The sequence below is a fragment of the Takifugu flavidus genome, chromosome 1 (assembly GCF_003711565.1).
Source record: "Takifugu flavidus isolate HTHZ2018 chromosome 1, ASM371156v2, whole genome shotgun sequence".
In the NCBI taxonomy this organism is placed as follows: domain Eukaryota; kingdom Metazoa; phylum Chordata; class Actinopteri; order Tetraodontiformes; family Tetraodontidae; genus Takifugu; species Takifugu flavidus.
In genome coordinates, this window is record NC_079520.1 from 5,073,426 (window position 1) to 5,358,425 (window position 285,000).

General features: G+C 43.1%; 8 protein-coding genes and 2 long non-coding RNA genes across 23 annotated transcripts in view; 7 read left to right on the plus strand and 3 right to left on the minus strand.

The window, feature by feature from the left end:
* Positions 1–11,024: 11,024 nt before the first annotated feature.
* On the plus strand, positions 11,025–12,608 carry LOC130527085 (uncharacterized). Its single transcript, XR_008950933.1, has 2 exons — positions 11,025–11,792; positions 11,867–12,608. It is a non-coding gene; the product is annotated as an uncharacterized LOC130527085 (long non-coding RNA).
* A 2,769-nt stretch (positions 12,609–15,377) lies between these two features.
* pard3bb (par-3 family cell polarity regulator beta b) lies at positions 15,378–134,541 on the minus strand. 12 transcript variants are annotated; one of them, XM_057035261.1, is made up of 26 exons: positions 134,282–134,541; positions 133,360–133,584; positions 127,413–127,514; positions 114,637–114,790; positions 111,246–111,331; positions 106,405–106,472; positions 101,215–101,298; positions 100,373–100,498; positions 98,418–98,676; positions 97,769–97,877; positions 96,439–96,578; positions 96,237–96,365; positions 87,562–87,753; positions 87,132–87,290; positions 86,218–86,311; positions 83,178–83,274; positions 82,906–83,021; positions 79,551–79,595; positions 72,038–72,253; positions 69,645–69,873; positions 62,311–62,421; positions 61,759–62,133; positions 52,471–52,588; positions 31,210–31,286; positions 18,928–19,143; positions 15,378–18,844 (listed from the first exon to the last, which is right to left on the minus strand). In XM_057035261.1, exons 1-26 carry the CDS (start codon positions 134,501–134,503, stop codon positions 18,733–18,735), a joined length of 3,861 nt encoding a protein of 1,286 aa, XP_056891241.1. In that variant the 5' UTR covers positions 134,504–134,541; the 3' UTR covers positions 15,378–18,732. The 12 variants fall into 12 exon arrangements, with proteins under 12 accessions (XP_056891241.1, XP_056891213.1, XP_056891250.1 ...); XM_057035233.1 differs by having other exon boundaries at positions 79,551–79,589; positions 82,879–83,021; XM_057035270.1 differs by having other exon boundaries at positions 82,906–83,003; positions 134,282–134,540.
* LOC130527139 (uncharacterized) lies at positions 20,112–40,344 on the plus strand. Its single transcript, XR_008950942.1, has 3 exons — positions 20,112–20,655; positions 38,036–38,210; positions 39,485–40,344. It is a non-coding gene; the product is annotated as an uncharacterized LOC130527139 (long non-coding RNA).
* A 35,371-nt stretch (positions 134,542–169,912) lies between the features above and the next one.
* Positions 169,913–171,981, plus strand: LOC130528489 (melanoregulin-like). The gene is made up of 5 exons (XM_057037931.1): positions 169,913–170,147; positions 170,220–170,424; positions 171,189–171,279; positions 171,355–171,521; positions 171,616–171,981. Exons 1-5 carry the CDS (start codon positions 170,074–170,076, stop codon positions 171,688–171,690), a joined length of 612 nt encoding a protein of 203 aa, XP_056893911.1. The 5' UTR covers positions 169,913–170,073; the 3' UTR covers positions 171,691–171,981.
* A 19,079-nt stretch (positions 171,982–191,060) lies between these two features.
* On the plus strand, positions 191,061–212,095 carry fn1a (fibronectin 1a). Its single transcript, XM_057037535.1, has 49 exons — positions 191,061–191,370; positions 192,000–192,125; positions 192,202–192,339; positions 192,558–192,689; positions 192,828–192,965; positions 193,032–193,190; positions 193,470–193,664; positions 193,778–193,960; positions 194,235–194,411; positions 196,228–196,383; positions 196,666–196,794; positions 196,910–197,053; positions 199,309–199,430; positions 199,513–199,681; positions 199,834–200,019; positions 200,163–200,295; positions 200,394–200,482; positions 200,567–200,761; positions 201,843–202,121; positions 202,250–202,513; positions 202,605–202,699; positions 202,968–203,136; positions 203,267–203,353; positions 203,522–203,713; positions 204,157–204,429; positions 204,609–204,723; positions 204,805–204,881; positions 204,963–205,052; positions 205,151–205,417; positions 205,510–205,626; positions 205,712–205,876; positions 205,972–206,127; positions 206,234–206,347; positions 206,437–206,706; positions 206,795–207,006; positions 207,310–207,397; positions 207,537–207,722; positions 207,793–207,882; positions 208,072–208,263; positions 208,352–208,441; positions 208,689–208,797; positions 208,880–209,099; positions 209,177–209,347; positions 209,432–209,570; positions 209,681–209,848; positions 210,283–210,408; positions 210,554–210,660; positions 210,759–210,875; positions 210,975–212,095. The coding sequence occupies exons 1-49, from the start codon at positions 191,241–191,243 to the stop codon at positions 211,041–211,043; spliced, it is 7,515 nt and encodes a 2,504-aa protein (XP_056893515.1). The 5' UTR covers positions 191,061–191,240; the 3' UTR covers positions 211,044–212,095.
* A 283-nt stretch (positions 212,096–212,378) lies between these two features.
* Positions 212,379–216,772, plus strand: umps (uridine monophosphate synthetase). Its single transcript, XM_057045253.1, has 9 exons — positions 212,379–212,631; positions 212,955–213,108; positions 213,994–214,118; positions 214,323–214,510; positions 214,590–214,684; positions 214,777–214,937; positions 215,011–215,304; positions 215,392–215,506; positions 215,896–216,772. Exons 1-9 carry the CDS (start codon positions 212,482–212,484, stop codon positions 216,072–216,074), a joined length of 1,461 nt encoding a protein of 486 aa, XP_056901233.1. The 5' UTR covers positions 212,379–212,481; the 3' UTR covers positions 216,075–216,772.
* Positions 216,773–224,064: 7,292 nt separating this feature from the next.
* On the plus strand, positions 224,065–226,166 carry cryba2b (crystallin, beta A2b). 2 transcript variants are annotated; one of them, XM_057035875.1, is made up of 5 exons: positions 224,065–224,281; positions 224,520–224,688; positions 225,240–225,381; positions 225,473–225,615; positions 225,773–226,166. In XM_057035875.1, exons 2-5 carry the CDS (start codon positions 224,531–224,533, stop codon positions 225,918–225,920), a joined length of 591 nt encoding a protein of 196 aa, XP_056891855.1. In that variant the 5' UTR covers positions 224,065–224,281; positions 224,520–224,530; the 3' UTR covers positions 225,921–226,166. The 2 variants fall into 2 exon arrangements, with proteins under 2 accessions (XP_056891855.1, XP_056891846.1); XM_057035866.1 differs by having other exon boundaries at positions 224,066–224,281; positions 224,516–224,688.
* A 1,350-nt stretch (positions 226,167–227,516) lies between these two features.
* Positions 227,517–232,709, plus strand: fev (FEV transcription factor, ETS family member). Of its 2 annotated transcripts, none has more exons than XM_057047554.1 (3): positions 227,517–227,535; positions 230,394–230,465; positions 231,144–232,709. In XM_057047554.1, the coding sequence occupies exon 3, from the start codon at positions 231,203–231,205 to the stop codon at positions 231,683–231,685; it is 483 nt and encodes a 160-aa protein (XP_056903534.1). In that variant the 5' UTR covers positions 227,517–227,535; positions 230,394–230,465; positions 231,144–231,202; the 3' UTR covers positions 231,686–232,709. The 2 variants fall into 2 exon arrangements, with proteins under 2 accessions (XP_056903534.1, XP_056903525.1); XM_057047545.1 differs by lacking the exon at positions 227,517–227,535 and adding an exon at positions 229,579–229,825.
* A 5,507-nt stretch (positions 232,710–238,216) lies between these two features.
* LOC130533374 (cyclin-dependent kinase 5 activator 1-like) lies at positions 238,217–241,010 on the minus strand. The gene has a single exon (XM_057046711.1). It carries the CDS (start codon positions 240,665–240,667, stop codon positions 239,792–239,794), a length of 876 nt encoding a protein of 291 aa, XP_056902691.1. The 5' UTR covers positions 240,668–241,010; the 3' UTR covers positions 238,217–239,791.
* Positions 241,011–267,888: 26,878 nt separating this feature from the next.
* Positions 267,889–285,000, minus strand: part of wnt10a (wingless-type MMTV integration site family, member 10a) — an 18,746-nt gene continuing 1,634 nt past the window's right edge. Inside the window, exons 2-4 of the mRNA XM_057047891.1 lie at positions 284,708–284,973; positions 279,075–279,448; positions 267,889–269,940 (exon numbers count right to left, since the gene is read on the minus strand). Coding sequence (XP_056903871.1) covers positions 269,404–269,940; positions 279,075–279,448; positions 284,708–284,973 — 1,177 coding nt within the window. The 3' untranslated portion in view covers positions 267,889–269,403. The remainder of the gene's footprint in view (positions 269,941–279,074; positions 279,449–284,707; positions 284,974–285,000) is intronic.

Sequence of the window (285,000 nt, forward strand, 5' to 3'; positions counted from 1 at the left end):
CAGCATGACAACATAATCCCAACTGTTTGTGTTGGTTTTGTCCCCTGAACATCCCCTCTCTTAGTGTGCCTCACCTGTAGTCTCCCACATTTTCCCGGCCTAATGGGTTTCACCTGTTTTTGTCCTCATCTGTTTTTCAAATTTTCAGAGTTTGGATTTCTGCAATTAGTCCGACTTCTTTTTGAAGGAATCTTTAATGTGTCCCACGACATCCAGCCCAGGTTGTTTGAATAATCTTTGACCTGGACTCTGTTGTGTCTTTTTCAAGGCATTCGGAATTGAATGTTGCTCTGCTGGTTGTTGTCCAACAGACCGATGCCGCGCCCACTTTTTACCATTTTAATGCACTAAAATCTACAAATAAAAGCAAATTCGGGGTTAAAATTGGGCTGATGTATAAACTATTTGGGGTTGTGTCTGTAGGGGACTGGGCTGAGAAGTGGAGGGTTGCCGGTTCAAGTCCCAAGGTGGACAAAATTTGGATAGTTTGCTGGTAGCAGGGGGAGGTGCCAGGACACCTTTAAAGTGCTGCTGAGGTACCCTTGAGCAAGACACCGAATCCTCAAATACTCACACATGGCCCTGTGGTACGACATATATATATATATATATATATACATATATACATACATATATATATGTGTGTGTGTGTGTGTGTTTGGAAAGAATAAAATGCAACATGATGTGTTCAGGTTCATTTCTGCTCTGGAAATAGAAAACAGAGACAGAAATTGGAAGAGCAAGAAGAGACTTTCTTTTCAAACAAGTCTTAACTTTTAAACCTTCCTCTGTGCTGTCAGGAGGTAATACAGTACTGTAATTATTGTTTTTATTTTTGGAATGGACTTCAGCACGTCACCAAGCAACAACAGGGGTTGCCATGTTGCCGCAACAACTGAACCAGGGCCGTCGTGTGCTGTATGTACTGTATTAATGTGTAGGAGAGTGTGTGTATGTGTGTGTGTGGGCACCAATAACGCCTCAGAAATGTATTTTATGATCAACTCCAAGAGAAGAGAGATGCTGGAGTACATGTGATGCACCTCATTGTAAATGAAAATAAGCAGTTTTGAATCTGCACATCTGCACGGAGGGATTTGTCAATTGGATGAACTTTCTAGACCTCAATTTTACAAAGGTGCATTACTAAATATGTCATTACGAGAGACCACACCGACTGTCTGGAACTGGATTGGTTTTACTGGTACTTAACCAGCTCAAGGACTATTGGAAACAGGAAAAAACCTGAGAGAAGTGAGAGTATAGAAACTGTAAAGGTGGACACAAGAGTCCAGTTTTACGGAGACACTTTGAAAGTTTGTTTTCCATTTTCATCAGATAAACTGCCTCAGCACACAAGCACATAAACACACATAAACACACACACATAAACACACATAAACACACACACACATAAACAAACCACACACACATAAACACACACACACACACACAGGTACCATCGGACCCGTCGCTGATTTATGTTTCGATAAATGAGCGTAAACACATAAATGAGCTTATAGACTCTGTCTCCGTCTGCCCAGGGGGAATGAGAACGGGAGAGAGTGCCGATATAGGAACGGAGAAAGGTGAGAACAGGAGATATGAAGAGAAAACAAAACATCAAAAACGCATCAAGAAGGCAAGAGGGCAGAAAGAAAACAGAAAATGGGATGAAAACAAGTAAAACCGGAGAGAAAAGAGGAACGCTGCTTCACTATTCCCAGTCCGGCCATTTGAGGAAAGACATCAAAACCTCTTTTCAATGATGAGCAACCCGGATTATTAAAATCACAGGAGCCTTTTGATCACTTTTGTTAGAACAATACAAGTGTAACTGGATTAGATTTCTGACAAAAGAGTTCTGGAAACTATACTGATAAATACTGATTAAGGAAAAAAAACACTGATTTGATTTCAGTGCAGCCTTAAGTTTTGTTAACACTACATCTATATATGTATACTTTGATGCATTTAACCATAGGGAAATGTTAAAATATAATGCTGACATCATGGTGCTGAGTCAGACTTAATTATATGTGAAGTATTAGCTCATGCAGCCTGTCTGAAATAGATGTGATGTCATAATCATAAAAAAGGATAATTATTAAGAAGATATATACCAGAAGGGTTCATCTAAGATGTCTCACTGCCACTGCTAACTGGTTTGTGACCTTATAAACCATCAGATTCAACTGGCTGCTTCGACAGGGGTGGTCACCCGTCATTATTTGACCACGCTGGGTGAGAATAGGTGGTCTAACTGCACCATGGAATGGAGCCGTTTGTGAAATCCACTGCATGGAAACACAGTTTTGTCTCTACGGTTTTGAAACACAGATTTTTTGCTCTAAACTTTTAATGATCTGCAGATTTTACAGTCAAATAAATCCACTGTGTTACTGTCCTATGGACCGTGTGCACGCGAGCGTCATCGGCCTGGAGCCAAACGAGCAGCGGAGTTCTGTTTTCTCGCTTTAGTTCCCCGTATTCGTCATTCTCACATCCTCTTTCTGGTTTGATCCCGGTTTTAATCCCCTTTCGTATTCAGCCATGCACGTGTCCGAGTCTTTAAGGTCAGTTTAAAATACATTTGAAATAAATCTGCTGAACGTGCGCTCAAGTTCCTGAAATCTCTTCACTGAGATGTCGTGCAGTCAACCACGCAGCTTAGCAGCTCCCCACATGTTAAGGAGCAATGGGAATTTTAGCACAGAAATTGGAATTAAATAGAGATAGAGCCAAAAAGTAAAACAAGACTCCAGCTGTGATTAAAACGGATGCTGAACTATGTCAGATGCAGCAGTGTTTACCGGTGCAGAGCTGTGACCGGACACAAGACCACAGTCCTACCTGGACCCAATTAGACTGGAAAAAGATGTGCCCCGGCTCACTTTGGGTCTTAAGCTGAGCCTCTGTACGTGAAGCTCCAGTCACAGTCGGCTGTTTCTTGTGACGTAAAGCTGCGGAAAAACACGGCACGCCAAATTAAGTGGAGGCGGCGCGGTGCAGTGGAGAAGTGCCGTTTGTGTCCGGGGTAACAAATTACATTTAATTTGTTGTTTTTACCTGCTGAAAAGTTGCTTTTTTTATTATTTACCTGTGAGGAAGAGATTCGACTACCTGAGGATCCCTTTTAGAAAAGCATTTGGAGACTGTGTGTTTCAGGTTGTTATTGGCAACAAAGCTTTTTGTGTGCACCCACGTGTTTCTATGGAAAACCCCCCGATGAGTTCTAGGGGGGCAGTTTGGTGTTCACTTTTCTGAATTTAAGCTATTTTCTATCATTTGCACATCTCTGGACTGGAACCAGTTCCAACTGGTGCGTGTGTGTGTGTGTGTGTGTGTGTGTGTGTGTGCGTGTGTGTGTGATTGTATGTGTGTGTGTGTCTCAGGGGTGAACAGCCCTGAAAGACGACTTTCAGACGTCGACACAGTTCAGTGTTCGCTCTCTTATGTGTGTGTGTTAAGAGGAGGCGAGATAAGAGGCGCCAGTCAAAGTTTTTTCTCTCTCACACCCAAACACACACACACACACACACACACACACACTTGCTGGAGCAGCAGAAGTGCACAAAATGAAAATATGCGACCACATTATTAAAGAAGAACCTATGTGTTTGCATTAACATTACACACAACAACCTCCATTAATACCAGATTAGATTATGGTGGGTCAGGTAGAATTAAAGTTTTCATTCTTTTGACTAATAAAGAGTAGAAAAAAAAACAAATTTAAAAGAAGCAAAAATTCAATTTCCAATAGTCTGGATCCAATAAATGTTTATACATTATGCATCATTTCCTGCATGATTTCTGAAATCATTTGAACGTTGCTCCACTTGTTCCTCCAGTGCTTTAATTTTGCACCAAACCACCCCAGTAATTTTCCAACCTAATTAGCTGTTCCTGATGGTGAATCTTGACTTCATCCGGTTAGTCAGGAGTTCTCTGAAGAATCAGAGTCAGCAGATCCGACACTTCCACAAAGTAACTCTAGTAACGTCATGTACCGCTAAACTGCAGGAACGTCAACAGGAGTAGTCACTTTTCTAAGGTTTTCCTATCAGAATTCAATGTTTGCAACCAAATTTTGATGTTTATAGCCAGAATATTACCAACGTGTAAAACAATTTCAGATTGTATGTAGAAAAAAAATACATTTGTTTGTAAGGATCCCGAAAGAAAGAGCAGCAAAGAGTGACAGAGACAGAAGGTCTGTGAGTCACTGGAGCGTCAGCATGACAGAAGAGTGGAAGAGGAAGAAGAAAGAGAAGAAGAGAGAAGGTCAAAGGTCAAGTATTATCAGAGAAAGAGGAAGTGTGACAAACACATCCCAAATACCCGATGGCTCCATTTATTTCACAACTGCACGAGGAACTGTTTGTTTTTTCCCTCCATCTCACACACACACACACACACACACACACTGAAGCCATCTTTTTGGTCCTAAAAACGTACAAGAGGGTAGTAAAAATCCTGGTTGCCCCGGGCCGGTTGGAGTGCTCAGTGCTGTTTGTACCGCAGGCAAAAGACACGAGCTGAACTTTACAACCGCAGCTGCTGGTTTCACTCCTGAAATACGGGATTTGTTTCATGTTTTAGCTTCTTCAAAGTGTGTTTATAGGTTTTGGCAGCGAACCAAACAGAGAAGCAGTGGGGTCATTAGAAGAACACTTTTCATTTAAACGCTGTTTTGCTTCCAGGATACACACACACAGTCTTAAAAGCTGTTAAATTGCTATTTTCTACTGGAGCTGGACAAACTGGAACAGGAAACAATGTGAGTGCTGCTTCACTGGCTGTTGTCAGTCCTGCTCAACTGTCCAAATTACTTTTATTGAATTCTGCTTTAGCCACAGAGGGGAAAAAATGAAGCAAAACTACAAAAAGCGTGGTGCATTTTCACGTGGGACCCTTTTCCCTGGGCTTTTGTCCAGGGTGTCTGTAATTCAGCGTTTGGTTGGAACAGCTCTGTCATCACCGAGAAGGTGAAAGACGTGAAGTTGTTCTCTGCTATCCCAAAAATACATATCACAAAAACACGAAGCCATTAGTCCATATTCCATTAGTCCGACACAAACATGTCTCCACTTGGCGAGGTTGGACGGATATTGTTTCTTAAATTATACCTCGGAGCGCCTGGATTCTGTGCTGACCAATGAATCATCATGGTAATTGTCTTTAGAGCTATAGGTGATATATGAAAGCTGAATTTCCCACCTACTTCCCACCAAAGTGCTCAATCCGTCCTGTCACTGGGCCGCTCGGAACATCACAGGGATCGTGAAAGACGTAAAGCGTCCGATTATAAAGGCCTTTATGTGCTTATTCTGGTAATTAGCAGCTGTAGCAGGAGGTGGAATGAAAGGCGAGCTGTCATATGGGAGGCAGGACTGCCGTATTATTCGCACAATATGTGACAGGAACAGTTGTGTCAAGAAGAAATAGACTTAGAAGGAGCTCATTTTCTGTCCTCTGCACAGCTGGCCAGTCGTGGCACGAATTGGATGTAAATGGTGACCTTTATGTGCGAAGATGTGCGGCACGACGTTCAATAACAGAACCTGCAGAGAAGCAGGAGAAAAAAGCAGCTGTAAACTGCCAAAATCAGTTAAAATCCAAATCGTCATTTGGGGAATAAGGAGGTAAATGAATGCTGTAAACTGGAGCTGAGAGCAGAAGCAGCTGAGGGAGATTAACTGGAGTAGCTGTGGAAGAATGGCTCATTACTGCCTGTTTGTTTGCGTGCGTGTGTTTATGATTATTATTCATGTGGAGTTGCTATGATACAATGAAGCCAGCTGGGGTGCAAACGCTGCGCTCAACCTTTGTTGCCCTTCCTCATTTATTAAACACACAGAGAAATGCGCGGCGGCGAGACCCTGCATACACAAACACGCAGGAATCAGACGCATCAGTAATCTGCACATGCACCGCAAACACACCGGCACACAACCCCTCGGACCCTCGCTGCTGTTAACATCCAGTTAGGACTAGCGGGCTGGCTAAGTGGTTTCCTCACCACCTACGCGGTAGCATGCCGAGGCCGGGAGAGTCTGCAATGACGGGCAGGATGTGGTCTCAATGGTTTCGGCAAGACAGAGGACTTCCTTGACCCGGAGGTGAGCTTCAGCACCACGATCCAATTAGAGGAGAGCAACAGTTGGAGGCTCACACCGGCGCGGTGTTTCTCTGCAACATGGCAGGAACAGGAAGTGGAGTTCCATCACGAGCGTGATGCTGCATTCATGTCCTCCAGGGAGGGACCAGACAGCTGACAATGATGGAGGGAAGGTTTCTAGAGACGACCCAGCGTCCAAACCAGATTGAGATTCAGCAGAGCGACTTTGCTTCTGAGAGAAAACAGAAGGTTCATCAGCCAAACCGAGCCTCCCCTTTAAAACGGCCGTCCGTGCTCAATCAGGAGCCGCAGATTCAGTTAACACCAGCATTAATCTCCTGGCCCGCTGCAGCACTGCAGCACTGCTGCATGCGGATGTCACTCCCTGCTGTTTCCCATCACCTTCCTGGAACTGTTATTACTATTAAACATGAATCGCTCAGCTTCATACAGCACAGAAGCGTCTGTTTACTCTACGTCTGCCTGCAGGAAGGTGGAGGTGCGAGTGACTTCTCCATATATGAAGCAGGAATCGAACACAGGCCCGTGTTGCTCAACACGCTGATGAGACTGACTGTTAGCAGCCGGTACGGCGTTTCTTAATACACAGGCACGTTCACAAATGCATCATGCTGCTGAAAGAGCTATATGTGCCTCTGTGTAAACATTAAGGTACTGTTGTCATGTCTGGGTGTGTTGATGGTGTATGTTAGTCAGTATACACGGAATCAGGATTCAGGAAGCAGCGAACACCAAGTAGGTCAGCGACCGTCTGCGTGTTTGTCAGCAAAGAAATGATTACTGGGTGACATGTCGAACGTTTTTGTGCTAATGTCTGACTTCCATTCATCTCCCAGGCAAACTGATATTTGCCCACCTGAAAATGTGACGTTAAAGTGGAGGCACTGGAAGGCCGCCATTATCCGTTTAGGAACACCGGCTCAGGCGCTGGTATCTGTTCAGGGTCACTGGGCGGGATTTGAACTGCATCCCCAGCTGCCACTGGGGGTGTGAGAGCGTGGGCCGGCGGGCCTGCAAAACCTGTCCCTGCTATCGATACTCCCCCGTCACCACGCCTGAGCGAGCAGCCACAGGAAAGAGGAAACGGGGGGGGACGGCGAGCGTGACATCTGCACTCGCGTTTAAGAGCACGCGGCTCCGCGTTTGTGTGGGTTTCCTCCTGAGTGCAGGCTGCGTTTCCGCGTCGGTCTGTGAGGTTTGCAAGGGTCAGCGGTGCTCTGACTACAGTGCGAGCGAGCAATTGAGCGTTAACCCCTGCTTGACCGCCTTTGTGCTGGTGTCAGTCTGAGGGCCATCATGGCGTCAGAACCACAAAAGGGGAAACAACCAAACCTCATCCAGAGAATCTCCCCAGTTAGTCCAGATATATTCTCCCTCTACAGGAGAGGCAGAGAGATGCTATAACATGCATGCGACAAATGAAAGGGAAGGAGAGAAAGAAATCAGCAACAAAGAGAACGAGGGGATTTTGATGAATTGGTGGGGGGTGAGAGGAGAGAGCCACAGAGACCTGTGAAAACAAACTGGAATAAAGCGTTTATTTACACTCTGCCTCGCAATTGAATCAAATCGACCCCTTTAATGAGGCTGACATTTCTACGGTTTATAGAGGAGCCAAAAGTTCCCTCTGAGGTGCGAAGGACCTTCATTTGAACACATGCGCGGCCCAATTTACAGACCAACACACGGGCCCGGCGCGCCCCGAATCCACGCGTTTCTTTGCGCGACAGATGGGCGTTCTCACTTTATCATTTTACCTTCCATCTCTCCTGTCCCGTCCGCCTCCATCTCCGTCCGCTCCTCTGCAGCGTTTGCATAAACAGGACAATCTGGAAAGCCTCAGCAGCGAGGCCTGGGAATGTTAACAGGCTGCAACGTAACATTACACCCGCAGGAGTGCGAGCGAGGGAGCGACGGAGGGGAAGAAAGGAAGGGGAGAGCGGTTTGATGGGTACGGACGGATGGAAAGCGAAGGCCTGGCGTGTTCTGGAATGCAGCATCGGGGGAACTCCCTCTGTGGCGATGTTTTAAGCAGCTAATAAAGTCGCGGCTGAAAGGATGAAACTCTATCCAAACCAGGTGAAAACCATTTCTCACGCTTTTGTGTTCTGACACGAACGCGCAGCTTCTCCTGAGTGTATGTATTAATACACACGTGTTTTCGTGCGTGTGAAGGATAAAAGCTGAAAGCTCGGGGGGGATCTCCGCGAGCGCGCTTTAACGCAGACCAGAGCTGGTGCTAAATAGGGCCCATTAGGCCATCAAGGCGTCGCCGAAATCGTTGGGTGAGCATGAAAATAAGCTTTCATAATTGGACTCGCGGTGTGTTTTCTCCAAAGCTCACGGATGCAGATGGGAATTGGGATGAGCGGCAACTCTGAAAGTTAAATATGAAGAAGCAACCACGTGCAACTCGCGTGTGTCATCCAGGCTGGCAGGAAGCGTGTTGCAGTTAGCGCTCGAGTTAGCGCTTTGTGTTCGATAGCACTGATAGCTGCACAGCGAGACCTGTAGTTGGATTTTTTTCCTTTGCATTTGTTTTTCAAAGTGACGCAAGCAAATATCCACCTCCATTTCTCCCGAGCTCAACGCAGTGTCAGGAAGACACTGTTGCTATTTAATTTTGCACATTTCAGATCTCCAAAAAGCCGCATCTGTATAATTTAGCGGGGACTTTTATCACATTGTAACATTAATTCAAGTGAATAATGAACAAATCACGGTTGCTACAGAGATTACAATGAAATGACAGAGAGAATAATGTCACACTTTACTTGTTAGCTTATTTGCATTTCAGAAACGGCTCAGGGAGCAGAGGAGCTGGAAGCTGGATCCCGCAAAATTAATTATGTCCCCGCTGACTGTCAAATATTTCTCAGTATCATCGGTGCTCTTAAATGCTTCGTACAAATGTAGTGCTCTGAACTCTCTCATGACTGAATGGTGTAAAATGTTCCTCCATGGGTACACTGTATGTGTGTGTGTGTGTGTGTGTGTTAAATTACCTAAAAAGCTTTCTGGAATACATCCATCATGGTCTATTAGTCACTACTTATTCCTGATCGGGGAGGCCGACACCGTAACACACCCTGAACAGGTCACCCGTCCATCACAGGACACACACTCACACACACATACATGCCTTTCACTTACATCTAGAGGTAATTTAAACTTGGGCATGTTTTTGGAGTGTCAGAGGGAACAGGAGAACTGAGAGAACACCCATGCAGACTCGGGGAATATGCTAACTCCATGCAGAAAGGCCGCAGACCTTCTCGCTGCTCAGCAGTGTCGCTATCTGCCGCCTCATTTCAAATCGCGTGGTTTTCCAAAGCCACCAGCCCCCGTGGATTAGTTCTGTATCAGCTTCCATGAGAAGAGTCTGAGCCCGGCGCTAGTAAGCCTTTCTTAGCACACACCAAAAACGTGGACTGGCATCAGCTGCGAGGCTTTGTCCATGGTTTTTGCCAAATTCACCTAAAACCCTCTGTCTTCTTCAAGTCTCTTCAGCCCAGAGCGCACACACGGAGCTTAGACCTGATCCACATTAAGACAGTCAACAAAAAGATTTCCCCAACTTCCACAACTCGGTCAACAAGTTGAAAACAGCCATTTATCAAGAGAAGCCTCTGTCAAGCTGATTTTTTTTTTTACATATATGGTCCGAACCAAACCTTTTCCAAGGTCAGATGAACGCCCTGCCGACACACGAGGACTGAGCATCATCTAATTTCCATTTAACCAAACTGTCTGTGTTTATCTTTTCTACCCACCATGAGAAAAGGAGGTGATAATAGAATTTCCTGAGTCTGATTTCCACTGATAAAGCAGACAGAATAAAGAGCACAAACACGGCTGAACAAAAGTCCAAATCTTTGCTATAATAGTGCTTTTACAGTATAAACTGGGGTCATTGAATTCTTTAGTGAGCGCTCTTTAAATCTAATTGATCAGAAAGGAAAGAACAAGAGTAAAGTTCATAACTGAATTGTATGACAATGTCTGTAATTCAACAAAAAAGTTGCTAAACTCCTAAATCTTCCAAGTTCATTCAGAAAAAAATTAGGAAATAAGGTCTGCGGCGACGCATACACTGAGCTGGGAAACCCAAACTGTTCATGGAGAAAACAACAATTAATCTTTATCCTCTTGCAGCCTTTATCCATTTAACTCCTTTATCCATGCTTAACTCTTCCTTTCATCCCTCATTCAGTCTCTAATCGTCGCACGACTCCGGAGGATTTCGACTCAAATGTTGACATTTCGACTGTAACTCAGAAACCCAAAACGCAGCCAGTGTTGGACATTTGGAGGGTCCTGACCCGGTAAAGTCCACTCAGTGTCCTCGCAGCCTGACTCTACCTTCCAGAGGATAAAGTTGGCTTTAGGAGAGAATCTGGCCACCCGTTGCACACGCATGCCAGCGCCGAGATCAATGTATGGCACCACCAACAGGCTCTCCTCCTAAATCTTCTCCTAAATCTTCTTATCGAGTGTTTCAGACCAGAGCTGTCAGGCCATCTGATGGCTCAGCAGCCCTGAGCGTTCGACAGAACCCTGCTAAGACATAGCTGAACCTGTGAGGCAAATTTTACATCCTTGCTTCACTAAATAGGGAAGATTTTCAAACTTGGCCTGATTAAGAGAAGCTCTGTTTGAGGAGCTCTTCAAACTTCAGCTCGCAGCTCTCTTCAGTAGTTTCCCTCTTGGTTTGTTAGCAGCTAACTGCTGCTAGCTCCTTTAAAGAAACGGATCGTCTGTGCTAGCCCAGTTCCAGTGTTGGCTATAACATGCACGGTCAACCTTTACTTTCAGGTTACAATAAAAAGCAAAGAGTCGTCCCTCTTTAGCACAGCGATGTTCTCCACGGAGTGTGAGGTGCGACAGCTCCGCCGTCAACAGACTGATGAAAAAGCCGCAGCTGCCGGTGTTCGAAAGTTCCCAGCTGGAGGTGAGTGTTTATTTTAATTGTGGATGTGATGGGATTGAAAACAACTGGGTTCCAAAAGTGAATCCAAAAATATCCCGGTCTGAACGTCCTGTTATTTCACACGTATTTATGTTTTCAGTGATGTTTTTAGGAATCCTGTCTGGCCTCAAAACAGGACCTGGCTGTTAGTGACCTTATTATGCTGCACAGACAGGAACTCTGCAGGGACACAACGTACGAAAACAAAGCGGCTGCAGACTGGGCGTGCTGGGACAGGGGCTGGTGGGGGGGTGGCTTAAAATGGCTTGTGTCACGGCAGCATCGCAGCGGCTGACTGGAAATGTGGGTGTGCGGAGAAAGCAGCAACTCCCCAGCAACGGAGAAACGCTGCAGTCGTCCTCGAATTCAAACTCGTGGGAGTCGGGACCCATAAAGCTGCTCCTGGATCATCTCAGACAGACTCGACTGATCCTCCTCTAGCTGACACATATCAGACAACTTCCATAAAAGTAAAGAAATAGCACAAATGTGCTGATTAGCTAAGGTATATCTGAAGCAGAGACATTTAACGAGGTCAGAATAAAAGTTTAAACAGTTGCACGATTTAAAAAGAGACCACATCCAAATGAATGTAACGGTGATAAAGTTTCCATCCTTGCTTGAGAGAGAGGGAATCAGATGGGGGAGACGGTTACCGCGGCGACAAAAGCAGCATCGGTAAGATTGCCGGACTTCCTGTTTTTTCTCACCATTCATTCAATTCAGCTTTATCGATAACGCGTCTGTTACAGTCCAGATCCTCTAAAGATGCTTTGCAGACAGGCGGAGGCTGATCCCCGAACAAGCAACAGTGGCAAAGAAAAACTCCCGTCTAACAGGAAGAAACCTTGAGCAGGACCAGGCTCATACGGGGGACCCTGGGGGGAAGGCCAGGAAGAGAAGAACAGACACATACATCATAGATGAAAATCATTTGTTATAGCAAAGACGCAGAAGTAACATCTGGAAGGCATCGCGGCTGTTTTCATCAGTTATCCTGACAATCTCCGAACTTCTGCTACCGTCCACGTCGGCCTGTTGTGTAGACCTGAAGCTACGCTTGAGTGGCGTTCCTGCACTTTTGATGAAACCTAAATCACGTAAGTCGAAACAGGCATAAATATTTAGAATTCAAAACACATTTGCGACGCGCTGCAACAGTGATGAAGTGCACGAGCACAGCTCACTCACCTGGAAATGCCTCACTGACATTAATGTTTGCATTCCCATGCTGAGGTTATTTATAATATGAGACGCGAATGATGTGTGTTGTGTTTTTCTGTTATAACTCATGGCTTCGAATGTGGGTGTGCAGAAATGTGTGAAGGAAAAAGGTGCTTGGTACCAAATACACACAGGTGGAATATTATCCTGATAAACGCTAACATTTGCTCATGAGGTGGGGACATAGATAGGGAGAGGATGTCCAGGTTTAGCTGTTTAACATGCTGACAAAAGGGGTTTTGTTCTATTTATTAAAGTTGGTTGATTGCGTTTGTTTGTGATCATTGTACACAGACGATGCTCTGTCATTCATAGCTGAATTATGTGTGTGTGTGTGTGTGTGTGTACTAGTCAGTTCTCTTCTTTCCTGGAAGTCTCATGATGACCTGGCAGTACAGGACATGCTGACACACACGCAAACACAAGCAAACACACACACACACACACACACACACACACATCCATGGTGGCCCAATCACTTCGCATCATGTTTGCAGCAGTCGTTCTGAATTCTTTACTTGGGTTGAGGGGATGGACAAATAGTGAGCATGTGTGTCTCAAGGTGAATGCTGGGTTGTGTGTGTGTGTGTGTGTGTGTGTGTGTGTGTGTGTGTGTGTGTGTGTGTCTGGAAAGGGAAACAGCTGCTGGTGAAGTTCAATACAAGTCATTATTGGACACAGGGGAGAGAGGAAATGCGATTTCTACACAGAAACCATTTAATAGTACACACTCGGTGTCCTTAAAGTACTGTCCATGACCCTCAAAACACACACACGTACACTGTGCACGTGGAGTACCGTATCTCTCAAACCGTGGCACACGTTTGAGAGGTATATGACGTGCATGTGTGTGGTGCCAGTTGATGTGAACAAAACACCAGGAATAAAACGAATGAGCGACGCCTACATTAGCATTAGCATCGTCACGACAGGTAAATCAACCTCTTCTAAACTATTTAATACATGCGTCGCCCCATCTTACGGCGCCACCATCCATAGATGTTAAAGCTCCGTTCATCCAAAACAAACACAAAAGCGGCTTTACACATTTCAGAAAGATAACACGGTCAGAAAGACTCAAGACCTTCGTGGATCCTCAGTCAAACTGAGGAAGCCAAAGGAAAATCACTGCAGCGATCGTTTGGGAAACGAAAGGCGGTTCTGGCAGGACAAACTTTGAGTACAATGTGTGTAAAATACAATCACACATCAAATGGAAGAAAAGGGAGGCTGCCATTAAGAGCAAGCGCTGAACAAAACCACACCAAGCACACACACACACACACACACACACACACGTGCGCGCACACACAGAGGCAACCCCTCATAATAGGAAACTGTAATTACAATGGCTTTTGATGATTATTAAAACTACTAATAATAACTGCTAATAATTACAACATGCCAAATCAGCCCTGGGGAGGGAGCTTGAGAGCAATTACACTGCCAGTCAGTCAGCGAGGTGGCTGTTGCAGCCAGCACGAGCTGTGTGACAGTCTGTCAAACAGCGAATCAGCCCCCCCCCCACACACACACACACACACACACACACACTCAGTCAGAAAGTGGCTGTGCAGTAGAATTGGCCGCCTGCTGAATTCATCTGCAGACAGACTTTGAGGGTTGAGATGGGCTCATCGTTTCCAAACGTGGACCCGCTCGCACCCGATGCCGTGGGTGGTGCGTGACAGTTTCATTGTCAGACACAACCTGCAGTTGTCCGGAACACAGGCGGGTTTGTGCGCCGGGTCAGATAAAGTTCTCACCTCTAATGATCACATGATTTGTGGTGATTTCCTGGGAGTGGAAGCGCCCATGAAATGAAGCTTTGGGCAAAATACGTGACTTGATTATGGGATTTTGTTGGGTGTTTGTTCACTGTGGTAAAAAAACCAACAATATTCTGATTAGAAAATCAACTTCACTGAAACAACTTTCTTTCCCCACAACTGCGGGCAATGATTACAAATGTATGCGTGATTTTTACAGTGCAGGCCTGATTTGCATGGACTTAAAATCTTTCCTGGAGGCAAACAGATTTCCAGAAAGACAGTGTGAAATTAGCTGATTTGGTTCCAGTGATTTCAGACCTCTTGTTGCACCTCTGGTTCTCTGTGGATGCCGGCGCAGATTTTACCGGTCGGACTCTAGTCAATCACAGAAAAATACTCACAGAGCTGGATGAGGCGGAGAGGACCTTCTCAAGTCAACCATCTCCTCTCATTTCCTCCTCCTTCCATCCTGGAGCCGGAACACACGGAAAATGGCCTCCGGTCAGCAGGTAGTCATTAAGCTGATGTAGCTGATGTTATATGCGCAGAAACAATGATATATGACAGGAAAACACTCTGGGGTGGTGTCCGGGCTCATGCCTCAACATTGGTGCCAAATGGTTGATTTCACCAGATTTCAGCATTTTCATGCTAGTTCCCATTTTATTTGGAGCCCACTCACCAAACACACACTAGTTCAGAGCCAGGGGGGAATTTAATTACAGTCCTTCCTGTTCCTCTGCCTCTCCCCATTGGCTGAGAGGTCTGGGATATGCTAATTAAGCCTGAACTGATAAAATGTTCCCTTGGCCTCCGAGTCTCATTACCACTAACTTCTCTAACAGCTGTCTCAGTCCGGCACCTACAACGTCTGATAAATAAGGAAGCTCTTTCCAGGCGGTGAATAAATGCTTATTAATCTGAGGGATATGACCTCACAGTGATGGCAGCCATCCAGAAAATAACTTAAAAAAGTTTGCGGCGCAATCGGCGCACCTTATCACCCTTTTTTCAAATTGATAATTAGTCTGGCTTTAATTTGGGGCCGACATCCATCTTATCACAAAGGTACAAATTATCTGCTGCTTAAATGACGGACTAAATTGGGTTGGCGATGTTAATGACTCACCTTGCGATGTATGGCCGACATGAGGGAAATTATTTCTCCTGACTCAAATTTAATTAACCTTAGGCGATGTGCTGGGCAGGCCTCGTATTTAGAGCATAAAGAATAGTCAGAACACTGAAAACAAGACATCTGCAGCCATTTGCTTTCAAATGAATGTTTTAATGAAAAAGAGAAGTGATATATATATATATGTATATACAAATATAAAAAAGTAGGAAAGCAACTATTGTTACAAAACAAGAGATTTGGTAACATTTGGATTTATGTAGTTTAATAAAAAGAAAGATTTCTAAGCCAGAAGTGGTTTTAGCTGGTTCCTTCATACGTTAGTACCTTAAAGTACCTTCAACTTGTGCAATTCACACGAGGCTGCTAAAAGACAAAGAGCAATCCTCAGAAAATGGGCGTTTCACGTCTGCAAATCCAAACTGACCTGCACACATGATCACATGATCGAGGATGACCGAAATGTGCGGTAAAAAGACCTGGCAGAAGCAACAACAGCTGGGGCGATCAACCACTCAGGGTTTCAAAAACACTTAAACTTTCCCTCAACCCCAGAATTTCCTTCAGAAAGTAGCTAATCGAGTGGTAAGGCTTTTAAAGTTCCTGAGGGGCGGGGCTATGAGCTGAAGAACCCTGATTGGTGGAACAGACTTGCAGGCTTTGCTTCATTTCTGCAGCCTCACGTTGTGTTTTGAGCTGGAGGAATGAAGCGGTCCAGGCTCGTTTGAGCCTATTTGCTGAGTAAATTCAGCGGGACGCTGCGTCGACAGATCACGAGTCTTAAAAAGATCGAATAATCTTGCTTTAAGTTGAAGAAACTATTCAATCTTTTTAAGACCTTTTACCCTTTCATATGTCATCAGCTTTGATTTGAACACATTTTCTGGAACTTTGAGTTGAAACACCAACCAGATCCATCCCCAGATTAACTAAATAATAAAGGTTCCTGCAAATATTGGTGGAAAAGCAGCTTATAAGACACCTTTGTGTCTGCAGACCTTGTTTGAGCTTCATTAGGCACTAACAGGGCATCCCTTCATCTCCATACAAGGAAGACAGTTTCCCCAACATTCCGCCCCATTGAGCAATCTTTTCCTGTTGTCAGTCCCATCTTACATCTATCGTTAAGTCACTTCTCTCCACTGACTTCACCTACAGAGGTGCTTTGCTACTCTTCCTTCAGTAATACTTTGTGGGTAAGTTTGTTAAGAGACTACAGCTAAAGAGTGATGCTCGCGCCAAATCTAAAAATCGTTTTTTTCCTGAATCTCATTACATTCAGACAGTACGAGTCCACCCTGTGACCGACCTCCTACTCCACATCAGCTGCTAGCGCATCAGCTGCCTTACTGCGGTGAACTTTTGTACTTCCTCTACTCTGTTGTTCTTTGAAGGCTCTCTGGATCGAGCCACTGCGAGGAGGAGTTCACCGGGGGTCACAGCACCGCCCCGACCCCTCTCCTTTACCCTTCCTTCCACCTCCCTCATCGTCAGTTTCAGGCGATTATCGGGTTTGTCTCAAACGCTCTTTCTTCTGTGCATCTTTATTTTCCTCCTCTGATGTTCGGCCATCCTCTAACACGCAGAGGAGACGGGAACGTGATATTATTTCCAGCTGGTTTTAACATTGGCTTCAGTGGAACTTCGGTCATGTTAATAGAAATGTGATCACCCAGCTCCTGAAACATTCAACCTCAGCTGAAATTAATACTGCTGAGCTCTGTGGATTAAAACACTGAATTGTTAAGCTAGGTTAGCTCTCAGCTACACTTAATTGGTGGTTTTGGAAGTGGCTAAATGCACATGCCGCGTTGAGAGGAGCACTCTGAAACTCAACTGATGTTTCTGACAGCACTTACGTGCACTTCAGCACACGCCCACACCGCCAGGTCGCAGAGATGGAAAATGAACATCCATCATGTCCAAATTACAGCCCGCAATGTACGCCGGCATCGCGGAGAAGAGCCCGCCGAGTCAAACCAGAGAGGTTGGCGAAACCAGGGAAATGAAAGGCTTTTTCTGTCTCAACGGTGCGGACGTGCACGACGCTTCAGCCGCTCTGCTTCAACACGTTTGCCATGGAAGTAAAATTAGCAAACATGCTATAGTGGCTTACATTATATAAAACACTAAAAAACTTTAAGAATTTCTCTCATTTCATCATGTTAAAGCACCATGATGTCCCATGTGCTCTTCTGTGATATTCAAAATGCTACAACCAAACAGCTTTCAATGAAAACTAGCTGTTCTGGACTTACTGAATGCTGAAAGGCGCTGTTGGAGATTTCATTTTAAGGTTTTTTTTAAAAGTCTTTGTCATACAATGTCAAAAAATAAAATGTTTTCAGGATAAAGAAGTTCCCATTTCCTGGAACACACATTCACTTTGGTAACCAAGCTTTGACTGTTCTGGATATAAAAACCAGGAGTTGCTCCTAGTAGAAAAGAAGGCAGCTGTCACACACTCTAAGAGATAACAGCTCAACTGAGATGTCAGTTTTATTACAAAGTGGTAGATATTTAACAAAGCAAAATGGCTGCTGGAGCGCAAACTAGGAAAAAAAAGAGCAAAAAAGTCGAGCTCACAGGTGGAAATGACTGCGAACCTCTAGCACACATCCAGGCCGCTTCACGTGACGTCCCGAAGCAGATGGATGTGGTCTGAGAAACTAAATACAGGATCAATATTTTGGAATAAAAAAGGCAATTGTGGCATTATTAGAAAAATAAGAAACTCGCTGCTCTAACGTGCTTTAGTGCAGTTTAGTTGTTCGCGTGCTCATAATTTAAAATGATACTGCATGTGAAACATCTGACCACTGCGACACTCCCAAACAAGGCGTCGATTTAACCTGGCGATGCAGCGGCGACAGGACCAACAGCAGAAGGTCTCGTGTTCTTCCCGTTAGATTGGACCCACCTCCCTCTGCAGGCGGCAGTAAGTCTTCCAAGGCAGCGTTTAATCAGAGCATCGTGAACGGTAAAAACCCGGCTAATTCTATGCTGCGCGAGACTCGAAGCAATTTCAGTGGCTTTAAACAACAAGATATTATGCATGCGGAAGGCCTCTCTATAATTAACCCCCTTTACCTCGCCGGTCTTTGTATAACCAAACACTTCAAACAGCGCAGACGGCGTTCAATAATGACGGTAATTTAAAGGACGTCGTTAAGAGGTTGCAACTCCGCTTAGCTGGAGAGCTGCAGGAGTCCTGCGCAGCTGCAGTCAACATGTTCTTCTGTTTGGGTTTGATCCGGCAGGTGATAAAACCCGTCTGACGGGTTCGAACACTTCAGAAATCCTTCTGCTGTTATTAGCACTTGGATGTAAATGACTTTTTTTTGTTTGTTTTTTTGCAGGAATCTAGTCCGAACCGTGAGACGCCGTCTCCTTGGAAACTCACGGAACGCCCTCCGGAAGCGATCGACCGTGTGAATCAGGGAGGGTTTCGGTGTTTTGGGGGCTAATCTTCATCCACAGCGGGCTCCTACCTGTAAGCCCCGCCCCCGGCTCCGCGTGTCATAGTGTCGTACCGCAATCCACGTGGAGGGGTGGGAGACGGGGGCACATCTTGCCTTAAAGGGCCTCTCTGCTGAGGGCTGAGAGGATCAAATCAAGAATTCATTGAACAGTAATTACTAGAAATGATGGTGATTATTCAGTGATCGTAACCTGATGGTACCTTGGGTGTGGGTAGTACCCTGAGTCGATGCTACGAGGGTCACCGGGCCTCACGTACGCCTGCCCCGGTGGGTAGTTTGGATAAGAGGGGCCAGACTGGGAGCTGTTATTATGGTAGTTTGGAGTCTGAGGGTAACCTGGTTGAGGCTGGGGGGGTCCAGGATAATGGCCGGTCCAGGACTGCATGGGGTACTCGGCTACCTCCAACGGACCTCGTCTGGAGAAGAGAAATTTAAAAATGACACGTTTGAGAAGGATGCTGATTAAATATCTTCATTTAAAAGCTAAAACCTACTTCATGCTCATACATTTTTCTCATTCCTTGCAAGATAAATATAGAAAACTATAAAACCAACAGGTCGTGCGGGGCCACCCGTGACATAAAGATGATTTACCTGCTAAATGCTATACATAGATGTGCTTTTAGCCTCCTGCTCAGCCCGAAATCATAAAACAAGCCCTGAGATCATTAGTGATTCCCTGCTCGTATCTTATTTAAAAAAAGAAACATAATTATTGGTGTTTCTGTCTGGAAAATGCGGCGACTAAAAGATCCAACCAAAGCCACAGAAAGTGACGGCGAGTCTGGACACGGGCAAACAGGCGGCCGACAGCCCATCGCTGCCAAAGATCACATAGCAACAAAATATAAGTGACATGTGACAGTTTGAAGTCGGGGAGGGCTCAGTTAACATGCGCGCAAATGTGCACGCACAGCTGCGGTAACTCAGTCCCGGCCCGTTAATAGATATCCATGTCTTGTGCTCAGCGGATAGCGAGTACACAAACATGTGTCGTCCACATAGCTGACATTATCACGTATTACCGTTTATCTCTGTCTCTCCAAATATGTCTGCATCTTTCCCACCCATCCCGCCCTCCGTTCGTTAGGATTCCACTGGTAATTCACGTGCGTGCGGGTCAGGAGAGGATGTAGGACTTGTGTTTAAATGAAGGTTGACCTATGCTCATTGTTGATATGTAGAGTTGTGTGAGTGGGCGGGGCTTCCGCACCCCCGGCCGGTCACTGCTGACCTGCTGCCGGTTGCCTGGAGATGCGGCTCACGTGCACACGTTAAAGAAACGCCTACTGAAACGCAGGTTTGTGGGCATTTATGAGCACAAAGAGGTGCGTGCATGTGCACGCGCAGCACCGCTGGTCTTCCTGTGGGCTCAGGAGTGGAACGTGTCCAACTACCTACATGGCCATCGTGGTTGAGATGCCTGCCTCTGACCCTGCTGGCCACACACCCCTGCTCTGGTGTGCCGGGTTTGTGCATGTGTGTGTGAGGATTACGTTTCTGACTGGTGTGTCAGCGCATCAGTCACGTCCGCGGGAAACCTTTCAACTCATTCTGCTGCGCTGGTTGCACCTCGGTCTGGCTGAGCGAGCCGCGGCTCAAATGTCTCACTTCTTGATAGTCGGCGCTCTCGTCTGCTTCCTGTTGCTGAGGAAAGCAGACCGGCGACCGCTTCCTCCGTCCCCGAGTCACACCGCCTCGCACCCCCCGCCATTTTGAAAATCCGATGGTCCCTGAAAGCCGTTTGCCCTCCGTGTGAGCCTGCAGACCTGTGCCCCTACTGGCTGCTCAATCAGCCGGAGATAGAAGCGGGACGGAGCTGGACGTGAAGAAGACAGGACAGATGAGGCAACGCAGGAGGAAGAGGAAGAAAGACAAAGAAGGGGTCAGTGGAAGACAGGAAGGCAAAGCTGTACAAGAACCTACAGGTAATTAAGCTAACTCACTATGAACGATGATTATTGGCGTCGGGTGGACGCCTGTCTGAAATATACCGGCAACACAATGTGATCATGAGCTAATATCACATTTTAGGATAAAACTTGATTGAGTCTCATTGAAAAATCACAGGAACAATTTAAGAACGTTCGCCTACGGCATCATTAAACCCACGATCACACGGTCACTCTCCCAATCAGAGCTAAATTCTATTGATGTTGGTCCTTTCAAATACACTGTGATACTAATACTTTTGCATCAAAGTGTATGTTAACCGCTGAATCTGAGCACTTCCTCCATCTCCGAGAGGCAAGAAGAAAGGGAAAATTACCATAAATCATCTATAGTCTTTTTAAAATAACTGAATTAATTACTACCTAATTACTTTGAAAGCATCTCTGCTGACTCCACCGTGTTGTTAATCCCGTCTCCTGCGGAGGAGAGTGCTGTTAGCAGGGAAAAGCCTCTCGGACAGACGGCGAGCAGACGCACGTTTCCACAGGTTTGAGGAAAAAAAAAGACTGTGCGCAATTGTTTTTGGCACTGAGTTGCTTTAACTGGATTTGCTGCAGAGTCTGATGGTCAGGCTCTTTTCCCCAGTAGACTGCTCCTCTGCTTGGCTCCACTTTCACACGGGCCATTACTGCCAAACTAATGCTCCGAAAATGCGTTTTTCCAGATTTTACATAGGGCCTTTTGACATTTATGAGAAATGGTCATTTGCCTGCTTTAACAATGAAAGTAATCGTTAGTTGTGAGCCTCGGAGTCATAGAGAAGGATCGCCATTTTGGGAATGTGGTGGAAATCCAGTGGGGATCTTCAGGGAATTCGCAATAAATCCGGTGGCAAGTTTGGAATTCTCCCTCCAGGAATCCAGTCGGCAGTGCACAGCAGCTGGGGATTACAGGGTAATGAGGATGGAACCCAGTACTTCACTCACACACACACACACACACACACACACACACACACACACACACACACACACACACATACACACACACACAGTGTAAAACTTAGCTCAAACCCTGCGCTCGTTCCTAATCACCCACTCAAACACCACACACACTCCTGAGGAGGTAAATTGGTGCACAGCTGGAGAGGAGTGCAGGAGTTAACCCCAAATGGTCCCCCCTCCCCCCTCTCTCTGCGTCTGTGTTTAAAAGAGAGAGTGAAAGGGAGATGTAATGAACGAAAACAGCTTTCTGACCCATGCAACAAGTAGAGTAGAATCACCCAAAAGAAAGGATTTAAACGTTTGAAAGCGTAATTGGAAAAGCTTTCTCTCTGCATCTGACCCCCATTAAGTAATGTGATGCGTTCTAATTCCCTGGTATTTTAGACATTTTTGACGGAATTCCGAGGAAACAGGCGGCTGTTGTATGTGATCAGCAGCTGTCCCTCCTCTCTCCGCCACAAAGGCAGCATCTGCATACAGCTGTTACGCTAATCACCCAAAATGCAAACGCACGAACATCAGCGAAGAAGACTGGAAGTTTCAGAACCCGGACAAGGTGGCTAAATTAGAGAATTACAGATGAGAGAGAGAAAAAGAGGAGATACACAAGGGTGGTGTTAATCCAGTTATATCCTTATGAGCCTTTGCGGAGCTCCCCTGAGCTGGTATCGATTTAAAACTAAATTCCAGGTCTGAGGTGGGAGATCGGCTTCATATATTCAGATTGCTTCCAGCGGTGTCAGATTCTTTGTCAACGCGAGTCACCATATTGTGACAGTTTGGTATTTAAACAGATTAATAGCACAAAGTGCTCAACCGCTGCTGTCATAACGTCATTTGGCGAGCAGCGGTGAAAGCGGATCCGCTGCGATGCAACATCCCCGGAGCTGAACTAAGTTTAGCTCGCCTCCATCTTCTTAATGTGATACTTCATTATTGAGCTTTAATCACAGCCGCATCGCAGTCCAAACAACCAGGCAATATCAGCTTAAGTGAGAAATAATGAAAGCTGGATAAATATTTTATCACCTATCTAAAGAACCCAAGAAAATCAGATGAAGGTCTGTTTTACGTGGTCATATTAGGAACTGTTCTTATTTTTTTAATTCTTTATGTATCCAGGATGCAGCAACAATCTCACAAAGTGCAACAAAACTGAAATTAGACATCAAGTCATTAGTTTTGTTGAAATAAAATGAATAAATTAAGGACTGAACGATTTTTGAAAAACTGTATCAAAACAAAGGCTGTCATTATTATATAAGTTAGATGTAAATCTCTACCTTCCAAAAGTATATTAGCTATTACACAACTGCAACTTATATGATTAGCAAATATGATGCGTTAGTTCCACATATGTTTCTTCTTATGAGTCAGGATACTAAAATCTAATTATGGTTTCTGATTCTTTGGAGAATCTAGATGTAATTGTGAATTATTTTTCCTTACATTTAACAAACTCTCCAGCCACACACATCACTATGTGACATAATAGCGTGAGTAAAAAAGGGTTTATTTTGCCTTTCTTGACCAGTGTAGACCACACTCAGCTGCACAGGTACGACATGAGGCAACTGAAAGTGTAAAAGTACATCAACAAAAGTCCCAAGAACAGAGCCAAGTGGTTAAGACTGATGCCCGAAGCTGCAGAGGGAAGCTATTTAACGGGAGAAGCCCCAATAAGACACAAAGCTGTTTTCCTACTTATGGTTAAGAGGTTACACACGGTCGGACTGTACGCGAGAGATGGCCTGGTGTTGTTTCAGCTGTCATTGTGGTGTGTGTGTGTGTGTGTGTGTGTGTGTGTGCGTGTACATTATAGTCCCCTAACCCTCTCTCGACTCCCGACCTCTTGCAGTCACATGATACTCTATTGGTTCCCACCAAACACTTAGAAGATAAGGTCAAAGGCTAAGAAAGGTTATGACCAGGATTAAGAGGCAAACCACATATATAGACATAACAAACCATTTGGTGAAGTTAACAAACATTTGGTTTAAGAACGACCATTGATAAGACCAAACCTGCAGGGTCAAAAAGCCAAATTAATGTTTCATAAAATATCCGGGCTGCCTCAGTTCGCCTATTGTTAGGAAGCTGCGTTCACAAACCCTATAAAAGTGTTTCTACCTCCACTAACAAGCTTGTGGGTGTTTGGAGATTACCAGTGGACCTCATAAATGCACCCTACATGTGCTGGACAAACTCATTAACTTGACCAAGATTGCTCAAAGGGGACTTTGAGGAAATGAAAATGAAATGTCTGTGCAAGGCCAGGGTAGCTGGCAATAGAATAGAGCTACTAAGAAGATGGATTCTGGAGGGTGGTGGAAACTGGTCAGACCCCTGCAGCGTGATGTAACGTCTCTGTATCAAAATGACAGTGTTGTCAATATTTAGCGTAGCTGCAATAGCCTCACAGCAGAGAGGATGTCTTTTAATTAAAGTCCAAACACGTGACATTTAGCTGCTTTCTAGTTTCCTTCAAATTTAGCCAATTCATAAACATTCATTCATGAACATCTAACGTGACACGCAGATAATTGAGGAGATGATAAAGCGATAAAACCCTGACAATGAAACAAGGGCGAAGCAGCTGAAGAAAGCAGTAAAAACAGACAAGGGCAATCACAGTAATCGCTGTCTATTCAGTACACAATGTAAATGACAGCGTTTACTGCTCAGTCGGCACCCTCAGAAACCCCATAATAGGAACGGGTGCTAACATTCCCACAATGCAACACTGTAAATGAGAATTTGTACAGCATTAAAGTTGTGGGACCCAGCATTGTTAACGGCGATGAGTGGGTAATGACTGGATGGGAAGAAAAAAGCCAGATTAGCTCTGAATACAAGCCGCCAGGACGTTACTGACCCCAGAGCAAGGAAGAAGCAATGAGGGACGATAGAAGATAAAACAAGACAGTTGATTTACACTTTACCAAGCACAACCATAATTATGCATAACTGAAGCACCCACATGTGCAGTTGTTAAAAGAAGGAAAACGCGAAAAGGAGGAAAGAAATAAGAAATAAGGTAAATAAAGGAAAGGGAGACAAAGAGAAGAGAAGGCATACGGGCAATGCTGCCCTCCAGAGACCTGACAGGCTGAAGGTCGTCAGGCAGGCACGCACACACACACACCACACGCACACAGAGCAGAGCAGAGCAGGAAGCTGACTCACACTGTTCACAATCTGTCTTTATCAATAAAGCTCTTTTAAAATGTGATTAATTCACCTGGATATCATGAATTAAAAATGAGGCAGTCCAGAAAACTAACATGATTATGTTTCCGCACATGTGTGCACGTTTGGAAGCACGTCGCGGGTGCAACAGGATGTGAGCGTAATAGTGAAGCAGTGATGCTGCATAATACAGAGAATTCAGAGTAAAAAGCAGGTTGGGGACTGCGTTGAAACGAACGCAGGTTAAAAAAGAAAGGATGATGGAAACCTCGGTGATGTGGAGAAAACGGTGCACCGACAGCAGAGCGAGCTCAATTTCGAGCCCAGATTTGTGCAGACAGAGAAATCCACGAGAGAGAGAGAGAAAGAAAGAGGGGAACAAGGACCTTCCAGATGGCAGGAAACTGTTGCCACAGAAACCCAGAGAGGGGAGAACAATGAGGGCCTGGAGTGGTGTTTCATGTCCCATCATAACACGGCCATGAGACCCGAGCCTGCGCTCCAGCAATATAGCTGCGCCCAGTAATCCAATATATGTGAAAATTAGAACTTTAAAAATAACAATCTTTGGGTTTTCTTCGGAAAAGTTGTGCAAGATTGATCACAGTGCTAAGAAGCCATAGAAGCATCATTCATATCCACTGAAAGACAGTGTTCCTGACATCCAGAGACATGAGGAAATCCATTACCGATAATACCATATCCCACTCAAATGGCCTCCATTAGTTACCATCCTGAGTCAATAAGGTTGCCACACAGCAAGACGTAATAGTTACAAGCTGGGGACATTGTGAGTATGACCATAAGGTACAAATTGCAGGCAAAATTATGTTCCCAATGGGCCCCAATTTGGTACAAGATAAGTTCTGATTATGGTCATGGATTCATTTGAAAGCACTTTCAGGGAAGGACACCCATGAAAAAGACAGCATATGAATCCGTCTCCCTTTTCCAGATTCTTTCTGCACATCGAAAAAGTACAATTTTAAAGGACAATTTAGGGTCTGAAGGTGTCCATCTGCTCTCAAACTTCACCAACCTGCTGCTTATTTTCAATGTCAAGCTGTTGCCTGTTGCAGTAACATGAGCTGCTTCCTGTTTCAACGGCTTCATAAATCACCGTAGCGCTTCGAGCCGGGTTCCCTCTGCTATCAAGAGAAATTCACCGTGCATGCAACATTTGCAGAAAACACAATCTTAACACTCGTTTAACGATCCTATATAACGTTATTGGAATTTTCTGAAACACAAGTGAGTATGTATGTGGCGGCACATGGCAGATGGTCATGGAGGCCGCTGCCAGATGTTAATGCTTCACAGCTGCAGATGTTGAAATATATGAAGCATGGTCCATCCTCTAACTCAGATAGTGGTTCTCCCGCTTCATATGGTGGGAAGTGAATAAAAAAGAGAATGTTCTTGTGGGTTTTATTCAACAAGTATTGGGTTTTTCTACAAACTGGGGCTCTGGCCATCTTCTCACCCCGTGAGCGCCCACCAGTCGTCACTGAACAGCAGTTCAAAGACAGCACAGCCAGTGTCCTGTTAGCATTTAATAAAAGGAAATTTCCTCTCACCCCAGGGTCCAGATGTACGGGGGCCTATGATCCTCCTGTCGTGTGGGGACCTCCTGATTCTGCACCACATTATTGGTTGTAAAACGGCGTTTTCAAGTCCACCATCAAGATCAAAGGTCTGAAGGGAACGCTTCAAAGCACCGATGGGCGGACACATTAGAAACACCAGAAATTAGGAACAAGTTAGGGTCAAGGAGGGGGAAAAAGAGAAAGGGGGGTGCTAGGGGTCTGCTCTGAGGCTAACAAACAAGTGCAGACTCAAGTCCAGAGACACAGGAAAACAAGTGGACAATGGGGTGGATTGTGCAGTGGTTGCAAAGTGGTCTGGGAAACCCTTTTGGGCCTGTTTGGGAGGTCTTCTCATGGGACTAAAAGAGAACTTCTCAGGCTGCCATGTGCAGCTTCCACAGTGGCCAAGAAACAGAGCCTTAGAGAAAACGTGTGGATAGTTCTCTCAATGGTCTTGACCCTCCATACAGTATATAAAACTTTTCACCCTTGACCCCAGTTCCTTCAATGGCTGCACTTTGTTCCAGAAGATAGACACCGCTTTGTCTAAAGAGACTTCCTGGAATAACCTGTCACTGTCCATTAACCAGGCTGGTTCAGAAAGTCTTTTATTTGTTGCTTTTTCTTTCGTCGGGATTGTCTTTGTTAAAACTAAATTGTTGGAGTGTTTGGTTCTTTCCCAGCAGCGTCCTGGATATCGTAATGACATGAACAGTGTAAAAGACTTAACAAACAGGTTTGAAGGAAGCCATGACCGTGATCCGTGGTCCAGGTCATGGCTAAAATCAGCGGTAAACATCATGTCTGAGGATTTGTGTCCTGTTTCTGTACATTCAGAAAGTGAGATGTTAAACAGCCAGAAAAGACGAGTTAGTGTTTAATGTCATTCTTTGTTTCTTTTAACCACACGTATGGACTTTGCTTCAGCTTGAAAATGACATTCCCACTTCAGACCCCTGAGCAAATGAGCAAATATTATCCATGTCCTTTTCACCCCATGTTCCAAGAGCACGAGGAAGAGGAGGGGCTGAGAGATGATGTGACCAAGGGAAGCATGGAATGCAACTAAAAGAGGAAAACAGGGGGCTAAACAAAGACTGTGACTTCTGCTAATGACTCATCAACGCATTATGATCAAAATGAGAAAGTAACTGACTTCCAAGAAACCTGCGCAAGAAATTCTGATTGGCTCTTCTAATCTCATAAGACTGAGAATGAGGACAAATCGAGACGGCTCTCCCGCTAATCCAATTGGGTCAAGGCAGCATTGTGAACGACCGATCGCCATTATCAACAGACATCCTGTGGGTGCAAAATTCACTTTGATGTAGTCCAGTGCCGTTAATATGAAGCCCGAACGCACCGTGTCGACACCTTCAGAGGCAGCAGAAAAGGCAGGAGGGGGGGTGTTTACGTAGGGTGACCCCAACCCTGTGTGTGCAGATACGTCCTGGGTAAATATACACAATCATTCAAATAACACACATGGAATGCTGACCATACACACGCCCTGATAACCATCTACCGACCTCACACACGGGCGCACACACACCGGTGCATACTGGGCACAGTGGTGGTGACTGTGCTCACTTTCTTCAGGATTTAGACGCCGCCATGCTTTAGCCGACCAATCGTCACTCTTAACGGGACGATGAAATGAAAATAAAAGGTTTGTTCTAAACTCTGAACTGGTCCTCAGAGATTATACTGATGAGGAAGTGAGACTGGTGATGAGAGGGAGCTGGAATGGGTGGTGTGAACGGCTTGTTTTCATTTCACTTGTGAAGATGGGAGGAGAACGTATTTCTGGTGATCAGACAGGCCCATTCGTGGTCGGTGATCATTTTGGATGCCGGACTGGGTCAGGCAGCGCTGAGCAGGGTCGAGTTTTGGCCTCTACACTCCCAACTTACAGAATACACCCTCGATGAGCAAACAGTGACAGCTGAGCAGACAGCGCCGTTGCTTTAGGCCGTTAAGCATCATCCTCTGGGCCATGTTTTAATTTTAGAGCTATCAAAATCTTGTTTTCCAGCCTCGTGGAGGACGCTGAGAATGCATCCAGCGCTATACTTAACTGACTTTGAACCAAACGTACCGTGTCTGACTAAACAACCCTTCAGCCATTTTCGGAGGCACTAGGAAAAAAGCAGAGACAGCCGACCCCCCCCCCCCCCCCACACACACACACAAAGCAGGTATGCAAGCAATCAACAGCTAGCTCGCTATTTCTGGACCACCAGCAAGAATAACATGTTCTGATAAGGTCAACAGCTTGCTTGTGGTTTTCAAACATCTCTCAAGCTGTCGGGGTGCTGAGATACTGTACATGTCGAGATAAATGGCATCAGAACATGCGAGGAGACTGAGGTGGCGAGGTGGAAAATGGACCACAGTGAATTACATAGGTGCATCTGAGACAGCAGACGGACTTTGTTTAGAATATGATGTTAAATACTGAGAAGGGGTGAGAAGTTGACAGTTGTTGTTGCGAGATTTCCTCTAATTAGGAATAAGAGGCGTTATACAGGAAATAATGTGATGGAGATGAACAAATGTTGGGGTGTGCACGTCTCCCTGCTTTAGATCTGCACATCAACATTTTTCCATATTGTAAATTTATATATTCTGTTTTTTCTTGTGGCGTTTAGTATCTCAAAGCCATTAGGGGGGTAGTGCTCCAAAATTATATGGCTACGCCATGGCTGGGAGCATGAGAACGGCATATTTAATGCAATCAGAAGGAATGATTCACTTATTTATATCTTTATTTTGCATTTAAACCCCATGATAAATTTAAATCGAAGCATGCAAACCTACAGTCTAGTTGAAGTGGTGAAACAATAATTCAGGAAACAAGTTGTGAATCTGTGCTGGAAGAAACTGAGATTATTTCCCCCAACGGCAAAGAAAGGTTTAAAATCACATTTCAGCTTGTGTACGAGGTTTTGATCCATTATTAGGTTGTCAGCTGAAGGTCTGAGCGACTTTTATGGACTGAAATCAGACGGGTCCCTTTCAAACAGGACGTGTAAAATCGGTGCAGCATTTTTCAGATTATGTCCGACAGTGGAAACGGAGACTGTGAGTGCTGCATGTGAGCGTGTGTCCAATTTCCCAAGGCTTTGCAGATACCACAGCCAGGCCTCCAAAACTATCACCAACGCTCGCGCTACCATCTGCCCATGTCATCACGCACACACACACACACACACACACACACACGTGTGAAACAGCCACGCCTCAACATTTTAACAAGGGTAAGAGCCTGGCCATAAAGTTCTAACGTTCTTAACTCCTGTTTGCCAGCCTGCTCACTCACTTCCTCGCTCCCACTTTCTCACAGACGTGCACAAACAAGCGTTTGTTGGTTTGTTAGTCCATGAGGTGCCGGCTCTTAGAAGCTAATGAAAATGAGGTGAGAAGTAGCTAGTAACAACCGCTCTGATTTTGGTCTGTTTGGCCCTTTTATTTCCATGTGAATAGGTCTTATTTTTAGATAAAGCAAGAGTTTCCAGTACAGTCGGGGATGCTAAAGGGCTTTACTTAAGCATATTACTGTAGAACAGTTTATTTTAGGAATATATTAGAGGGTAAAAAGCAGAGGAAATGATGGCCTGTGGTGGAGAATGGAATGAAATAAAAGTACAGGAGGGAAAAAGATAATCGAAATGTGAAGCAACAGACAATGACAAATGGAATGAAGTGATGGGCAGTGACTAATGAAGGGTAAAGAATTTGGTGGATGTGTTTTAATGACTTCATCTTTGCTTCTAGAGGAAAAGACTATCCTCTTTTCTCCTTCTCCACAGACACGTTACCGCCGTCATTTTGTGGCATTTTAAACTGCACACTCTGGAAGCACAAATCCAGCTGGCACAGATACACTCCTAGCTGTCTTTTAGCTAGGTGAGGGTTTTTTCCCTCAGAAATTGTGGGTCAAAACCACTGGCTGTGTTTGTAGGGTCAGAGAAATGAATACAAAGTGGCATCGGATTAAAGTAACGGACAAAGGGACTATTGGACGCCTTTATTTATACAAGGAGAAAAAGTCGTGTAACGGTCTTTCTCTGGATTTTTTTCCACCTGAGATGGATCAAAGCTCATCAGGAAAACATCTGAGGACTTTACAAGGTCCTGGAGTGATTGAAGATGTCACCTATGAACTGAAAACAATGGCAACCTGTCACACAGATGCTCGCTGGAGCAGCAAACTGGAGGAAATGGGCTGCAGACACATTTGAACACCGCGACACGGTCTCAATGGACTACTGTGTTGGGTTCTGCAGTGAGAAAATGCCAAAAGGTTGTGGAATGATTGTGTAACGTCTTAGCTGCTGTTGGCATACAACTGTTTGACAGCCTGGAAACTGAAGGCGCCAACCGCCTCCGATATAAACGGCCTGGAAAAACCCAGGATAAGCTATCTTACTACCGTGTGTCCACGATCACGTTCCTCTCGTGTGTGTAACACTTTAACAACAGAAAGTGGGAACAGCACAGAGGTTTTCAAATGACTTACACAGCATTAGCAACGCTATGTAAACATCAACCTATGGGCTGACTTTGACAACTATTACCCATGCATAAGATAAAGAGGGTTTTGTTGGAGCGGGACATTGGAGCAGTTGTCTGTGTGTTTCCCCCGGGGAGAGGGGGGGGTAAGGTGAGTTTTCTAGCTGAGACCGAGACCCCCCCTGAGACTATGGGAAAGACACGCAGACTAAAGTGATTTAATTAGAAGCTTCAAACGGAAGAGAGATGAGAAACCTGCGACGGAAGCATTTAGGTTTCAGAGAGGCAGCTGTACCTTGGCAAGGAGGCGTACTGACGCTCCACCTCTTCGTATCGCGGTGCCAGGCGATGATCGGGCCCTCTGGCTGGCACCTGCAAAAAACAGGACAGTCGGTTAGTTCGTGCAATTAACGGCATCAAATGTCACCTGAGTGTCTTGTTCTTGCGTGTGTTTGTAATTACAGGGGTTAGTTAGGATTAACTAAAGCCAGTTATTAAGGATTAAGAGTTTCCTTCTCATGCGAAGTTGTTTCTGTTTTTCTTTTTTTGAAAAGGGTGGGTGGCAGGACATTGTCTCCATCTGAGATTAGGTCAGTCCACGACAGGATGGAGTTCTCTCACGTACCCGCACGCACTCAGTCAGCGGAGTCTCATCTCCATCTTGTGATGTGTGTGTGTGTGTGTGTGTTGTGGGGGGGGTTGAGTCAAACCGTTGACATTTCAATCTCTCGCTCTTCCACTCTTACGCTCCATTTCAGTGGTTAGCTCATCTTGTATTTCCCACTAATACCTATTCTCCTCTCTCTCTATCTCCTATTCTGTTTCACACACACATTTGCACCTCTATCTTTGTGAGGACTCTGGTGACATAATGCTTTGCCTCGCCCCTTACCTTAAACTTAACTTCAACCTAAGTGGAACCTTAAACTTAAACCCAAGTTTTGACCCCCAAACGGCCTTCTATAAAGATGTAAAATGTCCGTATTTCCCAAAACTGTCCTTTTTCTGGACCTCAATGTGTATCATACACAAGGACACACTCAAACACGCACAATAAAAATAGCCAGGTCTCATCACGACACCCCTAAAATAAGCCCACAAAAACCCAAAATATCAATATGAAATGCACAAACACACATGGAATTTTCAATATAAAACACGCTGAGTTTTAGAAATACAAATTCTATCAAAAGAACGACTGATCCAAATGATCGACTGTTGTGACCGGTAGGCAACATCATTTATGTCCCCTTTGGGGGTCAGAGGAATGCTGAAAACAGCCGAATATAGTTCGTCACCACTATAAAACAGTGCATGTGTTGGCGTTTTTTTCATAGAGAAAGAAATAAAGTTTATAGTTTATAAATAAACTTTTTTCTGCCCCTTTGCAACCAAAATGATCCTCAAAATAAGGCTGCACATGTAGATCAGACAGCATCGGGCGAATGTTCATGACCAGACTGGTGAAGACAGAAGGCTGAATATCTTCTAGAAAACTCCGTCATTCTTCCTGCGAATGAATGCACAAGTGGCATTGCTGAAGGAAAGGCAGCTCAGGCTCAAATACTGCAGACGGCAGCTTTTTCTCCCCACACTGTATTCCAGGGAATGATTCCAGGTGGTATAGAAAACGGATTTGCAGGTTCTGTTTCCTTTGAACACCTGTCTCCATGGCTTCCATATCTCAGGTAGAGAGAAAGAGAGAGAGGGGGGAGAGAAAGATTAGGTGGAGGCAGAGAGCAAAAGAATAAAAAGGCATTAGACGGGGAGGAAGGCAGAAGAGAGGTGGAAAGAATGAGAAGTGAATGAGTTACAGCGAGCAGTTGGGAATTATAGACAGAGAGGTGGAAGGGTTTATGAAGTCATCAAGAAGTAGGGGGGGCAGAGGGAGGAGAGGTCAGTTATAAAACAAGGGAGCGAATAGAGTGAAGACAAGGACAGGGAGCGGGCAGAAACAAGCGAAAGATGGGGAGGAAACCAGACTTCAGAAGCAGAGAGCAAGTAACTGCGAGGGGTGAGACAAAGGGAGGCGAGCGACTGCTGTGAGGTGGGAGAGATGAGTAAGCGAGTGGCAAAAATGAATGGAAGAGAGCGTTAGAGAGCAAGAGAGAGGAGGAGGAGCTGGGGAGAGTGCAGATAGAAACGTGGATAAAACAGGGACGGTGTCTGTCTGTGCGTGGCCCAACACGCCGGTGTTGTGGTGGAGAGGCCGTGTGGGCAAAAACTCAATCCTGCCTCCAAACGCTGATGTCAACAAGGCAACACCTGTGTCCTGCACAGACCTGAGGACAATGGGAGGAAGTGCTTGTGCGTCAGCCACCTTCCTCAAAAATAAAGTCAATAATTAAGCAGGTATTAAATGTTGCTCGAGCAGGTTGATAGTAATGTGTCCCAAACAGGCAGCATCTTTCTAATACGAGTGCAGCTAATGCACATCTCACACCAAGGACACACAGACACACACACGAGCACACACACTTAACCACGCTCACTTATGGAGGGCTGTGACAGGAGTGTAGCGCGGTGGTTGGGGTAATGGTCTAGTGAAAAACCATTTCATGGCGTACAGAGCAGAGGAGAGGCAGAGAGGAGAGCGTGCAAATCAAGCAGAAAAGAGTGATACTGAAGAGCGAGAACACACACACACACACACACACACACACACCACACACACACACAACACACACACACACACACACACACACACACACACGGGCGTACGTGCTGAAAATGGGGCTCATCTCTCTCCTTTCACCAGACTCTTCAATTTATCCATAAAACAGACCACCCTGTGGTTTCAGTGCTGACACACACGCATGCACGCACCCGCACACGGCTCCAAATCCATCCCTGTCACCAACTTCACTGATTTCCTGTGACTTTGACAGACACGTAGGGGTTGGAAATGAAGAGCCACATTTTGAAGAGCGCCTTTCAGCCCTTTTCTCCACGTTTGTCCACCTCCGTCTCTCCTCCCGCGTTTATCCAGACATCTTTCCATTGACAAACTCCCTCTCTAATTCGTCCCTGTGCCTTCCTTTCCCTGACTCCTTTTGTTAATTGATGAAGAATAATTCTGCTGTCTTCATCCCTCCATCCTGCCCCACCCAGCCCTCCCACCCATAGAGAAATCGATGAATAAGGGAAGCTTGGTAATCCATATCAGTCATATTGGTTCTGCACAGCCAGCACTTTGGGGAAACTCAATTAAAATGCAGCTCCGGAGAGGCTCTGATTTACGTGAGTGTGCGCGTGCGTATGTGCGCACAGTCCCTGTGAAACAGCTAACACCAAATGTCTGGATGAGTGCCACCAGAAGGAGGTCTGGAAAGACCTCAAACCGCACTGACAAGTAGCCATCCAGATGCCCAACCTCATCTTCACATTTGACAAGGTTGAAGTGAGAAGAAGCAGGACTTGTTGCAGATCCTTGGCATTTAAATAGCCAGAAACAGCCAGAATCCAACAGTGAATAAGCTGCCCAACACAGTAAAATCATGATTTATTGCCAGAGCATTTATCGGCTTGGTTTAGGTGCTCCTTGTTAGTTTGGAGCGTTTGAATTATTGTTGAACTGAAATTGCGCAATCAATCAAATTATTAAAAAAAGGAAAAAAAATGTGAATCATAAAATAAAATAACAGGATTGAAACCGTATGTTGGAGAACTCTTCTGGTGCATCTCAATCAATTTGATTTAAGTCTTCTCTGTTACTTATTTTTGGATGCACCGATACTGTTGCTGTATCTTCTGTTAAGCTAAAGCAAATAGTGAAAAACTGAATTTTTCTAAACCTAAAGATGGCATATTAAGGTGGCATTTGATAACATTTGTACAAAAAAAGTAGAAACAAATTGGGTTACTTCTAAACAGGTGCAGATGAAAGGAAAGTGCACAAACTGACTGCATGATATTAGAAGGCACATTGTTCATCAGGAGGGAGATTTCATGTGTTAGCTGCACTCTGGAGGGAGCGAAAATAGCTGAATTCCTCCTGGGAATGAAGAATGGAAGTTGTTTCTGAATGTGCACACAAAAAGAAAAAAGAAAATCTCCGTGGTGCCAAATGTCCATTTTGTACTTCCTTCTAAATCTCACATCAATTGTAGGCATTATTTCTTAATGAACCCATTTGTGGACAGCGATGGAGAATTAAAATTTAAAAAAAAATAAGTAGGAGATTTAGTGACCATTTTCTTAATTGCACCCTTCATTCCAGCTTTAGTCACATTATTACAGTTATCATTTAGTCTCCCCATTAAAAATCAATACTACTTAACCTCTGTCTATCCATCCATCCACCCACCCATCCATCCACCCATCCATCCATCCACCCATCCACCTATCCATCCACCCATCCATCCATCCATCCATCCACCCACCCATCCATCCATCCATCCATCCCACCAGCCATCCATCCATCCATCCATCCATCCATCCCACCATCCATCCCACCAGCCAGCCAGCCAGCCTGCCAGCCATCCATCCATCCATCCCACCATCCATCCATCCATCCACCAGCCATCCATCCATCCATCCATCCATCCATCCATCCATCCATCCACCCATCCATCCATCCCACCAGCCAGCCTGCCAGCCATCCATCCAGTGTCGAGAGAGCAGAGAACAGTAATTGCAGCTGCTGGTGAAAAGCCATCCATTTACAGGCTAATTACTGCACCCGCTGAACAAAGACACACTAAAGGAAATAAGAGGGTCCTCGAAAGAGCACACACACTAACGCACACACACAAACTTCAGGATTAGATGGCAATACTGATGCCCTTTTCTTAAATAAATGAGGTAATATTAGTGACGTCTATCACATGATTCTAAAAAAATGGCTTTTCACACCTTTATTGATCTTTTGTTTAAATAAATGCTCCCAAAAATACAGTGAGTATTTCATATAAGAAAAAGAGCAAATTAAAAATGGAAGTGGAGACACTGCTGCACACCAACTCTGGTGAGGAGCTGCAGACTAATCCTCCTCTGGAAGTACACTGACTGCAATGAAAATGCAAAATGGCTGGAGTACTGGTGTTTTTTTGTCAATGTAAGGGCTTCGGCAAGAAAAGCGAGAGGTTAAAATCTGAGCACGTAGTGAAGACATCGCTGAGTCACTGTTATTGATCAGCTAACCTTGTGCAACCTCTGCAGACTTGCACAGTTTTGGGCACCTTTGTGCTATAAGGCGGCTCAATCTGGGCCCTCAGTGAGAAACACAGAATGGAACAACCCCGGAGTGAAGCTAAAATGATAGTAAATGGATAAAATAATCCTGAACAAACTTGCCAATTTGTTTGTAACACCACAAAGCATCTTAGCTCACTAACCTCTTCTCACTGAAATGCCAGTGGAGCACGAGAACGCAGCCTCTTGAATGTCACAGTGCTGTTGTAGCTCTTTTAAAATTAAAACACAGAAGGTCATCTTTTAAGAAGAAAAGTATTTCACTATGAAATCAGTGATTAATGCAGTGCATCTGGTCAATGAATTGAAGCAATAATACTTGTTACAACTTGGGCTTATTTGTATATCTGCAGTTCATTGCACAGGCCTGTCAGTCCACCTGGGGTCATTTTATTTTAAATTAGCGTTTTTAAGTCTCACTGAGCGGAATAAACACGCCGATAGGGAGGGTAACAGCGTAAAAGGACAACTTGGACAATAAAATGTCCTCTTCATTTCCTGTTACCTGTTACTGAGCAAAAAAGTCCATTCAAACATTTTGTAAAATATTTTTAAAAAGCTAAAAGACAATGTAACAATAATTTTCCTCCTTGCTGCTCATTGAAAATGGAGGGATGCAATGTTATTTCCTTCACCACAGCCTGACAAAAGGGGGCAGCGCCATCATAAATACATTTCCTCTGTCCACCTCAATGTTAATGAAGCATTCATACTGTGATATAAAAAGAAAAAAAAACAGACCGGGTCCTGTTTTAAGGAGGCTGAGTACAGTTAGATATGGGACTGAAAGAGGAGGAAAGAACCAGTGGGGGGGAAAAAGACCGGATAAATAAATAAATAAATAAATAAGAGAGAAGGTAAGGCGATTGTAAAATGGATAGGATTAGACTGGGTTGCAAAGCCTCTGGAGAAAGACACACACATACATTAGGTGCTGAACATGTAGTGATGCTGTGGTATAGATAAATATCCTGTAAAAATAAAATAAAATGCTTAATGTGCACGTACACACACACACCAGACCATATATTTAACACTAACATACACACACAGCTGATTCTTGGTGTTCTTAACAGTTAAGCCTGTCCTTGAAAGTGCAAGGTGGGAGGTAGATAAGAAGGGGGAGAGAGTGTCATGGGTAAAGGAGTATAGAGAGGAAGACCGAGGGAGGGTGAGAGGAAGGGGAGAGGTAAGAGTGAGGGAAGAGCACGCCCCCTCCCTTCCCGTCACCTAGATAGTCTATATCCATCTACCTCTACCCACCCAAACCCAAACTTCCCGACTTAAAAAAGTTCCGCTTCGAGGATTAGGGCGAGCAAAAAAAAAAAATAAAAGACGTGTCTTCCGAAAGAAGGCTGAACGAGTGGAGACAAGAATGTGGAAGTGGTGGGTCGATGGTGGGAGGCACCATTATAGGACCAGGATGCATTTCTGAAAAAAAACGTCCACGTTCAAACGCTTCTGTTATTAAAAACGATCCCAGCAGGAGTTTTGTCTTGGTTGTTATCTCAGGAGAGGACTTAGCATAAAAGCATATGAGAGCAGCATCCAGACGATCCTGCTGGGACAGACAGAGAGAAGAGAAACCTCTGCATAAGTACAGTGTGTACAAAATCTGAATACCGGTTAGAAAAAAATGTGTTTTTGTGTGTGTGAGCGTGTGTGTGTGTGTGTGTGTGATTGCACCACAGTGGGAGCAGGTGGCTGCATTGGCGGGATAGATGGAGCTGTAATAGGATGAAAGTGACACTTACTCTTTCTGGCTGGCTCACACACTCTCAGATGATTGGCTCCAGTTGAGGGGCCGCGGTGGTTGCCATGCCCCCCCACCCCCCCCAAATTTATGATTCTTTCCCATATTTCCTGTATTCCCTACATTGTCTCATCAATGTCCTGACCTCTTTTCTACTACTGTCTGTCCGTCGCAGCGTTCCCTGTCTCAGCGTGTTTCATTTCCCTCCTCCCCGGTTCTCCCGTCGGCCGTTCCGGGCTCCGCGATGAGGATCGGCTGTCTCAGCTCAGCTCAGCTCGACCCCTCCGCACGACCGTTGGCACTGATAGCCCCGGTCACGTTGATCTGTTCAACGCTGTCACACTTGACTGGTAATCTGCACTCATCTATAACCGCTTGATGCCAAATCTACATGTTAAATCGGTGTTTACGAACAGATTTGATAGAAACAATCCAGCAAAATCAGCCATGAAAAGGTAAAGGAGACGCATGTCCCCGGTGGGGGAACTCACACGGTGACTCCATTTAGGGGGATCTTCTGACATGGGTAGCTTGAGGAGCACAGGAGGAATCCAGAGATTCCAAAAGCAGAAAATATCTGGCTAATTTGTTGTACAGTAGTGTTTTTGTGTGTGTGGCACAGACAGGAATTCACTGGCTACTTTTGGTTTTGTCCTCTATGTAGCCATGAATCAGAGATGAACACATGCCAGGAAACAAAGCACAAGGTCGAACAAATGAACACAAAACAGCTGCTTATCTACATCTTCAAATGTTAAATCTTCGACAATGTAATCAAGACGGCGTCTTTAAAAAGGCGAATATTGGGCACGAAATGCTGGGAATGGGAAACATCGCTCGGCAGCTTCTGGTTTGTCTGGGAGCTGCGCCCCGGCTGCAGGGTCAGCTATTACCTTTGGTTTAACAGCCGATACCGTCATCTATCAAATACCCCCAAAGAAATGGAGATGGAAGCTTTTTCCTGCAGACACCAGCAGTCTGTTCTAGATTGTCCAGGACACTGGTGGGCTATGGGGGGAGGGGCGAAAAAAGAAACGTCAGGAGAGTGAAGACGGGGATTAGAAACTTCCTGAAAGGCAGCCACTTAATTTCCTGGCTAACCTGGCTATGATTATCTCCTGGGTGGGAATGGAACGTTTGATGTCTTGGGACCAGACTAATCTTGGTGACTAACCTCCACCTCTCATTTCCTTTGGATTAGCTCTCGCTACTACTTAATAAAATAGGTGGAGGTGTAGATATTAACACAGTCGAAATGGGAAGGAGGGAGAATAGACTGTTTCACTTACTGGAGACGCAGCACTGGTCTAAACGCAGCAGAATTCCAGTTTCATCAAACTTAGTTGTTGGTTTTTTTAAAATAGAGCTTTTAGCAGTTTGGTCGGTGGTCTTATTGATGTGACTGTTCAGAGACCCAAAGACTGAACTGAAAGCGTCAACGCAACAACTTGTAACCTCACGATTGAAGGTTATGCACAGAATCCCGCGGCGTCTGTGAGAACTCACAACTCCCACAAATACATACTTCAACACCGCTAAAAAGTTGCAAATTAACTGACAGTTTTTTCAGTAGCCAAAATCACTCGACAGTCCTGATTTTTTCCTTCCCTCTTTCTCTCACCAGGCTTTTCCTCAAGTGAGAAAGCCTGAAGTGTTGCCAGGCTACAGGCCAATCTGACCAATGACTTGTCACTTGACCCTTCTCTGGGCCAATGCCCTGCGTTCAACAACCGGCTGGGCCCCAGCTGGCCAATTAGCTCGCCTCTTAGCATGGAGCTATGCCAATGAAAAACCCCGGGAGACGTCTATTCATCTGAACTCACAGATGGGAGGACGGAGACAGACAGACAAACGGAGACATGGTGGCGGAAGACTTGGACCGAGTTCTCGAACACTACTGAGGCGTCTTCACAGAAGAGTTTTGGGTAGTTTTGTGTTAGCTGGAGACAAAGTCCCTCGATGACCAGAGGGAGAACTTTTAACAGATGAAAAAGGGGACTTTGAACTGCAAAAACCACTTTCCCACCTAATCTACTCATCTCAGTTGGTCTAGACTGATATCAGTTGGTCTCTTTTATATTTTAGAAAAAACTTTGTTGTGATTCCTACCTGGTAGCTGAGGACGCAATTTTATTTTGGGAAGAGGATGAAGGCAACCAGACAACAGACCTCTGAGACAGGGGACATTAGAAAAATTCCATCCGTGTGCTGAGATGTCCAGAATTATCGAAGATATTTCCACATTGAATGTGCATGTTTTACGTTTTGGATATATTGTTTTTGAGTGTCTGACGCTGGCTGTTAATAATCATGAAATACTTAATAATTTGCTGTTGGCCAGTTTGGTTGAAAACTCAAGGTGGTGTGAAGAAAGTACACGGATAAGGTACCAAACTACTACTCTGGAATTGCATGACTAGGGACCAGGCAACTGGAAAGGGACATCCCAATAATAATAAATTATCTTAATTTCTTAATGCTAAACCTTTTCTTGAAACGTTTATGCTAAGCTAAATGCTAATGCGGGACACTTCACTGAGCTGAATGTCCAGTGTATTGTTTCACAGTGAATCAAAACTAATTCCAAAGAGATTTTATATCCTGTTGAGGGAAACTGCATGCAGGGAAAAAAAACCCAATGAATTAATTTCAGCTTCTCGCCTTCCGTTGTTCTGGAACTCTCCCAGAATGTGAGCCCTGCGTTTAATTTTCAGGACTACGCTGATATTTTTACAGCAGTTTGGATGGATGTATCCAACTCTGACAGTTACACCAGTGCTCACTACTACCCTGATTGCTTTGACTCGTCTTTCTTCTCTCTGTCCAACTTTTGCTGAATCTTTTGCCTCGTAACCCCCCCAACAGAATGAGCTATTGGAGCAGACAGAGGAATACCAACCGGAAAGTGACAAACCAAGCAAATATGCTGGTTGGATTTTCTTTCATCTCCATTCAGGCATCGCGGTTTTATCCTTAAAAGGTTTTGAATCTTCACAAATGTAGTCAGACCAGTGACCTGAACCTGAAATCGTCTGGCCCTTTTGATCCTCCACTGTGCTTCCTGCCTCAGGGGTGAATCTTTGAGAGTCTAACGTTCCTACTGTCGTTCTCCACACGGGCAACTAAAGAGAATCAGGACGTGAGTTTGTGCGAGGTAAACACATGACGATGAAAGGAAGATAACAAAGACGGGGGAAATATTGAGAAATCAGACGCATAAATGATGCCCCCGCTTTAACAAAAAATAAAATAGAACTAGCACCAGACCAGATGGAGTCGTGTTTATCTTCAGGCAGTTGGAGACAAGACAAAAAGTGGTCAATTACAACAGGAATTAGTGTGAACATAACAAAGTTATACCATTAGGTTGTTTACCAGTCTCACTAATCCGGTTTGAGGCTGTTTTCTTTCCTTGAAACTACTCTTTCTCTTTAATTCACTCCAGATCCAGAATGAGAAGTGGCTTCCAATCACAAATAACCACCGGTCGCTGTGAGGAATTAATGAAGTGAGTGCTATAAATAACCGGAAGCATACGCAGGCCTTCATCATAATGGCTATTTTCATGTAGACCAGCACCTTCATTTATGAATCTATACATGTGTGAAACTACTGTCCTTGATCCGAACTGTTAAACTGTCAAGGTGAAAATCATCCAACTGAGCCAGTTTCCTTTTAGGAAGTAATTATTATCCACATCGAGACCACCTGCTAACCTAAAGATCTCAAATTACTGAACTAGAAAACATAATTTTACATAATAACCAATAATCATTGGGATTTACGCTTCCATGAGGATATTTAAGGCTGCTGGATTTCTGTTCTGTTTTAAAATTCACTCATAAAATTAAATATTGCACACTACGAATTAGGCACCTGTAGTGTTTATGTCCTCCCTTTCTCAGCGAGGGTCTCCACAGTGCTCACAGGTACACATACAGTATTTAAAGCAAATACAAGTGTGTGCCGTGTGTCCTCCGCAGCACAGCTGAGCCAACAGCCAAGAAAGACACGAGCAAACACACCCTGACGTACATCCACCACAGATGGCTATCTGCTGCCCACGGTACAGCGGCTCCAGTAGATAAAACGCGCCTCTCTTTACACACACCTGAGCGAGGCCACGTGCGTTTGGGCATATTTGTTTTTGTCAAAGTCCTGAGAGTTACACAGAGATCAAGATCTGAAAACACGTAATGACATCAAGACTCAAGAGTTTAAGAAGCAGCCAGCAGATGCAAGCAGCTGAACACACAGCCGTGACCACAAACACAAACAGGGATTCTAGGAAGTGGCCGTCCATGGGAAAGTGTGTTATCCAACAGTTTCGACCAAGAGCGCTGGAACAACAAAGGCTGTCACACTGGATTAAAGGATCATTTCTATTTCTGTGTGTTGTGGCCCTACGCTGAACGTGTCACAGCAAAACCCAGCCAGCATCTTTACAGCAGGCACGGATGCTGAAGAAAGTGTCCTGGAGACACGGGCCCCTCAGCTGATTATTAAAGCGTCTTATATTCTTATTGAATATGGAATTTTATATCAATTTCAGAGTAGGAAGAAACAACCGAAGCAATACATTTCCCTGTAAACTTCTTCTTATGAACTGGGATTTAATGATGCTGTTTCCCAGCTGAGCAGCAACTATGTGGATTCCTAAAGAGCAACTTTTAATTCTTTGAGATGATTTTGTGGTGCCTCACTATGACATACGAGTCGATTATGCACAGTCGACTAGCGGAGAAAACATTTTATATGTGTCTCAATCAGACATCCTGTTTAAAACTACTGTCAGAAGATTCAAGACAACTTGTGGTTCATCCTGTATTATTTACAGACAACGGGGCATTTTGTCCTTTTAATTGTCTTTATTGCCCCTTGGCTGGACAAGTCAAACCAGTCACTGATGTTTTTTAGCTAACCAGGGTTGTTGACATCAGTCATAGGGAGAAGGTAAATTCAGATAAATTATCTATATATTTTTTTAAATACACAGTTTTACTGAGGCAAAGCCGTATTACTCTTTCACCGCAGGAAATACAGCTCTTCATCCCAAACTGTTTATTAGCCACGTCATCGTTATTGTGACGATATAATGAATGTTAATCACTGCAGAAGGTATGGGTGAGCTTTAAGCGTGGGCTCAAACATTCCATTAAAGCAAACAGAAAATAGGGTGTTTATTGTCCTCAGGTGGTCAAATGTAATAAAACAAAGGTTGGGGAGATGAAGGCTGTACAGCGTCTGAGACGTGTGTCACTCTTCCAGCCTTATTGGGTTAAATGCAGACAACTGAATAATGGAATCAAGTATTCTTCACTTTTTCCTCTTGTGGTCGACAAGTCAGAGTGTGTCTTCAACCCCGGCATTCAGACATTAGCAAATTACTTACAAATCACGCGGCCGCAGAACCAAAGAGGAAAAAGTTCTGGAGTCAGGCCTAAACTGTACAAGACGGGACTGTAGAGACTCATGGATGTTAAAAACAGATAATACATCATGACATGTTGACTCATTCTGGCCTGCTGGCAGAGAGGGGACATAAATCACACTACTGATGTGTGTGTGTGTGTGTGTGTGTGTGTTTGATACACCCCTCCTCATACCTGAATTAATGTGAAAGCATGCGTTCACTTAGGTGTGCACTCTGTGTGGATGCATTCTGCATATGTGTTTAAACCATGTTTTAATCCTTGAGCGTGTGTGTGTTGTGTGTGTGAGAGGGAGAAAGACAGACGTTCAGCAGTCATCAGGCCAGCCAGGCACCAGTTCCAGACAGCGAGGTCAGAGTTATTCACTAATCATATTAACATTCCTCTATAATGACCTGATGCATAACTCTCCTTCCTCTGTCTCCCCCCCTTCTCTCTCTGTCCGTTTCCTTTGCTCATGCTTCCCATTTAACCCTGTCCAGTCATCTCTCTATTTATTTCACGATGATCCACCTCGGCCTGAGTGTGTGTGAACAATTCCCTCGAAATTCCCTTTTTTTTTGTCGATCTTGCGATTTCTTTTCCTCTCTTTGTGGATTTTCCATCCGTCTTTCCTCAATTTCCAAATGTGCTATGACAGTTGCCTGTGCCACCAGTGTCACCAACTATAACCAGAGAAGGCACCACTTCATAAATATGTCCTTATGATCCTGTGGCTATTTTACTGATGATTTTCAGTTTGATTTTGCATCTACACGGTAAATAGTGCGACAGGATGCAAGATTTTACAGTTTTAATTTCAGTGGGTTAAGATAATCACCAAACCCTGCTTAAGATTATATGTCTATGTGTGTGTGTGTGTGTGTGTGCGCGCACGCAACCATGGTCTGTGGGGATGTAAAGGGAGACAGAAAGAGCTCAGAGGAACAATAAATGTCGGAACATGTGGGTATCTCCATTATTGACTGATCCGGTGAGAGGGTCTATATCACGTGTGTAAGTGTGTGTCTGAGTACGTCTACACTGGTCCCAGTGGACGCTGCTATGTGTCTGGGTCCACTGAGTCGGCACTGATCCCATCTTGTCTGACTTGGGGATTACAACCTCCTGACCCACTGCTGGGAGTGCTCACATACATCACCACGGACACGCACAGACAAAACAGTAGTGATGATGAGAGGAGGAGGAGGTAAGGAGGAGGTAAAGGCGACAATGAAGGATGCAGTCAAGGCTGCAGGAATATTCAAAGGAAATGACTTCTTCCAGGAGTCTTATCCAACAGCACAACTTTGGACCCTGCTGAATGTGAAGCGATCTACTCTCTACCATTTCTCTTATCCCCTATTTTCCTCTGACAGATGATCTGCACCATCAGTGGAAAAGCTGCTTTGTTTCACTTCCATTAAATAGAGCACCTTTTACTCTCTTCTTCCTCTTTTACATAAAAAGTCAGAGTGAGGAACAGGACTGAGCTACAAACACAAGGCTGCTGGAAAAGACATGGATTAGTGTGATGAAACCTACATGTAAAGGATCCTTTTTCGGGGGTCACGTAAACCTACTGACTGCCTGCTGCATTCCCAGAAGCACCTCAACAACAAACATTTGATTCAAGATTCTTTATAAGCATAAAATTTCTCATCCACTTAACTGCTTTCGGGTTTGCTGAAAGCAGCAACTGAGCGCGATAACACTGATTTGTTGTCTAAATATACGCTTGGACTCCCTGAAGATGCCAAAACACTAAACTTTATCCATTTGGTACAGAGTAATTCCATTCCTAGTTGTGCTAAGCAAATAAAGAGCTCCTCTCTGCCAAAGTGGTCAGCACAAAGAACATTCTCCCAGCAGGAAAAAAAAATCTCTCACATACAACCGCGCCTCAGTCAGGAATAAGTTAATTACGCTGAGGCCGCAGACAGAGAACGACCTGAGCCAGCTGGGTTTAAGGGCGCTAATGTGCTTTTCCATGAGAAAACCTGGGGCGGCGTGCGAGTCTGGGAGCGCAAACATGCTTGTTTTGTTTTCACACACTCCCATTTTCCATGTTTGAACTTGGGCTTTGTTATCTGTGTGTACCCATGTGACTTTCTGTGTGTTGTCATGTTGTCTGCTATTTGAGCATAAAAATGGAAAAGCAGGGCCATTCCTCTACAAATCATCAGATTAGAAATGGAACCCCATCTTTGCTGAGTGGCTGATGTGGTAGGGTATATTCCAGTGGATTTATGGGCTCCCGGAGCCAACATTAGTGCCATAACTTATCCAGTGGGCATGCTGAAAAAGAAAATCCACCCCCCCTGTAATGTGTGTGATGAGCGCAGCGTGCATGTTTTTTTGTGGATGTCTCCACCGTGGACCGTGTTCAGGCTCAGAGGCTGGAGGGAACAGACCTCGTGAATGGATGGATCCATCCATCATGTCCACAAAGCTACACTTTACCCCTCAATGCCATGACTTAATAGGAAGCATTAGGCCTTTTACGGATGAAGGACCAGGAAAAGGGACGCCCAGTTGGAGAAAAAACAGAATTGTTTAATACAGAATCTCTACAGAAGTGGAGTGCAAACATCATGCATCTCTTCTAACAAGAGTGGGCAGGAGTTTGTTCTAATATCCACTCAGTAAAAATACCCATAAATGCATCTGAGATCAAGCAGGGATCGGTTCCTTTATGGAATTTGGAATAACTGCAACAAGAAACATAACTTCTAAAGTGTTCCAGGGCCGGTGCGATTTATCAACGTAGTTGATCACGCATGAAGCGTGCGCCGACGCGTCGCAGGATAACTGCTTTAACTTTTGGTCCCGACATTTGCCTCAGGATTATCAACAGGCCCGACAGTGTTCCAGTTCCAGCGCCGTTACCGACAGTGAAGTGTGACGCGTTCTTATTCACTGGTATCAGCAGCTGTTAATCTGACCTGCTTTATCCGCTCTGTGGCTGCAGCTGTTCGCCGGCCGGCGACTGAATAAGGCGAATGCGGTCATGCCGATGTCTGGGGCGACCAGTCATCCTCCTTTAACCCGACGCGTCCTCTTTTTGAGACATGTTTGAACGCGTCCCGGGCGGGATTTCAGAACCGTTCGGTATGTTATCCTACGAGAGCCTCAAACCTATTGACATGCGTTTCTCTGTGTCATTCACAAAGCAGTTCTCCTTTTTCTACAATCACTCTACGATTAGACAGCTAATCAAACAAAATTGTCGTTACATTAGTCGTAAGTTGCAGCCCTACTTTAAACATTCCGTATGAAGTCATTCAACGAACACCGTAAAGTGGTAGAAATCACACAAAACTGGATTTGATGAGCCAGCCAAGAAGACTTTAGGGGGATTAAAAAGCAGAATCAATGGAATCTTTTCCTTGTTCATACATACCTTAAAAAGTGAATAAATGATGGGCCTTTTCCAGTCCCACTGACCTGCTTTAACCCTCAAAGATGCGGTGGATGCAGCAGCAGCATGGTGGTGGTAATGCGATTGCTGTGTGACACCCTTTTTTGCCTTCCAGCCACAATGGGACATGCGGTGCAAAGCTACTTAGCTCCGCTTTTGTGTCGAACATCAGAACGTTCACCCTCCGGCTCTTAAGATAGTGATTTTTTTTGAACGTGAGAGGTTTCCTTCACATTTGTTGGAACAAGGCAGCAGTGGGCGAAACACAGAGAAGCACCCTGACTGGGAGGAAAGCTGCATCGGTCAGAGCGATTCAGCATTTCTCCCTAATCAGGCCTTTGTTCTTGCATTTTTATGTCATGAATTAGTGACCAGAACAGATATTTGTTGATGCGCACTAAGGAGTCAAAGGTTACACTGATATTCAATCTGTGGGTGATGATAGTTTTTGCTCTTCAGGGCATAAATGTTCAACTATGTTCATGTGTCGTTATGGTGGTCTTCAGTGGGGATATCAGACCTTTCTGTCAAATATTGGAAACAGCTGCGGCGGCTGAAACAGTGAACAAAGTCAGTGTATTCAGGGAGTCTGCGCAGCCCCGTGAAGACAAGGGTTGTCTCAAGAAGCAGGCGCTAATGCGCGTTCCATTTATCACATTGTCACGTTGCTTTGGATCGTTATTTGATACGATATTGTGAAAACGTGGCGAGTGAACGGCCTCAAAATTTGAAATTCATCAGTAAAAAAACAATAGAATAAGATTCTAAAAGACTTCAATCGCAACACTTAACATTAACCCTGCGAATGTTTTACAGGAATGAACGTGACGTTAGTCACGGGGTTCAGTGGGTGATCCTCGTGACTAATCTTCCCACGTTTACACACGTGCAGCCGGTAAACTGTGCTCCCATTGTCAGCAGGCTACAGTGTTTACGGCCCGTTTAATTATGAGGTGTTTCTTTCTAAAACTGTAATCGTTCTGACTGTAAAGAAAGAAGCAGCGGGAATTGACCCGATCGGTCGCTGATTGAGAACCGAACGGCCAAAAGTGAGACTTGTGCAGGCTAAATAAAGACAAAGGTTGTGTGAATCACATGATGGGACTTTCCCAAATTCTATTGTGAATTCAACAATGGTGGCACGGTGGCAAGGTCAGGAAGAATACTGGAATAAGTTCAGAGGATTAAAACCTTGAACTAAAAGGCAAAGAGACATTCCAGAAACACACACTTTTCAAAAATAAATACACGTTGGACCATAACAGAAACACGCGCACGCACGGTGGTCTGCGTATAACACAGGCCCGGATACCGCTGTGACAGCAGTGGGAATTCTGTCCTGATCAACAGGATATGATACAAGTTCTTCTTTCTAAAAGCACATGGGCAGCATTTGCACATGCACGGATGAGCAGCGCTGCCAGGTTTACGTCCAAGAGCGTTCTGACAGTTTTCCACCTTGCTGCCAAAAACAACCAAAGCAAATGGATTCCATATGAACCTCTGAAAGTGTTGATGCGAGGGAGACCGATGAGAAAATCCGTGGCCGTGAATCGATATAATAAAAGGTTGCAAATGAAACCGTAACCCCAGAGAGACGCTGGTTGTTCTTGTTTCTCCTGACCTGGTCAAAAACAGGCGGAATTCCTCGCTGCCTCATTGCCTGTTTTCAGTTTAATCCCAGACACATTTGCAAAGCGTCATTAATGCTGAACCATGTTTTTGAGCGCAGTAGGGCTGGTTGTCATGGCGACGGCGGCGTAGAGTCTAGGTGCCGCGCTGACCCGCCTGCAGTGCCACCTCTGGAGCGATGTGAATAAACACCATTTGTGACAGAGGCAGCTCTGGTGCTTAACAACTTTTCTCAGATGTTCCACTGGTAGCAAATTCTAAGCCAGAACATTTGTGAGTTTCAGTATTTGATGTCTGATATCTGCGCCGTGTTCCCTGACACTGGTGCCCCATAGCTTCCAGTTAAAACTCATCTTTTTACTTAAAATGCTCCAAATGTCTTGAAAACGGGGCCCCATAAATATGCATCAAATGCACTCATACGTATATACGAGTGCTATTTTTTTTTATGTAAGTGCTGAAAAATGGAATAACAAATGTGTAAACAACTGTTTGATGCGTGCGCTTCATCGGGGACAGAATGTAACAGTGAGTGAGAACAGGGCTGCAGAGAACAGCTGGCTGATTTTTCCAAACTCACAAATCACAACTGTAAGACTTGTGATCCGCCACCCGCTATGACCTCTCTCTGCAGGCGCTTTCTTCCTTCGCTTTATATGTGGGAGTGTTTTCCACATGCTAAAAATATTTAAATTAGATCAAGTGCAAATTTATGACAGGCAAGAACAAGAAAGAGATGTTTTTTCCAAAAGAAGTGGTCAGACTCCGCCTCCTCCTGCGACCAGTGCACGTTTGAGTGGCACCCAATAGAAAAACCACTTATTTCTGAAAAAAAAATAAAACCCAGATTGTAGCATTCTAATTTGGATATTTAACTGGAAGCTAGAGCTGATTACAGCACGCAAAGGGAAAATGACACAGTTATAACGTGTGAACGAGCCAAAATGGAGACCGAAACGTTACAAAAGCTCCTTCACTCCCATCAGAAAGATGAAATCTCGCACCATAAATCAAAAACAGACCGTTTATTTGCTAGCGAGCTGCTTCTCTGAGCAGACGACCCATTCTGCTCCCCAGGAACTTTCAGAGTCCAAAAACACTTCCTGATGTTCTAATATTATGAGAAACCCATTCAGATAAAAATGATGGAAGCGCCTGTTTATTACAGGAGTCTTTGGTTTGGTTTTTAATTATAGAAGGTTTCCTTTAGTTGAGTTTCTGTTTTTGTTTTTTTAAATCAAATCTAAATGACATGGAAATACATGGCGCGTTTTAAAACAGATGTTTAGCTTTGGCATTAACTGTCAACAACAATAAATTTGGCGAATATGGGCAGACACCTCGCTCCGCAGAACACAGCCGTGCACAATCACATGAACAAAAGAATTGTAATAAAAAGAATAAAGAATTGGATCCCTGCTCTGCTTTAGTTTGCAGGCAATAAACAGAAGTGGTAGAAAATAAAAGGAACTGATAGAAATGTTGTTTTGTGGCTTCGGCTGCTTGATTACAATTTTTATTCAGACATGGGTTCGCTACCATGGTGCTGACACACAACTAAGAATGAGTGAGAAGGAAAGGAAAGGGTAGTCCGCTGTGACAGTTGGTCCTCTACCGTGCTCCTATTAGCATTAGCTTCTGCTTGCACAGACATTCAGCAAATCAGACACAAATATAAATAAATAAAAACATCTTAAGTAGAAATAAACTAACCAATAACAGTGAAATGGACTTTCTCTGCCGTCAGCTTAGCTCCATAACCATTACTTCTCCCTCCGGCCTTCCCAGAGAGCCAGTCAGGTAAATAATTGCCCCTGCTTTAATTAATAAATGCATCATTCCTTGAAGAAGGCCTGGAGGTCTGGTTTTTATTTTAGTTTTTAAGGTTCAACTCAATTCTCAACTCCAAAGTGTGCTAATTCCCCTCTTTGCATGCTAATTCCTTTCAGTTTTCTGAACAACACTAAAGTTTTCTAATTTGGAAACAGTCTTATTTGTTGATTGCAGAGGAAAGGCAGATTTCCCCTGGCTGCCGGTCCCAAACTCACAGCTAAGCTACTTATGTTATATTACGCATATTACTAGTAATATTAACAACATCCTAACAGGCTGAGGTTGATGCTTCACCTCGTGCTCATGAAGCGACAGTAAGGATCTCAAAAGCATGTTCACATGCGATATTTAACTTTTCCGACAGTTTAAATATAGAAGAGACGATCACATAATATAGAGTTGAATTATTAATGAGACGTGTGCCTCCCTAGGTAATTGTATTATTACCGTTTTTCCTTTTTTTTACTGTCTACATGCCAGTCTTTCCCTTTTTCTTCTGAGGATGTCATGTTCATGATTCTGGTCTTTCTTTTTATTTTGTAACATGCGGCGGACCAGTGTTTTACTACGTGCAGCTCTAATGTGTGGAAGAACGACCCAACAATCAAACCAACGCGCGGCCTCCTTAACCTAAAGATCTGTTTTCTTCTCACTTATGGTCTGACGGTCTGACAGTCTGACGAGGTCTGACAGTGTCGCGCGGCGAAAAGAAACAAAGCTTCAGATTCTGACGGACGATAACGGCGCGCTGCTGAATCTGTGATGTGCTGCAATAAACCTGTCCATTCGCCACAGCAGATTAATTAGACTCCCATCACAAAGAGCTCATTTTTTGGCTTCTCGCTCGGTTGATTTTGAAATTGGTTTTGAAGCTGAGACTTTAAAAAAAGAGACCAGAATGAGAAACCGAACTGTGACTCGATGACAGACCAAACGCTACAGATGTGATACAGCTGTGCCCATGACATCACTGCTGGGATGCAAAGCATTAGAGAAACAATCAGTAGTTGTTTTGCAAGTGACTTAGAAAATGATGTTACATTCAATGCAAATTGCTAACTGGTCCACAAACTTTTACCAAGCCTTCTGGGGGTTTTAGGACCACAACAGATCCAAACAATGTTCCGGAATCAGCAAATCAGGCCATCGTTGCTATATCAACTCTTCGGAGCACAGTCCTGGGGAGCGAAACTGATTCAGTGCTATTTATTGGGATTGTTGTGGGATTTCATCACCTTGGACCAGTTGTTTTTGGAAGATCTTAGCAAACATCTGGCCACAACATGCACCTAAAAGCCACTGGGCACTAAGGTTTTGTTCACAATGCACAAACACACAAGACCATAATTAGTTTTCCCTCTGACCGCGTTATTATGAAAACCTGAGTAGGGCCGCAGCTATTGAGTATTCGAGTTATCGGACAGTCTACAGAAAATTCCCTCGATTAATTGAGTAATCGAATAAAGCAGAATAAAGCAGGAGGGGGGAGGATGGCCGTGGCGACTTTGTGAACAACAGAGAAGCGCCACGCAGATCTGATGTGCGTGTTTGAGGCTCTGGTCGAATAAACGCCGGGGCGATTGCGATATTCAGCCCGAACACACTTTTAGATGTGGAAAAGAGGAAATGTCCTGGAGGAGGCCGTGAGGTCACGCTGCATAAGAGAAAATGTCACCATCGTTGCCTCATCTCTTCCTCTTCCAAACATTTTCACTTTCTCCTACTTCTACGCTTGCGTGCGTGACCTAAAGCACCGTGCTTTGAGCGTTCCGTTTTTGAAATTATTTTAAAAATTCTTTGATTATTTATTCGTAATCTAGGCACTAGAATGACTCCAGGAAGTGTTTCAGCCCTAAACTGCAGCTTTCCGGTGTGACCCAGGCAGCTTGAGCTCCGAACGGCCGGGAGTGAGGGCTTCATCCTGACTGGGAAAAACAAACCAAAAAACCTGCGGCATGTGACTAACTTATCTCATCTGTGTCTGATCCTCAGTAAAAAGCTGATTGCTTCAACTGTGATGAGCTCAGTGCCTGCGGGGGCCATTAACGTCAAAGAGCACCTTGCGGCTGACAGCTAAACAGCCTTGATCACCAAGCAGATGCAGTAAAAGTAGTGATCACTCTGATAGTTAATATGGAAAACCTGACAAATAGGCACACGTGCACGCTCTGCACACGCCAGCATGCGCTGATTACTTGTTTGACTCAGATAAAAACAACCTGATGACAGAACGAACAAATAAAAGGACGGAAAATGAGTCCGATGATGACGCAATATTAGCTGCGTGGCAGTGAGCGCGTTTCAGCTCCGTACCCTGTGGAGGTCGTTTTCCAGCCCTCTGCGCCGCGGGTCCGGTTCCTCGTAAGGAGCCACCATGCCTTCTCTTCTGGCCAGCTGGTATTCTCGTTTCAGCTGCTGGATTCTGTCCACGCTGTCAAAACACACAAGAGCGAGCGGAGGTTAGCACACAGGTCGAGGAAAGACAAAATTTGCTTTTTTCCGGCATCTTTACGCCACAAAACTGCTGCAGAGCCTAAGAAGAAATTAAAAGGGGGTCGTTTTCGTGGTCAATTAAAAAAACATATCTATATCTGACAATAAATAGATGCTAGTCTAATCAATTCTTTCTGTGCAAATCAAAAATTAAGACACACAAAAATTGGAGGGCCATCAAACAGCTGTCTTGATCTGTTTAGTCCCAATGTGATTTTCCGGTCGTGCTTTAATATAAACCCACTGTAGGTTGAATTCTAAAACATACAAAGGTCAATATCGATCATTGGGACTTTATTTATACCAGATTTACACATTCTCTTGGTCCCGGCAACAGCAGGAAAAGAAAACCATCAATCATATTTATGTTCTTTGAGCATATCAACCCTGAACTCGCAGAACCCGTGTGAGTTATGCCTACACACACACACACACACACATACGTATATATATATATGCATGTGAACGCCCCCACATAATGGAAAAATGGAAAGTCTTATTACACACATATTCACCCGTGTGCACCCTCAGATCTGCGGGGTGTTTGTTTTAGTAACCAAGCTGAGAGAAGGAGGAAAAACATATTGATGCATTAAAGGGCATCAACACATTTTCTGCCTGCAAACAATGTTCTGCTTTCCGAGAGGTCGCAATAGAAAAGTCTATTATTAGTGATCACTGACATCATAATGCACACCGGATCTTTTTAAGTTGATATTTTCCTTAAAGGACAACACAGTTCAGGAAAAATCATCCACATCCAATATATATGTTGCATCTTAGCTCAAAAAGGTTCCAAAACCAATAATGTATGGATGGATGTATGGCTAAATACTAAAAATCTACACAAATAAATAACTGTCTTAACACACATCTTGCTTAAGCTCTCCACCTCTCGAGACCTTTTGCTGACCTCAGGCGTTAACGCAAACCCATAATGTTGCAACCGCATATTCATCATCGACACACACTGAAACGGCGGCTACATCACACACCCTCAATAAAACAGATGTGTCACAACACTGCTTTTGCAGCGTTTTATGTGCTTTGTTCCATCGTCCATTTATATAAGCCCATGAGTCACGCGTGACGTTCTGCTCTCGTTTAACGGCTCTTCGGATTAATTGGAAATTAGGGAGACGGTCGGGCTTAAGGTTTGTTGAAGCTGAGCTTTTAGTGGATCGTAACGGTGCTGTGGTGGTATACTGGTTTATTGGAAACATACAGTAAATGAAAACTGGTTAACTTCAGCAAAAAGCCCCAACACACACACACACACACACACACACACACACACACACACACACACAAAAGGTTTATGGCCGCGCATAAAAGAAAGAGCCGGCCCAGAAAGAAATGAACGCAGCGAACAAAGCCATAACTCTGCCCTCACGCCATCATACATGCATTTATGCAGACATTTTATGACAGCAGGCCGAGGAGGCTGCTGATTAACAGCTGAGTAACAAGTAAACCAGAGAGCAGCGGTTTTACGTCTGCAGGTTCGAGACCGCGCTGATTAAAATGAGTGAGGAACAGCACACATGCGCACGGACATGTACGTGCATTTAATGTATAGTTGCAACATCTGTCTTCCATAGAATTATGCAATTCTTACACCAGGAATTGCTTTCCCTTACATCAAGATTTAAAAATAGAAATGAGTCTCGGCTTCCAGCAATGTTATTTTTTTCATATTTAAGCGCATGAAAACACGCATGCACACACACTCCTCCCTAGGAGATCAATCTCTTATTCTGTCACATCAATAATAATTTTATAAATGTTTAAAATCTGCAGTGGAAACACAGCATAGCTGTTAATACTGCTATTAATAATTAAGACTTCTGCTCCATTAATAATATGGAAGGATGGGCCGTGTAATAGATCAACGTCACCAGTAAAACATTATGTCCCTATCTAAAGAGACTTTAAATGTTTACGGTAAAAAGTGAAGAAAAATGTATTTGAATGAAAAACACCAGGTTGAAACTGGAGCTGATATTAAGCATTTATTCCAAATGTATTAAAACTTTAAACGGACGGATGGAGAGATGTCAGGGAATGAAAAAACAAGGATGGATGGATGGATGGATGGATGGATGGATGGAGGCTGGGTGAGTGCTCTCCACATCAATACAACCCTCATAACTGCCATCTTTTTCTAATATTTTCCGTGGTTGCTGGTGTAGATTCTAAAAATAAATGAATCTACAGTGTCTTCAGAGCTTTTATGACTTTTTCTAAAGTGGAATCGATGACAAAAACCAGGACTGACAAAGGAGGAGAGGAAACAAGGTTATTATTGACTGATGGTGACCAGAGGAGTCCGTGCGCTTTCTCAGATCCACCCATGGGGGCCGGTGGGCGTGATCCCCAGTGTCTTGTTTTATAGAAAAGGATCATTATGAGCTGTGTCTCGAAGAGATCAACCGGATCACAGCATCGCAGCTCGATGTGGTCTCTCAGTCAGCTTTCACTGTGCATCTTGGTAACGGAAATAATCAATGTGGGCGACTGTTACTGTGCGTGTCAGCGCACGTCGTGTTAGCCTCCCAAACTGGTCTCTACTTTATTTACCCATTTCTCCTCAGCGTAGCTCCGATTTCCCAGCTTTTCTCTCTCCCTCTAGACCTGATACAGGTTGTCATTCCCATCCCTGCCTTCATGCCATCCATCTCTCCTTCCCTCCCACTCCATCTTAATCTCTTCATTATCTGCTCATCTCCATCTCCTCTGCCCTGCCTCCATCTTCTCCCCAGCTGTATTCCCTCGCCTCGCTCTTCGTCATCTTCCTCCTAATCTCCCCTGAGCTCAGGCGAGGCTCTAATTAGCTGCAGTCTCCAATAATAAAGTTTGACAATAAAAAAATCACCACTGCTGGCTGGGTGGTGGCGGCGCTGGTGGTGGTTATGTGCTGTCAGGGTGCTCCGCTGCCCTCTTTCCCTCTGAAGGCTAACAGGAAGTGACACGTGTTTTTTCAAACGCAGCTGACAGGATGTGACATTGCTCCTTACGTGCCGTCGTCTAAGTGCGGGGAATAATTAGCACTCTATCGACCGCCATGACATCAATCAGACGAGCTGTCCAAATGCCAGGACGCGCAAGAGAAGGTTGGCATCCTATTGTCATGACAATTACAGCGTGAGGGTGTACTCTATGGAGGGAAAAAAGTGGCCTGGGATAACAATCATTACACAATCCTACTCTCATTAAATGTGCGTGTGTGTGTGTGTGTGGTGGAGAGGCTGAGGTGGTGAGCCACAGGTGAGAAAGAGGCTGGCATGGAATCATCTCGACAGGACTTTGACTCAAAATTATCTTTGGTTTTAATGGTGAAGCATGTTCAGAAAGGCTGATTTTACTTTGCAAAGATTCTCAGGGTCCTCTCAGAGAGCTTAGCCTAAAAACTCCTATCAAGGAACCCCCCCAAAAAAGATGAGATTCACTTCCAATACATACAAAATGAAAGGAGGAATGGCACTACTCAAAAAGGTGTGGGCTGAAGCTCGTGCCTATTACCCCTTCCCCCCTTTTACCAAAGAGAGAGAGAGAGAGAGAAAGAAAAAAGCAAACAAAAACAACCCATCATCCCTGCACCATCAAGCCGGTAGCGTCTTATTAAATCACTGTCGCTCGATATTGGGAGACTATCTCTCCCTCCTCTCTGCCGTTCCACCATTTTGTCTGTTTAAGACGCTCTTAGGCTTCTTAAAAGTCCTCCTCCCTCCTCTTAGCAGGTTTTCACCTGAGGCGCTCTCTTAAGGCCAAAGAAGCTTTGTGAATAACTCTTATCTTACAAAGGGAAAATTCCAAGAAAAATCTAAATATCCGAGGAATTCTAGGAATGTTCTTCACTGAGAGCTACGTTACTGAGACGTCTTTGTGAATATGGTCTGTGAGCATCTGTAGATTTGTTCTAAATTGCTAAAAAAAAATCAGGATTGGAAGCCAACCTATCGATCGAATCATGTTAAATAACGTTCTAAAGCTTTGATGCTCGGTCAGAAAAATGGTCGTTTTCTTTATGACCTCTACCAAATATGGAGACGGGGGCTTCAAAACTAGCTGGCTGGTGCCAGTTTTCGATACTGCGATTGTTCCGATGTCTCATGTGACTCTCGCCATCATTTTCCTGTTTGACTTCCTTCGGAAAGTGTGCCAAAATCGTCCACATTTTATTTTCAAAAACAGTGTAAATGGGCTTTTATGGTTGTTGACATGTTTCTTTCTAATTCATGAGTGAAAAACGCGATATTGAAAATTCCCAACAAAAAAGCCTTTGATTTTTTACACACATATTTAATCATAAAGCACCCAATTTGCTTTAAAGACTGAGGTAAAAAAAACTTTTAGCCATCCAGTGCAGAACAGCTACATTAACAGAATGGTGTGAAATCCTCGTCAAAAACTGTATCACACATAAACACCGAAACAACAAAGCATCTGTGCAGGTGGAAAATAAAATGAAAGCCGGATGAAGCTGATTGGACTCTGGAGAGGAGGTATTTTAGTCTGGACAGCGGTAGAGTGCTCATCTGATTGCAGGGTTCCTTTACAAGCCTGATTCTATACAGCCATGTGTCCTTTTGCAGCATATACGCTCCACTGCGGAAGGATGTCCTTTTCTTGGACTTTATTTTTCATTGAGAACTACTTGTGCAAATAGGAGCGGCGGAAATTATAAATGAGAGGGAGAGAGTGCAACAGGGGTAAGAGCATGCCAGGAAGGGTATAGTGAAGGAAGGAGAGCAAAGGGGAGGATGGAATAGAGCGCACAAGTGTCTCTTGAGAGCTTTTCTTTATTAGCCAGGCTGAATCATGCGCTTTGAGTCCGGAAAACACACACTCTGGTGCTGCTCTGTCTGCCCACCCCTCATTTTCTTTCACTCCTTTCACATTCTCCCGTCTGCTTCTATCCGTTACTTTTATCTACATTCTCATTTGCTTCTCTTTGCCTCATTTGCCCTTGTAAACTGCGATTGGACCTGACTGACGCCCCTCCTCTCTCCCCTGTCTCAACTGTTAAAATACCTCCAAACATGTCAACTACGGACTCTCGGCCTCTTTTGCTAATCTGCGTCTGCCCACCAGTTGCTCATCCACACACGCATCCCAACATCCGGGATTATGGGAAAACTTTATCTAGACTTCATTCATTACTTCTGGCTTTGGAAAACAAGTCTTCTTTGATTCTTTCACTGGCAGCTCCAAACACTTACTCCAGCTCTTTCTTCTGGAGACATCTCTCAACATTCTAGAACCCCCCCACCCCACCCCACCCCACCCCCGGCCCCATTATTACTTAATCTCACTTAACCCTCCATTTTACCTGCCTTTATTTTCGAAAACACTCCCAATGTGTCTCTCAGACCCGCTGAGGCCATTTAAATAGTTGAAAATTCCACATTTTCATCCACAGTTGCCTTGATACTTAAGATATCCAGAAGAATATTAATGAAACAAGGTTGGCTAATGAGAACAAATGCCACAGTGCTACAGTTCTGACCCTGCAGGATATGTTTAATCTATATATATCCAATCTTGTTCGAAGCACTTTTTCGTCAAAAAACACATTTAAATACAAATATTTAGATAACAAGTGAGGTGACGAGTGAAGTGTAGATGTCACAGACATCCTTGAGGTGATTTTAGAATGAAATTAAAATGTTTCTCCTGACCAAAATAAGGGAGAAAAGTCCACTTTTCCAACTTTAATTATAAATATCTCATGAACCTGAAAGGGGAACTAAAGTTTTCTATAGTTTCTCCACAGTTTATAATTCATATTTTATAACTTGACGCAGGTTTCAGTCACAGGCTGGAGTCACGCAGGCTGTTTGTCGATGTTTGATCCATTTCTCTTGTGTATGAAGTCTGTCACTTAACAATCTTACATATTGTGACAAAATCTGTTGGGTTCCTATAGAGAAGGGAGACTGTCGCACGCACAGATGGCGGCGCAAATGAAAGATGAAGAGATCGCTGCAAACACATTTCTCCTCTTGAAGCACACAAATAAAAAAATAAAAAAACAGACTGTATTTACTCTGTAAAAAGTGTAAACTTATGTCAGGATGAAATAATGACAACAAGCTCCATTCTGATAAAATGCTGGAACAACATTAGACATAAAGAGAGACCACAGTGCATTTTTTCTGTGTTTATGTCTGTAGAAAAGACAGATTCCCTCCTTTAATTCTTTAAGTTATTAGCCTCAGCGCCTCTCCTCCTCCCTAGCTCACTCCAATCTGGACTCTTCAGGCTGATTGTTTTCTAATTGATTGAGTGCCAGAGGTTGTGGTTGTTATGGTAACTTGCGAAAGGGCACTTGGAAAACCCAGGTGGTGGAAGCGATGGTTGGGTGAGGGTAGGAAGGGGCACCTACTCAAGAAAAACGAGGGTAGCACTCATGCAAGGCTTGGGTGGTCACTTCAGAAAATAGACCCCCTCTTTCTCTGTAACCAGATTGTGGACCATCCCTATAAGCCACTCAGGCTCTCCAATCTGTTCATCTCTCTACTGGGATGGAAGAGAGGAAGCTACAGGAGGGTGAAGAATGCTGGGAGGATTGGACCCTCTCTATAATTTTGGCACTCCATTCCCACTTAGTTTGCATTTTCACTCCACAAAAAGGAAGGGTCCATGGGAATGACTCACCTTGTACAAAGCACATTTGGATGTGTGCGTTAGCTGTTATGATTGTGCGGCACCTGCTTGTTCCACAGCAGTTTAGTGAATTATTCTTCATTAAGCTCCGCCAAGCGTAAGTGGCCAAGTTAGCTATGGCTGCTTACGCCTGGCGCTAACAGCTTATTTTAAAGTATGTGAACGCAGATAAATAGTTGACGCTTATGCAGACCCATTTTAAAATAAAGGTTGAAAGATACTATAAAAACAGAACCAAACACGTTGTGTTTACTAGCAAGGTTTGTGAAGAGACAAATAGTAATTTAAATAACTATGTGTTTGCGCCGAACTGCTCCGGATCTACGTCCACCCTTTTACGTGCAGGATGTGACAAAGATGGGTTTTTTTAATGTTTTGAAAAGAAACAGAGGGGGAAAAAAGGGTCAGAAATGGTCATGTATATTTACAGTATGTGCTGCTATGAGATTGATGTATGAGATTTTAAATCAAAGATTTTCTTCAGGGTTAATTTACTTCATTTAGACGTGCTGTGTCATTTCATGTAAGGTCAAATACATTTATATTTACCACTTATACCAAGATTCTGATAGACATCATCAGAATATTAATGAACTTATTCCTTTTTTTTTTGCTAGACTAAGAGAATAAGCATTTTAACCATGTAGATTAATCCATGTTATGTTGTTGGCTTGGGTATGGGTCATTAACTTCAAGTTTTATTTTAAACTTATAACTCATACAGTATACTTTCTACAGTATAGCACATTTGGTACATGCAGCACACACACACACACACACACACACACACACACACACACACACACACACACACCCACATACACGTCTTCCAACCATGTCCATTAACACACACTTATCTTCCTGGCTGCTAATGCAGGAGTCTCGCAGCCTTTTGCTACTCTATTGTGGAGTTCATCAAAGCTTTTGAGAGCTTGGAGCATTGTGTTCAGCTGGGTGCACACGGCTGAATTCACGTGTAGATATGAAAGAGCACTCCCTGCATTTACAGTACGATCACTTTAGCATCCTGGCTCCGGACCAAATCCAGAATAAATCCACTGTGGAGGCTTTTGAAATTAATTGAGGTGCTCCAGCAGGAACAGAAGAGAATGCATGAGCGCACAAAGGCAATAAAACCAGAAACATCATGGTACTAATGCAGACCCAGTTGTTGTCCACAAATTGAAATGGACATGACCACTATTTAAAACCCCATCTGAAGTATGTTTTATGTAAATTGCTGGCTTTTTGATGTGCAAATACCTGAATGGTCAGGCACATCCTGTCGAAGGAAAGAATTTTTGATCAACAGAAATTCTGCTGATCAAATACAAACTTCAAACCTTCGAGATTAACAATGGCCTCTTTATTAAATCAATGAGTTTAAAGATAATCTTCACAAACAGAAGGTAACGCCTTTTGTGCCCTCGATTACTTGCAGCCCATGTCTGGACTTTATCCTGTGTGCGTCAACCTGCATCATCAGATTTCAGGAAGTTATATAAGCGAATGGTAGCTTGTGTGGCTGTGGTTGTAAGTTTCCAAACCAAAAGAAGGCACTTTAATTATTCTCCTTCTGAGGAAGGAAATTCCTGGCAGCCCACGTCATGGCTGAGAATTGTTGTGAGACACCAAAACGAGCCTCTCACATCGCCAGCGAATGGCCTCTTCTACTGCTTTCACACTGAAATTAGTACGTTGAGGCAGAATCTTTTTTCCTCCCTCTCATACGTCATTGCGTTGTCATCAGTGCACGTTTACGGTAAGTTCACTGGAACACTGCGAGGCAAACAAAGATATCGCCTGCAGGGTCATACGTGGGCCGAAATACCGTGACTACGCGTCACATTGCTGAAAAAACCCGTTTTGTGCAATGAGAACGGGGTTTTACAGTCAGCATCTGTGCGTTTGTCAGCGTGTGTGTGGGTGGGGGGGGGGGGGGGGGGTAGAGAGGGGTGAACTTGCCCCACTGCTGAGAAGAAGTCTGGGGGTAGTAACTGTCACAATGGCGGCGCCACTGCCTTGCATTGTTGACACAGCTGTAATGCTCCAAACTATCAGAATATTTCTGACAAAACGACTTATATTCATGTAGATCACAAAGTTCAAAGACAATGTATTATATCAGAACTGAGCTGGAGATGCTAATCTGAAGCTCAACACAGCTAACACAGCCCTATCTTTCTCTCTCTCGCACACATAGAGTTAAAAAAATATTCTGGTCTAGAGAAGTGAGAAGAAAAGAAAATTAGAATTCTGAAGCATCAGCGTGTTTATACTTTGCTGTGGAAGTGAAGGGATGGGAAAGGACAAGCAGGGGGAGAAATAGAAGTGCTCAGTGTCGAGGCTTAGCTCCAAGAGAGGAGGTGGGTTTTTTATTTGCATATTGCAAAAAAAAAGAAAAAACAGGTTTCATACCACAACATCACGTTGCCTTACCTGTCAGTGGCAGAGGCGGAGGCAGGAGGATATCCCGGTCCAGCTCCTCTGGCTTTATTGACCTTAGCGTAGAGTCGATCAACTGAATCGCCATCAGGAGCGGCTGCCGGGTCTTTTCCAGCACCTCCGTGACCTAGAAATGGAGTGGGGCCTTGTGGGGAAGGGGTGCGAACGTGGGCATGCTGGACTGTACTGTAGGGGGGCGAGTGAGGGGGCAGCTGCGGCGCCGGCCCCATACTTTGGTCTCTAAAGGATTTGATCCGAGCGTAGTTGGGGTCAGCGTCGTCGTCTTCGACGTCCGGGTACGTGGGAGCACCAGCGCTCGGTTTGTCTCTGAGATGCTGGTCGCTGAGCTCAGGGTGGTCCGCTTCGATTCTGAGAGGGAGAGAGAGCCCAGTCAGATGCTGTGGAATATTACTGATGGATTAATGATGACGGAGGTAAATCACCATCCAGATCTCCGGGGGAAATGCAAAGGAATTCTATAATAGATTCTGTGTGGAGGAACAATACATTGGCTAATATCTCCCCTGTCTGCACAAATCATCTCACCTCTCTCGCTCATCTCTCATCCTCTCCAGCTCGTGATCGCTCAGGATATCAGACTTCTGCCGCTGCACAGATGACTTTGCCTCCTTCTTCTCCTCTTTTTTCTTCCCGAATCTGAGCAGGAGGGAAGAGTCGGGACACAAAACAGAATAATTAGAACCATAGAACTGTTGTGACTGAACAACTAGGAAGGAAAAGTGCACCTTCTTTAATCGATGATGATAATTCTGATGAATAAATGAAAGTAAATGGTCAGTGAACAGAGCTCTGATTGATATTAAGTCGGTTGCTTATATACGTGTTGCTACAGACCCTGAAATGAGCTCCGTGCACGCGGCCTGGGCTTCAGGAGAAAACCAGCAGTGATTTCTTTGATTTATGTTACAAGCCAAACGTGACCATGAATAATTTAAAGACTAAATACAACCATTTTGTGCCCTGCGGGCTACATTTCGCTGAGATTATGTGCTGATTAACTATGAAGATGAGGAGGAACATACATTAAATGCACTTGGACTTTACATCACCTGCAATAGATCTCGTAATATGCTCCTTATTGTGCATACAGTATGCTCATGCTTGTTTTTTTTATATACACACGTTTCTTATGGTACAATTTGCATTTAAAGTATGTTATTACCGAACTGTTGTAGATTCTGACGAACTTTTTTTTTTTTTTCCCACAAATTTCCTGCTTCTCAAAATATGAACTTGCAGCTCTCTTTCGGACTCTTGCGGCTACACGGTGAGCAGGATATGGTTAATTGGGCCAGTCAAAGCTAATAAATAGTTAATCTCTCCAACATGACCTTATAACAAGCCTCATGTTTTATTTAACCTTTGAATTTATTGATATATTACTCCTTGCTCTAAGCTTCGGCTGCTGTTTTGAAGTCTAATTACACCTGTGCATTATTTACTACACTGGCTGTCATTTTAAAGATGAATTTACTGCTTCAGTCCGAAGCCGTGCAGTCAGCACCAGCTAATATATCAGAATATTTCCTCGCTGTTAAACGTGAGCGTGTGTTCAGAGCCTGCAGCGTGCATTAGTGGCCTGTACTCCCCTCACAGGGGACAAGCCTCCTTCTAATTACCGCTACCTGCAGAGTTAGAGGATTACCCTTTCTTTCAACTTTCTCTTCCGCTTCTCTGCATTTTTTTAATCCATATTCCTTTTTGCCATTTTACCTCACCAATCCACCCCCTCGCTTCCGTGACCCTCGCCTCTGTTTCGTTCTATCCGTAGCTTAACTCGCCACCGTCTCGCCGCGCCGATCAGCGTGTCACCCCCTCAGTATCAAACACTTCTCTCCAAGCACTTAACCTCTCTCATCCCCTTCTCCACTCGCGTCTCTGCTGTTAACCTCAGTTCTTCTCTTGCATCAGCTTTTAAGGAGGAAATGAAATGGACGAGATTCGTACAGACAAATAAATTAACTTGAAGCCTTTTTTCTTTTTTTTAATTTTTGGTTTGAGATTCAGCTCACCTGAGGATAAAGACCAGCCTGAAAACACTGACGCAGCTCGTCGAGCAGAGACTAAACTGAGAGAAGCTCAATCTAAAAGCATGGAGATAAGATGAGATGAACTAAGGGCCTCAGTGTGAAGGAGACAATAGTGGTATTTTGGGTTTTAAGTCTTAAAAATGTTCGATTTATTTAAAGATTGAACTGTGGTTTGCAAATAATTGACACGTAATGCGTGGTCACTGGACCCTCGAGAAAGAAATCCATGTTTTTTAATCAAAATTCACAATGACTGACATTATAAAATGCATACATTTTGAAAGGAGCTTACTATCAACTACTTGCTAAACACTGAGAAGGTCAGTAAAAGTGTGCTGAGAGAAGAGGGCTTATCTGTAGAAACCCCATCAGGGGCACTTTTATCATTTACCTGGGATTTTCAAAAACTTTCAAAAGCGCTTTTTCTCGGAAAGCATCTGGGGAAAAACTTTCCCCCAACCTTAAAACTTTCCCACAAATAAGAAGCTAATCTGAAGGTGGGAGTTTTGAGATTCCCCAGGATTGTTGGGAGGTGGAGCTGCTGCTCTCCCATACACCCGGCACGTGCCAGACTGTGTGGTGATAAATGTTTCTGGGAATGTTAGTGGGGAAAAGGAGAGAGACTGCTACAATCTTGGTGCTCCACAGAAAAATGAAAAGCCTCCCACTGATTCTAACATTCTTATTCATAAAATAATAAAAGAGTAAACAAATAGGGAGGAAAAGGGATGGTTTTCAGATGACAGGTCCCTCACCGTTCCTCTACCTCCTCTCATTGTTCTCTCCAGCGGGCTCTCATTTTTCACCCCACTACTCAAAAAGTGTCCTGTCTCACGTCTCATGCTCTCTGTCCTGCACAAGTGTGCACTTCCCGACCTCTCAGTAGGAATCGAGGGGCGCTGAAGGTGAGGCGCATCTTCTGTCGACGGCTCCCAGCTTTGCTCCCCTTTTAAGGGTGACAGACAGACTCAAAACCTGTCAATCACAAATCTGTCCAGATTAGATCTACAACCTCTTCCTAACTGATTAGCAGCCAGTTAGGAAAAATAAATCACCTCTTGTTCCGCCATTAGTGGGAACAGAATGACGACTCATAAATATTGATGACCTAACACCTCCGACTGTATGGAAACTGCATGTCTACTCATTTGCATGTGACAACAGTTTAATTAGATGTGTACACAAGGGTTCCATCTGTGCAGGAAAAGGTGGGGAAGGAAAAGTGAAGGCCCGATCTTTGAACATGGTTGATGCTGACACCCTACAGACACAACAAAATCAGGATTTGGCATCTGGTACCTCTAGATCGAGGATGCTGTAATCTGTGACTGACCTCTTTAAATACATTTCTTAAATGAAACACTGATAAAACTCTCTTTAGTGTACGTTCAAAGCTCTGCTTTAGCTTTAACATGTTTCTTTTTAAATATTTTCAAGGGTGCTAAATCAGTTCCATGTGAAACAGTCAGACAAGTACCTCCTCACCGCTACATCCACACCCCGTTACTCCTGTTGATAGTTAAATATCGGTAGCTTCCCTCTGTTCTCCATCACGTCCCTCCCTTTTCAGCCCTTCTATCACCACGTCAATATTTTAACCCGCATTTTTCAGTTGAAGCAGCTCTGAAAAAGACGCCATCCAGAACCCCAAAAAAATCAAAACGAAGGAGAACCTTCTCAACCTTCCATCACTGCTGAAGGTTATCACATGTAGCATTAACGAGACATGTCCACATGTCCACAGATGGGGTGTGAGGAAGACCAGCAGACGGTGGATCTTTGTCCACTGACAAACTGAAAACAAGGGCAAACATCTGTGACTCAGACTGTTACTCTTTGAAGCCTTTCTTTTCTTCAGCTGTGCTCTTCGTCCCTCCTCTCTGTCACTCCGTTTACACGCTTCTCATTGCTATCATTGGCAAATAGCTCCCCGAGGGACCGGTTGATTGACAGGTGTGCCACAATAACCAGCACACGCACCAACACGCTTGCATGAATAAGCGAGCGAACAGACAGTGCGCAGGAACGAGGCACAAAAGAGTCGCATAGGCACAGAAGACTGGCAGACAGGACGCGAGTCCGCGACACTCCAATGACTTCCTGTCACCGCATTTGATTGGCAGCTGGTCGGTCCCTCATCTTATTCAAGCTTGCGCTCTCTAATTATGAAACAATGAAGGACAACGTCTGGTCAAAAGGCGGCAAAAAGATCTTCAATCAAACTCCCGACTGGTTCTGTGCGTTTGCACGCCTGACCGTGACATTTAGATGCCAAGTGCACTGATTAGCTAATCTAACTGATTGACACGCTGATGCATCATAAGCATTATGGGGGACATCTGATGCTCATCTGAAGTTATGGCAGTGATGACAGAAGTTCATCCCGAATGCCCACATGTTCCATTTGATAATGTTATTTTCTATTTAAGCGTTACACCTTTTACTTGGGTTTTCACAATGTCATATGATTATTTTACACAATAATGTTGTATGTGCGTTTGGATCAAGAGTTTGACATTCTGCTCTCATCAGCATAAATTTGGAAGAGCATTCTCAATATACTGGAAATATACTGCAGACGCAACAGGGCCATAAATATATGTGCAAACTAGCACTGAGTGCAGCCTTCCATGATTAAAACCAGGCAACGCCGCATGCATTATCATAGTTTCTCATAAATTCACACCGCCATTTATCTGAAAAAGGACAGCACGCACACACTGAAAAGCACATAAACATGTAATGATGCCAGCAGCCCCAATTCAGCTTTGGATCCAGGGAATGTGTTGAATTTTTAACAGATTAGCATATTTGTATTTGTTTCGCTGTTGCTCCTCATCCTGCTGAAGAGACAGACTCAAGACCATCCAGCTCCGTGTCAATAAGGTTTGTACAGCTTTAATATAAAGCTGTAGGCGAGTGTGCGTGTGTGTGTACGTGTGTGTGTGTTTACATGTGTGGTCTTTCGTTTGTTAGTGGTATGATGGTTTAAATCTTGATAATCTAGGAAAGATTTGAAGCAAAACCATCATACCAGTAACAAACAAAAAAGACCATGTGCACACACACACACACACACACACACACACACACACACACTCACAAACAAGCAGGATTTTCATCAACCATGTGCCAAATGTATGACAACCATCTGACTGTGTGACCAATTGCAGTTTATCATCGTATGAATATTCATGATGATGCACACACACACACACACACACACACACACACACACACACACACCACACACACACACACACACACACGTGCGCGCCTGCCTGCCTGCCTGCTGTGATTGGCAGGTGGCAGCAGTTCAGATGACAGAACCAGCTGTCCACTTAAAGAGCATTCCAACCCATTCAGGGCCTGGTTTAACTCTGTGAATAAAACATTACAAAAAGCCACATTTCAACTTTTCCATCACTACAAATACTTAAATCAAGCTCTGTAAAACTAAAACATCCAGACCTATCTGGTGTGTTGAAGTCTTTCCCACAGCAATCACCGGGTGAGCGGTAAGAACATACCCTGGGAGGGGTCACCAGTCCAGCAAAACACACACGCACAAACGCTGTTGACTTACACACTGAAGTGCCAGAATATGTCACAAGCAAATGATTGTAAGAAAATTCAATTATTACTGGATTGCTGATCAAAAAAAGTGCATTTCCTTGATGGATCGGTGTGTATCTGATTGGATTAGAATCTCTTTAGTCCTTTATAGAATTGAATCTGAAGCCTGGAGTCGACGCTCATATACTTTTATAGGTGTAACATAATTAAAGCAAAAGGTTTAAATATTTTTAAACCACATTAATGAAACAAGACATGGAAGCGTAGAGAGGCAAAAAGACGTCGAGCATTTTGGAAGGAAATGGGTCAAAAACACGAAGCATCCAGTGATCAGCAGTAACATTTACCCTGACAGAAGCTCAGCCGCTGGAGTAAATCTCAGCCCATCTCTCCGCTGGATCATTAGGCCAATCAAAGCTGGCTTTGGTTGAATGTGACAAATCAGCGGCCCAGCCCGGATTGAACTGTGCTGAATGGCGCCAATCCAACGCCATTACATGCAATCAAATGCAGATAGGCGGCTATAAGAGGCAGGAGGGAAGAAATGAAATGAAGCAAAGATTAGAAGAACGCGAGAGGGGAGAGAAATATGGCAGCGAGAGGGGAAGAAGAGGAAAAGGAGGCCTTCATCGCGCATTATGTGGTTTCTGAAGACTCTCAGGGGAATGATTTGCTAGATGAGATGATAGATGACAGATAGGTGCATGCAGGGATGATGATCAGGCTGTGGGGACTGTAATCAAAGATTTAACCTTCACCGAGTCATGGAGCATCTATGGAATGGGAGAGGTAGAATGTAAAGAGGACACACGTGCAGGTGTCTCGCACACCACCTGGGAGCGTAACACAAAAGAAAGATGTAAAGCAAGAGGCGGACAAAGCTACTCCCGGGTGAAGTCGCTAGTAAACATGTCGTAGCACTCCAGATTCACGGCGTATGTCTGAAGGTTCTCAGGAATGAGCGTATGTACACATGCTCGCTGTAAAGATTTCCACATCCGCCATCGCAGTGCTTCCACCCGGAAACCAACAAATGATAAAGAGACCTTTTATAAAGATTAAAATATGAAGCAAAGAGGTGAAGAATTGAACAAAAAACCTCACTGAACCAAACTACCTACAATTTGAATCAATTAGGATAATCACATCATGTTTGAGTTTAAATATACAGTAATCATGAGATTAAATCTGAAGGTGAAATATGGAAGTGTTTTTCTCTGCCCTGGTTCACACAGGCTGCTTTGTAGGTATATTTAAGGAGGCTGTGTGTGTATTTGTGGATCAAATTGCTGCCTGGGCCTCCTTTCTACAGATTGTATCTATTTAATGGTCATGTGAAATTCAAAATACTGGGGAAAAAAAAATGATATTAGCACAAAATGAAGGCAGACAGTGCAAATAGCTCATTACAACACACTTTCCCCCTTTGATTCTATCTGTCTAAACCTCGTTCACGCTGGAAGATGGAGTGTTAAAGTTAATCACGTGAAATAGTTCAAACCGCTAATTTTCCACACCTCACAGGAAAACTGGGGCGCCTATTTGGAAGTTGAAAATGCACACGCACGCACGCACGCACGCACGCACACATGCACACACACACAGATATTCTGTGGGTTATTTGCCACATCTGTGCAAATAAAATGTAAAATGTATGTAAAAGTGCATGAAAGTGCAAGATGTTAAAAACAAACATTTTATTTTAAAATAATTTCCAAATACTTTACAATAATATATATATATATATAATATATATACTATATAGATATATATATATATATATATATATATAATAATATATATATATATATATATATATATATATATATATATATATATGGTGGGTCTTGAGCTTATTGTAATATTTTCATCTATAACTGAGTAATGACGCAGAGCAGGTTCCAGGTTACTGAGGGCACAAACATGTTTTTTTGTTTTTTTGGTGCATGTGTTTGTGGTGTGTGTGTGTGTGTGTGTGTGTGTGTGTGTGTGGTGTGTGTGGTGTGTGAGTGTGTATGTGTGTGTGTGTGTGTGTTCCACTCATTTCACAGACCTTTCATAGCCCGACTGCACTGTTTTCATTCCGTAGCGTTGTTAATAATTAATGTGTTGTTGACAAGAGTAAATTAAGTCCGTGTTCATTAAATCTGCAGTACGATGTGGTCTACTCTCATGTTTAGCAGCCGTCTACTTGTACCAGCAGATAATCAGTACAGTCATCGGCCTTTTTAAGACCAATAATAAAAAACTTACCTCAACAGAGCAAAGCCGATTTTTTTGCTTTTCTTCTCCGTCTCTTCTGGCTCCTCCGCTTTCTTCTTGTCCTTCTCTTTAACTTTCCCTTTGATCTTTTCTTTCTTCTTTGTTTTCACTTTCTTCTTTTTGTCTTTTTTGCCTTTGTCGTCCGTCCGATCCACAGCTCCCTGGCGGGAAGAACTGCTGGCAGGGGTGTCGCGCCCCGAGCTCACTTCAGAACTATCATCTGCAGTGAACAAAAACGGAGAGAAACAAATTATATGATTAACTGAAAACATCAGAATAGACAAGTTTATATATTTTAGCTTCTCTTTAATTTAAAACACTTTTGAAAATTAAGACTTTATTGCTGAATGTTAAAATGAGATATGCTAGTTTAATTAGCTTTAACTAGCATTCAACAGTGTCACAAAGTTCAACAGCCACGTGGGACACACGAGGGTCTATCTTACCACAGACAGCATGACAAGATAATCCACTCCATGTTAGCAAAGTACAACTAATGATTAACATCCAGTAACATCACCTGACGCAAACCACATTCTGCTGCTTTAGCAAACGAGGCTACACGATCGGCCTGCATTCACATCACCTCTATTATCGGCAACAATCAGCAGTGTTCAAGTTCCAAGTTATCATGCTGGAGTTGGTTCTGGACAAAGTGAGTGCCAGTGGTACATAAACATGAGGTTTCTGGATTCAGCTGACGCCAACATGACTCATAACGGCCGTAAAATCAGGCAACACCTGCCAAATCGCAGAGAGAAAGACTTCAGCGTGAAGACTATATTATAAAAAAAAGAATGCCCGGCAAAGACGCACAGACACTCACACCCTTCCAAACTTTCCCTGCGCGATGTCTTCATGGCAGATTTGATAGCTTTACATCTTATTAATTAACTGTTAGAAACAAGAAAAAAGAAGATGAGTAAACGGTGACGGCTCATTACTTCTTCCACAGGCTGGAGGCTGAGCTTTGCATTATAATGATATCACACACACACACACACCACACACACACACACAGAAAGAGAGAGAGAAATCGGCTCTTTTGTTAAACAGTCTCTGTATCTTGTTAAGTTATAAAACCTGTGTGTGTGTGTGTGTGTGATATCGATATAATATGTATGTGTTACGCAAGTAAGATATCAGACAGAAAACACAAGCTGAAAAACTGACTGACAGAAACTGTTGAGCGCGACACCCGATCCCAGCTGACACGAGACCTCAGCGACCCCCAGCCTCTGTTAAATGCGTCTCTTGACAACCAAATCCTGCTGCAACGCCGCGCATTGATGGGGATTCAGTTTGCCGTGCATCCTCTCCAACACTCGCCCAGAATAATTACTTCCTGTGCATTTGCACTGTCAAAACTGCGCTCGGTCGCACGCGCTGCCGGCGTTCTACTAATCAAGCGGTCGCTGAAATGAAGATCCAGTATGCTTTGGAGAACTGTTCTCTGTCAATTAACAGCAGCCCTCTAAGTGTTTAACATTTCGAAAGATAGTGACAGATGTGGCCGCTGCGTGTGTGCTGTGTTGACATGCTCTATTAGTCCCATCCTGTGTGAGTGTGGTGATGTGAATCAGGCCTGCTCATTACTCTGGTGGTGACTGATAAGAGTTTGCTGCTAATAACACAGCTGGGAATGGAGGCACACCTTCCGGTGATACAAACCAAGCAGCAGATGCCATTAAGCTCCCGGATAAATATATAAAACTCAAGTCGAGAGCGCGTTTGACTCCCGTAGCGTAAGTTGATACTGTTGCTTTGCTTCACAGGTGTTGACAGTCTGAGGCCTGGCGTTCTTGCGGTAACCTCGCCCAACTTTGGGTTGTTGCATTGGACAAATCAAACCCTGTTGTTGGATTGTTGCAGAAAACAAGGAGGAAATTCACGGTCCAGTCAGCAGTTAAACCTGATGGTTAGCTTAATAATGCTGGTTGAGTGAAATTTGAATATGGTCATTCTTTCTAGATTATTTTTGAGCTTTTATTTATTAGCTAATGCTCTTTCACATATGTGGTTGATGATGTTTTTTCCATCTTTGCTGCTTTAGTTTGGATGGGAGGCGGCCAGCAGTCCTGTTTTTCAGCCTTTACTGTGCTTCAGTTAGTTATTTTCATAGGTGGGTTCAGTGGAGAACTCTGGGATGGTGGCCTATTACTTTTGGCTAGAATCCCCCAAGCCCCTTTTGTTTTCTATAATTTGAACCTGACTGTGGCTTGGTTTGCTTTTCCTTTCAGTTCTGGTTAAATTGGAAACAAAGAAACTTTGTCGAGCTGGGTTTTCATGATTTGCACCTCTTTTGCTTATGCAAACTTTCTGTTTCTGTTTCTTAATTAAGTTGAAGACAGCACTGTAAACACATCAGCCTCTTCATCGCCTACCGTTGTCATCTTCAGGCGGCCCGTCATAGGATTTATCAATAGCTGCTCTGAAGCTCTCGTTGCAGCCTCGTCCCCGAACCATGTTTTGACGTGGGCGGTGAAACGGGAGGAACTCGTTGTTCCTGTTGACCTCTGACATGGCCGTCTGGAGGCTCTCCAAAGAACTGGACTTCTTCAGGCCGAGGGTAGGTCCCAGTTCCACAGACGCTGGGAGTGCTGTGGACACAGAGACATAAAGAGAATGAAAACAGTGCTACAACCACTGTACATCCCCAACTAGCAGCAGTCACTGGAGAGATGAAGGAAGAAACCCCCAACAGCACACATCTCTCACCCCATCACCCTAAAGAGCAATTTAGCAGCCTTGACCCATGAAGACAACAAAGTCAATATGTCTAAGAGTGCTATGGATAAAACAATAGTAAACAGAAAGTCTCCTAATTAGCAAATGTCTGATGATATTGTAATATAGCATTACAGATCTGAGCTTAGCTGTGATTGGGTTTAAAAGCCAGTGACCAGCTGACCAAAAGCCAGAAATTCAGCAACAAGGCTCAACTCTGGAGGGTGAGGGAGGAGGGCAGAAAAAAGCAAACAAGGAAAAAAAAAACTAGTGTAGTTAACTATGCTGTTGCAGAGTGTGTGATGGATGCAAGGTCGGCTTCACTGTCACCGATTCACCATCCATCATCACAAGTACGCTGCGAGAGATATTAGAGAGGGATGCAGGGACACAGCAAAAGGGATGATGAAGAGGGGCGCAGCGGAGGAGGAGACAGAGCAGTGGTGGAAGCATTGAAGGGAGGATAAGGTCACACCTGCTGTGAAGATGTGGAGGGGAAAAAAAAGAACACGGTTTTGCCTGGAGCCCACCGTGATGTTCCCCCCACCTGTGAGGATTGTTGATTGGAAAACAAAGAGGGCGAGAAGTTGATGGGTGCTTTCGGTCACCCAGAACAAGGAAGATGCCGATGGTGGGAATGATGTAGAGAGACAGGAGCAACGGCGGGGGGAGACAACAAATTAAGTTTCCTCAGGGAAATACGGCGGGGGCAGGAAGGAGGACAGAGAAAAATGGGATAGCAGCGAGGAAGGCAGGGCGTGCTGCCAGCTCAGAACTCTGGTAATCCTCTCTCTCACACACATACCCACACACACACACACATTTTGGATTCTGTGCTGGCCCCGGCTTGTCGATATGATGCCACTGTGATTCATGATAGCTAAACCTGCATCACTTCAGCTAATGATTCCCCATACACACCACTGCCCTTAATATGTGTGTGTGTGCTTTCCTTTTTTTTAAAGCAGAGGAGAGGAAAGGGCTGATGTGACATACACATCTATTTAAACAACCATTAACACACACACACACATGAAGAATGCATGCATAATGTAGGTTGGCTGCAGGGAGAGCAGTCAGACAAAGGCCAAGTGTGTAAGAACGTTCATGAACACTTCTGATGTGTTCTGGGGGCACAGTTCAGAGATTACTGCCATGGTCTACAAAAGTATTGTTAATAAGCACAGATTACATATCAAAGGTCTCTCCATGCTTAATCTGCAAGTATGAACTTGTGATCGTCTGGAGTATCTGTCTAAAAGATTGTTTAAAAGGATGTAGTTTCTGCCATTAACTGAGGTGAAATGCATTGTGGGATAGCTTGCTGTTCCAAATCCACACTAGTCACATCCGATGCATATTTCATGGACCGTCCTTGGGCAGCAACTAATGATGTTTTACAAATACACGAGGAACATCCCTTTATAACACGTTCACGTCCCTAGAGCCAGTTCATGCAGCCGGGATCAGACCGCCAAGGTCCCTGCCTCCCAACACACAATGCACCCGACCCCCTTGGCCCCTCCTGCAGGTGGTGAGCCCACGGGAAGGGGGTCCCATGTTGCCTCTTCGGGCTGTGCCCGGCCGGACTCCATGGGCAGAGGTCCGGCCACCAGGCGCTCGCCAACGTGCCCCACACCCAGGCCTGGCTCCAGGAGGGGGCCCCGGTGACCTGCATCAGTCAAGGGAAACTTAGGACCAATGTTTTTACTCGTCATAAGGGGGTCTTGGGCTACGCTTTGTCTGGTCCCTCACCTAGGACCTGTTTGCCATGGGTGGCCCTACCAGGGGCATAAAGCCCCAGACAACGGAGCTCCTAGGATCATTGGGACACGCAAACCCCTCCACCACGATAAGGTGGTAGCCCAGGAGGGCTCTAGGGTAGGTTACATTTTGAAACTGGTGAGTGAGAGGCCTGCGTGCCAAAAGTTAAGCCAGCTCGTACTGTTTGTGTTTCAACTGTACACACTTCAAAAGAAACGGCTGCATTGGCGTCCTGACAGGCGTTCAGTCATGCTTGTCTTTCAATAGTTGAATTCAGAGTGGAGCTGGGAGTCATCCTGCAGCAGAGGTCTGCAGAGTTGGAGGGCAGCGGCAGTCACTTCAAACACGCAAGACGGAGCGTGTGTGCACGGAGATGGATTTGTTTGCAAAAGACTGGCCAACGGGATGAAATAAATAGTGTCATAAATAGCTTAGTGGCACTGGGCCGGGTTATGAGCGCGCATCAATATCCTCAAACACACACACACACACAATATGTTTTGCTGTGAGTAGCAGGATTTGTGTCACAAATGTAATTACTGCTGTCCAAATGTAAGATGATAGAATTAAGCTGCTTTTAAAAAGAGAGAGCCAGAGAGAGAGAGTGAGAGAGAGCGAGGATGAAAAGAGCGACATCGGTAACAAAGTGGTTTGAGGCGAGATGATATGAAAGTGGAGGTTTGTCAGAGGAAAAAAAAGGACATCGAGGGGATGCTACCGAATAAAAACAAAGCACCGGAGCCTGGGATTGAAAGAGCGAGGATGAGAGCGGTGACGAGAGAGTGATGTGATGCTGAGGGAGAAAGAAAAAAATAAAATAAACACAGAGATTGCCAAGCTATCCCAAGGCGATTGGGTTGGCAGGCCGGCAACGGGCTACTTTCAAAGTCAAAATTACACAGAGGAGAGGCTTAGCAGCACGCCGCTGTGTCAGAGCCAGGCCGACTCCGCACCAACTATTTCTGGTACACCAACTCCCACTTTAGAAGGAAATGGAGTTTAATTCTCCAAGTTATCGTCCGTAATGTCTGGTCACTGCAGTTGTTTGTGTGAAGAGAAATGTGACATCAAGGCTGCCTCTTAAGACTGCCTGCTTGTGTAATTGCTTATGTCCCTCAGTGTGTGTCTGTGCGTCATAGATACGATCCATAAAGTGGGCGCACGTGGGTCCTCTGCTGAATCTTTTGCATATGAGACGAGGCTTCTCTATCCCACAGTGTTTTATGATAATGGCACACGCAACATAAACCACGTAAAAATAAATTCATTAATTAAATCAAATGTGACATCGTCCTCGGTCTCCTGGTGGTATTTACTGGTGGCTGCTGAGCTTAACGCAGAGGCTGCTGCTCAACTAAACAATAAAAAGAGGAAATACGGAGCAATAACGATGCAAATCATAGAAATAAATATGGTTTGTGGGAAAAACCATCTTGTACGAAAAAGGTGCAAAACCTAATTTATTGAGCAATAACGGATAATAGTTATACATCTATAAACCATCCCTTTATAGTTGTGTTGTCCCATTTTACTTCATCCAAGCAATATGGTCATCTAAGGAACAAAAAGAAGACCTTTTCAAACATTCCAAGGTCCATTTAAAGAGTACCTTGTACAACCTTTGCATGTCAGTACACGCGACAGTACCCTTAAAAAACATTAGTTAATTTGATTTTCTTTGTTGTCAGGATTCGAGCATTAGCATCTGGAGCTGAGCTAAAAGCAGCAGCATCTTCATTGTTAGTGTACACGCTCATCCATAAGCGCTTAAAACTGCTGTCAAAACTAATCTGTCACAGAGGAATAAAACTAGAAGACCGATTCATCCCAGACAGAAACAAATGGCTTCTCCTATTTTCCCTCAAGCGTCATACAATATGCAGGAGAATCCTTGTCAGGCATCTGTGAGTGGAGCCTGATGGAGATGAATCGCCGCACCGGCAACGACTGACGGCAACGACCATCTCCTGATTACTGCTCACCTTTATTGGCTTACTGTAGGACATGGGTGGGGGGTCAAAGGTCGCTCCTCATGCAAATGGGCAACAGAGACTATGAAACATGTATGTAATAACAGAGATAACAGCGCGTGCACTAGGACAGGCAGCTGCACACCCGCGATGCCAAAAGTTAAAAACTGTTGGAGACGCAGCGACTGCTCAGTTCAGCTGTTCTCAACGGTGCGTCTGAAGCCACAGGAGCACCCGGACAAAGAAAGAGGTGCTCTCCTGCTTGTGACAAATTAATCCATCAATCTGCATCAGTCTGACAAGTCAGTTTTCAGGTTAAATCCTCAGCAAAGTCTGAGAGAGTTGGAGAGACTGGGAAACAATGGAGGAAGACACGGAGACAGAGATGAGCGCATTGAGGAGACAATTGCAGGGGGAGGGGGGGGACGCAGCTCTCTCAGGACGCAGGTTTGGCAAAGCCTCGTCAATGTGTGACGGTTTGTAATCAAAGTCAAAGTTCCGCTGGGGAGAAATCCAGACAATGGACTGCTCCAGCCTCCCGCCGCATCACGCCGGTTTCCCAGACAAACGCGCACGCTCAGACAGATGCTGTTTGTTCTAAGCTCCTCCGCTTGTCAGCCTCTAAGCCTGAATGACGTTGGCCGGAACGAAGACGAGAAATAAAGGGCAGGAGGGCGACAAAACCTGGCGGTGGGCACAAGAACGGCAAAACTACTCATGGTCTTCATGTATCATCTGAGTAATGGGAGGATCGTTTTGATGTGGTGTAAGATTGTGTCCTTCATGGCCTGTTTTAATGTATGCACTGTTGAAGTAGATGCTGGGTTTATCTGGTCTGATAGGAGCCATCTGTGCAGTCGTGAACAGAAACGTGGCAGGAACGTGGCAGGAACGTGGCAGGAACGTGGCAGGAACACGGCGCCACCTACGCCGAGTGTTTACCCGAAACACATGTAAAGGAGGCAGCGATGAGTCCATCTCGAGCACCGAGGTTTGCAGACAGTAAGTTTACAGAAACACTTTACCACCGCTTCCTGCTGCCGTAATAGATTTTGTTTCTGCAGCATTCTTACCTGTGGGAATTTCCTTTCCATTTAAAGCAGAATATCAACAGATAGCAGAAAAGGACGATTTAAGGTGCACTTGCAATCACAGTCAAGAATAATTCCACTTAAACGTTCCTACAGACAAACATATTTTTCTTTCTCCACTTTTTCTTTCCAACATTCCAATTATAGTGTGGGATATTCACCATTTGTCAGCTTGATTTTCTTTATTTTGCAGACTGTTCCACCTGTGATATACTGTATTTACATAGTTTTCTGATTTGTATTGGGGTTTTTTTCTTTAGTAGAGAGTGTACGCCTGATTCCTTCACCTTGATACTCTCTTTCTCACACACACCCAGACATACACACACACACACACACACTGCATTTCGCAACACAGGCCTCTGTGATTCTACTAAACTGTAGTATAATGATATAAAATATTCCAAGGTTCACATTTTCCAGGGTGATGGAGACTTTCCATTATAGAAATATCACCATAATGGCAATACTTATTTATAATAATGCGTCTGTGTACTGGTGCCCGTTGGGGTTTTTTGCGCAGGGAATGCTGGGAGTGAAAATTGCATTCCCAGAAGTTATTGTCTTTAAAGTGATTACTTGCCATGAACCTCCCCTACCTCACCCCCAGTTTTTTGGAAGGTTTAACCTATGAAAAATACATCAGAATGAGGGAAAGTGGGTTGGCCTTGAAAAGGAAAAAAAAAAACACTTTGGGGCCAGGAACATACACTTTGTGGTGATATTAAAAACAGGAGACAGAAAACGAATAAACAGACTTAAAACGTCTGAATTAAGGGTAAAACAACAAAGGTTGGAAATGTGCAGAATTTTAAAAAGAAAGCAAAAAATAAAAAAGCCTGTGGCCATTCGTTCCGGGCAATCGTGTTTTAAAGATAAGAGGCAAAGCTAAAGTATGCAAAATGTCTGAGTCAAACTGGGTTAAAGTGCCCTGCTGTCTGCCTTTGCCTCTGTCTGAGACTTCATTCAATAAAAACAGAATTGTATATCACAGGCCGACCGCTTAATCCATTTTCTTCCTGCAGCATGTGATCTATGAAAGGTGTATCAACAACAAGCTGAGACCTTCAGAGGAGAACAATAAAAGAGACAAATTAAAGCGGATACAGCCACAAGCTCTGTAAATCCAGGTTTACACACTTTACTTTGGCGTTTTCTGAATACGCATAGATGTGTCGGTGAATCTAATATCAAATCACTGATGTTTTTTTGTGAAAATAGCTGTTTCCATGTGTGAGAGAAGTCCACAAACACCACCATCATCATCATCATCATCATCATCATCATCAGAAACCAATCAATGCAAAAAGTGAACACAAGAAAACAAGTCAGTCGTAATGAGCATTCCCATCTATCTTCTACTTTCTATCCACACTGGCTCTAGAACAAAGAGGTAGAGGCTAAGTCAAGGCAAGTACCTGCCTGCATAAAGCAAGGGAAAGACTGGGAAAAGCCAGACTGATTGGAAAAAATAAAGTGGGCAGCAGTGAGCTGCGAGTTTGAGTGCTCTTCTTTTCAACAGGTTGCAAATGAAATGTGGGCGACTTCAAGGTGCAGTCACGAGTGTCCTCACTCTCATTTTATCTTTCTTTCTCTCTCAACCTTAAGAACTACCGGTAGTAGGAGAATGCAGGTGTGGAGATGTGGCCACTGTGCTCTTTGTGCAAGTCCTGCTTTTCACCACTCCAATCTGAGGTATTTCTACAGAAAATGGTAGTAGTGGAGAAGACATGCACTGTGAGGGAATAATGAGGCTGTGGATTTATTTATCCAATACTGTGCATTTTTATTAAATGCACTTAAAAGGCAACCATCGTACAGTTTATTGTCATTAGCAATTCTAAAAATGTCCACCAGTCCAGGTGCAGAAACCACTTTTGGTTTCATTTAACATCACTCTTTTATCATTTATGAGAACATACTTGGCAGAATGAATCACGTACGGCCTATTTTCCAAGTCAAATGAGAGGTTAGCTGAGCAGCTGGGTACAGTGGCTGCAGCAACAATGGCAACAGTTGTGCAAAAGGAAATTTGCACTTACAGTAAAATCTGTGGTCAGGGTGTGTCTGACATCCACGTCTGAGACATGGAATTAAGGGAAAGGTGTGAATCATGTTATATATGTGACAATGATGTCAGAAAGTGATGGAAGTAAAGGCTACTGATGAGGTGTTTCAACCACCTCTGGCTACTTTGACAGATTTATGCAATTCAAGAGAAGTGCATGCAGCTAGAGGAATGGGAAAGCCAAATTTGCCCATTTCTGCCCCTTTAAATTTCACCACTGCTGCGCCGAGGGCATCACTCATCTGCAGGTGTAAGTGATAGACAGTGTTTCTCTCACCTGTGGTGTCTTCACCCAGTGAGCCGACGTTGCTCTCATCTGCGACTGAAGGAAAACAAACACATTAGAAAAAACGAGCTTTTATGTGTCATACATAAAAAATACCCACTGAATCTTTTGCGCCCCATTCCCTTCATCTGTGACTATTCTATTTCTATGTTTTGTTTTATAACCTGGAAGCACAGCTGCTCTCTTTCTCTGAGATGTCAAGACAGCTTTGCTGCTACTGAAGTTTATTTCATTTCCTCCCGTCTCTCTCACTTCATTTATCATCCAGCCTCCCTTTCCCCTTTCCTCTGACGGTGCCTTGCTGCAACGCCCCCCCCCCCCCACACAACTATCCCTTTCACCTCCTGCCCTTTAACCCTCTGCTCTCCGCTCAGTATTTTCATTTCGTCTTCACTTACACTGATATCATCCAGCAGTGTTTTCCTCCATCTCTCCCTTCTTTGATCCCCATTCTTTCCAAAATTGCTCCTCCTTTCATTTTCTAAAAACTCCCCAATTTTGCCCCTTCTTCTCCTGTAGCCTCAGTCCAGGCCAATCTCAGCAAGGAACGCACAGACTAGTAGTGCTCAGAAGCACACACCCCGACCACAAAACCCAAGCAGTAAAATGGCTTCTCCACAAAAATACTTCTGTAATGAAAAACAAACCTTGAGTGTAACTCGAGCCATGCGCACATCTGTAGGAGCCACGAGTGTCAAGCATGTGCAAATGGCATTAGATATATGGGTCCCCATTTGCGCTGTCAGGTAAGATAATTGCTGATTTAAAGCATAAGTTGTTAAGATGAGTCCGACTAAAGCTCGTTTCAAACTGGGTTCAAAAATAATTAACAAAATCAAACAGAGAGACAAATATGGTCTGAAGGGAAAACAGAGTCAGAGCCAAATACTGAGCCAACGGGACACCATCTTACTGTAAACTGTTTGAGCTGAGTTGGAAAGAGAAATGAGGACAAATGAAATAAAGATGGAATTATGCAAATAACCCAGAAATAAAATGCTGAAACTGCAATTCTGGCTCTTTTTTTGGCCATTAGCTCAAAGTCCACAGTGAGAAACTGCAACAGTTCGCCTGAAAAACTTTGGTGAGGCTAATTTCCACTTCGAGAGGTTGTTAAATGCTGTGAAATCCTTGTGCAAGTCTGAAAGCAAATATCTATTTGTCCAGACAATAGACAAACGGAACTAAAGACATCAGAGACAGATGTTCTCGGATACTGGCAGTTTAGCTCCCCAGTCCTGCAAACAGATGCATTCAACGCACAGGAATGTACAGCCCTGATCACAAAACCTCAAACCCAATATTTGCCATATTCAGACTGTATTCCTGTGTGCGCAAGTGTGAATAAATAATGGAGTGCAAATATGGCCTCATCCTCATCTGACAGAAACACGATTCAAAATGAAGTCTCTGGTCAGATGCTTTCATTTGAGTCGTATGTTGGGCCATACATGTGAACTACGCCACTTCTAGACAGACAAAAGTGCATCAGAGGTGCTGCACAGAATCCACCCTGGAATAAAACACACTACAGGATAATGATGAAGGGAAATATGGGTTTTCTCTATTTCTCATTTGTGTAGATCAGCCAACAGTTGCAAGCAGCCTGTAAATGGTCCTGTGGACAGGTGACAAGCAGACTCTGATATCTGATCTGATCTGCATATCCACAGGGGACCGCAGGGGTATTAAATATCTACTACAAAAAAAGAGATTTGGGTTCTGCCTGCAGTATGAATAAAGTGAAGCGGGGTTGAGCCGTCATTAGTGCTCCACTCATCTCCTGGATCATATCTGTTATGAGAGATAAATGATACCAAAGATGGGTTGCAGGCATGTATGTTTGATATCATTAGTAATTTTCTCTTGGAATTGCTAAAGTAAAAATTATATTGACAAAAGTAATGTACGTGGAAATAGCACAATGAAACATGACAAACAGCAATCAAACCACAATTTGGTGCATAATTCACTCATTTTCAGATCATTGATTGATTTATTCTTATATATTTGTACCGGTGGTATTAGAATATACTAACAGAGCCAAAATTGGCTCTTCTCACAAGTAAAAGCAGAAACGGTCCGAATGTGCAGCTTCTAAACACCATCAACCTCGTTCCGCATGTGATGAGGGAGCAGGCTGTTCTCCTGAACTTTACAGAAACAGATGGCATGCTGGGAATAAGAAAAAGGGCAGAGCGGGATCTGGAAGGATTTGAGGCCCCTCGTTGGGAATAACATTTGTTCCAAAAGAGGCAAGCTCCTCGCATGTCTGTATAAAAACATAATTAATGTTTGGATAAGTCGTGTCCCTCAACTGTCGGGAAGACAAATAGACGTTTGTAAAATCGCTGTTCCTACAGCTGCTTGATATTTTGGTCGTGAAATCGTGTGGCGCCATTCAAGTGGTAATGAAGTGTCAAAAGAGTAAAGGGAAGGGTTTGCATGAAAACAAAAGGGGGGAATGAACTGACGTACAGTGCAACAGTCCCTTATTTACGTCGAAAAATGGCTGTACAAACAGTGGCCCGCTCTTTTGTCTCATTTCCTCTCTGACACGCACTCGTGCATCTGGCAGCAGGGCCCGTGTGAGAGGGAGGGCTGAGGGAATGACATTTCAAACAATATGCTTTTGTTGTGCTGCAACATCCACTGTCGCATGGATGTATGCATGAGCGTGGACTAAAACTAGCAAACACCCCCCCCCCCCCCCCCTTTTTTTTTTTTTTGCTCTAAAGCTGACTTTTTAACAATCGTGGAAATGTCACTGAACCCTCGCTGAAGATGTTAAAAATCAGGGAGCAACAGGTGACAGAGCTGGTGTGGGAAGCGGGAGGCAGCCTTTGTGGTGCATTTTAATGAAGTGCAATTAAAGGCTTTTGACACAAATTGTGGCCCAATTATCCGGCAAAACATAAAGAGAAAAGCAGTAGGTAGTCAAGTGTCACAGGCTGCCGTTCCTTTCGCGGCATTTACGCGCTCTTCAACCCCTGGAGGAGTACAAAGAAAATGACTACAGCTGACCGCCTCCACACGTTCCTCCATCATGTTGATGAAACATTTTCCTGCATCACTATCAAGCTCTCCCAGTTCCAAATTTGGAGCAGCTGTGTTTTAAAACAACCGTATTCAGCGATTGTAAATTGAGGTTTCCTGCAAACAGCCGCCAATACGAATTCAGACCGGCAGATGACTTCAATCGCCATCAAAAACTGTGTGAAAAAAGCCAAAACAGTTCAGCAAGCCGTGCTTTCATTATCTGTTAGGCAGAGATGCCATGCAGCCACCATGCAGAGCATAAACAGTAAACTCTCCCCACCGCTGGGCTGCTGGTTCTGAGTCGTACCCAGGTCCATGCTCTTGGAGGCCTTCACGTGCTGGAACTGCCACTGGTTCTGGCCTGGAGTCTGAGGTTGAGCGGAGGAAGAGCCGTGGGAGGGTTCCCTGGAAAAACAACCAATGCTGGGAAAAAAAAGATCTTTTCTTTGTGCTTGATATTGTGAAAAATAAAATATTTATCATGCGTTCGGTTTATATGATTCATGCTAAATTATACTGCAATAAAACATGAATTATGGGAATTATTAGTTGATGAATAAAATATTCCTCCCCACTTACTTGTTGTGTGTAGAGGAGTAGAAATTGTTCAGCTCTGTTCCGTGGCTATTGAGCTCACTGTCCTCCTCCTCCGTGTGAAAGTAACTGCCATTGGTGCCTGAGAAAACAAGAAGAGGGCAGGTCAAATGTGCCGCTTCTATGGGGCAAATCGAGGGGGGTGGCCATCTTTTTTCTTGACCCGGGACACTGATCAGCACGCTAGAATGTGCACTGGGAAAAGCGCCTGTCTGTGCTGTAATTGGAGGACGTCACCACGGCAACTGTTAAATAATTATTGATCCAGTCAAAAACACCGCACCTGTGACTAAATATATAATGTCGTATTAGGAACTACAATGTCATCTCCTGACGCTCAAAAGTCTCCAACTGAAAGCTGGAGACTGATAAATGCTAAGAAGATAAAGCAAGTGGATGAAAATGGCCCAGCGATCGCAGCTGCTCTCCATCCAGAGAATCTTCCTGCGCCTCACTGATACGGCTGCGTCTGCGTGATAAACGCCTTCTTGACAACTTGATGCACAGACGTGCCGTCCACGCAGGCCCAATTTACATACTCTCATCACTTCTGGGAACGCAGGGCTGTCACCCAACACATGCTGGGATTATTACGGTCTTCTCTCTGCATCCGTCCGCACACGGAGACGCCGGAGCCGAGAGTGCCTGGCGATATCGCGTCTTCCCATCTCTCCATAATCACCTGCTTTCTTTTCCCCACTTGCAAAATCTGATATTTTGGCATTGTCATTTATCCCTTTTGTTTCCCGCTGTTCCTAAACTTCCATCCTTATCCTGAGTGCCAAAACCTTAATCAGCGGAACTGTCATGAAGCCATTCTTCTGGCTTCTTACAAAAGCTCACATTGTTCTCGCTGACTCCTACTCATTCAAGTGAAAAGGGGGGTCTGTATCTCTCTACACACCAAATTTATCAATTTATGTCTGAACCACTTCCATCTCGGCCCTTTTCTGTCTGTTTTGTGTTTTTCTGTTTTGACCTAAATATCCTCAACACAGTAACGACACAAAGTTTGTTATTTTCCTGCAATGCTGTAAGTTACAATTGCTGGCTAAGGGTCAAAGGTCAAGCTCACAGGGATTTGCATAATGTTGTGTACCCAAGAGGTGATGACAAAGAAACGATTTGTAACGTGACATTGTTAAAGGATGTTTTCTTTAATATCGGACTTAATAAAAATGTTTACGTGATGCAGGGATGTTTAGAAGGATTGCACAACCATGGCTGGAAATTCTAATGTTGCATTGATGCACACACGATCTGAAGCAGATACCTTTAATTACAGCTTCACACACCATCGACAGAATAGTTCCTGACTTCAAGCTTGGTTGAATCTTTACAGCTGGACGGGCAGATCAGGGAAGCATTTGTACAAATCAGAGTGCTAATTTGAACCGGTACACCAGTAGTCAAAAAGAGGTGATTTAGCAGTAATAATTGGCCAAAATGAAACCTGGATTTTTAAAAATGTCATGCAGACACAGACGCAAGCAGATTTAGCAGAGGTTCATATAAAATGGCAATAGATTTACTGTAAAAATCCAACAAAAAGCAAATAAACAGACAATATTAATGCTCCGCCTATAAAAACACAATTAAAAGCCAGGGCCTTTTCTGTCCGCTGCCAAATAATTTATTATGTGTAAGATGAAAAGAACAGGAAACACACACGCAAACACAGGTTGTGTGTATGGAAACAGCCTGATGGCTGAGGTGAATTTGAACAGCAAAGTATACTCAAGGTCAGAGTTATTTACCAGAATTAGAACAAACACGCAGAATCAACAGCATGTGGAAGAGACTGACAACACACTCCAAAGCATGCACACACAAATACACACGGGCCATTTACAGGCTGCTGAGGACAACAAGCATGAATACAGGCAGACACTGGCCTTCGCTATATACAGTAGATAATAGTGGGCTGAGGTTGGACGGACTCAGCTGGCACAAAGAGGTAAATTAACTCATTATAGATGGTCCAAATGAACAAAAATACGGCACAACCTTGAGAAGCTTTTCAGCGAAATAAAAGCAGAGAGAGCCAGGCTGAGGAATAAAAGCAAAACCGGGCGGGAAAAGGGTCTCATTTGAGGCTGGAGAGGAGATGGGCTGTTTATGTTCTGTGCAATTGTGAAGGATCTTTGTATTTTCATGATCATCAAATGTGGCGCTAATGAACTTGTTGAAAGGGTGAAAAATGCATCAATGCATTGATGCTGCTTCAATGGCAATAAGATGAAAAAGGAAGAACAACTAAATATATTTATAATTTTAAAAAAGGGAAGAAAGGAACAAAAATCAAAAGGTCCAAGAAGAACACAGTCTGAACAGTCTCCGCCCGTACTGAAGAGTTCAAAGTTATATTTAGTATCTTAAAATTCCAAATACAAAATCTGGCTGCTTGTTTTTAGGTCCAAGTAAAACACAGAATCACACAAAGATTCTGCTCTAAATCTCTTTCTTGGTCTGTTGGGTAAAGACTTACTAATGTTGGGTTTAGTATTACTGGGTGTTCATTTAAAGCTACACATTTTAAATAAACCGTACATACTAATGTTGAATGCAAAAAGAAATGTAGGAGAAAATATTTAGCAGTAATTAAAACAATAGATTTCCCTTTTCTTCTGGACTTCAATTTGAAGGGATTTATAGGGATATTTCACCTTTACTCGCTTCTATAATGTTTGTTTTTGTTTCATATTGCCTTTTTACCTGAATTCCTGGATGTAAATAGCATTCAGATGTGAAATAGAAAAACAAGATTGGTTTTATTCCCTATTGTAAGCTCTTCAATCAAGGATTCTGTATAGGACAAATATTCAAGAGACAACTTTAAAGTGATGTTCCCAACAGTGCTATTTATATTGAGTGCAAAGAAAGTTGATCTCCGTGGTTACCTGATACGCACGAGCGAAGTATAATAGCCAGGAGAGGACAAGAAAAGTCCTTTTTTCTGAACAAAACAACAAAAACATCTATTTTTAAAGTTCAGTAACTGACCACACAACAAAAGTTCACCCACCATTAAATGCAGTGTGACTGTGGTTCTGCACAACAGGCTCAACGGGACCCATCAGGCCGGGGAAGCCGTCAAACGAGCGATTGGGTGACTGATCCTGAAACACGGAGAGCAGAAAAACATCGTCAAAAATAAAGCAAAGCAAATAAATCAAGCAAATTGCAGCATTTCTACACATTTGGTTGTTCCAACTAAATTCCATTTCCTTGATCTAAACCTCTCCTCATGCGTGTGAGGGTCTGCATCTTTCCAGTGGAGTAGGTTTTCTTGGAACGCAACAGCATTTCACCTCAGAGAGGCCGGAACAGTCAAAATATGCATTCATTATAATGGCAGCTGGAAGTTTAGCCTCCAGAAACAATCGCAATGTTTAAAAATAAACCGACCTTTCACATTTACTGCACAGATCATGTGATGTGATAAACATCCGATTTGATTACTGGATGAAAACACCACCGAAGTGCCACAATAAACCAAAGGGTGAAGCTGTGTGTGCAAAGGTTTGCATGTACATTTCTCAGAGCTGTGCGAGTTGAATCATCTAAAAGGCAAAGGAAAAAAGCGTCTCCCCCTCACAAAGAGAAGAGAGCTGAGTGAAGAACTCTCACATGCACACAAAAGAACCTCGCAGAATGTGAAAAGCTGAAGGGTAAATGCTCCTTTGCTGCTGCTGCTGGTGAGCCTGGTGTCAAGTACAGGTGGGCTGTGCCAATACCAGCATCAGATATTAATAAGAATAAAGAGATATATTGCTTAAAGGATTTGTTTGGATTCCTTGCTTGAAGTGCTTTACTTTAGTTTTCCTTTGCAACAGATGCTGAGTTGGACTCAATCTTGGCAACTTTCAGGATTGATGCTGAATGAATTCATATGAGGAATATTGACTTCCTTTGTGATTCCAGGAACCCCGATGTTACCTTCATAACCCTCAGTACAACCAGCTGGATGGTCCCTCTGGTGTTCCCCTCCTGGGACATGGAGCGGCGAAGTGTCTCCATGGCCTGATGGTTGGAGCAGCCCAGCAGAGACTCGCCGTTTACCGCCACCAGCTGGTCGTTGACGCACAACCGTCCGTCCTGCCAACGCACAAATAAAGGGGATCACACCGTCGCTGTAACAGGTGATGATCATTGTTGTTGGTTTGTATATGTTTGCACCAGCAGATCAGAACCCTGAACACAGTCAGGACCACCATTGGCTCCCCCTGACGGACTGCTGCTTCAACATGCCCCCGCCTCTGGACTTGGTCTCCTTTGGCTCTAAGGTCGGTGTTTCTGTTTTTAACCGCTCAACCTTTTTGCTGTTGCCACACTTTTACCTTTGCTCATTCTGACAATATTTGGTCACCTTGTACGCAGCGCCTCCGTGGATAATGGATTTGATGAAGATCCCCAGGTCCTCCCCGGTCTCCCTGGACTTGTTTCCTTTGAGGCTGATGCCCAGCCCCGCCGAGCCGCTGTCATTAAGAGGCACCTCGAACGTGAGCTGCTCCTTTCCGTTCTCGGGAACAAAGCCCGGCACGCAGGACACTTCGTCCTTCTGGGAGTAGGAGAGACAGTAATGGGGGTAGAGGTGGAGAAAGAGACGTTGATGAGGAAGAGAGGAAGCAGAACGTAACTCACTGGGCTTGAATGGCCTCCAGAAGTGAAACAAAAAAGCTTTTCCATTTGAGAGGACCCATCAGGGGAGAATTGTTGCCTAAATCTCTCTTAGTGGGAAAAAAAAATGCAGCCAGTCTATTTTTCTTTGGGGTGGGGGAAGGCTAGAAGAAAAAAATCCATTTGGACCATCTGCTTTCATATACACATCTTTTTTTTCCCCTCCTTTCAGCCAAGCAATATCAGTAAAATGACCTCTACATTTTCAAGAGGTAATTGGAGAATACAGCAAACACAGAGGTACACAGACACGGCGAGAGCGGAGAGAAAACAGAGAGGCAGGAACGACTGAGATGGAGAAAAGAAAACCAAAGACCATATGGATAAAAATGACTATTATTAACACACTGGGATGGCGAAAAAACCCCACTAGATTATCAACAAGGAGCTATGACAGCAATGATTAAGAGTGAGACGGAGTGAGGCGATAAAAGGACCAGACGACAAAGGAAGCGAGCGGCTCCCGCCAGATGAAAGTGTGAAACTGCACACTGGGAGAGGCAGAACCGTTGCACAGCATATGGGTACGACTTTTTTCCAGCCGGAATGACAACTAAAACCTTTTCATCAAGAATAACATGCAGGCTCAAACGCTGAGATCTGAGAAGAGCAACGCCGCTGACAGCAATCATTCAATCATCAAAAAGCCCAAACTATAATATTTAATGAATAGACACACTTGATTAACTTGTATTTGATTAACACTAAAAAGAAGCACTGGAGTAGTGTGAGTGGCTGAAAAAGGTTAAAGCAACATTCCTAAAATGAAAACGGACACCATGACATGCACATAGCATCTATCCAAGGAGACAAAATTTTAATGTCTTTCTGAATCTCCTTTGCTGTGTGGCCTCAAGAATCGTCTGTTTTATAGCCAAATGAAAAGGTTAGTGTATCAAAACCTGAATTCATCACAAAACAAAGTCATTTCAACACGAATCGTTCTGCAACAATCAGGTATCGTTTGTCTTATTTGGTGGTTGTGCACAGATTGCGTCCTGGCGTGTGCGTTTGTAATTGCATGGGTCAGCAGTGTCAGGTTTAGACACTGTTTGTCTGCAGGGATTGTAGGTTTAACAGCGCTAAGCCGACAGAAAGTCATCCGCACTGCAAAAAACTGTTTTCCTGGCTGGAAAAACTCCCATCAACCCAACTGCTCGGACCTGATAGAAGCTTTACAACTTGGAATTATCATTCCAATTATTTTAAATGGCAAAAATTGTTAGCAGATTTTGGTAAATACGTTATTTAAGAAGGTTGGAGATCCGAATGAGGCATGATTGGTGTGTGTGTGGAGGGGGGGAGGGTTTAATCCACCTGCACTTTCTGGCATCCTCATTCAATGTATTCCGTTCTGTGAACGTCCTATTTATTTTCATACACTTAGCATGGGACAGATCCACGAAGAATCATCCAAGAATGGATGATTTTTCTGTTCCAAGCTTCATGATCAGAACCAGAAACTGCAAAATGAAACAAACCCTATTTCCTGTCACAGTTTGAGGCCCACACACAGACACACACACGACTAGAAATAGCTAAACACCAACTGCACATCACCTGCAGCTGTTTCAGAAAAGATCTCGTAGCCGCTGGAATACGTGCTAGTAGAAAGGCGGCTTGGTTTTTGTCATGATTACTAAAGCACCAACAGACACAGTAACATTATTAGATACAGCTGCCACGCCAGTAAACTTCTACTGTTTCCATGATACAAAAAAAGAGTTAAAATGTATGAATCTCCTAACTGACCTCAACCACTGACTGCAATTGAATGCAGGCTCCTCCTGCTGAGCATTAGAGACATATATGCAGCACAAGCCTGTCTGCTCCTCCTGCGTAACACATGCATATTTTCAAGGCTACAAGTGGCCGTGTGTGGTCACGCTGTAATATGGGGTCTGCGGTGAGCGCTGTGCAGCCTTCTGTTCGTGTGCCCAACCTCTCCACATGAATGCCCTGGCAAGAGTTTGCAAGTCAAAGCCATTTTATTGCACGTACTAAACTAGGAATATTCTAAATATCAAGACGTCTAGGTCTTCTAAAGTCTTGAAACAGATGTGGTAACAAGGAGCAGAAGCAAAAACCATCGAAATTTACCAAAAAAAACCCAAAAAACCCAAGAACAGTTGGGTTGAGGTCACTGGAGAAAAACATTAAGGAAAAATGGTGTCCTTAATATTTCTAATAGTGATTTTCTGGCTATTTCATCATAAAGTTTCTTCACAACTGTAAACACAACTACAGAAGTACGTAAAGGAAAATAGGGCTCATTAACATTTCATCTTGACTTGTGTGCTGAGTTTATTTCAACGGTCAATGAGGGTTTTACAGATGCATTTAGTCCATGACGCGATCAGCCAGTCCATGATGGCAGAAGATTATATGGAAGAACAGTGAAAGTAGAAGGGTGACAGTTATTTAAAGCAAGGGTGATGATGGAGGGAGCAGTGAAAGAAGGAACATGAACAGGAGTTATTCATTTCAATTTAGTTCGACAAGATGATTAGACTTGGTTTGTTCAGTTTTAAATAAGGAAGCAAAAGTAGCATCTGTTTCTAGTTAAACAAAAAGGATTTTAATAATGTTGATAGATGCTTTAAAGGGGAAAAAATCAATCATATTATTTCAGTTGTTCTAACAATAGTGCCAGGATTCTGCCTCCAACATGGGAGTGACCTGGTTATCTCATTAAACATTAAACAAAACAATGGTCACATTAATAAAACACATTTTAGCTGGGCTTAATGATCACTCAAACTGTCAAACGTTTATGACAATCTAAGCCTGAGAAGTGGATTCTTGTGGGAGGGAGGCTGGGTGGGTGTGTGCTGGTCAATAATAAAACTGTCTTTATCGGTTTGATGCATCTGATCCTTCCACTTAATCTGATGGGTGTCACAGGAGCTGATGCACCTTCAATAAACAGCAGAGACGGAGACGTGACACCTCTCTGCTGCTCTCCACTGGGACAATGGCAGCTCCTGCAGAGTCACCGAGCTGCCAAGGTGTTGTGTGTGTGGGTGTGTGTGAGTGTGTTGCAGATCTCTATGGGTATACCAGATGGGGGATTTACTGTAGTGATTCTGTGAGGTCACATTGGTGACAGTATCACTGAGACATTGTCACACACCCACACACACACAATTGGTCAACAGACTGCTAAGAGATGCGTGCGCATACACAACCCCGTCACCGATGAGGGATAATCAGACTGTAGAGACTGTTTAATAAAGTTGTGCGGCTTTGAATGTCTTCCGTCACCAGCTGCTGACTTTTCCCTGATTCAACGCATGTGTCCGTGTGTGTGTGTGTGTGTGTGTGGGTGTGTGTGAGTGTGTTGCAGGTCTCTATGGGTATACCAGATGGGGGATTTACTGTAGTGATTCTGTGAGGTCACATTGGTGACAGTATCACTGAGACATTGTCACACACCCACACACACACAATTGGTCAACAGACTGCTAAGAGATGCGTGCGCATACACAACCCCGTCACCGATGAGGGATAATCAGACTGTAGAGACTGTTTAATAAAGTTGTGCGGCTTTGAATGTCTTCCGTCACCAGCTGCTGACTTTTCCCTGATTCAACGCATGTGTCCGTGTGTGTGTGTGTGTGTGTGTGTGTATGGAAGGAGCATCTGGTGCTGAGAAGAACGCTTCCTGATGGTGTGAGATGAAAAAAAGCTTGAAATAAGCACTCGCATTATACATTTCTTGCATGGAACGGCGCACCTTTACGTCATATTTCAAATGTGGGATGAGCGAGACAGACGTTGACAGCTACGTCAGCTAAATAAGTTATGTGACGTCATCGCGGCGCAACAATTTAAATCCAATCGATGAGGAACAGGAACGTGGCACAGAAGGAGCTCTGAGGCGTGGCTGGGCCATCTATTAAAACAGGAACGGGAACGGGAACGGCTGTAAATCAACTCCTCGTCACAGATTATGACCTGGAGAAAACGCCAACGCAACCTCGTGTCCAGCTGCTCTCGACCGACGCTTTTCCACCGTCCACGTGGTTATGGTGGTACAAAAGCACGCTGTAATAAACTAGACCTCGGGAGGAATTAAGAGTCTATGGAAGAACAATGTCTGAGAGAGAAAGACAGTGTTAAGTGTGAAATATCTACGGCAAAAAGAGCATCCTTGTTTCAAACATTAGTCGGCTATAGCAGCCAACTCAGCAGGCGTATGCTTGTTTGTGAGTGAGTATAACAGTTGAGAAGAAGGACTTTCATTGTTAGGGTGAGTGATTGTGTGAGGAGTGTAGGCACAAAATGCCTTCAGAGCCAACGCAGCAGGTGGACGTATACGTGGTATAATGTGGAGCTCGTCCGAGTACGTCTTCATGTCAAAGAAACAGTGAATTTGTCTGGGTGTGTGTGCGCAACGACAAAGGATGAGCCCAAGTGCGTTCACACACGTCCCCGACGTCGCGCGTTTGTGCCGCAGTGAGCGCAGACATTAGTCGACGGCACCAGATGGCGGGCTAAAATGAGACGTCGGAAGAGGGGGGAGGAGAAGATAGACAAGATCCTTCCATCATTTCATCATCATCCTTCTTCTGCTTCCTCTCAGAGACAGGCTGCCATAAACTATGTAATCGCTCCTCACATCAGAAAAACCTAGTCTGCTAAAACGTTAGCCTAACGCGGTTAACACTGTCCATGTGCGCCCCAAAACTAGCCAGAAGTGATTACAGATGCCACAAATGACCTCATTTTTAAGGGGTTCAATATATAGATTTCAAGTTATCCTTGGATATGTGATATGAAATTTGATACAATGACAACACATATTGAAATAAATCTCTGGGCACCACTGCTACGACAAAACCGTTTTGATTGAAGGTGGCGGACAGGAAAAATACATTAAGCCAAAAGATACAATGTGTTAATGTGACTTAATTTTAAACTCATACAGATTTCAAACTACTTACGACTTCACACTCACACACACACTCACACTCACACACACACACACATCCATCCGTCCTCCCGGCACATTTTCCTCAAAAAGTTTATAGAAATATTAACTCATAGGTGTTGTTTGTGTAATAAAATCTGCATTTTTGTACTGTATATGAATAAACGTGTATAATTTCTGGATTACAGAGCGCACCTGATTAAAAGCCGGATAATCTAAGAAAAGACAGAAGGAAAGAAAATCAATTTTGTACTTATACAAGCCGCACCGGATTTTAAGCCGCAGGTATCCCACGTAGTAATATGAAAACTTAGATCAAAAACATTCAGTACCGGTAGATGTTTTTATTACCGTAAGAGACACTGCGGCCGCCTGCTCTCTGTGTGTTGACCCAGTCTTTCAGAACGTTTTCAAGCTGCGATGTTTACGTCTAAAAGCTTTTGTCGTCTTTTTCCTTTGGATCAGTTCTTCAGGCGGGCGTCTCCACCTTCTCCCCATTGATTACCGTAATGCCAAGATTACGCGCGGCAGCTCGATTTCCTTCTTCAACCGCCAGAGTGATCGCTTTTAACTTAAAAGTTACATCATATGCTTTTCTTCTAGTATTTTCCATGTTGATGAGGGTTAGTAAAAATGACTGATTCACAATAGTTGTGATAGTGCGCCACGAACAAAAAACATAAATAAGCCGCACCGTAGAATAAGCCGCAGTGTTTAAAGTGTAGAAAAAAGTAGCGGCTTATAGTCCGAAAATTACGGTAACTTTTTTGACACGTTTCAGATTTCGATCAGATTTCTTGACACAGACTGACATTGGTTCTTCCTAACTGTGATGTTTAAGAGCATTGGCATTGGTTCTTCCAAACCTGGCTGAATATAAATGATAAGCTGTCAGTTCAAGCAAGAATAAATCTTCATACACACGTACAGCAACTGGGCTGGAATCATGTGATCAAGGCGAGCTAAGCGTGTCTGTGCGAAACTGTGGATTATCCATGTAATTTATCAAGTTTCACACTAAACTGCAAATGAAGAGTCAGATCATCCATTTTTCACACTCATTCTTCACTTCTGGGCCAGCGCCTCGTTAGTCTGCCTTTGGAAAAAATGTATCTATACATGTTTTTCAGACACATCTGTTCCATTTTGCTCACTCATAAATTAACATTTTCATTCATGTAAAAACAGCAGAGATGCCAGCTCTGATATTAATGAGTGTGATGGGAGATTTCTCAGCAGTATCCATCCTTAAGGACACATAATCACAAGCTCAAAAGACAACTTTCTGACAAGTAGCCTGCAATCGGTTGGTAAAATGCGATAAATAATTAAAGGGCCTTTAAGAGGGCAAAACAGGGCTTCCTCCAATGTTGTCCTCTTTTATTCACACTAAACACAGAAGACTCTCAACACCACGCTACGATGTGATTTTAGCAAGGTCGTTTTCATTATTACCAAGAGCCCTGATGAAAAAGACATTGAGTAAATCACGTTCAACAAACTGTCTCAAAGCACAGACATTTAAACACTCGGTCCATTTGCTTCTGCTGTTATTTCCTATCTAGTCCACCTAAGAAAACACTGAGCCCTGATCTGTTTCCACAAACAACAAGGTCATGCATGTTGTCCAACCACAGTAAAGCCATTTAAAGTTATAATACCTATACCTAATAGGGAAAGATACAATTAAAAGATGTTCAAACACACATCACACAGAGTACTGCAAGCATACATCTATAATTATACACAAAGACAGAAGTGTCCTTGAATCCTTTCACTGTTAAGCTGCCCCGCAGAGACAAACTCAGGAACAAAACTTTACCTTCGGGACACATTTGAGTGGGAGGTTTCTATAGAGGACAATGCACAAATAGTTTTCCTAATGTGAAAGTGTCAGACTAAATGAACATGCACGTGAATGGCATGAGACCAAATGAAGAGTGGTTTCCTGACTGGGAGGGATGTCTTTGTCTTGGAGCCACGCTGGCTAATTGTTTGAAAACTACAGCTAAAGTTAGAGGCCACATAATTATGATACATCAGAATATAAGAAAAAAAAACAGGTGGCATTGAGCCTAACCTGTTTGGTTCAGCAGACTTGATGCAGACTAAACAAGAGTAGAGAAACTGCCTGAAAAGGAGGGTTTATTGCCAAAAAACATCTGAGAAATGATCCTTCTGCTCATAAAAGTACAGGTTCTCTCCCAAAATGCCAAGCATATGAGAGGGTAAACAGTCTTTATGTTATTATCTATCAAACTAAGCTGAAAAGGAAAAGAGGAAACAGATTTTCCAGCGAGAAAAGCTTTCAGAGTCACTCTAAACTCAAGGTAAAATTACAACAATTCCGTTGGAAACGACACCGTTTGTGCATCTGAAGCTTTCAGAGAGGTTGTTGATTTCAGTTACTTTGCTTCTTCACCTGCATCTCCAAGTTTATTTAATCATTTTTTAATAGGACACTGATCATCCTGCTGCTGGAAGTTGATCGGCCTCCACTGTTCCTGACATGAAAAGAATTTCCAAAGGGAAAATTAAGCACACTTCCAAACCTCCTCAGGAAACCACAGTCAGTGAAAGCGGAAAGATACACAAAGGAAAAGGAGACATTAAACCAAAGCACGAACAATAAACCTGAGTTGGAAATAAATACCAAGAAATGGGTGAAGAGGCAACAAGGATGTGAATAAAGATACTGTGTGATATATTTTAATAGTGTGGGCTCCTAAAATAGTTGAACATAATGCAGTTTTAATTATTCTGATATTTTTTCCCCACTGAATTTTGACATTAAGTTTGTAAGCATTAACTGATGATGGATTTTCTTATTTGGAATTATTTTCGGAGGCTGAGTTGAGAGCTACAGCGTAGGCCAAACGGGTATTAAACTTGATATCTGATGTGAGAGAAAGAAAAAGAACTTGTGTTTTGAAGTAAACAGAAAAGGGGAAAATTATATGTTGAATTATATGGTGATCGTGCAGAGAAACTAGAGGAAAAATAATAGAAGAATGAAGAGAATGGATCGATGAAATCAGTTTTATTGTTCAAAACACTGTTAAAATCCAGCAGAAGCAACCTGGCAGAGCAACACTGCCACATCATATTCCAGGCATCATTAGAAAGTGCTGAGCAGCAGGAATTAGGAAAAAAAAAACCCTTTCTTTTAAAAGGAGAAGCTTTAGATTGACATCTTAATAAACAAATGCTGCATTTAAGGTTCATGTGTCATAAAAGCAGCGTTCCTACAGGCTACTGAGGTGTGCATCATCAGGTCAGGTCTGTTGATCAAACCAGACATTAAGAAATTAGATGAACCTGAAGTTTGTCTTCACCTCTCTGTTGGTTTAAAAAAACCACACACAAACCTATTAAACCAGAAAGTCTTTTCCTCCCGGCTGACACAACAGAACGTGGTGAATGGTTCTTACCATCTCTCGGGGTAGGAACATGTCCTCCTGCCGGAGCACCACCAGGCACACACTCTCTCCCTGCCGGGTGCTGCGCAGCATACACACCAGGTCTTCCTGGCTCACGCCTGTGACGTCGATGCCGTTGACCTAAACACATCACCATTAAGGCTTTTCGTCACCACCACGGCGCTCGGCCTCATATGCCTCAGCGGCTCTTTACCTCCAGGATGCGGTCTCCTGACTGCAGGCGTCCATCTTTGACCGCAGCTCCACGTGGCAGAATGTTTTTGACAAGAATGGGGCCTGGGCCGTGGAGCGACGAGTCTCTGGTAACCACGGTAAAACCAAGACCCTCCGAGCCTGCACACGCATTAACGTGAACACAAAGGTGAGAATCAACCGCTAGCAATCATTTTTCACCTAAATATCCAGTGTTGCTGTGTACCCGGTATTTGTATTTTTCCTCCCAACAGGAAAACCACACGTCCATTCACTCAAACACACACACACACACACACACAGATTTAAAACCACTCTTGAGAACGTCGCCTCGGTGTTGTTGACTCAGCTCCACACTGCGATTATGTGTGGTTTAAACCTTTGAGCTATAACTGGTGCTGCCGTATCTGCAGGTGTGAAGGCTTTAAAAAAGGGTTCAGGTACGGAGCAGCGAGGAAGAACAAGAGAGGAGCAGAGACGAGGAAAAAGGTTACGGAGGTAGTGAGTGCAACCCAGCGGAAACGGAGAGTCGATGTTCTGGAAAAAGAAGTGAAATATTCTAATAATAATCAGCGAGAGGCACATGCGGACACAAAAGGGCCAGAAAGCGCTCATAAACACGCATGCATGAACAGAAAAAAGAAGGAGAGACTGGCTGGGTGTGTTTTATAGACTTCATTTAGCCTGGTCTCTTTAGCAGAGCCAAGTCAGCAGTTTTGTCCAGTATGAATTCATATCAGCAGAAATGAACAGATCAATAAAGACTTAATAGACCCTGAAGAGAGGGAATTAGGAAGATGGAGAGAGGAAGGGCGAAAAGGAGAGCCAGCCAAGAAACAGGGAAAGGAAGCATGGAAAAAAAGCAGAACGCTGGATAGACAGAAAAGAAGATATAGGGGTTAAAACTCAGACCACTGAACAGACATTAAAGTTAAGTATGAGTCTTAATCTAACCTTAAACACAACATGCCAACTCATTTCAGAAATAACCCAAATAACTACAGTAGACATTTTGGAACTGATATATTTAAAGTGTGTGCCTTCAAACACGGCAGGTCACACAAATGGATACATCACAGCAGCTTTTGAATCACTTGTTCATAGCGTTAGCTGCTGTTGTAAATAAATGTTTGTCTTTTGAAGCATCGGTGTGTCTGTTTTCACCACTATTGGACTTTCCAGGGAAACTTGGACCGACCACCTACTGGTATGATATTCTGTAGCTGTCCATAGCCAATGCTACGCTACAATAAATGCTCTGTATATGATATTTACCATGCAAAGGGGATTATAATGGAAATAATTCTCAAAAAACAGTATTATTCATTCACCTTTCTTAAGATCGATCCTGAGCTTCCTTCCTCCTTTCTTATTAGACACGAGACAGGAGAGGGCTGGGTTTTTCTTCATTAGGGGACTCTCACATCTGGCCTTAGGAGACTTTAGACAGAAGGTACAACAAAAATGAGGTTGAGTATTTGAAACTATTAAATATGTCTGTGTAGATTCTCAATCATCCAGCTCATTGTATCCAAGGTAGTTTTCTATGTCAACTGAAGAGAGAAGAAACCCAGTCCAGTTGACATAGAAAACTAAATTCTGATTATATATGATAACATAGTAAATATTTGAGATATGACTTATTTTAATTGTGAGGGAATTTAGGGGAATAATCAGAATTAAGTGGAAATGAATGCTAATCGAAATGTGCTACTACATCTAATCTACAGATAAACAGATGGCTCGTTCACTTGCATGCAACAAAATAAAGCCATTAAAAAGTAACAATAGTTTGCTGGGTTTGTCACACTGTTCCTCTAAACAACACTAGGAAAGGAGAAAGGCAGAAATTAGCTTAAAAAACTACAGATTTGGTCCAGATTCTCCATTCTGGGAGGGTTCAAACTCATAATTCCATAGGATAAGAGAGACTTTCTCATGGTTTATGATATGGTTTATACTGGCAGGAAGGCATCTCACACTAAGAGCAGTTTCCATGGCAGCAACCTCCTCAGCCATGCGCACAGCTGGACTCTCAGATGGCTTAAAGTTGGGTTTAGCTTTGACGGGTGGCGGCAGGTCTTTAGTCTTGGTGGCGCGGGGGCTGCTGTCAGGACCAGTCCCGTTTCCAAACAGTTGACCAATCAGACTCTTCTCATAGCGCTCCCTGGTGGAGGAGGGAACTACTTCAAGACGAACCGTTGGGGAATGCATTGCTTGCCGGAACACTTCCTGAGCCCTGAGAGAGTGATGGAACATAAAAACAGAGGAGTAAAATACTGCTGCAGAGAAATTGTAGAAAAACCTGTTTTTAGTGTCTATTTTCTATTCATTTTCTCATTTATTGGGTAAAAGATCATTTGCTTTCATCCAAATCACATGATCCTTAAATTAGTAAATTACTTAATATCAAGTTATTTTAAGTTTATTAGAGTCACCATTATGTCAGACACAATTGACCTACACATTATTCACCTTAGATAACCGGCAAAGAAGATCCAATTTATTCAGATTTTATTAGATTATAATCCTATTATTTCCATCCTAGATTACATTGCATGTGTGGAGTTGGTGTTTCTGTGAATGAACAGTGGGCTTCATAGGGGAAAGACAGATGCATTAATATAGTGTAAGAGAAAGATTCATGACTCATGAGATACATAAGGATTTGGAAACATATTGTGCCAGCGAACATCTAAATAAAAAGCACACTTTTAACTCAGAGGTGACTCAATGCCTGCTGTGAATACACAACAACCAAAATGCTTGACAATAATTATTTAAATGCAGCTCCAAGTGGCAAGTTAGAATTCAATAAAAAAGAAATGTTGTCCATGTGTCTGGAGAATGGAGAATAGAAGCCGCCGCTTTAGCTCCAAACAAGATTTACATATTAACATCCTCAATCGTTTGCGTCACAGCCTGTTAGATGACATTTTGAGAGATGATTTACTGTTGTAAGACCACAATGTTTAATAATTATAAACTAAGTATGAAGCTATCCTTTTTGCCCATTATTAGACTACATATAATGGCAAATTTGTGCAGAAGAGATATTCTAATGAAGCCTTAATAAAGCTTCCAGGATGGGACAATGGAGGTGTGTTTATGTGTGTCACTCACATGGATCTGTGGACTTTCGGTGGCCTACTTCTAAATATCACACTGGACAGTACACGTCTCAAAAGAGAATATCAGTCTTTGCAGGACAATACTGGCAATCGTGTGTGTGTGTGTGTGTGTGTGTGTGTGTGTGCGCGTGCGTGTGTGTGTGTGCGTGTGCGTGTGCGTGTGTAAGGACTATGCACTCACAAGGAGCAGAGGATTGTTTGTGACCTACTTATACAGTATGGCAATATTATACTGGCCACTGCACATCTGAACGTGTTACATTTGCCACTGTAGAACAATATTGGCTGTGTGTGTTTGTGTGTGTGTGTGTGAGAGAGAGAGAGACAGAGAGAGAGAGAGACTATGGCCATGTTTCAGAACAATTGATGCTATCCATGCAGTAGTGATAATCCATTTACCTACAATACAGCATAAAAACCTCACGTGTAATCTCATTACCACACTGACAGCTGGACAGCTGCTATTGTGCAGACTTTACAGACTGAAACGTGCTGTAATCATTAAAACATCCAAATCACCGCCTATAATCATTTTTACAGGTGTGCCTTTTGTCATTATAATGCGCAACAATCACATTAACTCCCCTAAACACATTGATGTTAATGTATTCTTCTTTCACATGTTTATTTGTCATCTGAAAAACACTGAAAGGGACGCTCTAACTAACGCCGATGGTGCTGGACTCGATTTTCTGTTGCTGTCTCACAGCGGTGTTACACTGACAGGAAGTAAAAGCAACAGGAGACGAACATGGAGAAGAGGCAGGTCAGACATGACACAGTGAGCACGAGCCTTTTACTCACTGGCTGAAGGTCTTGTCCATCAGATCGATGTTGTTAATCTTGACAATGCACTCGTCCTCTTGAAACAAGCCCTCTTTTCTTGAACGACTCTCTTCCTCAACACCTCGGATGTAGAGACCCAGAGATCTGACAGGGCAACAACACATTAGTACACAGGCCTAGGCTGGAGGCTGGCATTCCTGCTGGAGCACATCAGAAACCTTCCATACTGGTAACTCAGACATGTCAGATGTGTCCCTAAAACGTCCCCTAAGTGCTTGTACTGTATGATGGACATTAAATTGCTAAAAAGATAACCTGAAAGTAGAGAGTTTGCAAAGGGGAGATATTAAGGCTGATTGTTGGACAAAGACAATATGAGAGACATGGAAAGGTGGTGTGAACCCTACAAAGGTGAGCAAATATTTTACAGTTAAAGACACTAAGCAGAGTCAGGAGTTCAATATCTATAGGTCAGGTCAGTTCAGCTGCAATAAGGTGGAGCCAGGTTCAAGAGGAGAAGGTAAACATAGTAAACGGCAGTAAGGGATGAAGAGGGCAGGAAATGACAGGGAAAAGGAGAAAGAGATAAGAAATATGAATGGAGTTTAACAGGGTCAGTTACGTCATGATAAGAAAAACAAAAATCAAAACAGATTTGCTTAATAATCCAAAGTCTACCACTCAACTGTCTCAAAAGTCTGTCATGGCTCTTCCTTTATCTTCTTTATTAATCTCAATATGTTTATGTGACTGGCAGTAAATAACCATGGATGGGTGAAGAAATCCCCACCGCATTTCCACAATATAATAAAATGTGTGAATGTTCATAAGCACATTCGTGTACATCCACACACACTCACCGTCCACTGAGGGAAGAGCAGTAAGGGACCACGTGGATTCCCAATGGACTGTCCTCACCCAGGATCTCAACCATTCTAGTCAGGCTATGCACGCATGCGTGAACACCCAAAAGAAAGCACAAGAAAAGAAAATACATTGAAATATTAGTACAAGTTCAATATGATTACAACACTGGTACAAGTCCAATGCAAGTACAGCCACTTTCTCTGAGAATTTCTCTGCCTGTGTTATTTAGTGATGAATGCCGAGTTTAAAAAACTCACTTCAGAGATGATGGAGTGACAGAAGAGAAACCATAACGACAAACATAAAGAAACAGGTAACACGCAGATCCCAGAAGAGTTGCTAACCTCAAGTGGGCGAGCATCTCGCGGTCTTGTTTACCATCTGTTCTATTGAGAAAAAGTTGAACAGGAGGCAAAGCCATCGATTTACAGGATAGCCTACGTTCTGACACGCTGTTATGGTCATGAGCTGACCAGAATAAGATAAAACAGCTTTCTTCCAAAGACAGACTAGGCTCATCCTTAAAGATGGAATGAGAAGGCCAGACATCCAGAAGGCACTCAGGTTAGATCCCATCTAGCCCTGGATCGCCTGAATCATCTCCTGGAGCACCTAGCTTGGAAGGAAGGGGGGTTCTGGGCTACCACATTGACATTTCCCCTGCGACCTGGACCAGAATTAACATCCAAAAACAGCAGGCCATGTGATCCTCCACACAGAAAAACAAATATGTGAATAAACACAGTCAAGAAGTTCTGAAGACTGATTAAACACTGCTTCTTCTGTCATACACCCTTTGCATTACTGGTGTATCTAATTCATCTCTATCAGTGTCTCTTTCGTTCTCTCAACATGTTTAGCTCAGATTATTCAAGCACATCTGCATTCATATTCTGTTTGTCTTTTATTGTGTGCATGCTGAAGTGTTTGTTTGTTTGATTAGTTTATCTATCTGAGCACAGCCATTAATCCTCTCCTGACCTTCTCTCTGCTCCCAGTGTGTGTTGCAAGTGAGTCTGTCTGAACTTAGTTCTCTCTCTCTCTCTCACACACATATTTTGTCTCCTCCTCTCTCTAGACCACCCATCCCTCCCTAATTCCCCTGAACTGATAACAGTCCAGATGCTGATAAACTCCAAAGAGAGGCTGTGGATGATGGTGGGTAGCAGCAGGGGAAACAAGCAAAGTGCAAAACAAGTTCTCCAAAACTCTCGCTCTCCGTCTTTAGCCCTCTCTCTCTCCATCAAATCAGACACGCAAATAATGCCGTGTCCTCATCATTCAGCAATTTTAAATTAATCCAGACAATGGGAAGCAGGGGACTGGGAGAGGAAAGAGAAGGGAGGAAAGCAAAAAGAGAGGGGAGGGCATTTGTGAAAGGGATGGGGAGTCTAGTAGGGGTAAGAGAATGCCGAAGAATAGAAAAACAGGCTGCAGCAAGGAGAGAAAATGGGAGTGGTGATAATGGAACAAGAAATGTAAAATCATAAAAGTAGATTACTGGTTACATGAATAGATTGAAACTGAATTTTCTCGTAACTGTAAGTTCTTGTTGAAACAAAGCGTTCGGTCAAATGCACAAGCTGTTGGGTCTGGTCTGTGCAAGCGTTCCAGAGTCTTTGTCATTGAATTACAGAAAACAACCACAAATATTATGTCATATCACATCAAATCTGCTAGATGGCCAATGTAAATTGGCAAAACACCTAGAATTACATTCCAGAAAAAATAAAATAAAATCAGCAAATCTTTAGAGCAGTATGAGAAGTCTGTAAAATCAGTGCTGCAAGATCATGTAAACTAGTAAACGTGCCCTTTATAGGAGGATAATAGACAAAGTGAATTAATGTCACAAATCTGGCCACTTGCCTATTATCAGTTTGTACTGAACATTATTACTGAATGTTTTGTGTCAAAAGAAACATGTGTAGAAAAACAGAGGAAGAAAAGGCTAAATGGTAAAAGAGGTGAAGTAGAAGTGAGTCAGGGAAATAGCAGGAAGAGAGGAGGATGATGAAGTGCATTAATTAGATGGAGTAAATGAACAGCAATAATGAAATAAAAACCTCCACTCCTTCCTCTGTCCCTTCGTGCAGCTGTGCCTCTGATCTATAACACACAAATACACACACACACACGCACACACTCAGTCCATGTGTGCCTTTTTAAACAACGTTCGCATTAAATATTCGTCAGGCTGCCGCAGAATGAAGTGGGGGTGAGAGGAAATGGGTGAGACTTGAAAACAGAGGGAGCGCGGCAAGAACACAAGAGGGAGAGATGGATAGATAGAGAGCCAGAGAGGTGGGAGAGAAGGCGAGAGATGAAGAGAGCAGGTGTTCTCTTTATCCACCTGCCACTTCACTGATCCTCACTATGAAAGACAGAAACACAGAGGAGAAACCACAAAAAAGGAAGAGGTGCATAATCAAACCACTTTTCTGCTCACTACATTTCTCCCTCTTCCTGTTTGCCGTGTTCCTCGCTCACTTACTGTTCCTGCTCTGTGTGATGGTCTTCAAAGCAACAGATATGTCAGAGGGAATGATGGGGGGGGGGCAGCAAAAGAACAATAAGACATAATAAGTCTGTAATAGTTAGTGAAGGGAAAATTGCACATCACAGATTTTGGGATGTGATGAAGCGGCGTTGTGGTGACTGCTAAGCGTGTGAAAGATTCCACTGATTGTGTTTTAATGGACGACCGCAGAAATTTGAGATTGGAATGCCAATACAGAGACTTAATCTGACCATCTGTGCCAGATGCACAAGCGCTCCATTATCTTCATACTCCTCTAAACATGAATACAGAACTTTCCCAGGCAAAAACTTTCACCGTCCTGAGAAAAATGAGGCCGAAATGAGTTTAGTATTCACTCAATCGTCCTGTAATGGAGAAATAAAGGCGGAAACAATTGATGCCAGGCTGCCAGCCCGACTGGATCACCCTTCAGCCTTAATTTTCCCAGGAGATTTGGTGGCAGGTGGCAGACCAAATTGCAAAATGAAAGCGAAGTTTACGGGGAACCAATCTAAAAGTCTATGGTCTCATTATTCTCAAGTCATTACTTTGTGCATTAACTTCATGATAGTATGTTAAAGGGAAAAAATCTTAGAAAAATAGAACCACAAAAGAAGGCAACGCACCCCAGCTTCCCATATTCACAACAGGGATCCTCAATGTTGATAAATAGAAGTCTCGCTCTTTCAGCATAATTTATGAAATAAACTCACTTAACCCTGGAAACTTTATTTCATATCCCGTGTCATGTGCATCCTGTCGGAACCCATTTACCTTTTCACCCCCGTCTTTGAAAACAACGATATAACTGTGCTATTCTTCACAAAGAGATATAATATGCTCACAATGCTTTTTCAATAAGCCCATTCTCAGTAAATCTGTTTGCCTGTGTAAAAGGCACACTTGGAATCGAAGATAACGAGTTTTCGGGGTGTCGTGCTGCGTGGTTAAAATATGAAGAGACATTACTGTATTTATAAGTGGTAGCTTTGCATTTAAAGACACACACGGAGGTGGCTGGAGCCTGGACTTAAACACACACACCAGCAGATGCACACTCACACATACACTTACACAAATGTGCATTTTACTGTTCTGATATTTATTACCACATTTCCCCACTCGTTTTGGACATTTTGGCAATTTCAAGGGTCGTTTCCTCGGCGACTACATAGAAACCATTACATCACTTTTACATTACTCACAGTTGAGATGGCTTGTGGGTGTCAGGATGTGCGTACAAGAGAGATGCGCAAAAAATAAAGGAAAGAATATGCCGAATGTAGGTGTTATGAAAGCCATCGCACTGTAGGGTAACATATAATACAGTCGGTCCTATAAGTCCCTTTTATTTGAATGATCGCGATTTGTTTGTTTATTTACTTAAATACCTACTACATTTGACTTACATAGGTGGTTTATAAAACTGAGTAAATGCTCTAATCTCACTCTAATGTCTATGAATCAAGTAACTCCCTATCTCCTCTTTCCCTCAACGACAAATTTATGTTTGTATTTCTAAATCGATTTGAAGTAATTGCACACCCATGTTGACCCGCTGATTTAAAAAACTCCAGAGCGATGATGTATCCGTTCAGTCAGGTCAGTGTCGTCAGGCCAAGCAGCACATTAATCACTGATGTAATATGATGTAATCTCCATCTGACCTGTTCTCTGCCTTTGTTTCACATTTCTTGTGTAATTGCAGGGAAGCTTTGATTTGTTCCATGAACTAATCATTCTATTTGTCTTTTGTAGAGTCTGATTATTAGCTATACCAGGACCACTAACTTTTATCCCTGGGTTCAGAAAAACAGAATTTCTCTGTGTGAAAGCTAAATCCTCCAAAGAGAGGCAACATTTTCACCTTATTCTTTTCTGTGCAGATGTTTATAATCGCCTGCGCTTCAGTGTTGCTCCATCTACTGTAATCCTCCATTTCAGGACTCAATGTTAATAGTTTTGAAAGTCTATCAAAACGGTAGGTGCTAGTGGGTTTCTGTCAAGGCAGATTTCAGGGTAACTTAATTCCTGAATATTACAGAAGATGAGCACTACAATATTAACCCTAATAACCTTACATGGAGCAATTTCCTGTTTTGATAGGACAATATTATTGGTTCTGCACGATATGCAAAAACCTTCAGGCCTGGAGGAAGAGTATATTTCTTAGAGTTATATTTCTTATGGTTGCTGTGGCTTTGCGTGTGAATGGCCATCCTCTGTGTTAGGTTGCGCGAGCCTTTCGTGTTTCCTCCCGTCCTACCAAAATAAGCAGTCATGTAAATGCTTTAGAGGCTCATAGAAGATACTTAATTAAGCAGCTCTCATTAGCATATGCCTCTGTGATGTTTCTGTGGGGCTTGCTTGCAAAAAAAAAAAAAGAAAAAGAAAATAGATGCAAGTTTGTTTGCAGCTATCCATTTCCAGGCCATGCGTGTATGGTAGTTTAAACTTGTTAGTGTGCATGCTGGAGACCCTGACCCTGTTTTGGAAGTCTTTTGTAGTGAGCTAATGAAGGAGCTTCGTTACACTAAATATATCTGTAAGGTCCTTCATCTACAGCATAATTCAGCTTTCAGAGACAGAAAGTAGGGCAGAAACATCAATAAACAAACACACAAAACATCTTTCCTGATATACACACAGCAGATGTACTAACCTTCCACTGGTGGGTTTGACTAAGGGTCGATCCACCCCTGCTGTCCGCTCCATGGTAGGACTGGCTGCCTGTGCAACAGAATACACATAAGGTCTTTCTGTTATTGACCAGTGAAGGACAAAACACCAAGAGCAGAACAGCACAACACCATGATGAGAAAATACTAAAACAAGACAGAAAAACCTGAATACCAAATGAGAAAATATGTGAATTGATGACTGAAGGGTTGAATGGAGGGGCAGCTAAAGTGATTGATGAATGCTGCACAGACCGCAATTAATATGTGAAGCCAAGAACACAATGTTATAATAGGTAATAAATAACACTGTCAATGGGCAACAATGAGAAGCACAGATGAGGGGAGAAAGATTGTCCATGATTGTCCATAACGGGGGTAATAATTACTTTAAAAACTGATACAGGACCCTCGTTTCTCGTTTGTTTGTGACACAGGGTGGTGAGTTCTACAGAGACAACATAACCTCCTGAGCAGTATAGCCTAATGAATCATTTAGCACTCAAAATGTGACTCGTACATTTCTGCTATATGATTAATGCACATGTGTGATTCTGAACTGGTAAACTGACAAAGAAAGGGACTGGAAAGTCTTTACAAAAGCAAGTTCTGATATAGGCACTTACAGTAATATAGCTGCTATAATTCAATGGCACAGTGATTTCAGGAAAAACAGGGTTTGATTTTCTTCTTTCACTTTCTGGCTGTAGCCAATAACAATTAATGTTCCCAGGCTGCAGTTTCCTTCTGGGCAAAATTACATTTCCTCCAATACTGTGAAGGATGTTTATTCTTTCTATCAGCAAAAAAGAAATCACATAATCACCATTTACATATCTGTTTTCTGGAATACATGGAGACGTGTAGGCTCTGGCGTGCATTGAAAGCATATGTTTGGATGTGCACATGTGGACAAACATACACAGGTCAATACGTAATGGGCCTTTGAAATGACCTTTCACCTCTGACCTCTCACCCTACTGACATATGACCTGTTCCACCTGTCAGAAAAGAAGAGAAGGAAGGAAGGAGTGAGCAGAGAACCTGAGATTAACAGATTAACAAAGATGAAGAGAAAAATGTGCCAGAGGAGCGAGGGGTGATGTAAAAGTAGCTGGTGAGTAAGATCAAACACAAACTGATTTATGGGGGGGGGGGTTATGTAAAATGAGACTGAATAGTGAATGACAGATTTCAGATACTGTAACAATATAATATTGGGATTTTGTGGCTGGATATCAATTAGTCTGGCCACGCTGCAGATGCTGTCATGCGAGCTTAATTACAGCAGGATGACAGGTAGCATTAATTATTCTAACCTCTGTCATAATAACAGATACTCATACATTAATTGGAAAGTCTTTGGTACTTAATTTAATGTCGCTTTTAATAACAGTGTCTTTCAGACACTTTTTTTGGAGACTGGGACATTAATTATAGGCCAGGAACATATGTTGGATATCAAAGGGTCACTTTGAACAAGCAAATGAATATGAACAGATAAATGAGTCTCAAATGACTCATAGCTAAATCTTAGTATTTATCTTACAAAATCAAAGATACAATATAATAAATCTGACACTTTTGTGCCTTCCTTAACTACTGTTTTAAAAGGCTTAAAAGAGCAGGTTGAAATTTTACAAAAATACATATTTTTTCTAAATTGTGCCTTGTTTCTCCACTCAGGTTAGACATCTAAAAGTAGGCTATGCTCGTTTGTACCAATTACCAATGGCACATAAAGAAAATAATCATCTTGAACTTAAGCCTTAAAATATGAACTTCATAATTAAAAGTTGAACTTTAATCAGCACAAGATTATAACAAATGTCTGATCAATAAAACTGTTTTATTTTTTCATTTATCTTAGAAACATAATATTGACTGAGTAACTTTGAGAACAAAATCAATTATGTATTAATTAAAAGGTAAAGATTAGAAATAAATTCAGGAGAAATGCATGAGAAAAATGAACACATTAGTCTGTCTACCCTGGACAGCTCGATCAATACTTGGGAGCGTAAAAAGCACTCCAAAAACTGCATAAATGAGAAGAATTTACATCTTAACTCAATGATGGATAATCCCACCATGGATAACAATGCTTATAATAAATGGGTTGCAAGTGTTTAGTCTTTCTGGTGCAATTTAATAATTACTAAAAGTGGATAAAAACGGTGAACTCTAAGTGATATTACTAATTTACTGAATAACCAATCAGGCTAAGTGTTCTGTGAAAACACTGCCAAAGCTAGTCTGATAAATTATTATTAATGCATTCTTGAAGTTTTGCTGCGTGTGTGAATGTCTGGATGTGTGTGTGTGTGCGTGTGTGAAGGCTGAAAATCCCACAGTAATCGATCTTAAATTATCTAGTAGCAAATGTAGCATTCTGCGCTGACACACAGCATGCGATCCATTCATGAACCGATGCCAGAAATATACAGATATACTGAGAAAACATTTCTATATACAGTAGATCGATATCTATATGTATATCTATCCATCTCTCCAGACAGACGGACGGACGGACGGACAGATAGATCGATCATATGGAATTGACTTAATACACACACATATCTTCAAAGTCAATAAATGGTACTGCATGGATGTGGGTTTTAGATGTTTTAGTACATGTTTACAATGTGCAGTATATTACAGGATGAATAGTGCCTACAACAATTACAACCACTTCAGAGTTTGAACTCTTTTAAAACACCTCTCCAGCCTATCCTCTATTACCTTGACAACCATGTGAGGTGCAATTATGATTTCCCTGGCAAATTCCAAGTCTAATATAGGTACCTATTTCATAAATGTTACCTGGCAAAGAATAAATCATTCTTGTTTGATTAATGTGTTGTTAAGCTGCAAATCCAATGTGTGTGTGTGTGTGTGTGTGTGTGTGTGTGTGTGTGTGTGTGTGTGTGTGTGTGTGTGTGTGCTTCTCAAAAAGCGTGCCTGGCATTCAGGATGGAAGTGGTAAGCCTGTAGGGGCGGATTCAAATTAAATAAAATAGAGGGGCAAAGAGTGAGAGAAAAGACTGAGGGAGAAGAAAGACAGGAGAATTACTGCAGGAGAGTACTTTCTTACCCTCAACACACTCTCCGAAAGGCCAAGTGACAATTTGAACAATTACCCAGGCCCATTACCTCTATCTGAACATGGCTGTTTAAAGAGACAGACCTATGAGCTCTAGTGTGTGTGTGTGTGTCTATCTGTGTGCTACCATGGCGACAAAGACAGTGATGGGTGAGGACAAAGAACCTCGGGAAAATAATTTCTGTATTTACAGTGGACAGACAGTCATTTAGCACTTGAATACTCAGGTTGTAGCTGCAGTCGAGCAGGTGTGAGAGAAACACACAGCTATAAGGAAGATCTGAGGGGCTGATGGACATAAAAGGGACAGAAAAAATGGGACCAAAACACTTTTGGCACTTATGTGGTAATAGCTGGACTCAACCATGTCATTTAGAGATGTCTACTGTGAGCTCTCGATTTATCTTTTGAACTCCTAAGGAAAGAAGCTGTTCTCAAGAGACATCTTGATGGTTATTGATGAAGTAATAATTTAGCGATCTCATTTGAGACAGGTGACAAAATGAATTGATTTAAGATGTGACTCAAGAAATACATATGATTACAATTATTATTATATTTAATTTGAGTGGATGTTAGCAGCTTTACTAAAACTTGTAGATATTATATCTGCACCAAATGACATGATGATATATATGATAAAGGAAGAAAAGACCAAATTGGATTTAATTTAATAGTGTAAGACCAATGTTTGAAGAAAGTTTCATTCTAATTTAATGCTCTTATTCAAAAGTTGCAGTAATGCGGGAGACATTATCTTCAAGCATGCACTCTATAATATAGGGCATTAATGAATGCACAAAACTGTAATTCTCTAGGATAGAGATCGATGACTGGAGGATCATTATCCACATCAGTGAGTAATAACACATGTAAAATAAGACCCCCGTGTGCAGCATAAACAGCGAGGTCCTGTGGTTTACATACATGTGCTCTGGTGCAGGTGTTCCACCAGATAAACACACACACACACACACACCGTCTGGACAGGCGTAATGTGGAATTCAGACCTGGTATTTGAAACGTGCAGAACCAGTGAAAGAGGACCTGAGGAGCGGGAGGGGGGGCTTAGATCTATACAGACCCATGTTCCTAAGCTATGGCTTATATTTCAGCAGGAAAAAAGTTAATAGATTAGTGCTGGCAGCTTACATTTATCAGTGACAAACACATGTGGGTATCAGTGTTGCTGGTTCATGGAGCGGTATGTCACTAATTAACACGGACAATAAAAACTGAGGGGAATTACTGATGTTAAGGAAATATTATAAAGCTATCAGTAAAGGCTCAACCAAGCCTCACAGCAACCATTTTACTTGATCAAACACTTGTAGATAATGTTACGGAGACTGGACCCCTTTGAGATCTAATCAGATTCTCAAAAGAAGCTAATGTTGAAAACAGCTAGTTGTTCTTCAGGGAACACAGAGAGGATAAATATGGGATGTTTGTCCAGTGAGGAGCATCAGGGGAGAAAGGTTCACCACTCAGGAGTCCAATCAGGCCTGGAGTTCCTTCTACCACTATACTGGAGGGATTTAGAGGTACCTTTACACATTTCAGTGTTATATATTAATGCATGGATAGACCAAAAGTTGGGATTAGGACACATGGTGACAGGTGACTATATTTATGTGTATGTGTGTGTTGTGTGTGTATTGTATGTTTCTGTCATGTAATAAGAAACATTTAAGGAGGAAAATCTGTGCACCAAGGTCTTACCCTCCCAGCAGAGTCCTCACTATCCCGCTCTATTTGTTGGGGGCTGATGGCTGAATCACTGCTGCTTCTCACCAACAGGGGGGTATCTGGAGAACAAAGAGGAAAAATAAGATCACCACAAACAAACTTGTTGAACTACTGTCAATACTACTTAACTCAGATGGGCATTGAATGCTTAATGGATCCAGAGTTATGGGATTTATTTAATGCAAAAACTCTCTCTCTCTCTACTCTCTCTCTCTCTCTCTCTCTCATACAAATGCTATTTTCATAGAGTCATAGTTCAGCGAAGCTCATGTCTAATAATAATCTTTTAGATGACAAGATACAGACCCCCGCCAAGCAAGAGAAAAGGAATTTTAGTGTATTGCTTTTGGAGTGTCAAAGCCTGACAAGGTAGAAAAAGAGAGGACCGAAGAATATTTTTAAGTTGTTCAGATGACAAACTAGATTTTAGTCCCGTTACGGAGACGAGCCGGTGACTTTCGTCAGTGTCAAAATGTACCTTTACACAAACACAAAAGCAACCTCCTCAGGTCTTTGAGGATGTCCGATCGCAATGATTCGTCTGCACGTGTAACCTGCATCTGTATTAGCGGCGGATCATTATTCGGCCAAACACACAGCACATTGATTATGTCGAGCGATCATTGAAGGGGGATTTGTAAATCCGCACCCATCGGGCGACCGAGCCCGACATCCATGTTGATCACAAGCACTGACAGCATCATCAGACTGCCTATGCCTGCACATATTACATATTTGAACATGACTGTGTGTGCTCATTAGTTCGAAAAGAGCGGATTCAAAAGCCAAACCTTCTAATGTATGTCCCCCACTGCAATATCCCTTCAGTGAACACAGTGGTGGGAAATGGCTAATAAGTGGCAGATTTGTGCGCACGCTGGTAACATTTGATGGCTTCCTCCCTCACTTCTTACCAGCCCTCTGCATAAAATTATCATTTAACAAAAGCTGATGGACGAGGCACATCGTTTTATCGCCTGTGCTGCTGCTCGGGCTCGGAGAAAGGGGAAGAAAAGTCAACACAGCAGAAAGGGTGGAAAATAAATAAGATTAAAACTATCAGTTAAGGCATTATGATGATCTGTGCATTGCTGCCAATCTTTAAGACCACTTCTTAGAGCCCGTCAATCCATATATACATTAAGAACAATGTCATGTTGGGCTCTATAGCTCTGCTGGGAATGAAATGAGGTGGCGGTGAGGGTGCAGGAAGCGTCTAAATGAGAGGACCGCTCAGAACACATGCCAAATGATATTTGAAGGGTCATATATTGATTGTCACAAAATGGACCCATGGTGCTCTTAAGAGGAGCTGAGGGGTATGGATTACATTAAAGGCCTTAATCAATTCATCGCTTCAAAGAGGCCAATGAAAGGGGACAAAAGATAGAAAGATGAGATACGGATGTCAAAGGAACAAAGGAAACAGTCAAGAAAAGAAGATAATCAGACAGGAAGAAAAAAAATTAAATATGGAGAGTGGCTACAGTGCAGAGACACCACATATGCTACGACTAGCCTTCATTTGTCTCCAACTATCTTCTGAATCCTGTAACCAGCTCCGTGATGCCTTTTGGAACTGATTTCTTTAGGTCACAATCCAGCATGTTAAAACTATGTAACAGTCAGTATGAAAACATTAAAAAAATTAAAACTTCCAGAGACAGTGAAGACTACATCAGGGTGACTTTCTCCAGACCTCCGTACCTATAATCTACCATGACAGTCACACATTAACACTAATCTGTGCTGACAGGGAACATTGCTCAAACAGACTAAACTTCCTTTTGAGACAGTTACTGGAATGTACAGACAAAAGCCATTTTTTAGTCAAGAAGGACAAACATTCCGAGGCGTTAGAGAACGCCTCATTTAATAGGGTATTTGAATCTCTATGTGATGTTTAGGTGCCACGCAAGGAGAAAATGATATCAATGCATATATTTATGCGCAACAAAACAGAGCCTGCTACCAGCTAAATGTTTTAAAACTCACAGTAAATATTTAACAGCATCATCAAGAAGAAACAGAAAGGAAAATAATGAAAAACAGAGCGCAAATTAGGCAGAGGAGCATTATCACACTTCAACTAGCATATTAATGACATTTTGAAAACAACCATGACAGATTATGTTTAAATGTCAGATGCACAGCTGGATTGACCGAGCAGCGCCACAAAGCAGACATAGTCTACAGTAAATCTGTGATTGTCTAACGGCAGGAGGCAGATGGGAGTAATGCCAGGTTTAGCAACCTGTCATTACACACAATCCATTATCCTCGTGCTGTGTTATGTTCAGGAACTATGTTGTTTAGACTGGTAACCATGACGGCCCTGAGCTCTCACACTCACATCTACGGTATGTCTGCTGAGAACCACTTTACATGACATGAGACAGAAAAGGTGGACCAGGAAGGAGGCGAAGACAGGTCGTCCAGAACGTCCCATTTCAGGTAACACTAAGCAGACGGTCGGCTCTGTATCCTGTCCTCTTTTCTCTGTGTCCCCTCATTTATTAGTCTTTCATCGTTATCTCATTTTGTGGTTGGAAAAACAATTCTGCCATCCATTTAATCTGTTCTGGTCTTTTATTTATCACTGTTCACCAGGGTCTGCCATATTCTGGACCTAATACTGTTCATACTGTTTCTATAGTATGTCTATTTTTCATTCAATGGCAAATTACCCATACATTAATCTGTAATATTGATCAGCTTCCAAGTGAAAAGTGTTTTCTGCCAGGTTAAACCTACAGCACCGGCAGGTTACACTTCAAAAGATCTCTGCAGGATCATTGTAAAGTTGAAGGAGATGCTGTTTATCAATCTTAGCACTTCAAGGTCCTGGAAGTAGAGCATGGATTTCTTCACCAAGTTCCACAGAAAATGTCAAAACTGTCAGTGGAAGAGGTGAAACATTTGAACCCTTAGATCTTACACCCATTAGGGTCAAGGTCGCCGTGCGGGCCTGAGGTAAAGCTGGACTGGATTGAGTTGACAGTCTAGGCCAAATGGTTTAGGGTTGGATGTGACACATGCCAGAGCATCACTACAGCCACAATGTTGCCACAAGAGGAAAAATACTGTGATTAATAGTTTGTATTTAAAAAAAAATAAATAAATAAATAAAAATATATATATATATATATATATATACTACCAATACCTTCGGTGTTACACACGTAGCTGCACAGAAGCAATTTAGAATCTAATTGCTCCACTTCTGATTCAATCACATCTCTGTACATAGAGACACATGGAACTACCACGTTACCATATTAGAAAACACAAAAATAAGACACGTCGTACAGTAGCATTTTTTTTAAATGAGGCGGTATCTGCCAGGAAACTGATGTTTACTCACTGGACTTGAGGGCTGAGGAATTGACTTCAATCTCGCCACCTGCGATTGGCTGGAAGGCAGAGAGCTCAGATTGGTAGAGGTCCGGACTGGGGGTTAGACTGGTGTTAGCCAAACCCCTCTGCTGGGCTTCCTGCTCCTCATACACCGCCATCAGCTGAAAAAGAGCACAAACACGGGTTTGATCACAAAATACGCACCAGCGGATGCAAACAGGTAAACATGTATAGTCACAAATCTCTCTCGTTTATGTGCACACTTTGTGTGTTACCTTGTGGATGAGGACGCTATAGAGAACATCTAAGGAGCCCAGCATTCCTGCAGCAGAACGGGTATCTAGTCTTTAACCACAGCCTCCATTCGTGTCTCTGCTTGGTGCACCATCCAGCCAGTACTAGCTGTGTTATATACCGGAATCCTTCTCTATTGACCATTGCACTGGGTGTGTGTTTAGCCTAACATAGCACAGAGCTGTCAGCACAGCGTTCTAGGGGCCTCCATTTAAAAGCTGAATAGACCCGTGTGTACTTCTATACACGTGTGTTTCGTGCCTATAGCAAAGAAAGAGGACGTTACCAGCAAAGCCAGAGGCTTCCTGCCGCACTGGAACCTACAAGTGAACCACACAGAGACACAAACGTGTGCAACAAACAGACACGAACCATCTGAAGATGTGCAGACAAGCATGCCAGTCTCTGCCTGAAAAACATATCTATAATCAGCATTATGAGAATGTAAGAGCTTATTCAGGCATGACTTGGTCAAATGATGGAAATGTTGTTTTTTAAAGACAGTTTATAAACTATAAAATATGCGTTTGCTTCCTTTCTATATAATGTACAGTATGAGTTCTTTCTCTGGGGTGGATAAACTCCAAATGCCAGGAACCACTTTTGTGATTTAGCTTCTCAAACATGCACTGCTGCAGCTCTGCTTCTCTCCGGTGTAATGTAACGTGCACTAACCAACAGGACATATGGTTCTGGGCATGAATTAAAAATGCATTACTCTATAAGAAACAAAACACAACAAAGCAAAATATTAAATTAAATTTAGAGAAAATGATAAAGTAGAGAGCATGTCAACGATCCCAACGAAGCTTTTAGGTAATAATAATGAATAAATCATATATGACTCTTCTAGTTATGGTCTAACATTAGAGAGCTTTGCAAAGTTTGCACATTTCTTTGGAAATGAAAGAATGAAACTCTGCAGTAATCTCTGTTCCCATTTTTTCCTCCTTACATGATGTTACATGTAACCTTCTCATCAGCTACACTGTCAGCAACGCTGACAGATTAAGATTTTAATGAAACACCTGATTTTGTTTTGTTTTTCAGTTTCACTATGCTGTCAAAACACATCCCTCTTTCATCACGTCACTGACAACCTCATGCAAAATGGCCTTTCTTCATGAGTTTAACTGAAAATGCATCTAAAGTGAAGAGCGGGGCTACAATTATACTCATTTAGGAAGAATAAAAACGATAAAATATCTTTGGGACATATAGAAGCGTGGGTTTGCTCGTTAGCAGGTCAGAGGTCAGGGAAGTGTGCTGTCCATCCATAGCATAGCATTCGTGTATTAGGGCTAAAGAAGCAAAAACTAAGGGGCGTCCAACACATCAACACATCCCTTTTCCATGCAGTCATGTAATTAAATCATTGTCTTTATAAATGTCAAGACTATTTACCCCATTGGTAGCATTCAAAAGGTTTAATAAACATAATTGATACTTTTAAAGTCCAAACACAAAGTGCCTCTCATCAACAATAATTGTACATGTGACTTCAGGCATCAGAAAAGAGGCTAAATCGGCAGCAATATTTTAGTGAACTCAGAGCAAGTTGCTGGTGGGGAGGGTTGTGGGTGGGGATTCAAAAGTGCAGTGTTGGATCTTTTCCCTTTTATTAAAATTAAAAGCACACATGAAGTTGGTAGTTAGATTAATGGCAGGCCGGAATCTAAGTGTATGAGTGTTCACATACACACACACACACTCACAACAATCTATTTCACATCATACTCTTCATAATCGGGTCAATTAAGCCCTGATTGATTAGTCCGGAGCGGATCAATAAAAATGCTACAATCAGCAAAATGCAGAAGTGTGTACAGCTCAAACACTGCCTGCGTCCAACATACGCGCAGCAGTCATTAAACACACTCAAACTAACGGAACAGCGCTGGACTTTGATTTTCAGTCATGACCAGTTACTTCACAGAAATCTATGACATTCAGCCATGTGTGTCTGTGGTGGGGGTGCACTCGTGTGTGTGTGTGTGTGTGTGTGTGTGTGTGTGTGTTGTGTGTGTGTGTGTGTGTGTGTGTATGTACTCAGCCGTACAGAGTCAGCAATAACCCAAGTCAATCCTCCCCCGTGCACATAACACAAGTAGATAACTGCATATCGTGACATGCAATTTTCATTCAGAGAGTGTATTAAAGTATTACTGTCAATATCGCTATGCTTGTTTTTTCTCTCTATAAATAGGTAGATTTACTGTGCTGGATCTGACTTGCATCTTCCTTTTAATACAAAATATGATACTATGTAAAATGATGAACAAGCAATGATCTTACTGCAACAGTAAATCAAAATAAATGCAGTCCCCATAGTGCTGGAGGGCCCCACTCTCACCTGCAGGTCCACACATGACAGTTGATAGAATGACAGCACCACCTAGCTCCACACAACAGAAGCTACATCTGCAACCCCATCGTCTCCCCACCCTCTCAGTCTGTTATTGCCAGTCGAAACCAAAGAAGACTGTTTCGCAGTTCCCTTCCAGTAAGAAGACAAACTGCTTCAATTTTTTGGTCATTTTCTGTCCATATATCTGGATGCGTCCCTGACCTCACGGCAGTAGAAGCCATTCTATTTTTAAAGGAAATGTGTTTTGGAACTGCACTCCGCGAGCTCGGAGGTGAGGACTATTCCCTCATCATGTCATCATCCCCGCTCTTGACTCTTCTGTGATGCCACAGAAAACGTCTTTTTGCCTAATTATGTGGCTGTAGCTCTTTGCGGTGTACCTTTAAAATATGCCTGCGTAGAGGAGGGAACAGAAGGTCAGTCAGGCAGACATAACACAACTCCAGAGCTGCAAATGTGCAGGTAATTAAAAAAGGGGCATTTTTTGTGCGATGACTACAGTAGAAAAATAACTAACTGGTTCAGATGAACCCCGAGGCGAGTGTGCTGGTCCCGTCCCGGCTATGTAAGTCAGCCTTTTCATCCTCCGTCAGCAACTTTTACTGCAGTCTTCCCCAACAAACATGACTTTGTCTCCCATCTTAAGCATCCTTTCTTTTTTCCTTCCCTCTCCACTGCTTTACTCTAATTTATTCATTCGTTTTTCGTGCTCTCTTCTGTCGTTCCCATTCGCCCCCCCTCCCATCCCAGTCGTAGTGAGTCCTTACAAATCAGCTAACGTAAATCATCATGTTCCAACACTTCGCTCTATTGGATACACCCACAGAGGAACAAAGTCTTATTGATTAACACATGAATTTGATACAGCCGCACTCTCTCTCTTAGTCTCGGCATTAATTTAGCCATTTTATTTCTGTTTCCCTGCCTTGTTGTTTTCTTCTCTTCTCCTCTAAGGATTCAAGAATCAGTTTCTGCAGTTCAACTGCAGCTAAAAAGTCCGTACGAAGACTTAATATGCGCAAAATATGGACAAAACATCCAGAAAATTTGTCACCGTGACCTCTCTCTGCAGCAGTCAATGCATCGCAGCGAGAATCGATAATCAGGATAGCTGCGTCTCCGTACGGAGAATATGGATGAATGAAATCTGCCTCCTCAGCAGTTTGAAGTCTTTTTCTATGTGTGTGTTTGCATGAATGCTGACCTTCTATTGATCTCCAGTCACCATACCGCTGCGTATAGAGCATGGGAAATCCAGACAAGACAGGAGGGAATAAAAAGATTAATGGCAGAGGGAAGTGCTGCAAGGAATGAAAAGGACACACCTAAAGACACCAGACGTGAGGCGTGGGGGTCTGCAGGGGAGGGGAGAGGGTCCACCTGAAAGGTGACGTCCCAACACTTGCAGGTCAAGTTCAAATGGACAAAGTGATAATCTCATTTTCCCGACTTGGCACTTTTCTTCTGTCAACCTTACAGCTCCTAAAACAATATATTTTGTAGCCTTTTAACAAGAAAGTCTGGTAACAATACAATATCAAAATTATTGAAAATCATCAACAAAGCTGCTTTAGCCATGATGAGATGCATTAGTGTAAGGGATTAGCTATAAGGGATTCACAGAATGGTAATAAAGGATTAAAGCATACAAATTCCCCTAAACTCGTCATTAAACTTTAAAGGGTGGCTTGATTAAATCTCCTTCATCGAGTAGACGTGTGTAGTCCGCAGTGCATCTATGATTTAGTGTACTCTGCGTGTGTGTGTGTGTGTGTGTGTGTGTGTGTGTGTGTGTGTGTGTGTGTGTGTGTGTGTGTGTGTGCCTAGCACCACCCTGCCCGCGGCTGTGAGTACAACACAGTTGGCCATATGGAAGAGCATCACGGAGAGCCACAGTGGCACAGATGGACAAACTGTGTTTGGGCCATATTCTCAACGATCCACCAGTAACTGTCTGACAGCAGTCATAAACCAGACAAAGATGTTAACCAACCATGAATCTGCACAGGTTCCAACTTCTCTGAGGAACCTCCAACAATTTTAACAAAATCCAAACACTACAATCTGGACACTGATATCACATCCAACAAGTTGGACGTGCCTACTAAGGAAGGTGGTCATGGTATGTCACGTTTGAAACATCATGTTTATATGAGCGTTGTGCACCAGTGCAACAGAAAATTAGCATGTGCTGGTGAGGTTTTTTTGGGTTTTCTTGATAAAGTAGGTGGAGTAAACAAACCGTGGTGTACCGGATCCTGTGTTTTGGCAAGTAACACAGTCACATTTTGGTGGCAAACATTGCTAACAATGCTGATTAATTGCTTTAAAAAAAGAATCTAATAATAATAATATCTTAAATAATTAACCCAGTACTAATTTATTGTATGTTATCACCTGATGTCAACACCCCCGAACCAAACCTATACATATCTTACATTGTTAATGAGGCCCATTTTGACGATGGAAAAAGCATATTTATTTTAGAGTGAATATTGATGTGGTAATTATTTGCAAAATGAGGGCTCACAGAACCTTGGGGTTGCTGTTTAAACCAGCGTTGGGCTTCAGTCTCTCATGTCCCCTGATAGCTCATTTATCCAGCCTTCCTTTCTTTCCAGCATCTTATCTCAGTCGATTGGCTCTCCACATAACAATGGCTGTCTGAGTGGCTTTTCAAGCAGGATTCGGTGTATGTCAAATCTGACTGATTAGGCTTCACGCACACGCTTCTCTCTCGCGTGCATGTGTCTGACTGTCACTCCTTCAAACCAAATGCTTTAATGGTAATTACAAGATTAGCATGTCTAAATGTTAAAGCTGAACTTGAATTACATGAACAGAAAGAACCTACTTTGGAGAACAGAATGTTTTACGTGTTTGCGGCCAAAAATGCAAGACGGCCACTTTCATAACTCACTTTTACAAACTACTGAAAGGCTGTTATGTGATCTGCAGACAGCTTATCAGCTTTATCACAAGGACATCACAAGACAAACATGCCTCTGTAACTCACCAATGTTTAAGAATCTATACAATAAAACCAAACGGGAATAATGACTTAAAATGGCATTGTGTGTGTGTGTGTTGTGTGTGTGTGTGTGTGTGTGTGTGTGTGTGTGTGTGTGTGTGTGTGCGTGTGTGTGTGTGTGTGTGTGTGCATGCGTGGGTCAGCCAATTAAATGAGCATGTTATCACTCACAACATTTGGAGACAGGTTGACCATATATAAAGCTCAGCACATTACTGTGTCAATGTATGTAAATCTCACTAACAGTTGGTGGCTTTGAGTGTGTGATGGAAACACACATCCATCTCACCCGCCACCAACATACGTGTAGTGCAGAGTGCTTTCCTCCCAAAAAGATTGACGTGAGAGGAGGTCCTCCCAACATTTGCGTGATTGAGGTGAAGAGTAAAGCTCATAACCAACACAGGGTGATTACATTAATCTTCCTAACAGGGTGCATATGCTTTTAATGTAACTATGAATCACACCAGGATTGTGTACTAAAGGGACAACCTCAGAATACACACTACACCAAAAAGGCTTCAGATTTTTTTTTTTATTCTGTACCTTTAAAGCCTTTATATGATCGTGATCTCAGGTTTTCAAGACATTAGTTCAAGCATCAAATTAAGCTGTCAGAGACTGGCAGGTCTATATGGAGGCTGTATAGGCTGTCAAAATATCAGCTAATTTCCCATCTGATGGTTTCTCCTTCCTGTTTTGCTTTGATTTGTCCCTTTTTCCAGCATACTCATTCCCTGCTGATATTTTTCTGTCGTTGTTTGTAGTTCTATAAAGAGATTTGGATTTCTTGGAGTGAACCTTTCCTCCTGCTAATCATACGTGCACCTTGTTCTCCACCATCTCTCTCCTGTCTCTCCAGCTGATGTTAAACAATTCACATCATCTTCTCCACACCTTCTTTGCAATCATTTCCAGTTTAATTTTCCAGCTGTACAGGCTGATCCCTGAGCAGCAGAGCCAAATGGCTAATGGCTAACGACACCAACAGACTGCCGGCAGAACATTTGGACTAAACGTTTGCGTTCACAGATGAAACTGTTCTTCAGGTATAAAACGCAAAATCCAAATACAAAGCTGCTTTCAGCCACCTCTAAAAATGAGCTTCTTCGTTAACAACACTGATGCACCTCGTGTGAGGCCGACTCCAACATGGTCCCAGTTCTTGGGTGCCGACATATTACGTTAGTTTATCCCCTGCTAAAAACCCGCTTTCAGGCACTTCATTAGAATAATTCATCAGGAAATGAATCCATGAGGAGGTGGACTTCATAACAATAACAATTAGCAACACACACATGCACAATTTCACGCGGTAATATGTATTCATCATTTCTGCGAGGGTCTCAGGTGCAGAGCGTTAATTTAAGAGCCCAGCTCCATAACGACTGCGGGCTCCGACGTTTATTATATTCGTAATTAACCCTTTCACTTTCACCCTCTCTGCCTCTCCTTTGTTTCATTTCACTCGGGCGGTTAACCCCTTCGCGGGAGCTTAAAATCAATCTTCCATATGCTGCTGACAGGCAGCCCAGTGATGTCACCTCACGCCCCTCTCACGCAGAACTGCCATTAACCTCCCATCTGTCTTTATTTCAGCATCTTTTCCTCAAACCTTTTACTACCAGCCTTCTACTCTCTTTCATTTTATTCACTTGAGTAATTAACCCCTTTCTCTCATGCACTCCTCTGCCTCTCTTCTTATATGCCCTTATAAATTGCACCAATCTATCTCATTCTTGCTCTCTTAATGCTCTCTCTCCCTCTCTCTCTCTCTCTGTAACTGGTTTTCTGTCTCATCCACCTTCCTGTCAACCTATCTCTGTCTCGCAAACACCATTGCTCAATTAACCTCCCAGGTTCCTGGCTAAGGGTCAACATATGTATCAGGTCTGGATCATGTCTGGATGTGCCTTTGACAAATGAGCAGATCGCACACGCGCGCTCACAATCACACTGAGGTGTGACTGAAAAGTGATTGGAATCATTAGGGGAACCGGCGAAAGAAAGCAGAACGCTGTGAGTAGAGGATAAAAGAGGTGGTCGAGGCAGCAGATCATTAGGCGCCGGGAGAGGACTCAGAGTCGGACCCGGCATAAGAAAAGCTGTGCTGTGCCCGAATGTATGAAATGTATGAAAGAGAGAAGTGGAACGAGCAAAAACTACAGGAAAGACCACGAAGCGAGAAGAGACCAGTGAGTGTGAAGAGGATAACCACTGAAAAGATGCTAATGTGGAAGATAAACACTGTCAGATGAAGAGAAGGTGAGAGAGGGAATTCTCTACGGTCAATCTCAGTGAGCTACCTTTTACAACCTGTGAGTGCAGCAGATCAACATCTAAGCTTTATTCACTCAAAAAGGAGATCATTGGTGGTCATCCAGGGGTGGAGTCCCAGGACTGAAGGGCAACTTTACATGTACATATAGATCAACTCTTCAGCAACTGTTGATGAAAGCTTTAATGGCTGAAATGCCATTAGGATTATACTCCTCAATCTTCTATATGCAACTTCCACCATTCGATTCGATGTACTTTATCTCAAAAGCAAGGTCCATGATGCGATATGAACGAATCTGCACTGATTAATTAATATCATCAGTCTTGCTAACATGATGAACATTCATCCAACCCTTCAAGGAATGAGTAGGACCTATTCATATGCGTGTGCACGTACAACTGTAGAATATCCTAAACACACTCACCAATACACAAGAGCAGCTTTAAAGAATTGTGTTTGTGTGTGCGTGCAAAGGTATATTTGTATGTACGTAACGCAGCATGCAGTTTTTCTGCATGAGTTTGCGTCCAAGTGGCATAATCTCATGTTGCGTGTCGTAAATGAGCAACACTAAAATCGAACCATTAAATTAGAACATAAAAAAAGACCTCTCAGAGTTTCGCTCTACCTCATTTTATTGTTTCTACCCATCAAGTGTGACAAGTTGTAAGCAATCAAACTAATGGAACATTACAAACCTTTTCAAGATGTGCCAGAGGAGCAGGCTGCGTTACCAATTTGCACGTGCACGTGTAAAGCGTCACACGTCTGGCACGGATGAGGCTGTAGAATATTAAAGGTTGTGTGTGTGTCATGTTGATGTGGGAATCAAGGAGATACAGATACCAGATCGTTGCACACATCATCACTGCACAAAATACAACGCACACACGTGCACTCCATCATGAGTACAAGAGGGTCAGTACTCACACAACAGCAGGTAAAACGCGCGGATGCTAGGTGCGACTATCCCGACACCTTCATAACCTTTGCAGAAGAACGCACGTGCACGCACAGTAACACACACTATGTTGACTGCCAGTGAAAAATGACATATGTGTTAGTGAGCTGATACTCAACAATCAGGCTTCTGCCTCATCAGATATATTTCACAGTATGTCTGTTAATATCTCCGCCTGTGAAAGGGGGTAAGGTTTATGGTCGTTCTACCCTTCTCAAGGACTAAAATTACTCCCACACCCCCCCCCCCCCCCACACACACACACACACACACACACACACGCACACTGACAACCCACCAATGAAAAGTCCATCATATGATTAGCATATAATGAAAAATGTCACACTACATAAAGAAAATGACAAAGGGCTGATGTCTGAGTCACACACACAGAGGACAAAAAGAGGATTGTATGGCTCTCGTGCCCTTACAAAGGTCTTGAGGAGGTCATACAAGGTACTGAAAAAACATGCATGCATGCATACACAAATTTATGAAGTAGAATTATCATAAAATGATTTTGTCTGGCCGCATATTAAACCATTATAAGGTGGTATCGTAGTTTTTAGTCTCTATTCAGTCCTCGTTTTTTTTGGGATCACAACAGTCAGCATTTATTGGTAAAATCAAGTATTCAAAGGGACCAAACCACAACACTGAAGTAAATATGATATAAAAACTGCAAAAACACACTTTGCAAAGAAGAAGCAACAGTGTCAGTCCTGTTCTAGTTTCATATTTGACAACTTTGTACCATAAAAAAATCCCACATTTTCCCACATCCCAGCCTGATTGTAACACACTTATATAAACATCTAAACACACCCAGCTGAATACCTGGAGAAGAAAACATTCAGCAGCACTGCTTTCTTTAGTGGAAGGTCAATATTATTCCTCATTTGTGTGTTTGTGTGTTCTGTCTTTCTTATTCACTTAACCTTTGTGGATATTTGGAAGGAAAATATATCTGAACTCAATTTGATACGATCAAGATAACCTGCAACAAGAGGAGAAGCTGGACAAAAAAAAGACAGGTTTTTTTTTAACTAGTGCTTTAAATCCTCCAACTGTAAACTAAGGAACTGTAGAAGAAGTAAATGTGCAGGTCACCTAAAATATCCAAATGTTTTATTACATAAAGTGTCTGAAGGGTCAGTTCCCAAAGAGATAAGCGGGGGCGCAAAGTCAGACACCGCTGATAAAACATTTAAGGGATAAGATGAGGATAAAAATATAAAGACGAGGAAAGTAAGAACCCCAACAAGTGAACCAAAACTGTTTCTTTGCCTTCTGGCACTGAGCTGCAGTCAGGGACATAAATTCTAATTGACCGAAAGGTGAACAAGTGCTGTCAGTAATGTCCTCCGAAGGTACAAAAATACCTTTCATTCATAGATATATCGCACTTCTACAGAAAAGTCTAAAAATGACTATATCATTCATAAACTCACATATTCACCACAACCAAGCAAAAGCTTCGAGTGCAATTGTAGAAAGATAAGCTAAGGTTGGTGTTCTTCCACTTTCAGCACATATAGAAAACCGGTTTAATGCACACGTGATGCGCACTGAGAACTGCAGAGGATTATGGGTCATTATATGTGCTAACCTTTCCAACTCATAATTGCCTCTTTTAAGTCACTTTTTCAGCTACATGACAGCGTGAAGCTAATAAGAAAGCCTCAGAATAAAGGAAGGACAGGGAAAAGGAGCTGCAAAAAACTGGGACAAGAGGAGAAAAAAAACTTTGGGGGAGTTAAAGACTTTGGAAAATCCACTACATGTGCTAATATTAAAGCTAAGAGACGGAACAGAAAGATGCGGCACGTTCGCAGTGCTGGACTAGTCTGCAAACAAAAGAAAAATGTGTTTTCCACCAAACGGAGCCATTAGCTTCACAGTTAATTGCCTTGTCCAAAGTTAAACTGAAACTATCTTCAACAGTGAATGCACAGACGATTATCTTTCAACTCCATCATAAATACTTTTTTGACTGCGCACAATCACTGATGTCAGCAATCAATCCGTAAACGATGGAGCACATTAGCGCTGCCAAATTACTTTCCATGCGCGCTCACTTGTGTCTGCGTGTGCGCACATCTAAATAACCTAAACCAGCCTGACATTATCATTTTTCACTTACAATTGCTAAAGCGAACATTTCTGTGAGCCCCTCGCACCCATTTGCATCAGCGACTGCAACGCCTGGCAAATGCGGATATCTATTATGACTTACAAAGGCAGCGCTCAGGCAGGGAGGCAAATTAGCACGTTTGACGGTGCTGCGTCTGTTACGAGCACCAGCTTCTCTTATTCAGGCGTGTTGGGAAAGTTGGATCGGCTCACAATGCACCTCGTCGGTATTAACCTATTTATAAAAACTCTCGCAGGAATCGAGCAGGTCTGAAGAACTAGATTGTGGCATCATTCACCTTGTCCTCTTTCCTCTTTCCCACCTTTCCCCCGGACCAGTCGGGGCCCTCAGCCACGACTCTGGAACATGTTATTTGACTCTTATCGACAGCAGACTTCAGTTTGAGTCGGTCTACAATAAAACACTCGTCTGGGATTAGGCCGTTTCTTAATCTCGGCTCAGTGATGTTGTGAGCGCTCCACTTCAGAATATTTCACACTTCTCTGGAAACCTCTGCTGCTTAGAAGTGTATGTTGCATTCTGTGCAGTTTATTTCATTGTGTTGGTGGGATGAACGTGTCCAGCTCTGAAATGTGGAGTTCCTGATATCAGCGTGCTTTTGTGTGCATGTGCGGCTGCAACGCTACAAATACGCCTCCTGTTCGCGTTTGACAGAATCATTGAATCATAGTTTTTTTGTAGTTTTTTTTTTTAACTACAGTCATTTCAGCAACAAGAAAAGCTCAACTTTGAAAGTTAAAATCCAAGCAGGATTATTATTGTAAAAAGAAGCCAAAATCTCTCCCTTCACTTCTTCCCAAAGGTTCTTGTAGCACAGAGAGAAATTGCCAACTTCGGCAACTTGGTTCCTAATTAGTTCACAGAATCTCGACCACATCCTGCTGGATTTATTCATGCTCAAAGGCATACGTGCAGACATCTATACGGTACATTATATTTTCTAGCCAGCAGGTTCTTGGTTTTTTTTCAGCTGTAACCCGAATTAAAAATTCAGCTGATCACAGGACAAGCTCAGTAAAATACAGTTTTACCATTTAAACGTGCACCAAGCAGCCGTCAAAAATAGGTTCTATGTCATGTTTCAAAAAGCCCCCGATCTGGGGCCATGCATCACATTCTAATAATGCTGAAGTTTCAGAGACAGTATGGAATGATAAAGAGGAGGAATATACCAGGGAAAAAAATGAAAAAAATGAGCCATTCCTCAGGGGAGGGAGCGCATGGAAAAACAGGGAATGCATGGACGGAGTTTGCAAAGTCTCCACAAGTGAATAGTTAATGGCAGAGCCTAATGCTACAGGCCATTTAAGATCTGGAGCTCCTGAATTTTGCTTGTGTGGCAATTCTATCCAAAGGAGTGTCTTAGAGACGATTATTCCAACACACACACACACAGAAAACACATTGTTCATTCAAACAAATGCACACACTTGACTCATTTTACATAAAAATATGTATTCTTGGAAAGGTATCTTCCACGTGAATGGATACAGATGGCTGATTTTTCCCCTTTCTTGGGTGGAGAGAAAGGAAGAGATCAGCATGTTTGTCCCATTTACTGATTCCTCAGCTGGATGTTTGACAGTCCCGGAGGTCCATATGCAGACTGGTCCGTTTTTATTAAATCCAATAAAATAAGGCTTCATATACCTTCGGTCAATTCCCCTACTACACTAATTGAGAAGGATCTTACCTTGTCCTTGTCCTCGACCAGATCGCTCAGTATGTCGTCTGGATCCAGAATCCCTCCATCGCAGTATTCAACATGGTGAGTCCGAACCAGAAAACTTCCTTCCTAAAAGACAGGACACAAGCAGTGAGCCGAGCAGCTTCATATGGACACGATTGCGTGAATACTGTTCCAACACATCAGGTCAGGCCTAAAAAGGCCCATAAATATGTAGCAAATACAGAAATAAATGTGGATTCATTGATCTGTGGTCAGGAGCTGCTTCGCCTCACCAGAGACTTTATCAAACGAGAAGGACTTCAAATAATCTCCATTAATTATAAGCAAGAAAATGTAAAGGAAACAAATGCAACAGGAATTGGTGCCAAATCTGCTTCTCTTCCATTGAATATTGACCAAATCCCTCAGTAATTGGGCCCTCTTCTTTCTTCCCAGTATCCTCCTCATCTTTTTCAGCAGGCCCTGGGCAGATTCCTGCTCCAGTTCGCCCCCCCCCACCCCCACCCCCCCCGCTCTGTGTTTGGGCTGTGATTAATGGCTGGGAGACGACGCTGGACAGCTGACTACATTCAACTGGGTGTCGGACAACATATTGAGACATTACACACATCCGCATGCGTGCACACACAGACACGCACAAACAGCTTCAGGAAAGGTTGGACTCAGACAAAGTGGATGCTGCTCCCTCGGATCACTCCAGGTAAAGTAAAGCAAGGCGTTCGGTATCCATGGATACGGCTTAGGACTCAAGCACTGGAACACTTCCTCCTCACTTGTTGCCTCAGTGCACCTAAAGGTTTTAATTCAATCAAGTTGACCAGAAGAAAGAGATCTCCGCGTGACTTTAATCAGCAATAAAGCTTCAATTATTTAATGATTTCACGTCATTTCCAAACTTCTCCCACTCTTTTTCTTTCTGCTTTAAACGAGGACCCAACCAGTCCGACTCGTGTGCAGCCTGGACCTCCTCGCATCATCCCCACGCAGACGGTGACTCACTGCAGCTTTACGTCTTGAGCAACTTTACGCGTCCGCCCACGTTTGTCAGGACTGCAGACCATTAAATTTAAGAAAAGAGACATCGTTAATGTGAGGAAAGCCGCCGCCGCGGCGGTGTGACCGCGAGCGCCGCGAGGCCTCTGCTAATCCGCAGAGCGGTTCACAGGCTCCACTTCTTCTATCAGTTCATATCCCACTTTGGAAGGAGCGCGCTTCTAAACAAATTAGCAGTTTGTCATATTATAACAAGGAACCTGACAGGTCATAAACATAAAGCTTGCAAAGGCCCTGGGGAGGCGAGTGGGCAGTTTTAATGTTCAATAGGCTCGCAGGGGGCGGTGTGTTTAACCTGTGTTGTCATAAATCTATGCTTTTACCTTTTTTTTGCTGCTCTACTTCATTAGTGCTGAAACTATTTGTCATCCGGCATAATCTATTTGAATGAAAGTTCACCTCCAGCCATTTGTTAAATCCTTACAAACTCATTTCTGTCCTCAGCATATTTCTTATTTTGTGGGGGGGGGGGGGGGGGGAAATACACCTCAGTGTGAATTTAAAAGGTTTTTTTGTTGTAATTTGTATTTTGGAATTTTACCTCAGTTAGTTGGATTTATTTTCATCCTGCCCCTGCAGGGTCAAACACTGGAGCAGATGGATGGATGGATGGATGGATGGATGGATGGATGGATGGATGGATGGGTGGTGGATGGATGGATGGATGGATGGATGGATGGATGGATGGATGGATGGATGGTGGATGGATGGGTGGTGGATGGATGGATTGGATGGATGGATGGATGGATGGATGGATGGATGGGTGGGTGGGTGGATGGATGGATGGTGGATGGATGGATGGATGGATGGATGGATGGATGATGGATGGGTGGATGGATGGATGGATGGGCGGGTGGATGGATGGATGGATGGATGGATGGATGGATGGATGGATGGATGGATGGATGGATGGATATGGATGGGTGGATGGATGGATGGATGGATGGATGATGGATGGGTGGATGGATGGGTGGATGGATGGATGGATGGATGGATGGATTATGGATGGGTGGATGGATGGATGATGGATGGATGGATGGATGGATTATGGATGGGTGGATGGATGGATGATGGATGATGGATGATGGATGGATGGATGGATGGATGGATGATGGATGGATGGATGATGGATGGATGGATGATGGATGGGTGGATGGAAAACAAGGACAAACTGTTGTTTTAGATCAAGAACAAGAAATGTACAGCTGATCTGATCTTCCAGGCGGGGGCATAACTAACACATTACATGTTTTTTCCCAGTTTTATGCCCCCCAGTCTGGCAGTTCAAAGTCCTAGACAGACACTCAGATAGCAGAGGAGGAAAGATAAGCACTGTAAACACACTCATCTAAACCTAAAATCGAGGAGATTAGCACTTTTTAATATGGTGTTTATCCTGATGCTATTACAGATATTTGTCTCGGATATTTTTCCTGACTCTCAGGATGTGATGCGTGTTTCCTAAAAAACTTCTGCATCTGCTTGTGGGGAAATGGAGCCAGTCACTTCAAAGGTTGGTGTACTTCCATGCTCATGGAAGCGTCTCCATGGACCGACACCACTTCCTACGTTCTCATCTCGGACATTTCCTTCCTCGTTCCTTCCTTTGCATCAAATTAAAGCAAGTGTTGAAAAAGTTACATAGCTCAAGATAAGGGAAGTTAATCCTGACAATCTCGCACTATCTTTTTTAATTGTGGGCAATTAAATTGGGTGATGGACTGAAGTATTTAAGGAAAGAACATATTAGCGAGACGCAATTAAGATTAGAAATGGTCCTATTAGGGTATTTTTTCCTTTTTTTTTGCTTCTTGACCTTTAATTGGGTCCACTATTCCTCTTTGCAATCACATTAACATGTATTTTTGGTAAATGCATGTTTTATACATGTAATTATAAATTCAATCTCATTAAAACTGTCAACAGGTGGTATGACCAACGTACACGGGTCTTTACAGTATGCTATACTGTAGCTAGCTAGCTAGCAGAGGATTGAAAAGCAACATAAAATGAGTGGACCAGGCTGCTGGAGCCACACATTCCTGTGGTTTATCTGCAGGAGTTGGAGGCTCCTCAGTCCCTCCCTCCTTCCCTCCCTCCCTCACAGTAATAACTGCGTGCGCTCCGCCACGGTTTCCAGCTTTATCAGTTTGTTTGGCCACGCCTCATCAGCATTCCTTACCCTCCCTAATGAGGCGACCGCGGCACACGCCCACGACGCCAGCAAACCTTCAGCCCACCTTCAAATCTATCCTGGCGAGGACGCTTATACACACTCCCACAGACTGCAAAATGCAAAGACTTTCAATGGCTGTTTCCAAAACTTTCAATGATATCTGGACAGTCTCTTTAGTGTTTTAATTCTAGCGACATGATTCATCAAATAGGATTGCTGTGTATGTGTCGGCGGCCATGAACACACGCCAACACTGCCAGTAACAGTAATTAGAGGTGAAGACTCCCCAATAGGAAGCTAATTTTCCTCCCTAACTGCTATTTCAGCAGGTGGTATCCTCTTCTCCCTGCTGTGTCAGCTGTTTCTTCTTAGCATCATTCGCTCTCCATACTTTTTTTCATTGTAGTCTCCAACATTCAAACAATGGCAGGTCCTTGTGTAGATAACTGAATGAAGTGGTTGGCAGGGCGACGGCGGAATGACATGTCAGTGATTTCAATGAATTCTAACATCAGGTTACAGTAGGAGGCAGGGCCAGAAGCTGTCGGTGCTGGAGGTCAGTGAACCGTGATGAAGTTTAACCTGTCAAGCAGCATTCAGGTATCTAAACATCACAGAAGCATCTGAACCATCAGATAAATATCAGTACAGTGCTTTTAAATCATCTCTAGACTAAAGTCGGGTGGGGAAACACAACAGGGTCCATAGAAAATCCAAATTATGAAGCTAACCCAGATCCAGATTCCTCCATGAGTGTGTTACCCAACAAACACGTGAATTAAACAGTCTTAAAAAGAAATCTCTCCAGCTTTACCTGCAGGAGTAACAAAACAGAGCGAGCATTTATTTAGAGCCCAAATAACAACCAAATATGTGCAAACGGCTGCTATAGTAGTCTAACTCCCTTTCAGTGGAACAAGAAGCTGCCTGTTGTTAGCTTACTGGCAAATCGATGGACAGATTCAGGAATGGTCGAGTGGTTTATTTGAGGGAAATTTGAGAAAAAGTAGGAAAAAGTTGCTCAGTATCAGACAGCACATGACTCACATCAGAGCAAAGCAAGTAAATTAAGATCCTATAGAATTAAGACTTGGTGAGGCGAGTTAAAAATAGGTTCAAATGATTCCAATAGGAAACATATGAAAAAGCATTTTTAAAAAGATAACAGGGAGGAAACGGAAGTTAGAGAGAGATATTGGAGTAAATGAATCCAGAGTTTCCCTGCCGGATTAGGGTGGACTGGCCTGCAGCTAAGACAAACGACAGCCTTCAAACCCGGAACCACGTTAACAACTGGAACTACACCCCTACTTACTGTTACCGGGTGATGGAGGGACGGCAAGAGAGCAAACAAACAGAGACAGAGAGGGGGGGGCGACAAGTGATGAAAGGCAGCAACAGACTGTCAAAATCCCAGAGAGAAGGGGGGGGGGGGGGTAGAGCGAACATGAAGGTCAACAACAGAAGTGAGAGAAGAAGGCAAATATTTAAAGCTGCTTCACAACGATTTCATTCATGGAGGGGGGGGGGCATTTTTGAGATAGAGCCAGAGCTCACTCTGTCAACATCCAAGACAGTAACAATTACCACCATAACATCGCGTCTCAGTCAGCAACACCCAGACACTCCAGGCCACTCTGACCTCCTGACCTTTCAGTGTGGCAAAAGCTACACGTGGGTAAAGATGTGGAATCCAGCAAGAACCACAAAGGAGGCTGGAAATACGGCCCCCAGAACCTCACACCTTATTTAAATGAACAGCAGGACGCCTGTCTTCATCTAAACAAATGTTCAGAGTGGTGTCACGGGGGCCAACGAGCCCCCCCCCCCTCCCCCGGGATCATCCGCCTTCACGAACACAGCTTCACGTCTTCAATCCCGGCTAAAGCCGTCTCCTCACAGGACTCTTTGAATAATGGAGCCAATATGAGGCCAGTCAGAGGAGATGTGGCGCTCTGATGGAGGTCAGGGGGGGGCTCCCGTCCAGAGAGAAGCTCTGGGAATCAACAACAGTCGTGCAGGAATCACCCCAGGCCCTCATTTGCATTTCACACTCGCGACTCGAGCGGCGACGGCTCACATCCGCTCCTGTCGGCGCCGACGCGCTCCACATCAGATATGCCTTTAATTTTTCATTCGGCTATTATGGAGAAGCGGACCTTCGTGACTCCGCGACGAATTTCCCAAGCCTTTCGGATGTGAAGAGCACATGCCCCTTTCATGCTGGAAAAATGACGGCGCTTCAGATTATTCTTTCATGACTTCAGGGGGAACCTCAAATGTTATGAAAGTGCTGGTTCATACAGATTCATCTTGCCTCTTTTCTGAGTCTGCGGGGAATTCAGAAGAACCTCCGCACGTTATTAGAAAACTACTTTTGACGGATGAATAATGGCGCTCGCTAAAAACTCAAAGGTCAAACTGGCCGGGGAAGAACCAAAATGACATTTTTCCATGCTTTTGTCCCCGTTCTTGGTCACACTTGGGGGGGAAACGACAATGAGACACTCCTGCTCGGAATTTTCTGCCAGAATTTTCCAATTGAGGAACGTAAGTAGCGCAACATAAACTGGAACCTTCGCGTCAGCGTTCCAACATGTCGAAGCGGTAGATCTCGTCGGAACCGAATTCAAACATCAAAATGCACGTGTTGGGTGGAACGTCCTTTCCACGGATCGCCCGTGGCAACCGTGAAGGACGGAGCGTGGCGTCAGAGCTCACCTGCTCCAGGAGCTTTCTGTATCTCTGCGTGGCTTGCTGGATGAGCTCCCGCACCGTCCACCCGTCCTTGCAGGGCACCACCACGCCCGTCTGCCCAAACGTCACCGTCACCTTCATTGCGCCGTGATCCACTTCATCCAAAATGCTGGTCCCGTGAGACGCCTGAACAAAATACTGCCGGGCTGCAGAAGGGTTCCAAAACAGAGGGACGACACCAGACGGGTGCTTTAGAAGGGCAGAAAAAAGCAAGATTGGGAGTAATGTCAGGGCAGCAGAGGTTTGTCAACATGAATCAGAGGTTTGCTCCTCAGCGGGACAGTCAGATGTTTAAAGTCTGCCAAATGTCAAGTACAGTGTAGCAGAAATGTGATGTGTGCCAGCTCGCTGGGTGTGAATTAGGCAGCTCCGATGCTTCCTTCCTAACTGCATCTCTCCGAGCAGCATCCCCTCAAGTGCTGGCTGTTTTAATTAATCCGTGCACAACCATGTGCCAAGGCTAAGAACATCACAAGGTCGTCATTATCTCGTTACATGAGAGGTGGATTATGTCATGTGAGAGTTAGCATGAACTTAATCGGACCAACTCTGTTGTCAGAGGCTAGCCTCCTGTCAGCTAGCTCCAGCTGGCTAAAACTGGGAAGGTTAGCATGAGGCTGCAGCCGCAAAACAGGGATGATTAGTTGGTAACGAGCGCTCGAAACTCCCACTTCCCCCCGCTACATGAGCTGGCCCGCTGCTACAGGTTCTGGGATGGGAACCGAACTTTTGTCCAGGGGTTAGCGCTAGCTAACGTTAGCCACCTTACTAGCTGAACTTTGGAGGGAGGGATGCAGTCGCTCGGGCATCACTCCGCAAGTTTTCCCCCTCGAAACTTTTCTTCTCCCGAGCGGCGGACAGCATCCACTTCATCTGACACACTCACGGGCAAAGGCGACGGGCCGGCTGGGTCCACGTCCGTGGACGGTCCGGAGAAGACGGGAAACAATGAGGGCACCGCGGGGCTGTGTTGGAAAAGTTTTGGGATTCCTCCACTGCGGTCCGCTGCTGGCCAGTTCCTGACCAGATCCTCCGCTACTGTCACTTTCTTAAAGGGAAAGTGCTGCATTGTTGAGGATTTATCGATCACAAATGCATCGATCCTCATTCAGAGTGACGGCGAATGTAATAAAAACAATCTGGAACAAAGCCCATTTCATGTTGTTGTTGTGTTGTTGTTGTTTGTGTTGTTGAAATTCCCGGTAAATACGGTTGCAGCGAATGAAAACAATCCAGAAAGTAAATGTACTTCTATTGTTAAAGAGGATGTCACAAAATACTGGGCGTTATTATTTAAAGACTCGTTTATTTGACCAGTGTTTATGAGCGAAACCTCCCATTAACAGATAACAGACGGGAACGTGAAGGTTTATTACGTCATCATTCCGTGACGTCATTCACGCAAAACTCATTAAACATTGGTCATTTAAAGTGGTAATCAAACGTAAATACAGCGCGTTATAGCGTATAATCTATTCCACTCTAATTAAAATATTGATATTCCTATTCTTAATATTTTACAAGAAATTGTAGTGCCAACTAAATTCTATTGAGAGGCCAAATACGTCAAAAAGCCATTAGTTTTCTTGCTGGTTTGGTAGATTTTGTCCTTTTCTGTGAATAATGAAACACAAACTAGTTCTGACTGATTTGTTACTTCGATAAGGGGGTTAGCTACTTTTTTTGCAACATTAGCAGAATTATGCAGAAACTAAAAGATAGATTTTAACAGGAGGGCAACCGAGGGCCAAGAAAGAATGTTAATTTGGATGGAACTCTTGGCCTTGGCAGCGCTGTGCACAAGAAAATGAGAGAATTTACTGATCTAAACTGGGCTAGTGTTGGCATAACTTCCCCTGCTGCGTCAGGACCTTTGTACAAAGCTCAATGCCAAGAAAGAAATGAAAATTAAAAGCGGGAGGTTGCAACGCTTTTGATCCAAATTATGAATTAATTACGTTGCTCCCAGCTTGCCTGGAGTGGTGAACAATGCAGACAAGGCCAGAGTTACAACTGATATATGAAGCCATAAAGATAAAGTGTCAATGATGGAGCATCTGCAACGTGAGAGGATGAGGGAGATGATGATGTCTGGAAGCTAAAAACTGAAAAAAGTCCATTATTTGCATCTAAAAATAGATTATGAGGAGAAATATGCTTACTGTTCTTCCATAAATATTTATAAAAAGCATTAGTGCTGCACTCATTATGATCTCGGCTCCATTATAATTAAATTTCAAAGCTCAGATTTTTTTCTTAAAGGGACCCACATTAATACAGCAGACAGTTAAATTTGCATCTCACAAACCTTGGAACGTAATCAAACCCTTGAAAAGCTGCCGTTGCTAGCACAACATTAGCTTGACGCGGTGCTGTACGGAAAACACGGTATTTACAGAAGATTTTGAGCCTTTCACAGTTTGGGTTGACTTCAAAGATGAAACTTCTCTCTGGGAGGTGGAGTTAGCTTCTGTAATTAGCCGTTCAGATGTATGCATGTGTATGTCTGCTAATTGATTTGGGCTAGGTTTAGTTTCTGGGTCACTGAATTCCATTGCTTCTAATGAACCCCAGGGGAGGAGGAACACTGTGCGTGTGCACCCCCACCCCCCATCACCACCACCACCATTTCTTCTTTTCCTAGTGAAAGTTTAAAAGTTGTCTGCATATTAGAAAAGTAATGAATATTGAAAAGATATTTTTTCTCCACAATAACTTGTCAAAGGCTCAGTCAGGAAATCCATACTTCCTCATGTGTGTGTGTGTGTGGGGGGGGGGCTTGCTTATTCCGTGCACGGCCTTTCAATTCCTCACAAAAATAATTTCCTGTTGTCATTTTCTGGGGGTCTGATATCATCGAGCAGCAGCACATTAAAACACCTCCATTGTCTCCAGTTCGTATTCATGCTGCTGCTCCGCAGGTCCCCTTCACACCCTGGGGTCACCGCCTTCGTCATTAGTTCGGCCCCATCGCCTCGTTGGCTTTAGCGCCATAGTTCCGTGTAAGTCTGTCCACCGAAGTGAAAATAGCCTGGAACCATCCAGAAGGATAATTATAACTGATGGAAAAATAATAGGAATCAATATATTGGAGAGTTTTGAAGGTGTAAAGGGTGCAAACTGGACCAGAAGTGAAGATTTAACCAGGTCCCTCAATGTTGCCTTTAACTAGATTGTTTTATGATTTTCATCTCTTTTTCTCACTCCCACGTGTTCCCTCCCACACAGGGTCTGTCCGGTTTTCTCTCCTCCACCACGCTGCTCATGTACCTGATTTATGAGCTCCACTTTCTTGTTGGTAAGGAGGATCATGGGAAACTGTAAACGATGCCTTGAGAGCTCCCCCAGCTTTATTCCCCCCTTGTTGTTGGCTCCATTAAAGGTAATACCTCCCTATTCTGAGCAAAACTAAAAGTTAACCTGAAATTTATTTTCCCCAAACGGCGATTTCGTGTAGCTACCATAACCCTCACTGTTGCAAAGGACAGCGAAAAATGTCCAAAGGCGCTAAGTGTCCATCCTAAAAGGGAAAAGAAACTGACGGCATCTGTGGAGAATAGAGGAAGGCGTCATGGCAACGCTGATGTCTGTAGCTTCCTCTGAGTGTCAGTGGTCAGATTAACTGGTCGGCCTGATATCACAACATCCCAGTAATGTCTGAAAACAGAGTCAAATTTGAAAAAAAAAAGGGGCGTTTAAAGACACAACAAGGATGGAGAAAGCTCATAAAAGGGCCGTACGATACGGGTGACAGTTATAATTAACGGGGATAAAATAAGAGTAACAAATAAATGTAAATGAAGCAAATAAGCTTTAAAAACAAAAACAGGAAAAACAAAACACAAATCCAGACGGCTTTCCAGTATAACCAGTTTCTCACATCCCGGTGTTTTCTGTATTTCCCATTCTGGGTTTGTTCTGGGAATCTGGCCTATGTCAGTTTGGACATCGCTCATTTGGACTGACAGATCTGGACCGATCACCTGGATATGACCACTGCCCCCCCTCGGCTGTGACTTTGCCAGCCCCCATTAAATCATTAAAGTGACCCGGCGCTTCCTAGCGTGACAGCGCCTGAGCCAAAAACCCCTCTCTGGTGTTTCTGGCATGCCGACTGTGACAGCTGGAGCCTATCCCAGCTGATACTGGGTGAGAGGTGGAATAACAGTCGCCGGTTTGACACGGCTACCCGCCGATGCCAGGACGTGATAATCATCTCCTCCTCGTGGGACGGCGTGCAAACACCGACGGCTTGAATTCATACGGATGGGTCAATATACAGTAGCATGATTCCGTCCGTTAACGCTGTTGAATTGGACCAACAATGTGTCGTCTCGCGGCGGGCGTTTACGATTTACCGTATTTTCTGGACTATATGTCGCTCCGGAGTTTAAGTCGCACTAGCCAAAAAATGCATAATAAAGAAGAAAAATAGATGTATAAGTCGCACTGGACTATAAGTGGCATTTGGGGGGAAATTTTATTTGATAAAATCTGAGACAAAGAACATACATTTCATCTTGAAATGCAATTAGCAATCGATGCAATAGGGTTACGGTATGCTAACATAACAAATTCAGCTACATGACCCACAACGAACTGAGTACGTGTCTGCTTTGTTAATGTAACATATTAACAGTTATTCAGATAACTATAGCATAAAGGACATCCGAGCAAGTTTACCAAACAATCAAGTCTAACTCCATAGACGAAGCATCGCTTCTTCTTCTGCATTGCTAAAGGAACTCGTTCCTCAGGTACACACGCCTAGAGCGCCCTCTTGTGTTTGTCAGTGTGAAAATAACTAACATGTGAAATTCCGTAATAATGTATTTATTTAAGTCACTCCGGAGTACAAGTCGCACCCCCTAACAAACTATGAAAAAAGTGCGACTTATAGTCCGGAAAATACAGTATGTCAAAATTCAACCATGTTCCACCCACTTCCCACTTTGGTTTTATTATCACGTGTGCTGACACCTTGCTGGGTTCCTCTTTATGGTCCCTGGTTCCCTCGCTGCACCCCTGACCCCAGCGGTGTCCCGCTCCATTGAGAAGGTTTGTGAACAACAGCGTGAGTGCCAGGATGCGGAACGCTCCCCTGCTGTCGGGCCAGGTGCTCCCAGATTCAATATCGGTGATAGAACATGTTCTGCTCGACAGAATCTCCCTCTCTGGGTCAGAAGAGTCACCCCAAACTGATCAGATCTTAATCTACACATGTGATCAATGAATTTCATTAACAGGACAAATACAGCTGGGACGGAATCCCACGTCTGCTGCTCGACATGCTATATGTCACCCAAAGATTTTTCCGCCACCCTGCAGTCTGGGTTTTTGTGTGTGTGTGTATGTGTGTGTGTGTGTGTGTGTGTGTGGTGTGTGTGTGTGTGTGTGTGTGTGTGGGTGTGTGTGTCACAGATATAGACAGATCAATACTGGAACAAGTCAGTGGGGATTTTTCGATCATTCCGCAGCCCCAAACGCTTGGCCTTTGCACACACATGTGCACGCCAGCAGTCACATCTGATATCCCACTACACAGTAAAAAGAATAGCAGGTTGTCAATATGGTACACATACACACGCGCGCACGCCCACACACACACACACACACACACACACAGTTCTAGCTTCCTTGTTCTGTGTACAGAGGGTAAAAATGATGGGTGGATAACTAAACATTTACAATTGAATATTACATTGAGTACCTGATCTATTAAAGCTAAAATGACGGACAAACGGGTCTTTAAAAGACAGGAACAGAGAGCTGCTCGGGCTGAATTTTACTGTTAAAAATAGAATATGTCCAATCCGCTTGTTGCTAGTTTACTATTGGAAACGGTTGTCACAGCAACAGGTGCCCAGTTCAAAATGGTTGTACAATCTGCCTTAAATAATCATGGGTGTGTTCCACCTGTACTCTACCAGTCAGGATATGTGCTTCTCAGCAGAAGAAACCAATCTGCTCGCGTGACACGAAACAACCGAGGCTGATCACGCCTCATTAGCCATGGAGGAGGGGGGATGCTGAAATAACATGTATGATAACAGAGTTGGATGAGGGTTCAGCTGGATCTCCATCTGAAGGTGCATAAAAGACAGAAATATATACAATAACAGTGGAGATGCCCCCACACTTGACCAGCCCTCCAGCCAGACACCTCAGGCTCACAGTTCAATTAGCACATTAGAAACTGTGAATCGTCCAAATGTCTCCAAGGAGGACACAGAAGAGAGATGAAGTAACTGATACTATAGCCGTGGAAAGCTAGTGTGTGACAGGCAGAGATTGTTTCAAGAGCACCTGAGAGCTACAGAGTTCACATGCCTCCACAGAGGAGCGTTTGTTTCTTTTGTTTGCTAGAAATGACCACAGGTTTGAGCAAACGGTGTGTCTATGCACCTCTATAAGGATTAAAATTAATATCTGTCCTGTCCAGGAAACTAAATTCCTGATCAGATTTGGATCCGGCTAATGCGGCTATACATGCTCTAGAGCATTGACTTTAATTGTTGCTGCCAGGCTCTCCCTTGGATGTGAAGGATATGAGAAAAATGTTGAATATCAATAGCTGGACACTTTAAATCAACACAGCTGGATATTTGCTTTTGGATTAGGTGCAAACTGTTGAATAGCTCCGTAAAATAGGAGTCTGAGTGCGAGATAAACTCGGGGGGGGGGGGGGGGGGGAATGTAGCCCCTGAGAGCTGGTTCATGCCCTCCATCTCCTTCCTCTTTCTTTCCCAAAAAAATATGACATTTCAATGCATGAAGCAATTTAATCTCTCTCTCTTCTATGAGCGTGCTTGTAAATGAGCGCCTGAGAAATTAAGGAGATTGACCAGAGATTGGTCAGTCTGCTGATCTCTCTCCCCAGCCTTTACTTTGGCCCAGTCCCATCTCCCTTTAATACGAAATATAAGATATTATCAATGCATGAAGCAATTTAATCTCACCCCCCTCCCCTTTCTCTCCCTCTCTCTCATGAAAATGTCTGTAAATGAGTATGTGGGAAATTAAGTGGGAGATCTTTCTGCCTTCTCTGAGGCCTCTCTCTCTGCTTCTGATCAGTCCATTTGTCAGAGGTCAGACTTCCTCCCATCTGAGATCAGCTTTCTGCCAGCCAAACATTCCCCATTACAGTATGTAAATTCATTAATTGCAAAGTCATAACTACATTACCCTCATACTTTGACCTCGTTTATCCAATCCATGCCCTCATGCAAATGGGAAGCAAATAAATAAATAATTTGATATGTACAAGCATTTTGTGTCTGGGGCAAATCCTCAGAGAAGGAGGCAGGAAAGCAGAGAGATAAGAAGTGGGGAGGAAAGATATAATGAGACAGAAGGAAAAACAGAAAGAATAAAGATGGGGGCTTAAAATATAAGGGAATAAAAAGCAGACTGACTGCACGAGTGCCTGAATGAAAACGATCTTTTGCAGAAAGCGGACCGCGATGCTGGGGAAAACATCCCTTTGTTATGTTAAACGCACCATCTCGTTGGAAATATCTCGGCCCGCTTTATTCCTCCTAACATTGTCATTGTGCATAATGGCGGAGACTGACACAGACTCTTGCTTCGGATTAATCCCAGTGCATTTCAAAGAATTCTACACAGAATGAAATGTGTTTGTGCCCCTAAGCTGGAAAATAATGTGTATGTGCACTTCTAGCAGCCACCTACAGTAAGAGCAGGGGGAAAAATAAAACCCTAAGCTGTCTTAGTAATGGAAGCAGTTGCAAAGAATTGCTCATTGTGTTCTTTCTGTATGCAAATGGCCTTTTTAACGTGCACTGCTGAAGATTATACAATAAAAAGGCAAGTCATGCATTCCTGACACAATTGTACGTGTGTTCCCGCCACAGGCCGCTAATATTCTTATTCATGGATATTATTGGCCATTTTGCACGGCTAACTGAACTTAAACACAGCTCCTGTTCGCTACGCTGACCTGTCACGTTAAAAAGGCCTTTATAGTCTTCCAACATGGTTTTACAACCTTCTCCGTGGCCATGCTTCATACAGAAATAGAATGTACCGAAGCATCCAGCCTGTAAAGAGAACTTTTTCCATACCTGAATGAGATCTGAGTTACAGGGATGGTATATGAAGGACTCAATAAGTAAAAAGCTAGCTTCTCTCCAAAAATATCATAATTCTTTACCATCAGAAGGTTATCAAACCCTAAATGATTGCAAATGTACAAAAAAATGTTTTTTGTGTGTTTCCAGTTGAAAAATGATCCCCTGGTGCTGAAAGTTGTGTTTGCACTCTAATAACTGAAGTAATTGCGGCAAACTGAACGTCTTTTGCTCCCTCCGCTCAGAATATTCTCTCTAAAAATCCAGCCAGTTATTTCTGATCAAGATTTGGTGAGAAAGGAAACCATGGTAACGGTGACGAGGAGCAGACCGAGACAGGAAAGCTTAGAAAGCTCCAAATGCCTAAATATGACAAAGAAATATGTTTAAAAAAATTATACCATTATACCAGGATTATACCAGGCCGGTACAACGTGAAGTGCCTCAAGTGCAACCCTTTCTTAAAATAAGGACAACTTCTTCATTTTACTGTGGTTCAAGTTAAAAAAGAGGTTAGAAGAGCATAAAAATAAACAAAGACAAAAACAAATGCCCATTTTCAGCTGTGTTCCAGATTAAGTAATTTTTTAAAAAAACTTGATTTTTTATAAAAATTCATCTTTACAAGATTAAAAATAGCATTAAGGCTCGAGGAATAAAGAAGAGGAGAGAAAATGTTTCAGCAGCCACAAGGAAGCAGAATTATTCAAAGATATGATAAAACAATGAGAAAAAACCCAACTCTGACTGTGAGAAATAAATGTATTTGAAATTTACGTGGAGGCGCCTGCTGGCCAGTTTAGAGAGCACCCACCGGCCAGTTTATTAAGGACAATATTTTCATCAGCCCCTCATATAAAATTCCATCCTTCTGTTCACTTTTGTGAAATAGCAACCATTCCGAAATATGGCCGTGCGCCGCACGTGTGAAAATAAATAATATATGACTGCAGCACCCTGCAAGCACAGGAAATCACATCTCTCCTCACACGCCGCTTCCAAAACGCACCTTTTCTTCTCCTGAGTGTGTTGGTGCGTGACGGCGGGGTTTGAACAGGTGACAGCACAAAGACAGGGTTTTATTCTCAGCCGATATGGTTATTATAATAATAATATGGGCAATTTAATCAGGTTACGTTAGGAGTTATAACAAGATTTGCCTAAAAATAAAAGCTCCTTCCTCTTTTCTCGGTTCCTCCTACGTGTCTGGAATGCAGCTTTCTGGCCTTTGGCACGTTCCTCGATGACAGCAGCTGCGTTTGAAACATGTTGGCGTGAATGTTAATGATGCATCAGATCAATAATCTTCCCGGGAGTTCAACCCTTTAACCTTTTCAAAGCAACCAAGGTCTTCTGTTCTCTGTACAGACACATAAACAGCCACTTTCCCTTCAACCTATAGTGGCGGCTGATATGCATTATTTCATCTTCAGTTGGGGTTTATTGACAATCCCAGGAGAAATATTGAAATAAATATGAATAAATATGAAATATTCAGCTTTTTGAAGGTAAGAATGGAGAATTCATGTAAAAAGTTGCTGATGCCAACAAACAGGAAATAATTTAGGTTAAAATGTAGGCTAATAAACATCATGGAGGCTCCCAGACAGCTGGAAGGAGCAGCAGTTTACGATGGTACTGTCGCTGTCCATGAAACGGCTCCCGTTTCCTTCGGACCTGCAACCCAAAAAACAGTTTTATGTTTTCAAAAAGTACCTACTGAAAAACCTTTCAGTATTTTAGAATAAAAGCATCTGGGTTTATCTCTGCATGGGAGGGAAAAATATTTGATCTGGTCATAAAGAAATTGTCTTTCATTCGTTGTCGGTACCGTTGGGATATTATAGGGTTTTAAAAAAGTCACTTTTCTTTTCTTCCTTTATCTAAAAGAAAACAAAAGAAACAGCGTTGATGGAAAACATTGATTGATCTTTTCATCTCTCCTGTCCTCTCTCTTTATCTGTTCTCTTTCTCTGAGCTTATCGACAGTTTCAATGGGTTCTGCCCAGTTAATCTGAGTTTGGAACGTTTCTGAATATTATTTCACCTCCTTCTGAATCTTCCCTCCACGCTGACTGGAGGACAGAACACTTCATCCTGTGTGAAATTAATCCTTAGAAAGGAGCCCAACAGTCATATACACAGAAACACAAAAATGGATTCAAAAGCAGATAAATATAATACAGAGATAAAAGATTAACACAGTGTTCTTATGGGGCCATGGTTTTAGGAGGTGTGTAAACCCTGTTGTGTGTTCTTTCAGCGTCAGGTCTTTATCCTTTGAAGGCACTTGCTGGCCTCTCTCTCACCTTCCACGATGTTTTCAGCGTCTTTCTCTCACCCATTTTCTTCTTCTTTTGGACTGTAGACCTCACACTTTTACTTTACATTCAATATGTGCTCACCCTTTTTTACCCGTCATTTCTTTAATTCATTGAATTTGAACCCTCTCCATCTAACCTACTCACCAGGTACATTTTTAAGTAAAAAAAAATGGTTTGAACGTCTTTTTAAACTGACTGAAACTTAAAGTGAATAAGTTCCAGCACCTCCTGCACCACAATAAGGAATATTAAGCCTGTGATGAAATCATCTAGGGCTGCCTGCAACAGTCCGGCCCCGCCAGGATAAAACTGTGCGTCCGGATCCTCTCTGGTTTTACAGTGAGCATCAGGGTAATGTTTTATGATCCCTGTTGCTGCAGAACACGATGCGACTGCAGCCAGAGAAGACAGCGTACCACACAAGTACAAGCAAGACTTGAGAAGATTTTTGATTGGTTGCTATGGTACCGCAGTGGCAACCGCTGTACATCTGTCTGGGGGTGCAAACAGGGAACAATCTCACACATGGAGTGAATGCATGCATGCGTGTGTGTGTGTGTGTGTGTGTGTGTGTGTGTGTGTGTGTGTGTGTGTGTGTGTGTGTGTGTAGCACAAACAGAAAGGGATGGGAGGGCTGGAATTATTTATTTTACAATTTTACATCTGCAAATTAAAAACTGGTCTCTGCATGAAGAGAAGAAAAGAGAAGAAAAGAGTTACAGGGAGGCTAAAGTAACACAAGCTGTTCGTGATAAAAATGGACAGGAGGCAAGAAAAGCCCCAAAAAACAAACGAGTGTGTTCCTGTTTGATCACTTAGTAAGTAAATACTTTCTGTGTATCTCAGTGTGGCTGAATCAGAAAATGCTTTTCATCATTTTCAACTCACCTTGTTTCCTTGTTCCAGGGTTCTAAAATTCTGACCGTGTGCCAGATCGCCTCTAAATCCATCGGGGGCGACATTTTGAACACACTGTTTAGTGGAACCAAAATCAAATCTATAGTAGGTAACAGGTCGTGTGAGCTACATAATGCAGGAGTCAGATAACTGCAGAGGGACCTGATTTACCATCCAGCTCTAATTGGTGCAGAGACACATCTAATGATCGTTAAGTGGGGAATGATAGCCCCCAGCTAACTTTTCTCAGTCCATAAGGGTATTATACATAATTCATGGCTAACAGCTTAGCAAATGGGGACAACACAAAGAGGAAGATAAACCAAAAGGCCAGAAAGGAAGAGGGCCAGGGGAGGAAGAATGTACAGTATGGCAGAGACCATGTGTGTGTGTGTGTGTGTGTGTGTGTTGTGTGTGTGTGTGTTGTGTGTGTGTGTGTGAGTGAGAGAGAGAGAGAGTCTCATGTACATTTAAATGCTGCTGACTGCACAAGGTTGCATGTGCACACATGTGCGCTGTGTTTGGCAGGCTGTTTAGTGTGTGAGTCTGAGATGGAGGTGACAGCATGCCTGTGAGAATAGTTAGCATCCACGACACACACTCACTTACATAAACACACACACACAGACACACACGCAAAGGAGGGGAGAGAGAGAAGGGCAGCTGTTGCTAATTATTAATTCATGCTCAAATTCCTCTAAACTCAACGTGGAAGCAAACTCTGGGGACAGAAGGGGGAGGGGAGGGGAAGAATAACAGACAAGGAGGCAACGAGTGAGAGTATAAGGGAATGAGAATGATGGAGACACAGACCAAATGTGTGGTTTGGAAGGACAAGGTTTGCTTTAAAACTCTGTTTTATCATACATCTCAGTAAATCAGCTGCTGATATTCAGGGCCCGACAACCGAAGGAACGACTCCTCCTTTGCGAATGGACTTGCCGATGCCCTCGTCATCATCTTGTATCATTTCCACTCAATGCAAACAATCTGAAGCGCTCTGGATCTAATTTTCACTTCAGTCCAACAAACCCAAATCAGCGATTGTGGAATTCAGACCATAGCTGCAGGCTCTTTGAAGCTTGCCGGAGCCATCACGCTCCATCATAATAGCTTTTTCTTGACATTTGCAGGCAATCGATGATTATACCAGGCCGGTACAACGTGAAGTGCCTCAAGTGCAACCCTTTCTCATAAAGAAAGGCAATGACTGGCCTTATTAGCATCCCACTCTGTGGCGCCAAGGCTTTGTTCCAACGTGGAACATTATTTATATGTCATTTACAGTTTTTTGACATTTGAAAACAGTATAAAGATTGGACTTCATCAGGTGACATTTCACTGAAAGGTAAACGTAAAGAGTCACTGTTTTCCATTATGGTTTCACTGTCACGTTGGTTTCATGCCTTGAGTAATTCTCACTTATTTATAAATGTTTGGAGAAAATGCAACGATGCGTTTTCGCACTTTCTTTTTGAGCACGATCGGCTGTTGTTCCAAATCACTGAATTGGAAAAAAAAAAAACTGTTACAAAAGATTCCGTTTGAAGATGATCTTTGAACATAATTCATGACATTTACTTGAAACAAAAGTTAAAAGAAGGCTTTGATAATGAAAGACGAGGCATTTGAGATGCAGGCCAGGGTCGGCCACCAGGGAGATGTCCAACTTTTTGCGTCATTAATTTTTCTTGTTTGAAGGACCATCGACACTCAGGCAATTCATTTAATAATGCTGCTCTACTCTGAAAGGTGCATTCTGCAATACGGCATTATTGTTACAATTAATCGTAAAGATTCGTTTCAACAATAGTCATGAACAAGATCCCAGGGGAGGAAAAAAACATTTCTTTTTTTACTAAAAATATTAGAATGTGGGACAAAGAAGCAAGCACAGATACACGAACCCAGTTTATTCCAACAGGCTTTGTGTAAACTGGTAGTTTGAAGGTTGAAGGGCAACAAAATGAATCAAACATTAGCTTGTGTATTTCCTGTAGTCTGACAGACATCTGTGTCTCATCACTAGGGTAAAAACATCCCAAAAAATGCTTTGACTGCACAGGTTTGGTACAGACAAAAGAAAGGTTAAGGGGAATACTTATAATTGAATACTTTACAATGCAGGAAAAGACAAGCTAGCTTGTCGCAAACGACCAAAACCTGAGTTCTTCCTGCACAGGTTCTGCTCTTTTGTTTGAGTGTTGGTTTAGTTTATGACTCTGAAGATGCTTTCATTAAAGAAGACACACGTTCTGATCCCCATTACGGCCCCACTGCTGCACAGAGGGGCAGAAAAGATGAAGGTGAGGAGGAGGAGACGCGGCCTATATGATCACATCCCATCGATGGGGCCAGAATCAGACCGCAGTGCAGGAAAGAGGGTGAACTTTTTAATCTTGAAAGAGAAAATAGTGGGTTATTAATGATAAAATGAGACAGTGAAACAACAAAGAGCAGGTTATTTTCCAAGCAAAAGGAAGCGCGGGTCACCTATGGTGCGAGGGATAATGGGAAGAACAGACTCCGATGTGCATGTGTGAGGGGATGAAGGAGCCTGGTCAGCCTTCATATGCCATTGATTTACACAATCCCAGTCACCACCTAATATTTCATCTGTGCTACATTTGCAATCTCCCATCCACCGAGGCCATGAGCCATTACCGATGGCCGGGATCACAGCATGGTGGCCCCCTCAGAGTAATGAGATAGAGAGAAGTGGAAAGTGAGAGACAGGCCAGGCGGGAAGAAGGTGGAGGAGGAAGAGGAGGAGAGAGTAGAGGACAAAAAGGGGAATAATGGAAGAGGAGGATGGGTATAGGGGTGGGTAGAGGTTTCTCAATATGCCATTATGGAGCATAAAAAAGAGAAAAGAGGTGGGCAGAGAGGGACTGATTGAAATGGGGGGGGGGGGGGGTGAATACATGCAGAGAAAGACACAGAGAGAGGGATGGAAGGGAGATTGCTTTTCTCTAATTATGTAGCCTTTCTTTGTGTTAGCAACAGATATCAAGCTAATTCCACCTGCTGATCCTCCCCCCCCCCCCCCCCAAAAAAAAAAAGAAGCCTGTACTCATTTTCTTTGCTCCCTTTTCAAGCAGGTTGGAGGCAGTTATAGGACACTGCAGCGAACAGATGGAAATAAAAGTCCTTACAAACGTGACATTTTGTGCTTGCCATTACCATGACAACCGCCCTCAACCACCAGCATCTGTTCTGATGAAGGTAAAGCGCCCTCTTCCTCCCGCTCTACTGTGGTCTGACCACTGCTCTATATTTTTACGGGTGCCAGACATGCTTTAGACTCATTTGTGCAACCTTCATGTCATCTAAAAAAACCATTAAGAAATCCTTTAAAATCTCTACAATGCTAATTATAATTCAAAAAAATGTGATATTGTAACTTAAAGTCAGAGATAAAAGTCTTAATTATCTTGTTCAGACCATATTTGATTGAGTTCTCTTCTTCGTGCCTTTAGAAATCACAAAATCTCATTTAAGGCACAATTTCCAGCTTCAGAAGCTAATTAAAGCAGTCAGAGCAGGACAGACGGCAGCTGTGACCCGTTGTGCACTACATTTAACAACCCCAATTTTACGGCAGCATTTGTGTGACATTTGGTCTTCCTGCTTACTGATTCATATCCACATTTCCCTGAATTTATCCTCCCTTACCTAAATCAATCTATCCTAACATGTTATTGTCCACACTATGCAGTTGCGTGGCTGCAGATCAACACAAACAATCTGGATTTCTGATATGTGACCTGAGGAAGGTGAGCCTGGTAATTATGGAGAAGTCGCAGCAGAGCTTTCTTAGATGGTTTGTTACCTCAATGCCATGTGCAACAGAATCCAAGATTCGACTTTGCTCATCCACGAATATGTCAAAGATGGACAAACTAAAGTCTACCTGAAGGTGTACAACACCACTGCACGATCCACACCAGTCTTGGGGTGAAGAACAACAATTCCAAGTCCTATACTGGGACTGTTTCACTGACCATAAATACAATTTCTGGAGTTTATTCTAGAGATTATTCAAGTGGGCCTGTGAACAGCACGATGTGTTAATTTAAAAAGCAATCATGAGGAATCAGTCCAACACAGTCCCAATACTCTGTTGTCCCAGGGCATAAATACCTGTAACCTGAGTTACTTCATTATTTTGCATCTGCCAAAAAAAAAGAAAAAAAGTAGTCGTAATGTGCGGAACAACTGAACAAGACACGACTGGAAGTCTTTGAAATAACAGAAATAAGTTTGAGTGCTGCGTCACTTCTTGCGCGTCCTCGAAAAGAAATCAGATCGGCGGACTGATAATGAGGTTTTTCAATTATCGCATTTCTGGAGGACGTGCACACGGGTCTGAATAACAGCAATCTAACACAGACCAGTGTTACCCGGCTTGCAGTCTGGTCCAAACCTGTACTGACCAGGACATTGACGGATATTGACTCTGGACGGAAACATCAGGACACCTGCCCGGGCCTCCTATAGCACATACTGTTGGTGGCCTTCAGTGACAGCTAAAGGAAAATGTAACACACAAAATATGTGATTGCTTGAAAATGGTCAGTGCGTTTTTCACAGTGGTCCAGACAAGTCCAAGCCAGGGAAAGTCCCTCTGGATGTGCTCACAATGAGAGGCAGGACGATCTGAACACGACTCCATCTTGCCATCGCCGCAGGAGCAGTGGAACCTGAACGGAGGGCTCTGATAGACTCAGTAGGGTGGAGATTACTCTGGCCCTGATTGGATGATTAGGGGCTGCGGGGGCTCAAATCAGCCGTTTTCAGGAAGCGAGTGGTTTGGTTAAGTGGACTGGCACTGTGTGTGCTCTTTGTGCGTGCACGTGTGTGTCCGTGTGCCTTGTCATGCATCTTTTACTGTGTGCGCGTGTGCCTACAGGAACTGACCAGTGTGAGTGTGTGTGCGCGCGGGTTGAAAAACTGCGGACTCATTTGCAAAAAAGGACGAAGGCCAAACTGAAGTCGTCGTGAATCAAATCATGAATCTAGATTTTCAAATTTTTCTATACTGTTGGCTGAAACATATATGCTGTGACAGCGGCAGGTCACGGGTCACGTGGCCGGAACGGCGGGTAATTCCCAAACAGCAGAACTGTGGTGGTGACCGCCCGTTTGCTCCTGCAACTACTGCGCACGTCGTCTTTATTCACCCCAGCCCACGGGGGCGCTACAATGGATTGCATTTTATAGCAGACCTTTGAATATATACGTGTCTGTATAATCGATGTCTGATGTATACAATATACTGTACGTGTGCATGAAACAGCATTGTTATCATTTGCTCATTCCAAAGAGAAATAAAAAGATGTTTTCTTGGTGTCATGGTCAGAACACGGCAGGGTGGAATAAAGGTATAAAAATCAGAAATCTGTCAATAAGAATTATTAAATTAAATATAGTCAGATAAAATGCCATATAAGCTGTATTTGTATGTATTATGCAGACATAGAGAAAAAGGGAGGGAAGGGGGAGAGATTTAGCTCATTTGTGTGCAATGACATCATATTTGGAACCTATATCATGTGCTTTATCATATTTCATGGTGTTACAGGTCAGAGGTATATGGTGTCTTCTGTGTTGACATAAGAGAATAAATAAAATGTGTGGGAGGGAATTGTATGGCCAAAATGTGCATTTCTGCGTGTATGTGTATGTAACAAGCTGGTAGATGCGAGGATGTGGGTTTTGGGATGTATATTGGCCATTTGAATCATTTCTATATTCAGCTCTTCACTCACTTTTTTAGCTGTTAAAGTCAATCGTCTATTGTTGATGTGTGTCAGTGGGAACAGATTTCTGTAATTGAGGGGATTCTGTCCAGAAAAAGCACAACTTAGATCCATCCACACACCATCCAGCTCATATTTCCTCATTGTAAAGAAAAATCCCCCTCGTTATCCTAAAAAAAGTCCTAATTATTCCACTCTGATTACGTGTGATTAAATCATTCTGCTCACACTCACAGAAATCACACATCTCATTGAAGGAGTAATTTCCTACTTAAAAAGCTAATTAAGTCAATCAGAGCACAAAGAATGGCTCTTGCCATGACCCAGCATGAATGCCTTTTAATTACATAAAACTGCTAACAAAGTTTTCATTTCCTCTCAACGACAGGCTCGTATAGCCTAATAAAGCGTTTCATAAAGTCCGCCAAGAGTTCTAACAAACCCTGAAATCTTTACTTTCCAAAGTTGCCGCCACAATAAATCTGCCCACGCGATGAAAATAAGAAATGGTGATGAATGGGCTGGTGCGCTCTGCAGGTCGGTCACATTTTATGTTATTTTCTGTCACATTTTGGGCACAAACACGTCCTGTAGGGTTCATTTTACACACCCTGATTCATGTCGTCAACTAAAGGAACCATTTGGTAAGTCTCTGTGTGATCCATCCAGATGACAAGGTTCAGGTTCAGATACATTGTGTTAATGTGGCTAAGCGGTCATGGTCCACATCTCTGAGGTCTCCGGGTCGCAGGTTAATCCAGGAATGGTTTCGCTTCACCTTCTCTTCTCTCTGCTCCAACCTGGTTCTCATCAGAGGGGAACTCAGCCTTTCACAGTCGGGATTCCCAAACTCCCAAACTTCACATCAGGCTGCCCCTTCACTGCCTGTTTGGAAACCCCTTCCTGAAAACCCCTCAATTCCTTGGCCCTTGACTCAAGGAGGTGTTTCCCTTTTTATTAGTCAGCTGCTGTTTTTTTCCTTTACTCTTTGTGCATTTGATGTATTTAAATGTTATTGTCGAGCACTTTTGTCATCAATGTGCTTTATACATCGGCCTACTGTTGTATAGGCCTCATATTCTAGTCAATTTTCTCCCTTATCGTTATATTTGTGGTATTCGATCAACCATGTATAACAAACATGATGTCATTGGTTGATGTAAACATTAAAATATAGGAAGAACGTTAAAACATTCAGAGTCCATGTATGCAGGTGTGGACTGGAACTTCTCGACATGGTTGTAACAAGTCAGCTTTTAAAACTTTATTGGAAAGACATGACATGATCCCAGTCTGCTGTGGGAGCTGCAGCTCATTCCTGCCATCACTGACTTTCCATTTTTGAACAGAACATTCCTGGATGGACAGAGAAGAAGGCAGCAATTAAAAAAAATAATTACCCCTTCCCCCCCATATGATTGTTCTCCTCTGTGCTTTTGTGGATTTGTTTTTCCTTTTCTCTACCACGCATGTAATCTCTTCTGTCTTTAATGTGCTTTACGTGCACATGTATGTCACAGTCTGTCATTTCCAGCCATGCGTTCTGCCTCGTGTCTCAGTTCATGGTAAACATATGCTCACTTTTCCTCTCCAGAGGAACGGTGGACCCTCTCACGGCTGTGATTCCACCAGTTAATGAGCCTGTCTGACACACACACACACACACACACACACACACACACACACACACACACACACACACACACACACACACACACACACACACACACACACACACACACACACACTGCATACTTCACTGGGAAACAGACATTCCAAAACAATTGCTTAATCCTTGAAATGATTGTGAAGATACACTTTCCCGGCGGTGGGGTGGGGAAAAGGGTTCAGGGAGGGTGGTTGCATGCATCCGTGAGTGAGCACAGTGTGTGTTCTGTGTCATCAGTTGCATCAAACCAAACCTCTACTGCACAAGGTGTCTAATTAATCACACATTCAACAAACCGATCAGCTCACTTGAGGGAATAAAGTCCCTTGATCTGCTGCGACAAGCGCATGTGAAGAAAAAGAACAGCACTGCCTCAAGCCTGCTTTCACTTCCCTTTCTACATGCGTTTAAGAGAGTTTTAAAGTGTCTGAGCTCTTTGCAGAGGTGCTCCGGCTGCAGCCGCGGGAACAGTAAGCACAGGCATCTCGACTGTAGGCCCGAGGCCATCTTTTGGTTTCAAACACAGCAACAAGATAGCAAGAAACGGGCTCCAGGGGCAGATGCAGAACATTTCATGTCCCATTTGGTATGGTAACGCCCCAGGTTTGGCCCAACAGGAGCTGGAGGATGAGGTTGAGGAAAATGATGTGCCACTATCCTTAGTCTGCTGCAAATGAGGCGGAACGTTGGAGGAAAATATACGGAGAGGCAATTCGCAAGATGTATGTCCAAAACTCTTCCAAACAGTGCTTAGACCCGAACAGTATAATCAAACTGGCTATAGTGGCTGTGAACAATGAAGGATTGCTGAATGTGGGGGAAAAAAGTAAAACTATCAACGCAGAACAGTCACAGGTTTCGATTCCTTTTTCATCTAAAAGTATAAAAGAAACAATAGACATTATTTATAGCATCTGGTTGCTATAAACGCCCCGGATCACCACTGCGCCACATTAAATCTTCTACAGACGACGATAAAATTCCTCCAGTGCTATTTGGACTAAAACCATGGACACTCAGGGTATTGTAAAGCACCTCTGGGTGTCATGTAATCTCCAGCTGGAAAGCTGAAAATTGAATGCGTCCTGGCTTATTTATTAGAAGGGTTCCTGGGTGGCTTGAATGTTTGCAGGTGTAATATATACTTGCCCATATTTATATACATGGTGGACACAGGAGTGGATGCTACCTGTTTGCCCTTGTGTTTTGACTTGACTCTAGTAGTTTGACATCAAGTTTTAGGCATACCCATTTATTTTCATCAGTATCCATAACATGACATGATCGGGACACCGATATGTTCTCAGCTACTGCATTTAATCAAAGCGTATGTGTCAGAAGTTTATTATTTTGTTCAGTCACTGGAAATAATGTAAATCTTTCAAGATATTCCAAATCGTGATGCACAGAAAAGGCTTGTTTACAAAGTTCTTTAGATGTATAGTGAATAAGATATTCAAATTTCCCAACTCGGGAAAATTCCTGCTTGGAGAGGGGTTTATTTATTGTTTCCCCTGCTGAAATATAGCATTAATAAATTCACGCGCTGCATCACTGGCTGTCTCTGTTCTAGTTAGAGCTAACGGTGTGACTTTGTGCTGTCTCCTCTTCCATCGTGTATACAAGACATAAAAGAACTGTGATGAATGTCAAGAAAATGCAAACAGAAGCCAAATTAATATACGTTATCTTGGCCCAATAACTGTCTGAGATGGCTGTTCGGGCTCACTGCTGTGGGTACTATTGGCAGGAGACTGTTACAGCAGCAGCAGCAGGGTTCTTGTTGGTCGATAAAATGGAACAATACAAATACACACCAAAAAAATCCTGTATATTTAAGAGGAATGTATAGGTGGAAAACCCCATAACCTCAGCATACTCGTCTTAGAGGGGCCATTTTACAGCTATAGCATTATTTCTGGACAGCTGCGAACCACAACAATGTTCCTGTTCATCTCACCTGAAACAACCAGCTCGGCATGAGACTGGTTGGTTCTAACTTGGGTAGGGACTGCAGCACTCCTGCTCACCAACCCTGCGGTTGACGTTGCGTTCGCGCTGTTGGTGATCGAGCACATTAGATGCATGTGGCAAAAAGTAAATAAGTGGAAATGAATGATGGAGGGGAAGAAATGGGAATGGAGGAAAGGAGGAGCGAAGGAACTGCTCAGGGGAAGTTTTGAGGTGGCGTTGTAGTTGGAATCTGATTATTCAAGAGTGCCATCTAGTGATGACACATAGAAGCCTCCATTGCATCCACTCAGTTCTGGCCCAGCATGTGCATTACAGTAAATATACTCAGGCAGAATGGGGGGCCACTATAACTTTATTTTAGGATCCTTGAATAAGAGTTGAAGAGACGTTGATGGAAATGTACTTTGTAATATAAAGCAATTCTGAAAATTTTCTCTGCTGCTTTTCCCCCTGCACTGTTATTCCATTAGCTGAAATGTGCTCTGAAAGAACCGGCTCCCCCTGCATCCATCACTGATCATTATGGCATCTTAGTGTAATTGCCCTCCCCCTGTTGTGTGTGCACACTCTCCGGTCCTGAATGCCAGCAGTAATATCTCTGAGAGACAGAGAGAGAGAGAGAGAGAGATGGACAGACAGAGAGAGAGAGCGAGACAGAGAGAGAGAGAAAGAGAGAGAGAGGGAGAGAGATGCATAACCAGCTCATTTCCACCGCCAATCAAATTACCTAACTCAGCCACAATACATCACTGCCAAACTGTTTATTAAACAAAAAGCCATGATTAAATTATTAATGACAGAGATTAATTAAGACCCCATGCACCATCACGTTCACAGATCTCACCAATCACTCCAGCCCAGCTGTTCTCAACCAATGGGGCCAGAGAACGGGCTGATAATCTGTCCGTGCAACACATTATTTATCCCTATCTTTCACCAGAACTATATGAAACAACATATGGATGCATAAACAGCAATAGAACGACATAACGTAAACACTAGCCCTGAGCCTGATGTGTGGTTTTGTTTATGGCCTATGCTGCTGTAATGGCTTGTTAGGTGCAGCATTGCGACATCCCGGTGCTGTTTGAATGATTGTGTTTGTGTCCAAGTGAAATTTTGTTTGTTCTAAATAGGTTTTCAATGTATATTAGTGTGTTGGTTCTGTTGAACCCAGGCTATGAGGTGTGGCTGAAAATCTAAGTGTGTGCCTCATCGTCGCCCCCTATCGTTGCCCTGTTAAAATACAAGTTACTCATTACAGACATGGAAACACAAGTCTTGTTTCACTGTTTATTCCTTAGTTTAGAGAAAGGGAAATTGTTGCCAGCCAAGGTTGGACCACACAGGAGCTGTAACTCCAGGGTTTCCCAGAACGACACCAAACCGAAACATCAGGAAATCATGAGAAATGAGAGTTGGGGCTGATTTGTTCTCAGAGGTCAGAGCTACACATAGAAATTACTTATGAATTTCTCATTTTAATTTGATTTAAAAATAAACAAAACAAACACACTGTGTGCCGTTACCATGGAAGCAATGATATTAACAATCAGGGAAGGATTACAACATCTTTCTTTATGCTAAGCCAGGAATAGATGAGCTGCATTCAGCTGGTTCCCAACATATGGCTACAATAAAGACAGCTATATGATATTTTTGATCAATCTAATGTCTTTTTTAAATGTTTCATCATTTGAAATGGACTGCAGTGGTCGGCTTGAACGGGACATATGTATTCGGAGAGGAGATGCATGATTTCCAGTATGGCTACTGCACCATTACTCTCAGTTTGTGATGGGCAGAACTGCCGCCTGGTAACGGTCTCAGGGCACAGCATTAGAACCCAGCCATAAAAAACACACTAGCTATAAAAGTATGCTAATGCGTTTTCATGTGCACGAGACGGATAGAATTAATTGGGCTTGCGTGTTTGTGGGTGCGCATGTGCACATAAAAAGGAACAAGCCAGAAGAGGCCAAAACAATCAACCAGTATCAGCACTTTATGGTGTGAAATACTGTTTATCACTGTGACAACAAAGGCAGTAAAGGCCCGAACAGTGCTGTATAACATCTTGTGATTGCACAGTGTGACGATCTTTAGCACATCTGCTCAATCATTTGAGCACTCTTTAAGATATTTATGCATTAACTTGTCTTCCAAACACCCATGTATGTGTTTCACACAGTGTGTGTGTATGTGTGTTTGTGTGCACAGAGGATTAGCATTAAGAAACACGCGTAAGCTGAAGCCATTCCCCAAAGAAGTCATAAAGACGCGTGATGGATGAACGGGGAGGTTTTTCTCTTTAATCAGTCAAGCAGACAAGGCAGCGTTCAGATGCTTTTTGTTATTCCAAAACAAATTCGTCATGCTGCAATTAGTCTACAAGACTTCAGCCTGACAGTCTGTTTGGCTCTTTACGCGCGCTGCCTTGCCTACACCTGTAGCTGCAGCCTCCCTCCAATTTTAAGTGATCATTGCAGCAAAGCTACGGAATGAAAAATAAAGTAGGTTGGTTTCTTTGCATCTTCATCCATTTATCCCGACATGTTGTGTGCAAAAGAGTTGCCAGGGTTGGACCATTAGACATGGTACCCTGATTCTTTGTTTGACCAGTAACCAGTGAGTTATCAGAGCTGGTGAATGTGCAAAATCTCCAGTAAAACATTCAAGCTGCCATAAAGATGGGTTAAAATTGCTCATGGGTTCTGTGGCAGTGTTCTGAAGATGTCCTGGCTCTTTCCTCTGCTAACAGCACACCTTCCAACTTTTGTCTAATCCCAGGACTTGAAGCCAGAACCTTCTGCTCCTCAGCCCAGGTCCCTACAGACCTAACTTCCACCACTCCTGGATGGTGTAGCAGGAGCAAAGCTACCTGTATATACAGTAAACCATCTAGAATGTCTGTTAAAAACCACCCAGAACACTCTAACATCTCTTTTGGATAAATGTCCACGTGTCATCCATATTCTTAGGCATTGAGAGGACAATAGTTTTGAATCCTGTGTTTTGTGATTAAAGCTAAGACAACATAGCACTCTTTGTGCCTCCATGTGAGGTCTGATAAAACTGCTGGATGAACAGGAGAACATGTGGGAAAGGCACTGAATCTCCTCTATGGATTTCACAAAAAAAGGGGGAGTTGGGGATGTAACTGTATAAACAGTGGCAGGATCCTGTGGCCTATAAATCAGACGGTCCTGTGTTAACAGCAGAGGTTCAGTAAAGGGTGTGTGTAACGTCTCATTTCATTTAACCTTAAAATACACACGAACATTCTGTCATTTATCCATGAAATTCCTCCTTCCTCTTCATAAGGAACGCACAATTTGTTCTTGGTTTTTTGGAAGCACTTTCCATGCATGAACCCTGAGCTGCTGAAGGCTGAACTATGCTTGAACTCATAACAGGTGGACGTAAAGTCAAGGTCAATCGGAGTTCAAATGTCAACATGGGAAAGAAAGATGAGGCAAAGAGCTGCTATCAGAATAAAGTTCCTCGCCTATAACTTCCTGCTGACTTCGTGAGTGTTTTGAGTGTGAAGTCTGAATCTGAACGCTCTCTGACTCAATGTGCACGCTTGTGTTTGTCAGTTTGTGGCCGGTCAGCACGATCGCAGGCTCTGATACTGAAGGGGCATCGATAGGAGCTGCGAGCGACAGAAGTGGCTGGAAAGACTTTAATAATGGCCACCCTCGGCAAAGACAGACAGACAGACAGAGAAAGAGAGCGATGCAAAGCTGAGATGGGGAAAGAGAGAGAGAACAACAGCACACATGAATAGATCACCCGCATGTTACAAGAGGAACCTGGATAAAGATTCTGGAAGGCTCACTTTTGCCGATTCAGCTTAGATCCCTCTTCTAACACAGCGATGTCTTGGCCATATTGACCCTTTCACTCAGGCACCACAAGCCTGCAAGAAAAAACACTGATTTTCATTAAAAAGCATGATATCCACATACAGCTACAGCTACTTGGATGTTGCTCATCCAACATTCATTGGATGAGCACAGCAAGAGCATCAGCATTTATCTATACTAAATGATAAGAGATTTTTTGATAAGGTTTAAACAGGGACATGTTTGCGTTGTTTGAGTGAGGAGTGCTAAGAAGAACAGGGTAGGAAGGAAAGACAGATTGAGACAGACGCACAGCCGTACAGAAACCCCGGCTGATAAAAGCTTCATTGACGGTTCTTCTTGAAATGCAAATGGTTGTCTGAGTATTGCTTTAGGCTCCGGTGCTAACGAGGCACATTGAAGTGATAGATGAGGCTTTAATTCTGAAGAGGAATTGAACTGCAGGCCTGGGAAGCATTAGTTAGGGAGTGTGACACTCTCCCCATTCATCTGTACCTCACCACCCTCCCTTTCAGCTCTTTCTCTGTCGAACCTGCCACCTTGCTTTACCATTATTCAGACACCATGTCCTGTCTCGGCCATCGTTCAATCTATTGTTCTCTCCCACCTTCACTCCATCCTCCCACTTCTCATCTAAAAACTCTTTAAGTCGACTGGCTTTACTTTCTTTTCACACTTTCAGCCTTATTAAATTGAATGTATCTTCCTCTAATTCAAATCTATTCATATCAAGCATTCATATATATTTCTAAAAAGTCATTCAACTGTCATGGCTGTAGAATCATTATCCCTCTTTTCCAGTTTAATATAAGTCGTATCTTATTATTCATTCACATGGTGCTACCTTAAAGCCCCGGTGTGTGTCCCAGCATCATTACATTTCTACAGATGTATATAGCTAATATAGAAAAGATCGGAACCATGAAAGATCTTTGAAAGGTCTACTGCATGTTTCAATAGCAAATAAATGGGTGACTGCGTAAAAGTGTAGTCGTGCAGTGCAGTCTAAATTGAAATCAGACCTGATGACATATCAAGGAAATGTGCTTGAGCAAAGATATTGTCCGTAGATTCTTGAATATTAACGCAATTTCAAAAATTCACCACAGCCTTCCTCCCACAACCAACGGAGCCTGTGTAATTAGCAATTTCACAAAGTGGAAAACGAGTGAAGTGACCATGTGTTTATGTGCCGCTGTGTGACACCGACACCTGTATCTCCGCCTCCAAGGTTGTCATTTACGCGCCGCTTGAATGTGTCACTTAAGTTCTGCAGAGAACTTGGGGGCTTTCAGGAAAACATGCAACCCCCCACCCCTACCATCGGTCCAAGACTTCCAGTATAACCGATGCCTGCATGAGGCAGGGAACATTGTGAGCGATCCCTCACACCCTCTTCGCAGGCTGTTCGATCCCCTGCCATCTGGCAGGAGGTGTCGTCGCAAGAACCATGAGAATGTTAAACAGTTTCCTCCCACAGCCTATCACGCTGCTGAATAATAACTCCATTATACTAATTATCTGCCCCAACGACAGACCAAAATTTAGACATTTTCTAACCCCGGCTACTTACAGTGACATTACATTGTTGTCATACTCTGCACTGTTTGTTCGTCTTTGTCGTTAATGGGGATGAACTCTTCTTAATGATTCTTGTGAAAATGAGAAATCGGCAGTAAAAGTCTCATCTCATTTATTTTTGATATGATGTGATTAATATTATACAGATCTTTGAGCCATTGCACATGCAAAACTTGCTACGTGTGACCTACACCATCACTGTACTGGCACCAGTGTGGATGCAGTAACCATGACAATGGGATATTTGGAAGTTAGGCAGCATAGGCTACCCAAAGCATATTTACCCATGATTAAACTTGCTTTTTCAGGCATTTCAAACATTCCAAATGCAAAATGAAATGATTGTTAACGCTGAAACAATTTAGATGTAACGGTAGCACTGCATCAGTATTCCTTCCATCATTCTTCCCCTCCTGCTCATCCATCTTTCCTTGCCACCCTCCCACCCGCGGCGTTCATCGTTCATCACCCTGCCTCCGACTGTTTCATTCCCTCTGTGTACTTATACCGTCTTTCGCTCTTCCCCTGCAACATATTATTCCTCACACCAGCCATCCATCCATCCAGGGCCGGGCCTGCCCACTCCTGCACATTTTTCCCCTCCGTTCTCCTTTATCTCATCTTTACATCTCTCTTTCTCTCTCTCTCTCCGGAGGCTCCACAGCACCGCCCCCCCCCCCCCCCCCCCCACCACCACCACCTCCCCTGCATGTGTGTTCCCGGTTCATGCCATTTACCAGTCGTTCTCCCTTAATTAAAACTCTCATGCCTTCATCTGTCCGCCTCTAAAATGCCACGAGAATTCATTTATTCATCTTTATCTTGATGTCAAGGAGATGAACATGAGTTTGCCGTCCTGTTAATCAGCCAAAACAGCTCAAATGCTCTGTCTTGTTCTTGTTTGCTCTTGTAATATAGACAAATATAGTTTTATGAGCTCTGCAGCCATATCACAACACTCCTCCTCGCTGTTTATAACCCATCTATCTTCGTTTCTCTCCCCTGACCCCACCCTCTCATGCCGCCTCACCTCCCGTCTTCCCCTGATGTCACATCATCAGAGATGTCTTGATTGGTTTAAACAGGTAGTCTGTATGCATGGAGCCGCACTAAACGATACTAATGTGCGTTTGTGTGGAGCTACACCCTGCTGAACTCCCCGTGTTTGTGTGGGATATGAGGCTGCAGTCTTTTTTATCACATTATCACATGCCAGTGTGACGACTATGTACTTCGGAGTGCCGGTCCCGCTGTCATCTAAGGTGATTTAAAAGGGTTCACTCCGAGTTTATGGCTGAAAGGGACGCGGCGTGTGTAGTATTGTATGTACTGTGCGTAAATGTCAAAATTAAGGGTTAGTGCATTTGTGCGCTTTGCTTCCTCCACCTTCCATCAGGTCATAATTCGATTCCCTGTCCCCTTGAACCAACCCAGAGCATTATAATTCCATATTTACTGACGTTACAGTTTCAGCCACACACAGCAGTGCACCACAAGTTCATCACCAAAGAGCTTTGTGGAATCACCCGTTAAGATAAGAACAAAAGAGGGGGAGGTTGTATTCCTCCCAAACACTACATAAAACATATGAGCCAGTTTTTTTTCTGTGTGTTTCATTACAGATCGCACTCTCTTGGATCACTGTTGCAAAAAAATTCAAAAATGAAGCACTCTGAAGACGTGGTCAGAAACATGGGTGTTGTCGGCATAGAAGAGAAAATGCTGACTCATTGCACGTGCCTCAAATGTTGGATCCTCAGGTGATGAACATTACTGAGTAATCCCTGATTCCACACGACATGGGAGCGCGTAACACTGCTTCTATTTCTGTGAATATTGAGGAGCCTCTTCAGCTCCAAACTCAGAAAGAGAAATGGACAGGTTTTACTGGAAAAGAGAGGTTGAGTTGCTAGTGTGAGAGTGGGCTCAGATCTCAGGAAAGTAGGAGATGATGAGGTCAAGAACCTCCATCCTCCACGTTGGCTTGATGTGCTGTAAACTACCACTTTTGTCCTCCATATTCTGTTGGGGTTCAGGGTTCCAGGTCATGTGTTGCTTGCTTTCTCCTGCAGGGGGCGTGGAGGAGCCGGTAACTTGCTACACCTGGCGCCGCAGGCCGACGCACCTGTCGGCAATCTACATCAGCCATGTATTTAAGGACAGAGCTCCTGTCTGCCAGTGTTGGAGAGTTAGCGTGTTTTTCGTCGTAAAGCTGACTCCAGATTCTTCGTTATTGGTTAGAACTTGTCGTAATGCTTCTCCCTGCTTGTTTGAGGTCTCCACGCTGCCCTGCTGGAGGAAAGAACACGCAGGACCTGACTCCCATGTTGGCTCTGGAGCTCTCTGTGTGCCCCGGAAAGCTTAATAAATACTTTATTTTGGACATTACTCCCACTGCGTTTTCCCTGCTTCGGGGTCCAGGAGAAAACCCAGACCTAACATATTCATCCCTAAAACAATAGAAAGGAAGAAAAGTACAACAAGAAAAATGAACAGTAAGAATGATGAAAAGAAAAGATAAATGACACACAGATGTTTTGGTTTTCCACCTCTGCCTGGGCCAGTGTTGAACCTCATTTTAGAATAACGCCTGTGATGTGTGTCTGACAGTCAGAGGTCAGTCCTGAGAACAAAGTCAATCAGGCTTTGTGTCGACATAAGAGAATTTTAGAGTGTTTTCCTTCACATTAACTGAGCACACAGACTCAGAAAGTCGTCTTTTTCCCGAACGGCATCAGGAAATTGACCATAAAGCTCCTTCTGCCACACCGGCCATGTTTCAATAGTAAGCCGCACTTTGCTCACCCCCATCAGAGAGCAACACTCACAATTTGTTCCCGAGGCCTGACACCAAATGTCTGCCACCATCAGTTTTGGCAGACATGACCCCGACAAGGCGGCACAAGAAACGATGACACTGACAGGCCCGTGGAACACCGCATGCTGCTGATGCAGGCGAAAGGCCATCGTCTCCTCAGAGGACCATCTGTCAGCGAGGGATCCGGAGAGCGCTCATCTATGCCTAATTACTCCAGAGCATTATCTGTCTTCTGCCGCGTGTGCGGTTGTGTTTACCCACAGTAGCCTCCATGATGAAGCATCTATTGGTTAACTAAGTTTATCGTGCCGTATTAGGGGCCGCGTCAACGAGGGGGTATAAAGATTGGTGTCAGTCCACCATTTCTTTGCAAAAGTGAAAGGAAATGCTGCCATTTGTTGAAACTGCTGGTGGGATAAATCAAGACTTTCAGTTCACAGTTGTGTTCTCATTTGTGTGAAACACCACCCACCCACCCACACACACACACACACACCACACACACACACACACACACGAACACATACACACACCGGAGCACACAGAAAGAGTCAAACGAAGAAAGACCTTTGAATTTTAGCTTTCATTATCTCGGGATCATGAGAAAAACAGATTGCGAATCCCAGTTCCTTCTTTTTTGGGGGGGGGGGGGGTAACCAGAGTCTCAGATGATATAAATGTTTGTTTGTCATTTCAAAGGGAAAAAACCTATTAGGGTTGGAAGTAAAAAGATGGGGAAAATACGTCAACACCTCCTGTCTCTTCAAAAATCATTTCTGCTCAAAATGTCAAGTCAAGACGGCTTCCAGTCACAGCTGGGTTTCCTGTTTAACAGTGCCACCTACAGGTAAGGATGTAAACAACATTGTGAACCCATGCGTGCGCCTGCAAATTGCTAGTTGAATATTCAGGGTGGTGTATATCAGTTTTCTTTCTTGGAAAAGATGCAAAAAAATGACGGATGTTAAACTGCTGGCCTGCTGCAAGCAGAGGAGGAGACTCAAGCCGTGCACGGGAGTGCGCGATAACCCTCAGCCTTCCGCTGAGATCAAGGATCTGTGCAGCTATTGATTACCGTCATGATTCATGATCAAGTCATGGCAGTGCCCACGCTATGGATAACACGCACAGATACACACACAGCGAAGCGGGCATTAGTTATTCGGTCTGGCACTTCTATAAATCAACATGCAGATCTTAAAACCACAGATTCCATCCATCATGGGCATATTACTTTCTCATATACCAGTCCTGCACCAAACCGAGAAGACTGACTCAAACGCTGTGTGGGTATTAACTTTTTCTTGCAGGAAAACCAAATGTTATTCTCGGTTTGATGGTTTTATTTTATAATTAAGAGCAAACATTGTTGCTGTTTGTTTCATTATCCAGCAGTTAAATTCTGTTTTTCCTTGGTGAAGCCAGACCATCCAGAGGGAGTAACGAGGTATAACTTTTTTTTTTTTAAAAAAACCCCACACACTTACCCTGACAAACCCATTCAGATTAAAGCCAAATAGGGTCTGGATGGGGACGTCCTGCAGGACAGCTCCCGTCTGGCCTCATTGTGGACGATATTGGCTATTTGCTGCTTTGACGGTGGTGCGTTTCACGGCTGACAGCGACGCAGATGGCCTGGTCACCTCTTGCTGATGGTCTGTGACTGGAGTGATTGCTGTGTGTTCTCTAGTAGTTTGCTCTGCTGTGCTCCACCCTCGCTTTCCATCAGCCTCTTCTCAAATTTGGCATCCCTCTCTGGTGTGTCTGACCCAAAATTCAGAGCGACCCTGCAAAATCAGTGCAGATTACAGGTGAGCTAGCATTATCCTGCTAATAAAGGTGCAGAATTTTATAAAATAGTAGCACTATTGATTGGTAACTGCCCCCGAAATTTCTCTGAAGAGAACAGGGCAGAAAGCGTCATGATGCCTCCGATGGTGGCTAACATACGGGGATCAAAACAGAGGGAGCTGGCCCAGTTGGAGAGTTCAGCCCTGTTAAATAAATAAAATAAATCAGCCTTGTGTTTCCACGGTCACTGCTGAGACCTGGGAGCACAGAAAGGGATTTTCGTGTTTTTCCAAGAGCACCACACCCAGAACACGTCTGGACTTCAGGGTATCCTGTTCCACAGAGCAGCTATAACAATGTCATCAGGAGGCAGAAAGAAAAACACAAAGGAGATTTATCACATCATTTACTATCTGATGATTTGTTTTACCTCCCATAAAGTGAGACGTGGGCAAACATGACCACATGAATAAGGATTAACTCTTGGCAGCAGTTCTTGTCTGGAAGACTGATCAAACTTTACATCCCAGGATCAAACGGCAGCCAGACAACGTTGCTCAGGTGGACGCATCATGTTCGGGATCATCGCTCGCAGCGAGCGGTCAGGCTGGGTCTCTGGACGCCATCGATATTTCCCCGCTGAAACCCATCAAAAATGAGAGAAATCGACAGTTTGCTTCAGCCGCTTACAGAGAAAACAGAAATGAACACTTCAATAAACCAACTCGGGAGCAAAGAAAACAATTATGCAGAGGCTGTTTGTCACTGTGCCAGCTCTGGGTTAGTTTTCCAATAAATAATCTAACTGTTCTTTCAGTTTATTATGTCTATTTCACCCGTTTTCACGCTCCCCCATTAGTTTGACATAATAGTATGTATTTCAATACTCAATGCACCGAAGGGGGAATGCACCCTCTGAAGTTTTCACATTAGCCGTATTTGGGCTCATGTTCTGCACATTAGTTCAGATTATTATAGCTTCTGTATAGAAACTGTATTTTCATGAGGGTTGGACCCAAGACTGTGATATTTGCAGGATATACTTTACAATCGAGATGCATAACCTACTTTTGAGACAGTAGGTAGTTCATTATTAAGCCAGGAAGGAAGGGATGTGGGGGGAATGCTGTTGTCATAACCTTGACAGAATGATGGCCGGAGACACAACTGCTCCATTTCCTGAGACTTCCTTGTGTCTCCACGCAGTCAAATTCTTTCCACTCGCCTTCCATTGTCTTCCTCTTCACACATTTCTGGTCATCGCACGCTCAGATTTGCCGCACTTGTCGCCACCGAGCACCGGCGTGGCCATCTGGTGTCGCCCTGATCCAGGTCTGTTATGGATTATCAGCTGTAATAATCAGGAAATGATGGCGCCACCCACATTGATTAGCAGCGACAGGTGAAAAGTGTGGCGTAATTCCCATCGACCGGCGACATTGTGCAAAATAAAATAAAAAATGTCACCTGCATTGATTAGCGCTAAAAGTACCAGGCAAGGATAAGTCATAGAACACAGAGGAACCCTCTCACACGTGGTCCAATCCATCACACAACCGTAGGTGGCACATGAGCACGTGCAAGTCCAGGAAGAGCCCAACGGGTGGGAATCAGCAAAAGATGGGAATCATGTTTTTCAGCTCTTCACATCTGGAGACACAACTCGGAGGGGTCAGACTGTTTATGACGTGTTGGCTGTCCCTGATTTACATAGTTAAAGCTCACATAAACACATATCCACCATTTCCTTCAGTGGGCCTTAATAAACATTTCAACAAGTGCTAGATAATGGCTGGAACTCTCCAAACGTCCATGAATTTCTGCAGCACATTACAAATGCACAGGCTAAACTACCACATATGTTCTACCCAGACTGGTTCTGTATCGATCTGGGACATAGATCTACTAAATATTTATATCCATCCAGACACACTTAAATCTGTGGAAACTCTTAAAGAAAGCGTAGAAGTTTCAGCCACATTTCAGGACTCCTAAAATACAATGCATTATAAATACGATGTTATTACAACACCACAGTCATTTATGATACAGTAAAGTAGCTTATTTTGCGCTTTACCTTGCTGCTGAATTATAGATTAAGTAAACAAATAAAAGTCGCCTTTTTATGGTGGGGAGAATATTTTCCATGTGGAAGATCTGTCACCCCCTGGTAATGTTTTAGTGCAGTCTGCAGCAGCACAGAGACCTAATCTGTTCATCCAAATGTGTCCTTTGTCAGCACAAGGGAGTGTCAGCCACCTGTGAGGGTTTGTAGCTTTAGTGAATCGCTGCACATGAATGCAACAGAAGTGATGAGATCAAAATAAACAGACAGGAACTAGTGCCACCTACTGGCCTGGGGAGTTCACACATGCTCTAAATGTTCTTGAAAGCAGTTCAGAATTCTGGAAGACGGAGATGAACCAGATCAGTCCCACAGTTGACATGTTCTAATAATCTATTGATTTTTTTCTTCACTGACTTCCACGTGCAGGGTCTGGAGTGTAATCTCGGTAGCACATCGACAAATCCGTTTTTACACGAATCACATCCTCTGCTGTCCTCTATCGTCCTAAATCACTCTTTATCGTCCTCCAGGACTCCGTCTGCTCTATCCTCGATGGCCACCTTGATTATTCTCCTCATCTTTGTGCTACATGTGCCCGTGTTGTGATTCTTTTCCCCCACTGTCACCTTGATGTTGGTGATCCCTCCGACCCCCCCAGCGCAGACAGACATGCAGTAATAGATGGATAAACAGAACCAGCCAGCCTTCCCTTGGAATTCTAATCACATTGGGTCTGTGGCTCTGAATCCCGGTTCAGCTCTGATGTTGGCCTGTGCATCTTCCTGCCTTTCATGAGTCTCAGCACAGTAAATATCCTGCTCACCCAAAGGGCTGCTGCGTGCTCCCCTGATGTTTGACCCAACTCTTCTGTCCTAATTTTACGTGAGCTGGAATGTAATCCTGTTCCCACGGCGGTCGTGTATCATTAGCTGTGTTGGGTTTCCCACTTTGTGTGCATTTATGTGTGTTTATGCTGTTTTCCCTGCAGATATAATTGATAATGCTATAGCTGATGGTCTTGAGAGCTGAAACGGTTTTCATAATAAAGATGAAACCTGATAAGATACAAACTGTTGAAGAAATAAACAGACTTAATGAAAGAAACAAGACTTTTAACAAAAACAAAGAAAAAACAAACAGTACAAACTATAAAAACCTCTGAGACAAAAAGAAGACAGCCTGTGTGCATGCTAAATTACTCAAAATGACAAAGTCTGAGTTGAAGTTTGGGGAATTGTCATATAAATGAACACAACAGTCTTCACTGGGACCAATTACAGAGGCTCTGAGGTGACCCAAAACATGTATGGCAACTACTTTATTAGGCGCAATTAAAATATGACTTTCAAGTAAAAATTAAGGCTTCTTTTTACTCAAATATCTTTGTCATTAAAAACTAAAAAAACAGCAGCGAAATGTGGCAGAATAATAAAGAGGTAGTATAATAAAGAAATTGTGCATCATGGTACACAAACCAGGAATATTTGTTCCAAATGACACATCTGAGTACTTCAGCCTGATGCATAATTAGCTAAAGAGTATATGTTTTACTGTGTACCCTTTGCGTGTGCGTGTTTGGGGGGGTGCAGACGTACAGACTGGATCATTGCAGTTGTCTTCGTTGGGGAAAATAAAATGAAGCGACAGTGCCATCTAGTGTCCCAGACCCTCAACAGCAACTACAAATAGGTTCGTCAGATAAATACAGTATCAGTTAAATGAATGAATGAATGAATGAATGAACGAACTTCATCTTGGAAACTCGCACGTCAAAGATAACAGTGAGTATTATTTTGAAATATTTATAACTTTTAAATTTTTGGTTGTTAGGAACAGGTAAGCGCAGCAGTCAAATGCTTGTGCTATTTCTACACAAAAACTGTTGAGTTCTGCCTGTCAGAGTTAGTTACAGCTGGATTTAAAAATGTGACATTTGCATTGTGGCATTGGACCATGATGCAAACCTAAATTTAGGTCAGTGGCTTGTCCATTTTAGAATATTAAGATTGTCTAAATACTTTTAAGGAGTGCTGAGATATGAGAGTCCTGATATATTTGTGTAAAAGAGCATCTGACACTCACACATTAGCTCAACAACAGAACATTATATGTTTGTGTTTTTAATAGGATTCTACTCATTGAGTTGGTCCAGCAGATCAATTATGCCCTGATCCACATCAGCCAACTGCAGCTGCTCAAACCTTAAGACCATCGCGAAGGAAATAAACTTTAGGAAAAACTCAAATTAGACAAAAGATTGGAGCTCCAAAAAAGCAACAAGAATAAACTGACATACAAACAAACATATCTCCACTTGAGAAAATAAACCAAAAGCAGTCCATGGCGACCAAAACCCACCCGAGGTGCTCAGCACACCGCTACTGTCACCGACCAGCTGCAAGTCAAACGTCTCTGCTTATAACTTCACCTTACAGCTCAGAAGATGGCATTGAAGATATTTTTAAATTTAATTGTAATCAAGGTAAAATGGCTTGGGGATGGGTCGAGCAGAGTCGGAGTGCGGAACCGAGGGGGAGGACGTGAATCCTCGGAACCGTACAGTCCCGTTTACAGCGGGCAGGAGTGACAGAACAGGGCTTACAGGAGATGAGGCCGACGATGATGTAGCCGAGCAGAGGGGGTGAGCAGCAGCGAAGTCAGGACCAGGCGAGCGGGCAGGAACCAGAAACGCTGAGGCAGAAGTTGTGGTCAGGGGCAGAAAGTAGGTAGGTTTCCCAGGGAACAGGCGAGGCAGGCAGAACAAAGACAGGCAGGGTCAGTAACAGGTAATCCGGCAGGGAAATTACGCTGGAAAGTCTCACATAGAAGCAGAAGAACAATCTGGCAAAGACTGAGAGTGCAGGGGAGGCTTATAAACCGGGCTATTGGGAATAAGCTGCAGCTGTGCTGCAGGTGAGTGGAGTTGAGCTGACGGGGTGGGAGTGGCTGGCAGGTGAGTGGAGCAGAGGCAGTGGAGCGGAGCAGAGGCAGGTAGAGTGGAGCAGAGGCAGGTGAGTGGAGCAGAGGCAGGGAGAGTTACTGGGACAGGACGGAACTGGGGAAATGGGGCAGTGACTATGTGACTGGATTTGTAAATGTAGTGAGATCAATAAAGCACATTGGAAAGTAAAAAAGTTCTTGAACTACTTCACGGCAATATAATATAAGATGAATGGGTTAAAAATAAAGACCTGTTAGCAGTGAGTAGTTGCGGGGAGAAGCTCGCTTACATTTTGATTTAGACGGGTTGGATGCTCGTAAGTGGCAGCATGATTTGACAGTGGAAATACTGACCTTTGACCTTTTGACCAACTTTGAAGTGAGGAGATTAAGTTCAGAACAGTAGAGCTATGGAGCTCATGTGGTTTCCTCACATCAGCTCACACAATCTCTTCCTTTTTATTGTTGGCCTACAGCTGTGGGCGTCACTAATGACGACCATCTCTGTCCCTCTGACAGCCTCCTGATTTCCGTTCCTTCCAGCGTCGGGGTCTAAAATATATATTTTTCATGTGTGTGTTGCTGCTTTTCCTCGTCTGCCACATTCTGCAGCATCAGGCATTGCTGAATAAGTGTGTCATTCATCCAGGAGTCATTGTATGTGTGTGTGTTTGTGTGTGAGTGTTGACATTCCTTGCTCGGTTTCACATGGATAATTTAATTCGCATTGACTCGGCGCATAAGAAAGTCAGGGCTTGACCAGCTGCTCAGCGTTTCAGTCCCCAACACTTCCAAATGAAGACGCATCAGCGCAGAAATATTTGGATTTCCTGAAGAGTCTGGAGGAGATCGCTGGGTGGAGTTGTGACTAGTTTTCCAGGACAGTGGCAAGCCGATGGGGGCCAGATTAACCAGGTTCTGTCAGAATTATCTGAGATACAGCAGAGGAGAGAAGGACGCCTTCTCACGGTGAGACAAAGTCAGGTCATATGACATCCGTCCTGGTTCATAGATGCTTCCATGTATCCGTTTCCTCCCCAGCGTTCCGTCCAGACAACATGAGGTGGCACCGAACGATTCCAGTGACAGTGACACAAATGGCGAGAGCTTTCTGGGACCACAGAGGTCTGCAGGTCCGAGGGTCCTGCAGGACAAGGGCATGTTGGAACGTCCCACGAGAGAGGGACTGGACAGGGAGCTGCAGACTTTCATCAGCATGAGAGACCAAACGGACCAGGCTACAGAGGTACCTGCAGTTCGGAACACTAATGTAAAGAGAAAGGATAGAAGCTGTGATACCAGAGCATTTTAGGGATGTCAGACATGCATCTAAAGTTATCTCTTAAGAGCTGACTTGATATGAGGCTCACTAACATCATTATCTAATAAAGGGAGAGGACAGGCAGAAGACAGAAACCTTTCATGGGCTAATCAAGGTAACCTGGTTTGCAAAATAACTGAGTTTAGGAAGATTTGGCTGAGTGTGGCCAGAATCCTGGAAGAGAAGTGGGTCAGAAAAGTCTTAGGGAATAAAATGAAGGTACGGAATTAAAGGCGCCGCTTTCATCAGCGTTACAGTGTTTTCTCATAGTGACCTTTCACATTTATATACGTGTAAAAATCAAACCAGGAGCACTTAGAGAGATTATGTTGAGATGAGGGACATTCTGGGTTTGATTAGGGTGATCACATGTCCTGTCAACTGGGGCAAATTCAGGTTATACACATCATGTCTAAAGAGGAAGTCCCCAAACCTAAGAAAAGATCAAAAAGATGCATTCAAATTGGAGTGGCGGCCCTGCTGCAGTGTTCCCTGGACCGAATGGATGAGATTTGATTTTCCTGGAAATTGGACAGTTTCCCACCTAAAGAGATAACGAGGTTACCTGGAATTTCTCATCATCACGTGCTCGCATCAGGTTTCTCTCCCCTTCAGGCGTCTTTCATTGCTCTTCACGGTAATATATCCTATAGTTTTGTTAGCTTTTAAATGTAGCGTGCTTGTTTCAGGAGTGGGAGAAGCTCAACTACGACATACACACGCTGCGCTATGCTCGGAGAGAAGTGCGCTCTCGATGGAAGAAGATCCTGCTCCAGCTGGGTGAGACAACCCTCCCTTTTAAAGGCCGTGGCGCACGCCTACCTCCGCGTGTGACCCACCTCCATTTCTGTGCAGGTTACCAGTGCGAGGTGGACGCTCTGCTGTGTGTGAGCAGCCAGAGCCAGTTTAGCCACGAGGAGGAACATCTGACCAAAGCAGCAGAACTGCTGGAGCAGCTGCTGGACCACACGTCCCTGTTCCCAGCAGAAACCGGTCACCAGAGCCGATACCTCTGTGTCATGGTACACACACACACACACACACACACACACACGCGCGCACACTTTTTAGTTTCATTCGAGTGCCCAGTGACCTTTCTTATGCTCTCCTCCTCAGGAACGACTGGTGTCGCTGGACAGTGCCGAAGAGTTTGTCAGGCTCGCTCAAAAAAAATATCCCAAGAAAGGATAAGAAAAGGATCAGAAATCGAGGATAGTAACAGAAATCCTGGTGCCTTCAGACAGGAAATCCAAATGTGCTCACTGAAGGTGTTGCAAATGTTTGCTGTACACTGTTGCTCACTGGCAGCTCAGACTTTAATTGTTCCATTATCAGCAGCCTTACTGGGGTCCCTATTTCCCTAACCCTACATCTGATTTCTGATTTCAAAAGGCTTATTTTCCTGATATTGGTTAAGCTTTAAAATCTTTAAGTTGTGTCTGTGATTTTTGGTTTGACTAATAAAAAGTTTATATATGCACAGTCAAAGCAAAACATCTGTCCAACAGGGGGCAGCATTTACATGTATTCCAGTACGATAAACTGGAATAAATCAAATTTACTGGATTTGGCCATCTGAAAGACACTGATATACTAATGAAGACGTTTCATCACAGGAATGCAGAAATAGGATGAGATTTCAAGAAATAACATAGAAATAGGTGCTTTTTAGTACATTTTCTTTAGACATTAAGCAGCAAATAAAGTGAAATCAAGTGCAGTTTATAATTTTTTAGTGCTTCACTGCTTGAAGATCAGGATGATCTCAATCTTTCACACGTTCATACGAGGAAACGAGTTTACTGTGACCCAGATATTGTTCTGTGAAAGGCCCCTTCCCAAGTTTGGGAAACAGATGTGGAAGCGGGAGAGGGGGGGAAGGGAGGAGAGGTGGACCGTGTGTCTGGCAGCTCGGAAAGGCCTTGTGCAGCACGCACCTTTTTCTCATTATACAAGTGTAAGTGTGTGTCTGCGTGTGTTTTACACTGAGGAGCCTGATGCTGACATCATTCCTCGCAATGAAACATGCCTCTGCATATTTGGCCCAGTGATAGAACGATTTAAAGTCTTTTTCTTTTTTTTGCTGCAGAACAAAAGTTGGAGAGAAAACAATTTGTCTAGTGCACACAAAGACGCACACACGCACACAAAGAGGAGGAGAGAGGTGAGCCATAGGTTTGTCATTACTGTCTTGAGAAATGTAGGTGAAAGTTTGTTATAGTTTGGCTTCATTCAACTTGATATCAATACATTTAAAGTCAGGTTCAGTCCAGCTAAAAGTCAAAAGCATATTAAATTCATTAAAAAAAAGTCCAGCATAAAGAATGGCAGGAAATGAATAAAAGGTGTTGCTGTGGGAGCAACGGAGGTTTAGTTAAGACGCTCTGCCAACTGGTTCTGATTTTCAGTTGTTTTGTGGATTTTTTTACAGGGTAGAACCTTCAGTTGCTGCTTGTTTGTGGAAGCTCCACTGTTGTCACAGAAACGTTGTCGTGCAACAGTCAGGTGACTGACTTAAGAGATGAAAATATCTTTTTTTTTGGTCTTTGCACACATGAACATTTGAGTTGCCTTTTTGAAATGTTTTGGTTCCTTATCTGCACTTTGACATTCTGTCTTATCAGCATTCCCAGATGTGCCTCAGGTTTTTTCTGGGGTCACATTATCAATAAAACGGGTTCCACTGTGTGCCATGCTTTAAGTTTTAGATCACGAGGTGTTCTTTTACAAACTGTCCAAATATGGACCTGACTAACGATCGCTGGGCGGTCTTAATTAGCTGCTGACTGTAGGTTCACCTTGACCACACTGACATATACAAGGTCACGTTTCTGAGCTCTCCCCAGCTGAATATATATATATATAGATTATTAGAGAAAGACTTTAATATTTCATTACACTCCTGGTTTCTGCATATTCACAGACAGAATGTCAATATGGGCTTAATAAAGCTCGTCTTTAATGAGAATTACATCAGTTTTGAGCAGACATTATAAATCAAATACAGCGTACATATATATGCCATCATGCTGTTAAAAATGGGGTGATTTTCTTTCGTTTGCCTTCAGTCTCATATTCCGACTACTGAAGCAATAATTTTCCTGGGAGTGGTGGGTCATGGGAAATGGAGAAACACAGCTGAGAAACATCTGACTCCTGTTTTGGGTTCTCTGATCTGATCTCAGTCGGGCCAGTTTGGCTCAGTAGAGGGGGGAAACTGTCCCCAGCTCCATGACTCTGACTCCCTCAAAAATAAATAACTGTCCCCGTGATGTGTTTGATAGGCATCATGGACAATGACCGCCACCCTCTGCACACTGTCATTCACAGCCAGAGAAGCCTGATCAGCCAGAGGCTGCGCCTCCCCAAGTACAGGACCAACAGACTGGGGACTCATTCATCCCCCGAGCCATCAGGCTGTTCAACTCCTCACAGGGGGGGAGGAGGGCCAACAGAAGGACTGGAACAACACTGCAATAACATAATACTGGGACATCCATTCATTCAGTTCATTTATTTACATTTCTATAGTTTTATATTATATTCTATTTTTAATTTATTCTATTTTATTTCTTATTTTATTCAATTTTTATTTTTATTATTATTATTATTTTAAACAGCGCTGTACGTTTCTTTGGGGAGATGCTAATTTCCCTAATGGACACCCCCTAAAGGGATCAATAAAGTACCCTGATTCTTGATTCTTGATTCTGATTCAAGAGTTACCAAACCGGTAAATGGCCCTTCAGTTAACATAGAAAAGGTTCGGCATCGGCCTGGCAGCGTCCCAGTTCTAATTCCCCCTGAAGACGGCAACGTTTACTTCAGAATGTCCTCTGTGACAAGACACTGTGAACGGCAGTGGCATCAGACATTAACTGGTGCACAAGCATCCACGTGCACACACACACACAATCATACACTCGGCCACGTGAAATGGACATTTACACAAAGAGGCAAATAAAGCATGGCCAGGGTGGGTGACCTGTTTGACACCCAACAGAAGGTCAGAGGTCAGAGACTTAGGAAAGACATTTTTATACTGCTTATAAGGTAAAGACTCAGAACTGCCTCTTAATTTGCCTCTTAGGAGAAGATAATGTGCATACTGTACATATGGCTCTCCCTCCCTGACCCAAAGATCACAGCTAAATGCGTAGAAAACTTTGATCCATTTAACTAAGTCTGACCTTAAATGTCTTGACGTTCAAATGTGTCCAGAAACTTCTGAAATGTCCCAACTTCGCAGCTTTGTCGTCACTTTGTGCGTATGCTCACACACACACACGCACACACACACACACACACACCACCACCACTGATGGTTTGAGCAAGAGGCTGGCAGGGTGTGTCCTGCAGCAGTGTCAAAAATCAGCAGGTCAGCAGTGAATCAGTGAATCATTACGCAAGAAGCACTGCAGCTTTTACCCCCGACTGACCAGGATCTGAGGAGTCCGCAGGAATGAAGGTATTGTTATCTGAAGCATGAGAAGGTGGAGGGAGAACCTTCCGATGGACTACTGGAGAACACTAGACTACTGCCGGATCATCCACATGGACCCACCCGTGGGATCTTGTGTGTTGCAGCCGCTACCGATAGTGCCGGACATTGGAGCGGTTTCACACAGCTGCTGAGCCCATTGTGCGACCCCCCCCATGCGGAAATTACTTCCACTCCAAAATTTTCCACAGGTGGTGTCACAAAGGGACGATGACAGCAGACAGATCTGGTTGTTTTTGTGATTTATGGAACAAATTTGTGGGCCCTCGAGTGGGCAAAATCCAAATCCAAAAGTAGGCATAAATAACGCGTTCAACCCTTTCGTCCTATATCGACTCTCCATTAACTTTACTCTACATTCTTCATGTAGATGCTTCCAAGTGTGCTCAGTTGTGTTTGCCAGCTGTCTGCTTGATGCAGAATCTCTTGCATTAGCAGCAGAAAAGCAATTGCAACAGCGATGACGGACTGGACACCTGAACTGGTGTAACATAGAGGCCAAAGTGTTCTCTCGGCTCACTTGTCTACCATGAGTCAGGACATCTGTAGTATGAAGCACCTCTAAAGCTTGTCTCTGGGTGGTTTACAGAAACCCCGACCCCCAAACAAGCAGTAAGAAAAAACAAAATCCCTTTTAACAGGAAGAAACCTTGATCGGGCTCAGTTTGGAGTCACACAAAAGCCGACAAAGTGGAAAATAGGCCGGTCTTGGACTGCAGCATCCGAAATGATGAAAGAGCCAAGTATTCAATGATCATTTAAAAAAACAATGAGGGAATGGAATTTTTGAGAAACTTCCCTAGACAGTATCTCAATACAGATTCCTTTCATCTTCATCTTTGTCCCTATTCCAAAGGGGAGGAAAAAGCTGCCAGACAGTGAATCATTCCCTCATATGATCAACCGGCTGGCTTTTCTATCAACATCCAGCTGATGCTCACTCAACCCCTTCCACGTGAACCCACGCATGTTCGCTCTTCCTCTGCCGTGAATCAGAGGCTGGATCAGCACATTCTGCCCAGTGTTTAGAAGACTTCATACAGGAAGAGAAAGGAGAGGTTGCATTTGTTGTAATAGAAGCCCTGACTGGGTGATGTCATGTAATAACAGTGCAGACTGGAGGAGGCGGCTCTCTGGGCTGGAGATGGCGGTACACAAAGACAAACCGACGGGACAGAAATGCACATTATACAGGTGTTAATGGCCACAACAGGCCTGTCTGTCTTTGTTTAATGCCACCAACAAACAAACAGCAACCAGGTAGATGGTGGAAAAGCCTCCATAGAAACAGTGATGTCGGGTTCTATGTTTGTGTCGTAAGCAGAGCTTTCATCCATCCATCCCCGTTTGTTTCTGAAAGCGGTGAATGAAGCTCTGTCATCGAGGAAAGGAAACATAAACTCTGGGCTTCAGACGGAGTCTGCAACTACTTTAACAACAACACGGTTTAATTTAGTCTAACCCAAATACGTCCAGTCTTCGATAACTCCTTACTTACCAAGATCTTTTCTTCTCATGACTTAAATGGAATTATTACTATTATCAGCTTGAGTCAGATGAAAATCTGCCATGATTACAGTCTCTGCTCTCTGTGATTCAGTCTAAGATCAAGCCTAATGGTGTCTGGCACGGCTCTGCACAGGCAGATCATGCATCTGAAAGTGTCTCCACGCAGTAATCCAGAGTAATCTTTCATTATCGGGGATGTTTTTGTATGCCCACTGTCGCTGTCATTCATCTTTCTCTCTAAACAATCAGCAATATCTGTTATTACAAGGTTCAGTTCTGTTGCTGTTTGTATTTCACGTCCATGGTTACTCAAACCAGTGTTTGGAAGCTGGGGAATCAACCGATCCATTAATCAGCCTGATTCCTGCAGTCAAACAATATGAGCAATATAATTCAGCACCCATATTAATTATTTTTTAAAAAGGTATTAAGATTTTAGTAACCATAGTCTTTTTGCAACAAAAAGACTGTTCCAGCCTGAGGCTGATGCAAACATCTGCTGCTCAGGTACGTTTCCAAACTCCAGCACTGTGTCGATGCAAGAGGTGGAGTTTTGCTTGGGGACATTGGGATATGTATCTGCCTGATTCTGAACTCCTGTCTGACTGAGTCACGGCTCAGAAATCCACCACACACACACATACACACACACACACACACACACACACACACACACACGCACACACACACAGGACAAATGCTAGGTTTCCGCTAATATGAGCTCATTGAAAAACCAGTTGTCAAACAGAGGTCAAATGAGGAAGGAACGTATAAATACACCTATAGCAACACACACTGTCTGTCTCACTTCCTACTTCCGCCTCTCTGTTCAGTTTAAGATTAAGGGTGACAGTTGTTCCATGAGGGATCTGCTGACTCAATTACAGAATAATTTAAAAAAAAGATCCCAATGATAAAGTAAAATATAATGTATAAAAATGTCCAAAACACATTATACAACAATACTACTACTACTACTAGTAGTTCAATATGTGAAGGGCATCGTTGTTTTCAAATCAAATCATAGAGAAGTGTCTTTATTAATATTGTGCCTGTTACAATCAAAGTTGTCTCAAGATGTTCTACAGAAGACAAGGGCCTGACTCCCAACAAGCAGCACAGGCAAGGAAAAACTCCCCTTTAACGAGAAACCTTGAGGAGGACCCTCCTGCTGATCGCCAGCAGAGAAAGATTAGTAGAGGGGGAGGACATAGATGAGAGACAGACATAAATTGTTCAACTTCATTAATTACAACAAGATATCATTGCAAAAGTTGAGCGGGTCAGTGAGGTCATGGACACAAATGATGCACAGGAAGAACACTTCCATACATCCTTCCACCCAGAGAACATCAAACATTTAACTGAGGGTTTACTGAAGGTTTTCAAAGTTTGTGTGTGTGTGTGTGTGTGTGTGTGTGTGTGTGTGTGTGTGTGTGTGTGTGTGTGTGTGTGTGTGTGATCATTCTCCTATCTAACTATACAATTTTGCTCCTCCCTTTCCTCTGGGAGGAGAACATTAGAAACATTGCATGCACAAACACACACCCCCAAACACGCGCACACACACACACACACACACACATACACAGGCTCATCAAAAACAAGGCTTTCCCCAGTGCGGCCTAGTTAAATAACAGAGCACGAGAGCTGCGGTGGTGGGGCAGCTGAATGGAGGGCAAAGAGGAAAAGTCAGCTGCCTGTACTTGCAGACAGAAGGAGGGATTCTGAGCTCACACCTGGAAGCTGATAAAATACAATTCTGAGGGCATCCAGATTTAGTTTTCTCTAACCGAATCATCTCAGAGAACAGAGAACAGCATCATGGCCGCCGCGTGAAAACCTCATGATCGCCAACTTTGCTGATCCAAATCCAATTTCTCAAAGCTGAAAATAATTGGGAGAATCAATATATTTCTGTGTGATAACCACCGCCCCCTGGACGCCTCCCTGGTGAGGTGTTCTGGGCATGTCCCTCCGGTAGGAGGCCCCCGGGAAGACCCGGGACACGTTGGAGAGACTATGTCTCTCGACTGGTCTGGGAAACACCTGGGGATCCCCCCGGACGAGCTGGAAGAAGTAGCTGGGGAGAGGGAAGTCTGGGCCTCTCTGCTTAGGCTGCTGCCCCCACGACCCGACCCCGGATAAGCAGTAGAGGATGGATGCATGGATGGATGGATGGATGGATGCATGGATGGATGGATGGATGGATGGATGGATGCATGGATGGATGGATGGATGGATGGATGGATGCATGGATGGATGGATGGATGGATGGATAACCACCACATTATTTATATTTATTAATGCTCTTCTATTTTTACTCAGCAGGGGCGGCTGCCACCACTTGTCCTTTGCTGATTTCTTCATTGCGTCTGTTCAGCTCTCGTCTCAGTGAACTAATGTATGTGATGAAAAATGTCCTCCACATCTGGACCCCCCTCCAAATTCCCCAGAGAGTGTTTTCAAAAAGGGAGGCTTCAGTTTGTTATCTTTGGACATGATTCATTAGGGCCTTAGCATCATTAATGGCTCTGGATCTCTGGACAGCCTCTTATATTTCCACCATTATTGGATCAAAATGTATAGAATCAAAGGATTTACTCGGAAGCTTCGGCTGCAGGTTCAGATATCTTTCATCTTGGATTTACAATTTCACAGACAAATTGTTTTTTCTCTTCCAGCATCTTATTTTTAGCAGCTGGCAGAGAGATGGGTTGTTTATTGATGTTTCTATGGAAACAGGATGTTTATTCCTTTTTTGTCCAGTTAGCAACATTGCACCAAACGGAGGCCTCAGTTTCAGAACCAGGACCCGTTAAAGTCAACCTGCGTTGTTTGACAGACTCCAGTCAGGAGGAACTGAGGCGGGGATGGGGGGGGGGGGGGGGGGATGAGGAGGTGAGAGCAGAGGAAGTAGGAGAGGATAAGATAGATGTCTGAAAAAGACAGTTGGAGGGTGAGAGATGTAAAAGATGATGGGGGTGATGGGGGGGGGGCAGGGAGGCGGAGCGAGGACACTGATACACAGATCGGAGATTGTCTGGCAAACTTCCTGCCCTGTGACTGGGAGCAAAGCAAACTCGCTCTCATGCTCTTTTCTTTCCCTCTGACCTCCGCTCCCTTCTCACAATTACACGCGCTCTGAAGTCCTGCTTGTGTGTTTTCTCTAGTCTTGCTTACATTGCTGATTCATTTTACCTCCTACGATGCACAAAATCATTCATACCCAAAAACGTATGGATGGACATTAGCTTTTTCAAAACATTTCAGACCCAACCAGAAGGCTGCACGAAAGCTCAAATACCCACAAAGGAATGCACGTGAGCTGGTGTGATGTGACTTTTTTCTCATATATATACAGTAGTATACAACAGCATTTTTTCACTCCTCAGTGCAGTAACTTTACCTAATTTTGCTGCATTGATGTGAATCTGAGCATTAGACTTTAATTGTGGGATTAAATAATTGTGTATTGTTTTTGTATGAAGTGGCAGAAATGGGAGAAAGCGAGCATGAGCAAAACAGAAGGAGGCTCCAAAGGGAAGAGGAGATGAGCAGATGAAAAAAGGAGCAAGAAGTTACAAATTGGGCACTTTTTTTTCTCTTTGATCAGCACTTTCAGGGAAAAAATTTTTTCTTTTTTTTTGCCTGGCAACGACAGCTAAAGACCAATTAGCTGTTTATCTCTGCTAGATAATGGACTACTCGTGAATGTAGGTTACACATAATTCTGTGGAACTCTGGCCCAGCTGCAGTCCTGCTGTTATCAACACGAACGGGTTCAGCTGCACAGCAGACCATCTCTCACAGAGTGTGGGCAGCAGGACGTTTTACCTGAGGATAAAAATCCACAGATAAGGGCAAAGTTCACTGCATGGAAGAATGACACATGCAACAAGAGGAACAAGAAGAACTAGAAAAAACGTCATTCTTACATATGAATTCAACCCTGCTCCAAGAGCACCTTTCATGATTGTGTTCTCTTTAAAATTGTAACTACAATTAAAGGTAAATAGATTCAATTAATTATGTGTCATGATGTTGATGTTTCCCAGTGAGCTAACAGCCTGGCAGAGAAAACACAAGCTGGACACGTTAGAGAAAGAAAACAACCTTAAATCCATTCTCTCGAGTATTCTGAAATTACTCACTGTTACCGTTCGCCGTTCAGAACATTCCCACTGAACGTCTAGACGGGGGTTTTGTGTGCTGGACCGAGTCCGCTTGCACTCACATCCATCTTCACGTTACTAGCTGCTGTTATAATCTTTGCAGATGTGTGAGTGGAGGCCAATCTGTGAATTTTGTGAATAGGATGTGCACGTCGGGTTGCTGGGAAAGCCATACTGTGCTGGTAATGAATTCAACAGAAATAACATTCATCAAATTGTCACTCAGGCCAAAAACGGGTTTAATGAGTATTAAGACTAAACAAACAGGTTTATTGAGTATTAAGACTAAACACTTTCAAGTATTGTTAACATTATAAAACAAAAAAATGTACCTAAAAGGCGAGGTGGAGCCCTGGTTAAACACTAACAAACACAGTTTTGACCTTTGGTGAAACTAGCATCTCAAAATGTGACAGTAACACTATTTTATCACATTTATGGTGTAATTATGTGAAATACATTAGGACCTCAGAACTGACCAATGTGGTTTTTCACAGCACTTGTGGTTTTCTTTTGTATTTGTGCAATAATTTGTGTAAACCGCACTTGGTGGGCAAAGGAAGGCTTTATTTTCTTTGGTATCATTTTACACTGACATATGTTGTTTCAACAAACAAAGCGATAATGTTGCAGTGCCTGAGGCACAAATGTATGTGCTCCAACACACACACACACACACACACACCACACACACACACACACACACACACACACACAAACTCACCCTAAGAGCAGACTGTAACCATCTATGGTAGGGGCCATTTTTCTAGCCTGAATAAGTGGTGAATCACTGTTTTTTTTCCTCCACTCGGCTGATTTTAACCATCATTTTTTATTTGATTTCCTTCTTCATGTATCCACTGTTGTGGTGACTGTAAAACTTTGGTCACATCAACACACCAGAAAGCTGTCGAGATCATCGTGAGTTATGTGTGAGCTAAATCTGTGAAGCATTTCCATTATTTGACTGTCAATAAAAGGGGAACCGCTGGTTTCAACGGTTTCTTTTGTTTTATGGGCAATGTGTGTTTCAAAATATGGTCAGTCTGGTCAGGGCAGCAGAGCAACTGAATCACTGCTTACTGCATAAGTGGGACCTTCTGGGAAACAAAGGTTTTTCTTCACCATTAACATAAACACCAAATGTTTTCTCTGCACGTCTACTAATGGTGCAGAGCTGAAAATAACTATTTGTTGGATCGTGTGGTCACCACTGTTGACTTTGACATCATCCCTTCTCATTTTTTATGTCTATCTACACTGTTTATTATCAGTGGGATTAATAAGGGGCTTTGGGAGCTGGGACCACCCTTCTTCAGCCAAACATGACTCATGTGTCCTGATAGCAGATATATGAGGTCAGGTCACCAAGTCACATCAAAGGAACTGCCCTGATTAAGGTGCTGCTTCAGTTGGCAGGTGGCACAGGAACGGAGACTCATCTAATAACGTAGCCTGTCAGCCATGAAGGGAGACAAACGCTTGTTTTGGTCACCTGTGTGTGCATGCACACACATATACCCACACACGTGCACACACATGCACACACGCACGCACACGTTCCAAATCTGCCTTCTTATTTCCCATTCAGGCACAGCCACAATGTCTGTAATTTTCCTCTTAGCTCATACATCTTTCTCTTCTTCCCTTCTTTTTGTACCAAACAAGGACTTCATAACTGTGGATGGCATATCCAGATGACACTGTGTTTTCACCCCTGGTGCCCAGAAGCGGGTACAAACTCTAACAATATAACAGCAATGTTCAGCCCATTCTTATTGGGCTGAACATCGACATGACACATGTGCACGTGTGAATTAATGTATGGACCTGACAGCCACCATTCATTTGTATCTCCAAAGCTACTGTGGTGCCTTCTGGAAGAGTGTGTCTGTGTTTCCCATGTCAGTTTCCATTTACTGGTTTCCGCCCAGACCAAAATGACTCATGCCATTTTTTTATGATGTAACACTCAAATTCAATGAGATGTAGAGAGCTGGGATTTCAATCTAGACATATACTTCACACACAGAGCCCAGCGGGCATCGGAACACAGGTTCTTTACAGTAGCAACACCAATGCAACATTTTCACAAGTTGTAAAATGGTGCAATAAAAGCGATAAATACAGGTACGTTGTGCTGGGTGAGGTGTGATTAAAGCGGTAATATACCTTAATTCTTATACTGTATCGCAACCGTATCCTTAGACTACAGAGCAAGAAGCCTTTATTTGACCATAAAAAAACAAAGTGTTTGGTTGAGCCATCTTTAAACTGAAGCGCTGTCTTTCCTTGTGGTTTAGTGATGGGAAAAACACACAGTGAATCAGGATGAATAAGGATTCAAATTCTGTTTTTAGATAATGTAGTTAAGTTAACTCTGGTTTAGTCCTCTTCAGGCCGGCACACAGGCACGACATCCATCCCAAGCTCCTCCATCTGTAGTTGCGTACCTCTAATTAGAACCATGTGTGAGTCACTCATGGCTGAGTTTGAGGGAAGTCGTCGTTTCCCAGCTTTGTGACTTTCCATGCCATCCATACAAGGGTTTTACAATGACTCAGCCAAGCACATTGACTGAGAGTGAGGATGGATGCTGTTTTATTTATAGAGCGCCTTACTCGTGTTATGGGGTAACCGTGGAAACATCAATCTCCCTTGGTAACTCGGTAACACGTAGCCACGAAAAAATAATCATGACAGACAACGTTGGAATCTGCAGTTTTACTACTTGTAACGTCTGTTTCCCCTGATTTGATGGGATAAAAATGTTGAAAGGGTTTCAGCTCCTCTGGTTGCATAAGAAGAAGCTCATTATTTTATTCATGCGTTGTACCTTGCAGATCCAAATATGCTAATGAGGATGTTAAATATCTGCAGGTCATCCGGGGTCAGAAGCGTCACTAGCTGTCCAGGCTCGTTCATCTTCCCTACGTCGCTCAAAGACCTCTTTGTCCATTTGGCCACCAGCAAATAGCAATTTTTTTTCAGCCTGCCAAGAATTTCAGCAGCCAAGAACCTTTTCTTTCAGTTGTTCGGGATAATAAAACTCTGACATGATAAACAGCATTTTGTGGAAAAAGAGGCTTGTTTTGAGAACAAACACAGTGAACGAGGGGGTTTAAATAAGGTAACAATAAAATAACAGAAGAATCTGATTTCTTTCTTGATGCACAATGTCAATGAAAGAAAATCCTTGATTTCCAAACGCCCACACCATCCATCTACATATTATGCTTTCTTTCATAATATAAATCAGTTTGCCGAAAGAAGTAGAAATGCTATTGCCGGGCATTCAAAAGAACAGTTAGACAGGTGGTGGTTTGAAAGCATAAATCGGTGAGTGCACATGAACATTATCTGTAGTTGTGAGGCTATTTTATAACACAACATTATGTCATCTGCTGACTTCAATAATTCCACTGAATTAGAGACAACAAAAGGAAGTAAACCTCAGTGAGAGCCTGACAGCCCAGACAGCTAACAGATACACATGTTGCCTCACTTTAAAATACTGAAAATTTTAAATAACTAACTAAATAAATATGGATGTGAAGCTTCACCAGACGGGGCCCTAAGCTTAAACTTCTGCCTGGTCCATTAATAATCAAGCACTGAGTCCAGGTTTTTCCCCAAAAATACAGTTTGGCTTTGCAGGAAATCGCAGAAGTTACAGCAGGTTTCCATTATGAGCTGAAACCTGGGCGGGAAAAACTGAGCTGTGGAAGCGCACTAAGAATGAAGAGCGATATATTCACTTTTCTTGGAAACTAGGACTTGGAAAAAGGAGGGACATGAGGTTGGAAAGCACAAGCCAGAGTTTCAAACAAAAGAGTCAGTTGGATTAAATCAAAACAACAATCCAACTCACAGAGACAAGTCCCTGAAAATCATGGTCTAAGCATGAGGAACAAGAGGAGGAACAAGAGGACCACTGTCACTTTTACAGAGGAGCCAATCTGGCTCAGAGGGAAGTGGGGGAACGTCTCATCTGGGGGAGGAGACAATAAGAGACAGGTGGGAGAGATTAGGTGAGAAAGGAGGAAGGAATAAACCAGCACAGAAGGCCAGTATGACCATAAAAATTGGATTGCTGGGAGGAATCAGATAATTGGAATAATCATCTGACACATTTACATTCAACACATGTGATTATTATGTTTTTCATTTTTCTTATACACGCGCAGATACAAAAACATTTGACGAATAGTTATCCATGCATTAAGACATGAGCATATTAGAGGAGAAATTTAAGTGTGTTCATCTGATTTCTGACAAAAATAATCTGATAACTCCAGGAATCAGATACACATATTTTTATGGTCAAGTAAACAGGCCCAATGAGAGGAGACCAGAAGCTTGTGTGGTAAAGAACCAAAAAAAATAAAAAACAAGAGCTGATCAACAAAGCTAATGAATTGAATAATAACCATTAGTGTCACTCAATGGTGCTTTTAATGGCCCAAATAAAGAGCTTCTTCAAAAAAAGGAATCTTTTCGGTGATTTTAGTGTCCACAGGTCACATCTGTGTGAGACCTGTTGACTGTAACACACACACACACACACACACACACACACACACACACACACACCACACACACACACACACACACACACACACACGTGCTTCTCCGCCTGTATCTTCTCTCCTATCCTGCCGGGTTCCGCGGGGGTTGACATCCCGGTGCAGCACGGTCTGTCATCAGGAGATAAAGCAAATGTGGCAGTGATGACATCATCTGCGTGTGTGTTTGCAGAGCAGCAGCAGCAGGGGGTGCAGGGGCGTGATGACGGAAGGGGGAGGGATCAGGAGCATCAGATGACTTGTAAGTGTTGAGAATCACCAAGAAACCTGAATAACAGCCTGAATAAGCAAATGAATCCCTCTTTTCTTTCTCATTTTATTAAATCCACAGCGTGATCGCTGAGTAATCAAACAGGCCGTCTGCGCTTGCTGGCCGTTTGCTTTTGCTACATAAATGCTTAGTCTGTAGATGAGCTTTTCATTTAAGTGACGCTTCCATCTGTGTATTGTTCTTTGTAGGTAGCTGGTATGTCAACAGCACAGGTCATATGAGGAATGTCTGCCGCCCACAGCTGGTAAACCGGGCATTCAACAGGTAGAGGTAACTAAAGAGAAAGAATATTAAACCACTCTCCTGATTTTTGCCAAACTTTCATTTAGTTAAGGTGGTTTATTATAGGTGGAGACACTCTGGGATATGAAGGAGAGGACTCAGCACAGAGCCATGTCAGCGTGTCTGGTGGACCCTTCTAAACCGTATGAGGTCGTGGTGACTTAAACGCCACTTTCTAGGGGAAAGGCGGCTTAAGGCCGACGAGTTATCTGCACGTTGAATACTTTAAATCAGGATTGGACTCTCCAGCTCTCACGTTGTTGTGACAAACCAAGTATTAGACATTCCACGGGAGCGGGAGACATCATCGTGACCAGTTCTCTTGAAAACAGCAGTGGAAGTGCTCCATGAGGTGTTCATGACATGACTTTTTCCTGTCTACAACAAGTCACTGGCTGCAGACCTGAATCACTGTGGTAATCCTGGAGCTGATGCTGGTGGTCGGAGGCCACGATGCTCTCACGCTCTGTCGTGTTTTATTGCACGTCGCCAAAGTAAATGGCTATGAGTAAGATCAAGTCAAGGGAACATATTAAACATCTACCGAACACGCAGCACACGGGCCACATACACTTATTTTAGATAAACATGACGTTTGTTAACACAGTCAATCGCCTGTAAAGGACACGTCGCTGTTATTTAAACACTGATGTGAATCTCTCCTAAATAAATACTAAAATGTTCCCGAAGATATCCAGAGTTAACCCAGCAAAGAAAAGAGTGCAGGCTGAGCTCCTAATCACTCCATATTTCCTCACAATGTGACCTCATCTCCCACGAGGGGCTGGTGAGGGGGTGGAGGGTTCGGAGGAGAGCAAAAAGAAAAAGCGGGGGTGTGTGTGATAGACTGAGAAGATATACTAACAGAGATTAGAAGAGTTCATTTTGCTTCATACAACCTCCTCTGAAAGATAGGGGCACACAACGCATGAGCGGGTTGGCAAGATTTACAGATAAACAGCAACGTTTTAGAACAAATGTCTGAAATACAGTCACAAACTTTTTCTTGACTCGATCCTGCAAAGCTGCTGCACAATACCTTCTAACCACCCCTATATTATCCTGCAGTCTGGATCAGACCAGTTCTGGTATTCCTGCCTTTTGTTGTTCTAAAACAGATATTCCTATTGTAAAAAAGTGGTGAAGCATAGAGAGAAAAGCATTCCAAAAGAGATTTGGTGTTGAAATACACTGTTGATCTGGCAGTAATAAACCCCATAGGCTATTACGTAGTCACTCCTGCTATTTGGTCAATAATACTCAACACTTTTCCACTACGCTCTATGAGTAAGTACACACAAGTGGGGTCTCTGCAGGGGGCCATAAAGGGGTCTTCACTCATGTCGTAACATCTGCTTGGTCTGTGCGTGCTCTCTGACATGTTATGGTTGATTTCATTTTTGATTGCTAATGTCAGGGGATCTACCAGTTATTACATGTATCGACTTTCATTAGACTATAGGGTTCTGATAGAAGTTAAAAGCATTCCCATACTGAATCTGTGCTTGTAGCTCATCACACATTTATTGATTCAGTCAGTAGATTTCAGTCATACACAGGGCTTCATTACAGATTAATTAATTTTCATGATTACGTTTTAAGGGCATTGTTATAACGTAAAGGGTGCAGTGGTTAGCACAAAGAAGAGGATCCTGGGTTTGATTCCTCTGGGTTTTTCCTCACAAGCTAAAAGTGGATTAGTTCTTAAAGATGTTTCACCTCTAAACCAAGAAGAGGAGACTGGACAACTGGAAACTGGACAACTGAATATGAAAAGAACTACAATACAGTACATAAATGTCCTCCAGGTGTTTTGTATAATTTATGTTCAAAGTTCATATGAATGGAGACAAAATCCGTCATTCCATCCAAAAAGACACATGATGTTATTAAAGATGAAGACAGATGAATGTTTGGGATTTGAAGAACTGTGAAATGATAACGTAACATGAGACAATCCAGCCAACACCTTCTTTAGGATGTTGCAATCATCGCCGGCGTTCTTCCTGACGCTGACCCACAGAAAGAACGGAGACAGGAGAAAATGACAAGCAGCACCAACAGGCTGAGAGGGATTCCCGGAACGTCTCAGAAAGGAGCCACTGGATGAAAAAGTGTGGCAGCTGTAGGGAGAATTTGCAGCTGTGACCTCCTTTCCTCACCCTTGTCCCCTTTCTCTGGATGATCAATCTCTTTATTGTGCAATGCTCTCAGTTACAGTATGATTCCCACGTGTCAGCAGAAAATGCCACTTCCTCTTCCAAAATTCCCCAACTCTCCATTTACTGTTATCATTTCACCTCTATTTTCCATCGACATGATTATTCATACCGCCTACAGCCTTGAGCTCAACTTGAAACCTGTTTTTTTTATTATTTTTTTTGCAGATTTACACACTTTTCCTTTCACATTTACTTTGCACAGTCTCACTTCTGGTTCCATCTCATTTCTTTTCAATACTTTCTTTTGTTTCCAACTGCCTCTCTTTTACATTGTGCCCAGGAAACAAGCGTCTCTCCACCAGGCTTTACAACCACAAAATTGTTGCATGCTAAAAATACAGGAAATTGGTAATTTGCACAATAATTATATCAAACTATGATTTATGGCTTTGTTCATCATTCACCTCATCACATGCCAGGCAATGGAATTAAAAATTCTCTTGATTATTTTATTTGAACAGGGACAAATACAGCTGTAAAAACTCACTCTGTTTTCTCGTCCCTGCATGTCTCCATGTTTCAGGACAGCTAGATTTTAATGTAGCCTAATTGTCTCAACATACGATGGGGATTACATCATTATTCCTCCTCTGACATGTGTTTTCCTCTCCTCAATTGTCCCTCTGCAGCAAAAGCTCACAAGCTCTCAGTTCAAGCTCGGGACAGGATGCACAGCGGCAGCAGTGGATAATGAGAAATGTGCTTCGTATGACCTTCAACAAGAGTTCACATACAGGTGACTGCTTATTTAAGGGAAAGGGAGATAGAAAATCCAGACAGCCTCTTATCAGAAACTGTTTCAACAATTGATTTAATGCTGATTCAATAAAATCCATGCCCCTGCCTCCAATCTATAATAAATAACTGTTTTTAACTGTGTTTAATGGGTTATCTGTTTGTTTGTAGGAGATCACGCCTCCAAAATCTCCAAAATATAGTTTAAGTTTTCATTTCATTAGGGAAATATACTAAAATGGTTTGGATGTAATCCGACACCTTTGCAGCCATTTTCTTCCAGCAGGACCTCGACTCTGTGATCTGCGTCCAAGTTTGGTTCTAAACAAGCCTGTAACACTGCGCAGCGGCGTGTTCCAGCGCTGGAGTATCTCCAGACGGACATGGATTCCTGAGAGGAAGAGACGGAGGTAATTACTGCCGATGAGTTGATGCATCACTTTACATTTCCAGGATCGGGTCCTTAAGAGGAGTGTGCCATCCAAACAAGATCTTTGAGGCCTCCGCTGACATTTCCCTCTATATTCTTATTTTCACAGGATTACATTTAGACATTAATTCAAAATTAAAATGAAGTTTTTAAGAAAAAAAGTACTCATCAGCAATAACAATTGATGTAAATCGTCAGTTATTGTTGAATATTGTGAGACTTGCAGTCACAGTGTCTCATGCCAGCGCGGGAACCAAACAGCAGCTGCTTCTTTTTGCCACGGCGTGTCAACGTTAGCTCCCCCTTAAATGATCACTGAAGTCATTCAGAACAGGTTTGATATTGTCGAGATGAACGATGAATGGTAGAATCCAGCCCTGCCAGCCCAGAACATGTCTAATGCCTCTCAGACTTTCTGTCACACATTAAAAACCCACCTGTTCTTACTCAGAGGGAAAGCATGCCCCTCTGCTGCCGGGACTCGCGGCTCACTCATGATTAATCTACTTTATTACGGTAACAACCTGTGGAGTCTGTGGCGTCTGTGACGCGCTGCGGGCTGTGATTAAACCTGATTGCTGCCTAAAGAAAATTGCATTTGGATGCAAACTACACATCAACAAGTGTCAACAATCATTATTATCTTTAATCTTTCTTATCTGTGTGATAGAATTAAAATCTGATTAAAACTCATCCCTGTGGTGGCATGATTACAATATTATCCAAAGGTATAAACTAATCAATAAGTTTAAAGTCACCCTAATCACTCTACTTGACTTGGCTGACTCGCTGGGATTTATCCAGAAAGCTTTCTGATATACAGAATATTGAGTCCACTTTCACACAGGATTTTAGTGAAAATAAATAATAATAAAGGTGCTTAAAAGGCACTTTCAAGTGGATTTGGGTGCTGATGGAGGATGCGATTGTGGCTGGTAGTCCATTTAAGGGCCGATAATACCATGTGCTCATGAACGGAGGGAGATAAAAGCCAGATTTTATTTTGGGTAAGTGTAACTGAGTCCTTAAACTGCAGCCAGATTTGAAAGCAGCCAGACGGCTTTAACAAAGAAGACAGGGAAAAAAAGGCAGAGAAGTTAGTCTAAGGAATAATTTCAAGAAATCCCCTCGGACATAAAAACGCTCTCCAAACTTTTGCCTGCTGGAGATTGTCCAGACACTGACACCATTGACCTAATTCCTGTAGATCAGTACCAGGACTGTGTCGAGTCTAAAGGCCAACACATTGCACAGCATTAAACCTAAAGTGTTCCTCTACCTCCTGTGCTGCTCAAGTCACGCCAACTGGTAACAATGCAATCAGGACACTGTTTGGGTGTGAATTTGGGCAAATGGGACGGGGAGGGAAACCCTGATAATAAGAAAGTGTCAGAAACCAAGTGTGATCACTGAGGGATCCTGCATAGAGACACACTGGAAGCTCCACACTAAATTCCATGGTGGCTGGCAGCACATGGCATCACCAAATCAACTCGGGCTTGGGGAGCATTTTAAAGAAGGATGACTGATTTTTTTAGTTTCTTCATTTTAAGGCTCATGTGCATATTTGTTCAGCATTTTTTTTAAATGTTAGGGTTTGTTTACTTTTCCCAGCAGATTATGTAAACTGAACGAGTTTGTGTGGTTTTCTTTTTTTATATAAATGTCTCAACTGGTATTTTTACAAACCGGGGGAAGCATTTCCCCAATATGTGCGTAAATGACTTTGTTTTGCACCGTTTTCCTCGCGTCTTGTGAAACTTGCTACGTGGGGTAGGCTAGTCTGTTTCTCCAGTTTTGGACCTCCCTCCATCCAGCTGACATAAGCCACAGATAAATCACTCCCACTGCCTGCTAACCTGCACACTAGGGAGGCTGGCTGCGGAGGAGTTCACTCCGTGGAGAAGGTCGGCGCACGGCACTAAGTAAAAATCCCCCTGGAACCTAAAGATCCGCGTCCCGGGTGAAATTCAATTTGGATCAGGGATCACCTGTAACCGTCCCCTGCACTGTCCAGTGTTTTCCACAGCATGCCCGGCAGCACCGTAGCCAGGGTGCTGCTTGCGCTCTGTATCGGGAGCGCCGTGAACTGCATGCCCAAAGGGACGCACAAGAGTCGGCGACAGGCGCCGCAGCATCACGTCCCATCGATCTCTCAAGGTAAGTTCCGCCTTGCCCCAACTTTTCAGACTTTTAGCTCTGTGCCCAGTAACACTTTTGCCATTTTAGATCCGTGGAAACGATTTATTTTGGCGCAATTTTGGTTTGTAAATGCCACGATTTATATCAAGTTATCGATTTATAATATTAACCTCAGCTCCATCCAAGCAGAGCAACTGAGGGAAGGTCACTGAAGCTCCATCCCACACGCAAACGTTTTGTGTGTGTGTGTGTGTGTGTGTGTGTGTGTGTGTGTGTGTGCGTGCGCGCGCGTGAAGTCATGAAATGTAGACAAAGACCAGGGGAAGCAAGAGAGAGGGAACAGAATATTGTTCTTTAGCAGAGAAATCTTATTTATTATTTCTGTTATTTTACTTTACTTTTCTGATGCTTTACTAAGATAAAATAGTGTATAATTCCAATAAATAGTCATGTTTTATAGCAGATAATCAAGCCAACACCATTTTCCTGTTGTGACATTTGTCTTTCCACTTTGGGAAAAATGGGCATGTCAGCAGGTACAGTGTTTGCGTGGGTGGAGTTTTTAGAGTCACATTTTCCTTTAACTGTGTTTTAGCAGCTCCTGCTGTCACTTTACCTTAGGCCAACCTATTTTCCCCTCTGGTTAGATGGTTGCCTAGAGAATGGCCGCTTCTATGCCGTTAATGACCAGTGGGAGCGGCCGTATTTGGGCAGCATCCTGGTCTGCACATGTCACGGAGTGGCTGGCATCAAATGCAAAAGCAAACCGGAAGGTGAGTTTTGGAATCATCTACCCCGGCAGTCCTTCACAACATATCTCACACTTTGTGTGTTTGATTTCTTTCATAGAAGAAGAAAGATGCTACGACAAGATCAACCAGCAGTCCTATGCTGTGGGAGAAACTTACGAGAGACCCAAAGATGGTATGATCTGGGATTGTACTTGTATCGGCTCTAGCCGGGGAAAGATCAGCTGCACCATTGCCAGTAAGTTTGTTTTTCTTCTGTCGCATTCTCCCGTTTCTCATTAAGTGTTTTTACCTCAGACCACACACTCAAGCTTTACCCACTTCCCACAGAGATGCCAGTAAACTGCTTAATCTCCCAACGTTTGATCAGGAACCAGCTGTTTGTGGTTTGCAGGATGGCTCACTAACGTCAAGAACGTCTGCAAATTAAATGCTTTTTTCCTCCCGTCCGCTTAGACCGCTGTCATGAGGGCGGAGCATCATACAAGATAGGTGACACCTGGAGGAGACCCCATGAAACGGGCGGCTACATGTTGGAGTGTGTCTGCCTGGGGAACGGCAAGGGCGAGTGGACCTGCAAACCAGTCTGTAAGTCAGTCAGACACCTGCTGAGTAACAGCAGAATGAACATCAGTTAAGGGCGTGCCCTGATTCTTCTCGTAGGAAGATTTAGTAAAGCATAAAGAATTGCTATTTTTCATAGAAGCTGTGTGTTTTTCCGTGCAGCCGAGCGTTGTTACGACAACTCAGCTGGAACATCCTACGTCGTGGGGGAGACATGGGAGAAGCCCTATCAGGGATGGATGGTGATGGACTGCACGTGTCTCGGAGAAGGAAGTGGCCGCATCACGTGCACATCCAGAAGTGAGTATCTGAGCCACCATTCTATTATCACGAAGATCCCCATCACTGACCCTGAATTTCTCTTAGACCGTTGCAATGACCAGGATACTTTGACGTCCTACCGCATTGGGGATACTTGGACCAAAACAGACTCCCAGGGCCACCTGCTCCAGTGTCTGTGCACAGGCAACGGCCGAGGGGAGTGGAAGTGCGAGCGACACGCTTCACTTTACACCACTGGCCTGGGTGAGGAATGATAATATCCCCGTTTCTCCATCCTGCTGTCTGAGCTGAGACAAGAATGTAAACCAGAGGCACATGCTATGAGCTGGGAGAGATAAGAGGTGTCAATGTGTCGACGTGAGAAAGACAACTCTCCTAACGGTATCATGAAAATGAAAGGGCAGAAACGAATGCCGGGAAAGTCCTGGAAAGCCTGACATTGTTTAACGACGCAACCTAAATTCCAAAATTCAGACTCATCGATTCTTTGACTGTTGCTGAACATAAAATGTTAAATTTCAGGTACAGGTTCCCGCGTGATCACCAACATTCAGCCTGCAGTCTACCAGCCTTCTGCAACCAACCCTCGCCTGGAGGGCCCATGTCGCACAGAGTCGGGCGTGGGGTACTTCAACGGACAACAGTGGATTAAGACCCAAGGAGCCAATCAGCTGATTTGTACCTGCCTTGGCAATGGCGTCAGCTGTGTACCCTGGGGTAGGAAATCTTCTTCAACCCTTATATATTTAGCAGTTCATTTTGACTGCAACCATTGTTCAAGGCATTGTAAGAGCTAAATTCCAGTGTTTTCCACATGTTCCTTCCCACAGATGGACCGGCTCCAGTCTATGGCGGTAACTCAGACGGTCAGCCCTGCGTGTTTCCCTTCGTTTACAAGGGGAAGACCTACCACTCCTGCACCTCCGCTGGACGCAGCGATGGACAGCTCTGGTGCTCCACCTCCTCAGACTTTGAGACCGACCAAAAATATTCTTTCTGCACAGAGAAGAATGGTGAGCTTTTTTTTTTTACAATTGACATCTGCAATGCTACTTTAAAAATAAAAAAAATAAAAAAATGCTGCACCAGCCAACAGAAAAAGCTGTCTGTGACTACCATTCCTGCAGAATAAATGCTACCTAAAGTGGCTAATATGGTTTTTAAAAAATTAAATATCTTTTTTTTTTGTATCAAAATAAGCCAAGCATCAGCAGGAACTCTTATATGAGCCTGGTCCTGGAGTTGTGTAAGAAGGTTTAACAAACAGTTTTGTTTCCCTACTTACAGTGCTTGTGGTAACACGTGGTGGTAATTCCAATGGAGCTTTGTGTCAGTTCCCATTCATCTATAACGGCCAAAACTACACTGACTGTACTGCAGAAGGACGTAGAGATGGGATGAAATGGTGCGGCACCACAACAAACTATGATGATGAGCAGCGTTTTGGTTTCTGCCCCATGGCTGGTAAGTCAGTCGCATAAAAAAACTTGGAAGAAAATGGAAGTATCTTTTACACATGTTACAGTCTGGCATTGGGGGCCTCTATGGGTTCTCCGAATTTACTGCCCCTGGCTTCTGCTAACTCGATTAGTATGACTAATGTCCTCCTGGATCTCAAATTACCCTAAATATGTTTGTATCTCCACCCAGTCTCTATCAAGGAGTACATGTGATTGTAAGTGTTTATTTTGCATAAACACTATTATCAGATTGATTTTAAAATACACGTAACAGCTGTTCCACCCTTTTAATATATATGTATATCTTAGCCAAATTCTCACTGAAGTCGCTGTTAGATTGTGTGAAATGTTTGATGTTATAAAGGTGCCAATGGGATTTACATGAGTAAGAAAGGAGGCTGAGGCCAGTGAAACAGCAGGGGGTATTTTACACCGAATGAAGGAGTCTTGGAACGGCACCAACATGCAAACACAAAGTATAAAGCCTGGTCATATAGAGGACTGGTGCAGATATCAGATCTGGCTTAGGTGTGTTCATAAATCAGCTTCATGTTGTCAGTTAAAACCCACAAAATGATGTTGGGCATTCAATGTTTATCTTAGTGATCAGACTCTGGGTCGAGCTGGCTGCTACTCATATAACATGTTTATTGCAGGCTTATATTTAGTATGTACATCATCTCAAGAGTGGATTCTTCTTTCTGTAGACAGGCCTTAAAGATTAAAGATGGCAGCAGACTGTAAATCATGGCTGATACCCATCTACAGGACTTTTCGGAGATAGAACTGACTTGGATTCTGTTATCTCACAAGACTTTATCATATCATCTTTTCTTTTAAACAAAGCAGTAAGACCAGCTATTTTAAGATTTCAGGTTTTACTAAAGGGCCCTTGTGCCCTTTAGCTAACATCAGGGTGGTTTGTCAGAGTGCAGCGTGGTCCAGGAGTCAAAACAGCAGGACACCTTTGATACTGATGTTAATGACCTCACATGGGTTGGCAAAACAAACACGGCACTTGAAATGTTAATGGTGGAGTTTAAAGAGCAGTAATTGCCTGCAGCCCCCTGTCCTCCACCTGCGAGGGTCCCGTCGAGAGGCTAATCTTCCATCTGCCTCACGTTTTGGGGGAATGCAGGGCAGCAGCCTCCAGCTGCGGGACGCGACACCTCTGTCAGCCGTTTACATAATTAGATCCATTTTAGCATTTACATAACCAGACCCACGTCGTCATTTACATAATTAGATCTGCTGCGGTCGATTCCTGAGATGTAGAATAAGCTCATCTCTAAAATCCAGCCCAAGATTCCATTTTCACTCTACAGCATTTCTATTTGGTTCATCACAATTATATTTTTCCCAACCAAATCTGTGACACTATGTGCGTATTCATTCCTAATAATTACGTTTCATCTAAGGGATACTGATGTAGACAGAGGTCTGCAGTCAAATAATCACTAACCGCTGGCAGGTGGTGCAGAGGCACGGTCTGGCTCATAAAAACGGACATTTTAAAATAGCGACGCACATGTGTTAAACACATGCGGCCATTTGTGCCGCAGGATGTCTGTTTCTGTCTTTCAATCACGTAAAATCCACTTTTCCACCGGCACAGGTGCTCTGTGGCGCTTGTGTTTACTGCAGAGTTTTGCAGTAATTGTACAGTGGAATCGGCAATTACGTGTGTCCAGGCCCTGTTTACTTTACCAACAAATAACGTACATTTTTGTTTATGTGGTACACTGTGGATTGTTATTAACAGAGATTTGTTCCAGATTTCTCTGCCCAAACACATGCCTGTCTGGTTTTGTTGCATGTAGCCCATGAAGAAGTCTGCACAGCCAGTGAAGGGGTGATGTATCGCGTCGGGGACCAGTGGGACAAGAGGCACGATGTTCTGGGTCACATGATGCGATGCACATGTGTTGGAAATGGTCGTGGAGAGTGGAGCTGCGTGGCTTATTCCCAGCTCAAAGGTACGTGTTCGCGCGCGTGTCTGTGTGTGTGTGTGTGTGTGTGTGTGTGTGTGTGTGTGTGTGCATTGCAGATTAAATTAAATGGAATAATTGACAGCTCTAAAGGTTTCTTCCTGGGTGTGATTGTCATTAGAGAGCAATCTCAGAGACCTTTGAGAGATGAGGTCAAAGGTCATGTGTAGTATAATCACTCATCTGTCAAAGGTCAAATGTGAGCCTGCACACCTGCACAGTAAAGGCAGCGCACGTGTGAAAACAATGATCCCTTCACTCTTCATTCAGATCAGTGTATTGTGGACGGTCTGACCTATGAGGTGAACCAAACCTTCCCCAAACAGCACGAGGAGGGATACATGATGAACTGCACCTGCTTCGGACAGGGGCGTGGCCGCTGGAAATGCGACGCCATCGGTGAGTTTGTGACACCATCACCTGAACATTGCTTACGCTCACCTGCTTGTCTCACAGTTACGGCATTTTTGATGCTTTTTACTGACCTTTAACCCTCAAAACCTTTGTTGTACAGACCAGTGCCAAGAGCCGGAGACGCGGGGCTTCTATCAGATCGGAGAATCTTGGGATAAGGTCATACATGGTATCATGTATAAGTGCATTTGCTATGGCAACGGTATTGGGGAGCTCAGCTGTGAGCCTCAGCAGTCCTACCCTGGTAAGATGAATCTGTGCGCACTGATAAATCAAACATGGCTGATCAGTTAATGGATTTTGTTCTTTTTTAAAAATCAGTGTCATCAAAAGTGCAAACTGTTTGCTTACGTCGCCTTGAAAATGGGGCCCTTGACTTTGATGTGAAACAGACAGAAATGGGAGGGAGGCGTCATTTCCTCTTTTACAGATACACCTCCCACCCTGGGCCTTTGTTCCTCCTCCCATGTGGTACAGCCCCCATGCTGTTGCCACAGCTGTACAAAACACCAAATTGCATGTGGATGTTTGCATACCGCCCCCTTAATACCCACTAAGACAGTCAGCACATCTTACAGGCTTTTTGAACATGCTTCGGTAGATTTTAGTGGACAGTAACACAGTAGTACGAGGGGAGTAAGGTCTATAAGGTCTTATTCTTTGGATAGTGAGGGAATGGAACACGACCAGATGAAATCACACACCTCAGTTTGAACAAGAAATATGCATTTACTTCTGTGAGACTAAGGGTTTTAAGGATTATGTTATGATCATAATGTCCACCTAGCACTGAGTACTGATTGCATAGTGAGACACAGCTTCAGACAAAGTCTTTCTGGAAGTTTCCTTGAGCTAGTGAGACACCGCTATCTCTCATTCAGCTCGACATGGCCTAATTTGCACATATGGGAACTGGATTTTCAAGCTTGTCCAAGGAGCTTGAGCTGGTGTGAACAAGGTTGGGCGAATCAAGCCGTGAGAGTGGAAACAGCAATACTGTTTGACCTTTTTTCACTTATTGGAGCTGAACTTTCTGCTCTGTGTGTGAAGCAGGTTGATTGCGTGGAGAAACAAAATTCGGGGCATGATTCCATCATAAGTGGCTGTAATAGCAACCATCTGCGAGGCTGTTCTCTCTCTCTCTTTCAGCATTGCTAAGACAGCAGCGAGACTCAGCCAGTTTAGGGAATAAAATACCATAAAAGGTAAAAAGTGAACAGGAAAGATTTGTATAAGTCTCAGGCTTAGTGTCCATTGATAGGATCTTCTGATACAAAAGTTGTTGTCTTTCCTGCCATCTGAGTTTTTGTCCCCATGCGTCTGCAGTCTGGTTTAATCTTTGGCGGTGTTTCTTCTGACTCTCAGCGTTACTTCCCCTGTCGACGGTCCTTATCAGCACCCAGCTGAGCATCTGTCTGTATTAAGAATGGATGTTGTGTCTCGGTGCCCAGAGCAAAGGGGATGTTTGTGCGTGCTTGCACCCTCCTGTCGCATATGCACGCAGATGGGTGCGTGTTTGTGCTTGCAGCACATCGACTGCAAGTGTGCATCCGTTTTCCTTTGCATCCCACATCTGATTCTGCGTAACCCTTACCCTCAGCCTGTGGGTCTCTTATAGGCAGTAATTGGTCCCAGATTTTTTTTTGTGTGTGTGTGCGGTTGGTGTATCTGCCTACAACCACTAGTTAGCCGAGCCACTTGCTAAGAAACTTTGATTACAGGTCTGTTATTTAAGAAAAACGGTTAGAAACCTCAGTACTTTATAGAAACTAAAGGCAGCACGGTATATGTCAGCATGGTCAGGAGACTGCACAACATATGCTGTCTGAATAAGATGACTTCTGTCATTCTGGAATACTCAATTAAACCTGAAGATGTCGTGACAGCAAGCTAGCACGGAAACTATTTCATAAGTAGACATCCATGAGTTCAGACTGATTTAGTTTTTTACAGGTGCATAAACATGTAATCAGCTACATGGTTTTTAAGATTAAATTAAAGAATTTACTGTTCCTGTGATATTTGATCTACTGCCATTTTAATCCAATGTTGTTTCTCAGTTAATAGTTCATCCTTGTCCTCTTCTTCATAAGCTTTGAGATCATAATTGTTAGTTGCAGGTTTTGCAAAAGTATAGCTTAAATGCTGCTGTGTCGCAGATGAACTGTGTGTGAACTCCAGTGTAATAAGTCAGTCAAGAGAACATCAGAGGATGGCAGAGACGATGAAATACAGAGTGTTGAAGACCTGAGACTGAAGAGAAGTCTCCTCCTCCAGCTGCTAAATGTGGCCTGGAATTTAACATGGATGTGGCAGATTTTCTTTAACATTCTGTTCCTAAAAACCCTACTTGTCCCTGTTGAGTCAAATCACAAAACAGTCTCCTAATTATGAAATATTTACTGAAAGGCTGGTCAATTAACCGGTGCCGCCACAGAAGAGAATCATGATGGAGGTCTGATCTTCCTCTCTGCTCTCTCGATTGTTCCCTCCACACAGGTGGTCACCGCCCAGTCCAAGTGATCATAACAGAATCTGGCAATCAACCGAACTCTCATCCTATTCAGTGGAACGCCCCGCAGTCCGCCCACATCAATCAGTACATCCTCAAATGGAGAGTGGTCAGTAGAGAAAATGCCTCCAGAATTCTCCACACTCATATGTTTCTGCACAGTAACCGTGATCTTCCAACACATTTTACAGAAAAACACCAAGAGCCTTTGGAAAGAGGTGCTGATCCCCGGACACCTGAACTCCTACACCATCTCTGGCCTGAAGCCAGGCCTCACCTACGAGGGTCAGTTAATAAGCCTTCTTCGATTTGGACGACAAGAGGTCACCCGCTTTGAGTTTACCACCACCTATGGATCATGTAAGTTAACAGACGTTAGTATTATTGGCTGTCATTTTATTCTTAAAATTTCAAAAACAGTCAGGAAAGCTCTTTTTTTGTCAGGCTCATCTCTGATGTCATTCTTAACGAGACGCGGACTCTCTCATTTTCTGTCTCTGCTCCTGCTGCAGTGGCTACAACACAAGGCGAGACCACCCAGCCTCCGCCCGTGGTTGACATCTCGGAGTCAGTGACTGAAATTACCTCCAGCAGCTTTGTCATCTCCTGGGTTTCCGCCTCCGACACGGTTTCTGGATTTAGAGTGGAGTATGAGCTCACTGAGGAGGGACAGGGCACCGGAGAAGCCATCGTGCTGGGTAAATGGAAATGCAATACTATAGTTATTATATAATTGTAGTAGAATGTTTGTCTCCATAGTCAATTTCCATCGCTCCTTTTCAGTCTAAAATATCTGTAAAGTGATTCTGTTAGTTGTAAATTAAACATTCTCTCCTGATAGATCTGCCACGTACAACTACCTCAGTGAATATAAATGAGCTCTTGCCTGGAAGGAAGTACACTGTGAAGGTCTATGAGGTCACAGAGGGCGGAGAAGACAACATCATTCTTAGTACATCACAGACCACCGGTTAGTTGTGATAACGATGGTGCAAAGTCATTGATTTCCCGTCTCCCTACACCTGTCTCCGTGTTTTTGTGTTCTTTGACTCACATCCCATTCCTTCTGTAGCTCCGATGCTCCTTCTGACCACGAAGTGGAAGACGTGGGAGAAACTTCCATTTTGATCAGCTGGGAGAAACCAGTGGCTCCCATCACTGGTGCGCTACATCAACATTTTCAATCAGAGGTGATCACGTGATCTATGGCTAACTACAACCTCTGCCCGCTCCTTGTCCACGCAGGGTATCGCGTCGTCTACACGCCCTCCGTCGAAGGTGAAAGCACGGAGCTGAACCTCTCCTCCATGGCGACATCGGTGACTCTGAGCGACCTCCTTCCCGGGAAGTTGTACAACATCAGCATCTACGCCGTGGAGGATACGCTGGAGAGCGAGCCTGTCTTTGTACAGGTCCACACCGCTGGAGACGCAGTGACAGGTATAAGAGAGATTTGTTTCCAAAAGGACTAGGTTATTTTTTCAAGTACCGTCTTGCCCTTAAATTGATGAGATAACACTTTCGGTTACAGTCTTTGACAAATTATTGGTCTGAAAAATGGACTTTGATGTTATTAAAAGACTCCTCTCTGCAGCAAGCACACCTGTCATTAGTGATCAAAGACTAGGAAAGAACATTATTTCCATTCACACACGGGCTCACACAAAGTTACACACAAAGTTATGAATCCATTTCAATGTTGCCTATTTTATACTGAAATGTGATGTGTTTTAAGTACTGTCAGAGATTTTTTTGAGGGAGCAGTGAAGAACTCAAGCTTACATCCTATTGGTTCACAGTTATGTAAAACCTTACAGTCTGGCAGGTCAAACATTCTTCTTGGCTGTTCAGATGCTGGATGTGTGTGTGCAACGGATGTTTACAGTTGTTGCGTTGGAATACAAATTCCTGACCTAATTTTCATGAAAGCGGCCATTTTTATGGGGCAGATGTACAAATAGACCACATGATACATCAGGCAATACCAACGCTCACCTGGACCAGAGTGCACGTGATATGCTGGCTTAGCTCACAAAATAATGCTTAATTTAGACATATGCATGACAAAACAGTGGCCTACAAAGGGATTTCTGCTGTCATCAAAGCTAAGTGATCACAAATCTATGGAAGATGTGGGTAAATCAGCATTTATCTGATTCATGGTCATATCGTGATTGTCCGTGGCCTGATCAAGCACTGAAAGTTGGAGTTACTCCGCCTGCATCAAAGCAACAGGCTGTTGCTGTTGTTGCTGTTGCCTCTTAGTTAATATCTTGGTAAATTTTATGTTATTAAAGCGTCTGTCCTTATTTCAAACAGCTGCATGCAGGCTATTCCAACCTTTTATAGACAGAACATTTGTCAATTAAATATCTGTAAATCTCTTGTAAATCTCTGATGTATTTCATGTAATGAAAGGAATGCTAGCCAGACATTGATGCATTTGCTCCAAGACACAACTAACTGCAGTAATGTGGGGTTTTATACATATATTTTAATGTTTTCCAACTGTTTTCCACAGAGGAGGTGGTGTCCCCAACAGACCTTCAGTTCTTTGAGATCTCAGATAAGAAAATTGTCCTGACCTGGTCAGGCCCGTCTGGAGATGTCTCAGGTTACCGGGTTACCGTTTTGCCCCTCGATGAGTCCGGCTCTCTGCAGAGACAGATGACGCTGCCCATCAGCCAAAATTCCTACATGGAAGTGTCACACTTGGAGCCTGGAACGCTGTATCGCTTCAACATCTACACCATCCGCAACGGAGAGGAAAGTTTACCACTTATTGGGGAACAAACCACAAGTGAGTGCAAGAATCAGTCCTGTGGAAATCTGAAAACAAGCTCATGTGACATATATGAGAAGTTCACACAGTATTTCTCTCTAAACATTGCTTATGTCTGATGTTGGTTTTGGAATCTCTCTTCCCAGAGCCTGACGCGCCCACAGATATCCACTTTGCCAACATCACCGAGGACAGAGCTGTGATGATATGGTTTGCTCCTCGTGCAAAAATTACCGGCTACCGACTCTTCCTAACCGTGGACGGCACAACCCCCCTGCAGCTGCGTCTGCCCTCCCGCCTCACTCAGTACACCCTGCTCAACCTGAAGCCTGACACGGTGTACACTGCCACTCTACATGCAGAGCAAGACAACATACTGAGTAAAGGAGAAACTGCTCAGTTTACCACCAGTGAGTTTAAATGTTGCATCAAAAGAGCAGAAGATCATTGACATAACAGGGAATTTGACTGATCAGACCACGGTGGAATGTGCGTTTGCAGATCCACCTATGGGAAACGCTCCTCATTTCAGTACTGATGTGACCGACACCTCCATTGTAATTTCCTGGATTCCTGTTCCCCACATCGGATACAAGGTACGTCTGCTACAAACCCATAACCAGACGCAGGCGTGGAGCTTTCTCGCTGCACTGTCCTGTAGTTCCATTAATTTCCTGTGGAAAAAAAACATTTATTTTTCTTTTAGTCCCATCAGAATCGAGCAGAACTCACAGATCATTTGTACACTAACATCTGAGATGCGAAGCTTCCACTGGCCCACATTTTCTTGGGAAAATAGTAACCTCTGTGCTCTCTGACCCCCCGGTCCTCTTTCCTCTCTGACTTTTTGAACTTTTCTTTCAGTTGACAGTGCGCCCCAGTCAGGGTGGGGAAGCCCCCAGAGACATGACCTCTGAATCAGGAAGTATTTACATTTCCGGTCTCACTCCAGGAGTTGAATACACCTACAGTGTTCAGCCTGTCATCAATGGCCATGAGCAGGGAACCCCAATCACCCGCCGCGTTGTCACACGTTAGTAAAATTGAATAAAGTATTTAAATGCTTTATTAAAATAATTGCTGTTTTGCTTTTATTCAGCGTATTTTGGTGCTTTTATTCAGTGTATTTTGTTCTCAATTTCAATTTTTTTGTGCTTCTCCAGCTCTTTCTCCTCCCACGGACCTCGTTCTGGAGTCCAACCCTGACACTGGAGAACTCATCGTCCAGTGGAACGGAGCTCCCAGTACAGGTACGCTCGAATACCCACAGGTGAATAAGATATTACTCCAAACTTTATGCTGTAATCAAAAAGGGTACCCAGTACTGAACCATGAGGAACCCCTTTTGGTACTCTAATTTAACTAAAAATTCCAGTTCAGCCTTCATTATTTCTGCGTTCTGACTGTCGCCCTCCCAGACATCACTGGTTACAAAGTGACGTGCACTCCGACTAATGGGCAAGATGGAAACAGTGTGGAGGAATTTGTGGAGGCCGGCCAGAACTCCTGCACTTTAGACAACCTCATTCCAGGTGTTGAGTACAACGTCAGTGTTGTGACTGTTAAAGATGACATGGAGAGCACGCCTGTGTCCACCATTGTTAAACCCGGTGAGTAGAGTATAAGAACTCAGGAAGCATTTTCATTCAAAAATGGCTACATTTCTTTTGTCTCCTCACTTTGTCTTGCTGAAATAACAAATGCACATTAATGAAACTGGCACAACAATCCTCTGTTAGCATTGCTGCTAACATTTACAATATTCCCTTCATATATTTTAAGATTAATTGAAGAAGATGCTTCATTAGACAGTTGAAACATCACCATATAGTAATATATATATATAAAAGAAACCAGTCTTCCATCAGCTCTTCAGCTGGTGAGATATGTTAAATATCTCATCTGAATGGAAGGACGCAGTCGTTCCTCACATTGACCGATTTCCTCTTTCTGGCTCCTCTGTCCAACCCCACCCTTTTCCACATCTTTGTTGTTTGTTTTGGTGTTGCCCCTGTCTCTCTCTCTCTCTCTGCACTTTGCCCCACCTATCCAGATGTCCCCAAGCTGACGGATGTCACCTTCCAGGATGTGAGCGACACGACCATCAGTCTAAGCTGGTCCCCGTTTAACACCACCGCCATCACCGGCTACAGGATCACGGTGATGGCAGCGGGGGAGAGCGTTCCAATTTTTGAGGATTTTGTCCTGCCAACCACTGGTAAATACACAGTTTATGGGCTGGAGCCTGGCATCGACTATGACATCACTGTGATTACTGTGACTGAAAACGGCGAGAGTGAGCCCACCACCATCACCCAGCAGACCTGTAAGTCAGTTTTGAGTGTGTGTACGTCATGAATGCATTTGCATTGCACACATCACTTTTAAGACACTATTTTAGAGGGTTTTTAACCTTCTGTTTCCTATATTTACCTCTTCACAATTTCATAAGCATTTTAAACACTTTTTATGAGTCACACTCTCCTTTTTTCTTTGTTACATTAGCTGTTCCTGCTCCAACTGATCTGCGTTTTGGCCTAGTCGGCTCAGACACCATGGAAGTGACTTGGAACTCTCCCCGCGTTCCCAACCATGCTGACATCAACGCTTTCCTCGTCAGGTAGAAAAACATCACATTTATGAAGCTTTGTGATATTTATAACTCAAATAAACAATGATCCAATGTTCCATCATTGTGCAGATATCATCCCATTGATGACGAAGATGACATGACAGAAATCAGCGTAACCGATGGCAGCAACAAAGGGGTTCTAAGGAGTGAGTGCTAGAAAATCCAGAAATGCAGAACCACACACAGACAAACTCATTTACATTTGCTTTTTCTTCTTCTCTGCACAGACCTCCTGCCTAATACCGAGTATCTGGTGAGCGTTGTGTGTGTTTATGAGCAGAGGGAGAGCTCGCCTGTTGTCGGCACCCAGAAAACTGGTGAATCTCTCTATATCTCTTAAATTTAAAAGGGCAAATTTCTTTTCCAGTCAAAGAATGCAAATCAATAATTGTTTTTCTTTGAAAACCTCCTCCAGCTCTGGACTCACCAGTCGATCTGCGTTTCTCTGAGATTTTCACCAACTCCTTCACCATCCACTGGCTCGCTCCCCAGAGCAAAATCACCGGCTACCGCATTCGCTACCAGATGGTGAGCGGCGGCCGGTCCAAGGATGAGAGGCTGCCCCCCTCCAGGAACCACTTCACTCTGACTGGGCTCAATCCGGACACCGAATACCTGGTCAGCATTTATGCTGTGAGCCGCACGGAGGAGAGCCTGCCGCTCGCTGGAGTTCAGAAGACAAGTGGGAAAACAAATTCCACATTCTCCATCATTTTTTCCTCACATTATCAAGATGTCACTTATATTTGGTTTCCCCGTCCCCCACCCCCACAGTCTCTGATGCTCCCACAGACCTGGAAGTGCTTGACTCCACCCCCACCAGCATCACCGTCCGCTGGGACGCCCCACCTGTCACCGTGCGCTACTACAGGATCACTCACGGAGAGACAGGTGAGGTTGTAGCAAATGCTTTCAGATGCATCATTTCATGCTTTGAACATTTTGACAATTTGCTTTTATATCCGAATTTGCCCAGGAGGCCACAGTAACCCCAAAGAGTTCACAGTTCCTGGATCTCAATCTACTGCAACAATCAATAATCTGAAGCCTGGCACTAATTACACTATCACCGTCTTTGCTGTGACCGGCAGAGGAGACAGTCCTGCATCCAGCACGGCGATCTACGTCACGCACAAGACAAGTACGACCACGTGCGCATGCACAAAGTGGAAAACTGATGTTGATTGTTTCCAGTACCAATTTCCTCCCCTCCGTCTTCTCATCCTGCTCTCTTAGGTGTCAACTCTCCCTCCGAAATGGAGGTGATGACAGTAAAAGACAACAGCGTGACGGTGAGATGGAGCCCTGCTCAGGGCCCAATCAAGGGGTACAGAGTGACCGGGGTCCCCAGAGATGGTGAGGGGACCTCCTTCACAGAGGTGGTGGCTCCAGGTATGGAAGTTAAACTTGAGACACTTGTAGTAGTTCATTATAACTTTAACACTTTAGTTGTCAGTGTAGCAAAATCAAAACTGTGTGTTGTCCTACTCTGTTACAGACCAGACAGAATTTACTTTCTCTGGACTGATGCCCACCGTCGAGTACGTTTTGAGTGTGCACGCTCTTGGAGAAGATGGAGAGAGCTCTCCTGTTGTGGTGAATGCTTTAACACGTACGTTTGTTTGTTGTTGTTTCAACATGACCCTCTGGGAAAGTTTTCCACCTTGCTCCAACCTTCTGACATTTTTACTCCACCTTTAGATGTGGACCACCCCAAGAACCTGACCTTCTCTGAAATTGATTCCACCTCCATGCAAATCACGTGGTACAGCCCCGAGGGAGTTGTCACATCTTACCGGGTTTTGTATTCGAGCCCAGAGGAAGGCGAGAGAGAGCTGCTGCCTGCGCCAAGAGGAGACGCCGAGTCGGCGATAATCTATGGCCTGCAGCCCGGCACCGAGTACACCATCAAGGTCATTGCACTGCATGATGACACAGCCAGTACACCGCTGGTGGGGACACAAGCTACAGGTATGGGACCAGGACGAGCTAGGATGTAGTGATCAATATAAACATTAAACATTCTGAGTGTCTCACCTTTTTATTCCCTCTCCCCCAGCCATCTCCCCACCCATCAACCTCCAGTTCTCCCTGGTTGGTCCCACCTCCTTCACCATTCACTGGACCATGCCGGGTCAGGAAAATCATGTGACTGGTCTAAAGGGCCTCACGGGATACCGCGTGGTGGTGAACCCCAAAAACAAGAGCGGTCCTACCAAAGAGATTAACTTGTCCCCTGACTCCACGCGGGCACACATCTCTGGACTTATGGTGAGTCACCTGATCCTCAATTCTGAACTCTGTAAATTAGTTTTGTCAAGCTAACAGTAAACAGCAGTAATGGCGCCATAGAAAAGAAAAAAAAAAGATCTTCTGCACATAGATTTTTACTTTACATAATTATTGCCTGACATGGAAAGATGAGAAGAACTGCAGAGGCAGATTTATAGCTGCTTGGATGTTAAATGGCAATAGCTGATTATAGACGCAGCTATGACATTAAATTATATGGAAATATGAATACATAACTAAATAAATGACTGTTTTCTCTTTGATTTTTTTTCTGTTGCTTAGGTTGCAACTACCTATGAAGTTCGCCTTTATGCCTTGAAGAATTCTCTGACCAGCAGAGCCGTCCAAGGAGAGGTTACCACACAAGACAGTGAGTCTCTTTGGATTTTAAAACAAAAAACACACTCAGAAACAGATGCAGCTAAAACCAACTGGAGACGTTGGTAATGCTGTGAAAACATTCCTTTCTCATTCCTTTCTCACCCTCAAATTTCTATATTAACTTCAAGATATCAGCCCTCCTCGCCGTGTGCGCATTTCCGACGTGAATGACTCGGCCATCACTCTGACGTGGCGCTCCAAGACAGAAACCATCTCTGGCTTCCTGATCGAAGCCACGCCCACATCCTCGTCCACGGGCTACATACCCATTCAGAGGACCATCGAACCCAGCTTGCGTTCATATGCTATTACAGGTAAACATAAATAGGAAGGCAGAAAAAAGACAGCAAAAATCACGACGCTGACTCTGAGTTGTAATTTCAGGTCTGGAGCCAGGCACCACGTACAAGATCAACATCTACACGCTGAAAGGGAACGGACGCAGTGCACCTTTCACACTCACTGCCACGACAGGTGAGCGATAAACACCAGTGAATTTGCAGTGACACAATCAAGTACTTTTTGGTCTGTTAAAAAGAAAACAAGCTGATATCAAAGGTAGTTTATCACAATTATTTTTAAACATATTTTATTCAGTTTCATGCTATAAACGTGAATGCAACATGTATTGTTAAAACCTACTTTTTTGTGCGTCTCTTCCAGCCAAGCCTTTAGTCATCCCACCCACCAATATCCACTTCACCTCCCTGAACCCCAACAGCATCTCCTTCACCTGGGAGCCGTCACGCAGTCCAGGTGTTACTGGCTATTATGTCACCTATGAAGAGGCAGGGGGTGTGCCTCAGGAGTTTGTCCCCAGACCACACGCAACTCAGACCTATGCCATTATCAACGGTGGGTGTGGCATTTGTGACCTGTGTTTATGGACAATGGCACATGTGCAATAAGACATGCGTAAGACGTTTGTTGTGTTTGGTCGCAGGTCTGAAACCAGGAACAGAGTATGTCATTAAGATCGTCGCCTTACAAAACGCTCTGAGGAGTATTGCCCTCGTGGGAAAAGCCAGAACACGTAAGTACACTTAGTCCCACCAGCATGACCGGCTCCTTTTAATCTGTACCGCCCCCTGCTGGTTATCTATGACCACTGCCATAATAAATAAATAAGATTAGAAGCCCATAACATCAACATTTTTACATTTGCAGCCTAATACTGTGTGAATCCACCAGTCTTATGTATATCTTTACTTGTTTGATTGCATCATAAAACAATTAATCAGAAAAAATGTATATTAATTGCACAGTTTTTGCTTATTCAGAACCAATTACAGATGGACAGCTGTTGACGCCTGAGCTGCCGCAACTTCCAGTCCCTCATCGACCCAGCACTGACATTTTGGATGTTCCAGAATCTTTCACTGACAAAATGTAAGACCCTGTTTAATTCATCCATCAATTTTCTTATGACTTATTTTTACATTTATACTCACTGATTCCCCCCTGTATTCAGTTTTGACTCCAACCACGTTCATTTTGCTGGAACGAGTGGCCAGAATCGTCCAGGGCAGCAGGGTCAGCACATCTACACAGAGTTCCAGAACCTTGGTCCTAATAATGGACTTTATGGTCCCTTCGGTGGACCCAAAGAAGGCCAGAGGCCGACTCTCAAAGAACCACTTGTTTATATTCCTGTAGCAGGCCCTGATGGAAACAGAGTTCCCTTGGTCAAGGTGTGTGAGGGGTCTCTAACTTAGCCACTTGTGATTGATTTGATTGATGACATTATTTTTCTGGTTCAAACCCACAGGTGAGCGATGGTCCTCTCTCAGGTGTGGTGTTTGATTTCCCCAACAACGAAACAGAGATTCCTCAAGAAGCTCAGACTATCACCACCATCTCCTGGAAGCCCTTTCCTCAGACGCTGGAGTATGAAGTGTCCTGTAACCCGATCACACACCTGGGGGAGCAGGGCTTCCAGGTACACACAGACAACCACACACCTACTCGCATTTTCCATTGAAGCTATTAGAACCATTCATTCTTTTGTTACTTCTCCATGTAGATGCGTCTCCCTGGAACATCAAACAGTGCCACGCTGATTGGACTAACATCTGGAGCTTCCTATAATGTGGTCGTAGAAGCTATGACAGATGGAGCTAAAGAGAAGGTTTTGGAGGAAGTCGTGACTGTTGGGAACGCTGGTACAGTTGTCCTGCTTTGATGACTTTGTATCACATAAATAGTAATTATATAAAGTCACTGAATTGCTATTTAGTCTTATTTACACATGCTTCGGTTTTCTCTCCTGCAGTTCCAGGCGACATCCCCATTACCCCAAACAGGGACGTGTGTTACGACACATTTACACAGACCTACCACGAGGTGGGCTCAGAGTGGGAGCGCATGTCTGAGACGGGCTTCAAACTGTGGTGCCGCTGTCTGGGCTTGGGCAGTGGTCATTTTAGGTGTGATTCATCCAGTGAGTGGCCTAACCCAGCATGCTTTGCAAACACAACATGGAATCAGCAAACAATTCTATGTGATTTCAGAGTATATTTAGAATGGATATACTGTTAATTACATATGAATCTATGTAATTTGATCTGACAACGCCAGGCTGCCTGTGTTGCTCTGCTTCCTGTAACAAAATCAAAGGAAGAGCAATGTAATCTAAGCTAAGCTAACAGACCAGACTCAGTTAAATGTATTGTCTATATACTTCAGCTAACATGACAATACCATAAACTGAGCATCGGTTCACCTTAATTCTGTAGTCATTTGACTGTCTGTGCTCCTCATATTCGACTGGGAACAGGCGACATACACTCTACTCTCATTGCAACCATGAAAGCGCCGATCCAAATATCCACCTTTCATTCCCATAAATCTGTCTCTTTTGTGCATCTCCCTTAGAGTGGTGTCACGACAGTGGTAATAATTACCGTATTGGTGAGAAGTGGGACCGCCATGCTGAGAATGGTCACATGATGAGCTGCACCTGTCTGGGCAACGGAAAGGGAGAGTTCAAGTGTGAACCCCGTAAGTACGGAGCATCAAATTGAAAAGCCAACATTCATTTGCTGCCTGTACATCAATTCAGAGGGTCAGAATGGACACATAGCGTGATCGAGTTATTTAAAGGTGAATTTTGAAATAATGTGTATTTGATCTTTAACATATCCAGATGAGTCCACATGTTACGATGATGGAAAAATGTACAAGGTGGGAAACCAGTGGCAGAAGGAATATCTGGGTGCCATCTGTACCTGTACTTGCCATGGTGGACAGCAGGTGTGTTAGCGTGTGTGCTGGTTCTGTCGGTGTTTGTACCCCTGCAGCCAGATGTGTATTCCAATGTGTGACTGTTATATTTTTGTTTCCAAACTTAGGGCTGGCGCTGCGAGAACTGTAAAAGGCCAGGATCGACGGACGTCAACGCTGATGTCCTCCATCCTGTACCATCAGATGCCTTCGATAGATACAGAGAAAATGCTCTGCGTAAACTGGTCAGTTCATGTAACATTTAAACCACCAATCAGAGCTGCTTGAGTGCTTTTACCCACAATGCTCTCCTCTCGTCACATCTTTTCACATGGGCTTTTCAGAACATCCACTGTCCGATCGAATGTTTGAGGCCGGAGCTGCTGGCCGACGTCCTCAACGCCTCGGATTAAAGAAGAACTTGAACGATAAGGAACGAAGAAGTGCGACTTCTCACAGTGCCGCTACCAGCGAGGAAAACCTCCATCACGCTGCATCTGCAAGGGTTCCCCCTCGCCCAACGTTTGCCTGCACAAACATCTGTTAAAACAAAGTCTGCTCTCAATTAAAGATAATCATGTTTTTCCCTGGTGATTACTTTTTGACATCCGTTTGTCAGAGCACAAGTCCTGCTGCCTTTCATCTTAAATCTGCCCACATCACAAACCACACGCATTATTGTTGTGTATTTTCTGTTGTTGCGTTGTGACCTTCTGCTCAAACATTCCATCCTCCCGTGTTGCACGAAACACGCCACTTCATGGTTCTCAGATTTTGTGTAATATCATTTTGTGTTTATAATTGTCAACACATTTCTTGTATTTCTCAAGTCTGTATTTGAACCAGACTCAGATCAAAGTGTGTCGCAAGCAGAAATCAAAGCCATTGTGTCCTTGGGCTTCTATAGCTTCTAGTAATTTAAGACATCATTATGTGCAATGAAGAGGATTACAGTTTTCAAAGTCATGCAAAACTCTTCGACATTCTGTCTCTGTGTTTATGCTCCTCTTCTGGAGTAGAACATCACAACTTTGCATTTTTTTTAGAAAACAGCAAACTTTTATTTTTAAAAAAGGAAAAAAAGAAAGAGCACTGTTAGTTTAGAGTTGTGTGTTAAAATGCTGCCTTGCTGTTACAGCAGGGGCTCCCGAAGTCACCACATACATCACATTCTTTCATCTGTATTTTTTTAAGAACCTAGTGCCTTTATGATGCAAAAGCTGACTGAACCAAAACGAACACGACTGAATCGTCATTCATTTTCAACGGAAATACACGTTAATTACATACGTGTTCGTATTTTTTTATTCTTTTTATTTATCCCTTTTTATCCAGGCATTTTTTGTTCAAAGCTTTTTTGGGGTGTACACTTTTTGATTGACTAGTTTGTTTTTTTATATTGTTGGTTTTAAAATCTGAACTACTGTGGACTGAATCTTTTTAATAAACAAAAAGCCACCTGTAATGGTTTTGGTGAGTTTTCTTGAATATGTCAGAATAAACCTTTAAACTATTGAGACACGACTCGGAATTCATGCCACAGACATATTGTGTGTGTGTGTGCGCGCGCGCGCGCGCGCGCGTGTGTGGGGTGGGGTGGGGGGACAGAAAGTAAAAGGGAATAAAGTGATCTATATTCTTCAAAATAAAATAAAAAGGCTAAGGAATTTTAAAAAGCTTATTACCCGTGTACCGTAATGACGGGTGCTGCTTTTATTGTGAAAATAACGGAGCGGAAGTCCATCTCTTACCTACCCTAAGACAGGAAGTCAGCGCTCCACATCGGCGAGCAACGTGAGCCGCACAAGTTAGTGGAGTTTCTGTGATAACAGACGTTCGGTGCGCTTGAAGATGGCGAACGGGTCCGTCGGTAGTCTGATCTTGAAGCTTCACGATGTGAACGCGGTAAAGTTTGGAGAATACAAGCTGAAGAGCGGCATTATGACGCCAATTTACATCGATCTCCGGGTGCTGGTGTCCTACCCAGCCCTCATGAACCAGGTAACTTCAAACACGTGTTTCCCTGGCATCCTTTCCCGTGCAAGTGAGCGAATTTAAATATTTGAAACACCACGCTGGCGCTTTGAAATGTCAAATGAGTAATGGCCTTGACAAAAGTAGGTCCCTGATTTCATGTTGAGAATGATGGCGCATGTGCGTGTTCACTGCATTAGCAGTTTCAGGAGGAAAACTTGACTTTGGTGTGAGCAGGATGGATTTTCCTTAATGCGCAAGAATTCAGCATAGAGATTATTTGTATGTATTAGATTATTTTGCAGCTAGTTCCAATATTGATGCGCTGTATTTCCCCCTTTTCTGTGCAGGTCTCTTGTCTCATCTACCAACGAATGCAAGAGGAGGACCTGCGGTTTGACTCCGTCTGTGGAGTCCCATACACAGCTCTGCCTTTGGCCACCATCATCAGCTCCAAACATGAGTTCCCCATGCTCATCAGGAGAAAGGAGGCCAAGGATTATGGTGAGTCAATGGACACATGTGGAGTTGGTGGTGGAAGAAATTCAATCGATCTTGGTCATCTGTGAACAATAAACCACAAATAAAAGGTCCACCGAATCCCTTGAAGCCAAGAAGTATGCTTTTATAGTGCTTTTCTGTTGTTTTGCTCATTACTTACTGAACGATCCCACTCCAGGTCCCTGAAGAGGTGCAATATGTAGCAGTTATGCTATTGCTAATCAGACTTTTCACCTTTTTTACTCTTTTGATTGGGTCCTACATGTTTCAGTGGGTTGTTTGACCCTCGTTTTTATTTGTGTACTTAATTTTTGACTAGATGACAGCCATAAATTTTCACTGGACTCCATGATCCAGAGGCTGCGCCTCCCCAAATTCAGGACCAACAGACTGGGGAACTCATTCATCCCCCGAGCCATCAGGCTGTTCAACTCCTCACAGGGGGGGAGGAGGGCCAACAGGAGAACTGGAACATTTTTATAGTTTTATATTTATATTCATATTCTATTTTTAATTTATTCTATTTTATTTCTTATTTTATTATATTTTTATTATCTTTAATAGGTTTAATGGGGTGTAATGGTGGTGGGAAATTTTGTACAGTGCTGTACGTTTCTTTGGAGATGCTAATTTCCCTGATGGACACCCCCTAAAGGGATCAATAAAGTACTCTTGAATCTTGAATCTTGATGCTGACTAAACAAATCTGAGATAATCAGACGTTAGGTGGACTCTCAAGCTTCCATCGGTAGTTTGTCGAACCCCGCGTGATTAAAGCTCCCCCGCTCAACTAGTTCTCTAAAAAAAATTGACCCTTTTAAAAAAAAAAAAAAGATAAACCAGTTATTGTTAAAATGGCCTTAAAATTCTCTCCTGTATACCTCTCAGGAACCAAGCGTCTGGTGGAGGGGACCATTCATGAGGGAGAAACCTGTCTGATCATTGAAGACACGGTGACCACCGGCTCCAGCATCCTGGAGACGGCCGAGGTGCTCCAAAAAGTGGGACTGAAGGTGCAGACAATACGATACAGATATTTTTTATTATTATTTTACTATAAACTGATTCCAGCTGCACAGTAGCGACGTGGGAATGGAGCCACGGATGGATATCGTGGCCTTTGACTTTCTTTACCTGCTTTGTTTATGCACCGTTATGTTCTTTTGATCTGTAACCTGAAGCTCTGTCACTTACTTCCTCTTGTGAAATCCTGGAAGGTGACAGACGCCATAGTTGTAATGGACAGAAAGCAAGGCGCGGCAGAGATGTTGGCCTCGCGGGGAATAAGGCTCCATCCCATCATCTCCATGTTCAACTTGCTGGATGTGCTGCGGGAGGCCCAACGCATCGACAGTCAGACGGCACAGAACGTCCGCAACTTCATTCTGGACCACCAGACTTTCAGGTACAACACGGCAAGTTCCCCTAAGAGTGGCAGATGCACCAAAGCCTTCCCGTATCGCTCACGTGTCCGACCGCTGCAGTGCCAAGGCGGGGAATGGTTCCGAAGTCCCTGAAAAGAAACAATGTGTGGAAAAGACAACGCAGCTGAGCTATGCAGACCGAGCCAAGCTGTCCAGTGCGTAACTCTTCATCAGTTTGTGTGTAAATTTGGTCGATGGAATGAAATGTTTTGAAACCTCTGCTTGCTGATGTTACAATCACCTGCAGATGTTCATCCCCTGGCCTCAAAGCTGCTGACGATCATGCAGGAGAAGCAATCCAACCTCTGCGTTTCCGCTGATGTGACATCCAGCGAGGAGCTTCTCCAGCTGGCAGACAGCCTGGGCCCAAGCATCTGCTTGCTCAAGACCCATATAGACATTCTAAAGGTTTGTTAAAGCCTTCTTTCATTTTGGGTTGATTATCTTTGTTTGGCTGATGTGTTGATTGACCTGCAAACAGGACTACGCAGCGGCAGTCGGCCACAAACTGCAGGCTTTGGCCGACAAGCACAACTTCCTCATCTTTGAAGACCGCAAGTTTGCCGACATTGGAAACACTGTCAAACATCAGTATGAAGGTGGATTGTACCAGATTTCATCCTGGTCCCATATTGTAAACGCCCATGTGGTGCCGGGACCCGGAGTGGTGAAGGGTCTGTGCGCCGTAGGGAAGCCCCTCGGCCGTGCCTGTTTGCTGATCGCGCAGATGAGTTCCCAGGGGTCCCTGGCCTGCGGTGATTACACAAATGCAGCGGTAAGCACTCAGGCTGTTTGGTTTTCAAATCCATTAGATTGATCGTTCAGAATGACCTGTTTACCAATAAATGTCTTCTTTCTACAGCTGCAGATGGCGGTGGAACAGTCAGACTTTGTGATGGGCTTTATCTGCAGTTCGAAGATTTGCCCGAGGCCAGAGTTCATCCACATGACTCCCGGGGTGCAGATGCAGGCTGGAGGTCAGATTTGTGGTCCTTCATAGTTATCAGATATTCTTTGAACAGGGTATCAATGTTTTGATTCAATTTTAAAATGAGTTTTTCTAATTTCGAGGTGATCCTTTTCTTCATATATAAAGTAGAAATTCACCATACATAAATCCAAAGTAGCTTTACACATAGAATAAATGCTTACTTATTTTATTTATGATTTTTATTGCAGAAATGCGCAATATTTTAAATATTCTGATCCAGAATACATGTGTCTTATTTTTGTGCACCCTTCGTTGGCTCTGCTGCCTTCAGCGGCTGTTTTCAACTTCACCACAGGGGGGCACTGTAGGACAGGAAATAGTTTCTGGACCTTATAGTTTGTTTCTCCTCTTCTCCCACTTCCTTGTCTCTAATAGGAGATGTTTTGGGGCAACAGTACACCACTCCAGAGGAAGTCATTTTCAACAAGGGCTCTGACGTCATCATCGTTGGCAGGGGGATCCTGGAGGCCCCTGATAGGCTGGAAGCTGCTGAGTTGTACAGAAAGATGGGCTGGGAGGCCTACACAAAGAGACTGGGCCAGAGTGGAAAATAAGATCATTTGAAGCAAGAAGGCCCACTGCAGATGAAGTGGAAGTGCTTTTTTGTTTTGTTTTTTTAAGAACCACCAGTGTTTAGGTCCATGAGATGGCATGGACACACGAGTGTACAGAACACACTGGTTTAAACATTTATACCTGGGAGCTGTGGGAAACTAACTGGAGCTCTCCCCTTTATTCTTTCCCAACATTTGTATTAATGCATCTCAAACCATCTCAGTCTAATGATTTGTTGACTCCAGACAGGACGGGTGTGGCATTCAATCAGCAAAGACTTTAGATTCCCCTGTCTTAATACATCAAATGCTTTCAGTTGTCTTTTTTTAATTGTAGCAATGACATTGACTCTTGACTTGCTGCTTTTTGGGTGTTTTCATTTATACGGATGTCTTCCATCCATTTGACTCCACTTCTAAAAGAAATACTGAGTTGATAATCAAGTTTTGCCAAGGTTTGACACCTCCCTGTAAAACTATAGACAGTAGTTACAAACTGTGTCCTGGAGCCACAAACCATGCAAAAGGTGCTTTTGTGGTCCCACCTTACTGAAACAGATGTAGGGCTTGCTCATGTTTACCATTGTTGTTAATTTCATATATAAAAGAAAAAGAAGCCTTTAATACTTTAATAACATGAAGAGTAAATCTATTCCTTATTGTACTTAAATGGTGCCGAATAAATGAGTTGCAAACCAGATGTGTTTCTTGGATTAATGTTATTTAAAACGTGGGTCTGTACGGTAATATGGGAGCAGGCCTGGTTAAAAACAGATGAATGGATCTGCTGATCTTGTGATATCTGTTAAAGCTCTATGTTTCAGCTTTTTTCATAGTTTACAGTCAAACCTGTTGTCCTCAGGGTTGGTTTCTCAGACATCAGACACCACAGGCTGAGGAGCATTAACATGACTATTGTCTGAGCTTAATGTGCCAAAAAAGGTGTTTTAAAAAAAAAAAAAAACTTTCCCTTTAAAATTCTTTATATTTGTGTTTATGCTACATGAGTACAATACTTATGGGTGAATCTTAAACCAGATAGATGGGACTAAAGCAAAGAAGTGGAAAAGAGCAAAAATTTTAAAAATGAATAATAAAAATGCTAATTTGGGAAATAAGTCACGACAATAAATATTGACCATTGTTTTTCAATAGTTTTGCTAACAGGTCATTAAAAAGAATTAAAACTATTACTAATTGGATAAATAAGGTTATGTTGGGACCATTTCTGAGGTCCAGAAAAGAAGGTTTGGTCGATGCATTAGCACAAAGCTGATAGTTGGAAATGTGAGAGCAATAAATGCATAAAAAGGAAGTGTGAGAGTGGCATGATAGGAAATAAGTGTAGGTGTGTCATTAACCGTCTAAGCTTTTACTCTCAAATGTGAGATTATGCATTTTATTGTATAGAATAAAAATACAGGACTCTCCTTTTAAACCTCAGTTTCAGAGGTCCAACCTCCATCACCTCCAGCTTCTCTGAGGAGAGCTGTATGATATCTGCTGGGGGCTACAGGCCTACAAAATATATGTTTAACTATAAAAATGGAATTCAGTGTGAATATGGGTTAAGCAATGCTCGTAAAAACTGCAGTTCAAGTGCGGAATCAGCAGACTTAAATTTTAATTTTCCTTTAGATGTTAGTTATACTACAATATATCTATAATGTTTCAATATTACAAATGAATAATTGAATTATTGTGTTAATTTTCAGCGAGCAGCATTTCTGCTGATACATAATTTCATCATAAAACGTATTTTTCTGAATTTTCACATTTGTCATACAGAGTAATGGATAAAAATTTTTGGATTCTTTTGTGTTGATTCTTTATTACAGAAACGGTTTCAGGCTCAAACAGCATCTGCGCAATCAAACAAGCAAAATACCAAAATGGTCATAATCTCCGATTATAATCACCTAGTCTCCGGTCGGGTGTTAGTGCAGACTGTCGTGGTGTCCCTTTGTGGGGACCTGCTGTCCTCAGCGGCCACTGCTGTCCTCCTCAGCCCCTGCAGGGGATCCGCAAGGTTGTTGGGCCAGATTCTCAGAAGAGCAGCACGAGGTTATTTGCAAGTCACATGATATGAAAATGGTGCTTGAATGAGGACGGAACGAGTCGACGGGTAGCTGCGTTGATAGTGCGCCTCTCTGGCAGCCTGGCGCCGGCACAAAGGTCAAACGCGTTGCCTAGATCACCAGAGACGGGAAGGAGGGGGGTTGGTATAGAATAATGTGTTGATTTCGTGTGTTTTTGTTGGGTGGCACGCGCAATAACACACACACACACACACACACACACGCACACACAAAGACACACACACACACACACAGACATATGCGCAATCCCCTCCCCCTTACGTCAATATTGGATCAGTAATGCACCGTGTGTAACAGGTGCCTTAGTGCCTTAAGTCATCCTGGTTGCAAACGGGTGGAGAGGGAGAGAGAGAGAGAGAGAGAGAGAGAGAGAGAGAGAGAGAGAGAGAGAGAGAGAGAGAGAGAGAGAGAGAGAGGTAGGAAGAGAGACGCGGGTATAAAAGGTGAATACCTGTCTCCAACTTCTCTCATTCTGTGGTGCTAACGTGGACCCAAAGGTGTGCAGGTTGCCGCTTGGCCTCCCCAGCAGGTAGGACGGATCGTCCAGCTCTTTATTCCCGATAAGACTGTTTGTTTTATTCTGCTAACTTTTCCAAACCTCTCTGCAGAGTTTACCTGCCGCCAGAGAAGAGCCGGCTGCCTCTCCACCCCCTTCGCCTCCTCTCTGTCTGTCTCTCCATCTGGATCACCTGCACGACTTCAACGGTTCTTGTGGCTTTAAAAAAACCAAAAAACAAACCCTAAACATGTCTGTACTTGCTTCACGTTGAGCCTCACGCACAATACCTGAAGATGAAGTTTTGTTCGTTCGGCTCGCGTTATGCAGGTATGGGTCAGCAACTCCGGAAAGCCACAAAGGTTGCCTTTCTTCTTTGTGTGTGTGTGTGTGTGTGAAGAGAGCAGCACAAACCACTGACACAGGTCCCATTTTAAATCGAGATTCAAACTAGCAACCTCTCAACAACTGAACCAGCAGCTGGATGAACGCCTGCAACGCCTTGTTTGCTGACTAAACGAAGGCGCATCAGTCTTTGGAAATAATAGAAAAGTGGTTTGGTGACTGGTGTAGGTCTCTTGATTTAGCTAAAGTTGGCCAAAGTTTGAGCAAGCGGTGCTAATGCCGCTAACGATGACCCTGACACCTGTTTTGAAATGATGTTCATCACTGTTTATTTTTCAGCTGCTGGTGACACGGCTGACATTTATGGTTCTGATAAACTCTCATATCTCCCACCAATGCTGTTCTTCCCATATCTGCTCCCCTGTGTGTACTTTCCACTGGACGTCTATTCATTACTGTCCACCTCCTGCGTCACAGTGAAGCTGCGGGCAATCAGGAGCAGATAGGCGGCCTAATGGGAGGCCGAGTTAACCATTAACTAAACATCAACCGCTGGCAGACATCTGATATGGGACCATCTGCCATCTCACTATTGTGATGCATCCCATTTGCAGTTTTCCATGCTTCCTCTCCACTTGTGATTTTATTACTCCCGTGTATTTCACTGTAATAAAGCGATAAAGCCAGTGTTCCCAGTTACAGTGCCAAAGCATGCAGATGACATACAGTGGCACAAACATGAACGCTGCTCATGCTGCTAATTCTTCCACAATCGCCCAATGTTTCATTTAGCAAGTTTCCCTTAAATTTCTTTTAACTCGCAGGTAAATCCCCTTATGTTACAAATTATGAGAGAAATATCCCACATTTGCGTCACAGTTTTGAACGCCGGTCGGTCCATCATGTCTTCCTTTACCTGAGAGCTTTTCTTTTGCATGTGCTTGAAGCTTTTGTCAATATTTGTTTAAAGCCAGATGAACTGAAAGCTCAACACTCCTCAGTATCCTGGTTACTGTGTCTCACTTGAGTCACTCTCCGCCGCTCCGTCACCGTTGCTGCGGCTGCGCCCGCTGTAGCTACGCCCTGCCTTCCAGCTTCAGCTCCATTAGCCCCATTACCATATGTTTAGCTTCCCTCTAGAAGTTTTAACAATTCCTCAGTTTCCCACATTAAAAGTACATTTAAAGCCACTCAAATCATCCAGTGTTCTCATCTTTAAATCGAACTTCCCAGCAGTTTTGTAAATGTCTAAAACCCGGCACCTGGAATCCTTGTGAGGGTTCTTAGTGATTACACTAGACTCCAAGAGAAGGTTCCAACTGAACCATGAATAATATGTTAAGCTCATTGGAAAATGGTTCCAGGTGAAAGTGACCAAAACAAAAGGGTCATTCCGTGCCAGCGCTCCATATTTTTATGAGTGTACTGCACCTTTAACACAAGCAGGGCAGTTCAACTGGAGAACTTCTAAAAAGGAACAGGAACATTGGGGTTCTCTTCACTTTCAATGAAGTGGAGTAATTCTCCCCGTCCATGTCTGTCACACGGATGCAAAAACACGGAATCTAGCAAGGCACAGAAAAACGTGCGTGTGTACGGCTGATTTGTGGGAAGTTTAACCTTTTTTTATTTGGCCCGGAAACTGTCTCCACCCTCTACCGACGGTCCACAGAAGATGTCCTGCTCCGTGTTGTTGAAACTGAAACAAAATTAACATGATGTGACACAAATGTATTTCTGCTGCCCCCTCTGTGACGCCCCCCCCCCCATGTCGACTCCCACCTCAGAGGAGTTGGACCATATCAGCCTCATCAGGACCACTTTTTGCATGTTCACTAACACGATTACATCTGTAGAACGTATTAGAGACAGTTTGCACGAGCCTCCCTCAGGCTGTGTGTATGTGCGTGTGTGTGTGCGTGTCTGTGTGTGCGTGCGTGTGTGTGTGTGTGCTGCCTGTAGGATGTGTGCTCTTTCTCTTTTGACAGTTACCACTAATGAAGACTCATGCAAATACCCGGGGCCTCCTCCCTCCCCTGACTGGTTACTTTTTTGCAACTGGTGGACAAAAGCACTTAAATTCAGTTAAACTAATCCCGATTATTCTTTTTAAAAAAACGACCAGCGCTAACGTCAAATTGTCTACTTTAATTTTACAAGGCAGACATCACCATAGGCACAGATACAGAAGGGGGAGAAAGAAAGGCTCATGCTAAGCTAACAGGCAGACATGAGTGCTCCCTGCCTGCACCCCCGACTGGCAGCTGTGGTGCGTCTGTGTGTCGCTGTCATCACAATTCAGCTGTCTGTCTGCGGCTGTTTATCTTGATAATTCACAGACAAAAGCCAAAAAAGAAAAAGAACATTTGCAGGGAATTTTTACATGCCGCCCCTCCTCTTCTCTCTTGCCGTGTAAATGCAGCTGGTTGTTTGTCCGTGAGAGATCAGCGGGGGCACCAGCGGAGGTAGCGGCAGCAGATGTCCCGCTCGCATCATCCCTACCTGGATTAGTTTCCACAGTAACCCTCCACCTGGAGGAGGGCATTTATTCAGTGCAATCAGTGTGTCTCTGTGTGCGTCAGAGTGCACGTACACAGTCACTGGGACGTGCGCGCGGGCATATATGTGGGAAATGTGTGTGTGTTTGTGGGATTGCATGCAAACACTTTTTTGTGCATGTGTGCAGGTGCGTTCAGTGACTATTCAAATAGGTCTGACTCACACTGACCCAGAAAAATCACTCACTTGACTTCCTGTATTGACACTAGCCTATGATCATGTATTTGCAAATAATACATCTTTTAGCTAAAAAAAAAACATTTTGTTATGCACATTTTGTTGTTTTTGGAATTTAGAGTGAACGACACAGCCCAGGAGAGCGTCTGGTTGAAGGATATTGACTCACATCACCATTACCTGGGATCGGTGTTTGAGCCACAGTGCAGATGGTAATTAATAAAGGGTCAATGTTCCCTGACCACTAAATGACCTTACAGCGCAAACAGCCACCGGATCAGAGCACACAGCTGTGAAAAAGACATTAAAATGAATTTTACACGTGAACTTTTGGCCTTTCCCAAATTCGTGTAAGTACTCAAAATAAATTTGAGCGCAGATCTCCTTTAAGCTCATGGCTACAATAATAACGGGGCTCCAATTCAGTGTCCCTCGATGATATGGAACCTGTAATATTATTTCCTATTACCAGTAGGATTTTTCCGGGCACAGGATAAAGAAAACTCTCTACCTGACACATGCAAATCCCTCTCTCAACTGCATTTAACTGGTAAATGAGATCCACCCCCCTCCCCCCCGTGTGTGTGTGTGTGTGTGTGGGTGTGTGTGTGGGTGTGTGTGTGTGTGTGTGTGTGTGTGTGCTTGGAAGCCCCTCTTGTTGCTGGTCCTGAACTGTTTAAGGGTTAAGACCAGGTTTTAAGGTTGATTAGGGTTTAGGTGAGGGTTAGGGTGAGGAGGTTGGTTGGATTGGTTCTGGTTAAGGTAAGGGGCTGGATAATTAGTTATGTACATAACTATATAGACATTATGTTTGTTAATCTTTTCAGACCTGGGTAAAAAAGACTGTTGTGAGGCCATATGTTAATACCCAAGACATATGTTACAGGTCAAGTTAACACACACACACACACACACACACACACACACACACACACACACACACACACACACACACACACACACACACACGCTCACACACACACACACACATACACACACACACACACACACGCACACACATGAATAAACTCTAAACATCTGTCTATCCTTGCACCTGCCTCTCACCTGCTCCTGCGGAAACCAAGGTGATTACTGCACGGGTTTGTTTGCCTGTAGTTTGCATGACCACTAGATGTCACCAAAGATGAAGGAATAATCATTCTGCAGCTGCCTTATTTTTCCCCCAAAATTGAGGGCAGCTTGCTAAAGATTGTGCGTTGCCTGAAATCGATTTTAATTTAGATTCATTTTAATTTGTAGCATTAATGGTAGATTACCAGTGCGTTTCAGATGCGGCATTTGTCACTGTCAGAAAATATTAACATCTATTTTTTAGCACGTAGAGAAAATAGATAAGAAAATGTAGTGTCTCACAAGCTAATTTTATTGCGAAGTTTGGTGAAGTTAAACACTTTATCCATCATATGTCTGAACCAATTGCAGTTTGAGATACTTGGGTACTTTGGTATTTCCTGTTTTATTCTGACAGTAATTTATATTCTCATCTCAGCTTGTTCGACCTGTTTCCTGTACGCCTCGATTCCCTACCCTGACTGTTTGCACCTGATCTGTGTTTGCCAGATCATCTTGTGTCCTTGTGTCAACGATTCTGCCATCTTTTGTCTCGTCGTCATCATAGTCGTCAGTCGGTTAGGAATTTGGAGTCATGTGTTTGGGCCCTGTTCCCGTTTTACAGGCTTCCATGACAGAAAGGCAGATGTTAAAGTCAGCACTAGTGATTTGGTTTTCATTCATGTGTGAGAGGCACCACTGCGATAAACTTTAACCACAAATTCAAACTGAAAACATGGCACTTGAAGCAGGTCTTGTTAAACAACGTGTCAAGATTCACTCCAGCAATGGACCGAAATATGTTCGCTGATCTGAGATTTTACTGCAATGTTTAGTGTATGGAACACGTTTCTATTTAAGGTGTTTTCATTCATCACTAAAGAACATTCACCCCTGTAAATACATTTAAACGCCTAGCTATGTCACTGCTGTGCAAATCTTTTGGTTAAAATAAAAGGGCTCTCTTCAGGTTCATCATGTAAAACATGATGAAGCTCCACATGAAACATGAAGGTGCCACCGTCGGACCCACCTGTCATTTCAGATCTCGTGTACCTGCAGCAGAGAAAGGTCAGAGAAAGGGTGTGTGTTTGTGTGTGTGAGAGAGAGAGAGAGAGAGTGAGGGAGAGAGAGGGGGGGATCAGCTCCCAGAATGTGTCCATTATCCTTCGCCACCAATCGAAATGTTGTGTCAGTGCGTTGCTATTGTGTGGCCCTGGGTCATGTTGCCTGTTGATGACTCAGTGGGTTTTGGGCTCTGAGGACAATGGCGCTGCAGCGCTTCCACAAAGCACGGGGCTAATGCTTCCCTTTTAGCGGACTCCCCCAGCTGCTGAGTGTGCAAGGCTGGTGGGCAAATGACAGTGGCACCGGTCCAGTGGGCTCGGCCCTATAAAAACACAGGCGAGGGTCTCTTCCCCAACACTGATTAAACTGGATCTGTCCCACCTCAGTACTCTGTAAGTATCTCAACGCACCACCTCAGGCTCAGCTAACACACAACGGTGTGATTGTGAGAGGTGTTGCTTAGAATATGTCAGATTTCATTTGGCTGGTCCGTTTAGGGAGAGCTGTTGAGAGGATGCTTTACTGGTGTGAGTGAGTTTTGGCCCGTGAATATTGTATCGGGCTGAAATGAAATGATGATTGGCAACACATCTCTCTGAAATCTTCTACTTTGGTCACCCCGGAAGGTAGAAGCTGCAGCCATGAACACTCAACAGATGGAGCAGATGGGCAAGTTTAAGATCACAGTCTGGGAGGAGGAAAACTTCCAGGGCAAGCGCTGTGAGTTCATGCTGGAGTGCCAGAACATCATGGAAAGGGGCTTCAACAAGATCCGTTCCATCAAGGTTGAGAATGGACCGTAAGTCTGCATCGCTTTTCGTGATCTGTGGTTCCGGTTGTAGCCGGATTTCTAAAGATCCGGGCCGACTATCTTCACCAAAACCTCAGTGATCCTCCTGCTGCTGCTGCTGAAACCAACAGTTCTGACCCAAACCTCATCCAATTGTATGTTTAAAGTAAATGAAATTCTATCTGCACTCTAGATCAACGGAGAGCAGAAGTGGCGCTAGCAAAAGCCGCGCAGCCTCCACAGCATTATTGAATTTCCCATCGACGTGTGCGGTGTGCATGTGTGTGTTTGTGCATCCAAGTGTGCGATATGAGCCGGCTCCGCGCAGCTGTCAGCCCCCAGTGACAATGGCTGTCTGAGTGACTGGTGATCAGATAAAACGCTGTGGGTGCAGCAGCGGCAGCAGCGGAGGCAGCGTGTAATATTTGCTTTGCCAGCAAGGCACAAAGCTGCACGTCCTCTCCCAGTCTGTTCGGACATCTTTGTTCTCTTTTCATACTACAGCAACTATGAATTCAGTGCTTTTTTGGGGGTATGTCTTCCCTCCTTCTGCCTTCTAGCTGGGTGGGTTACGAGTACCCAGAGTTCCAGGGACAGCAGTTTATCCTGGAGAAGGGAGACTACCCTCGCTATGAGGCCTGGAGTGGAAACAGCAGCTACAGAACCGAGCACCTGCTCTCCTTCAGGCCCATCAAGTGTGCCGTGAGTTCCCCTGTCATTCCAATTATCCATCGCCCCATTTCGTTGTTTTGGTGGGCCACTTCTGAGCTCTTTCTGCTACCGCCGCTCTCAGAACCACAGTGACAGCAAGGTGACCCTGTACGAGTGCGAGGACTTCCAGGGCCGTAAGTTCGAGCTGTGCGATGACTACCCCTCACTACAGGCCATGGGCTGGTGCAGCAAGGAGGTGCCTTCAATCAAAGTCAACTCAGGAGCGTAAGCAGCCTTTCCTACATTTGATTGTGCTACATCAGCACCAATTAAACTCTAATTCTTTTGCCAAACTTAATGAATTCATGCTATTTTCCCTGTTAGTCTTCGGTCTGAGCTTGCCTCACCCTCCCTCTCTTCTTTTCTGACTCTCTTCCTACAGCTGGGTGGCTTATCAGTTCCCTGGTTACCGTGGTTACCAGTACATCATGGAGAGAGACAGACACCAAGGCGAGTACAGAAACTACAATGAGTACAGCACCCAGGCTCACACCAACCAGGTGCAGTCCATTCGTAGGATCCAGCACTAAGCCTCAACTCTGTCTAACCCCCTCGGGGGGAAAAAATAAAAATGATATATAAAAAAAACTTTCCCAGAAGTCCCTTCTCTTCAGCTTAACCCCCCCTCCTCTCCCAACTTCTGGACAGTCCAGTGTCACAGAACAGTAGATGGACCAACTCTCTCTGGCCCTCTGTGGCTCTGCGTGTATGAATATGCTTCCACCATGACAAAGCATGACCTTGATCTAAGAAATAAAGGTGTTTCTTCAAAACCACAGGCTGTTTATTCATTTTTACAAGAGCCATATAAACACCCGATTAAAGACGGGCTCAGTGTTCTCTCCTGATAATGACTTTCTTTAGCTGTTATGCAAACACAGGTTCCACTGTCAGTTGTTCTTTTGGCTATGTGAAGTTAATCTTGTTAGACTCTATTCTCATTTCTAATAAACATAAGCCTGAGGAGGCATCTGTTTCTAGTATTTATTCCCCTTCAGTCAGAATCACATGAAGCCAAAAATGGGAACTGGGAGCGCCAAGCTTCCAGCATCAGGAAAGTCAGCCTGCACAGCATTTATATTCAATGTGATGTGAGTATAGAGCACATGCCATGTAAGAGCCTGACAGGTTACCTTTGTATTCAGAGACAGTAGATTTTTATGTCAACATGTAGGAGGCGGTTGCAGAGGCCGGCTTTGCAGCTGCTCCTTAAACAGTTTTTTTAATGAAGCTCCAGGCAAATCACCCTCAGAGGTGTTTTCAGGAACAAATGCATGTAAAGTTTTAAATATTGGTCCCGTTGGATGGTTATTTCACTTTAGATTTTAAAACACCTCTAAGCTATCCAATTCCCTCATACGTTTCAAATTCTGCATATATTTTCGCACTCGACGATGGAAAATTTAATTCCGGAAATATTTATATTGCAGAGGTGTGAAAATTCTCATTCTCTGAACACAAACAGCGGAAATCCTGCCTAAAAATCCAAATGTAGGGCGGAATTCTAACGCTTGAGCCAAATAACGCAGATGCAGTTCCTCGTGACCTCCTAACAATTTGCATTTATGTTAAAAATATCGGTTGAAAATGACAGCACTCGAGTCACTGAGGCGCCATAACTGTCACAACACAGCAGCAAAGCCGATGTCAGCGAGAGGCCCTGCAGGCCATTAAACGCTGCAGTAGAGCATTCGTCCATTGTATCTACATCTATATCTATCTATATATATATCTATATCTATACAACATACATATAAATACATGCTATTTCACCATTAGTCCTCAAAAAGCTGCCAGATGATCTTAGCAGCTCATCAGCATTTGTTGGTTTAGTCAAATGCGATACTGTGATGTTTGTCTTTCAATCACATATCAGGTTCCTGGAGTGTGTTTACCTCCACACACGCGTTCCTCCTGTTGGTCCAGGACGTTGGATTCCGTGTCACACACCCAAAAGCCATCCCCAGTTCAGAGTCCCACACCCAAAAAACAGGATCTCTTAATAAATGTGTAACCATGCACACACACCTTTCTCAAATATACATTCCTGTGCAGAGAGGTTAAAGCAGCTGCATCTTAGGTCTGTGGAGGAGTAACACTTACCGGCCGTGCACAGCAACTCTGGCAACCCTGCACAGCAACCAGGTGAGGGGAAGCCATTGTAGAAGAATAGAATGTTTTTATATCTTCTCTTTTTGATTGTTTGTGTCGATTTGCTTCTTGATCTTTAAATTTGATCAGAAGTGTGTTCAGCATATGAAATGTCCACCAGAGGATGAGAGAAATGGCTTTTAATAGAATGTATTCAACTCTTTCATACTTGAAATATACCAATTCTGATCAGGCGGCCGGTGACATGATTTTACGGGGTTTGACGTCTTTTCTTTTTCTTTTCTGTCAGCCGATGCTTTTTGCTCCTCTTCCGTAACCAGCTGGGGATTCTCGACGTTTGACCACATCTGTGGACACAGTCAGGCTTTCGAGGCTTGTTTTAAGTTGCCTGCGACTTGTATTTGGACACAGGCAGCTAAAGCAAGTCTGGGACGCCACAGACACACCTACAACCCCCGAGGAGGATCCGCTGGCTCCTCCAGAGAAGAAAACCCAGGATGTGATCACACGGGCAGCTCAGTTTCCATTGGTGATTTTCACCTTTTTTTTTTTTTTTAGAGTATTTAAATTGATATGTTATGAAACTGTTAGCAATATTTTATTGACCTTGATTAATAAACATGCAGAATTTACAGCCTGCAATCATCAGAATCATGTGTTGTTGAGCTGTCAGGTGACTCAGCAGAACAAACAGCAACATTTCTGATACCTGGGAGGCTCAATACAAGCGTTCAAAACGAAGTGGTTAATTTTATTATAGTTTGGCATTTGTTATGCATGTGCTGTAAAATATAAAAAACTTTTAGAGGATTCCTAAAAATGTTCTATTTTTCATCTGTGTTGAGAAATGTTTGATCCAGGGATTTTTGCAGGTTATTAACCTCATGATTTGCAGCTGTAAACATGGACGTACGCATGCCTGACAGAGGACAGGGAATCTAAGGAAACATCTTGGAAAAACTGGATGAGCTGAGTTGGCCGGGAGTGTTCTGAACTGCTGTCGGTTGTCATCCATCATCGGTGTCTGAGTGGGTTTTTTTAACCGAGGAGAGAAAATGAAACAATGACAGACGTGAGCTGCACAAGAACGGTGCGTTCACTGACACACGTAGGCTTATTTCTGGGGTTGCTCACTGATGGTTTATAGTCCCAGTTTCCAATCTTCTGCTACTGTTGGGGGGTTAGACATCACCCAAAGTTCATATTAGATGGTGATGCTGATACCTGAAAGTGTTTTTATTGGAGTCTTTCAGACAACAGTCAGTCTGAGGTTCTGCTAGGAGCATTTCACCTCACAAAGGTCCTGTGATCACTACTTATCAGATACATTAATTAAGGATTAGGAGACCATGGCAAAGCCTAGTCCCTCTTAAAAATGACTTTTTGGTATTTCGATGATATTGTTTTTAGCAGAGATGATAAAAGCATGAAAAGACACAAAATACAGCAAACTGGTCACCTTGCCAAGTTACACAAGGTATAAAAGACTTGGTTTAACCCGATTTTGTAAAAAAAAAAAAAAAAAAACATTACGTGCCGTCAATAAAACTATGTGTTAATATTAAGAGTTGATGAAAATGAGAAATATATGAAAACAAATCTGCGTAATATAAATGAGTCCAACCTGGAGCGGAACAAGCGAAGCTTCACAAAGATAAGTGCCTTTGAGAGAAAGACCAAAAGTAGATATGACACATCAGTTATGATACATCAGAAGCCATGGTTTCAAGGTTACAGCCCATTAGCCCTCATACAGAGGCTGTATAACCCTACCCACAAACAGAAGGCCGGGATAAAATGTTCTTGTTTTCTCCTGCGCACTGGAGCGCGTTCCTCAATGTAAATATTCTTTTGCCAACATAAAATAGGTCTTTGCTGTTTGCTGAGAGGTAAAGAGGCGGAAAAGTGAGGAGGATCTGAACTGGTTTCCATGTCAAACACTTCAATTCACCATAGAAACTCAGATCTTAACGCGGAAACTTTATTAAACTGTGATGGGGTTTGATAAGGGCCGAATTTCTATCGGCCTCTTTTTATTGTGGGCACCAGGCGAACTGACAGAGGTAAATTGCTCTTTTAATTAAACCAATGCACCAGGGGAAATTGCTGTCTGAATATTGTCTCAGAGATGGGGGCCAGTGACAGTTGCCTGGAAACTTCAATCTGTCCACCCGCATTTATTCCAGATCAGAGTTATGAGATAAAGTTTAATAAAAATCTTTTCCTCCGCCACCAACGAAATGAAATCCAACCGTTTCTGAACAACTGAACACAATGAGGCAGGACTACGGAGGAAACCTCATGTTCAACATGTATCTCTCAGGTTCGTCATTCGGTCCCGTTCAAAATTAGGAAATAATCGCTTATTATTCTTTAGATTCTGCTCTGCGCAACGGAGAGGCTCCGCGGCGGTGCTGCGTTCACGGCGCGCCGTCCTTCAGCCTTTTCAATCTGAAAGCCCGTCTGCTCTTTTGTCGGAAATCGGAAATCCTTTTTCCTGGACGCGTTTCCTGGCTTCTTCTCAGAGAGGAGACCGCGAGGACGACACGCTTCTCCCACTAGATTGCAACTGGAACGGAACACAATTAGGATTTATTTTAATCAGTTCTTGGTCTTGTGTTTTCTTGCTCGTTTGTATATTTTATTTGAATCTCACTAATTGTTGCGTTCGCTAAAAAATAGGGTTTCATCTGGTGACTCATCTAATTTGATGTTTTTCTTTTTTAATTTAAACCATCCCAGTTTTTTTTTTTTCTCGGTTAAACGCGTTAAAATCTTCTAAGAACATATTAACCAATTACTGAGTTTCAAATGTTTTATTAATGAAACGGACATCCTAAATTTACCAAGGATGAAGAAGTAACTGATTTGATTTTGTGTTTTGATTTCAGATCCGACGGAAAATCTGTTGAAAGAAGGCAAAGGAACAACCTGGGGTCCGCTAAACACCGGAGTGCAGAAAGGTCAGTCATAAATAGATGGATATAGAGCGCGTTCATGACCAGATATACAATAAAACTAAAACCACAGACATTGATCCTGACTTTTTACTAACTCGAAAAGTGATGTACCAAATAAATTAAAACGATTTTCAGTTTAATAACTAATAACTGCACTGACGTATCGTAAATGTTTTATTTGGAACAATTTAGTTTGCGCTTTTACTTTTTATCCATGTTATAGAAAACACATTTTTTGGTCGGTTTCTCTTTCTCGGACATGAGTTGTTTTTAAGCAATGATAGATTTAGGTTGAGATTTATCTTAATAGATCGATTAATTAAATCGATTAATGTGTTTCTGAATTAATGAAAAATTTAAATCTTGTACAACTTCTACCAAGAAAATATGATACAAAGATCCATCGCATTTTAGGGCCTGGCTGATAATAATAGAGTAATAATTAGATTAGAAACATAATATGAGCTGGTCAAAAAAGGAATTCCTTGCAATCTAAAAATAACTTTAATTGTGAAATAATAAAAAGCCAATAAAATGTACATGTGACACGCAATGACCTAGTTTATATATAGAGAGAGCACATAATAATAATAATAACAATAATAATAATAATATAATAATAATAATAACAATAACAATAACAATAATAATAATGATGATGTCTTCCGTGGACCCGCGCAGGCAGCGGTCAGATCCAGCTGTGGCAGTTCCTGCTGGAGCTCCTTTCCGACAGCACCAACATGTCGTGCATCGCCTGGGAGGGGACCAACGGCGAGTTTAAGCTCATCGACCCGGACGAGGTGGCTCGGCGTTGGGGGGAGCGCAAGAGCAAACCCAACATGAACTACGACAAGCTGAGCCGGGCGCTGCGTTACTACTACGACAAGAACATCATGACCAAGGTGCACGGCAAGCGCTACGCCTACAAGTTCGACTTCCACGGCCTGGCGCAGGTGTGCCAGCCGTCCACCACGGAGCAGGCCATCTACAAGTTCCAGGGTAACTTCTCGCCCATCCCGTTCTCGGGCATCTCCAAACTGAACCTGGTGGCTCCCGGCGTTGGACCGTCGAGCTTCTCTTACTGGCCCGGTTCCCCGCCGACGGCTCTGTATCACAGCCACAATCTGCAGCCTCCGGGGCCCTTCGGCACCGTGTCTCCATCCCACATCAGCTGTGTCAACAACATTAACAGCCTGAGCAACATCAACAGCCATTACAACTGACTTAATGCGCCTTTACGCACAAAAGGAAAACAGCTACATGTGCGACCATACGCGGAGAGAGACCAGAGAGCCCCAGAGGGTCCGTTTGGAGAAGATAACAATGCAAACACAGAAGCATTTGGGTTTAAGATCAGATTTAGACGCATATCAGATCTCTTTTGAATTAACAGCGAAAATGTTAAGGTTAATTTGTCTACAGAATGAACATTTAACCAACACACACACGATACCAAACTACACCCTCTCTATGGTTTAGGGTTTGAATAATAACAGTAATTGTTGTGTCCAGACGAAGCTCTCACAGAGATTTATTAGTTTGTTTTGATGCACACACAAATATGCAGATATAATACAATATTCCTATTATTTCCTTTACCGTCTCTGAGCCGTTTTGCAATGTTGTGAAATTGTTTTATGCACTGGAGTTTTTTCCCCCCGAATGCATCGCTACTAAACACATAGAAAGAACTTAAAATTACAGATTGTCCAGAGATATCTGAAGTTAAGCCCTTCCTGACCGGGCATTATCTTGTCATGTGTAAATTCGATGTAAAGATATGAGGGAACAAGTAATTTTATTCATTTGATAATATTAATTGCCATGAAAGATGAAAATATTTCAGCTTTCCTTTGTGGTTTCACATCCTTTGTAGGACTGTCTCACACGAGTTTCCAGCCACCAGAGAGTCCTTCTCAGCACAACAGCGCCATCTTGTGGTTAAATATGTTCTCCCGCTGTGTGGACACGAGCTCCTTGTACAATGAAATAAAGATAGTTTAATCACTCACTCATTAAATGACCATAACGCAGCTGTAATAGAAATCAAAACAGTGCGCAGGTTGTGATTTGTGTTGAGTAGTGACATTAAAAAGCTCTTAATCCGCGCTGTAAATACTGTATTTTAGAGACACTAGTGATTTCTGGGGGAGTGAATCACGTTAAATTCGATCACACGACTCCACATTAACCAAAAGAACTGTACTAATAAACATGTAGCAAATAAAAATGGATTGTTATGATCAATTCGTGTGTCGGGTTTGAATCTATGCTGCTCGATTTTGTCTTGTCGGAACATTAATTCCCGTAATTGACCCCCGCCCCCCAACACACACACACACACACACACACACACACACACACACACCACACACACACACACACACACACACACACACACACACACACACATTTATCAAAAATGGATGATAGAAAATTAAATAGTCATGAAAACTTTCGTTTGTAATATATTCTAAAGGTATTCTTGTACCTCAGTACAAAGTTTATGCTAAACAAGACATACAAATCAAGTCACTATCATAGGTTTATGCGTGACCGACTGCCATTCATTACAAAAATCATTACAGAAAAAAATCCCCCAATATATTTTCCTGCAGGACACCTTTACCTGATTTGTAGGAATCTTTTGGCAGTGGTGATTTTATCTCCTGCTAAATGGAGATGCTGCACGTTATCACGTGTGGGGGTGGTGGTTGACATGGATATCTTGTTGCCATTCATCAAACACGGATTTGAGAAAAAAAACAGCTTTAAAAGCTTTAAAAAGTATGCAAATGCCTTTCTTAAAGAGAAAAAATAGATATGATACGTATATAAGGTAATATTTGGCAAATATTCAGACGGAAAATAAGTAATGTATATGTAAACAGAGCAAATGGTGCTCCTTTGATCAGGCCTTCAACGATCTACAGAATTTTGTCGTTAGGTCTCAGGCTGGGAGTTGATTACACACACAGATGCCAGCAAATCTTTGCAAACAGATCCTTGACATCTCCATAACGTCCACACACTCATGTCGGGGCTCCGTGCGTGAGCTTCTATCTTCCACGTTTCCAATATCAGCCACATAGGGGCGCTCGATCTCTTCCCTGGTCCCACTGCTGTTTACGTAAGCAGGTGAGGAGAAAACATAGAAGCGTCTGCAAATAGCAGCTTAACCCCAAACCTTAATTTATGAGTCCACAGAGATGTAAGCTGCTCCTGACAGCATTATCAAACCATTTTCCATGAACACACGAGTTTCAACGCTGATTACATAAGAATGAAAGCAGCATCTTAAAAGTTGGAAAAGACTGTGGCAAATAGAAAAATCAATGTGTGACATTATGTAACAGATCAATTTTGAATGCTGTGGAACACGTTAGACTGGTGCAGCAGGGATTCAACAAGAGGTTTCCGTGCGTGTGCACGTGTCCGTGTGTGTGGGTTTAGAGAGTGAGGTCATCCATTGACAACATATGCTTGCGTGCCCTGCATCTCAATGCCAGAGACGTGGGGTCTCTATTGACAACCGGACCGCTTTCTCTCTTTCTCCCCTGTGTGCGTGTTTGTGTGCGTGTGTGTGTGTGTGTGTGTGTGAGAGAGAGAGAGAGAGAGAGAGAGAGAGAGAGAGAGAGAGAGAGAGAGAGAGAGATTCCAAATGTACATGGATTGTGACCATCCACACTTCTCATATCACTGGAAACTCCACTGGGATTGCAGCACTTCCACATCATCACCGTCTTTCTGCCAACCACTATGCAACTAATCTCCCGTGCCTATTGTTGCTGCTAAACAGCACTCATCCTCTCTCTCCTTGCGTAACAAGCTGTGCTGATGGGTATTTTTCTTGCAACCAACAGGATGCAGAAGACGAAGGTGTACCAACTCATTGGTACACCAAGTAACAAATGGAAATGATCAGTTACATGAGCAAATTTCACTGCATGGATATTAAGTGCATATAATTGGGAGTTATATCTGTATTAGCATCATGGAAAACATGAGCATGGATGAAACCCTTAAAAAGAAGAGGAAATCCACTTAACAGCCAGCTAACCCAGTGTTCACACATGAATACAGTTTGTCATAATGATAAAACAGAGATAAAAATCTAGAAAGTTCAAATTCAGTCAACCGTACTATCAACCCTGGATGTGTGTGGCTTCATTTATGGACTTTCAGTGTCGACGAGTAGTTATGAAAAGGAATAGAGATGAAAATTTGAAACCGTTGACCAGCATAAGCGACCCTTCAGAACACAGGTTTACAACAGTTGCTCTGGTTAGAGAGGGTCAGGTGTCATGAAAAGACCCAAAAGGCAAACACAAACGGACCGATCCCTCCGAGGTCGATTAACATGGGTCGCACAGGGTCAGATACCTGAACACTAGCACCATCCTACCATAATTATTGAATTGAGGGAGCAGAATAAGCTCTTGTGGAAACAAAACTTAACAGTTTCTGCAAGAAAGTGTTTATTCAGAATGGCAGCACAGATCGGTGGAGAAGAATGGCGTCTCCTGAGTCGCGTCCCTCCGGGGAAGTGTTGCAGCCGAGCGAGTCATTCTTCACGCCAGAGAGGGTGATAATGAAGCCTCGGCTAAATTCAAACACCACACCTACGTGCTGCAGAAATAGAGTCGTGAGTGAGAGGTGGGGAGCGTGGAGGAAGGTGAGAGATGCAGATGAAAGAAGCTCGGTGAAGGAGGCAGGAATGCTTGAATGTGCTCTACTCTCCATACTTAAAATGATAATTCAGGCCTGTTGTCCCCGGGAAGAGGACAGGAGGTCCAATTGCTGACACATCATTCTATTCATTTAGATAATGGTTTGGGATTACAGAGTGGATCACCTCCACACTTCAAAGTCTGGGGTGGGATTTGGGCTGTTACATAACGAAATGGATGAATAATCATGCAAATTTGTGGTGCAGAATGATCCAGTGGATGGAAATGGAATAACAATGAAGACAGCGTAGGAGTTTAGTGAATGAATTGCATATGGCTCTTTTTTATTCCAATTTATGGGTGATGAAAGCACAGTTATACAACACAACAACATGTGGGCATCACTGACTTTTTCAAGCTCTGAACTTCGTGTCACAAGAGATGTTTTTGTTTTTTTTCCAGGACCTTATCCTGTACTGCGTACACGGTGACCAACCGCCTCCCACAAGAAATCTTCACTGGAGTAATCTAGTTAAAGGGATTAGCAGGTTGGTTATATAGCTGCAGCCTAGCAAAATAGACATAATCCCAATGAGTCTAGGACTGGATTTGGTCTTTTCCCATCAGGGTTAACCTGGGAAACGGTATCTGGAAAACCTGGAATGTAAAGTTGCCCATCATATTCAATAAACGCTAAATACAGAGGTGACATCATCCAGTATATCCCATCTAACTGACACTGGGTATTAATATAGAGTTTGTGTGCAAATTAGGATTTTAGCGCTTGTGTGGGTGACGTGACACTCTTTAAACTGCAGTGGCTATTTTAGTAGGGCTGCTCCCAATCTGTCCTCAGGACAATCCGGAAAGCTAAATTAGAATTGGAGCAATATCTATTTAATCCCACCTGGAGCAGTAGAACGTTTTTATTTCTAAATAAATGCCGTCATGGCGCCCGTGATCTGTCCCTCCTCCAGCAATAACAGGTAGCAACACCTCTCAATTCTCCTTCACACATTTTTACTCCAAAATGAACAAAAGTTGTACTTTCTAGCTGTAATCTGGTGATTCTTTTTTACATAAAAGATAATTGGAGACAGCAGCACAAAGACAGGTACTGCAGAAAAGGCAAAAAGAAGCTTTCTGCGCCCTCACAGACAGACCACTCCAAAGATAGAGTGTTTGTGTGTGTGTGTGTGTGTGTGTGCGTGCACGGGTGAGATTGTGCAGTGGTCCAGCCCACGCTCAGCAGCACTCAGCTCACTTTGTCCAGCTCTCATTCACTTACCTACCCGTTACTATAGAGACGCAGCTGAGAAGAATGCCGACGGACAGACATGCGGGGAGACCTGGGCGGAATCTTAACAATAAACTCAGAGAGGGAGGACTCACAGCACAGCAAAGAGAGGCTGTTACATAATGCCTCTGCAGCATTTGGACACCAACCTTTAAAGATTTTGGAATTATTGTGTTTTTCCAAGTGTTGTTTCCTTTACATTCCTGCCTCAGAGACACTGTGCACCTCCCTCATCTTTGAGTTCCCATACTGACTAAATTGAAATGTGTCAATAGTCCTCTCCTTTAACCTGCTTTCTTCTGTTTTTCTGTTTCCTTTCCGTCACTTTTATAATCACGCTGCTCCCCCTACCCTGAAAGATTTGCTCCCTTTCTGTCGATTTCTGATGTGTGACATCCGTTCTTTTTTGGCTCTTTAAATAGACAGCACACATTCCCACGGTGTCACAGACAGTTCTGAGACTGCAGCAGATTCTAGCCAATCACACGAAGTGAGTCGGCAGCCCACGTGGCTTATTCATTAAAAAAAAAGGACCGAAGGAAACCCTAATCAATCGAGCTCCTCTCTCTCAGACTCAGTGTTATCAATGCAGCCAACACTGAGAGGCTTATGAGGCTCCGCTGACCTTCGTCTTCATGTCAAACGCAAAGCTGCAGAAACAGTTTCCCACATCTTTAATCCTGTTATTTAAAATGACAACCCGATTCCACCCTTTGTTCTATTAGAGCTTGTTCTCATTTCAGAATGTGGCCTTGATTCAAATACCCAGGACACGCAAACAGGATGCTAGAAATACTCCCTTATATGTGTCAGCTCATTGAACGGTTCCCAGTCTGCGTTTCAGGTAAACTGGTGCACCTGTAAAATGTCTTCTATAGGTAATTGATGCTGCTGTCATGTAAAATCTGATATTTTATCCATAAAATTGGGCTGGGTTGGATTCTCCCTGCTGGCTTTCATGGAAACCAGTAAACCCTCTTGTGCTCGAGTCTCACAGCAACTTGGAATATTCCTCCCAGTAAGCATATTTGTCATGGATTTATTTCTGTTGCATAACTATGTTCCAAGGGTTCCCTGCAATTCTAAGGATTAGTGAATGGTGTGAGCAGATAAGAGGCTGTCTAAGTTAATTAATGTAAAGATAAGTTACAAGCATGGACAATCATACACAGATAAACCTACATGCAGTGGTTGCCAGGGAAACACTATAAAGTCCTACTTGAGTAAATCATGGAGCATTTTATATTTTATCACATCAGGCTGATTTTACATCTCAGTTGAGAGACAATTCTTAGAGAAGTGCCATTTTAATAGCTTAAAATCAGGATTGGGACTTTATTTTTGCAAATTTCTGAAGAATAAATGCTGTTTAGGTGGCAGGATGGGGAGGGAAATTTCACATTGTTGAAGACAATGTCAGAAATTGTGACAGAAAATTCTGTCATAAATAATTACATATTAGGAATTTTGATGAGATAAAATGTCAGAAAGGGGACAGTTTTCCCACAATGTCTGGGGGAAACGTCGCTGAAAATCCTAAACTGAGATTTAGAACTGCAAGAATTCAGACCTCTCCATTTGGAGAAACAGCCAAAAAGGCTTCACATGACATGATTTAAACATTGTACAGTGAGATCAGCCTTCTGTCCATGAAACAGCTTCAACTCTGCATATAAATCACTGCCACGAGTGTGTGAATGTGTTAATTCAGTCTTGCACAGAGCAGGAAGTGACACAACACCACTTGTGCGAACTGTTGAATAAAAAAAAGAGGAGAGAGGAGGAGGTCCTACACAATTTTGGATTTATTAAATCACTGTCACCATAAACATCTACTGCATTTGATAAACAGGGACGAGTGGAGACGCCAATGGCGCCGCGGTGCCATGGGTGACGTCCACTCATGTGATGCTCCAGAGCTGATGAGAACTGTACAAAAAAATCATGGAAAATGGCAGAAACACACTCGCACGCAGCTGCTTTGCTAGACTACTGTGCAAAACATTGAAAGTTTGTTTCTCGGCTGTGCAGCGGCATTTGCGTTCCGGCTCACAGTGCAACATCACAGTAACAATACTGAAAACAGCTCTCGGGGGCATCCTATCGACTCTTAGCTTATAGAAACTGCAGTGCAAAAATGGTTGTCCTTGATGCTCCACGTTCGGTATTTACAGTGACGAAGCGCAAATGAACATCTACACAGAACATCTGACCAGGTGTGTGTTTCGTTGTGCTTGAACGGCATCATTTACAGCCACAGACACATATCACAACAGGCTAATTCAAATCTCAGATGAGCATGTGTAAACTATAAAGTGTCAGGCCAAGAGAATTTAGTAGTTGGCACATTTAAGCTTTAAAGGAAATTCTTGCACATTCATCTCCTGATGATTTCAGGCTCTGCAGTCTACTGGGGGGAGGAAAAAACAGAACAACTGTGTTGCTCTTACAGGCCTGTTAAGTGCAATTCATACATTCAAGTCTCTGTGTGTGATTTGACCTCTTGTCCTATTTTGCAGACTGGAGCTGTAAAGTGAAGAGGATTATGTGCACACCGTGCTGCTTTACAGCACAAAGTAGACGCCAGAAATAACCAGGTGTAAGGGTATATACAGCAAGATTGCCTCTGCAGTATCCAGTCAAGGTTTTCCTAACCTGCAGTCTTTTCTACGCAACAGCGCCCTCTAACGTTGAGTGACAAAAGCGCACGCTTCCCAATCTGTTGCATGTCTTAACGGCTTACCGCTCGGATTCTTAAAAAAAAAAAAGCAATATCGAATTCACCCCTATTTAGAAGGCTTAGAGGCCTGAGCGGTGTATTAGGCTGACTCTGGTCCTCTTAAGCCACGGCTGGCTCTTCTTAGGGCAAAGTGGCTGCAGGGAGAAGCGGGGAGGGCCGCTCAGGTCAGCACCTCGGACAGCTCCGCCTCTCCCATCTATTTCTGGTCGTCACCTCCTCATGCGACACAAACGCACACTAAAACTGGGCTAATCATGAATGAATGGAGGAGTTATGGGGCTAAAAATGGTTGTCACGGCTACTTCGGATGTTGTTTTCTGTGCTGGTCCAAAACACACAGGCTGATTTTTTTGGCATTCTCCAAAATAGAAATAAATACATATATATATATATATTTTTTTTTTAAAATCACAAAGTCAATTATTGTGTCACTCGAGGGACAAGACAAAAGAGGACAATATACCACTGACATGCATTGTATGAAGCGTGCTTGCCTAAACACGGGTTGTGTACATCGTTTGGAGAGTCAGCTCAGACGTCAGGTGCCTTCGCGCTTAAAAACCACAATTCTGCGGATTTTGGATAACATTCATGTGCAGGAACAGAGTCCGCGTCGCTCCTGTCAGCGGTCCAGGTTGGCCTCGCTCTCGCGCTGGTTTTTCAGGTCCTGGAAGACCTCGGTGAAAAAGTGCGGGTCTGCGTTCAGCTGCAGCATTTTGGCACTCATCCTGTTAATGATGCGCAGCGACGTCTCCCAAAACGTGTCCTTGTTCGCCTCGATCATGAACGGTTTGAGCGGGTAGGAGATCTCGTTCCCCATGTAGGAGTAGGCGAGGTAGAGGCAGGTCTGAAAGGTGCCCTGCAGCTCGCCCAGGCTGTCCACCCTGTCCTCTATCGTGTCTTCGCACAGCAGGTAAACGAACACCACATTTGCCGGCGTGATGAAGCCCTGGTCCTGCCAGCCCTGCAGCAACAGAGTCCGATCAATGTTTCGGAACCACAGAATCACCTCCCCGCTGTTTAAATCTTTCATCTTAAAACATCTGCGGCACATGAAGTCCCCCAAACAGCGCAACAGCTCCCCGGTGGAGGCCTGGATGACTATCCGCCTGGGGGACAGCAGGGACAGGGAGCTGGACTGCTTCTGGACGGTGGAGAGCCTCGTGTTCTGGATGACGGGCTCGTTGTTCTGCGTGGGGACGGTGGGGACCGGGACCGGAATGGGCACTTTGGGTTTTTTCTCTTCTGTTTGGTGCGTTTTCCTGCTGTTTTCGATGTTGAGCTGAGCCACCTGACCCGATGGGACGGTCAGCACGTTCGGGTTGACTTTCTTGGCACTCTTCTTTGCGGAATTGGCCACCAGCTTCTTCCAGGAGAGAGAAACGAACATCGAGTGGCGTTTGAGGCTCTTGTCGGTTTTGACCCCTTCTGGCGCGACCTCGGCGTCCATGATAGATGCCTTCTTAGTGGCCGGAGATATGGAGAGGACGGTTCCCATGGCTGCAGAGGAGAAGGTCGCGGTGGTTTGGATGCAGCAGCTTCAGCGCAGTCTTGCAGCAGGTTGAGAGACGGCGGACAGACGGTCACGACCAAGATGGAAAATCCATTTACACGCTCGCTTATTCCGTCTGATCTCACCTCTCCGACACGGCTCAGATCCTGTGTTCAGGGTGTATTCCGAGCATTCAGTCACTGACGCCGACAGAAGCTCTCAACGCGGAGACGCTGCGACACACTCCTGCTTCTGAGGCGCAGATTAGTCGCCCTGCGTCAAGCGCAGCGATCACTGACAGCCGCGGCAGCCAATGAGGGAGGCGATCAATGATCAAATCACTGTCGGGTTCCGTGTGATCAGCCAACAGCCGGACACACAGGAGAAGAGGAGAGACAGGAAATTGTTCCGCAGCTAAAGGGTTTGTGTAGAAAAATGCAAGTGGATTTTGGGATACTGTCATGATGTGCATTTGCTGTTAGTACTGATGTATTTAGTACGTTCAATTACAGCAATAATGATGATAATAATGATAATATAATAATAATAATAATGATAATATAATAATAATAATGATACTACTACTACTACTACTACTACACTGATAATAATAATAATAATAATAATAATAATAATAATAATAAAATAATGATAATAATAATAATAATATAATAATAATAATAATAATAATAATAATAATAATAATGCTACTACTACTACTACTACTACTACTAATAATAATAATAATAATGCTAATACTACTACTACTACTACTACTACTACTACTACTACTACTAATAATAATAATAATAATAGGTAAGAAGTTGAACATCCATGTGATTTATTATTTTAGTGCTCATTTGATCAGTTATGATCGAAGGATGGTAACTTTGCTTCTGGATTCTCCTCTTCATCGTCCTCCACTTGAACAGGCTCAGAATCTCTGAGCCCAGTAGAGGAAGGACCCGTGTTCTTGGGTTGACGCTACTAGATAGATAGATAGATAGATAGATAGATAGATAGATAGATAGATAGATAGATAGATAGATAGATAGATAGATAGATAGATAGATAGATAGATAGATGCTCTCCAATCATTATCATCATCATCTTCGTCATCATCTTCAGCATCGTCATCAACGACCTTTCCACAGCTACAAAGCTAACTGAATGCAATGTTCATTAAAACCAGTCAAACAGCCAGTCATTTTCACAGGGGGATAAAATGATCATCCAAATCTGCTGTGGTTAGATAAAAGGGGGGTATTAGTCCACGTTTCCTGAATTGGGATGAGAGGCAGTCGCGGCCCAAAAGCAGCTCCTCTGATCATCCCGACCTTTGATCCAACACATCCTCACATCCAACACAAAAACTCAGACAACAATCCAGAGTCTTTAATCAAAAATCAAACAAAATGTGGCAGCATGTGGTCAGGAAATAATCTGAGGGTTTTAGAGATTAATCGTTCAACTTTGATGTTTAACACTGTTTAGTCATTAAGACTGTCTGCCCCTGCATGTGGCCATGTGTGGGGCAAATTTTGATTGGATTATGCAAATGAACATTCTGATCTGTGCTTCCTGTTCCGCAGTGGCCAAAAAGACAACTGACAACTGAGATCTACATATTATATTCTGACAAAATGGACAGAACCAGAAGTAGGAAAAAAGACCCAGAAACATAGTGGTTCTAAATGTAGCATAGCATTGATTAATCAGACTTTTAAACTTAATTCAGTGCGTTGATTTTAGCGTTCTCTGACAAACACTCAGCCACTAGGTGGCGCACATCACAGCATCACAATGATGATAATACTGCAGCGCCACATCAGGAACTTTGAACCTGGAAGTCTGTATATCCACCAAATATATTTTCTTCAAAGTTATTATGGTAATAAAGTTAAACCCGATTTTCTCAGAATAGTCTCAAATGGCTATCAAGAACACAAAAAGCTTAAAAAATTCTATCTGCAAAATGTATCATTATGTTAACTTATCTTCAGTTTAAGGCAATAAAAATACACCCGGCTCTTGTGGATATTGAAATGTACGAATTTTAGGGGTTATCATTAAATACATTGATAATTCAAGAAAAGATAATTCATCAAAGCAAATGTATTTAGCAGAATGATTATATTTTTCGAAATATATAGAAATATCCACACTTTTATTATTTTGTTAATTCCTTGCTGTTGCCACTAGGAATTTGTAAGATTAGAACAGTGTCAAACAAAATAAGCACTATTTCAAATAATAAAATCGAGTAGATAGAGCATGTAGGTAAACTGTGTTGTTTTTGTTGATGTTGATTCAATGAAGATGCTTGATAAAAGAACACAGCTGAGGTCAGAGTGCCCCCTGGCGGTTGCAGTAAGATATTCTACTTCTGCATGAAAGATTCAACTTTTTTAAAGAGCCAATTTCTGAAGCAATATTTAATGGTTTTTAATTGATTTTGCCGGGTGAGTTTTTTCTTATGCCAGATAAAATAGCATATACTGGTGTTGTTTCTTCACTGTCCACTAGAGGACAATCACAGACCGCTGCCTGCAGCTCAGCATAACCTGTGAATGGAAATCTGTTTGTAACTGAGGCCTTACTGGTGATACTTGCTGTCAGCGAAGGCGCCAGTCTAACATTTAATTAGTTTGAGTGAAACTGGGAAGCCATATCTGGCAGAATGACTGATGAGAGGAGGAGTGAATGTTTATGTGACCTCATACCAATATTAACTTTAGTGACAGAATTTGCCCATCAGCTGCACTCAGCAGCTGCCAGCCAACAGTGGGCAAAACAGATGGTGGCGGTGAAATAAAAATACGCATTTTAAAACAGCGCTTTTCAGACTGGGACTGATTGGTTTGCAATAGGTAAGCTACAGGAGGTGGAAAAATATCATATAATTTCCACTTTCACAAATGTTTTGGATGCCATGGGAAAATGTATTGAAGCATAAAAGGAGGGAAACTAAACAGAAGTTAAAAGTAATTAATATTTCTTCTTAAATAGCTTCCTTGAATTTAAATGACACTTGGTTTTGGAGGCTTTTGACCATTTTGCTTACCAGGTTCAGTCTGAATTTTATGATTAAATAGGATACATCAATATATTTAAAGTCTCTTATGTATGTGTATTGTTTAAAAAATCCTAAAATCATTTAATAATCTCAAACATCTGAGGAGTTTTTGGTAAACCAAACAGTTTATCTCACTCTTTGTGTCCATAAACGCATGTATACAAATGAGTAGAAAATGAATGGAAGTATAGACTAGGTGTGTGTTTGTGTGTCGTTGTGTGTGTGTGTGTGTGTGTGTGTGTGTGTGTGTGTGTGTGTGTGTGTGTGTGTGAGATCAAACAGTCCTATCACGGATGTGCCAGAGTCGGTGGGATGGATTAGCAAGGCTGACACAGGCAGGTGATGACAGAAAACAATCTGGGGGAGCAGCAGGTGGGATGTGTGTGTGTGTCTGTGTGTGTGTGTGTGTTGTAGCCTGGGCTGCCCAACTCTCTTCCTCTTGTCTGCAGCTGGACTTGCTGATATGAAACCACACAAAACAGCAAGATTGTTACCAACCAGAACACAAACATCACAAGAAACACATTTTAAGAAAAATATACAGTACGTTTGGCTGTTTAATTTAGCTCTATAATTGTCAGTGTTCTGTACGTGGAACAGTAGTTAAAAGAGGTCTCGACAAAGCGGCGTTCTGATTTAGCGACATAAAAGCAGCATCTGTGTTTAACCAGCTCACCTGCTGCTTCCTGCTGAATTATGCAATAAAAGACAAAAAGAGAAATATCAAATGAAGGCTTTAACACCAATTACATCAAAGGTAGATGGGAGATCAAAGGCCTGTCTGCTGTTCCCTCTCCATCTGTCTACCTCTGTAGGTGATCTTTTTTACATAAAACATATGCAGATGTGTTCAACACTGCTGTCACACACACAGCGACTCTTTTCTTTCATGACTTTGGAAAATCTAATCTAGAAGAACTATAACCCTTGACTTTGTTGCTCCGAGTGACCGATGATCTAGCATTCGTCTCGATTTTAAAGTCTTTTTTCACCCATAGCAACAAAACCAAGCATTATAAAGAAAAGGTGAACGGCTGTCACTGCTGTCGCAACAGGAAGGCGTCCAGTTATTCACAAAAGGTTGTGACTGCTTGATGACTGCTGCACACTGGAGTACAGTCAAAATGCAAAAATCAACTTAATGCTTTGTGACATGATTTCGAGTGTTTAGATGTGCACACGTTCTTAATGTCGGTGCAATTTGTGCACGGCATGTGGGCCAGACGCTCCAAGCCGAACCAATCAGTCTGATTTCCAGTGTCTGCTGGTGTCGGGCCAGAAGTCTGTGAGGACACGTGAGAACAGGTGGAAAAGTGCGATGGTCAGTTTTATGAGAAACGGCTATGTCCGTCCTTCCTTCCTCGCGAACAAAAAAACTTGTCCCATTCTGCATTATTATGCGTGTCTGCATCCAGGTCCTTCTCTCATCAGGATGTCAACAGTAATTCTACATTTCCTTCAGCTGCGTAGTTGTTATTGATTTTTATTGCCGCCATCGTGTCTGTGCCAGATTCCACTGCAATCAGCGACCTTTCCCCATCTCTCAGAGTTATTCTCTTTTGTTTCACTTCTCTAATGCATGATATCACTGTTTTCCTTCAAGTGAGACGTATTTTAATGATGAAATAATTTTGCCTTCGAGTAAATGGTTGTATGCTAGTGCCAATGCTTGGTTTGGAGTTCTCGTCTTCTACCAGATGTTGCCGTCAGCTGGAGCTGCATCCAACTAACGCCGCTGTCTCTTGCTGCTGTTTGCCGCCCACGTCGGTCTGACATGTCCACATCGTGCTGCAAAGAGGGTTGGAAATTATACAAAATGCAGGGGTGTAGTTATAAAAGTCAACTCATTTTTCTCACCGAGCTCCACAGCTGTTAATTGAAAATATCAAATATAAAATTAGCCCTAAATAATGTAGAAAATAACCACAAATCTTGTGATTAACAATAAATGGTGAAATTTTATGGATGCTGCATTTAAAAAAAAAAAAAATGCTTTGCTTTCATTTGGTTCCGGGTGTAACGAGTCTGAGGTTCAGGTGCACGTTCGGAGCAGCTTCACAGCTGGGAAGGACTCAGTGGGGAGATTCCCATCCCCGCAGGACCATGGAGTCAATGCTTTGATGCTCCATAGGAGCTACTGAAAGAGAACGGGAGGACTAAAAAGACAGAGAGAGCCCAGAATGAAAGAGGAAGAGATTGGAGCGAGGCTGACCCTGGTTTGCTACTCTTGGACAGTTTACAAAATATGGTTAGCAGATGTTCGGTGTTGTTTCTTATCACAGACGCAGAGCCGAGAGGCTGCGATCAGAGCAGAGTTTCGCCTCAAGATGGCTACCTTTAGGACGACCTTCAACATTTTTGGACATTTTTGATGAGGACTGCAGGAAACAGTTTTTTTTTCTGCCTTGGCTTTCAGAACTCTCTCAACTTTGTCTTTTTATAGTGTCAACAATTCAACTCACAGTCAGGTCTTAAAGGAGGGACCATGTCTATCATGACACAGTATTCTTCTCCTGCTGTTTTGGGGTGTGGGGTATTATTCTGACACACTTATTACCGCCTTGGGGTCGCACATCTGGGGAGCCGTTACTCATTTCTGAGTAAATGAGCGTAAGAGTGGCCCTCACGTCAGCTGAAAACAGACAGAGGACAGCAGCCGTGGGACGAAAAGATACTGCTCTCCCCTGAAGGGGGTGGTGCCTCAGTGCTTGGGGCCTGCTGATGTAACACCCATTTGGTCTCCACTTATGAAAATATCCATTTTGACTGCAACCACACACGACTTCCCTGTGCGCTTCAGTACAAACAGAGCCGTCTCTGCCTCCCTGAAGCCTCTGGCTGTTGTGTTTTCTGGGAGCCAGAGATGAGGGAGTGCTCCTCAGCGCTGCGGCTGCTGGCCAGCTGGCTGATACCATTCAATGAACTGGTCGCTATCTAATAACCTCTCCCTCCCTGCTCCCACATCCCCTTTTTCCTCTCTTCCCAAAGATCATGTTTACACATGCACACACTAAACATATCTTTGCGATGGAAAATGAACTTTTAAAATGCACATGAGCATATGTAAATACGAATTAGCGGAAGAAAATAAAGTTTTTGTTTGTAAGGCTTGGTGTGGACAGAGAGGTAGAGAGACTCAGAGGGACTTAATGAAGTTATGATGTTCATTGCAAATAGAACAATATTTGAACCAGGAAAAGTAGACTCAAGCAGAGAGACTTAGCTGGAAGCGACTATGAACGTATTAATAATCTTTAATCAACATGTTTTTTTGGACATATTAATAATCTGTATGAAGAAAGCTACAGAGTTGGGAAATCTCCCTTCTTTTGTCCCCAATGTTTTAGACACAACAGGTTATTTATAGTAGAATATTAAACAAAATAGGAGTTGAGAGTGGTTGAACAGGTGTCTTGCAGTGAAAGAGGACAGGAGGTCGTGTAAGAGGTCAAAAACCCACTGCTGCTCATTTAATGTCAGCAGATATACTTGAGGTCAAATGAATGTAGGCCAAATAAAGCACAAAAATATCAGGCAAGATGCAGTGGGAGGGTAAGAAATAAAGGATATTATTCAAGGGAAGTGGACGTACCGCATAATTAAATGCTTGGCTGACTGCATTTAGCTTCCCCCAGCCACAATAAAGTGGAGGTTTGTAACAGTGTGGTGGGGCTCAGTCATCGTTCTCTACAGCTGCCCCACTTGCCGGAAACCTCTTCTGACAGCAGAGGGTAGCAGTGCATCCCAGATTTCCTTCTTCCTCTTCCCGCTGGAACACACGGCATCAAGATCCTGGAGTCTCCCATGAGAGTAACCAAAGTCCTCTCACAGGAGTAAGAAGTCATCCAAGGAAAGCAAACCAAAGAGACCAAATGGCTCTATTACTGGAGTGTGGCTTCGTTACACCCACATCATCTCTTCAGCAGGTGCTGGAAATATGTGGAAGGCAGTTTTCATTAGCATGATTATAATCCAAATAAAGTCAGGAAAAAGACAAAGGAAATATGTATTTACAATGTATTTCCCTGTCCACAAACATTCTTGAGCGCTCCTTAATCCTGTCACCCACACACAAACAATAACCGAGCGTTATTAAACTATTCTAAATATATGACTCAGTGACTGTTTGATTTGTCAAATTCTGGTCAAATATCTATGTTTGATTTGTTGTTTAGTGTCTGTCACATGGCAGGCCGGAAATGCAGACAGATCCCATAGCTACTGTGAATGTGCATCCTGTGGTGATGGAGAGACCCAAAGGCTTCAACCCGCAGCAGGCCTCCCTCGTGGGCTTACTGTTGTCCCACATCAGTACCGGGAGCCTTGATGTGGCTTCGGAGGACATGACGGGGCTGAGCCGGTGATCAGTCGCACGGTAACATCTGAAACCCATTTCCCCGCAATTAAAGAGAGAGAGAAACTATCAGGCCCAAACACGGGCTGTTTCCACAGCGCTGAGTCAAACATTAGTGTGTGTGTGTGTGTGTGTGAGCTGAGCCTCCAGCTACAGTTGGAGAGGTTTACACACACTTGTATTTTGCCATCCTACATGATGATAAAGCATTTCCAAATGTGTTCATTACAAAGGACATTCAAAGGACTAAAGTAGACTCTAGAGGACTAAAGTAAACTCTAGAGGACTAAAGTAGACTTGGCAGGGACCTTACAGGATGCTAATGGGCTGCGGTCCACTCGGCTCCGCCCCTGTTTGCTTTAATACGGCGCTGAGACGATTGTTACCTCCAAATGTCAATCCAAAAACACAGGAGCGCTAACAACCTCCGCCTGTCTCACTCACGGGCGTAACTACAGCCTCCCCCTCCCTTCTCGGTGCCTCTCTCCTGGTTCAGATTGTTGGCCATGATGCACTTGCCATGTATGTCCTTGGCCCAGGATGTACGGTACATTTACCACAAACTACTCTTTGCTGTGGTGTCAGCGGTCGGCCATGTTGCAAACCGAAACTTCCAACAGAACCTGTCAGTGAAGTTCCTATGCAAGCGTGCCAAGAGCTGCCGCTTCCCATGACCCTTTGCTTTTCAATGGTTGGGTTGACCTACGGTGAACCCGAGGATGACCTTTACGAACAATTTGAGTTTTCTTCTTCTTTTTTTTGCCTGACTGTTTTGAATGAGAATGAATATGATAATATCAGGCCATGCAGGAAGGTACTTATCATGCTTTTTGGGGTTAAGTTGAGTTCTATGATCATCTTTGACTCAGCGGCTCCATCGTGACCTTGGATCCGTCGATGAGCGTGACAGGGTCAGATGGTCAGAAATGCTTTGTTAAGGATATTCAGAGAATTACGACTAGTGATAAAAGAAGTGAAAACTGAATACTTTTACAATAGCTGGAATTTTGAGGCAGAAACTCTTTGACTGCATTTGTTTGCCTAACTATGTGTACTTTTACACTTGATCACATCTCCTGTCAGAATCACAAGTGTGATTTTTTGGTTCCAACACGAACAGCTGATGACGTGAAGAGAGGTACAGAAGAAGAGGGAGACAGAAGAAGAACAAACCAGAGATTATTGGGATTATCCCCAGAGAGCAAAAGAGGAGGCGCTGACCCAGACACATGACCCAAGTCCTCATTGGCTAAAAACTCCATAACAGCGAGAGACGTTCTTTCACCTTTGACCTTTTGTAACTTGGCAGTAGACGCACAAAATATTAAGAATCTCAGATAATCTTGATGTTTGGATGATGAGTCTTCCATGAACAAATAACTGTTTATGTGTTTGTCAAAGATTTGGGGGATTGAAAAGATGCATCATGGAGATAAAAGAGGGAGATAAATGAGCTCCTTTGAGAACAGAAGCTCTGGTTCCATTCATTCAGTATCCGTCCATTCCGTTTTTAGCCTTACAAGTCAACACCTCCTGCCTAAACTGCCACAAAGTCCACTTTCCCATAAAATTAATGGATGGTGGCAGCTAGACTTTATTTGAGGGCTTCAGAAACAAACTCAAAAATCTGGTGGTATAAACAAATTTAAAGGGTAGATATTTTACAAATAAATGACAAATTAGAATGATGGAGGGATGGAAGATGACTCCACAAAACAACTTGGCATGCTAGGATGAGATGAGCTAAGTTATATTATTGGATGAGCATGTATTTTTTAAAAAGCAGGTTAAAAGTCTTGATGAAGTCAACTGAAAAATAATAAGCATATAAAACATTTTATGGTAGTTTATGGGAGGAAAACAAATTTCTATAATGTTTGGAGTGATTCATGTCTTTTTTCCTTTCAGCAATCACAGCCTATCACGAGGTCTGGAAACAGCATTTAGGATTTATCTAAAGCATTTACAATAGATCTAAAATCCATAGTAGATATAGATATCTGATCCTCCAGTGGGCATTTACTCAAGTACGACCTAAAAGACACCCTTTTAGCTACTGGACATAGTTTTGAAGGTGAGAAACAACAGAAAGGCTTTACAAAGCAAAGTGTTTTACTGCTGCATCACGTTCCACCATAATGAGGATTGCTTGTGTGTCAGCAATGCTGCCAAGGCAGCAAATCACGCTAATTGTGAAAGGTAGAAAAATGAGAAGGGAGAGATAGACACTTTGTCTCTCACCCAGCTTGGTTCATTCATTTGTCGAGTATCAGACAGCCTGCACACCAGTTTGTGTCATCATTATTTTCCCCTGTCCTCCATCAGTTTTATCTTTTATCGCTGTATTCTGTTCCGTTTTCTTTTGTTATTTGAAACTAAAATACCACCTCATTCTGTGATCCTGAAATTGGTCAGGTCTCCTTTCAGCCTCAGCTTTTTTTTTTGCTTCATCACGACGCCCTCGATCGCTGCCTGTAAGTGTAGGCTCTGTGTTCCTCTGTGCTCCAGTGTGCAAACGTCTAACAGTGAGAAAAAATCTCACCTCTTTTACCAAAATAGAAAGAGCAGAATGTTCTAACACACCTCAGTGAGGATACAAGTTCTTGAGAATTTAGAAATCCCTGCTGACGCTCCACCCTTGGCTTTTTAGCTTTTAGCATCTTGCCAATCCAGTGTGTTTAAACGGCCTCTTGCACGCTGGGAAAACTCATCAGGTGGTGCATTGAACCTGTTAGCCAGTTGACGCAGTTTAGCTTTTTGAGTGACAGGCCATCAGTCTCTGGGGTCAATTATCTATGTCAGGACATGTTTGGACCCGTCTGTTGTCCTTAATGCTTAGCTGTGATGTCTGGATATCGCCTGTAGAGGGAGCACTTCCCTACGCTGAAGCACCATCTACTCTCCACCACTGCTGCCTCCAACACCTGCTCCCCACGTGTGCTGAATATAAGTTCCACTTTCAAACTCTGCGGAGGGTTGTTTTTTTTTCAGTGGGCCCTCCGCCCCCACCCCTCATTGCTCTGATTGTTTACACAGTTCTTTATTACGATCAAGCTGTTGGACGTGAAGGTGAAGTGAGGGAACATCACCTGGTTTCAGAATGCAATAGAGACAAGGTTCCTCTTGACTTCAGCCCTTCCATATGTCTTCTCCATGCTCCATATAGCCCTTCAAACTGACAATGATGAGTTATTTGTTTTCGATGCCCTTTTTTATTCACTTCAGTGCCAAATGCTCTCTCCCTGCTTGGTGTAATTATTGTATTTTTCTTCAGGGATGAAAAGAAAGAGGGGGTTGCCACACAGAAATGATTTATGAGTCATAATGATTTACGGGGGAAATCTGTCTTGACATGAAAAATGCTAAAATGCTTCATGTTAGATTCTCTAGCTGGAAGCTAAGGATCGCAGTGAAACTTCATCGTAGATTTCCTTCTCTTTTTTGGCCGGTGTGTGAGTGAGTGTACATGCTCTGTTGCCTGTTTTGCAGATGCAACTCCATAAAAGAGGAACTCATAGGAGCTGTTGGAAACCTCTGCAGTGAGATTATGAACTTGACAGACAATGAACTACCAAAGCATTCAGGCGTACATGTTGCGTTTGTTAGAACACAACTAATGGAGGATGAGATTCTTTTTTTTTTAAAAAAATTGTATTTTACTTATCAGCACAAAACGGTGCACAAATAAAGAACAAAAACGGCCAGACGAAAGCCAGGTCTTTAATATTTGTCAAGAGAGGGAAGCCACAGGGAGGGTGTTTCCCTCTGGCCCAGGGGCCGGTGCTGTGGTGACCGCTGCCCGCCTGCTGGGGCCTCCTGTTAGCAGCAATGTTTGATCCCAGAAGCCCGAGATCCCAGCAGAAGAAAAAAAAAATCTGAACTCTGTTTGGCTGGGTTGGTCGACTCCTGGAAGCAGAACAGTCAGGTCAGCGGAGGACTGGCCCACAATTCTTTGCAGCTGCTTGGAAGAGCAAACGCCACGGGAACCGCTCACGGAACCACTCGTGGGACCGCGCGGAGAACCTCGACATGTGTCACAGCCGCAATTTACAGAGTTGTGTGTTGTGAATCAGATATATGATCCCAAGAAACTTAACAAAGTTATTTTGGAAATGGCACATTATCCCAACCAACTATATTGGCTTGGCTACTGCAGTGAAGTTTCTCATTAGAGCGTGCTCTCTGCAGTAACTTCAATTTATTTTCTGCACATCAGGCTGTCATGCCTCCTTAACGTCCTTCCAAACAGTGCAGGAACATGCAAACCCAAAACACCAAGATCTAATGAGGAGTGTATTAGTCACCGCAGGAATGATAGCGTTGAACGTCACCTTACATCTTGAGTGACTGGCGTTTGATGCCTAATTACTCCCACTGGTCTATGGGGCCGAATACTCTATAATAGGACATTTTTACACTATTTTTGGAATCATTTCTACTCCTTCAACTTGATGATTGTGTGATGGGTTGCACAAACAACGTGCAGAATGACGACAACTTTAAAAGATGGAAACAAATCAATAACCCGTGTGCTCGGTTAAGACAGACAGACATCTGGAGTTTACAGCACAGACTGACATCCCCACCTCTGTTACAATGAGCACAAGCTGCACTTTAATTAAGCTGTTGTAACATGGCGAGACAGTGACCGAAAAAAGCATTGGATCTAAGGGATGTAATCCGGGGAAACTTTCCTTATCCATTTTATCAGTAGATAAATTGGACAATAAAGTGCAAATAAACTTTTCATCAGGAAAAACAATGAATGCACCAAGAGTAAACCATGCGGCTGGTTCTAGTCTCTGGAGGGAATATTCCCAGGGCACAGACACAAATACATAATGAATCATATGGCCAGATCGGACTATCTCTCTCTCTCTCTCTCACACACACACACACACACCACACACACACACACACACACACACACACACGCACAGGACGTTCCCAGACATCTCCACTGATGTGTGGAGCCTCAAGCCCCCAGAAGCATGTGTTGAAGTAACACAGAGGCAACCACATCAGGGTAACTTGCTCCACCCTACTTATCCTGCAGAGTGGAGGAAGCAGTTTAAGAAAGAAAGAGGGAGTTTATCCACTTTCATGTTAGGGAAGGGTTGACTGGGAAAAAAATATTCGATTTGCATTGACACGTATTGTTGTGCTTAAAAGTGATGCTGTGATTAGGTACATTTTTGGAGTGAAATTCGTCTCTTATCTTTACAGAAATAAAGTTGTTTGATGTCGGTTGCATTTTTTGCAGGTGAAGTGTACTTGGTGAAAATATCTTTATATGAGTTGTACGCTGACATATTATATGACTTGTGCACCAAATTTTCAAACAACGCTTAACGTTTCCGAGGAGCTGTTTTTTTTCCCCACCACAAGTAAATATGTTAATAGAAGATCCTGTCTTTTCATTTTTTGTACCTACCACATGTGCCATTTTGAAACTCCACTTGTGTGGGAACGTCCTGCCTGGTATGATATAAGTGCAGATTGTAGCTTGAATAAAAAGTCGGCTCTTGTGTATTCTCCGTGCAGTGCGGCGTTGCATGCCAGGGTGCACCCAGCACGCTGTGATTCTGTCAGTGGAAACACAAATATTGTGGAGAGGTTTCTTAGCCCAGGTTGGGAATGCGGTGCTGGTCAGATCTTCTCACTCTCATCTTTTTCAGAAATAATAGAGGGAAAAAACAATAAACCGTGAAAAGCAAATTGCCATAAACTACAGTCTTACCCATAATGACCAGAATTGTTGCTCTATTAGTCAAATTCACTAAAATGATGGGCCCCCACAGGCTGTTAACAAAGATAAATGTCCTCCAACACTTACTGTGACCGAAGGCTAGCATTTATTTTAGTTTAACATTTTGTTTAGCTTTTGTCAGCCCTCGCAATGATTTTTCTCACATTTCGGACTGAAAGCTCCAAGGCTGTGCATTAGTTTCCCAGGCCCCGAGCTCATTTTGTGAAAAGTGTTTGTGATCCTCCTTGACCCTGTGACGGACCTGCAGGGGTCAAACCTCTTAGAGTGGTTATTAATTCTTGCTGTCTGTAATTAAAGCAATAAATTTGCTGTTGAAGGTGACGTGGTGTTAATTCTGCCTTGACAGAGGCCAAAAACATACAGGTGCTCTCCCGGGAAGATGTAAATATTTTGAAACCATCATGGTTGTAGCTCTGTTTTAAATGAAATATACCCTGTGATGTATTCCAGTGATTTAATACACTATAAATAACTTTGTCTGAGCTTTATTAGTCAGTCCAAAATATTTTAAATACTTTAATGAATTGCATACTACAATACGATCTGAGTTTAATAGGACAGTTCAAACCCATTCACATGATAGATAGAATTTGCTAAACATCCCTAATGTAGTGTTTCACAGTCCATTCTCCTGTGTGTCATTTTAAATTCTATTATGTCTGCTTCTAAATATACTGAGTGGTCTCTGTCGGCTGGCAGCTTCCCAGGAACGAATCCACACTGTGCTGATTGTAGCTGAACGTTAGCATGAAGTGAAGTAGCTCTTTAACTTCATGGAAACACTGACAACACTGTCAGCCTCTCACCCTGCAGCCTGGGCTCTACCGCGCTCGATAAAACCTCCCTACGATACCACATGTGCTCATACAACACAACAAAGGATCACATTTGCTCTGCTTGTATGGTCACTATGGCTACGCGTGGCCCCAATTTAACGTGTTAAAAACACTCTGAGGCATTGAAATGCAACTGCAAAATTGAGAATCGAGTCTCCTCCAAAGCTCTTTAAAAAGGATGGTCTGATTCAGTGACCCCTAATTTGTAAATTGAGAATCTAATTTAAGAAAATATCATGATTATGCCATTATGTCTTCCATTGAGGAGATTACTTGTCAAGTGGTCTGGGCAGTTTCAATGGGTTTATCAACTGTGAAAGCCTAATTTAGGCAATCAAACCACTTTGTGTCATGATATGATAATATGTGAGTATGTTTGACAAGTTCAACGAGTTGGCTGAGGTCAAGGAGAGGGTCAGGCCGAATCTCATGAGGAATAAAGGAAAATTACACCACAGTGACGTTAAAACAATCAAATGCAACACAGTTAAATATTTCATTGCAATCTCTAGTAAGAGCACCTAATCTCCAACTATTATTTACAGAAACCATAAAATCACGCGTCAATTCCATGAGTTGATTTGTAAAAACAAGCCGAACGTTCCTGTGAGAAAATGCCGGGATTCTCTCTTCTGTCACAATCATCTGGATACAATTGTGTCATTACATCCAGCTTCAGCCTGTGAGCGAGGGGCTGCTAAATACCCCGATGATAAGGGTTCAATGTGAATCCTGAATTTCTTTAATGTCCCTCACTCCCTGCACAATCTCAGGAGCCACACAAGAAGCTTGTTAACGCAGCTTTTCCTCCCCCCAAAGCGAGCGGGACCCCATCTGACATTTGACCTCTCTCTGCGACCGGTGACTCAACACAGGCAAATAAACACTTACCGTAAGTCAGGACACTCGTTCCTGTAATATTTTCAAATAAGCAAAAGGTCTGTAACATGTGCTGGATGCCAGAGAGCAGCTGTGGGGCTTTTACTGGAAACACTGGAATAGTTTACCCTTGAGCATGTGTATTGCGAACATTAGTGTCACACTCTGGGATATAAACATAGCGCTCATTGGAGCTGAGATTCAGAAAACCAACCTCAGAAAAATTGGAATTTGGTGCGTGAAAAAATACATAATCTGTTATCTTTACCCTGCAGGTAGTTTTGGAAAATGACCCAATTAACATAACTATACAGATTTGGTCATTTTCTCTGAGTGTGTTATGACTATGAGAGTTGAAGTGATCTCAAGCCTGCAGGCACATGTGTCTTGTACTCTGTGTGTGTGTGTGTGTGTGTGTGTGTGTGTGTGTGTGTGTGTGTGTGTGTGTGTGTGTGTGTGTGAGTGAAGTTTCTCTCGATTCCCATGAGTGACAACCAGTCATTCACCTGGTCTGGGACTTGACCTCACCCTGTTATTTTGCTACAGTGTGCTGTCCCATCCCTCAACTGGCCCCCCCTAAAATAAAGCTGGTCAGCATGAACTTCTTCATCTCATGACTCCCAAGTAATTACTTTGTCTGCTCCCAGAATCAAAGGCTAGATCCCACATGCAGGACAAATTTATGGCCCTTTCATACATCTTAGGGGTCGAAATGACGACACGTCGTAAATTCGTCAGGCAATCAGCTTTGAAAATAAAGAAAAGTGGCCATTGTGAAGCACGTTTGCTTCTCACAAGGGTTTACTCAAGTTTTTTAATCTGGTCGTGCGGCACCTATATTTAGGAAATACGGTCTCATCTTGGCACACAGGCTTATTGAATCACACAGTTCATGTGGCGAGCCACCAGACAGAAGCCTGTGACTCATTTTGGATCTTGTGTAATGTTTTAACATCAAGGTTTGGGAGCTGGTTGTTGTTTGTTGCTGTTGTTTTCAATATATAATTCTACTTAACTCATGGGTGTTGATTTAATTTACTTAATGTTTCATCAGGTAAAGTGAATGCTTTAAAATAGGAAGGAAACATTTTCAATTGAAATACAGCGTGTATATGTTTGAAAACGAGACATTCACATGAAGCCCAATTTAGCTTCAGATGTGTTGTTATTGTAACTGGCTGCTGTATTATGATCGTCTGTGATCATATTAGTATCAGAAACATCTATCAGAAGAATAAGCTGAAACTGCCAACTGCACTGTAGCTATTAAATAAAAATGAAAAGTACATGTCAGTGTTTTGTTTGTGATGCAAAGAGCTTCAACTGCTACAGAGTCAAATAATGTTTATTAGCAGCATTTGGGGGGCTTGTGTGTGTGTGTGTGTGTGTGTGTGTGACAGGTAAGCACAATAGAGTGGCTCATTATTCAGTTTATTTAAATATGTTTAAGGTGTTTGAGAAAATAGTTTGTTTTGAAGCGGAACAAACAGTTTGCAAGCTTAAATGTGATCATTCATCAGTTAATAGTGCCAACCCTCACGAAACAGCAAATGATAAAATCGTCCATTGTTCAGTTCATTTTAATAACAATGCTGTGTATAACGCTGTTACAGTCACGCCTCCCTCCAGGTACACAGAAACCCAATGGCAAAATTTCCCTACTAGCACAATAAACCTATTTTGATCATAAGAATGAAAGAAGTCAGTCATTAGCATGTACCATTCTGTTAAATGATTGAAAATAACAGGTCAACTTCTGAACTGTTCTTTAAATGACGGTGATGAATGACCTTGACTTTGTTCCAATCCTAACCCATTTGCATGTCACATCTTGATGTGGCCTGTTTATGATCTCATTATTATGGAAATTGAGATTTTGATCTTATTTTAAAGTTGTTTAAAATTGACAACAGGTTCACTCCAGGGAACTTATCACGGCTCTCCTACTTCAAACACCGCGCAGGAGGATCCCTGGAAGTAAAGATCAGAGAAGAAGGAGGTGGACGGAGTGACTCTGGACCTGAGCCCCATGGAAGAGGAAACCACAAAGAAAAACCTCTGTGGCCAAAGCATCCATCATGCTCATGTTACTGCAATGGGAAGAGATCATTGACCTCACCAGCAGATGTGCAGCCTGCAGCCTGCTAGCAGGACTGTGCTGCCCAGAGGCGGGCCTGAAGGGTCGGACCCACTGAAAACCTACATGGAGATTCCCGTCCAAGTTCCTCCATGCTCATTTAGTTAGCATGATTATAATTGAAGGGTAATGATTTAACGGTTGTTTAGATTATCCAGAATATGTCATCAGGCATTACAGCGTTGTTTGCAAAGGTTATAGAAAATCTGGACTGGAACAGTTTTAAATGAGGCTAATCAGCGAAAAAAGAACACTTAATCAAGTGGAGCAATTTTCACATGTGGTGCAGTATCATATAAGCTTGGATAATTCATAATGGTACATTTTTGTACAAATTCTTAAAATTGGCTTGAAATGTTGCCATACTTTCTGCAGGTGAGTGGTTCTCCTTCATGTGCCAGTGCAGCAGTCTATGTTTGTACCTCTGCTGTCTCTTATTTTCCCACATCTTCTCTCATTCCCCACCTTCCCCACTTTAAATGCACTTTTCTTCTTTCTCATCCTCATCCCTTTATCTTGTCTCATTTCTTGATCCTTTACTGGAAAAGTCCCACGAGACTGACGGTGTGGCACCGGTACCAGGCGATGCAGCGGCGTTTGGGGCACATGAGGGGAAGGCACGGCAGTGGCAGCTGGCCCACCACATTAGAGGACGTTTGTATATGTGTGTTTGTGTGTGCACGCGTGTTCCTGCGTGTGTGTGAGTTGCATACATGGGTGTACAATAATAAGAGCCCTGCAGCCTGTCAGCCACAAGGCAGCAGCTGCTCGGGCCCACAGATTAGAGGCCTGCAATACACTGGATGCCATTATCGAGTGGAAAGATGGATGGATGGATGCACGGATGGATCAGCTGACCATTCACCATGCTGCTTAATTTTGAATTATATCACTATAAATATGAACATAAACTACGTAAATCTTAAAGGTTATATTACAAGTGGCTTTGGAAGCAATGGTAGTCCATCTGGTGTCGGCTTAGTGGAATATTTTACAATATCTGCTTCAGCATGTTGAGAATTCCTGAGTTGGACTCAATTCGCAAATCTTTACAGTTTTGAATACACGATTAGAAAATTGCAACATCAAAAAGGTGGTTGAGCTGGAAACCTCAGCCTTCCTCAGAAGGACACTGCGAGAGCAAGGTCAAATCACTTCAGCATGAGTTGAGAGCATCAAAAGACTTGACAGTCATGCTTAATAAGGACCCTCTTGCCGTTTTCTCCTTCCATTATGTAAACTCCTTAGAAAGGAGAGCAAACTACTTCGAGCATAACAGTGAGGCTCAGACTTCTACCACCAACATATAACTGCAGCTTTTTTGTTGCAGGGGCCCTTAATATACTTCAAACCTGACACGTGCACAGCTGCTGAGCTCCAGCATATTGGTTTCAAAGGGCCCTGGTCACGCCGTCGTGCAGATGCTCAACACTAGAAGTTGCTGCACAGCCTGATTACGAAACAATGACAACAGCTGACCATTGTGGACTCGGACAAAAAGAGAGGATCAACATCAATGCACAGACAAAACAAAGAGAGGAGCGACGATGGAACCAGCCCAGAATGAAACCTGTGACAGTGTCGAAATGTGACTTTTCAGTTTGGAAACCTCCCATCGTAATCTGGAGGAAAACAGTTGGTACCTGTGTGTCCATTGTCTTTCACAGTAATAAAAGTGCTTTCATGGCTAGACCCTCTCTTTCTATATAGATGACTGCAGGCGTGCACGTATAAGGGTGGAATTCCCCGTCGTTCGTATGTCATCGAGGTATCCCTTTTGATCCTTTGTGTGGTTTTCCCAGGTGAGATGAAGGCTACTGCCGTCACATTGGGAAGGGTCCTCCCAACTCTCTTAAATTTTCCCCGTTTGAGTTCAATCGCTTACTTTGTTCTTCACAGACAAGCAACCATGTGGAAATACACCCAACACCAAATAAATGCAAATATCCTCAGGCTGTGACACGCACATGCACTGTTTGCCTCATACTAACAGGAATGCACCCTTACGTCCTACGACAGCTGTTGCAGGTAGAGATGCCACATGGCCAAATATTATGTCATCATTCATGCACAGGTTGTTTGAATGGGGGTGTTACTCACAGTGACCTAACTCACAGTGACTTAGATCACTTAGACTTATGTCATGATCTAATTTTAAACTGGATGATGTTCTCCAAACACATAGTGAACGTGCAGCGGTTGCACAATAAATCAGTGAAAACCTTTGTAAAAAAAAAAAACAACTTGATATTGAGAGCAAGACATTGGTGTTGGTGTGTTATTTTCTAAAACAGCTCGATGACTGTCAGAATTCTGTGGTCACAGTTTGTGTTGAGCTGTATCAGCTTTAGCCTCAAATAGCCACACTTTTGTGGTGAATTGATTGTGGGTTTTTTACAATGCTTCTCTTGATCAGGATTATGATGAAAGCAGCAAGTCCACATTTATGGAGCTGGTCCTTTTGCCTGAAACACTGTTTCAAAAAGAAAAAGAAAAAAGAATGACGGTAAATCTCTATAACACCAGCACATGTGATGTTGATGCTAGTTTATTCATCAGTGAGTCCATGTGAACATTTTCACAAGATTTCAAGAAACTCCTACTGAGAAAAGCTCGCCAGAACCAAAAAGCCCTTAGCCTTTTCCAACAGAGTCATAAACACGCCTCACCATATTTAGTGTACTCTCAGATTATCACCATTAATAATTACTTAATTAAATAATTAAGACTCCACTTTTCCACACTGGGTGGTCCCTGCGGGAGTAAGCTGTTGGGAAGATTGCGTGTCTGCATATGTGCAGATGCCGCACACGCGTGCTCACGTAAATGCCTTCAGCGGGAGGCAGGTTTGAACATTGCGGTTGCAATGATAGCTTGGCACTCCCCACCTGACAAGTTGAAATCCGCTCTTCATCATCCTCGGCGTAATCTGCGCCTGATCGCTTATGTCTGTCACATCAACGAGGCAGCGAAGGTGTCCTGTCTGTTTGCATTAGAGGTCAACGAAACCGAGTTCACCTGGAAGGATGGGGGAGATTAAATACAGGTTGCATGGCTGGGGGGTGAAACTTGCATTTTTCACTGTAACTACACCTGTTTGAACCAGAAGGTGAATACTTTAAGCAGCATTCCTTCCAGTGTAATAAACTGTTTATTACAATTAATCAACTAAAACAGCTATTGCTCAGTGATGGAAAATGAACAATTACTAATGTGAATGCAGTGAGCTTGTGGATGGTGTCTGTGCATTTGTGCACAGGTTTCAAATATTCTGGGATAAACGCTGACATGTCAAGCGCCCGCTTAGGCTGCACAGAGTGAATTAGACTGAGCCCGTGTGGCACCTGGCATATCTGCCCACCACAGTCTGCAGATGGGGTTTGCCCCTCGGGATCATGGCGGGGAAAAAGAAGGGATGGACAAGAGGGAACTGAGGAAAGAATGCAAGGAATGAAGGGTGAGCTCAGCCCAGCAGGTCTGTGCAGAGACAACATGTGCAGTGAACTCTGTCAAGAACCAGCAGTGGCCTAAGGACACATATTTTTGCGTGCCTCTGAGTGAAGAACTTGTGACTGATTAACCCCTAACTAATGGACTCCTATGGCTAGTTGACAACATTGTTTCCATATGTTGCTTCCTAATTTTACCTCTCAGATAACAATATGAAATAATATGAGAGGGAATTGTATGCAAACTGTTGCCTGCGCATCAAGTTATTTAGCAAAGACAGCGCAGTCCGACACTGACTGATGTGTTATAACCACATCAACGGAATTACGGAATTGGTTATGATTGTTGATGGCGCCTTGCAGACGTGCAATTTACCCATACTAAATATCACACACCCACATCCTTACAAATGCTGCCTTTTGAACATGCTCAAACTGTTCACTGACAATTATTTTCTACAAAATTTAAATATTGTTTCAGAATGAAGTTGGTATTTCCATTTCCTGCGTCTGTTCCTCTCCTCTTTCTGTCCATATCTGCTCTTCTCCTGCTTCAGCCAGTCAGCCACCAGCAGGAGGGTCCTTCTATATGAGCCTGGTCCTGCTCAAGGTTTTTTCCTGTTAAAAGGAAGTTTTTAGAATGCCTCATCTAGAGACAATTCTGATTGTAACATATGTGATATAACCTTCGCCCCCTTCTTGCCTGTTTTTTGTCTTGGAAAATTTGATCCATAAACACTCCCAAGTACCCTGCGGGATGCTCCAGGTGTTGCTTGAAGTTTCACTTGGAGCAGTTTCAGTGTGTTCTGTTGATTTCAGAACACACTTGAATCTGCGTCAAAAGGCTCAGAGTGCTATCACATTCAGCTCTATTAATTTTTCACACTGTGCCCAAACGTGTTTGGAATTGAATTTCATATTCCATTTAATTAAACTTCGTGAGGTCAGCCCACATGGGGTGAAGCAATGTGGTTATGGTAATCATTTGCAAATGAAGGACTTGGAGAGGCATTTATGCCATCCTGTTGCTGTTTTAGCTGCATCAGATCTTAATGGTCTCCCTTCTTTCTCAACTGTTGAGACTTTTAAGTCTTACATGCGAAGAGCTGGTATCAAAAACATTGCTTAAGGGGCTGGTTGCCAACCAAAAATGCTAAGAATGACAAAACTTTGTTCACAAATCTCAAGATGGGGTATTTGTGAAGGACAGGGAGGGCAGCTCTTTTCAAGTCTCGATCAAGGCAACATATACAGCTGAGAGCAGTTTTACTAATGACCACCACAGAGGTCACGCCGGGATGAGAATTTGATGGCGAAGATTCTGTAGTTCATACCAGGAGATAAGTGGAAAGTTTACTGTAAATCATTAAAAGGCTGCATTCTATTCTTTTTAATAACTGAATTAACATTATACAGTTTTACTTTTTAGTAATAACTTCTCCAGTTCTATTTGTTGTTGTCTCTCATGGGTCAGACAAGGGGATGGAGGGAAAATGGGACATAAAATAGCAACATGGAATATGCAAGATGAAAGTAAACCATTAGAAAATAAGTAACTGTACTGTTTCAGAGGTTTTTAATCATTGTTATGCTCTAATTTAGCTTGTTTGGGGTAGATTGCTGATCAAAGCTGTAGCCATTATGAAGAATGGACCATGAAAAAAGCAAAACAAGGGTCATGGTTGTTATAATTGTTTTTTTTTACATTGATTAATGAAATGCATGCGTATATATGAAAAGTGAAATAATAACTCAATAAACTGGTTTAACAATTAATTGAAACATTTGCATTCATCACAAGCATGAGATAAAGAGGATGGACAGTTTTAGTTTGGCAAAGATTAGCGTATATCATCATCATCATCATTATATAGAAGTAAAGACACATCTAAAGCAGTAAGAATATATTCAGGAGCACTATAATTATAGGAAATCGTTCCCATGAAATTTAAATAAATAACTAAAGTGAAATAACTGAGGGGTGCTAACAAACACTGAAGTACTGAAGCACCACCACTTAAAGACACCAAACTTACAAAAGTAGACCTTTACCACTTCAAAGTAATCTTGTACTGTAGCTTGTGATCATTTGCTAAAAGGGACCTAATGGTGGGAGGCTTTCTCCAGGAAATGGTTGACATACCTACTTAGTAGCTCGTTCAGCCTCATTTCTTGCATGTACCTCTTTTCTCACGTACGCATGGAACATCAGCTCCTGATGCCGTTGAGCTCAAAGTGCAACACTGGAGTAGTTAAGTGAAATGATGGAGCTAAAAGTTCCTCATGAGGAAACCTGATGGACAAGAGATGTCCTCTACTTATAGCCGGTATGTGACAAAATGTTTGACCCTTGCTGATCAATATTTTAGGAAAATGTTCCCTGTGTCGTTACGCATTGCCCAAGCAGTGAAGGCCCTAACTGCTGTCTGTGTGTGCGTGCGTGCATGTGTGCATGTGGTGTCCTTACATAAGGCTTGAGTTAAAGTGAATCCATCAGGCACAGCATTTCTCTCCACCATCTCATTCCCTGTCATGAAAATGGAACTCCGATCCAGTGGAGCAAGTGTCAGCTTAGGTCGGGCGGAACATTTGCAAATGGTGTTAAAAGCATGTACTCGTTGGCCTCCTTTCTCAATATTTAATGAGAGAAAGCCCACAAAAATGATCCCTGTTTCCTCTTCGATCCCTTGTGGTGATGGGCATGAATTAGTAACACAGATCAAACTGCAGTGTTAGTGCAGATCAAGTATTTGTAAAGAAGCTGAAAGGACTATATACAGAGGTCCTATGAGATAATGTGGATGTGCCGTGCTTGTTCCCTTTTCCTGTCACATCAAATTTTAACCTGGAATGGAGGACTTCTACAAGGTATACAGGGACGATGAATTAGTTATCAAAACACGCTATCCTATCTTTAGACAGGAAAGTCTTGGAAAGAACCTAGAAAATCAGTTTACAAAGATTTGACAAAAATATGGCAAAGGGTTTGCAACAGATTGATTTAAGCAACATAGGCATTGTGAATTAGGATTAATAGTGAATTCACTTGGGAGATAGAACATTTTCTTCCTCAGCGGGTTGGTTTGCTTCAGCTAATCGGATTAACTGATCCACATGTGTGTTCCTCTTTGATCAAGTCTCAGAGGCCATCGATGCTGACGTGGTATGTCTAAGAGGACAAGCTAGGACTATTTTTATTTCCAACCTTTGCTGTAATGTACATATTTGGCAGTCTTAAATATCTTTTGCATGAGCCATATAGCAGAAAAGAGAAACCTGTAACCTTGCCCGTACATAGTCTGAGAGCACTCTCACCTTGCAGGAAGTCTTGCAACTTTCAATTAATCCAAAAGAAGTAGTGTGAAGATGAAATAATAAGAATTACAACAATAATGATACCAACCACAATATGAACTATACAACAAATAATACATAACACATAAAACAATTGCATCCATGTTAAATCTTGTAAATTCAACTGCACAGATTCAAACAAATCACACACAAAATTTAAGGATTTTATTTGAACTTTCATACTTATCTTTGCAACTTTGAAATTCCCAGGAGGGACTATTAAAATCAGATTAAAATAAATCAGCATTAAAGTGCATAAGCATGAAGTGCTGTATTTGCCAACATGATTCAAGGGAGCATAATTTGTTAAACACTGCAGATGATAGAAACCTCCAAAAAACCTTCCTATAGATGATCTTTGTGGAACAGCAGCAGGACCGACTCTAGTCTGTGTTGTAGTTAGTTTTAAATCTATCTTATGCTATGTTTAGATGTTAATGAATTTTAATTAGACATCCCAGTTAATGGGTTTAGCTAATGACCGATTTGAAAATTATGAAATGGATGGCAGGATCCACTCATTACTAAACACCTACTATTTAAATCTGTTATATGGAGCATTCTCTCTACACTGAAGGGTTTCCTTACGTTAATGGTCAGCTGTCATTAAATGAGCAGCCACGTATGATTATATCATTTCAAATGTGGCTGCATGCAACCACCACCTGTGTATATTCCACTTATATCACAGTTGCCAGTGTTTTGCCTCCACAGTTTACTTGTAGAGACTGGTCCCTGACATTTGTTCTCTTCTCTTCACCCTTGAGGGGAAAAGCAAAGAGAACATTTATTCCTCATTAAGCTTGTAGCAGCTGGCAGATTGTGTTCCTCCTTACATGACATTGTTACATTTCTTTTCATTTTATACACTTGTGTTTGTGGTGTTGTTTTTCGGCTTAGAGCTTTGCCCTGCCTGAGCATGTCACTTCCTATGCACCGAAAAGCTCTTACCAAAGACAACTTAAAGTTATTTTTGCATTTTATTACGATACTTGTGCATGGGCTAATATTTGCTCATTCATAGTGGACATCTGATGCTATATGTATACACAGACAGGTAGACATTCTCCATATATCTAGATGGACCCCCATTTTCTATAGGGGTATGCAGAACCACAATGAGTCTTAATGGACAGTGTTGAAGGAGAGTTCAAACACACAGGCTACTGCCATCTCTTAAAGACTTTCTGTGGACACATATAGGATCCAGGAACATTATAAGCAAAGTCATTGACAAGTAATGACATATTACTACACGCCGTTGACATGGTGATTGTCCTTTGAGCCTCCATTGCCAAACAGTCCATCCTGGAAAACATTAAAGAAAGTTTTACAACTGGTGACGCTCTGCTACAGTAGTTCATGTCAAGGGATCATAACATAATAAATCTTATTCACCAGCTCAATCTCCAGTCACATTGATGCCTTCTGTCAATCAAAATAACAACCTTCACCCAAATAAACTCAGCACACAGGCCCAGGCCTGGTGTTTCTTCATCTGCAAGATCTATTCTCATGAAGATTCTTTTTCATTTAGCCTGATATTAAATTGGTGCTTATCTAGGATTAGGAGATATGTAAGCTTGTCCATAGTTGTGTGACTTTTTTTTATTGCTTCCATGAGATGAAGACGCTTACACCAGAAGAAAATACAGTAAATGTTCAGAAGCTTTAGAGTTTCTTCAAACAGCAGGGAGTGTCTGTTGAAAGTGTTGGCTGCAGCGAGGCTTAATGTAACGGTTTCACACACAGCCTGCCGTGCAAAAGCAAGTAGTTGATAGAAAGCCACATATATTGCATATTTAACTAACACATACATACAATCCATGTGTGTGCAGACTGATCGCCATTAGAACATGCACCCATAAACTATTTACCTATAGTAGGTGGGGAGGGAGATGAAATGTGTTCTCACTTACATCAGAGCATTAAAAAATTCACCAGGTTTGTTCGTGTCAACATACAGTTGAAGTTCCATTGAGGAGACTGCAGAAGAGACCGAGCTTGCTTTTCCCTCTCTGGATATGAGCAGCCTGTTTGGATAAGAATAGAACTGTCGAACTCTGAAATAGCATCTTTTTCTTGCTGCACATCTGTCTAGTTTGAAAGTGTACCTTTGTATTCTTACACTTGACTTGGTGACTTCATCACTTCCCTGAGGGCACAGAATATAAAAGTAAATCAGGACAAGATTTCTCTCTGCACGCAACCAGCAACTGGTAAGGGAGGGCTCGGTCGACGATCTGTGGTCTTATCTGGTCTGGATGTGGCTTTCTTGCAAGACATTAGGTTTATACACATAGCGATTAATGCAATAAGCATTAAAGCTTCATAATTTGTTGTCAAACTATATCCTATATGGTCAAATTCTAAAAACTCTTCAAGACAAGTGGCAAAACCGACATGTTGACAGGTCAGTGAGGGATTCCAGAGATATCTGAACTCATTTCACGTCCATTATGCTTTTGTGTCCCCTTCATTTGTGTTACCGTAATTTAACCTTTGTTACCTTCACAATCAACCGTGTTCCCTTTTGCAGGGAGTTTCCAGAGGATCCTCCAGTGGATCCACCAAAACCTGTGGGTAGCTCCCAGGGAAAATAAATCCTCTTTTTGTTTTGGTTGCACAATAGAAGAAGTGCTTTGTACTTTCATATGAGCCTTCAGTTTTCTGTGATAAATTATGCCCTGTGGCAGGCAGAGTAAACACAAAGCTTATAAAGGACAATTATGTGGCAATTATATTAATAATGTGAAACAATCTGGTGCAAATCATGTTTTTGACTTTGGTAGCATGTTATAAGCTGTTTTTTTTCATGTATTATGACACATAGTGGCGGTTAAATAAGCAGTCACTGTCAAAGTTAGCCTGGCAAAACTGTGTCCAAATCAGAGACGATTAATGGTTTCTGACATTTACATAATTTGAAATCATTCACAGACACATTTGAATATTGTGTTCAAAAGTGATTTAACTGGAAATGCCCAAGTCCTGTTTGGAACAAATATGCACCGTCGTGCCTTGAGTGTCATCACACTTTTGTCTAGCTTGTTTCTTTCCAAACTGCTACATGACAATCACAACTGAGGAGGAGAAGGATGAAACCCTAACAGCTGGTTTTTAGTTACCAGAGATTGTGGAGCAACTGGAAGAAATAAAGTGGTGGACAACATTATTAGAGGATTTGTCTTTTGCTGAAGAGGATTTTGAATATATAGGTTAAAAGTGCGAAACCAGAAGGACTTTATATGATGTTTGAGCCCAGGGCAATCATCTGCATAAAAGTATGCAGATCTGTAAGGTGTTCTCATGTCATTTGTAAGGTGTGCAGAGTAGCTGAAATAGAACAAAGAAAGAATAAAACTTTGAATCTCTTCTCTTCCAAAATACACTGCTTTCATGTACTTTATTAGACATCACATAGAAGCCTCCATTTATGGCCATACTTTGATCTCTTTTTATTGTTTTACAAATATTAAGTTATCCACAAAAATAAAAATAACTTAGATAATAACCATATTAAAACACAAACATACGTACTTTACATTTATGACAAGAAAACATAATGCTGAAGTCTCCCAGAGATTCCTGGACAAAGTTCTGTATGTGCAAACCACTTATCAGAATAGAAATAATCTGTTACATTGACAGCATAACGCCAGATTATTTTGTCCTCTGCTTTGAACACAGAATAATAATGAAATAAATTACAATTTCTGATAAAGAGCCTCACACTTACAAATGTACTTAAGACCAACAAGGATCCTAAATTGTGCAGAGGCAGAAATCTCTATCCATTTAGTTATTGCGGACATTTGCTCTCCACATTAACACACATGACTGAAGTGTGGACAAAGTGTCAATACGGAAGCTTATAGTGTCACACAGAGAACACTGGATTTACACAACAGTAAGATCGGAGATATTCGGGTTGTGAAAGAATTGAGTTTTTCCATGACACTATATCTTTGTAGCATACCATCACGTTCATTGATGGAATCTGTGCAGCATAGTTCAGTTTTATTTACATGCTGAAAAGTGTACTTGTTAAATTAAGGTCTACCGTGCGTGAGTCTCCATTGGACCATACCACACACTGCACAGACAACACACGAAACATCATGGACAACATAACTCAGGGAAACCCATCTGTGCTGTGTTTTAGGGAAGCTATATACTGGACTTCAAAGTCTCAATGCTTTCCAAACATGATCAAGGGTCCACTTACCCTGATGCAGTTTAGGTTTAATATGAAAACACGGGAACTTGACAGCTGCTACAACCATGGAAACATCTGAACGGCCCCTGGCGAGGCGGTTCCAACCTAAGTGCACCCGGTTGGTTGTGGTGAGTTAAATCCTTATTATTGTGAATCCTGTTGTCTGTTGGAAGTGTACGTAGTGACGGTAATGATCGCATATCAACTCATTCCCTATTTTTCCCGGGACTCTGACATCACTCTATATGTCGCATATATTGCTGGTGCCAAAATGCAGTATTATTTCCTCTCTACGTGCAATCTACAGGCTATTCTCAGCTTTCCCTCCTGTTAATCAACGTGTGGTGAGGAAACAGCAATAATTCAGCAAGAAGATTTGCTCATGTTTATTTTCCTTGGTCTCCAGAAGAAAACAGTAAACCTCCGTGCGCTCTGACTTGTGGCAGCTTCAGACACGCCCTGCAAGCGCACGCTCTTCACCTAACGTGCACATACATCTGTCTACTGGCTCAGCTGTTTTATGCTCTGTCCTTGCTCTTCTGGAAACAAGTCCACCCCCCCAAAAAAAAGGTGTGGGGCATGCATTATGCAGTCACGTTGCCCTCGCTCGATTAATTGGTCTTTATGTTGAAATGTCTGCTGTTCTTTCATCGTTTTTATATGTTTCTTCATTTGCAGACGCTGACCCACTCTGTAATTCTGCATTCTTCACACACCACATAGCAGCACCAGTGGAACTTGCAGTTGCAGCGTTCACGCCGCGTCTGCTGCAGGATGTTGTGGCCTCTGCCGCAGCACAGACTCTCGCAGTTGTCCATGCCAGGGCTGGTCTTGTTGCAGATGCGCCCCTGCGTGCCCGCCGAGTCCGACCCCAGGTCCCGCTCGCAGAAATCCGGTGACTTTTCAAAGTACACGAGTTCGTTGATGCTTGGCCGCCGTCGGTGAGAGTGGTGGTGGTGGTGGTTGTTCTGATGGTGGTGGTGGTTGTGATGGTTGTGGTGGTTGTTATGGTTGTTGTGGTGCGAGTGGTCCAGCTGTCCGGTGTTCCGGTTGTGAGCCTTGATGAGCGTGGCAATGTGGAAGCGCTCTTTGAGAATCGACCCCACCAGCCGGAACTCCGGCGTGACCTGCCAGCAGGTCTTCAGCTGGCAGCTGCCTGACGTCCCGTGGCACTTGCATTTCCTTCTCATGTGGTCGAGCACCACCTGCAAGACACACACAGGCAAAAACAACCAAAGCTGAGTGAGGAAGCGAGCAGAGGCAAGAAAGTGAGGGAAGGGGCACAGGAAAGATTAATGACTTTCTTGGTCACTAGTACTTTTTAAAATTTAATATGTATGTTTATAGTTGCTGTATAAAAGCGGCCACAGCTTTTTATCTATTCTTTTAATCACGCAACCGTTCTTCTTTGGGAGACCCAGAATGTCCGGGACAAATATTGGCCCCGCATCGAAAAAGCCAGGTGGTGTTGCACTGTTGTCAAATATGGCGATATCAAATAACAAAGATGGATGGAGGCATCCCCAAAACACCGGCTTCCTCATTCCTCTTCAAATAACAGGTGATGACTTCAACAACACCAGCGTGTGGCAGCACCACAGCCGTGTTTACCGTACATACTGTACATACTTTCACTTTATCAGTGAAATGATACAGTTCAGTTTCTGATAATTGTGCCGAATACACACGGCTATTCCACATCTGTTATTCCATTTTTACACAGCAAAGTTTGCGTGCGTGCGCTTATCAGTCATCACCTTTTCTAAACTATAAGATCCAATTACCATCAGGAACACTGGGCCACCCAGAGCACTGACAGATGTGGCTGCTGTCGCTGCCCTTATCAGCACACACGTACACACACATGCTGGACAATAGAGCACTTATTCCACTCATGTGGCAGCAATAATAATATCCTTTATAGGCACAATCACACATTGACATCTGTCACTGGTGCGCGCTGTGTCATCCATGCAGAATAGGACAAAAATGGTGAACTGAGTGGGAATTTACTGGGACTTCCCAAGATGTATGCATATTTTATTTGCATACTAAATCACACTGTTATTCAAGTCTATGTACTTCACTTGTTGGTTTGCTGACCAACTAAGACTGGTCTTGTGGGTTTATTGGTTTCTGTATCCTTGCTACAAACGAAATGGGAAGATTAATGAAGGCTGAAAAATATGCTTCCTCATTGTAGATGAATGAATGAAGAGGTGGATGACAAATACCGATACGTGCTTGCTTGACTCATTTGTTTGAAATGAACCGAAACAAGAGGAGCAAAAGAAACCACAAGGATAAAATAAAAGAGAAATCAGTCACAGGCTAAAATAACCAGAAACTGGTGACTCAGGTGGCCTTTGCAAACCCTGGGGAGGGGAGCTTCATCAGGTTAGTCTGTTCGGGCCAATTTCTGTTTATTTAATGATGATGTCTCTATTACACAAATCGTTTCTCTAAATCTAATACTGCAGATGTGTTTTATTTTGCTATACCTCATCAAACCCTCCAGTCATAGGAATAAATACATCCCCTAATGTTTTTTTTAGATTTTTTTTTAAACAGAAAGGGATAACGGATGACGTATTTTGGATAAACACGGCTCTGTTGTTTTTGGGACAATTTAAAAACAAGGTTTTTATCGTCTCTGAAAAATGCTGGAGGCAGTCAAACTTTATAGTAAACATGATAACAGCACCCGCGCTCCGAATGAAGCACTTGGCTGGGTTTATAGGTGGAGAAGCAGCTCCAGAAACACAACCGTGCTGGCCTAAAAACTCACAGCAAAGTCTGTAATCATAAAACTCTGCAACCCACTGAAACCTTAAAGACACAAACTGGCCGGGGGTTTTAATTGCATCCACATTGCTACTGTTTGGAGGTGCACTGCATTAACAGCAGGATGCAATGTTGAAATGAGATCCAAACAGCTTTAAATATATAGACGTGTAATTACAGTGAATATTATATACGAGAGAGCTTATTCATTTTTAATTTTACTAGTTTTATTACATTACACACGTGTCCTGTGTTTAAAGAGCTGGTTGGGTTTCTGAGAATGAAAAAAGGCAGAAACTCTGATTCAAAATCATTCATATCTGGTTCAAATACACACTCCCAAACCAACAAGTAAAATAACACACACTCCAGCTATACATACATGCATCTGTCATATTGCACTTTGAGCTACATTTTATCAAACCAAAAACTTTTCTTTCCATTATCTGGAAAAATATATTCAACTGAATATCCTCCTAATAACATTTAAAAACTCAGGAAGCCTATGATTTTCTGACTTTGTTCTCTTCTTTTCAAACTTACACCTTGGGCTATGTCTGTGTTTATGATTCCCAATGAAACTACTGTGAAAAGGGGAAGAAAACAACATGATTTATGATGTTCTCATTGTAGGCTTTGTGAAAGTTCCCCGAGGACAGATGGGCCCCGGTGAAGGTGGAGGTGGAGCCGGGTGCTACGGCTGAAAGGAGGGAGTAAAATAAATGTGGGGGCGAGAGGCGGAGAGAAAAGAGGATGACAGGATGAGGAGATGATCTCTGGATCATCTCCGCTGTCCCTACACCTGTGTGTCTCTGGGGGTTATTATAAATCATCTGTCTGTCCGACCATCACCACCAGGGGCTCATCTATTATGTCCTGCTGCTTATCTAGCCTCCTTAGGACCCTTATCTAACATGCCCTCAGCTGTAATCACCTCTGTAGAGAGCGCTGGGAAAGAAAAGAAAGAAAGAAAAGAAATAAATCTTAAATTCTTTAAGAGCCTTCTAGAAGTCCCCAATAATGCACACTCTGAGTTTAAGCAGAGCTAAATGAAATGTCAAGTTTTATGGAAAAATACAAGGAAAATGAAGGACAAGTGCTAGCCTAAATGCTAAGTTTACACTGTATATGTAAATATATGCTAAGATGATGGATTTCATGGTTGTACCTCAGTTTACACATGCATTTTTGAAATGCTTCGGCATCATTGTTGGAACGCAGTTGCATCTGGCAAATTTTAATTGGGAAAGGTAAAGTTGGCCATAAAACAACCCCAACCAGAGATCAAACACAACATGTTGGTGACAGATTACAACTACTGGCTACACAATAAAGCAGGAAAAAGTTCACACTTGGGTCAGAGAACAGTGTGTAATGAAAGATGTTAACGATTAGATGGAAACAGTGACAGGATTCATTACGAAGGTGTCAAGTCCAAAAATGCCAGTTGAATTTAAACGGCAGCAGGTTAAAAAAAAAAAGCATTCTCCTTTAAATGGAGTAGAAGGATCAAGCAGAATCAAACAAGAGCAGCAGAGAAAGAGTGATGACAAGTAGCCCAGGTTCCCAGCCAGAACTGAACCACAAAAGTTACAGTTATGTGCGCACAAGTACAGACCTGCGTTCAGGCTTTGTTCTGTTTATTTGTTTGTTTCACACATGACCTGATGAAGTCATCAGAGGAATGTTGAGTGAATCAAGGGGTTTGGTTTAAACAGAACCTTTACGTCAGTGCATAACTCATGTTGTGCTTTTACTGTAAACAAATGTGATTTGATTTTTCCGGTCAACGGATTTAATACTTTCATTTCTTTTGATGGCAAATGGAGTGATTTCTGCCTCATTTGCCAATGAGTTCTGACTATTTAGGTTAATTAAATTAAAGCTAAAGATTTGTAGCATTAATAGGATTGAAAAGAACTCCAAAGACATGTCCAGTGTGTATTACAGCCTGTATTATAGCCTGATGACTGCTGGGATTGGTTCCAGCAGCCTCCGTGGCCTTGATTGGGAATAAGTGATGGTTGGTTTCCTTATGTAAGCCACTTTTTAAATACACTGTAAACACCATTTACCAAGAAAACCTGTCTGATTTTTTTTTTATGTTTCCTGTAAGAATTAGATGCGGAACCTCTTCAAAGACATGAGCATTGGATCATTTGGGTCCTGATAGGTTCAAACTCAGGTCTCCCACATGACTATTCCGTGTCTTACTAATGCTCAGTGAGATAAATTGATTGGAAATTCTTGGATTCTTTTGTTGTTGTTTACTATAGTTGGTCTCTAATGCCAGTTAGCCTTCTAACATGGCAGCATTCAAGTACCCGTAACAGCCCTGTCAATTGCCCCCAGTGTCCAAACTCTTACCACAATCTTTGGGACAACATTAATCATTTAGCTCAATGGATTTGGTAATGGCTTAATACATTATTTTATGTGTACAAGAAAGATTCTTGCAGGAGGACACATCAAACACAAGCCAAACATAGCGATAATCAGAAGCCAGTAAAGATCTGAGCAAGCAGCTGTGCTCCTACTTATCAAACAGGCGGCCTCAATATAGCATTGCCTGAAACTTAAGTCACATTCCAACACAGGAAACAGGAAATATCCTCTACAAGGTGCTAGAGCCACAAGCAGCCACACTCCACCTGCACGTGTTTGATTTATGACTTTAACTTGATCGTTTAATCGCCAGTCCCTGTGTCATCCCTGCTATCCACCTTTGAGAAAATCCCGGTTTAATGTCCATGCCTCCCACAGTCGACACCCGAAAAAGTCTGCATGCAGCCTTCAGTTTCCTAGTTCAAAAGAAACCTACTGAAGGACATTTAAAGGCAAGCAAAAAGCCAAGGCGATATCAAAGCATGCAAACAAATCCCACAGCAGCACATTAAGCCCAGACATCACTTTAAACTAATCAAACGCTCTGCTTCAAAAGAGCAGCTAAGCATACGGAGATAAGTATATTACGCGCAGCCACAATGACAGACTGGGCAAACGCGTAGTAGCTACACAGCGATGACAATGAGAGAGAGTGCGTGTCTCTGTATACTCCAGCTATTACTGTAATATGCACACAATGTCCACAGCTTTAATCCGCAGTCTAATAAAATGTTATGACCAACCTAAGAACTTCCACCTGTCGAGATTTTATTTGACCGCATATATTTACACATGCTGGTGTGTAATAAATAGAATGTGATGGGTAGAGTTGTTGTGCATGCTGTTGATGTGTGTGTTTGTGTGTGTGTGTGTATACTGTTCAAATGCAGTGGAACGCTGTGCACACCACTGATTACATCAAAAGGCCTTTGCGGAGCCCAAGACTAACACTGAAATGATGTGGCCGTTTCCGATTGCGCACATTTGGCTTTTTGTGTGGCTTCCCGGTAAAGGAATTTACATGAAAGAGCTCTCTGGAGGATTTTATCGCAGCTATCAAGTTAAATTAGGCTTCAAATATTCCAAGAGTCCCGCAATTGTCCGTTTAATGGGTATACATCAATAAATCAAAGTTACTGCAAATTGTGCATTATATCAAGAGTAAAGAGAAAAAGCCTTTGAGACCGAACAGATGTGTAAATCCAGGTCATTACGGATGTTGTGTCCCTGCAGGGCCACATCAACAGGAGGATGTTTGATTTGGAGACAAGGTTTTGACTGGATTTGCTCTTGTTGGCATAAGATGAGAGGAGAGCATCTCTCTGTGTTGCATATCCTTTGCAAACAAGACGTTACTAAGTAAAAGAAACTTCTGACAGTAGTTTGATTGACAGATATCTAGCATCTAGTCTATTTGGTTCTATTATATGACCCATCTGGTACTTGCAAAACCCTAAAAAGAAGCGATAACTTCCGTTTCACTTTGATGGGAGTGCCAAACTGAACTGCAGTATCGGGTCTGCACTGGCTCACCTTTCTCTCTTGCACCTGCTCACTGACTCATGCCCTTTCAAAAAGAATCAATAAAATACAAATGACACTGGCAGTGACATCAGCTCTGGAAAAACACCTCAAATCAAGCTAAATTAAGAAATGTTAATTGTCCCTTATGAAAAGGGGGATTCCTCTCCCTCTGACTTTCTGTCTCTCACACACTCTTGCTGCCCTTCACTCCCTTTACGCTATCTGAGGATCGCTCATTCTAATTACTAAGCCACGCTTGGCAAAGATACGGCGGTACTGAGCTGTTACAGAGTCAGCACTGTCACCACCTGCCTAATGAACGGGCAAGACTGAACAGAGTCTCGGCATAGCTCTGAGCGGCGCAACATGGCAGAGTGTGCCAAGCGTTTGTTTTGATTCTGTCAATTATTGAGTAGCGCAGCAAAAATAATTAAAAGAGAAGAAATTGGCAGGGGAATTTATGAACCCGATGAAATATTTCCATGCCATAAGCAGCTGCTCTTAAGCATGTTGTCAAACTTTTAAAACAGATCATATTAACAACCGAACAGTAGCACATTTTGTTTAATTGAAACCACATCCTTTTCCCAGAAATGAGCTACAGGCTGATAAAGACTCGTTTACTTAATTATTAGGCTAAAAATTAAGATGGATTAAATCTGGCAGTGAAAGTTTGATTTTGTTTCTGTATGTGCAGGTTTTGATGCTGATAAGTGAACTTTGACTCCTCAGTTTACAGTGTTGTTTCGGTAATTAGCCCTGATGCAGAGGAGCTGGAGAGGAGGCGCAGCAAGACAGGGCAAGAGGGGGGGGAAGGAAGGGCGATCTCTTTCTACTTTCCGCACCAGCGTTTGAAGTCTAAAATCTTTTGCAGGGTTTTAAACATCTGTTTCCAAACTTCCAGCAGCCACTAATTAGGGCTAAAAACAAGACGGGACGCCGTGAGAACCCTGGGGTGGGCAAGAGGCGACATGCACACCCGGCTAAAAAAACCACCACATTCTTCTGTTTAAAGAAGGCTTCACGGAGAGGAGGGGAGAGTGCGGAGGGGGGGGGGAGTGGGGGGGGGGAGCAGGGCAGAGGGAGATGAGGTGGTGGTGGGTTAGATACAATAGGGGTAGGAGACCCCACCTGCCAGAGGTTTACTGTTTGATTTTGGGTCATGTGCATCTTGGTCAGGTTTGTTGCTATGTTCTTAATCATCTTTAGTGTCAGAGCTCTGCAGTTGCTAAGGCAACAATTTTTTTCCACTAACTTTCACTGAACGTCTCTTAGGCACAGATCTCCGGTCTATGGTGAGCTGTAAACACTTCTAACAAAGCTGCTCTAAACATCTGCAAACAATGGCATTTTATTCTGTTAGAAAGCTGCAAATCTCTTCCAATTTTCCACTAGGCGTAACCAAATCCATCGAGTAAGTGGTTAGAGTTTGGATCCCAGTGAGTTTAGCAGGGTTCATCAAGACTGTATCCAAATGAGGGGGGGGGGGGGGGGGGGGGGTGAGCCCCAGAAGCTCTGGATGTCTGTTAAACCTGACAAACACCAAGAATTACAGCCAGACCAGCTGCTAATCAGGAGTCACATCCACTACTACTGAACTCATCGAAGATGCTTTTCCAGACTTCAAGCAGGAAAATGGACAGCCAATCAGAGGAGTACATGCATCTTGGATGCATAATATTTGCACTTTCCTGTAAATCATCTGTTTATGGCCCAGGGTTTGACCTGGAAGAAGCATGCTGCAGTTGATGCTATCAGCTCAGCTTCACTGCTCAAAATACTGCCAGTTTGCTACAATTGCCATCAATACTGACCTGATGAAGGCCTCTGCGCATTTCAACGGAGCCAGACATTCTTGGTCAATAACTTAATTGTCCTCACATGATTGTTACTGGCATAAGGATGGCAGTCCAATTACAGCAAGTGACCTAGTTACAATACAACCAGAATGGTCCCTTCCAGTATTAGTGACCACACATCTACAAGGTCATGTACGTTTTTTTTTCCACTTACAAGTTTAGTTTTAAAGCCATCATGTCAAAACTTCAGCAGGATTTGTTTTGTTTAAATTGCTGGCAGCAGTATTGTAAAAATAATCCATTTTCTACATATAACTGAGGGTGTTGCACTTATGTACTAAAGTAAATATAAGAATATGAGGCTAATTGATGCATGTGGTGTCATACAAAGGATAAAAACAGTGGGTGACATTATCAAATGAAGTCTGAGGGCAGGACTAGCTGTTCCAAGTCTGAAAATTATGTCATTTACACATTATTTTCTTTGGAATGTGTAACACCTTTTTTGTTTTAAGGTCCCCTTTTTATTACATTGGACAGTGAGGACTGTACAAAAGGCTTTCCCAAAAACAAGGAGATCATATTGTCGGTGTTTTGGACATGTGACAATGTATAAGTCACTCTGTGTCAGGACATTGAGAAACTCTTTGACACCAACTTTCATAATGTTACTGCATCCAATTACCAAAGGACCCAAAGGACCACATTTATTTCCTTGTCTCATGAGCTCATAAGCACTCTTGTCATATCAGCTCCCCACCCTGGCTTTATTACTTGCACCACACTGATTTGAATTTGCTGATTCTACAACTGTACCAACAATCTGAGCCACTGCGAGAGGGCTGCTGTTGCCGAGTGTGGCTGACAAGCTCCGCGCAGTGTTTTGTCTGCTTAATCAAGGAAACAAGAGCTAAACTGATTGAAAGATAACAGAGACAAATTAGTGAGGAGGAAACTGGAAACAATGAGCAATTTCGGTGCTCACCATGCCTCTGGTCCACTGCGGAGTGTCATCGAGGCTTTTCACTGCTGTTTACATCTTTCTATCACTTTGCCCAGAGCAGTTGCCTCTTTTGCAGAGCTGATCAAAGTGTAATTATTACAAGATGGTTAAAAAAAATGCCTATTGAGTATTTAACAGAGGCCATGTGTTGCTGTGCGTCACCTTAATGTAACATTTATCAGAGTGTTCTTTATCAGGCCAGACAGTCCCACCTGACTGTCCCAAGGAATTTGAATTAGTGCTTTATGTTTTTACAATAGATTTGGCCCCACTGAATATGTCAATACAACCCTATATTAAACATATGGCTTCACATTCAGATAGTTTAATCATTGCGAAAAAGTGTTTTTACCTAATTCAGCATTGGATGAAATCAGCAACTACACTTTACTCTTATTGTGATATAAAGAATCATCATTAAAAAAAAAGGAAAATTATCATAAAAAGATGCAGCCACTTAAGGTTTGGTCCATACATCAGATCTGAGTGATAACAATGAGTCGCAGCAGGTTAAAGTTGTGCAAGATGGATTTCCATTCATCCTGCTGTACTTTAATTACTTCTAATTGTCTTTAAATACCTGACCCCCTGTCCTTTTGTCAACCTGCCCAGGGAAATTTAGTGTACTATTGCACAGCACCAGAAAACCACAAGTTACCAACATTATGTGCTATTTGTATCATTATGGTGCTTTGTGCATGTACCCATTGTTTAACAGTGTAATGCACAATGTATAATGCTCGAAATTATTATTTACATTCATTGGAAGGAGAACATTTAAGTTGATTCCAGTCTGGCCAAGCAAAAGCTAAGAGGGGAGATATTTGTGTCTCTTTCCACTCACCTGCCTCCCCACTCGATTATTATGCAGCCTCATGCGGGCGTGGATGTCCCTGTAGGTTTCACGAGCATCAAGGAAGTCCCTGGAGAACTTTTCTCCAAACTCCACATCAGGGCTGCAGCCACCCCATTCCCAGGAGTCCTGTGGTCCCGGGAGGTCAGCGGGGAAGTGCTCCATGACACCATGGACCATACCCTTCCCGCGATGGATGGCCTCCAGTTGCAAACGGTGGAGTTTGATTCGGAAGGCTTCCTCGTCCCCGCGCCGCTTCTCATCACAGCTGCAAGCCTTCAGTTTGCCCATCGAGCACGCGTTGGCCACTGCGTGCACCACACCGGCTGCTGCTATGGCATAAGCAAAGGCGCTCTCTCTGAAACCTATAAGGATAAAGGACAGAATAGTTAAAAAAAATAGCCACATAAAAAGGTCAAAGGTTATTATAAATATCCTAATCTGGAAGAGGACTTTGGAAAAGAATGGAAATGTCTCCATCAGAGTTAGTCCGTAAAAAAAGGATTGAAACTGTCCAAACTGGTCCTGTTAAGTCCCATTGTAAATTACTTGAAAATTACAGTACATGAAAAACAAGACCTCTGTAAATATTTAGCAGTTTACTCAAGTGAGTCAGGAACAGGCTTAAGAAACATTTGCAGATTTAGCAGACAGGCTGCAGCGTGTCTGCGTGTGTGACAGGAGCCATTGAATCAAAAATGCATTTAAAGTCTCTCATTAAAGCTGACAGCGTCAAAATGCAAGTTCCTACCAAATAAATTAAATTAAGTAAATTATTATACAGTTTAAAACAAATGAAAAACAATAACCTTGTTTTCTGTCATTTTTTTAAAAACCAGAAAAACTCTATCCAAAAAGCTGAAAGTAACAACTTTTGATTCATTTGTCCTTGTCAGAGTACCATTGCAAAACTGCTGACAAAAGTTTTAAGATGATCTTTCAAGTCTTCATCATAGCCTCTTTATCTCACAGCACCAAAATAAGAATGACATAAGAAATATCTTAACCTCATTGTCAGTAACACGTGTCACAATGTTTGCGAATTTGCAAAATTTCACACCCAATCAATAACACTGTAGCAAAACTTGCCTCTCTTGCCTCACACACACACACACACACACACACATCGGCATGTGTGTGCCAAGACTGATATAACAAGGGGAAACATCTGGGACAATAACAATTAAGTGTTCCAAACACTTGCATGCTTTGTCTCTGTGGGTCAGCTGAACATGAACAGACCCACACCACTCCCATCACTGGAGGGCTCACAGAGGACTCATATTAAACATGACTGTGTCTCATGTCTGATGTAGATTTTGTGCAGTAGACCTCTTTTTATCCAGCTCTACACCATATTAGATTGGAATTGGGCGCGTGTGATAGAATGATTATCAAATCCAGAAGGAGAATTTGGTATTTTGGCAACTACAGGGTAACAAACTGGTCCTGCTTTTTAAATAATTGCCAAATCCGAAAATACAGTTGCAAAAAAATCAGCAATAGAGTGAGATTTGTAGCGTCGGTGGGCTAAATGGCTATAGAGTCCATAGTTCTTCACACCTCCAAAAGAATCCTCTTGTATCATTTTCAACTCAAGAAAGACCAAGAAACTACACTTGTATTGAATGTTGCTGTCACGTAAGTCATGCATCAGCAGTATGTGTATACGTATTTAAATATGTGTTGACAATTAATGTATTTTCACATATTCTATTTTCACGTATTCTATAAACCTAAAACCTAACAGACTTCTAATTTAGTGACATAAACTCTTTGTTTTTTGTGGTCAGAGAAAGTTTGATGTATGTTTTAAAAAGTTAGGAGGTTGATTATGTCATATTGCAGCCCTTGCTTAGTAATTTAGTTGAATTGGCTTAGTCGGAAAAAGCACATGAAATGACTACGTGCGTAATCTCCTTGTATAAGGTGTGACCGCTTTTGCCTTTAGAAGCTAAACACATCCCTTTCTTCAACAATCCAGTTATAGTATGTCTCTCTTAAAAACACACACCCTTTCAGTGTAAACATGTATACATTTGAGGCTGACTTTCATTATGTGCAAACAAACAAGCGAAAACTTCAAGATCTCGTTGCAAAAATTCAGAACTTGGGCCTTGGTGCTTGAAACCTCTTGCAACCATCAGGTTCTGTAAAAGCAGAGCCACTGGCTCTCGGTGTAGAACTAGTGCAGATTAGAATGGAAACTTGTAAAGAAAACATGAAAAGAAACCACTCAGGAGTTTATTGCCCACTGCTTGAAGGGGAAACGCTTCAGGCTGCTTGTTGGAGTCAAATAAAAACTTATGAACTGCAACTCGATGTGTGTATGCCTGTGTGTGTGTGTGTGTGTGTGTGTGTGTGTGTGTGTGTGTGTGTGGTGTGTGTGTGTGTGTGTGTGTGTGTGTGTGTTTATGCTTTTTGATTTTGTTTTCTTATATAGAATCTGATATTACACATATTTTAAACCTTTGTTTGACAGAGACCATTTAATATGAGTGATTAAAACATGCAAACTTAATGACTTAGAAAAGGAACATATATTTAAAAGGGAAACATGTGTCAGAGCTCAATGTACTGCATCCTTCTCTTATTCAAATTAGAATAGGTGCTGCGAAGGGAGGGCATGCAGCTCTGTCTGTGTGCTGTGTGTTGACCCAGTGTTGAGCACATTCAGCCTGAACAGTGTGAAAAGAACGCAGCCATCTTATTTGTCTCAATAGAACCGTTGCATTGTGGAGGTGTCAACAGAGGGGAGGTGAGTATTACATTGAGTCATCCAGCAAAAAAGAAAAGAAAAAGTTGAACCAGTGTCAACACTGAAGGCAAAAGCAAGACAAAGTCCCAGTTGAAGTAAAAAAAATAATGGATTTGACCTAATCGCGCAATGTGAATGTCATATGACACCTTCCACATGCAAACCTGTTCATTATAGGCCACAATATCACTATTACACTCAGGAGGATTATTCCAGAAAAAAACCAAAAAAAAACTCGAAGGCCAGTTTTTATAGTTTCCAGACATATGGACATTGTGGCAAGCGTGTTCTCTGATTTTTGAATTTACACTCAGCAAAAATCACACAGACTTTCTGAATTGGGTTTAAGCAGCAATGATCCACGTCTCTGGCTTCCACTTTTGCCTTTATCATTGAGTCACATTTATCCCATATTTCCTAATCACATTGCAGGAGAAAACCATCAGGTGTGTGCAAACAAGAATAAATGTAAGCTGACATTAACATACTGTCAGTATGGTATCTGGATTTATGATCTGTTTCCGATAAGCATTTGTCAGAAATCAACTGCATATCTACCCACACCCCCACCACCACCACTATCTCGCCCTCATAAGGAGGAAAGTGAGAGGGATGAGCCAGATTGGCACTTAGGCATCTCCTTATATGTGGGAAGCCTGTTTTAGCTCTAGCACTATACTCTGAGCCTGGCTCTGAAATATAGGCCCCTGGAAGACAGGAAATAAATCAATCTAACAAATAATTCACCGGCTGCGGCTACGCCCGGCTGAACTGATGGCAGAGAAAGTGACAAAATGTATTAAAGATTGAAAAGTGACTGTCACTTTGTGTTACAGAAACCGACTAAACAGGTTTATGCTTTTGCCACCGAGAGTTGGGAAAGTGCTGAGAGCAAATTCACAAGCACTTGCACTGGCAAGGGAAGTAAAAGCATTAGGAGCCGCACAGCGACGGGGGACACGGACTCAGTGACAAAAAAGAGAGGGAAAAAAAAGACTTGCCTGACATCCTCTTTAGCCTACTTTTTAATGCAAGCTTGCAAAGTTATCAGAATCCACCAGTGGACGGACACGTGGCAGAGTGCAGCATCAGATGGCGTAACGTTGCACTTCAAAAAAATGAAATTTGGCTTCCTTAATACACCAAAAATTGCAGATTTTTCCAGCTAATTGAAAGGTTTTATGTGATCATTGGCTTTAGATTACATTTTATTCAATGACGAAAGCATAAAAACATCAGCTTTTGGTCATCTATGGGACATCCTACTAACACGTCTCGTCTTCTTGACAGCAACCCTCTGATTCCAGTCAGCTAACCGCCTGTTCTAATGATGATAAACAGCCTCTCATTCAGTTAGACAGCAGTGAAAGTGAGACCAGAGGTGTGTGAGCATGCGCTGCTCTTACTCACCGCAAAACCTGTCGGGAGGAAGACTTAACAAAAATGTAATGACTGTTGCATGCTGATTAAGGCGAGCAAGAGTTATGGCAACACACTCTGGGAGGATCTGTCACTCGGACGGTTTATCATATTTTTTTTAATAACGACGCAGAACTTTCCAACCAGCTTTTTAAATTCATTAAAATCTGAAAAAAATACCACAGACAATGTTCTACCAGTGCCATCGGGCTCCAGTGATGATGGAAATATTTTAAAAAAAACAGAACATAAAAAAATATCATTATTTGAGGAGCTTGACAGTTTAACCAAACAGATACTGGTTGCAAATGCTATCATTGATAATAAATTCAGCATTTATTTCCAAGCTGCCATCTTCTCCTGAGGGAGGGATATACTCAAACCACCTAACGTTGTTAATCCATCCAGGCATTCTGGCAACAAAGAACCCAATGCCTCTTCCAGTCAATAACGGATGAGGAGATCTGAAGACTTCCCAATGCTGAAGCTCCTCTTTCATCCTTTGTGGCTGACTTGCAAAGCTGCGAGCACTACAAAGCGTCAGAGAAACTGATCTGCAGCAGCTTTGGTAATCTTCAGGTGACTAACTGCTTTTGAAGTTACCTGCTCTTTTGTTATGGAGGAGATACAGTATTGGTTAGAAATGGGATCCTGGTCCGCTGGTCACTACACACAAGCCAACCATTTTGGCTCCAGAGGTGCGTCCTTGGAAACCACCACCACCTGTCTCAGCTGTTATTCTACGGCTTGTTGGCGATGTGTACCATCTTGATGCGTACGCCTAATCTTTCAAAGGTGTTTTATCAAAGTGTGTTTGAGGATGAAAGCACGACCCCTTTGAAGACCTAACTTTAGAACTGCAACCAGTGGTGACGTCTTGCCTCAGTACACTACACTTCACATCAGTAGGTGGCTTTTTATTTTTTTAAATTGTCTTACATTCATTCATTAATTATTCATTTCATTATTTAGTTTCACAATCTCGATTTTCTGCAGCTAAAATGCTGGCAAGATATAAAAATTGATCACATCACAATTCTCACTTAACAGGCTTCCTGACCATCATAGTATTGATTTTGGAATTTAGAGAGCTCTCTGTCTGTCTGAGCTCTAATTAGAGAGCTGAAGTCAGCCAATCAATTGTTCAGAATGCTTAATGTGTGGAAAATCACACGTTAAATTGTTAAATGTCCAGATATTCTTCCTGGCCTTTGGTTTAAAGTTAGAATTTGTTTATTTTATAGTGCATTTTCTTAACTTTATGTCATGGGAATTTATTTCTGTTATGCTCTGTTTGTTATTGTGTTAGTTTTGTTGCTATAATTTTAATATTCAGCTTTGTTAGTTTGAAAATGTTAAAATAAAGTTGATTTGAAAGTATTTGAATTTGAATTGATGATAATTTTACAGGAAAATTATTTCATCCTGACCAGGAATAAGGACTGACCTCTTTTGAAGACTATGCTGTCATAAGGTATTTTGTTCCTGGTCTCCAGGCTGGAGCAGTTCCAGCGGTGTCCTCTGAACTGGTGCTGGCATTCATGGATGGCAATCTGGATTCCCTGGATTGCGGAGGCTGTAACGTCTGGATTACGCATGCACACCTCTAGCTGGCGCCGTGTCAGTCCTGGCAGCGTCAGACACACTGTGTTGGCGTTGAGGATGGGATCAATATTGGGAAGCTTCAGGCCCAAGATTTCATTGGAGTCTACCCTGCATGCAGATCACACAGCAAGTTAT

Coding starts and splice junctions, on each gene's coding strand:
- pard3bb (XM_057035225.1), bottom strand. CDS start 134,503: ATGAGGATCGATGCATTTGTGATCGATAAATCCTCAACAATGCAGCAC. Junction 87,754..96,236: donor TGTTCCTACCCCGAGAGATG/GTAAGAACCATT, acceptor TCCTACTCCCAG/AAGGACGAAGTGTCCTGCGT. Junction 62,134..62,310: donor ATGAGAGATGAGCGAGAGAG/GTGAGATGATTT, acceptor TCTCCCTCTCAG/AATCGAAGCGGACCACCCTG.
- LOC130528489 (XM_057037931.1), top strand. CDS start 170,074: ATGGGGGCCAGATTAACCAGGTTCTGTCAGAATTATCTGAGATACAGC. Junction 170,148..170,219: donor GAGAAGGACGCCTTCTCACG/GTGAGACAAAGT, acceptor TTTCCTCCCCAG/CGTTCCGTCCAGACAACATG. Junction 170,425..171,188: donor AAACGGACCAGGCTACAGAG/GTACCTGCAGTT, acceptor TGCTTGTTTCAG/GAGTGGGAGAAGCTCAACTA.
- fn1a (XM_057037535.1), top strand. CDS start 191,241: ATGCCCGGCAGCACCGTAGCCAGGGTGCTGCTTGCGCTCTGTATCGGG. Junction 203,137..203,266: donor CACCCGCCGCGTTGTCACAC/GTTAGTAAAATT, acceptor GTGCTTCTCCAG/CTCTTTCTCCTCCCACGGAC. Junction 208,442..208,688: donor CGTGGGAAAAGCCAGAACAC/GTAAGTACACTT, acceptor TTGCTTATTCAG/AACCAATTACAGATGGACAG.
- umps (XM_057045253.1), top strand. CDS start 212,482: ATGGCGAACGGGTCCGTCGGTAGTCTGATCTTGAAGCTTCACGATGTG. Junction 213,109..213,993: donor AAAGGAGGCCAAGGATTATG/GTGAGTCAATGG, acceptor TATACCTCTCAG/GAACCAAGCGTCTGGTGGAG. Junction 215,305..215,391: donor GTGATTACACAAATGCAGCG/GTAAGCACTCAG, acceptor TTCTTTCTACAG/CTGCAGATGGCGGTGGAACA.
- cryba2b (XM_057035875.1), top strand. CDS start 224,531: ATGAACACTCAACAGATGGAGCAGATGGGCAAGTTTAAGATCACAGTC. Junction 224,689..225,239: donor ATCAAGGTTGAGAATGGACC/GTAAGTCTGCAT, acceptor TCTGCCTTCTAG/CTGGGTGGGTTACGAGTACC. Junction 225,382..225,472: donor TCAGGCCCATCAAGTGTGCC/GTGAGTTCCCCT, acceptor CGCCGCTCTCAG/AACCACAGTGACAGCAAGGT.
- fev (XM_057047545.1), top strand. CDS start 229,777: ATGAGGCAGGACTACGGAGGAAACCTCATGTTCAACATGTATCTCTCA. Junction 229,826..230,393: donor GTTCAACATGTATCTCTCAG/GTTCGTCATTCG, acceptor TTTTGATTTCAG/ATCCGACGGAAAATCTGTTG. Junction 230,466..231,143: donor AAACACCGGAGTGCAGAAAG/GTCAGTCATAAA, acceptor GGACCCGCGCAG/GCAGCGGTCAGATCCAGCTG.
- LOC130533374 (XM_057046711.1), bottom strand. CDS start 240,667: ATGGGAACCGTCCTCTCCATATCTCCGGCCACTAAGAAGGCATCTATC.